The sequence below is a fragment of the Pinus tabuliformis genome, chromosome 7 (genome assembly GCF_031772625.1).
Source record: "Pinus tabuliformis cultivar Carrire ecotype Pingquan chromosome 7, CPIR1, whole genome shotgun sequence".
NCBI classification, from domain to species: Eukaryota; Viridiplantae; Streptophyta; class Pinopsida; order Pinales; family Pinaceae; genus Pinus; species Pinus tabuliformis.
This window is the reverse complement of record NC_142293.1, coordinates 1,484,690,700-1,484,979,057: the sequence shown is the minus strand read 5'-3', so window position 1 is coordinate 1,484,979,057 and position 288,358 is coordinate 1,484,690,700.

Sequence of the window (288,358 nt, the reverse complement as noted above, 5' to 3'; positions counted from 1 at the left end):
TTCACCCAATGTGGATTATGTCTTTGGCCCCTACTTCAATCTTGGTGTGGTTTCTTTATTTATCTCAACATCTATATAATGAGTACATACAATGTTTGTCAATACAAGAAAGGGACTCTCTCCTTGAGTGGTATTGTCTCTCCTACAAAGATACTTTCTCCTACAAAGATCTCTCAACCATAGAGTCCTTCGCTTTCAACAAGCAAAGAAAGTATAACAAAAGTACACTCTCACATGCAGTGGAAACAGGTCCTCATGAATTCGTTTCTCGAAATCAACTTATACTCAATCATCAAGGGTTGTAAACATGATTGATAAATACATCAATTTTCAAGCTTAAAATTTTAAATCTAACACCTCCATACTTCCCAGAAGGCTAAAAAATCCCTATCTAGGCTCTTACAGCTCTCAAAAAGGTTAAGGGATGAGAAAAATAGCCTCCTTTTACCAAACTCACTGCCAAACTACTCCGCAAAAAACCTGCAAATGATTCAACAAACCAACATATATTGTGTTGGTGAAATCAAGTGGCTATTTTGATGTTTCCTTGCTCTTCAAAAGGGTCAAAAACCCTATCTTGGCTCTTACGGTGCTAAAAAATGCCTCAGAATGGAAAAAATACCCTCATGTGCCAAAATGCAATGTAACCTGCTCTACAAAACCACTTGCATCTGCAACTCGTTTAACAAATGACTTATAGAACAACTGGTGGGAATGTTGGTTATCTCCCCACAGGTTGGGGGTTTAAATCAGCGGGGTCAACATTGTTGGCGCATTGATTATTTTAATAAATTAATGGGTCATTGGCTCCTTTGTTGTTTTAATAAATTAATGTTTTGTTGGCCCCATCCCATTCCCTCTATCATCGGTCACACACAGCATAAACCATGCGTTTGGTTAGTCAAGCGAACCAATCGGACCACCCACTACCCTCAACCACTAAACTTCTAAACTTTAAATATGGTTGACGGTCATAACTTAACAAGTCACACGATTGGTTTAACGGTCGAGCACCAAGTTGTTTGTCTATAGGTATAGCATTCAAATTAGATGGGCAATAAAACATTTTTTTGATTCGGAATCCAAGGCCACATGGCAGCCTTTCATAGGGCCATGTGGTGCCCATTGATTGGCCCACGTGGTCGCCTATGATTGGTCCATCTCACTAACCATACACCTAATCATCTTCTAAAATCAATTGCCCAACAACTATCATACTACCACGTGTCCTCTCATCATTTTCCCACCTGTCAAGCACATCATTGTACAAATTTCCACTTGTCTGCTTTCCATAAGGCCATGTGTTGGGTCCCTATAATACTAGTGATTACCCCATTACTATTGTAGTTATACCCCTTATTTATATTGATGTACCCATGTAGTGTCCATATTGTTACTATTGTGCCACATAGAAGCCCACTATTGTTATTGTTGTGCCCTACAATATTATTGTTATGTAGGCTTTGATTGTATTGGGACCATTTAGACTCCTATATATAGAAAGGAGGTATTTTCATTTGTATCATCCAAGAATTGTTAATTTATGTAATGTAAAGGAGGTTGCCCCCTCGAAGAGGCTGAATTATAAGGCGTGGATCTGTCTTTTCTATCTTTTTGTGAGCTGGTTTCATAACATTTGGTATCAGAGCTTTGGATTCTAGGGTTTCGCTGCTCCAAACAGGTCATCGTGGCATTTTCGCTATAAATTTTTTTCTGTGACGTTTCAGAAGTCACAAAAAAAACCCATTTGAGAAGAAATCGCGCTGAACCTTGGGTCCGAATTTCAGATCTTTTCGCGTGATATTTGCGGAGATATGATCTCAGGAAGTTGGTATTTTTGCAGACTCCTGAATTACACTCAAAACAGGTGACCTGGGGAAAATCGTCATAACTTTCTTTCTGAGCATCGGATTGAAATTTCGTAAGAAGTTACAGAAAGAGGACGAACTGTAGTTTTCTTTTATATATTTTTTAGAGTCAAAGGTTGAAACAGTGACACGTGGCACTTCATACAAGTTCGCTCTACTGAACCAGTCTATAATCAGGTCACTGAGGGAGATTGTGCATAACTCTTTCTTGGAGAATCCAATTTGGTTTAGACTAGTGGCATTGGAAAGAGGACACAGAAAGCTACTACAGATCACAATTTCAGAACTGGATGATTCGAAATTACAGAGGTACATCAGATTCAATATCAGGCTTCTACAAAGTAAAAAAAGGTGTGTAGTTTTTATTTTTTATTTTTGCATAAGCTTGGTTTGAAGGAATTCAAAGGGCCTAGTAAAGCATTATTATCGGTAACTGATGCCCCGAGGAAAGAAAATGCAAACGCCTAGTAAGGAACCTGAAAGTTCTAGCATGACTCATGAAGAAGAGGAAGAAATGCTACATGATATATCAAAATTACAAGAACAAGTGCAACAAATGTCACGCTCACAAAAGCTAACAGATGCTAAGATAAAGGGCATGGAAGCTAAGATGGACGATTTGAAGACTGATTTGAAGACAGATTTGAAGACAGACATGGCAGATTTGAAGACAGATTTGACAAATTTTCTACAAGAGATACTTACTAATGGTGAAAAGGTTGTAAAGGAAACTCATGATGTGAACAAAAGTAATGTTAATCATGATTCCATAGATTCTAATGTTGGATCGAAGACCCACCATATTCCAAAAATCAATATGAGGAAGTTTGATGGGAAGGAACCTGCCACATGGATATTACAGATGGAGCAGTTCTTCGATCTCAATAATGTGCAAAACACACAAAAGGTACGTATGGCAACTTTATATTTGGAACCAAATCAATTTGTATGGTATCAATGGCTTTGCTCTCGTAAACAATTTATCACTTGGGCAATTTTTACGGAAGAATTGATAGCACATTATGAGGATACAAAAAGCAACACCTTTTTTAGCCAATTGATAAGTCTCAAACAAAAGGGTTCAATAATGGAGCACATTGGGGAGTTCCAAAAATTGAACATAAGGGTAAAAGATATTCCAGAGCAGCATAGGATTGATGTGTTCATAGGGTCTTTAAAGGATAATATCCAACATGATGTTCGCCTTTGGGAACCTGATTCATTAGAGAAGGCATTCAGGTTAGCAAGAAAAATGGAAAGCAAAATTATGGCAACTAGGAAGCATACCATTCACAACTATAAAGATGGAAGTGTTGTTGCCCATAGTCTTCCACAACCTACAAGGTTGACACCACAACAATTGGAAGAAAAAAGAGAAAAAGGGCTTTGTTACAATTGTGATAGCAAATACACAAAGGGTCATAAGTGTGGTGAGAAGAAATTATTCTACATAGATTGTGAAGAGGATGAAGAAGAAAAGGAGCAAGAAAGGTCAAAAGAAGAAGATATACTCCAGGAACAAAGCCTAGATGAAGAACAAATAAATCCAACCATATCTTGTAATGCATTGGCGGGAATTACCACTCCTCAAACCATCAAGATAGAAGGACAAATCAAGAAGAAAAAGGTGATAGTGTTGATTGATTCAGGAAGCACCCACAATTTTATTCATTGTAGGGTAGCAAAAGAATTGAATTGCTTCCTATATCCAGCACCAGAGTGTCAAGTGATGATTGCAAATGGAGGAACAATAAATTGCTCTGGAAAGTGCCATAATATCAAGCTATCCATGGGAGAATATGTATTGACTAGCCTAATGCTTTCCATTCCAATGGGAGGTGTTGATGTTGTACTAGGAGTCCAATGGCTACAATCCTTGGGTACAATAGCTTTTAATTTTCAAGAAATTTTCATGAAATTTTCTGTGGAAGGAAAGGAAGTTGAATTAAGGGGTATTGCAGGGAAACCAGGAAAGGTAATTAGCTCTAATGGTATGACAAAGCTTCTAAAAAAGGAGCAAAGGGGTGTAATTGCACAATTATGTTCGCTAGATGTTTCCACATTAGAATCATCTATTTCTCCAGATCTCCAAAAAGTCCCAGACAATCATTCCAAGGTATTTGAGACTCCCAAAGGTCTCCCACCTATGCGTGATCATGATCATGCTATTCATCTGATTCCAGGAAGTGTTCCTCCAAACATCAGGCCGTACAGATATCCCTATGTCCAAAAAAGTGAAATTGAACGTATGGTTGCAGAAATGCTAGAGGCTGGTATAATTCAACCGAGTCAAAGTTCTTTCTCTGCTCCAGTAGTATTGGTGCACAAGAAGGATGGATCATGGCGCATGTGTCCGGATTATAGGGAGCTCAACAAGCTCACTATTAAAGATAAGTTCCCCATTCCTGTCATTGATGAATTACTAGATGAATTGCATGGATCAATTTACTTCACCAAGTTGGATCTTCGTTCAGGATATCATCAAATCAGAATGAAGATTGAAGACATTCCGAAAACGGCATTTAGAACTCATGAGGGTCATTATGAATTTTTGGTCATGCCTTTTGGCCTTACCAATGCACCTTCAACATTTCAAGGTTTGATGAATTCAATTTTCAAACCATTCCTTAGAAAAATTGTGTTAGTATTTTTTGATGATATACTTATCTACAGCAAGTCTTGGAAGGATCATGTTGAACATGTCGACAAGGTGCTACAACTATTGGAAGAGAAACAATTATATGCCAAAAGATCCAAATGTTTCTTTGGAGTCCAGGAGGTGGAATATTTGGGTCATATTGTATCTCATGAAGGAGTTAAGGTAGACCCTACCAAAATTAAAGCCATTAAGGAATGGAAAATCCCCACATCCATAAAGCATTTGCGCAGATTTCTTGGGTTGACAGGGTATTATCGCAAGTTTGTTAAGAATTATGGGAGAATAGCAGCACCTCTAACGACATTATTGAAGAAAGATGCATTTTCATGGAGTCCGGAAGCAACAAAGGCCTTTGAACATCTTAAAGAGGCAATGTGCCAAGCACCGGTCTTAGCTACACCGGACTTCACAAAAACCTTTATTGTGGAATGTGATGCTTCAGGAAATGGAATTGGTGCTGTTCTAATGCAAGATGAAAGACCCATTGCTTTTGAAAGTCGTCCAATCAAGGGAAAGTTTCTAAGCAAAGCTATTTATGAGAAGGAAATGTTGGCAATACTCCATGCACTTAAGAAATGGCGACCCTACCTAATGGGAAGACACTTCAAGGTAAAAACAGATCATGATAGCCTTAAATACTTTTTAGAACAAAGATTATCCTCTGAAGAGCAACAAAAGTGGGTCAAAAAGATGTTGGGTTATGACTTTGAAATCATCTACAAAAAAGGGAAGCAAAATGTGGTGGCAGATGCACTCTCAAGGAAGGATGAGGATGTGGAAGCATTGTTGTGCACTATTTCTATCATCCAACCAGATTGGATAAATGAAGCAAGGGAGGAATGGAAGAATGACGAAGAAGTGTGGGCACTTATTCGAAAGCTACAACAAGATTCCAGTACGTCTGATACATTTAGCTGGAAAAATGATTCGTTATGGTACAAAGATCGCTTATACCTCTGTAAGAATTCCCAGCTAAAACAAAAGATTCTTATGGAATTGCACACTTCTCCCTTAGGAGGGCACTCAGGATTTTTAAAAACTTACCACAGGGTTAAGAAGGAATTTTTTGGGGATGGCCTTAAATCAGATATTCAAAAGTTTGTGGCAGAATGTTTGGTTTGCCAACAAAATAAAGTTGAAACAATTAAGACACCGGGTCTATTACAACCTTTACCCATTCCAAGCCAACGTTGGGAGGAGGTATCAATGGATTTTATCACAGGTTTACCCAAGTCTGAGGGAAAGAGTGTCATCATGGTGGTAGTTGACAGACTTACCAAGTATGCACACTTTTGTGCATTATCACATCCATTTAAAGCCAGTACAGTTTCTACTGCATTTATGGAAACAATTCAAAAGCTACATGGAAACCCAAAGATTATTGTAAGTGACAGAGATCCCATTTTCACTGGAAATTTTTGGACAGAATTATTTTCTTGTCTTGGTACTCAGTTAGCTCATAGCTCATCTTATCATCCTCAATCTGATGGGCAAACTGAGATAGTAAACAAATGTTTGGAAGGATATCTTCGTTGCTTTGTATCTGATAAACAGACACAATGGGTCAAATGGTTGCCTCTGGCTGAATGGTGGTATAACACTTCCTTTCATACAACAACAAAAATGACCCCATTTATGGCACTTTATGGGTATCAACCACCATCCATCACATCATATTTAAGAGAAAATTCTAAGGTTCAGGCAGTGGAACATCACATCGAACATCAACAACAAGTCCTCCAACTCTTAAAGGATAACCTTGTGTTGGCACAGAATAGAATGAAACAACAGGCAGATCAGCATCGCAGTGAAAGAAGTTTTGATGTAGGTGATTGGGTATTCCTACGGCTACAACCATATAAGCAAATGTCCCTCAAGCAAGCTAAGAAGGATAATAAATTATCACCAAAGTATTATGGTCCGTACAAGGTGTTGCAAAAGATTGGTACTATGGCATACAAATTGGAGCTTCCTGCAGCTTCTCGATTGCACCCAGTTTTCCATGTTTCATGCTTAAAGAAGGTTATAGGCGACAAGCTCCCAGTTCAAACAATATTGCCAGAACTTGACGAAGAAGGAAAAATTATATTGGAACCGGAAGCAGTTATAGAAACAAGAACTCGACAGCCACGAAATCGATCAATTTCAGAGTACCTTATCAAGTGGAAGAACTTATCCATTGAAGATTCCACATGGGAGGATGAGAATTTTATGCAGAAGTATCCTGAACTACTTAAGCGTTGAGGACAACACTTTTTTGAAGGAGAGGGGCATGTTGGGTCCCTATAATACTAGTGATTACCCCATTACTATTGTAGTTATACCCCTTATTTATATTGATGTACCCATGTAGTGCCCATATTGTTACTATTGTGCCACATAGAAGCCCACTATTGTTATTGTTGTGCCCTACAATATTATTGTTATGTAGGCTTTGATTGTATTGGGACCATTTAGACTCCTATATATAGAAAGGAGGTATTTTCATTTGTATCATCCAATAATTGTTCATTTATGTAATGTAAAGGAGGTTGCCCCCTCGAAGAGGCTGAATTCTAAGGCGTGGATCTCTCTTTTCTATCTTTTTGTGAGCTGGTTTCATAACACCATGTCCCAATCTCTGACTGGGCCATGTCGCACCTAGTTGTTTGGCTTCACATACCTACATCACCATTGTTTGCCCAGTCACTATCTAGTCAGCACTCCACATTAGCACCACATTTCATGACCATACACCATGTCAACACTCGCATCGTCTGTATGGATGCCACATGGCATAATCTCATTGGCCCAATCGAATGTTGAAAAGTCCAAATCTAAGTGAGGCATGGAAGCTCCTCATGCTGCCACAAAAAAATGATGACATCATCTTTATATTGCCATGTCAGCATGATGAAAATATCAATCGTACTGCCACGTGGCAGTCAACTTTGACCTTTGACTTTTTTTTGCTTATCAACCCTGAACTTTGACCTACAATATATTTTTCATATGGAGTCTTTTTTCACCCGTTCAAGTTGCCTTAGATTCATAATTTTGAGCTCTACACAATGAATTTGTTTACAAGGAATTTTGAGACAGTCAAATTTTCAGCATTTTAAGATCCAAAAAGAACTTTTGGACACCAAAAGTTGTAAAAACATAAAATAGATTCATCTGCCATATTCCTATACCCATTGCTTAACAACAAGAAAAAAGAAACGTTATGTTGCATATAAGTGATTTATACATGACATCAATTTTACAAATTTCCCAACTATAGGGACATGCAACATTTTATTTACAAATAAAATGCAACTTTCAACTAGACAAATAGTAACCCACTTCTTACCCAACCAAACTAGTGAGTTTTCATTTTGCGAGCGACTTTCTTCATGAGCTACTTCAGGGATGGTTACAGTGTGATCCATTATTTCATCTGCCACTTCCTTCATAGGTGATTGTACAACCTTCTTGTCCTTCTTAGGATGAATTTTTTAGCACTTTTCAATCCAGTTCCCACTTATATTGCAATGGGTGAAAAAACATTTGCACTTGTTTCTTAACAAGAAAGCCCTCTAACCTAGAAGAAGGTCTTCCTTCCTTGTTTCGCTTCGAGATGACATGTTCATTTTCTTGATCAATTCTTTCCTTTCTTGGCACTTTGATACACAGTGATTAGGTGCATGAAAAAAAGTACAAGGAAACATTTTCCACAAAGTTTAATTCATATGATCATGTTGCTTATAATCAAAGAAAGCACTTGAATAATCATGGCATTTATACCTTTCATGGTTGTCTTTTGGATTGTGAATCTGGCGAGGAGAAATTGACTTACTTCTTCCTTCAAAATGCTCATCTCTCTTTGGAGATGTTTTTCCACCCTCATCACCACCATGATGTGATGCTCCATCAATTTGTAAGAGTTCTTTTTGCACAAATTCCACACTTGAATAATTCCTTGTCTCTACATTTTTGGATCATTCTCTAACTTCTTTTTTCACATATCCCAATCCTTCATGTCGAGGTCATATTCTTACCTTGATAGGGTTAACGATGCCTTGACCATTAATTCCAAGACCCTTGCCATTGTATCCCATCTTGGTAAATAATTTCATACCAACATCTTTGGTATGTTTCTCAAATGATGCAAAAGGAACATTATGATTATTACGAGAATGAATTGGCCTTGAACATGAATTATTACTTACCTCATTTTCTACTTGTGACTCTTGGTCCTCTTCCTCAAGTTTAGGCATCTCTTCCTTCTTTGTTGTATATGAAGCTTCTAGGAAACCACTCTTGTGGTGCGACACATAGGAAGGGTTCTCCAACTGACAAAAGGTGAAATTATCAGTATTTCCCTGATAAGGTCCATATGTTATATACTTTCCATGACCATAAACTTGTCTAGTCTTGGAGGGACCTTTTGTTTGCTCCTCAATAACGTTCTACAACAAGAGACACAACTTCCTCTTCTGGTCCTCTACAACTTCAAGGGGTTTTTTATATTCAATATTCTCCATTCAAAGAGATATATTAATTTCTTCCTATTCTTGGAGCCTTGAATTATTCAAACTCTCGCTCATGCTTACTATCTCGGTAAACATGCCCTTATACCACTTGATCCAAAAATTGATAGTCACTTACAATTTGCAAGATTTAAAAATGGGTCTTTAAAACTTTCTTAGTTCTTACATGTTCAGTATGAACAGTTGAATTAAACGAACTTGAAAATATAAAGCAAGCATTCCATACTCAACATAAACTTATGGAGAAGTGTGTGCAAGCAAAATAAACAAGATGACAACCATATGATAACGAAGTTCTTCCAATGTGGACTACGACTCTAGGCCTTGCTTCAATATTCAAGTGGTCGCTTTATTGATCTCAACATCTATATAATGAGTATATACAATATTTGTAAATACAAGAAAGGGACTCTCTCCTTGAGTAGCATTGTATCTCCTACAAAGATATGTTTTGCTACAAATAACTCTCACTCATAAAGTCCTTCGCTTTCAATAAGTAAAGAAAGTATAACAAAAGGACACTCTCACATGCAGTGGCAACAGGTCCTCATGAATCTGCTACTCAAAATAAAATTATACTTATCATCATTAAGGGTTCTAAACATGAACGATCAGTAGATCAATTTTCAAGCTTAAAATTGCAAAACTAAGACCTTTATGCTACTCAGAGGGCTCAAAAACCCCTATCTAAGCTCTTATGGCTCTCACAAAGGTTAAGGGATGAGCAGAATATCCTCCCTTTACTAAAAGCTATGTCAAACTACTCAACAAAAAACCTGCAAATGATTCAACAAACCAACATATAGTGCAATGGTCAAATCAAATGGAAATTATGATGTTGGCATGTTGCTCAGAAGGGTCAAAAACCCCTATCTCAGCTCTTACGATGCTCAAAAAGGCCTAAGAATGGCCAAAATACCCTCTTGTACCAAAATGCAGTATAACCTACTCTACAAAACCACCTACTTCTGCAACTTGTTCAACAAATGACTTACAAACCAACTGGTGGGTGCATTGATTATCTTCCTGTAGGTCGGGGATTCAAACTGGCGGGGTCGGCATTGTTGGCGCATTGGTTGTTTTAATAAACTATGAGTTGTTGGCCTGAACCATGGGCATGAGTGGTCTTCATTGTGCCATGAACATAGCCCATTCTCTTTACCATCAGTCACACATAGTGTAAACCATGGGTTAGGTCAGTCGAGTGAGCTCGTCGGCCTACCCATTACCCCCAACTATCGAACCTTTAAACTTTAAATATGGTCGCCAGCCATAACTTAACAAGTCACATGGTTAGTCTAATGGTAGAGTGTTGAGTTGTTTGCTAATAGGTCTAGGGTTCGAATCCGACAGGCATCAAAATAATTTTTTTATTTGGAATCCAATGCAACATGGTGGCCTTTCATAGGGCGATATGATGCCCTCTGACTCGCCCATGTGACTGCCTATGATTGGTCCATCTCACCAATCATACGCCTAATCATCTGATGATGTCAACTTCCCAATCAACCATTGTACTACCATGTGTCCTTTCATCATTCTCCCACCTGTCAGCCACATCATTGTATGAACTACCACTTGTCTACTTGCCATAAGGCCACATGGTGGTCTTTGATCGAGCCATGTGGCACCCAGTTGTTGGGTTGCGTATTCCTATGTCACCATTATTTTCCTAGTCACTATCCATTCAACCATGTCTAGTCAGTGCCATGTGTCGTGATTGGACACCACATCAGTGGTTGCATCATATGTATGGCTGCCATGTGGCATAATTTCATTGGCCAAACCAGATGCTAAAAATTCCACATTGGAGTGGCACATGGTAGCTCCTCCTGCTACCACATCAGCATACTAACATTGTCACTATAATGCCACATTAGCATGATGATGTCATTGGTCGTATTACCAGGTCGATTGTACAGATTGCCACATGGAAATAAACTTTGAACTTTGACCTTTTTTCCCTATCAGCCTCAAACTTTGACATATAATAAATTTTTCATACGGAGTCCTTATTCGCCTATTAAAGTTGTGTTAGATTCATAATTTCGAGTTCTACGTAATAGAGCTATTTACAAGGAATTTTGAGACAGTCAAATTTTGAGTGTTTTAATATCCACCTGGATCAGGTAGTTTGGATTTAATATACAAAAGAGATGAAATATTGTGGATATGGGACTCTAGAACTTATTTTTTAAAGGAAGAGAAAATGAATACTACTTTCTTCTAGAAGATAACATGATTCAGGAGCTAAGTCTATTGTAAAATATCTATTTTATTTGAAGATGGTGATATTATGATTTAATGAAATGAATAAGTATGTAGGGAAGTTAAATACTTAAAAAAAATATTATTCAACCTTATGATTAGATTCCCTACAATTGAAGAAGAGGTTTTGTGTTGTCTACAAAAGCTAATATAAAATGATATAAATTCAAAACTTATAGCCCCATAATAGAATTTAAAATCCATGAGTTTGTTTTTCTCCATAAAAATAAACAAAATCCCCACCTAATTTTTTTCTAACAAATATATGTCAAACAATTTGGCGCATTTTTTTAAAATTTATTCATATGGTTGTTGAATATTTGGGGGGATTCATAAAGTTCCTAAAAGTAATGAACTCCAATTTTCTCTCTCTAGTTGTGAAAATTCAGTGGCCTTAAAGTTTGAGGATTTTATACCAAGATCTTGATGTAAAACATCTTAAGGTAATTTCAAAAGCAAAAACATACAGATTCACTTCTTAATATGTTCTCTTTGCAAGAATGAGTAGGTTTTATAGTAGGAAGGAAACAATAAACTACCACATCATGGTATAAGAAGTAGTTCATGCTCTATATCATAAGAAGGAATTAATAATTCTCCTCCAAGTACACTTAGATAATGCTTATAAGAAAGTAAAATGGCGATTCTTGAAAGGGGTTTCATTAAAAACTTATTTCACTGTATTTCATTCATTTGGGTAAGTGAGTCTTTCTTACAGAATAGACAAGAAGGACTTAAAAATGTTCCTAGAACTACACCTAGATAAGGCTTATAACAAAGTATAATGGCATTATCTTGAATGAGATGCTTTCAAGGCAAGATGTGTCACACAAGTTCCCATGCTTCCAACAACTAACAGAGGAAAATGTAAGGGAGGAGATATGGGTATATGCTCTACCCTTCATTTATTACAACCATTCTCCTCAATGCAATTTTTCCTCCCTATTGCACCCTTTCCTTTCCATCTTGAAGAAGTTTAAGTTATATCTATGACCTCTTATCATCATCATGGTATTTTCTAGATAGGTTAAATCAGGTCTCACTTTCAATGATCAATGCATTAGAAAGAAAAAAATTGAAGCTTAGGGCATTCCATTATTGTTATGGCCACTTGCATTAAAAATATAAGGGACGAAGAGAAAGTGGTTATGATGGTGGAAGATATGAACAATAGTTATTAGTTTCCCCATCTCAGTAAAAGAATGAAGGCGTCACTCCTAAATTGTATAAGGATAATTTTGATAAGAGCTTTGTGAGAAGATCTCAAGGCCACCCTAGGAAGAGATCCTTTATTACTTGCAGTTCCCTTGTTATTTCTTACATTAGGTGATTTTCTCATCTCAAAGGTAGGAAGGTTGTCTAAGTTTCTCCTTGTGATATATTTAACTTAGCATGGACAATGGAAGGAACTTCATTGTTAGGCTCCCTAACTACATTATGAAGATTGTGGAAGAGTTTGAGATTAAGGTGATCACCAAGTTCCAAATCCTATTAAGAAAAAATATGAATTCCTTTCTAGCACCCCCTTATATGAACTTGGTCATACCCATAACAGGAAGACCATTTTCTCTAGAACCACCACACCATTTTAGGCTATGAAGGAATTCATAGCCCTTGCTATGATGGGGGGTAAAAATATGTGCACTAGGATCCAATATCAAATATTCAAATATTCAACCATTCAAATTCTAGTTTATTTGACTTAGAAGGGACGTGATAGAGACTATGTAAGCCATCTAGGCAATAAAATTAATTGTAGGTATACTCTTGGATGTAGGGGAATGTGGGTCTTAGGAGGAAACCATTGTCATCAATGAATTTGAGTAACCCTTTAACCTTATACACTTTTGATTTTTATAGTTACTTTACCTTTTCATTATTATTGTTCATTGGAAACATGGCTTAAGATAGTCAACTTTACCTCCTCATAGGATCTATTTGCCCTATTTTCTTAATAATTTTATTAGAATTATTGGACATGGCCTTTATTTTCTAAAATTCCCAATATATTCCTAAGGTGAGGTGATTACACACTCTCTCTCTCCTTGGATGCAAGGGAATGTGGGTCTTAGGAGGAAACCATTGTCATCAATGAATTTGAGTAACCCTTCAACCTTATACACTTTTGATTTTTATAGTTACTTTACCTTTTTATTATTATTGTTCATTGGAAACATGGCTTAAGATAGTCAATTTTACCTCCTCATAGGATCTATTTTCCTCTATTTTCTTAATAATTTTATTAGAATTATTGGACATGGCCTTTATTTTCTAAAATTCCCAATATATTCCTAAGGTGAGGTGATTACTGTCTCTCTCTATATATAAGTATCTCTCTCTCTCTCTCTCTCTCTGTGTATACCTAGGTTCAATTCCTAGATGTGACACATTGAAATGAGTATTTTTTGCAATGGATTGAAATGAGTATTTTTTGCAATGGATTTAAACCTTATTGTTTACATGTATCTCTATCTGTATACATGTTTATACATGTATCTCTCTCTCTCTCTCTCTCTCTCTCTCTCTCTCTCTCTCTCTCCTAGGTTCTCTCTCTCTCTACCTAGGTTCTCTCTCTCTCTCTCTCTCTCTCTCTCTCTCTCTCTCTCTCTCTCTCTCTCTCTCTCTCTACCTGGGTTCTCTCTTTCTCTCTGTATACCTAGGTTCTCCCTCTCTCTCTCTCTCTCTCTCTCTCTCTCTCTACCTGAGTTCTCTCTTTCTCTCTCTCTACATGGGTTCTCTCTCTCTCTCTACCTGGGTTCTCTCTCTCTCTCTCTCTCTCTCTCTCTCTCTCTAATGGATTGAAATGAGTATTTTTTGCAATGGATTTAAGCCTTGTTGTTTGAGTAGTCCTAATATGGACTAAATCTCTCTCTCTCTCTCTCTCTCTCTTCCTTAATGGCTTGAAATGAGTATTTTTTGCAATGGATTTAAGCCTTGTTGTTTAAGTAGTCCTAATATGGACTGAATCTCTCTCTCTCTCTCTCTCTCTCTCTCTCTCTCTCTAATCTCTCTGCATTCTATTTTCTTCCCCATTTATCATAATGGTGGAGGCATTAAGGAGAACCATGTCCAAATCAAGAAGCACTACAACAATCAAATGCATTGTGTGTGTGTGTGTCTCTCTCTCTCTCTGCATGTCTAATTCTTTTAATGACACCTTGCCAAATAACTAGGAAATGTTAAGGAAACTTAGGACATCCTAATGATTTGGAAGAAATCATCTAATAAATCCTCAAGAAGAAATCTAAAATATTGTTCATCATGGTCAATCCTAGATTACGATTATTGAGAATTATGAAAGTCTCAGGTTTTTAAAGAGTTGATTTCCTAGTCAAATACTTGATATTTCCATTATGTAACACATGGCACAAATTAAATGATTGGTTCCTAATCATTAATACTCTAGACAAAAATTGAACTCATAAAATAATTATATCCTAACAATTGGTAGGAGATATGTGCTCATCTGACTTGTGTTATCTACAATACCCTTATATGAATATTCTAGCCTCATTTCCCAACAACTATACTCCTATAATCGAGATCATATTATTTTTCTACGGATAGGGATAGAAATTCAATAAGTGGAATATATTATTTTAGAACATGGTAACATTTCATAAATGAATAGGTGGTATGGAAATAAGGAAAATGTGTTTGGTAAACAAATATTTAATCACCAAATTATATTGGAGGCCCTTGGAATATATTGTAGTATGGTGCTAATCCCTCACTAAATACTTGAAGAACAATGAAGCAAAATAACTTAGAAAAAATTTCTCTTTTTAAGGGTTCCTCTATTTGGAACACCATTGTTCAATTTTGGAGTTGTAACTAATATTAATAATCACATAATCTAGTACATGAATAGTGAAATTCCTTTTTTTAGAAATATGCTTGTAATAATCTCCCTCATCTCCATAATTTTCCATCTTGAAAAACCAATGTGATGCATGAAATATAACATACTAGCTAGCTAAATGTGAGGGACCTATTATCTCCTCATTGATACCTAGTATCATATATCTAACATCACAAATTAGAGGTGGTGTCAAGAACTTTCAGGAGGATATATATATATATATATATATATATATATATATATTTATTTATATGGAAGTGTTATTTGTGGACATGGATATTTTTAAAAAGGGTACATTACTACTACAATTTACTATTTTCTAGATGGTCCTATGTTTAGATGGGAATGTTTCTAATTTTAGAATTTATAATGATGAGAGCTCATATTTTTATAAAATAAGTTGCCAAAGACGGAGGTGTCTAATTTTAGAAGAACATGTGCTTTATTCATATTGATAGTTTTGAAAAAGCACACATGTTGACAATGTTGGACCCACCAACATTCAGGGGATCTCCCCAATATGAAGAACTAACTAGACCTCACATCGTTTGGAGTAGGAATCCCAACAGTGGGTGGTAATGTTATGTCTTGCAAGCGGAAACGAGCAGAGGGAAGTATGATAACTTTGGGTAAGATCAAGTGTGTGACCCTGTAGAGAGTCAAATATGATTCATGAAAGTTCTAACAAACGAAGGGAAAAGAAGTGTGCCCCTTGGAAGCCTGTAATAGTATGCAACTTGAAAGTAGCACACAATCTAAATGACATCACAAACTAAGATGTGAAATAGTCCACAATTTAAAGTGGTGAGTTAATCCAACAACACGCATTCAAAAAGATTCGTACAAATGCAAACAAAATAGTTCATAAGGATATGTGTAAGTTAAATAACATACATTGCCAATACAACAAGAAAAGTCCTACTATATTAACAACATATGCATGAAAGTGTGTTGGCTCTGATTTTATTATTATAAGTGAAAGTTCCATTCATACATACACCATTGACAACTACTAGCCCCAATAGTGGAACATTACACTAAATAATACATGCTCCTCCAAAGAAGTATACTCACTCTACGCTATGGAGAATCCAAGGCTCTTCACAATACTCCCAAGCTCTTTCTAAGCCTAATCCTAGCAAAAAGATTGGCTCCCAAAATCCCTTTACATGATTTATGAGTCTCTGTTTATAACAAGAGGGGGTGAATCTTCAACTCCCCTTTGTGACCTTTGGACTACCCTCACGACTCTTCAATTTATTTACAAAATGACACATTACATTACATGATAACTTTTCATATTCCAAAATTGACACTTTGAATTTCACTTACAACATAATTACAAATAATATTGCATTTTACACTTGTACCCATATGAGACAAAATAGGGTAGAGACAACTTGACATCCTAACAAGACAAAACACTATGATGTTGGAGTTTTAGATAAGTCTAGCTCATCAACCTCCACTTACTTCCTCTTGGTCACGTATTGGTGCCAAGATTGGTACTGTGTGATGGTATCCCCAAACTTCTCAATTGTGTCTTGCTGGAAGCGGACTCTAGCCTCCATGGAATCTAGGTACATTGTCTTGGAACCTGTGTCCAACTTGTTCTGAAGCATGAGCAACATTCTTTTTACTTTGACAGGACCATCGATGACATTTTTCATTTTGTGTGAATTCAGCTCCAAGTCTTCCCTGGTGACATCATCTCTTAGCTGCTCCAAGTACTCTTTGACCTCCTGTCGGAATTGGTTCTTTGGTTTAGCTTTGGTGAGGGAACCGATTGATGGGATCTGGTGTGCTCTCACCAAGACATCCAAACTACTGTACGGCCGCACGTATGAGGCATGTATGCTGCCAATGAATGAGGTGAGTTGTTTGTTGTTCTAAATCAACATTTCAACCTTCTCTTTCTCCAACTCTGCTTGTGGCTCCATTTTCTTCACTAATTCAAGTGAGGCCCCTTTGAACTGCATTGTCCATTCTTGCACATAGGCGATGGAAGCTTGTATTTCTTTGAGAGTTTTGACAAACTCTTTGCTCTACTATTGTAAGCTATGCAAATGGATAACTGCTTTATATACAGTGACATACCCATCATAGAGCTTCCACATGGTTTCTCCAAGCATTGATACTTCAACAAGTATCGTTTCTCTCATCTCTCCCAGTATGAAAACTACATTTTGCATTGTTTCTCGGAGTTGTTCTACCTATTTCCTGGCAACCTACAATTTCTATGCATGTTTCTCATTCTCGACTGTCAAATATTGAACATTTGATCTTGTTTCTCATGCATAGGCCAAGCTAGCTTCATCAATGGAATTTGGATGCTTCCTAGTGTCCAACACTATCACCCTTTCTTTAATTAATACAGGTGAGGCATGATCATCCAGAAAGTTCTTACTCCACGCTTGTACAATCCTCTTTTGGAACTCATCGAATGATAAATTGTACACATCCATGACCAGATCATCATCAAGGAAAATAGAAACTCCTTTCTCACTCAAGGTTGGCTTTTCTACTAGAGGTGGTAGAGACTGAGGTATGACCTATGGTTCTCTCGGCATTAGGTCAATATCTTCATGATGCGACTCCTGTTTCAACTCCATGTTTTTCATTTCGATCAGTTGCTCAATCTAACGAGAAATCTCTCGATACTGAATTTGTTCACCTTCCTCCTCGGCTATTGGTTTTTCATATTCCTGCTCTTCAACCTGTATCAACGTTTCTTCCTCTATCATCGCCCCTTACCTTTGTTTTTCTTCCTGTTTCTGCTTGTCCTCTCATTCTCTCCTCTTCAACTCTTGTTATTCCTTCAACTTCTTCCCTATCTCCTGCAGATTCATTTATACTTCCTGCAACCTCTGCTTTTATCTCTTCCTATGCTCTACTCTCTCTATGCATTTCTTTCTCTTATCTTCTGCTACCAAAGCTGCTTTCATGAGAAGAGGATTTTCTTTCATCTTGCACCTTTGTTCTCCCTCTGGATTGTCAACAATCTTCCTCTTTCTCTTATCCCGCATGGGATTGTTTCCTTCTATTATTGTTGCTTCTGGACCTGCCATTGTCTTTGGAGCAGAATGTGAAGTCCTTGCTAAATTGACTGACTCATTGAATTTGGAGGCATTGTAGAAGTACCTCCAAGCATCCTCCTCTGGCCAATGAAATGCCTCGACGAACCACGGAAAGTAGACTCTTGCACAGTGGTCCTTGAAAATACCGTGGGGATCATACAGATTAAAGTTCTTAGTGCCGAACTCAAATCTCACTATCTTCTTAGCCTCGATATCTGTGACTTTCAAGCTTTTTATCTCATATAATCTGATCTGCAAAGGAAGAGTGGGCCATGGTTCTTTCTTATTCTTATGCAGTGTTGTTGACAACCATGTAGCGAGATGGTATGATACTTATTGTATGATCAGTTTGTTAGTGGAGTACCTTGGTAAGACATGCAAAGGCTTCTCTCTGCCAAACACTCTAACGAAGGTGCCACCTAATGAGGCATACCAACCTGCAATGTCTAATATCACCTTCATTGCTTCTCATGACATGCAAGGCAGATCTTATTCAAATATAAGCTTGTACAACAGGATGATAAATTGGTTAGTTAGTCATTCCATTACTCCTCAATAACTCCATTCTGAAAGAAACTTGCAATAGATGTTCACGATGGTCTCTCATGGTGTCCATGTCCAGTTCATGCCAAGGAATTATTGTTTCTCACAGATGCAATCTAGTAAGTATGTAGACATATAGAACCTTGCTCTCTCACCCTTGGGCGAAGTCTGAGTCTGTGCTATAGGGACCTTCAATTGTTGATCCAACATATATGACCAGTTGAACGGCCTCCCATCATTCACCAGTTGGTCCAATAAAACTTCCCACCCTTCAAGAAAGGTTTCAATGCTCTCTTGACCATGGATTCTACAAGCAAAGATAATCAAGAGATAGTAAGCCTTCCTGAGGGACTTTGTCTTGTACACATGGGTGGGTGTTTGTCGAAACTTCGATGGCTCTTTCACCCAGTGTTTGACAATGTCTCTTATGTTCACATAGTTATGGGTGGCATAGAAGAGTGAGTCCATGCACTTTACTAGCTCGGGCAAGTGATACATCTGTTGAAAATATTCTGCTAAGAAGGTGGCAAGCTTCTGCCCGCTGGCACTCCTCAGTTTTATAGTCTTCTTATCCATGTGTGAGTCATTCCAGTTGATGATGTCTGCACACGGGAAGATGGGATACCTGCATGCAACCTTGTATAACCCTGACTATCAGATGCTGAGATAAACCTGTCGGTCCTCTAAGTCTTCCTCAAAGTCCTTTGCAAAAGTGTCTTTAATATGCTTCCATGTCAGTGATGATCCCTTCTCTATAAACAATTGATTATCTACATAAACTAGCAAATCAACTGATGTTTGCTCAACTGCTTCCCCAGTACTGCTCTCAATGGTTTCCTTTGATGTATCTCTCTTAGATGCCATGGTAATAGTGACTACTGGAGAGATGCTCAACAATTGTTGTACCTGTGGGATAGAAAGGACACTCATGGCAAGAAAATGTCAATTTTAAGAAAATAACTTACAAGGAAAGTTCAAGCAGCAAACCGAGCACTAGATGGGAAGGATTGTGCAATTTTTCCTAATAAGGGGGACTGGTTGCCTATGGAAGGTCCGCACTGTGTAGTTCCAACAGTCAAGGTGGAAACCTGATGGTTGAAACTGCACAATGCACAGTTCAGCCTAGGTAGAGGCCTGGGAGAGACTGTGCATTGCACAGTCTCAGTGGCCAAGCTAAGAGGCTGGCTCCTGGAACTGCACAATTTGTAGTTGGAACCAACTTGGACTATGCACTGCACAACTCTAGAGGTCAAGCATCTGGCTTGAGCCTCTGAATTGCGTAGTGCCAACTAGGCAAAGTGAAAACCGACCAAGGGAAACCTAGATATGCCCAAGGGAAGTGTGAAAAACAAGCATATATGAGAGATAGTGTGAAGTTGAGTGTAGATATGACTAAGTGTAGATAAATTCATGTGAAAAGAGTGTATCAATTGATCAAATGAAAGGAAAACGAAGTAAGTGAGGAGAGTTGCCGCAAAGGCGACTATCGGTGCAAAAATGGGAAAGCTAATGCGACACTTAGGAAAGGCAATATAAAACTTAAAACAACACTTCTGCAAGTTAAAACAAGTTAACATTCTTGAAACCATGAAGAGAAACAAGTGAAACAACACTCACACAAGCCAAAAAAAAAATCAACAGAAAAAGTGGTAAAAGACGACAAAAGAAAAAATCACACAGAAAAGCATTGACGATCTCACCGAAGGTTCCTTGATGTCCTCAAGAATGCTAGAGCTCCAAGGTCAAGTGTGAAAATAAGCTCTAGAAGATCCGATTAAATAGATTTGGACAAATTGGGGTTTATGACTCACATGCCTAAAATCAAGGGAAAAGCGACACTTGGTAGAAGTTTCTAAAAATAGTGCGAGTGCCTCCTTCGGGATACTAAAAATAGACCCCTATTTTTTAGGGATGGTTTTTGCTTTTTTTGGCTTTTATTTTTTCTTTTTCCAGGAAACTTCCATGCGCATTGTTGGGATAGATTACGCAGTTTTGGGGAACTTGGCAACTTTCCGGCTCAATGCATTGTGTAGTTTCTGAGCTCATTAAGGTTTGGGAAATTTCTAGGCTCAGTTTTGGGCTACCTCCCATGACTGAACAATTCCTGAGATCAAGGCTCACTGGCAGTCAAGATTTCACAATTCCCATCATCAAGGTTGCTTTCCCTCAAGGATTGTGCAGTTTCTGGAGGCAAGCCTAGAACTGCTATGAGACCAAGTTGGGAGATCAACTTGTGACTTAGAAGAATCAACTATGTAAGCAAACAAATGAAAAAAAATGAAAAAATAAGTCTCAGTCAAAGCATGAATACCTGGGTCAATGCAAGATGAGCTACTGTGGTTAAGAAGGAAGACTCCAAAATTGAAGCATATGCAAACTTTTAGAGGGTGGTTGTAGCCGCTACAACATTAGCAACACACTGGTAGAACTCCCACTCTTTGTATGGATCTTGCCTCATGCAAAGCAAATCTAACTCTTCCAAACGTATTGTTCAGTTCTTTGATTATCATAGCTTCTTCACTTAGATTGAGTTAAAGATGCAATCCCTACTATTCTCTTCATCGGTACCACACATACCAAGCCAAGTCAAAATAAGTTGTTTCAATTGGGGATGAGGGGTATATTTATGCATGAGTAGAATAGATTGTCAGAGTTTTAGTTTCATCTCTAGTGTTTCTTCGTTGTCAGTAGGCCTAGACAGTACCCTGGTGGAGTCACTTCAGGAACAAAAGCATTGCTCTGCTACCAACGAGCCTGGATAGTACCCCAATGGATTTACTTACATCACCTATCTGCACAGGAAGCCTTTCTCTTCTTTCACCCTTTGTTTCATACTTTTCAGTTTTTTCATTTCTATTTTTTCAAAGAACTGTGTGTAGGCAATTATTTATTTCATGAGGCAGAAGAGGGATCCTAACTTATTGAGAGAAAAATAGGTTGTCCCCTCAGAGAAATATATTTATATATAAATCTAACATACTTGTTAAGATTTTCCCCCTCTCCTTACTCTACTCAACTTAGTTGACAAGGATTAACCAAAAATAGAAGATCGATAAGAGTAGGCAGTACTAGTTAAAAGTGCAAGCATCATGACTTCACCATGACTCTCTCTGAAAGGAACATATTTTCCATCAGGGTATCCTCGACTAACAGAAATGGAAGATTCACATAAATAGTGGAACAGATATATAACCAAGTGTTAATAGCAGTACAAGTTCCTCTTGAACTTCACCCTGCTTGCCTAATAAGCCAAACATAGTCTCATGTGAAAACTAACCTACAGCTACAAAAGAAAACAAACAAACAAAAAGAAGCAGAGTAAAAGTCAAACAAGGTAAAGCAAATCAAGGAAACAAACAAGAAAAGAAAACAACTACTCCTACTCCTAACTTAAGCAGAAAATAGGCCAACTTACGTAAAGTGATACTTCCAATGTAGCCATCGACGCATTGGCTGGCCCATGTAGGCGAGAGCATGTATGTCAAAAAGGATATATAAGAAAACCAACAGACAATAAAGATAAGACAATACAGACTAGAACATCTAAAGTTTGAATGAACCTGTAGAAAAGTAAAAAACAAAAAGTTCATGAAAGTAATTTTGTGGATGTACCATGGTGTTCAAACACATTGTGAGTCAAAGACAAGCAGGCACAAACTTTTGAACTTGAAAAACGAGCAAACATGAGGAAAGAAGAAAATTTTTGTTTCACAATAGTGCTTGCTACATACAACTCCTCCAATGACTAAGAGATAGGATTGTGTGATATAGATGGAGGATGTGAAAAATGTAAGATAGATTGATTTTAAATGTGAACAACAAAGTGATGAGGAGCCTAAAAAGATTCAACATATTTCTGATCGGAAGAGGAAATGACATCAAGGCTACGAGAACCTAACATAACCATCATCTCGAGCTGAAGTGCCTTGACAGCTTGGTGAGGTTGAAATTCATCAGAAGATGAATCATCAAAGATCGGTGGCTTAAAAATAACAATAGTGAAAGAATCATAATTGTGATCGGATGAATGAACGCAAAGATCACGATAACCACGATCAGAAAGTTCAGTATCATGAACAAAGGCATCCTCATGATATGATGAATCATAAAGAGGGGATGATGGAAAATGATAAATTTTACCCTCTATGTTTCCAGAAAGGTAAGATGAGAGATTGGGAGGATCAAGGAAAATAGATTTTCCCTCTCCGCGTTCAAATGAAAAACTGGCATTCCAAGTGCTCTGTGAATAATCGAAAGTAGAAACATCCAAAAGTGAGCTTTTACAAGATTGAACAGAAATGATAGAATCATGGAAAATTTTAGGATAACGCAGTAGAGGTGTGGATAGAGGCAAGTCATCCTTCACTGCAGATTCTTGTTCAAAATCCCCACACATACTCATCAAAAATGATATCGCAAGTTGGTTGTTCAACACCAACTCCATCTAGAACTTGAACCTCATGAACATCAGAAGAGAAATTTGAAATTGGTGAACACAACACATCAAAATATTGAGGATCAGAGAGACCAAAGGATGGAGGACGAGGAGATAACACTTCATCACAATGATCAGAGTCACAATCCAACTTTGCACTGAAATTTTAAGTAAGTAGGGTAGGAGGAGATGGTGGTGGATCAACATGTGAATTCTTAACTTCTCCCACCTCGAACTATGGAGCTAGAGTTGTTTAATGGGAAGGGGATGGAGGGTCACTTGGAACAGCAACCTTTTCCATCTCAGATTTAGAATCTTTAACAATGAGGTATGTTGGCAGAGGTTCGAAAGATTCTAACTCGTGTGAATTTTCAGAAATGTGAACAAGATATTGAAATCTTTTAGTTAATAACTCCCATTCAAATTCATTTTTAGGAAATTCAAAGCAATAATGAATAAAACGATTGTGAAAATCCTAAACAGATTCATCAAGTGTTTTTTGCAATTTTAAAATTTCTTATTAACAACTTTACAATCATAGAGATTGAAAGCACAGCATGATTCTACAAAAACTATTTGAAAGAGTGTATGAAGGCTTTAGGAAATGTGTAACACCATTGCTTCGCGCGCCCTTTGAACACAAGATCAAACAACCTACATGCATCATCGTCAGAATGGATGTCATGCATGTTGCAAAAACCAAGAAAAGTAAGTGCGTGCTTGAGTAAGGATGTTTCACCCTCACCATTTGAACTTGAAATTAAATAAGTCATTTAAAATGCTCACCAACACTTTTAGATTTGCAGAGTTAGAAAAACATGTCGGGGTTATGATTTGGTGAGAAGTCATCAAATATGTGCAAAAATTAAAAACAGGCTTCAAGGGCTCAGCTTGTCATCTGGCCCTCCTTCTAACACCAAAATGTTGGCGATGTCGGACCTGTCAACATTCATGGGATCTCCCCTATATGAAGTCCCAACTAGGCCTCACATCATTTTTAGTATGATTCCCAGTAGTGGGTGGTAATGTTATGCCTTGATTGTGGAAAATCACAAAGGGAAGTATGATAACTTTGGGTAAGAGCAAGTGTGTGACCTTGCAGAGAGTCAAGTGCAGTGCATGAAGGTTCCAACACACAAATGGAAAAGGAAGTGTGCCCCTTGGAAGCCTACTATAGTACGTAGCTTGAAAGGATAACACGAGTGAAATGACATCACAAGCTAAGATGTGAAATAGTCCACAAGTTAAAGTGATGATTTAATCTAACAATGCGCATTCAACAAGATTCATACAAATGAAAACAAAATAGTTCATAATCATATCTATAAGTTAAATAACATACATTGCCAATACAACAAGAATAGTCTTAATATATTAACAACATATGCATGAAAGTGTGTTGGCTCTGATTTTATTATTATAAGTGAAAGTTCCATTCATACATACACCATTGACGACCACTAGCCCCAATAGTGGAACATTACAGTCAAGAACACCTGCTCCTCCAAAGAAGTATACTCGCTCTATGCTATGGAGAAGCCAAGGCTCTTCACAATACTCCCAAGCTCTTTCTAAGCCTAAGCCTAGCCAAAAGCTTGGCTCCCAAAATCCCTTTACATGAGTTATGAGGTTCTATTTATAACAAGAGGGGGTGACTCTTCAACTCCCCTTTGTGACCTTTGGACTACCCTCATGACTCTTCAACTTCTTTACAAAATGACACATTAAATTACATGATGACTTTTCATATTCCAATATTGACACTTGGAATTTCACTTAAAACATAATTACAAATAATATTGCATTTTACACTTGTACCCATATGAGACAAAATAGGGTAAAGACAACTTGAAATCCTAAAAAGACACAACACTATGATGTTGGAGTTTGGGATAAGTCTAACTTAGCAACCTCCACTCGCTGCTTCTTGGTCACGTATTGGTGCCAAGCTTGGTACTTTGTGATGGTGTCCCCAAACTAATCAACGATGTCTTGTTGGAAGCAGACTCTAACCTCCACGCAATCTGCGTACACTGTCTTGGAACTTGTGTTCAACTCATTCTGAAGCATGAGAAGCATTATTTTGACTTTGACAGGACCACTGATGAACTTCTGCATGTTGTTTGCATTCAGCTCCAAGTCTTCACTAGTGGCATCTTGTCTTAGTTGCTCCAAGTACTCTTCAACCTCCTGCCGAACTTGGTTCTTAGGTTTAGCTTTGGTGAGGGAACTGTTGATTAGATTTGGTGTGTTCTTACCAAGACATCCAAACTATTGTACAACATCACATATGAGGCGTGTATGCTTCCAATGAATGAGGCGAGATGCATGTTGTTTTGAATCAACATTCGAACCTTCTCTTTCTCTAGCTCTGCCTATGTCTTCATTTTCTTCACTAAGTCAAGTGGGGCCCCTTTGAATTGCATTGTCCATTCTTACACATAGGCGATGACATCTTGTATTTTTTTTAGAGTTTTGATAAACTCCAAATGTTATAATCCATGCAAACGGGCAACTAATTTATGTATGATGACAAACCCATCGTAGAGATTCTACATGGTTTCTCCAAGTGTTGATACCTCAGCAAGTATCATTTCTCTCATCTCTCCTAGTGTGGAAATGACATTATTTGTTGCTTCTCGGAGTTGTTCTGCCTCTTGCCTAGCAACGTGCAAGTTTTGTGTGATTTTCTCATTCTCGGTCGTCAAATATGAACATTTGATCTTCTTGCTCCTGCATAGGCCATGTTGGCTTCCATAATTGAATTTGGATGCTTCTTGGTGTCCAACACTATCACCCTTTCTTTAATGAATGTAGGTGATGTGTGACCATCCAGAAATTGCTTCCTTTGCACTTGTACAATCCTCTTTTGGAACTCATCGAATGATAGATTGTACACATCCATGACTAGATCATCATCAAGGAGAAAAACATCTCCTTGCTCACTCAAGGTTGACTCTACTGCTGAAGGTGGTGGGGACTGAGGGATGACCAGTAGTGCTTCGGCTACAGCTCCTGTTCCAACTCCATGTCTATAATTTTGATCAGTTGCTCAATCTATTGAGCAAGCTCTCAATCCTGCATCGGCTCACCTTCCTCCTCAACTGCTAGTTGTTCCAGTTCCTGCTCTTCAACTTGTATCGGCATTGTTTCCTCTATCATCGTGCATTGCCTTTGTTCTTCTTCCTGTTTTTTCTTCTCTACTCATTCTCTCCTCCCCAACTCATTTTCTTCCTTCAACTTCTTCTCTATCTCCTGCAGCTTTAGTTCTGCTTCCTGCAACATCTGCTTTTCTCTCTTCCTCTTCTTTTCTCTCTACAACCTTTGCTTCCTCTTCGCTTATGCTTCCAAAGCTTCTTTCATGAGAAGAGGAACTGCTTTCATCTTGCATATTTTTTCTCCCTTTGGACTGTTAGCAATATTCCTCTTTCCCTTTCTTGCATGGGATTGTTTCCTTCTGCTATTGTTGCTTCCGGATCTGCCGATGTCTATGGAGCGGCTTGTGAAGTCCTTGCTAAATTTACTAGATCATTGAGTTTAGAGGCATTGTAGAAGTACCTCTGACACAGGAGTCAATTAAACAGCAATTGAACAGCAACTGGTCCTACGTTGACTTCTCGCATTGACTTTCCCTTTTGAACAACACTTCACTCTACGTCGTTGATTTCCTCTCTCCAGATCTAACTGTCGGTAGTGACATCGCAAATCGTAATTTTTCTCGGCTAAGGTTTATTCACTCCTGAATGATGTGATGTGATATGATCCAACGATTAGCAATCAACAATCATCCAAAGCTTCACAACGATATCGCATAGGGAACTTGCGTGACACTTAACTGCCTCACGGAGCTGATAAGGTTTATAAACCTTGATCTATAAATATTCAAGTCCGAGTTTAGACTTAAACTCCGATCACTTTAAAAACTCGATATCCCTTGGATAATGGAAGGCATCCAATCCTACGGCCTATAGGTCTACAACCAACACATAGATTATCAAATAGGCCTAACCCCGTTGTTGACTATGACGTAAGCAGTTGAACTTTAGATCGATGGTTAGGATGGAGTACGGGCCTTCAATCATGATCGAGCCTTTCTGTGCTCTTCTACCCCCGTCCTTAATATTAATGACCGCAATTAACCATAAACACTGAGATTATAATGAAAATAATAAAAATAGAGAAAATACCCGGATGCATTTCAGAATGCAGATCCACAGAAGTAAACGAGAGTTTTCACCAGGATCAACACACAGATTCACACTAAATCAAATTCCTTCAATATAATAATAATTACATAGTCTTGTCCCTCTCAACTCAATTAAAGCAAATTAACAGACCTCTGTTTCAATCTCAAAACCCTCTCTATCACTCAACTCTTGCCTCTCACTCAATCCTCTATCATCTCAACTAATCCTTCTTTTTATGAATTAATTCCTATTCTAACTGTACGAACAACTAGACCTCTATTTTTAATCAATCTAACAATCAAATCTCTATTTTCAAGCTCTATTACACACCTATGCTAACAAATTTATCCCTTAGGCTAAAATAAGACAATTTCCTAACTATTACAATAATGAATTGCAAATCATTTTCGAGAGATCTAACCCTTTCGACTAAAACTGACTTTCACCACTCAAGTCAGTGAAATTCACTCATTTAGCCACAAAATGTGAACAATATTTCACATTGTTGGCTAAGTCCAGATGCATTAGACTCCCGGGGAAGAAAAGAATCATCCCTCAGACTTTCAAGGTTTACTCCATACTTCTGCAACTCTGCTGTTGTCAAACAACTAGCATCCTCCACTAGTTGTCCTTTCCATTTGACTAGATATTGAAAATAAACCTATCCTTTGGTTCTTTTGGATACTCTTTTCTCTAAAACAGCTTCCACCTCTCTCTTAATTGTTTTTGGCATTTGTTCTTCCCAGTTCAAAGTTTGAACTTCATCTTCTGTAGTTTCCTCCTCTAGCTCTATCTCTGTCTCTTTGTATGGATACAAATATGCAGCATTGAAGATAGGTGATATTCCAATCCCTTCTGGAAATTCAATTTCATAAGAATTAGTTGAAAACTTTCTTACAATTCTACATGGTCCTCTCTTTTCCACTTTTACTTTATTGTAAGTCTTAGATGGAAATATTTCTTTTCTCAAATACACCATCACTAAATCTCCCACTTGGAATTCTTTCTCTCTCCTTTTCATATCTACTCTCTGTTTGTATTTGCTATTGCTTGCGTACAATCTGCTTTTGACATCTTCTTGTAGTCTCTGCATCTGCTATGCAAACTCTTCAGCTTTTGCACTTCTTTTCTCCTGTTTACCCAAATTTTTAAGCTCATACACACCTCTTGGATTCATCCCAAAAACAATTTGAAATGGAATCATTCGAGTACTTTGGTTTGGAGTTCCATTATAAGCAAACTCAGCCTGAGCTAGTGCTAAATCCCACTGCTTAGGATTTTGATACAATAAACTGCTCAATATGTTCCCCAAGCTTCTGTTTACTACTTCGGTCTATCCATCTGTTTGAGGATGATATGCTGAACTGAAACTGAGGTTAGTTCCTAGTTTCTTCCAAAGAGTTCTCCAGAAATGCCCTACAAACTTTGTATCTCTATTAGACACAATACTTACAGGCAATCCATGTAATCTTACAATTTCTGAAAAAAATAGATTAGCAATATGTGTTGCATCACTAGTCTTTTTACATGCAATGGAATATGCCATCTTGGAAAATCTATCTACCACAACATAAACTTAATCATTCCCCCTTTGAGTTTTAGGTAACCCCAACCAAAACCATGCTAACTACATCCCATGGTCGGTCTGGTATTGACAATGTATGGTACAATCCTGTATTCTAGCTTCTCCCTTTAGCATGTTGACATATCATGCACTTCTCAACAGATATCCTAACAACAGTCTGCATATTTGGCCAATAATAAAAAAGTATTTACATGAGCAAAGGTTTTTCTTGTCCAAAGTGACCAGATAATCCTCCAATATGTTTCTCCTTTATTATGTTTTCCCTCATATAACATTTGGGAATACACAACTTGTTTCCTTTAAACAATAAACCTCCTTTCTTTGGATTGAGTACTATTGGCACAACACATGGACTAAGACTCTCTTTGATTAGTCCATTATCCATCAGTTCTTGCACTTTTCTTCCAACTTCTGCATTCTCTTGACGAGTTAATTGTACGCTGCTTGTTTGGAAAACTTGCTTTTGGTATTGGATCAATATGATGACTAATACTCCTAATTGGTGGAAATGCATTTGGCAACTCGTCCATAATAATATCAGAAAAATCATTTAACAGAGTTTTGATTTCTTTAGGTAAATCATCTAAGTTTGTGGAAGTTAAAATTACCTTAGGTCTCCCTACGACAACAAAAAAATTTCTTCACCTTTTTCTTCCTCTTGCAACAGCTCCTTTCCACTCATCAGCATAACATTGTTTTCAAGTGCTCCTTTGTCAGCATCATCCTTCAACGACAGCAGCGTATGTTTATTCCCATTCTTCTCCAGAGTATAAGTATTTTTCCTCCCATCATGAATAGTTTTCCAATCAAACTGCCACGGTCTTCCCAACAATACATGGCATACATCCATTTGCATTACGTCGCATAATATCAGATCCTTATACGTACCAATCTATATCTCGACCTTGCATTGTTCTGTCACAATAATCTAATGTCCTTTATGCAACCATGACACTCTGTAAGGAGTAGGGTGTACTGTCTTCACTAATCCTAGCTTGTCCACCATCTCTGTAGAAACAAGGTTATCAGTGCTTCCACTGTCAATTATCACTTTACAACATTTACCTTTGGATTTGCATGCAGTTCTGAATAAACTCTTCCTCTGAGTTAGTTCTTCAGTTGCTTTCTCTAACTTAAGCAATGCCCTTTTCAACAACAAGGATTCTCCTACTTTAGGGGATTCTCCCTTTTCTATAATTCGAGGTGTTTCTATCTTTGCCTCAGCCACATTCACATTCCTCTGACTTGCTGGTTTATTATAAGGATAGTCCCATGATACATGTCCCCATTCTCCACATGTGTAACACTAAATATCTCTTCCTCAGCCTCTTCCTCTGGGTGTAAATCTTCCTCTATTAGAATCTACCCTTTGTGTTGGTCTACTACTTGAACTTCCTACTTCACGTTGATGTTGTTGAAACCTTGGTCTGGTAGTTCCTCTACCTCTTACTGAACTTTTCCCTATATTCCTCTGATTTTGTTTTCTCAACATCTTCTCTTCTGCCTTCAGACCTGCTTGATAGGCATCTTCAATATTCTTCAGACTCATCAAGATGATCTCATCCTGTATGTCATATCTTAAGCCATTGATATATCTGGCTACCTTCTCCATATCATCCTCTGCATGTCCTGCTCTAATACTCAATCTATAAAACTCTTCTGTGTATTCTTTAACAGACATTTCTTTTTGCCTTAAATTCTGTAACTGTTTGAAAAGATTTAACTGATAATATTTTGACATAAATTTAGCTTTCATTTTACTCACCATTTTGTCCCATTTGTTTGATCTTAGACTTTCCTTTTCTTCTTCTAGATGTTTGTAGTTCATCCCACCAAATATCTACATGACCCTTCAATCTGGTAACTGCAAATTTCACCTTCTTTCCATCATCAAACTCCTCATAGTCAAAATATTTTTCCAGTGAACTTATCCAATCCATTAGCTCTTTTGCATTGAGACTCCCTTCATACGCAGGAATTCCCACCTTTGGTTTTCCGCCTACTTTAACCAACATCTTGATAACTTTGGTAGTTTCATTTTCCTCTTCTTCTTCCTCAGAAGATACTTCTGCAGCACTAGCTTCTCCTTCATCAAGTATTCTCCTTTGCGCAGTCTCCATCGTATCCATCCTTGTACGCAGACGTCGGATCTCCTCCAGTAGAATTGCATTTGCTTCAGGTCTTCCTTGACCTATGCCAGTTCCTCCCCTTGGCGACATGTTTACTACAATCAAACTTGATCTCTGGGCTCTGATACCAAAAATGACGCAGGAGACAATTGAACGAAAATTGAACAGCAACTAAATAGCAATTGAACAGCAACTGAACAGCAACCAGTCCTACGTTGACTTCCCGCATTGAATTTCCCTTTTGAATAGCACTTCACTCTACACCATTGATTTCCTCTCTCCAGATCTAACGGTCGGCAGTGACATCACAAATCGCAATTTCGCTCGACCAAGGTTCATTTACTCCTGAATGATGTGATGCGATATGATCCAATGGTCAACAATCAACAGTCATCCAACGATTGGTAGCGATATCGCATAGGGAACTTGCGCGACACTTAACCTCCTCATGGAGCCGATATGGTTTATAAACCTTGATCTACAAAAATTTGGGTCTAGGTTTAGACTTAAACTCTGATCACTTTAAAACCCCGATATCCCTTGGATAACAAACTGCATCCAATCCTACGGTCTGCGGGTCTACAACCAACACATAGATTATCAAACAGGCCTAACCCCTCTGTTGACTATGACGTAAGCAATTGAACTTTAGATCGATGGTTAGGATGGAATACGGGCCTTCAATCACGATCGAGCCTTTCTATGCTCTTCTACCCCCGTCCTTAATACCAATTACCATGATTAACCATAAACATTGAGATTATAATGAAAATACGAAAAATAGAGAAAATACCTGGATGCACTTCAGAACGCAAATCCATAGAAGTAAACAAGAGTTTTCACTAGGATCAACATACAGATGCACACTAAATCAAAGTCCTTCAATATAATAATAATTACAGAGTCTTGGCCCTCTTGGCTCAATTACAGCAAATTAACATACCTCTGTTTCAATCTCAAAACCCTCTCTATCACTCAACTCTCGCCTCTCACTCAATCCTCTATCATCTCAACAAATCCTTCTTTTTATAAATTAAATCCTATTCTAACTGTATGAACAAATCGATCTCTATTTTTAATCAATCCAACAATCAAATCTCTATTTTCAAGCTCTATTACACACCTATGCTAACAACTTTATCCCTTAGTCTAAAATAAGACAATTTCCTAACTATTACAATATTGAATTACAGATCATTTTTGAGAGATCTAACCCTCTCGACTAAAACTGACTTTTGACCACTCACGTCAGTGAAATTAACTCATTTAGCCACAACATGTGAACAATATTTCACATTGCTAGCTAAGTCCAGATGCTCCTGCATCAGACTCCCGGGGAAGAAAAGAATCATCCCTCAGACTTTCAGGGTTTACTCCATACTTCTGCAACTCTGTTGTTGTCAACCAACTAGCATCCTCCACTGGTTGTCCTTTCCATTTGACTAGATATTGAAAATAAACCTGTCCTCTGGTTCTTTTGGATACTCTTTTCTCTAAAACAACTTCCACCTCTCTCTTAACTGTCTTTGGCATTTGTTCTTCCCAGTTCAAAGTTTGAACTTCATCTTCTGTAGTTTCCTCCTGTAGCTTTGTCTCTGTCTCTTTGTATGGATACAAATCTGCAACATTGAAGATAGGTGATATTCCAATCCCTTCTGGAAATTCAATTTCATAAGCATTAGCTGAAAACTTTCTTACAATTTTACATGGTCCTATCTTTTTCATTTTTAGTTTATTGTAAGTCTTAGCTGGAAATATTTATTTTCTCAAATACACCATCACTAAATCTCCCACTTGGAATTCTTTCTCTCTCCTTTTCATATCTACTCTCTGTTTTTATTTTCTACTGCTTTCCTGCAATATGCTTTTGACATCTTCTTGTAGTATCTGCATTTGCTCTGCAAACTCTTCAGCTTTTGCACTTCTTGTCTCTTGTTTACCCAAAGTTTTGAGCTCATACACACCTCTTGTGTCCATCCCAAAAACAATTTGAAATGGACTCATTCAAGTACTTCGGTTTGGAGTGCCATTATAAGCAAACTCAGCTGAGCTAGTGCTAAATCCCACTGCTTAGGATTTTGATACAATAAACTTCTCAATATGTTCCCCAAGCTTTTGTTTACTACTTTGGTCTGTCCATCTGTTTGAGGATGGTATGTTGAACTAAAACTGAGGTTACTTCCTAGTTTCTTCCAAATAGTTCTCTAGAAATGCCCTACAAACTTTGTATATCTATCAGACACAATACTTACAAGCAATCCATGTAATCTTACAATTTCTTAAATAAATAGATTAGCAATATGTGTTGCATCACTAGTCTTTTTACATGCAACGAAATGTGCCATCTTGGAAAATCTATCTACCACAACATAAATGGAATCATTCCCCCTTTTAGTTTTAGGTAACCCCAAAACAAAATCCATGCTAACTGCATCCCATGGTTGGTCTGGTATTAGCAATGGCTGGTACAATCTTGTATTCTAGCTTCTCCCTGTTAGCTCTGCTACAGTTTGCAACAGTTGATGGATCAAAAGAGGTGTTGAGCAATGCTGGTTTGGGTTGCAAAGGATTTGCAGTAGTTTGTTTTATCTCTCCCTTTCATTTTTCCTTATGTTCTTTTAACTCCTTACTCCTCTGTTTCATCCTTCCCCTTTATCCCTGTTTTCCCCCTTTTAAACCTCACCTAAAACCTTGTTTACCTAGCTCCCGGGCTTCTTTGTGTTTAAAACTTGATAAATCCCGATACCCTTTACTAAAAGCCTGAAACCCTTTAAAACCCGCATTAACCTCTGTTTTTTATTTTAACTCTGGCCCTAATGTGTTAATCCATTATAATGCGCGGATTTAATAAAAACATAACCTGATGGACCTATTACCTATCACCGTACCTATCACATCACCCAAAACGTATGTATTAACCTGTCGACCGTCCGATCCTCCGCTTGATGATCCAACGGTTATCGCAACCCCCCGCTCCGACAACCCACTCATTCATTAGCCCACGGGAAAGTGGTTTCCCCCGCCGACTTACCTGCCACACGTCTTTATTTTACTGCATCGCACTCGCTTGTACGTAAACCACCCTTGGCCATAAATCGGTGCGGGCAAACCATTTACCGCCCTTTCGGTATGACTCCCCGCCCGTTAACCCGCGATCAACTCCGCCGCCCGTGAACTGTCGGATCTCCCTGAGCATGATCTGACGGTCCACAATCCTCCGCTCAAATTCCTTCCCGATGGCTTCCATAATTTAATCTCCGCCATCCTATTTCGCGATCTGACAGCTGTTATTGTTCCCTGCGTCTCTGTTTCTTGCATTGCCTCCCGCCATCAGATCAAGGCCGTCCATTTGAACCATCCAACGACCATCATTCATTATTGGCTCTTCGTCCATCTTCAAGGCGTTTTTCAGTGTTTTTGGCTTGGCTCATGCACGCAAAGAAGGGAGTGATAATACAGCAGTGGGCACATTAATTCCTCAGCTACCTGCATTCAAAGACACCACGGTCAAGGACAAGAAGGACGGCTTCGAGCATATCCAGATATGAATCAGTCATGGAGCCTTGTACACATTACATTCCATTTTCTCAGAAAAGATATCAAAGTTCAAAAAGAGCCATTTTATTCATTGAAAACCATCAAACTATTGTCAGAGACCCATATCTAACTGTAAATGTGGTTGGTGGTCCATTATGACTCCTCCACGCTTAGCAGCAGAGCAATTTTTGTAAACAGATTCTATATATACCCAGAAAAACGATGTAATGAGGTTGATGAGTGTTATTCTATTGTAAGCTTCAACTTTTGGAGACTGTAACTACTGTGTAACCTGCAGCTTCTGGTCTGCATTTCCAGCTAATACAAGCTTCTTTTGCTGTTGATTGCTCACTTTCCACTTCTCCTTCTTGTTCCAGGCTGTGCTTATTTTACATTTATTCATGTGTTGTTAATGTTTAGCATTAGAGGGGCTATCATCCCACCTCTGTGTTAGGATTTAGCATGTATCATTGAATCTGTTTGTAGGTTTCTGTTGTTTTAATGCCAGAGAGTTGTCATCCTGTCTGTGTATTAGAAAACATATCTACAGACCTCTTAACTGGTTGCAGCTGGCCATCACAGGGTTCTGTGCATCTGCTGGTGTGGTCAGTCTTCTACATTATCACCTTATCCTCAAACTGTGAGTAATTGGTGGTCTAAAGCCTTGTAGTCTGGGGGTGTTCACCCATGTCTGGGGTTAAGCATAGTAGGAGTGGTTATCTGCTTGAATATGCAGCATTTGTTTCATTCATCCACCAATTTTCCAACATTTTTGTTGAGTTTGTAATGTTCCCAAGCATCACTGATATACAACCTAGGTGAGTTTCTTGGGGTGATAACACTCCCTTTAGCATGTTGACATATCTTGCACTTCTCAACAAATCTCTTAACATCAGTCTGCATCTTTGGCCAATAATAAAAAGTATTTACCTGAGCAAAGGTTTATTCTTGTCCAAAGTGACCAGATAATCCTCCACTATGTTTCTCCTTTATTATGTTTTCCCACATAGAAAATTTGAGAATACACAACTTGTTGCCTTTAAACAATAAACCTCCTTTCTTTGCACTGAGTACTGTTGGCACAACACATGGACTAAGAATCTCTCTCATTAGTCCCTTATCCATCAGTTCTTGCACTTGTCTTCCAACTTCTGCATTCTCTTGACGAGTTAATCTATACGCTGCTTTTTTTGGAAAACTTGATCCTGGTATTAGATCAATATGATGACTAATACTCCTGATTGGTGGCAATGCATTTGGAAACTCATCCACAATAATATCAGCAAAATCATTTAACAGAGTTTTGATTTCTTCAGGTAAATAATCTAGGTTTGTGGAAGTTAAAATTACCTTAGGTCTCCCTACAACAACAAAATACATTTCTTCACCTTTTCCTACCTCTTGCAACAGCTCCTTTCCACTCATCAGCATAACACTGTTTCCAGGTGCTCCTTTGTCAGCATCATCCTTCAATGGTAGCAGTGTATGTTTATTTCCATTCTTCTCCAGAGTATAAGTATTTTTCCTCCCATCATGAATAGATTTCCGATAAAACTGCCATGGTCTTCCCAGCAATTCATGGCATACATCCATTTGCATTACGTCACACAATATCACATCCTTATATGTACCAATCTCTATCTTGACCTTGCATTGTTCTGTCACAATAATCTGATGTCTTTTCTGCAACCATGACACTCTGTAAGGAGTAGGGTGTATTGTCTTCACTAATCATAGCTTGTCCACCATCTCTATAGAAACAAGGTTATCAGTTCTTCCACTGTCAATTATCACTTTACAACATTTACCTTTGGATTTGCATGTAGTTCTGAATAAACTCTTCCTCTTAGCTAGTTCTTCAGTCTCTTTCTCTGCCTTAAGCAATGCCCTTTTCAATAATAGGGATTCTCCTAGTTCAAGGGATTCTTCCTTTTCTATAATTCGAGGTGTTTCTCGCTTTGCCTCAGCCACATTTGCATTCCTCTGACTTGTTGGTTTATTATGAGGATAGTCCCACGATACATGTCCCCATTCTCAACATGTGTAACACCGAATATTTCTTCCTCAGCCTTTTCCTCTAGGTTCAAATCTTCCTCTATTAAAATCCCCCCTCTGTGGTGGTATGCTACTTGAACTTCCTGCTTCGTGTTTATATTGTTGAGACCTTGGTCTAGTAGTTCCTCTACCTCTTACCAAACTTTTCCCTCTATTCCTCTGATTTTGTTTTCTCAACATCTTCTCTTTTGCCTTCAAACCTGCTTGATAGGCATCTTCAATAGTCTTTAGACTCAGCAAGATGATCTCATCCTGTATGTCATATCTTAAGCCATTGATATATCTAGCTACCTTCTCCATATCATCCTCTGCATGTCCTGCTCTAATACTCAATCTATAAAACTCTTCTGTGTATTCTTTAACAGATATTCCTTTTTGCCTTAAATTTTGTAACTGTTTGAAAAGATTTAACTGATAATCTTTTGGCATAAATTTAGTTTTCATTTTACTCACCATTTTGTCCCAATGCTTGATCTGTGACTTTCCTTTTCTTCTTCTGGATGTTTGTAGTTCATCCCACCAAATAGCTGCATGACCCTTCAATCTAGTAACTGCAAATTTCACCTTCTTGCTATCATCAACCTCTTCATAGTTAAAATATTTGTCCAGCCATTAGCTCTTCTGCATTGGGACTCCCTTCATACACAAGAATTTCCACCTCTGATTTTTCGCTTACTTTAGCCAACATCTTGATAACTTTGGTAGTTTCATTTTCCTCCTCTTCTTCTTCCTCAGAATATTCTTCTGCAGCACTGGCATCTCCTTCATCGGGTGTTCTCCTCTACGCTGTCTCCATCATATCCATCCTTGTACATAGATGTCAAATCTCCTCCAGCAGAACTACATTTGCTTCAAGTCTTCCTCGACCTATGCCAGCTCCTCTCCTTGGCGGCATGTTTACTGCAGTCAAACTCGACCTTTGGGCTCTGATACCAAAAATGATGCAGGAGTCAGTTGAATAGAAATTGAACAGAAACTAAATAGCAATTGAACAGGAATTGAATAGCAACTGAACAGCAACTGAATAGAAACTGGTCCTATGTTGACTTCCCGCGTTGACTTTCCCTTTTGAACAACACTTCACTCTACGTCGTTGATTTCCTCTCTCCAGATCTAATGTTCGGTAGTGACATCACAAATCGCAATTTCGCTCAACCAAGTTTCATTCACTCCTAAATGATGCGATGCGATATGATCCAACGGTCAGCAATCAATAGTCATCCAACGGTTGACAGCAATATCGCACAGGGAACTTGCGCGACACTTACCCGCCTCACGGAGCCGATATGGTTTATAAACCTTGATCTATAAAAATTCGGGTCCAGGTTTAGACTTAAACTCCGATCACTTTAAAATCCCGATATCCCTTGGATAACAGAAGGCATCCAATCCTATAGCCTGCGGGTCTACAACCAACACACAGATTATCAAACAAGCCTAACCCTGCTGTTGACTATGACGTAAGAAGTTGAACTTTAGATTGATGGTTAGGATGGAGTATAGGCCTTCAATCACGATCGAGCCTTTCTGTGCTCTTTTGCCCTCGTCCTTAATACTAATGACAGCGATTAACCATAAACATTGAGATTATAATGAAAATACGAAAAACAGAGAAAATACCCAGATGCGCTTCAAAATGCAGATTCACAGAAGTAAACAAGAGTTTTCACCAGGATCAACACGCAAATGCACACTAAATCAAATTCCTTCAATATAATAATAATTACAGAGTCTTGGCCCTCTCAGCTCAATTACAACAAATTAACAGACCTTTGTTTCAATCTCAAAACCCTCTCTATCACTCAACTCTCACCTCTCACTCAATCCTCTATCATCTCAGCTAATCCTTCTTTTTATGAATTAAATCCTATGCTAACTGTACGAAGAACTCGATCTCTATTTTTAATCAATCTAACAATCAAATCTCTATTTTCAAGCTCTATTACACACCTATGCTAACAAATTTATCCCTTAGTCTAAAATAAGACAATTTCCTAACTATTACAATAATGAATTACAGATCATTTTCAAGAGATCTAACCCTCTCGACTAAAATTGACTTTTGACCACTCAGGTCAGTGAAATTCACTCATTTAGCCACAACATGTGAACAATATTTCACATTGCTGGCTAATTCCAAATGCTCCTGCATCAACCTCCAAGGATCCTCCTTTGGGCAATTAAATTCCTCATTGATCCATCGAAAGTAGACTCTCATACAGTGGTCCTTTCAAATACAATGGGGATCATATGGATTAAATTCCTTAGTGCCGAACTCAAATCTCACTATCTCCTTAGCCTCTACATATTTTACTTTCAAGCTCTTTATCTCATATAATCTGATCTGCAATGGAAGAGTGGGCCATGGTGATTTTTTCTTCCTGTGTAGTGCCGTTGAAAACACTGTAGCGAGATGGTATGATACTTCTTGCATGATTAGTTTTTCAATGGCATACCTTGGAAAGACATGTAGAGGCTTCTCTCTACCAAACACTCTAATGAAGGTGCCACCTAGTGAGGCATACCAATATCCAATGTCTACTATCACCTACATTTCTTCTCATGACATGCAAGGTGGATCTTGTTCAAAGATAGGCTTGTATAATGGGATGTTAAAGTGGTCAGTTAGTCGTTCAATTACTCCTCAATAATTGCAATCTGATAGCAACTTGTAATATATGTTCACGGTGGTCTCTCATGGTGTCCATGTCCAGTTCATGCTAGGGAATTTTTGTTGCACATAGATTACATCCAGTAAGTATGCAGACATATAGAACCTTGCTCGCTTACCCTTGGGTGAATTCCGAGCCTACGCTACATGGGCCTTCAATTGTTGATCTAACAAATCTAACCAGTTGAATAGCCTCCCATCGTTCACCAACTGGTCCAATAAGATGGCCCACCCTTCAGGAAAGGTTTTAGTTCTCTCTTGACCATAGATTCTACAAGCAAAGATAATCAAGAGTTGGTAAGCCTTCTTGAGGGACTTTGTCTTGTACATATGGTTGGGTGCCTATCGAAACTTCAGTGGCTCTTTCACCGAGCATTTGACAATGTCTCTTGTCTTCACATAGTTGTGGGTGGCATAGAAGAGTGATTCCATGTGCTTTATTGGCTCAAGAAAATGCTACATCTACTAAAAAAATTCTGCCCGGAAGGTGGAAAGCTTATGCTCGTTGGCACTTCTCAATGTCATAGTCTTCTCATCCATGTGTGAGACAATCCAGCTGTTGATGTCCGCACATGGGAAGGCTAGATACCTACATGCAACCTTGTATAACTCTAACTGTCGGATGTTGAGATAAACGAGTTGGTACTCTAAGTCTGCCTCAAAGTCTTTTGCAAAAGTTTCTTTAATCTATTTCCATATCAGTGATGAGCCCTTCGTTATAAACAGTTGAGTATCTTCATACACTGTAAAATCATTTGAATTTTTCTCAACTGCTTCCCTATTACTGCTCTCAGTGGTTTCCTTTTATGTCTCTCTCTTATATTCCATCGCAATAGTGACTGTTGGAGAGATTCTCAACAATTTTTGTACCTATGGGATAGAAATGACACTCATGGCAAGAAAATGTCATTTTTAAGAAAAAAAAATTACAAGGCAAGTTCAAGCAACAAACTGGGCACTATATGGGAAGGATTGTGCAATTTTTCCTGACAGGGGGGGCTAGATGCTTGTGGGAACTATGCACTGCATAGTCCCAGCAGCTAAGGTGGAAGAACTACACAATGTGCAGTCCAACCTGGGAAGAGACCTAGGAGATAATACGCATTACACAGTCTCAGTGGCCAAGCTGAGAGGATGGATCTTGGAACTGCACAATGTGTAGTTGGAGCCAGCTTGGAATGTGCACTCCACAATTTCAAAGGCCAAGCTTGTGGCTTGAGCCTCTAGATTGAACAGCGCCAGTTGGGAAAAGTGAAAATTGAGCAAGGGAAACCCACATCTTCCCAATGGAAGTGTGAAAAACAAGAATATCTAAGAGATAGTGTGAAGATGAGTGTAGATCTGATTAACTGTAGATATATGCATGTGAATCAAGTGCAGCAATTGATCAAATGGAAGGAAAACGAAGTAAGTGAGGAGAGTCACTGCAACGATGACTATCGATGCAAAAACAGGAAAACTAATGCGACACTTGGGAAAGGAAATCTAAAACTTAAAGTAACACTTCTACAAGTTAAAACACGTCAAGGCACCAACAAACATGAAGAGAAACAAGTGAAACAACACTCACACAAGCTAAACAACAAAAAGCGACAAAAAAGCAGCAAAAGAAGACAAAAGCAAAACTCACGTAGAAAATCATCCATGATTGCACTGAAGGTTTCTCGATCTCCTCAGGAATGTTGGATATCCAAGATCGAGTTTGAAAATGAACTCTAGAAGCTTCGATTAAATATATTTGGACAAATTAGGGTTTATTATGTGCATGCCTAAAATCAAGGAAAAAGATACACTTGGCAAATGTTTCTAAAAATAGTGCAAGTGCCTCCTTCGGGATACTAAAAATAGATCCCTATTTTTTAGGGATTCTTTTAGCCTTTTTTTTCTTTTTTCGAGGAAACTTTCCATGCATACTTTTAGGACAGATTGTGCAATTCTAGGGAACTGTGTAACTTTCTATCTCAATGCATTGTGCAATTTTTGAGCTCAGTGAGGTTTGCACAAATTCTGGGCTCAGTGTTGGGCTGCCTCCCATGACTGCACAATTCTTGAGCTCAAGGCTCACTTGTAGTTGGGACTGTGCTCCTATCATCAAAGCTTCTTTCCCTCCAAGATTGCGCAGTTTCTAGAGGCAAGCCTAGAACTGATGTGAGACCAAGTTGGGAGATCAACTTGTGACTTAGAAGAATCAACTAAGTAAGAAAACACAAGCAAAAAAAATGAAAGGATAAGTCTCACCCGAAGCACAAATACCTGGGTCAGTGCGAGATGAGGTTTTTTGGTTAAGAAGGAAGGCTCCAAAATCGAAGCATAGACTAAATTTTGGAGGGTGGTTGTAGCCACTAAAAAAACACCTAAATTAAGATCTCTAGAACTAGAACAACTTTAGGCATACATATAGAGTAAGAGAACAGAAAATCTCCAATTCATCAAGTCCTTCTTCTTTTGCAAGACTTCTTCTTATTTTCTTCTTGTCTTGTAATTTGTATCTAAAATGTTATTGTAGGGTGGCTTCATAGTTCAACAAAGTATCAAGTAGTGACTTCTATGTTGTGTCCCCTTTGGTTCCTTGGAGAAAGTTAGGACTAAAATTATGTTGGGATTATGTGTTTTACACACATGATCAATAGAATCTAGTTTTTTTAGTTTGTGAAAACACTTTATTGTTGAGGAGCACTCTCTTTGCTTTTATGATTAAGATTTCTAGATTGTTTACATAGGTGAGATTTAATTTTGGATTAATTTTTTTTTTAGTCCTTTCTATCTTCTTTACTGCACACTAGAATTAGAACCAATTGTACTCATAATTCATAGCTTAGCTTTCCTAAGTTTCAATTGCTTATTTCGAAGTTAATTATTATATTTTGACAATATTTCCTTTGATATGAAATTGTTATATGTCTACACTTCATATCTATTTACTCAAGTTGCTATGTACTTAATTATGTTATACCACTTAGGTTAGATTCATGCACAATAATTGTTTTATGTCATCTTACTTGATTTCAATGGGCTCAAGGAGGCCTTCATACCCTCAACTCAAAACATTTTAGTTTTGTAAGGATTGATGCATTCCCACAACACATGTATAAGAACAATACTCTATAAAAGTTACATTATAGATTAGTAATTTGGGTTTTTATCACTAAGAGTCATTGGGAGTGGGGTTGATCATTATTAAAGACATATCTAGGAATAATGACTTCATTTTTATTGCTTGAGTCATAATTTTTATCACCATCTCCTTTGGATTTAACCCCACCCTTCATTGGCTCCTCCCCTTGTATTCTTTCCACCATTCCAAAGTCTTTCAGAAATTTGGAAGTCATTATTATAATCATGTTAAGATTACATTATATATAATCATACATTTATATTATATACATGGGCATGCCAGAGAAAGTCACAATGATAATTATTATGGAATTTCATTTAAAGTATAATATTACAATTATCACGGTTCCCAATTGGATTTAGAGAAGTCAAAACTTATTATGAATATGTCCTTGTTATGTGTATTTGACAATGGTTTCATGACTTTATTTTGGGGTATTGGTTTCCAACCAAGATTGTAGAAAGCTTAATGAAAGAAATATTATAGGTCTATGAGAAATGGATAAAGGCCATGAGTTTCTTGAATCCAATGCATAAGCTCTTGAGATAAGGAAAAGATCAAAATTGAGAAGATAGCGTGAGTGGTGTACCTCGAGACACCAAAACAAATGGTATAAGATTTAGACTCCATAGCCCTAATAAATTGTTAATCACATTATTAGTCATAGTTATTTAATTAATTAAATTGTTCAACTTTTATTAAGTTCTTCCAAAATATTTCAATGAAAAAATATTATGATTCTCATGGTACATATGGTCTTTATGCCCACGATATTTCTCTTCTCCCATAAATGCATCATGCATGGGAAGAAATGGAGAACGATAAGCATGGTAACCAACCACCTTCATCCTTGACTCAACCCCCTTCTTCTCCACCAACCATGATTATGAAATCATTTCTTTCTCAATGCTACATGGCCATTAATAGTGGCCAAACTACTTCTCCTGCTCCAATGTGACACCCATTTTATTTTCCCAATTTTGTGATGTAATTGATAACTTATAATGTTGGGGTACCAAAATTGATGCTATGAGTTTAAAATATATGATTTGACATCATGTTTATTTTATTAATAAAAAATAAATTCTAGAGATGAAGGAAGAGGGATACCCAACAAGTTATGATGCCTTGAGAGGGAAAATTTCCTTGATTTAATTTTCCCTTTTGATGAGATGGTTAATCTTGCCAAGAAGCTTCTAGTAAGAGGTTGGGAAGATGAAGGGTCAAGGTGTTATTATAAACAAAAGAGGGAGGATCAATCAAGATGTTCTTCTTATTACTTTATCTTTTCATCCTATTACTTTTTCTATCTCATACATTATTTTCCCTCTAACTCAAAAAATTGAATTTGCAAGAGAGTTGGTGGTAGAGCCTAGAGAGGTTAAAACATTGTGACTAGTTAAGAGCTATGAGTGAAAACTTGTGTGATAAGAAGTGAAGGTGTAGTAACACTTTTTCTTTGGAATAGATGGCTCTTAGGACTAGGAATGGTAATTTTTATGTGTGGCACGTGGAGCACTAATGAGGGGAGGGTTGAGGGATTGTAGAGATCGGAGAAGGATTCCCTTGTGTTGTGCAAACCTGCATGGTATTTTTGTGAATTTGTATGAGCCTGATAAAAGATGGAAAGGTTGAACACTAAGTTTTTTTCTATGTGTAAAGGAGAGTGGCCTTGACCTTTATGTTAAATATGGGCTGAAAATTATGTGCTAAATCCTGGAGTTTAAATTTTCTCTCAAGGCATCAAGAATTTGGTTCGGAGGTGGCTAGTAAGACTATAGTGCATTCTTGCTTATGGTTGGGTGGAGAGTGGCTTGCCCTCCTTTAGTCCCATTTTCACTTTTAATGAATTAGATAATTACTTTTATGCTTGGTAAATGAAATTTATTATTGCAGCAATATACCTATGAAATTGTAATAGCTGAAATTGTTTATTCTCAGCAAGTTTTTCATTTTTATTTTTATTTTTTTCTTTTTCTTTTTTTTTCCTTATAATGATATATGTTTATGAAAAACAAACATGTGTAGGATATGAATTCTATTGTCGGTAAACTTTTTAATTGTTTTCGTAACCTCTAAGTAAAGCAATTGAATTGATTTGGGCAAACATTTTTTCCCTATAGACATCATATTAATAAATTTTCAAATTCATAGGTCAGTTGCGCACATGCATGCCTTCACTGTTAATTGCATGGTTCTTTTTATTTAATTTTATCTACAAGCTATAAGTCTCAAATTTGTACTCTAACTTCAAGAGATATGAGGTGCGAAAAATATGTTGAGGAAGATTTTTGGTGTCATTCTTGGAGTTTAAAGGTGGAATCCAAAATGTGATTTATGGGGTAAACATGCCATCTTGGAATTTTCACTATAAATTATTTTTCTAGGATATTCCAAAGGTTGAAACTTGGACCATAATGAAGGGAAATATCGTTGAACAACTATTTTAATTTGCATATCTTGGTTCATTTTATTTTCATATATATGATTTGAGGAAGTTGGGTTTCCTAAATGCTTCCTCAAATAGCTCATATTGGAATTTTCACTATAACCTTTCTTCTGAGAGGTTTTAGAGGTTGAACTTGGACCACAATGAGAGGGAATATTGTTGAATATCCTTGTCAATTTTAGATCTTGTTTCACTATAATTTTAGAGGTATGCTTTGAGGAAGTCATGTATCCTGAATGCTCTATAAATTAGGCTTCAAACAAGTTAGCATGGTATTTTTGCTATAAATTTAATTATTTTAGGTTAAAAACCTTGAAACTTGGAGGAGACAAAGAAGATATCTTAAGGTACTTGTAGTAGAAGTTTAAGATATTGGTTTTCTGTAATTTTAGAGATATTCCTTGATGAAGTTGGGTCTCTTGAATGCTCTTCAAATCATAACTAATTGTCGTCTTAGCAAAGTACAAAAAAAATTAATACCATATATCCTTAATCGGGCTTTAAGGGACTGGGTGTGAGAAAAAATTGATTCTCCATAGCCCTAATGAAGGATTATGGGGTTGGGTGCATGAATTTTTTTTATCAGAGCTAATCTTCAACACTAAACCTGGATGGGCTCAAGTATAGGAAAGAATTTAAGTTTAAAATTAATATATATGCATGCAAGTGTACTTATGTGAAATTATTTTGCTATGTATATGAATAAATTGATCTTACTTGAAGATTGAATTTAGTTTGAGGCGGAAAGATAAACATACAAGTTGGTGTAGGCCTGGAAAAGAATGAAGTTAAGGTAATAGACATGTTTAATTGTTATGATTTTAATGATATTAATCGTTGTGTGTTATTTCATCACATATGAATAATTTCCAGCAATGAAAAGAAAGAGAATCATTTCCAACAAAAAGTCACAACTTAGAATTAAAATGATCTCCTCTAAAGAAAAGGGGAGAGAATAGGGAACATCTCATGACCTTATTGAGACAATGAATATTTTGAAGGAAGACCTTCAATGTTGCAAAGAAGATAATGAAAGGATGATCAAAGAACAAGAAAAACAAGCATAATTCAATGCAATGTTCTTGCAAAGTTTGTCTAAATTCAAAAACAGTTGCAACAGGGACCACATGTTGACAATGATGGAAAAGACTCATCTAACAAAATGGATAGTCCTTAAGAAAATATGAATCATGAATTGACCATCAGTAATACAAAGAAGAGTACATCTACAAAATGAAAATGAAGTATGTGTTGAGTGCAATATCAAATAGGTTAATATCTTAACACTTAATATGTCAATCCAAGATTCATAATATTTAATTCCTAGCACAATATATGAAAAAACAAGACCTATAGGTACCTACAAACCAAAATCTTTCTATCCAAACCAATTCACATAATAAACTTTAAAGCATTTCATCAAATTCAATCTCTACTAGGACTCAGTCTTCTAGATTCAACTTACTAATGCAATCCTATTGGCATTGTTCAATTTAACATAGAAAATAAAACCCTAACGAATGGCCACTAAGCTCTTTGATTTGGTCTCACTCTGGGCTAAGAAACTTAGTATCCAAGTCAGTTGTGCAGAGGACAAAATAAAGCAGGAACTTATATGGTTTGCAGAATTTCTGAAGTAAGGAGGGAGAAAGTTCCTTGATTCTAGCTCCTTTTGGGCTGAGAGACTCAATGCCTAACTTAGTTATCTAAAGGATAAAATAAATCAAGAACTTATGTAATCTACACACTTCGAAGGCAAGGAGAAACAAATTTCCTGGTCTTAGCTCCTTCCGGGCTAGAAAACCTAGTGTCTTGCTCAGGTATCTAAAGGACAAAATGACTTAGGATCACTTTATAAGCATCAAGTGAAAAGGGACTTAGGCTCAATCAAATTTTCACTCTAAGAAATGATTCACAGTCAAAAAAATGACAATAACTAATAGAAAAACCTTGACCTAAGTTCTTCCAAGATCCTTCACTGCAAATCACCTCTTTCGCTGGAATAAATGTGCTCTGAAAAGAAAAGTATAACTTGTGGTTGTTTAATACAAGTATTTATTTCAACAAACCATACATTTATGATTTCAGTGTCAATAATCATATCATCTATGGCAAGAAAACTAGAGTATACAAAATAAATTTGGAAATAAAAGACACAACTACCCAGATCCAAAGCTTAATATATCATCAACAAAGTTTATGTGTGTGTGTGTGTGTATATAACATAGCATGAAGGTCTGCTTTCTAATGTAAACAATTGATACACCATATTTGTCTAAGGGATTACATAAATGATCTAATAAATTTATTTACTATTAGAAACAACACATACAGTCACAAAGGTCATCTCCAACAGTTGAATGACTAAACTTGATTTGAAAGGTTAATGTCCCTATAGTTGCTTGAAAACACCCTACAAGTCAATTTAAGTTAAATACAATCTTTTGTTCTGAATCCAGGATATTGCGAGTAAGATATCGCTTTGTGTAATGAGGAAATTTCTTATAAAGATTATTAAATGGAACTTAACCCTTTATAATATCTTTAAAATGAAGCACAATGTAATATAAATCATAATTCGTTTTTGGTTCTTCACGCATCTACACATGCATCCAAAAGATGTTTCAAACAAAGCATGTCAATAAACCCATGCGCTATCAAAATAGTTGAACTTGAATCTAAAAGTTTAACAACATATCTCTTGATGCATAAACAACACTCTCATATCAAAGTATTAATATTCAAATCATTTATGTTGTGTCCTTCATGAAATATTTAACTGGGAAAAGTCATTGAAAGCGTGCCTATGGAAAATAGGGTTTTATTTGCAAAAAAGGAAACACTAACAAGAATATTGATAACACTTGGCTCTTATAATCAAATCACAACCCAAAAATGACACCATGAAGTATATCACGACCTTAGTCTTCATTCATTTCCATATCTACACACACCTATTCACATATCCAAAGATACCACTAACGAAGTAAAATAATGAATCCTTGCAGTATTTAAACCAACTAAGCTCGAATCTAGAAAATACAAAGTAAATCCACAAAACGCGCCTCTTAATCAAACCACAAATAGTCAAATATACACATCAGAGCATAAAATAAACACAGGAACAGAAGAAAATCGACTAGGATGGTGTGCCCAAGCCAACTAGCTCATTGCCTCTAAAAGTTAAATCACAGAGAATAAATTGACAGACAATGAATGAAAGAGCGTGGTCTTAAGAAATCTATAGTTTGTTATATGAAAAATTAAATAGTGTAAATTGATCCTAGTGGTCACCACATGGGATCATCCAACTATTAGAAAATCAAAAAGGAAGAAATATTTTCTTATGATGATAATTACTTGTGATTTCTTTGAGTTACTATTTTATGTTAGTTTCGTCAAGAAATTACCAATACCAAAACATGAAGATCAAGTACACCAGATGTAGGCACTCAGCCGGGGCTAAAACCCCTCTATAGGGGAAAACCCAACCAAAAAACTCTTCCTTCAATAATTAAAAATGAGATGTACCAAGATATTATACCTGTTATCACCTGGATTGAACATCAGGCTGAAGGAAGGCAATGCCAGGGTGACCACAAATCACGCTTAGCCAAGTAGCTAGCCCTACTAGGCTAGGAGAGGGCTCTCTCCGTAAGGATCTCAGCCGAGATGACCGGATCAAGAAAATGATATTAGGCTAGGTATAGTAGCACAAGATTTGATTTGATTTTTGAAGAGTTTTGCTAGATCAGGAGGAGCCAAAAAGTTAGGGCAAGGAAATTAGGTCAAAATTACAGGGTTTCGATGGGGCAAGGTAGGCACAAGGCTCAGCACTCTAGGATTTGATGGGTGAAGTGATTCAAAGATAGGTGAGGAGCCAGAAAGAGCATGTAAGCAACATGGATTCTTCCTAAACTGAAGGAAACATAGACTGTGAATATTTTCCCAAAACAGAGCATAAATATTATGGGTTCTGCCTATCAACTTGAAAACATCCACCTAAAGAATATGATGATGAGATGGAGTCAAAAATACATTTTAACACATGAAAACATAAGAAAAACTGAATTGAATGTCATACCACATGGATCCCAAAGAAATAGCTGCAACTTTTCATTAATCTCCTACTAAAACTGATACAAAATGATGTCTACTCAAAGCCTAAGCATCCAACTGAGTCCAACCCATACAATGACTGAGGAAAAGCATCATATAGACCCCAAACAACTCATCCTAAGCTCAAGGGGTCAAATACATGAGAAGAGGAGTTGTTTCTAACAAGATCTGAACTGCAAACAAGAAAATAGGGTGGTCAAAGTGACTCATCCCTAACCCAAACAAATTGATACATTACACCTTATGAACTTGTTTTACCTGATGAATCTACCCTAGTAAGCTCTAGAAGCATCATAATTACATTCAACTGATCAATTACAAGAATAATTTCATGATTTTCCAAGGTGCAAGTGAAAATTGGGACAAAACAGTGAAAAATGGACAATTAGTCAAACACACAACACCAAGCGCGCCCTTCAACTTCAGCTACACTTTTGGAGGCCTTCCTGATGTCCAAATTGCCCCAAAATAGCTTGTGGGAAATCTCTTCATGTCTAATTTCCGAAACATTTTGCATTTGTGCATTTTGAGTTCATTTTCCTTGTCAAAAGTTAATTCTCCCAACACTGCTCAGCGCGCAGCGCCCAGGCCAAAAAGAGGGCAGAAAGGTCATTTTTGGGTTTTTTAACCTTTTGACCAACTAGTTCTTCCCCAAATACTTAGAAAAAGTACAAGGTGTATGTACTCATCACTAGAAACCCAAAAATGACCTTTTCCTCATTGGATGCCCCAAAAAAGAGTGCAGCGCCTATTGGGGTCCAGGTATGAATAATCTGTTCACCCTTTTTCCTACATTAATTTATCAATTCGGGTGTGTATCCTTTCAAGGCAACACGCAAGGTATATGTAGGGGAAAATTTACCATACATTACCCACCAAGGGTTCATGATTAATATTCAAAACATTGTTGTAAAACTGAACTAGGTAAATACTGAGGAAAAGCAATTACAGGAATTAACACGCTGTAACAGCAACTATGAAATAATAAACAACACACACAGAAATATGTTGCACCTGATCAGAAGAGCAGGCCTAGCTCTCTGATCAGGGCTGCATTAATCACAATGAAGAATGGAGCAGCAAAAGAGATGATATTTTATTAATCTGGAAAGAGCTATTACAATCTCGATGGGGAATCCCCCAATTACAGGAATAACTTGTCTTTAATACACAGAAAGGGAGAACAATATCTTTCCCCAAAACCTGGTAACCGTATACCTAGAAATATACATTAATTCGTAACGGCACCAACATTAGATAAACAAGATCAGTGAATGGTCCAAGAATGGTTCAGGGATCTGCAACTCCAGCTACACAGCTTCCTCCTGGCTGGTCATTGCTGTGAATTGTGGATCTGCTGCGGGAAGCTGCAAGATTGGTACCTGTTCTCCTGAAGCTGCGGTCAAACATACATTTTAGTGCTGTGAATAGGAAAAACCCCGTAGATTTACTTCATTAATAAAATATTCCAATAGATAGAAAAGGGGTAATTACCTTGCGGATTTAGCATAGTAAACATAGGTGAATAAGTGAAAAAAGGACAAAGAGAGGGATGGAAATGCAATAGAAAGATAACCCAATTTGGTGCCCAACATCTCCCCCCAACTAGCCTTTTGCATGTCCTCATGCAGTTCGCTACCTCCGCAGGTCTAGGTTTTGCAGACTGTTGGCTTCCTGGAGCTGAGCGAGATCATACTCTTCGGCCATCTCTGTCTCTGGAACTTTAAAACCATCTGAGAGGAGGAATTCCTTCCACCAATCACCCAGAACATTATACGCTCGGGTGTAATTTTCCACTGGCAACCAGATAGTGGGGAACTGGAACCAGATCCCCATCCACTGGACCCCGCATGTTTGGACACATGCCACATACATGGGCACTCTGGTGAGTGCTCGTGCAAAATTTGGTACTCCAAACGGTTCCCTGTTCCGGACAGTTGTAGGTGACATCACCCATCTTTTATGATAGCAATCAAGGGCTTCATCTTGAAATGTGACTAATTGTCTGACACAAAGATCAAGGCACCATTTCTGTGTCCTTAGCATCTTTTCCTTATTTCCCTCAATTCCCAAAAAGGTGTTGTGTTTAGTGAACATGGTTATTGACCTTTCATGTTCTCCTCTTACTATAAATGGCTTTGTAACCTGATTGGACTCAAATGTATTAAAAGCCTTCTGCCAGCTGATCTGATTAAAAGTGTAAGAGGTGAGAGCCCTTAAATGAATGTCCCCCACATATGGGACCAGGTTAAATTCTCTGTCCATGCGTAGTAGATACCCATGCATGTAAAACTCACACATCAAATGCTGAGTTGGCACGTCATGGTTCCTCATTATGCGGAGGAATTGTACACCATCCTCTATTTCATAACTAATCTCATTCTTGATGCTCTCCATGTAGAATAAAAGAAAACATTCATGCAAGAATAAAGAATAACAAGAAGCAGGGGGACGACATGCCATCACCTCTTGCACCAAGTTAAACATCTGCTCCTTATCAGTTTTCAGCTCTGCCACTTGCTTTTCCAACTGCTCCATCTTGAGCTGCTGCTTCGCATGCCTCAATCTCATGACATCTATGCACTCCACATATTCAAAAATGGTTGTGGAGGCTCTTTCTTGAGTTCTTCTGACCTCGCTTTGATACCAAGCTGCAGTGGATTTCCAAGTCTGCACTTCGGCCGCTAGGGCATATTCCCGGTCTTCAAACAGTCACTCGACCGGCTCTGTTTGAGAGGCAGCAAAATTTGTGGCTATCTGGTCCACCTGAGTCTTTGCTTCTACCACTGTTGCTTTGGACTTTTTGGCCTACCACTTTTATTTCTTCATCTGCTTCTGCAATTTGTGTACATGTTTCCTTAGTTTCCTGACCTCCATATTAAGCTGCATTGTTTCTTTAAATTGCAGTTGGTATTTTTGTTTGACAGGGAGTCTTCGTTGTTCACAGAGCTCCACCCATTCTTGCTTAACCAAAACTTCCTCAGTCTCTGCAGCTGGAGATAAATCCCCCAGGGCAGCTTCTGCTATGCCGACTGTTGAGTTTTCCTCCACTGCCCATTCTTCCTTGATTATTTCTTGCTTCACGGTCTTCTCACTTAGCCTTACCATTGGCTCATTCATCGGGACCGCTTCACTTTGTCCCTCCTCTTCGCCAACAGCTGCTTCCCTTTGTTGTGTGCTCACCACGACTGGTGGTGCCCTTGCGAGATGCTCCCCTGTTAATGTGTCTGCTGGAACCCCTCCTAGTTCCCTTACCTCAGGGACCTCTGCCTCTTCTCTCCTTTCAGGCTCCGAAGTGTTTGTTACCTGGGCAGCATCTGTCCCACCTAGTTGTGGTCTTTGTGATAAATTCAAAGCAAGAGGAATGACAAGATCTTCTTTTGTGCACCGAGGGGAATGAGATACCCTTGCTCCTCTTGGGATAGAAGAGAAAAAGGAGAATTGGCAAGGATCTTCAGTGTTTAGTCCCAAGGTTGACACTGATTCTTGTGGGGCAATGCCAGCCTCGTGCCCTAGTTCCCCCAGAGCTTCCTCCATAGGTTCCATAGTTTTCTCAACTCCGAGCTCTTCTTGCCCTAGTTCCTCCTCTTCCATTGGTCCTATGGTCGGGGTGGTCACGACCTCTTCTTCATTTAGGTTGTCCTCCTCCATTGGCTCCACAGTGGCAAGAGATCCTTGTGCAATGTCAATTGTTGCGTCTTCCATTGGTTCCACAATTGTGGCTTGCTTTTGGGGAGCAACCTCTTCTTCAAGATCTTTGACTTCCATCTCCATCTCCTCTGACTCCTCTTGGTCGACATAGTCATCTCCTCTTGCATATTCTTCCTCCATTGCTTCTGGTTCATCTTCCCTGGCGGCCACAGCGGTTGCTATCTCTTCCTCCGTGGAATCCCGAAATAGTTCCCATGGGATCGGGATTCATCTAATTGCATTCATCACCAATAGCTAGACCAGCCCGTGGTGGGTAATGACCACCATCACCTGTCGCGACCTTTGAGCCGAATGTGCCATCAGCTGAAGACTTCTTAGTAAGAAATAAGGCACATTTAATGAAAAGGCCTCTGCTTGGGGGAATCAGAGGTGAGCTAGTATTTGGAGATGATATTTGAACACATTGGAGTATCTCCCATCACAAGCTATATATTTTATGACAAACTCTGCTACCCCTCCCCATGGATGCAGTAATGAGTTTCGATCGTATCCTCGACCCTTCTAGGCGATGCTTTCTCTTGCCTGCAAAAAGGCTTCGGGAAACTCCGGGAGGGAAGTCCTCCTTGAAAACCATCATTGTCCATTTTGAGGGAGCCCGCTAACTTCTGTAATGGCTTCCTCCGTAATAGGGACTTTTATCCCGCAGACCCAAGAGCTTTCTTCTCCCAGGTTGAGTGCGAATTCTGTCGTAATTTCCTCATTCGACCCCCTCAACCTATCAAAGTAGACATTCCAACCTGCATTCTCAAAGACCTGCCATACCTCCTGATTGTTTTGAACTCTTGTTGTATCTTCTGGTTCATGTTGAACAAATCGTCCACCCATCGTTGTAGAGGTGAGATCAGCACGACGAAAACAGTTAGCTGGTAGGGGAGAATGAGAGGGACCCAAACTGTTGGCAATAGTAATAACGTCATGGTCACCTCGAGGAAAAGATGGAACAGTACTGGTATGTTTGAGAAATCTCATAGAATGATGGCAAGTTATGGTGGTATGGTTGGATATTTCCAGTGGTTTAATGCAACGTGTTGGGGAGGTGACTAGTTATGACTCTTTGCATACGAATATGCATTCCAATGCGTCGAGGTCATGATTACGAAGTACCGTAATCATTAGATTTAGTTTGGTGTGGATCATGTGACATGAATGCATTTTCATGGTACGCCGTCGTTTATTATGACAGTTCCCCCCCAACTTAATTACGGTTGTCCGTGACACATATTGGTGTCTTTTTGGAATATTTTAATTAAATCCATAAAAGTCAGTGGAGACGTACCTGGGGACCTACCTTGTGGTGGAGTAACAGCAAAATGTCTGATGAAGTAACAACACCAGTGGAGTAACAACAACTGCTTAATAGCAGCATCGGTGGAGTAATAGCGCCAAGGGTTACATTTCTCCTGGCCATATTCCTTTGTTATTCCTGCAAAATACAAACAAGTAAGTAATAACAGTATATTTTTTTATTTTATTTTTAGGACAGAGTGAGAGTGTCCTTTATACCAACAACCATTAAACCAAATGAATCAGAAAGATGTTTGACAAAGGCATCTCTAGAGGCTGGACGGTGGTATAGCTTTAGACAGTGTCCATTTACTAAAAACGAAGTATGATTCCTGTCTATTGTAATTAGTCTAACTATTCCATTGTCGAACATTGCATCCACTTCATACGGTCCCATCAAACGAGTGCAAAGCTTGCCCTTGCAATCTTTAAATCGGGAGTCATAAAGTAATGCCCAATCCCCCATATGAAACACCTTGCTCTTGATAAATTTATCATGCCATGTCATTCTCTGTTGTTGAACAATAGTAGTTTTCTAGACAGCTACTGATCAAATCTCGTCCAACTCATTCAGCCTTTCCAGTCATTGTTTTTGTGCTTCTGATAGGTCTAGACCTACTTCTAAAGCTGTTATAAGTGTATTGATCTCAAATTCTACTAGAAACAAGGGGGATTTCACATAAACTAACTCTAATGGAGAAAACTCGGTTGTGTTCTACCATGTTGTTCTATACGCCCATAAAGCTTCTGGAAGTTTATGTGCCCAGTCCCGGGGATGACTTGCTACTGTTTTTGTCAAGATATTTTCCAATATCTTGTTTGTAATTTCTACCTATCCATTCGCCTATATCATCACCTGAGACTCAACTAAATCCATCAACATAGCCTATATCATCACCAAATAAAACCCCATATATCCCTTGAGCATCGAGTGATATGTTTCCTAATATTGTTAAGGCTCCGTTACAGCAAAATGCACCTAATGCCCATACATGCACCACCCATAACTATAACATTGTAGATGAATTGGCATAGTCCCTTGATACTGTGTTAGTTGTGGAGGTCCTCCAGACATTTCTACTTTCCAAATCCAAATGTTGATTAAGAATTTGGTTATTCAGTGATGCATTGTCAACAAAGGAATATCCAAATATATGATGTCCACCTAAGTCTAGTGAAATTTCAACTCATCTAAACTTGTACTATCTAGAATCACCTTCCAAATGTATAATAGTCACCTCTTGCAGTCGAAAGGCCTATACAAGAATTTCCCCATCAATATTACCAAAAAAAAGGTCCTACTGAATCCATAGGTTATTAATTCCTCGCTCGAATATAATTACCTCTTAGTTAATAGCTTCACGTATGCCATGAAGGTGATCTACTCATCCATATACCACACAATGAACTTCCCTCATAATGGGAAGATAGTCACTTTATACAAACGCACATCTTATGACCCTAAGACTTAGGTTAACCCTTGATAGAAATCAATTTATGGATATACAAATATTCCACATTGCTTGGGGCTTATTATGGCCTACTTCCCACCTTTAGTGCACTAGGATCCTCTCATGTGTTCATTGTTTCCATATCCCTGTTAGGTCCCTATAATACTAGTGATTACCTCATTACTATTGTAGTTGTATCCCTTATTAATATTGTTGTGCCCCTATTGTCCCCATATTGTTATTACTGTGTGTTATAGACGTATTTGGGAATTGCAACCCCAATCACATATGTCCATAAACCAAGGGCTTCTAAACCTCTAAAAGTGTTATTTCATACCCTAAAGGATCAAGGTCAACTGATTACATCATTTCCCAGAAGTTCTCCTAAAAAACTACTCAGAACTAGTCAAAACTGGACCATCTCACCTGCTCCATGGTCAGGGTGCAATGCATCTCACCTACTACACATGGGAGGTGCGATGCATACTGAAAATTCCTTCTATAGGGTGCGATGAGCGAGAATAAACAAATGGCAGAGACAGTTTACTAAGTGGATGATCAAGGAATCTTCTAAAGACTTCTCATATGACACTTTCCTCTCAGAATTCGCCTAGGAATGAGTAAGAGATCAATGAAATCTCCAAGTGGAACCAAGAACTATCAGTGGAATGACACTAATCAAAAACCGAGAGCTGACTCACACCTCTGCAAATATCTATATATGGATCCCTCATCTGAGAGATCTAAAGGCTAGAATTTTGTAATTTGCAAGGAAGTGTTGTTGGTTTCTCTTTGAAGACATTGTTGGGTGATCTTGCTTTGTATGAGGTGAAGAGGGATTTCATGCTGGGAGGATGGCGCTGGGTCAGACCAATGGGTTGTAATCCTCTCTTATACTACTTCTATCAATAAAGATATTTGAGTTTTCCTCCATATTCCTGTATATCTCTGAATCTTATATTGATATATGCATTTGTATGGTTAATATACATCTGATCCTATATTATTTATGGTTATAGATCTCTATGCTTGATGGTATTATGCTGCTTTGACTCTACAGGTGCTCTTTGAAGCGGGACAAGTAAGGAAGGAGTGGCGAAATTCTATCAAAGGGGAAAGAAAACAAGCAAGGAGCCAAGCGAAAGACTGAGGTTGGTACTCTCTGCTTCTTTCTCATCTGTCTCTCATAAATGGCGTGGAATCTAAGATAAATGGCGTGGAATCTAAGATAAAGGGCGTGGAAGATAAGATGAATGGCATGGAAGCTAAGATGGATGATTTGAAGATAGATTTGAAGACAGGCATGGAAGATTTGAAGACAGATTTGACAAGGTTTCTACAAGAAATGCTTACTAATGGTGAAAGGGTAGTAAAGGAAACTCATGATGAGAACAAAAGAAATGTTAATCATGATTTCATAGACTCTAATGTTGGACCGAAGACCCACCATATTCCAAAAATCAATATGAGGAAGTTTGATGGCAAGGATCTCGCAACATGGATATTACAAATGGAGCAATTTTTCGATCTCAATAATGTGCAAAACACAAAAAAGGTACGTATTGCAACTTTATACTTGGAACCAAATCAGTTTGTATGGTATCAATGGATTTGCTCTCGTAAACAAATTATCACTTGGGCAATTTTTACGGAAGAATTGATAGCACATTATAAGGATACAAAAAGCAACACTTTTTTTAGCCAATTGATAAGTCTCAAACAAAAGGGTTCAATAATGGAGCACATTGAGGAGTTCCAAAAATTGAACATCAGGGTAAAAAATATTCAAGAGGAGCATAGGATTGATGTGTTCATAGGGACTTTAAAGGATAATATCCAACATGATGTTCGCCTTTGGGAACCTGATTCATTAGAGAAGGCATTCAGGTTAGCAAGAAAAATGGAAAGCAGAATTATGGCAACCAGGAAGCATACCACTCACAACTATAAAGATGGAAGTGTTGTTGCCCCTAGTCTTCCACAACCTATAAGGTTGACACCACAACAATTGGAAGAAAAAAGAGCAAAAGGGCTTTGTTACAGTTGTGATAGAAAATACACTAAAGGTCATAAGTGTGCTGAGAAGAAATTATTCTACATCGATTGTGAAGAGGAAGAAGAAAAGGAGCAAGAAAGGTCAAAAGAAGAGGACATACTCCAAGAACAAAGCCTAGATAAAGAAGAAATGAATCCGACCATATATTGTAATGCATTGGCTGGAATTACCACTCCTCAAATCATCAAGATAGAAGGACAAATCAAGAAGAAAAAGGTAATAGTGTTGATTGCTTCAGGAAGTACCCACAATTTTATTCATTGTAAGATAGCAAAAGAATTGAATTACTTCCTATATCCAGCACCAGAGTTTCAAGTGATGGTTTCAAATGGAGGAATGATAAATTGCTCTGGAAAGTTCCATAATATCAAGCTATCCATGGGAGAATATGTATTGAATAGCCCAATGCTTTCCATTCCAATGGGAGGTGCTGATGTTGTACTAGGAGTCCAATGGCTACAATCCTTGGGTACAATAGCTTTTAATTTTCAAGAACTTTTCATGAAGTTTTCTGTGGAAGGAAAGGAAGTTGAATTAAGGGGTATTGGAGGGAAACCAGGAAAGATAATCAGCTCTAACGGTATGACAAAGCTTCTAAAAAAGGAACAAAGAGGTGTAATTGCACAATTATGTTCGCTAGATGTTTCCACATTGGAATCATCTATTTCTCCAGATCTCCAAAAATTCTTGGACAATCATTCCAAGGTATTTGAGACTCCCAAAGATCTCCCACCTATTCGTGATCATGATCATGCTATTCATCTGATTCCAAGAAGTGTTCCTCCAAACATCAGGCCGTACAGATATCCCTATGCCCAAAAGAGTGAAATTGAATGTATGGTTGCAGAAATGCTAGAGGCAGGTATAATTCAACCTAGTCAAAGTTCTTTCTCTGCTCCAGTAGTATTGGTGCACAAGAAGGATGGATCATGGCGCATGTGTCTGGATTATAGTGAGCTCAACAAGCTCACTATTAAAGATAAGTTTCCCATTCCTGTCATTGATGAATTACTGGATGAATTGCATGGATCAATTTACTTCACCAAGTTGGATCTTCGTTCAGGATATCATCAAATCATAATGAAGACTAAAGACATTCCGAAAATAGCATTTAGAACTCATGAGGGTCATTATGAATTTTTGGTCATGCCTTTTGGCCTTACCAATGCACCTTATACATTTCAAGGTTTGATGAATTCCATTTTTAAACCCTTCCTTAGAAAATTTGTGTTAGTATTTTTTGATGATATACTAATCTACAGCAAGTCTTGGAAGGATCATGTTGAACATGTTGACAGGGTGCTACAACTATTGGAGGAGAAACAATTATATGCAAAAAGATCCAAATGCTTCTTTGGAGTACAAGAGGTGGAATATCTAGGTCATATTGTATCTCATGAAGGAGTTAAGGTAGACCCTAGCAAAATTAAAGCCATTAAGGAATGGAAAATCCCCACATCCATAAACCATCTACGAGGATTTCTCGATTTGATAGGGTATTATCGGAAGTTTGTTAAGAATTATGGGAGAATAGCAGCACCTCTAACAACATTATTGAAGAAAGATGCATTTTCATAGACTCCAGAAACAACAAAGGCCTTCGAACATCTTAAAGAGGTAATGTGTCAAGCACTGGTCTTAGCTACACCGGACTTCACAAAAACCTTTATTGTGGAATGTGATGCTTTAGGAAATGGAATTGGTGTTGTTTTAATGCAAGATGAAATACCCATTGCTTTTGAAAGTCGTCCAATCAAGGGAAAGTTTTTACACAAAGCTATTTATGAGAAGGAAATGTTGGCAATACCCCATGCACTTAAGAATGGTGATCCTACCTAATGGGAAGACACTTCAAGGTAAAAACGGATCATGATAGCCTTAAACACTTTTTAGAACAAAGATTATCCTCTGAAGAGCAACAAAAGTGGGTCACAAAGATGTTGGGTTATGACTTTGAAATCATCTACAAAAAAGGGAAGCAAAATGTGGTGGCAGATGCACTCTCAAGAAAGGATGAGGATGTGGAATCATTGTTGTGTGCCATTTCTATTATCCAACCAGATTGGATAAATGAAGCAATTGAGGAATGGAAGAATGATGAAGAAGTGTGGGCACTTATTCGAAAGTTACAACAAGATTCCAGTACATCTGATACATTTAGCTGGCAAAATGATTCGTTATGGTACAAAGATCACTTATACCTCTGTAAGAATTCCCAACTAAAACAAAAGATTCTTATGGAATTGCACACTTCTCCCTTAGGAGGGCACTCAGGATTTTTAAAAACTTACCACAAGGTTAAGAAGGAATTTTTTTGGATGGCCTAAATCGGATATTCAAAAGTTTGTGGCAGAATGTTTGGTTTTCCAACAAAATAAAGTTGAAACAATTAAGACACCGGGTCTATTACAACCTTCATCCATTCCAAGCCAACGTTGGGAGGAGGTTTCAATGGATTTTATCACAGGTTTACCCAAGTCTGAGGGAAAGAGTGTCATCATGGTGGTAGTTGACAGACTTACCATGTATGCACACTTTTGTGCATTATCACATCCATTTAAAGCCAGTACAGTTTCTACTGCATTTATGGAAACAATTCAAAAGCTACATGGAAGCCCAAAGATTATTGTAAGTGACAGAGATCCCATTTTCACCAGAAATTTTTGGATAGAATTATTTTCTTGTCTTGGTACTCAGTTAGCTCATAGATCATCTTATCATCCTCAATCTGATGGGAAAACTGAGATAGTAAACAAATGTTTGGAAGGATATATTCATTGCTTTGTATCTGATAAACAGACACAATGGGTCAAATGGTTGCCTCTGGTTAAATGGTGGTATAACACTTCCTTCCATACAACAACAAAAATGACCCCATTTATGGCACTTTATGGATATCAGCCACCATCCATCACATCATATTTAAGAGAAAATTCTAAGGTTCAAGCAGTGGAACATCACATCGAACATCAACAACAAGTCCTCCAACTCTTAAAGGATAACCTCATGTTGGCACAGAATAGAATGAAACAACAGGCAGATCAACACCGCAATGAAAGAAGTTTTGATGTAGGTGATTGGGTATTCCTACAGCTACAACCATATAAGAAAATTTCCCTCAAGCAAGCTAAGAAGGATAATAAATTATCACCAAAGTATTATGGTCCGTACAAGGTGTTGCAAAAGATTGGTACTATGGCTTACAAATTGGAGCTTCCTGCAACTTCTCGATTGCACCCAGTTTTCCATGTTTCATGTTTAAAGAAGGTTATAGGAGACAAGCTCCCAGTTCAAACAATATTGACAGAACTTGACGAGGAAGGAAAAATTATATTGGAACTGGAAGTAGTCATAGAAACAAGAACTCAACAGCTACGAAATCGATCAATTTCGGAGTATCTTATCAAGTGGAAGAACTTATCCGCTGAAGATTCCACATGGGAGGATGAAAATTTTATACAGAAGCATCTCGAACTACTCAAGCGTTGAGGACAACACTTTTTTGAAGGAGAGGGGCATGTTAGGTCCCTATAATACTAGTGATTACCCCATTACTATTGTAGTTGTATCCCTTATTAATATTGTTGTGCCCCTATTGTCCCCATATTGTTATTATTGTGCCCATAGAATCCCTCTATTGTTATTTTTGGCTTTATATTATTATTGTTAGGTCGACTGGGTTATATTGTGACTCCTTAGACTTCTATATATAGAAAGGAGGTTTTGTCATTTGAATCATCCAAGAATTGTTCATTTATGTAATGTAAAGGAGGTTGCCTCCTTGAAGAGGCTGAATTCTAATGCATTGATCTATCTTTTCTATCTTTTTGTGAGCTAGTTTCATAACAATTCCAAACTTCTCAATGGCCAATGTCCTCCTTTTTGCAGCTAATTATTCAACAATCTACATCTACAAGTTCCACACTTGCAGCTTGGGACATCCTCCCTAGTCACTATAAATATGGCTAAATTCCTTTCCTAATCCCACCACCGAGAGTAGGTAGCACACTAGTCCTGGCCACATTGACTTTACTAAACATTACGTTGGGGATTCCAATATCGTAATTGGATCTTCCAAATCTTTTCTTACCCTCTCAGCTATAGTGTTACATAGAATTGATACTCATTCAAGATATTCCTACAGCCCCATCCACTACTTTAGTTCCAGTCTAACCCAAACCAGATTCTAATCTTATTATGCGAGGAGTTGGAAAGGGGGGAGTATAAGAAGAAGGGGGGACTAAGAATACATCTCAAGCTATGGCCACCTAAAATGTTGCATTAAAGCCTCCACCTCCTTTCTCTTTGTGTCATATTCATGTCCATGCTACAAATAATTTCTCTTATCTTCCTAAGCTCAAGGAGCTTACCAACTTGAATGATACAAAACCTAACCCAATGTTCCAGTAGTATAGGACACTCTTCCTGAATCATCCATGTGTAATAAATCATTATCCACAAACCACCCTTAGACTTAGTGCGACACATACAGCCACTACTCCCACTGGTACCCTAGACTTCCACATTGTTATACACTCATTTTCATGAAATAATTGCAAGCAAATTGTAGTGGAGTCTCTAGTCCTCCAATTGTGTCACTAGTTCATCTTTTATGCTAGGGTAGGGGACCAATCAACCAATCATTGAGATTGGTCCCCCCGATGTGTTTATGGCCAAGGATACTGTGTACATCCTCTACCTTTCATCATTTATGGGATCGACATATTCAAACTCCACTTTAGCGTTTGATCCGAAATACACAAAAATTCCTTCTATGTTCCATGTCGCTTTGGTATCAACACCAATGGAACTTCAATCCACTAGTCTTCTATCTACCACTATATATGTTGAGAATATGAACCACATCTCTTGTCCCCATGACAATGATTTAGGATTCACTTGCTCTTCCATTTCAAGTGATACCTTAGGGTCTTGTATCCCCATATTTCATTTAGATGAAGGCATCATGGAGTCCTTTAGCACATTACAATATCCATCGTGTTCCTACCTTTTGTCACAACAACCAACACCCTTAGACCACTATGCAATGGAATGGAAAGACTTCATTCATGGTCAAATAGATTGGTTTAAAAAATCCATCCCTGTTGTAGATGATTTCGAAGAGGGGAATATGACAAATATTTTACCAACCATTAACATGAATATATCTACCAAACTTGGGTTTGAGAAAAACATATCACTGGAGGAAAACTATTAACCTAAAGAGATTTCCTCCTACACAACCTTATTTAAGGAGTTCCAAGATATCTTCACTTAGTCCTACTATGAGATGCCTAGACTATATCTAGCCAATATTGAACACCAAATCCACAAATGGCTAGATGGCATTCTTCTCCATCAGGGAAAAGGCCTATTCACACCACTAGAAGAGATTCCATCAAGGCTAAAATTAATAATCTCTAGAAATTGGGATTCATATACCTCATCACTTATACATCTTGGGTCTCTAACAAGGTCCCATTTATGAAAAAGTAACGCACTATTTGTGTCTACATTGACTTTCATGATCTAAACAAAGAATTTTCTAAATATAACTATTCCACACCATTTATTGGTCAGATCATTGATGTGTGTGGGCCACAAGGTTTTTTCCTTCATGGATGGCTTATCGTGCTATAATCGTATCAATATTTCATCACAAGGCAAATATAAAATTTCCTTCGCTAGTCTTTGGGGAACTTTCACATATAGAGAGATTCCATTTGAATTGAAAAACATGAGAGCCACCTTTTAATGTGTCATGCCATATTATTTCAATGGCATGGTTCACATTATTCTTTCCTAACTTGATGATCTCATTTCTCACCTATATTGAAAACAATAGAAGAATATTTAGTGTATCATTTATTATCACAGATTAATTAAATTAATTATTATAGAAGAGATATAAAAAAGAGGTGTGGCATGGTCACAACTTTTAGCATAGAATGGATTTGAAGAAGAAGCTACTACAAGAAATCAAAATGGGGATTTTTAGAAAAACAAGGTTTTTCGCCAAAATATTCAAAAGAGGAAGTTTTCAAAATGATAAAGATTTTCAAATGAGCGAGGAATCAAGCTCACAAATAGAATTAATAAAAATGAATTCACCAAGAAAATAGAGGAGTTCAAGTTCGAAGGTAACTCCACCACCTTAGGGTAGAATTATGAGAGGAATGGTTAGGAAATCGAATCAAGCTTATGCAAAGGATAAATCCAATGATGAGGAACATAAGGATGAAATTTCAGTTTTTTAAATTCCACCACAGAAGCCTTGTATCCAAAATTCCACTACAAAACCTCCACCAAGTCCATATATAAATAATTATCAATAATATTTTTTGATATTATAGAGTCTCATGAACTTGAAGACAAGGTATTATCTCCACATTCTTCTAATAATTTTCTCCTTTCAAAGTTATAAAAGAAAGAAAATAAAATCAAGAAACTAAAGAAGGAAATTATAGAATTGGTAAATCTAGATATATGCATTAAAATTGAAAATGATCTATTCAAAAGTCAAAGTGTCAAGATAATAGAATAACATGAACAATTGAAGGATGATTTCAAGTTATTGAAGAAGCAAGATATAAAATGGTACAAATAGAATCAAAGAATGAAGACTTTGAATAGGATATTGAAGATCAAGGTAATGATGTAGATGCCAAAAAGACAAGGTAGTGCACCATCAACATCCAACTTAGATCTCTTCATAGAAGCAATAGAGAATGAATAGAAAAGGATGTTAAGAAATTTTAACAAACGTTGAGTCGTATTGGGCCACCTAAATATATTATTCCCTGAGTACATGCAATATCTTATGTATGGGGGCAATGTTGGGCGTCTATTTTGACGATGTTATTACTAAAATTTGACCCTAATCCTATTTTTTTGACTTCCATAAAACCCGTTTTTCCAACCATTTTTATGATTTCAATAGGATAAATCGTGTATAATAGAATCTAAAGTTAATAAGTTAACTTTATTAATAAATTTTTGATTTTGAGAAACTAAATGTCATTAAATAGTCATTTTAATTAGTTACAATAATTTCAATTTCCTATAATCCATTGCTTGCACAAAAATGCTCTTTTAAAACTGAATCTGCCACTTGGAGGAGATCATTCATCTTTGGAACATGGTTTGGTTCATATTCTAGATCCATAAAGTTAAATAGTATGATCAAGGGATTGTTGTCAACATCAGAATTAACGCTAGTAGTTGTGAAGTTAAAAATGCATACCAGATTTTGTGGGATCACGATTTCATACACAAGTGCCATGAAATCGTGGTAAAATGGTATTCCACGGATTACATAATGGAGATAATTAAGGATTAGTGTGGAATATTAGCAAAGGATGCAAAAACATTTGATCCCTTTTTTGCAATGCCCTACTTGATCTTATTATCTTACATTATCTTATTAGCCTGCGTGTTGAGTGATTGAATTTTTGTGCTTGATTCCAATAACTATTATTAGTATACTTAGGAGATATGTGTATGCTAGCTACATACTCACACCTCACATGGACACTAATATTCCAAAGGCTTAAAATTTAGATGATAACAAAAATAGTTAAGATTGATTAATGGATAATCTTGATAATTAGTGTTTAATTAACCTAAAAATATTGACTTATAATTATTAAGTAATATTGGTATATACCTATTATTAAATATTTTTGAACCTGTAATTTTATTTTATGGCTTAATATTAATATTTTATTATTTAAGTATTGTTCATTTCCCAAGGTTTGACAAGTTGTCTCCTCAAATTTATTTTTGAATTTATTACTAATATTTCATTTCTCAAAGTCTCACAAGTTGTCTCAAATTTATTTCTAAATGAAATATTAATATTTCATTTCTTAATGTTCACGAGTTGTGTCCTAAAATTAATTTATGAATAAGATATAGGAAGGAAAGTCAAGGTCATTAAATTAAAAGGATGGGGAGGTATTCATGGCCTTAATGATAGAGGGTTGAGGTGGGTGAGTTGGGCATAAATAAAGGGAAGGAGGATGAAAGAATAAGGGGGATCCTTGTTCTGTATGTTGGCATTGGAGGATTTCATTTTGGAGGGAGAATGTGGAGAAGGAGGGGGGGAGAATGTGGAGAAGGAGGGGGGGAGAATTGAGAGAAAAGTGGGAGAACTCGGACTTGGATCTATTGGAGAGTTGTATCTAACTTGGACACATTGTGGATGCTCTTGGACTTAGGCTTGGAGGGCTAGGGAACCTATGGAGGTTTCCTAGGATAGGAAGGTAGATAGACATTCCTAATTGGCAGGGTGGTAAATTCAATTGGGTAGCCCCAACAAGAGCACCTAACCAAGCCACTGGATCAGGTATTCCTCCTTTTATTATTTTATTTGTAAATTAATATTAATCAAATTCCTTGCATGTTAATTATGTTGTAAATCTAATTTTACTTGTATATTATTAACAAATAATTGTTGTGTTATACATGTTATTTTCCTTGCTGTAATTAATTTTAGCTTTGGTAGAAGACCTTTGTCGGGTCCTCACATGTGGTATGAAAGACATATTCAAAATTTAAACCCTAAACCCACAAAAATTTAAAGAACGTGAAATAACATGCTATAGAAACTCGTACTTGTAGTTATGAATAAATTGGATCTAGTTTTCTTGCTCTTTACATTTTTCTAGTAAATAATTATAACGTAACTTGGGAACCCTCATCCACTCTCCCAACAACATTGTAAAGCATTGTACCTCTTTAATCACCTAAACATGATCTAAAAGTAGTATAATTTCAACATTTCTTGTGATTGTGGTGCAAGGCCTCCCTAAAATCTTAGATAAACCTATTAGCCAAAAAAATTCAAATTCAACCTCATCGTTGTAAAGAAGTCGTTAAAAACTATAACAAGACAAAGTTTTCCATCCATTTTTCCCGAAGGGAAACAACCAAGGTGTTGTTGTGCATTCTAAAGGGAGACTCGAATTGGAGAGTAGTTGGGTCTATAAAATCTCTAGTCTACAAGCCCAATGTTAACAAGAAAGTCACCTTTTCTCTTGTTTTTCAAACCCTAAAACAAAGCCCAATGTTAACAAGAAGGTCACCTTTTCTCTTGTTTTTCGAACCCTAAAACAAAATTTTTGTTCTTGAGTTCAATCATTCATTTCCACCCTAAAAGTTTTGAGATTTATCTTCAAACCCGGCAAGATAATTATATAATAATAGTATACAACCCTCAAGGTGATTTATAAATTGATTGATAGCCCATGTAATTGATTGATTTATAATTTATAAATCAGTGATCGCTCTTTAATAAAATTGTAACTGTGATTGAGTGAAGCCTAACGCAATGGAGTCATTCTCGAATGGATTGACATTATGGATATATTTGAGTTGTTGAAACTCCAAACTTGTATGCAACTCCATACTTATGAGGCACTAACTCAATGGATTCTTTTTCAAATAGACTATGAGTTATTATCATGGTAGCAATATTCGGCTGTGTTAGCCTGTATGGAAATTCAACAATAGAAAATTAGGTGATTTTACCTGTACAATATGCATATGATATGGTAAAGTTTTCCTAATTTATTGGGTGTTCCTAAGGCTAAACTTCTTCTAAACTTTAGAACTAGATGCAGTGCATAATAGAGTCATAATGGATTCATATGTTTTCTATACCACATCACATACAAATTAGTGTTCGAGTTCAAATCTTAGCTAGATTATTAATCTGAATCCCAGCAGCAATACCAATCAGAGTGGGATATAGCCCTCATGGTCGGTTTCCACATGATCTAGCAAGTTGCAGCAACAAAATGAGGGCAGCAGAAGAGGATTTTATGATTGATCATGCAATTCATTGTCATACTCGGCATGTCGTGGCATGCAGAACATTGTTCCAGCAGTTATTTGGACTTTGTGGCAGAGCTTTACGACTTTGATTACCATTTCATTATTGTAGATCTTGAAAGCTTGCGGTTTCGGTAATAATCTTGGAAAATAAATAAATAATTGTAAATCTAACATAGATTAGAGCGCAGATATCGTGAAAATTAACTCCATTGGGTCTTCACACGTGAAGGTGACATAGGTGAATCGACTCTGTAGTGTGGCAGAGATAAAGTTCTATTTCAGTAATTTGTACCACATTGTTGCGTTGTTGTCCCGGGTGGTTGGGACAGTGCAATATTGCCTTCAACATGTATCACATGTTGAGTTGCTGTACGCAAAGATTATATAGATTTGTTGGATTACCATTGATTAATACAACATATGTACGAATTGTATGATATTGTAATATATTGTATTATGATATAATATAAAATTTCTTCATCAAGGATTTCCCCTCTGAAAAAAAGAGTTCTACTTCAGTAACTACCTAGAAAATCTTCAAAATGGGGGTTATGTAAAGCCAAATAAAAATTGCAATATTTTAGTCAAAATATTCAAGTCGCAATTTTATTACGTGATTAAACCTGGATGAAGTTCCACACGTGGTACTTAATTCCCGGACACAAGATCAATGCCGTGAATTTTCAGTTTATCATTTCTAAATACTTCCAATATGATTTTTAGAATGAACGATGGCTCGACCTGAAACTTAATATACAATTTCGCACCTGTTTACAACGTCTTATTGTTTCTCTCTTCGTATATTTGAATAGTGATAATATATTTTTGCAGTTACCTTTTCATTTTGTAACCTACTTTCCACGTGTTCTTGTTTCTCTCTTGGTATATTTGAATAGTGATAATATATTTTCGTATCTACCATTACATAGATGAGATTACACGTTTTCGTAGTTTTCTTGGTATATTTGAATAGTGATAATATATTTTCGTATCCACCATTACATAGATGAGATTACATTTTTTCGTAGTTTTTTTTTAAGTTTATAGTAGGATTTTTTATTTATTCATAAAAAGCAGATTGCAGTCATAATAGATATTTTGTGGCCTCAACCTGTCCATCAGGAAAACAAGTTTCTTGTCCATCAGAATGAGTTATACACCATCCAAAATCTGAAGTTCTTAAGTTTATCAAACTTAGCCTTATAGGCCTAAATGTCTAGAACTGAGTTCACTATTAACCTACTAATAGCAGTGCTACTTAAAGACATATACAACATCAAAATTTAACAACAGTCACAAAAACAAAACAAAAAACATCTAGAGCTAGTCCTTTGAGGACTCCATTGGAGTTGGGTCCTTTGCACTGGAACCCAGAATATCTGACTGAGGCGGGCACCTGATGTGTCGTTCAATACGACCCAACTGAACATTTTGTTGTTGAATTTGAAATTGGACAAGTTGGAATTCCTTTTGGATTTCTTGAAATCTTGGATCAGTTTTAATGAAACTTGTGTTCATAATTTCTCTGGCCACTATATTCCTCATCATCCAGTAGAGATGAATTGTTTGTTTATACTGTGTAATCCTATCGCGGGTATTGCCAGGATCCGAAACTAATAGCCTCTATTCTTCCTCTTGTATCTCCTGCTTGGCGGGTTGGTTGAGGTCCGCCTCCCAACCTGCAATCATCTGTCTCACCTGGGCAGGGTTGCCTGTGACATAAGCTTGAGTCGCAGCACTGATATGTCGAGCTTGTGATTTCTGGCCAGTTTGCCTTGGCAGTTGCGAGGAGGAAGCTCATCTTCCCTCCCTAGGTGTTGCATTTCAGTGATGTCTACGCTACAAGATCTCGTCATTCTTGTTTTTATTAGAAAACATGATTTTATCAGGTTATAATGTTTTTCTTTTATAATCTTGTTATAGTGGCCACTAAAATATTTTTTCCCATTATAATATGTTATAACAACCTTTAAAATACTTCTATTCCATTATAGTAATAGGAGTATTTTTCTCTCCAAATATATAAATATTTATATAAACTTCTCTAATCCACATAAGTTTATTACTTAAAAGTGTCATGTTTATTATTCCTCTGAATATCAAAGGAAAATTTGTAAAGCTTTAGGTTTTCAAAAAGATTTTAGTATTTTAGCCTTTATTGCAAATTAAAGAAAGTTTATTCGTGGAATTTTGGTAAATAAAATTAATTGAAGTGCCCCTTTCTCAAATTTGAGATAGAATTGTTCTAAGAGGAGGTTAAAATAAAAATACACAATCTATAACATATGTTATTATTGAAGCATAATGTTTTAACTTTATAAATTGAGTTAATTTGTTTTAATATTTTTATTAATTTGGAATGCTCAATTTTAATTTCCTTTATCAGAGATTTTGTTCTTTGACACTTGACAAATAGATATGATTTTATTTTGTCTTAATGTCACCTAGTGGTTGTTGGTTAAACTTTCAACAACAACGAGTTAAAAAGTTCATTCTCTTCCCTTCTTTAGAACTGCTTGAGCCATCTTTTTCATGTTCTAATCATCACAAAAGTTATAAAAAAGAGGCTATAAGTTCCAAAATTTTAACAATTAATCATTATTGAAGGAGGAAGTTATAACATTCCAAATATTTTTCATCACATTGAAGGAAAAAGTTTAGTAAACTTGAAATACGTAGTCAGGAAACATATACTAGAAAAATAAATTGTGTTTGTCATTAGTATATCAGTCACTGCTATGGGCACAAACTGCCATCAAGATATGACTCACTACCAAAAGATAAAAATAAAATAATAGTATTCGCCATTGTTGTAGGCACAAATTTCCATCAAGAAATAATTCACTCCAAAAAAATAAAAATAAAAAAATAATAGTCGACATTGTTGTGGGCACAAATTGCCATCAAGAAATAACCCACTCGAAAAAAATAAAAATAAAAGAAATAATAGTCGCCATTGAAACATTGATAACCATATCTCTAGGAAATGATTAAGGTATCCTCAAGCATGCTACCAATAACCATGGAGCGAAGCTCATACAATTTCCTAGACATTAAATGCGGTGGTGTGTGACTTCATAAAATAACCATCCATGAAGGATGCACAGGGATATTGCTATACATTTCGTTTAAAATACCCTTCAGTCTAAATCCAAGTTAAATTATGTACAATTGAATAAATTAATGCAATTTATAATATTTGTTTTACTTTAACATAAGTGATATAACTAGTATTTGCACCAAGAGGCGCAAAGACACGCCGAAAGTGTTTTGGGTTTTTTTCACCCTTTCGAATATATATATATATATATATATATATATATATATATATATATATATATATATATATATATATATATATAACATTCGAAATAGAAGGGTTTCTAATATTTCACTGCAGGGTGGGGGTCGAATGGTCGAATGGGCTAGGAGGTTGGCTAGTCGCAACATGAATTCCCAACAATTCCATACACCACAAAGTTCCAAGAACTTTCTAACAAGATACCTGCTAAATAACCCCAATACTGAAGCAAACATTTTAATTTCTTACCAACTTTGATATAATATAATTGTTATATTTTTCTTCTCAAATAGCATTCTGGTAAGACTTTGCATTTATTTGAGGGGACATGAATTTGACATATCTAAGGGCCCATGCTACTTTTCATTTCATATGAATTTACATTTAAGTTATGTTACAACAATCTAATTTAGTTTCTAGAGAACAAAAATGAAATTAACTTGAATAATTATCTTTTCTAAAAAACAACAGAGTAATTCTCTTAGGAGTTCTTGCGTCCGCTGATTTCTTTCTAGAATGGAAACTCTAAATTTTAGAATTATTTCCTTCCACATTAGCCAATTTCCCCTATCCACATTACTTTGCACATCTGATTGCAAATACACCGAAGGAATAAAAGATTTGGAAAGATTATATGCACAAATAGAGCCCCCTCATAAGGTCTACATAAATTTTCATTTATGGTCAAATATGTTTAAAAAAAAACAATAAAAAATATTTAGAATTTCAAATTTTAGAAGTCAATGTGACCAACATTTTAAAACTCTGATTCAATTCAAATACTCTAAAAATGCTTAACAAACAAGACTGAAAATTTGCTATTACTTTCTACAAAATGTGTTTTCAGTTGTCCAAAGAGTAAATGAGCAGAGAAGTTTGCAGTCATTTTCCAAGCAGCATAAGGACTCAAAGCCTACATCGGACCCTCTCCATTTGAAAGTGCTATGAACAAGCTTTCTAACGATATGTGGAAGTCCAAAAATAGACTCCTGGATCAAAAGATATAGTCTCGTGAAGTTTCAAGGATTGAATCCTTAGGAAGGAAAGAATATTGGAGATCACATATCAGAGGTCCAAAATATCGGAGATCGCATGTTGAGGGTCCAGATATATTGGTGATCGCATAATAGAGGTTGGGATGTCATAGGTCTAGTATATTGGCGATTGCACATTGGAGGTCCTACATATTGGCAGTTGCAATATCAGAGAATCAGGCATATCGGTGCATCGCATATTGTAGGTCCTACATATTGGAGCATCGGCACATCGGAAGGTCGACAAATTAGAGAATTGGAACTTCTTAAGGTGACAACCTTTAAAAAGTTGTGATATGCATAATGTTCCGATATTGTTAAAAACAACCGGGGAATGTTGATAAAGATTAACAAAGGATTTCATCGCAAAACCAAATGTGGATGGGCACATTTTGCTCTCCTATAGCGGGTTTACATGGCAGCATATGATTGGTTCCGACAAGATACAAGCTACAAGTGGCATCATATGATTGGTTCTGACAAGCTACAAGCTACAAGTGGCATCATATGATTGTTTTTTATAAAGACACATGGCAGCATATGATTGGTTCCAGCAAAGTTACAGTAGCATTGTGACGTAAGCATGACATGGCAGTACGACAAGACATGTGGCAGGCAGTTTCTAAATTTTGAGGGGTCTAAGAGGACAAGTTTAGGTGACACGTGTCACCACTCATGAGGCACCACATGGATTGATGACGTCATATCAGAGTTTAGCGGTGATCGCATATAAGAGGTCCTATACATTGGTGGTCGCAATATCGGAGCATCGGGCATATCGGTGCATCGCAACATCGAAACTTCTTAAGGTGACAACCTTTTAAAAGTTGTGATATGCATAATGTGTTTTGTTGTGGTAAAAACATAACACCCCCCCGCCCCCCCACCCCGTTATTCACTTAATTATCACTATGGGGGCCCTTTGATTGAATAGTTAGTCATATTACTATTTTATTTTGACAATTTAGATTGCTTCAATGTGTTCAATATGTTCCTATTTTCCTATCATAACTTTTTGATCTCATTTGGTTGTTTGGTTTGTAAATGGAACCTAATTGAAGATTGGATATTTTTCACTTCCTTTGCATATTAAAATGTATATTACCTTTTTGTTTATAAGTTATATTTCTTTGTAAATATTTATTTTAATTTTAATTTTTTTAAATATTTATTTAATTCATTACATCTAGGTGACACGTGTCACCACTCATGAGGCGCCACATGGAGTGATGACATCATATATGAGGTCGGCATATCGGAGGTTGAGGATGTCGACAATGATTGCATATCGGAGGTCCTGCATATCGGCGGTTGCAATATCGGAGCATCAGGCATATTGGTGCATTGCAACATCGAAACTTCTTAAGGTGACAACCTTTAAAAAGTTATGATATGCATAATGTGTCGTGTTGTGGTAAAAACACAACCCCCCCATTATTCACTTAATTATCACTATGGGGACCCTTTGATTGAATGGTTAGTCATATTACTATCTGATTTTGAGAATTTAGATTGCTTCAATGAGTTCAATCTGTTCCTATTTTCCTATCATAACTTTTTGATCTCATTTGGTTGTTTGGTTTGTAAATGGCGCCTAATTGAAGATTGGATATTTTTCACTGCCTTGGCCTATTAAAATGTATATTACATTTTTTTTATAATTTATAGTTCTTTGTAAATATTTATTTTTATTTTTATTTTTTAAATATTTATTTAATTCATTACATAGCCCCCGAGACCAAGACCAAGTCTTATATTACAAAGTGGCTTTTATATTATGAATTGTCTTATTGATAAAAGCAGAGAAAGACCTAATGAAAAGAATGCATATATCAAATCTAATATCGGAGCTTTGATATCGGAGGAATTCATTTGAAATCCCTAATATTCAAAGTCCAATCCATAAAGTGGCTCTTTTCAATAATCAAATGAATATATTAAGTGGCCATATAACTTCTGGAACTATATAATAAAGTAGTTGTCAGAGGACCCACATTCCACGTCATTGTTTCTACTCCCGCATATCGGAGGTAGTGCATATCGGATATTTCCTTTTGAGACACATTTAAAAAACTGCGACAACACTCCCTTTGATCTCCAATAGCGATATAACCTCCTAATCTGATCTACGATAATATCTCCATCATTAATATGTCAATGCGCCTCCCACTCCAACTTCTGATATCTGCCAGGCTCCAATATCCAGACCCAATATATGTATTAACGATGTTCTAATCAGAACATCACATCCACCCCTTACATCAAAATTCTTTATATGGTAACAGTCATAAAACCTCTGATATCTTAAACCTCTGATTTTAGTTATTCCCCCAGATTCGATGAGCATATAAACAATGTTTTAATGTTGATATTGTGTCCACTCCTCATCGAGACTTCTTTACATAGCAAGTTTTATATTATTTCCATTATTAAAAGTTGTGATATCCATTTCTCCAATACCTACTAAAATTTTCCATTTGTCACCTCCTATGGGCCGTTGTTGTATAAATTTAAAAGTTCATGATTTATATGATTTGGGGGCATAAATAGGTTGCTAAGACTCAAGGAACCAAAGGAGAAAAGTTGGGCCCGAGCACCAAGAGCTATGGGCCATATCGGAAGTGTGAAATATCACAACTCCAATGTTAATTCTCTGATTAGTAACTTCCGATGAGAGAAGTGTATGGTTGTTTCCTAGGCTTCAACTTTCACCCCATTTACAGCAATCATGATGATAATTAAAAAACATATGAGTTGGTTTTAGCAGATATGAAGTTTTGGCCTGCTCCAAATTCACATTGAGCGTTGAATTCCCTGAGTGAAGGCAAGTAGAAACATGGTCTTGAAAATAAAACACAAAGGCTTTTGGTGACGGAGAGAAGGGCACATTTAAAAATCAACATCATACATGTAGGCTAGCACAATGGCAGCTCCCTGAAAATCAACCAGCAAGAAGAAATTTGACGCCCCATACTTTCACAAAGGGGAAGGCGACTTATAGAATTTGAATTATAGATTTGATTGGGAGAAGTTGTCAAGGTTAATCTGATCTACATCAATGAATCCCACAATCGACCATTCCAAACCCTTATTTAATTCATTACATATCCCCCGAGACCAAGACCAAGTCTTATATTACAAAGTGGCTTTAATATTATGAATTGTCTTCTTGATAAAAGCAGAGAAATACCTAATTAAAAGAATGCATATATCAAATCTAATATCGGAGTTTTGATATCAAAGGAATTCATTTGAAATCCCTGATATTAGAAGTCCAATCCATAAAGTGGCTCTTTTCAATAATCAAATGAATATATTAAGTGGCCATATTACTTCCGGAACTATATAATATAACAGTTGTTAGAGGACCCACATTCCACATCATTGTTTCTACTCCCGCATATCAGAGGTAATCCATATTTGAGATTTCCTTTCAAGACACATTTAAAAAACACCGACAACACTCCCTTCGATGTCCAATAGGGATATTCCAATCCCACCGATATGTCGATACAACATATTCCTCCAATCTCTGATAGCGATATAACCTCCTGCTCCAATCTCTGATAATCTCTCCATTGTTGATATTCCAATGTGCCTCCCCCTCCAACTTCCAATATTTGTCAGGCTTTGATATCCAAACTTGATATACGTATTAACGATGGTCTAATCATAACATCGCATCTGCCCCTTACATCGGAACTTTTTATATGGTAACAGTCATAAAACCTCTGATATCTTAAACCTGTGATTTCCTACATTCCTCCGGATTCGATGAGCATATAAACAATGGTTTAATGTTGATATCGCATCCACTCCTCATCGAGAATTATTTACATCGCAAGTTTTATATTATTGCCATTGTTAAAAGTTGCGATATCCATTTCTCTGATACTTGTTAACATCTGCCACTTGTCACCTCCTATGGGTCGTTGTTGTATAAATTTAAAAAGTCATGATTTATATGGTTTTGGGGCATAAATAGGTCACTAATACTCAAAGAACCAAAGGTGCAAAGTTGGGGCCGAGCACCAAGAGCTATGGGCCATATCGGAAGTGTGAAATATCGCAACTCCCATGTTAATTCTTTGATTAGAAACTTCCGATGAGAGGGGCGTATGATTTTTTTCTAGGCTTCAACTTTCACCCCATTTACAACAGTCATGATGACAATTAAAAAAGGACCAAGTTGGTTTTGTCAAATATGAAGTTATGTCCTACTACAAATTCGCATTTGAATGAAGGCAAGTAAAAACATGGTTTTGAAAATAAAAAACGAAGGCTTCTAGTGACGAAGAGAGGGGCACATTTAAAAATCAGCATCATACATGCAAGTTGGCACAACGGCAACTCCCTGAAAATCAACCAGCAAGAAGAAATTCGACGCCCCATACTTTCACAAAGGGAAAGGCGGCCCCATACTTTCACAAAGGGAAAGGCGGCTTGTAGAATTTGAATTTAAGATTTGATTGGGCAAAGTTGGCAAGATTAATCCAATCTACATCAATGAATCCCACAGTATACCATTCCAAACCTTGATTGAGGATAAGAAAATGTAAAGACATAGATGCGCCCCAGAGGTGCCCATATGTTCGACACGGTCAACTCAAATTTTCCACATAAAGAAGAAATACAAACCAAAGTCGACATCAATTTGTGGTGGAAAATTACAAAATCGAGCATCCATTATCCCCAGTGTCTCCAGTGACATGACCACCGTCGATTTGATATATTCCTTTTAGAACGACGAATCTACTATAGTGTTACGAAAAAAACTCATAATAAAACGCCTTTCGACGTAATAAGTGCCTCCATATTACTTTATTTCATTTTGAGTTAAAAAATAGTGCCCTAGAGAGTGTAAGCTGGAAATATATCAATGCTTGTCGTATTAGTGAAATTAACCCGAGGAAAAAAGTATTATATATATATATAATATATATATAAAACTATTATTTATTTATATATATAAAGAATTAAAAAAAAAATAGCACGTATATATATTATTAATCTAAAGTTATATTATATTAAGTATTATTACTTGATTATGTTTGGTAGGTTGTCTATAATTTATATGTTTTGATGTCTGACAACTGAATGGTGATATAATTTTGTTGACTATAGCTAATTGAGTTTGATTTTCTATGCCAACTTTAAATCATTTTTTTTTTCAGAGTGAAAATCAAATATATTATATTGAGAAAATATAAGGAATACATAAAAACCAATATAGCAGGTGTGTTGTTGCGCCTCAATGACAGGCGATGTCCATTCAAAATCAGAAGATTCCAGAATACATGTACAGGCTGAGAAGAGAAAGGCCGAATAAGATCAAATGGAGATCCATGTGACAATTCTGCGATAGGGAAAGACAGATAAATACAAAAAAAAGCATGGGGCATACAATAAGATGCAGAGCCCTGCTATCCTGTAGCAGAGAGACTAAGTCCGTTCGGACATAGCACAACGAGGAGGAACCTGTGAAATAACAGCGGCCGAGAACAAAACAGATCCTAAAAAACCCACGGCGATTATAGAGGAAAAACCTGTGCAGAGACATGTTAACATGAAGAAGGAACAGAGACATCAACATGATGAATTTAGCATCGCCGTAATGTGAGTGAGAGAGGAGAGGATTGGTTGTTTGGAGTCCTGAAAAATGCTTGCATTTCTCCAGTTCCAGAGACACCAACAGGTAATGATAAATAAAGATTGCCACTCTTGACTTTGAGCAGACCACCACTTGAAACCCTCCTGCACAGATGCCAACCTTAAATCATATATATAGAGATGCTCATGCGTTTATATATGAATATAAAACCTTGGTTAAATATATGTATATAGGTTTATATTATTCATGAGACACACCAATAAATACATACGTAGAAAACTAACTCTGAATCATGTGATGTATTAGTATTAATAAAAATCAATCATGCTAATATCGATCCATGTTGTAATTGAATCTTAAAACAATGAAGTGTTTACTTCAACAAAATAACTCTCTTGAGATGGCTTTTGGAATTACATTCATACCCATTTTAGATTTTGGCATATATATATTAATTAATTAAATTTATAATTTTGGCATATATATATTAATTAATTAAATTTATAAATTGTTTGTGTATTGTATATTTTTTAAATGAAAATCTATTATATATAAACAAGTGTTATGTAGTAGCTAGTATTTTCTGTTTAGTTTAAATATAATTAATTAGAATATGAATTACTAACATGATGTGAGATGATTAATTAACTTCTTCATAAAAAAAATGGAAATGAAATTGAAAATGTTGTGCTAAAATGTTGTTTTTTGGTGAGCACCCTACTTCATTGGTTGTAATGAAGCTTTATAACTTTATTTCTTTCATAGTGTTTGGTTCAAATTGATATGGAGAAACTTAGTTTCAACTCAATGAGATGTCAATTCCAAGAAACTTGTTTTGCACAATCAATTGTCTCCTACAAAGTTCATGGGAATTGTACATGATTGATATAGAGTTTAATGCAATTGTGTTTGTGGCAATGAAGGCATGGGAATATGGAACAAAAATTTTAATGTTATCTCTCAAATGGCATCCCGTTTTAAACAGAATTTCTTTCTTTTGCAGAGCAAAATGGAGTTGGGATGATCTATAATTTGTGATTTAATATTAAATTATTTTTTAAATTAAATTGTAAAGACAAGTTAATTAATATTTATAAATAATTCCTAATAACAAGTGTTTTACTATTAATTTAACAACTAAATTATGACTAGCAAAGTTTAAATCACTAGTAACTATAGATGGATATTAAAACACTCAGTTTCTAATCAAAATACTTAATTCCTGAAACATTTCGTATCGTAAAAAAAAAAGCATTAATAAAAATTAATTATTAAAATAAATAAAATATATCATTAGCCATTTTCAAATATTTTCTAAATATTATACTTTTGTCTATGATTTGTGATTTAGTATTAAAATGGATGAATTTGACACAGTGGCTTTGAATCAAACTAGGAATAAAGTTGCAAATTAAACCGCCTTAATAAAATTCACACATTAACTTTTTGCATGGTAACTGAGACTAATATTCTATGTTTGGTTTGAGGAAATAAGATAAAACAACTTTAATAAACTTGTTGAAATAGATGACAAATTGAAGACCAATCTTCCAATAAATGTCGAGCAATCTCTATCGACTTGAAGCAGAACATGGACCTTCAAGGTGGGATCCTGGTAATACTTAGATGGAGTTTCAAATCCTTTGACATGCAAGAACAATAGATGTTAATTGCAGACACATGAAAAGATAATAAAAAAAAAAAAACTTCTTGAATTCTTGAATTCAATTTCTTTCTATAACATCAATTTCTTGAATTCTTGATATACTTGGGGGCAGAAATTATAAAAACTATGCATAAATAAATAAAAAAATTCAACAAAGTTATGAGAAAAATGCTCACACGAGATCCTAAAAATTAGTAACTATACATCAATAAAACTTTCTTAATAAAATTAGGAAATAAATGCTCAAAAAATTCTAAAAACTAATAATTAATTATCATAATAGCTATTAATTATAAAATCTATGTATAAACAAGAAAAAAATTATGATTAATGTAACTAGAATTGAAAATAGAGAAAACAGAAAATTGAAAAAACCAAAAAAATATAAATAAAATTAAAAAGTAATAAAATTATATATATATATATATATATATATATATATATATATGGAAAAAAAAAATCCTCTTTAAAAGTAGTCATATTAAAAAAAAAAACCATAGAAAAAGATTAGAAAAAAACCATAGAAAAAAAGATAATAAAAAAAAAATTAAAAAAAAAAATAATATAACTAAAAAAGAATTATTGGAAAAAGTTTTTTTAATTATATTTTCCTCTTTCAAATTTGTCATATTAAATTGAAAATATGGATTAAAAACTATATTTCATGAAAATGGTAAAAATAAAAAATAAAAATAAAAAAAGGGAAAAAAAATCAAAATGTTAAATAAAAATGAAATAAAACAAAAATTAGTAACTAATAGAAATGGAAATTACTAAAAAGTCCATAATAGGACCTCAACCAATCACCTTACAAATAAATCAATTTAAATAATAATAAAAAGTAACAAAAAATGAATTCCCAAGGTTAAACTATGGATAAGAGACATGATTTTTTGGTCAAAGACAAACTAATAGGAAGCAAAGGCAAAACTGAATGCGTAATACCATGCCTATGGCAGGTATAGTAAAGGGTGTTTTTAAAAGGGTATTATTCACATTAGTACTTAATCTAATTTTTTGAGTATATTAAACCATTTCATTAACGAAATTTATTATTAATTAAATAAATATCTTTTATAATAATAATTACGGTTACTAAAGATAGTAATTTGGTGTTAAGAAAGAGTCAAGGCGTGACTGACAGGTGCATTGCACTAGTAACCTCGCTAGTATTAGAGAAATTTTGTAGGTTATGTAGAGCTCACACATGAGAGGATTTAGTAGATCCTTAGGGATATGATCAGTATCAGTAATGCTCATTTACGAGCATAGTAAAAGAAAAACATATGCCTATCATTTTACATTTGGGTGTGTCGACTTAGATCAGACAAGTCCTAAGTTGCATTAATAAGTCTTTTGTGTCATGCAAATAATTAAACAGTTCAAAATGGTGAAGACATGGAGAAATCGAGATCAAGGAGGATCATCACAAGGACCTCCTACAAATAACCCATTTCCATCACTAGATTTGGCCCTCATCTTGCACTCCCTAGAAGCAATTAATTAGACTTTAAGAGGGTTCCAAACAACTGAGGTGGAAGTAGAGCACCCTCCATCAGGGTTGGGAAATCTCAAGGGATCGAGGGACTCATATAGAGGACCTCCAACTGAGCACATTACTAGGGAGCTCCAAAAGATTAAGTTCTTAGATTTTGCTAGAGGTTGTGCCAGCGAATGAGAAAAATCCTAGTTATAGGGAATGAGAAGGTGCTTCACACTAAGAGAATATACTTCCAATTCAAAAGCTAAGATAGCAATATTCCAACTTAGAGATAGTGCCCTAAACTGGTGGGGTAACTAAGAGTGACAACTACACCTCACTCCTGATACAATTTCTTGGAAGTTATTTGAGGAAAGATTCAAGAAAAAGTGCCTATCAGCATATTATGAAAAACAACAAGTAGGAGCATTCCATGCTTTGGTACAGGGAAGCTACACAATAGAGGAATATGAGATTAGATCATGGAATTGGTCAAGAGTGTCTCCTACATGGATATTGATCAGTGTCAAGCAAATCATTTCATTTATGGATTGAACCCTAATATTAGGGAAATGGTCTAGATGTGGAAACCATCCTCAATTGTAGAAGTTTTTGAACATGCTCACTATGTAGAAGAGCACTTAGACTTAAAAGGGGGAAACAACCATTTTTCCATAATAGCCAAGGTTTATGGGGAAGGTCCCTCGTACATTCTCTAGGGGAGGAAGTTCGAGGCATTAGAGAAATTTCGAGTTTTAAAATGGATCTCCTAAGGAATATTATAAAATAATACTGGAAATAATAAAATAATATTAGATTACATCATCAAATTTTAGAGGGAAAAAAAAAAGAAGAAAAAACTACTTTTTTAATTTGTATTTTCAACTTATCTCCCTACGGTTTTACTCAAATTTCGAGAGGGAGAACTCGTTGGATGCAGAATTGAATTCCTCATCCAAGGAGTACCCATGTTGCATACTTTAGAGAGACTCATGGAAAATTTACGGGCTAATGTTCACCTAGTGGGATAATTTTCCATGATTTTTCCACAAAAAAGATTTGCCAATTTCCAATTTTTATAAAAGAAGATTCGCCCAAATTTTAGAATATAAAATTATTTTACCTTAAAAATCGCCAACACTATACAGAGACTATATATAAAATCATTATAAATTTGAATAATTTTACAAATATATCAATAAACATTTTATAGTTTGCATATTAGGAATTAGTGAGATTCACCAATGTCTTTAAACTTCAACAAAAATTTCCATCCTTAAAAATTTTTTTGTTCATGGTCCCTGCTACACAAAAAATGAGAAATACATGAAAAACGTGATTGCAATAAAAACTTTCATGCATTTCTCATTTTTCATGTAGCAGGGTCCGTTGAAGTATGCAACATGGGTAGTCCTTGGATGAGGAATTAAATTTTGCATCCATCAAGCGTTGTCGCTTGAAATTTGAGTTTAAAAAAGTAGGGAGATAAGTTGAAAATAGGAGTTATAAAAGTAATTTATTTTTATTTTTATTTTTTAATCCTTTTACGTTTTTACTCCAAAAATGGTGAATCATCCCCCATGGTTGACATCATCATATTGAATCCTACTAGTTCTTATAAAGGTGATTTTGGTTGTACATTTTTGTTTTGAGGCCCATTTTAGACCTCAAAATTTCTCTAATACCACTGCCATATTGGAAATAGGATTATACCCAAAGCATCGATAACCGGGATTTCAATGGCTACTAGCACAGCTTCACCAGAAACTTCAGGGAATAATTTAAATAGAGGTTAGACGTGAGGAGCCACAAGTAGGGGCAGGGGTCCAAGGAAATGAGCTCTTTCCAAAGAACCCCACAACATTATGTCCAAATTATACCATGCATCACTTGTTGGGGATGTGAGGGACCTCATTACCAGCGTGACTATCCTGAGTTACAAACTGGTAACAATCATAGAGAAGGAAAAGCGCCAATGGGAGGAATAAGCAACTACCATTGGATCTATGTAGTAGATTACAAATAACAATTTGAACACCAATCTGTCATGGTAGAAACCTCGGGTATGATAAACCATGTAAAAGTTAAAATATTGTTTTATTTTGGTGCTATAGTTAGTTTCATTTCACCAATTGCATTAGAAAAATGTGGGTTGGCAGCCTATGAGCACGATGACTTTATATAATTTGAAATGGCTTCTAGGATAAAACAAGTAGTAGAACCTAGTGTTGAGCAATGTTAGGTAAACCTTAAGGTGTGTACAACTAAATTTAAGGCATACATCACAACACTGGGGATGTACGATGTAATCATCATAATGGATTAGCTATAATCTCATTGAGCTTTGGTAGACTATTTCAAAAAGAAGGTGATTTGTTTAGATGATGAAGGTAGGTCAATTGATATTTGTGGTATCAAGAGAGGAGTGTCCCTACAATTCATCTCTATGATGAAGGTAAAATTTTGCCTCCAGAAAGGTTGTAAACTATATGTGGTCGAGGTTGTAAGTGACCAGAAAGGACCCTCCCTAGATCAACACCTATGTTTATCAGAATTTGAGGATGTTTTCCCTAAGGAATCTCGTGGATTACTACCTATAAAGGAGATTGATTTCTAAATTGACCTAAAACCTGTTGCAGAACAAATATCCAAGACACCCCATAGGATGATAGCCCCATAACTGTGTGAGTTGCAAATGCAGTTAAAAGAGCTTTTAGACTTGGGATTCATTAGACCTAGTATTTCACCTTGGGGTGCACCAGTGATTTTCGTCAAGAAGAAGGATGGTTCCTTAAGGCCATGCATAGATTATAGGGAATTGAATGGAGCCACAATAAAGAATAGGTACCTAATACCCATAATAGATTACCTATTTGACCAAATGAAGAGAGAATCATTTTTCTCAAAGATCAATATGTGATCTAGATACCACCAATTGAGGATTAAGGAAGGTGACATTCCAAAAACTACCTTTCAAACTCAGTTTGGGCACTATGATTTCGTATTTGTACCATTTGGTTTGACCAATGCACCAACAGTTTTCATGAGTCTCATGAATGGCGTGTTCTGGAAGTATTTGGACCAATTTTTGTAAGTCTTTTTGGACAATATTCTCGTGTATTCCAAGAATGAAAAGGAGCATGAAGAGAACTTCAGGATTGTATTAACATGCTTAAGGAAAAATCCGTTGTATGGAAAATTGTCTAAATGTTCCTTCTTTCAGAAGAAAATTCATTATATTGGGCACATCATTTCAAGAGAATGGATTTCAATTGACCTAGAATAGGTAAAGGCCATAATGGATTGGTCAGTGATGAAAAATGCTCATGAGGAATGTAGCTTCATGGGGCTAGAAGGTTATTATCATAAATTTGTGGAAGGGTTTTCAAAGATTGCAACATCCATTACCACATTACAGCGAAAGGGGGTTAGGTATGAATGTGACACTACATTCACCAAACTAAATATAGTACTAAGTAGTGCATCGATACTTCAAGTACCTGACATGGAAAAGGACTTCATTGTCTACACAGATGCCTTGAAGCAAGGATTGGGAGCATTGTTGAAGCAAGAATGTGGAGTAATAACTTACGCATCCATAAAGTTGAAGAAACATGAAGAGTTGTCTACTACCCATGACTTAGAGATAGCAGCAATGATGCTAGCTTAGAAACTGTGGAGACACTACCTCATCGAGAGAAGCTTTGAGTTAAGAACTAATCATCATAGCCTAAAGCACCTTTTCACTCAGAGAGATTTGAATGCTAGGAAGAGGCGATCTAGTGAATTCATGATTGATTATGGTTTTAGGATTTCATACATTAAGGAAAAGGAGAATGTAGTTGATGATGCACTAAGCAGTAGGCCACAAACCTTCTCCCTAGTACCCTTGGGGGTCAATTTGAGGGAACATGCATTGGAGAAACTCTTTGAGGATAGTTGGTATCTAAAGATAATATCAGCACTCCAAAGTGGGAAGTCGATAGAACCAAAGATTGAGGGCTATGTCCTTGAACCAGATGGACTGTTAATATTTCAAGGAAGGGGGTATACGGAGAATCATCCTTGAAGAGTCACATAGATCACTCTATTGTGCATATCCTAGAGCAAAGAAGATGTATGCAGACATGAAGAAACTCTTGTTTTAGGCATGCATGAAGCAAACTTAGTTCACTTTGTCACCAAATTTTTTGAATGTCAACGAGTGAAGGTTGATCATTTCCAACCATCATGAATCCTACAACTATATGAAATCCCTATGTCTAAACAGGAGGTCATTTATATGTCTTTTTTTGTGTTTTTTCCACTTACTTCATAGAGGCATAATGTTATACTGGTTATAGTTAATAAATTGACTAAAAGTTCTCATTTCATGCCAGTGAGAGACACTTACAATGTTATCAATGTGGCATGATATTTTATAAGTGAAGTTATTCGGTTACGTGGGTTACATACAAAGATCATTTTTGATAGAGAGTCTCACTTTAAATCTAGGTTTTGGACAAGTTTGCAGGCAGTGTTAGGGACTCAGTTGAACCTGAGCACTATATATCATCTAGAAACAAACAGGAAAACTTAAAGAGTAAATCAAGTTATGGAATATTGTTAGGTCCCTATAATACTAGTGATTCCCCCATTACTATTGTCAGTGTATCCCTTATTATTATTATTTTGCCCCTATTGTCCCCATATTGTTATTAGTGTGCCCCATAGAAGCCCACTATTGTTATTGTTGTGCCCTTATATTATTATTGTTATGTCGCCTTTGATTATATTGTGACCACTTAGACTCCTATATATAGAAAAGAGGTTTAGTCATTTGTATCAACCAAGAATTGTTCATTTGTGTAAGTTAAAGGAGATTTCCCCCTCGAAGAGGCTGATTTATAAGGCGTTGATCTTTCTTTTCTATCTTTTTGTGAGCTGGTTTCATAACATTTGGTACCAAAGCTTTGGATTCTAGGGTTTCGCTGCTCCAAATAGGTCACCGTGGAATTTTCGCTATAACTTTTTTTATGTGATGTTTTAGAAGCTACAAAACCATCCCAGTTGAGCCGAGATCGTTCGGAACCTCAGGTCCAAAATTTAGATCTTTTATCGTTATATTTTTGGCGATATGATCTGAGGAAGTTATGGTTTTTGCAGAATCCCAAATTACATTCCAAACAGGTGACCTTGGGAAAATCATCATAATTTTCTCTATGAGCATAAGATTGAAATTTAGTTACATAAAGAGCATGGATGGTAGTTTTATGTGTATATTTTTTAGATCCGAAGGTGGAAACAGTGACACATGGCACATCGTACAAGTTCGCTCTGCTGAAAAATTATATATTTAGGTCATCTTGGGAGATTGGCATAACTCTTTCTTGGAGAATCCAAGTTTGATCTAACTAGTGGCACACGAAATATGACTCAGAGGGCTACTGTAGCAAGAAATTTCAGACCTTGGAGATCCACAATTACAGAGATACAACATATTTAATATCGAGCTTCTACAAAGTGAGAAAAGGTGTGTAGTCTTTTTAAAATTTTGCATAAGTTTGGGTTGAAAAATTAGTTTGAATTTCAAAGGGCATAGTGAAGCATAATTATCATTAATTGATGCCTCAAAGAAAGAAAATTGAAACACCTAGTACGAAACCCGAAATCTCTAGCATGAATCATGAAGAAGAGGAAGAAATGCAACATGATATATCAAAATTAAGAGACCAAGTGCAACAAATTTCACTCTCACAAAAGGTAACAAAAACTAAGATTGATGGTTTAAAGGAAGGCGTTGAAGCTAATATGAATGGCGTGCAAGTTAAGATGGATGGTATGAAAGACAACATTGAATATTAGAAGAAGGACATGGAAGGTTTGAAGGAAGGTTTGACAAAGTTGCTACAAGAAAGGCTTCCTAATGGCGAAAAGGTAATAAAGAAAACTCATGATGAGAACAAAATAAATGTTAATCATGATTTCATAGACTCTAACGGTGAATTAAAGACCCACCATGTTCCAAAGATAGATATGAGGAATTTTGATGGCAAGGATCCCATAACATGGATACTACAGATGGAGCAATATTTTGATCTCCATAATGAGCAAAACACACAAAAGGTATGTATTGCAACTTTATATTTGGAACCAAATTAGTTTGTATGGTATCAATGGCTTTTCTCTCGTAAACAAATTGTCACTTGGGAAATTTTTTACGGAATAATTGATAGAGCATTATGAGGATACAAAAAGAAACACTTTTTTTAGCCAATTGATAAATCTCAAACAAAAGGGTTCAATGATGGAGCACATTGAGGACTTTCAAAAATTGAATATAAGGGTAAAAGATATTCCAGAGGAGCATAGGATTGATGTGTTCATAGGGACTTTAAAGGATAACATCCAACATGAGGTTCGCCTTTGGGAACTTGATTCATTAGAGAATGCATTCAGGTTAGCAAGAAAAATGGAAAGAAAAATTATGGCAACAAGGAAGCCTACCACTCACAACTATAAAGATGGAAGTGTTGTTGCCCCTAGCCTTGCACAACCTACAAGGTTGACACCACAACAATTGGAAGAAAAAGAGCAAAAGGGCTTTGTTACAGTTGTGATAGAAAATACACTAAAGGTCATAAGTGTGCTGAGAAGAAATTATTTTACATAGATTGTGAAGAGGAGGAAGAAAAGCAACAAGAAACATCAAAAGAAGAGGATATACACCAGGAAAAAACCATAGAGAAAGAAGAAATGAATCCGACCATATCTTGTAATGCATTGGCTGGAATTACCACTCCTCAAACTATCAAGATAGAAGGACATATTAAGAAGAAAAAGGTAATAGTGTTGATTGATTCGGGAAGTACCCATAATTTTATTCATTTTAAGATAGCCAAGGAATTGAATTGCTTCCTATATCCAGCACCAAAGTGTCAAGTGATGGTGGTAAGTGGAGGAACCATAAATTTCTCTAGAAAGTGCCATAATATCAAGCTATCCATGGGAGAATATGTATTGAATAGCCCAATGCTTTCCATTCCAATGGGTGGTGATGATGTTGTACTAGGAGTCCAATGGCTACAATCCTTGGGTACAATAGCTTTTAACTTTCAAGAACTTTTCATGAAATTTTCTTTGGAAGGAAATGAAGTTGAATTAAGGGATATCATAGGGAAACCGAGAAAGATAATCAACTCTAATGGAATGACAAAGCTTCTAAAGAAATAACAACGAGGCGTAATAGCACAATTATGTTCGCTAGAGGTTCCCACATCAAAATCATCTATTTCTCCATATCTCCAAAAAGTCTTGGACAATCATTCCAAGGTATTTGAGACTCCCAAAGGCCTTCCACATATTCATGATCATGATCATGCTATTCATTTGATTCCAGGAAGTGTTCCTCCAAACATCAAGCCTTACAGATATCCCTATGCCCAAAAGAGTGAAATTGAACGTATGGTTGCAGAAGTGCTAGAGGCTGGTATAATTCAACCTAGCCAAAGTTATTTCTCTGCTCCAGTAGTAGTGGTGCACAAGAAGGATGGGTCATGGCGCATGTGTCAGGATTACAGGGAGCTCAACAAGCTCGCTATTAAAGATAAATTTCCCATTCCTGTCATTGATGAATTATTGGATGAATTGCATGGATCAATTTACTTCACCAAGTTGGATCTTCATTCAGGATATCATCAAATCAGAATGAAGGTTGAAGACATTCTGAAAACAACATTTAGAACTCATGACAGTCATTATGAGTTTTTGTTCATGCCTTTTGGCCTTACCAATGCACCTTCTACATTTCAAGGTTTGATGAAATCCATTTTCAAACCCTTCCTTAGAAAATTTGTGTTAGTATTTTTTGATGATATACTAATCCATAGCAAGTCTTGGAAGGATCATGTTCAACATGTTGACAGGGTGTTCAAACTATTGGAGTAGAAACAATTATATGCAAAAAGCTCCAAATTTTTCTTTGGAGTACAAGAGGTGGAATATTTGAGTCATATTGTATCTCATGAAGGTGTTAAGGTAGACCCTAGCAAAATTAAATCCATTAAGGAATGGAAAATCCCCACATCCATAAAGCATCTGTGAGGATTTCTCGGGTTGACATGATATTATCGCAAGTTTTTTAAGAATTATGGGAGAATAGCAGCAGCTCTAACAACATTATTGAAGAAAGATGCATTTTCATGGACTCCAGAGCAACGAAGGCCTTTGAACATCTTAAAGAGGCAATGTGACAAGCACTGGTCTTAGCTACGCCAGACTTCACAAAAACCTTTGTTGTGGAATGTGATGCCTCAGGAAATGGAATTGGTGTTGTTTTAATGCAAGAAGAAAGACACATTTCTTTCGAAAGTCGTCCAATCAAAGAAAAGTATTTGCACAAAGCTATTTATGAAAAGGAAATGTTGGCAATACTACATGCACTTAAGAAATGGTGACCCTACCTAATGGGAAGACACTTCAAGGTAAAAACGGATCATGATAGTCTTAAATACTTTTTAGAACAAAGTTTATCTTCAGAAGAACAGCAAAAATGGGTCACAAAGATGTTGGTTTATGACTTTGAAATCATCTACAAAAAAGGGAAGCAAAATTTTGTGCTAGATGCACTCTCAAGAAAGAATGAGGATGTGGAAGCATTGCTTTGCGCTATTTCTATTATCCAACCAGATTAGATAAACAAAGCCAGGGATGAATGGAAGAATGACAAAGAAGTGTGGTCACTCATTCAAAAGTTACAACAATATCCCAATACATCTAATACATTTAGCTAGAAAAATGATTCGTTATGGTACAAAGATCGCTTATACTTGGGTAAGAATTCCCAACTCAAACAAAATATTTTTATGGAATTGCACACTTCTCCCTTAGGAGGGCACTCAGGATTTTTAAAAACTTACCACAAGGTTAGGAAAGAATTTTTTTGGGATGGCATTAAATCAGATATTCAAAATTTTGTGGCAAATGTTTGGTTTGCTAACAAAATAAAGTTGAAACAATTAAGACCCCAGGTCTATTACAACCTTTATCCATTCCAAGCCAACGTTGGGAGGAGGTTTCAATGGATTTTATCATAGGTTTACCCAAGTCCGAGGAAATAGTGTCATCATGGTGGTAGTTGACAGACTTACCAAGTATGCACACTTTTGTGCATTATCTCATCCATTTAAATCCAGTATAGTTTCTAATGCATTTATGGAAACAATTCAAAAGCTACATGGAAACCCAAAGATTATTGTAAGCGACAGAGATCCCATTTTCACTGGAAATTTTTGGATAGAATTATTTTCTTGTCTTGGTACTTAGTTAGCTCATAGCTCATCTTATCATCCTCAATCTGATGGGCAAACTGAGATAGTAAACAAATGTTTGGAAGGATATCTATGTTTCTTTGTCTCTAATAAACAAACACAATGGGTGAAATGGTTGCCTCTAGCTGAATGGTGGTATAACACTTCCCTCCATAGTGCAACAAAAAGGACCCCATTTATGGAACTTTATGGATATCATCCACCATCCATCACATCATATTCAAGAGAAAATTCTAAGGCTCAATAAGTGGAAGATCACATCGAGAATCAACAACAAGTTCTCCAACTCTTAAAGGATAACCTCACTTTAGCGCAGAATAGAATGAAACAACGGTAGATCAACATTGCAACAAAAGAAGTTTTGATGTATGTGACTGGGTATTCCTACGGCTACAACCATATAAAAAATGTCCCTCAAGCAAGCTAAGAAGGATAATAAATTATCACCAAAGTATTATGGTCCATACAAGGTGTTGCAAAAGATTGGTACGATGGCATACAAATTGGAACTTCCTGTAGCTTCCTGAGTGCACCCTGTTTTCCATGTTTCATGTTTAAATAAGGTTATAGGTGACAAGCTCCTAGTTCAAACAATATTTCCAGAACTTGACGAGGAAGGAAAAATAATATTGGAACCTGAAGAAGTCACAAAAACAAGAACTTGACAGCTACGAAATCGATCAATTTCGGAATATCTCATCAAGTGGAAGAACTTACCTGCTAAAGATTCCACATGGGAGGATGAAAATTTTATATAGAAGCATCCATAACTACTCAAGCGTTGGGGACAACAATTTTTTGAAGGATAGGGTCATGTTAGGTCCCTATAATACTAGTGATTCCCCCATTACTATTTTCAGTGTATCCCTTATTGTTATTATTGTGCCCCTATTGTCCCCATATTGTTATTAGTGTGCCCCATAGAAGCCCACTATTGTTATTGTTGTGCCCTTATATTATTATTGTTATGTCGACTTTGATTATATTGTGACCCCTTAGACTCCTATATATAGAAAGGAGGTTTAGTCATTTGTATCATCCAAGAATTGTTCATTTGTGTAATGTAAAGGAGGTTGCCCCCTTGAAGAGGCTGATTTCTAAGGCATTGATCTTTCTTTTCTATCGTTTTGTGAGTTAGTTTCATAACAAATATATGCTTAGAATGTACATCATGGATAATCATACTTAGTGGGAAAGGTACTTACCATTGGTATATTTTTCCTATAATAATAGTTACCATAGTTAAATCGGGATGCCTCCTTATCAAGCTCTATATGGGAGGCCATTGAGGATGCCATTGAGTTGGGAAAATTTGGAGGACCGAGCAATAGTTGGGTCAAAATTGGTTCTAGAAATGGAGGAACGGGTAATATAGATTTGAAAAAGGCTAAAGGAAGCAAAAGATAGACAGAAGATTTATGTCGATGCATATAGGACTGATCGAATTTATGGAGTAGGAGACCAATTTTTTATTCATATGTGACCCAACAAAAGCACCATTCATTTTGGGAAGGGACGAAGTTGTTACCTCGGTTTATAGGAACTTTTATAATCAATGAAAATATTGGACCATTTTCCTATCGTCTTGTATTTCCACCCATTTTCATAAAACTTGTGATGTTTTTCATGTATCAATTCTACGACATTATGTTTCTGATGAATCTTAGAAATTGGATTGGAGGGAATTACAAGTCTCGGACATGGGAACCATAATGGTTGAACCATTATGCATATTGGATCGTAAGGTTTGACAACTCAGATGTCGCATGGTGGACCAGGTTAATGTCCAATGGGACAAGTATATCCCAAGATGTGCTACCTAAGAGGATGTGAAGAATATACGTCATGACTACCACTCACTTTTTGACTAGTTGTGATGCCCATTTTGACCTATAAAGCTACCTATGTTAAAGCTCTATTTATAATTCATGTTGTTTTATTTATGAACGTTTTGTAATATTGATGAATTTCATTTGAACAAATTAACTTATCTAAAATACTTGATTGATTATGTTTTGTTGATTAAAATATTTGATGTATGAATTATCTAACATATGATTTACCTAATCTATGGGCTATTTGGATACGATTTATCTAGTGTAAAACTTATTAGATTTCTTTTTTTTATGTATGGCTTAATGGGATATGATTTATCTAGTGAATGGATTATCGAAGTTATGATTTCTCTGATGTAAGATTTACTTCCATTTCTTATGAGTCACAAAATGGGTTGTGGATATTAAACTTAATAACATGATGATTATGATCACTTATATATATATATATGGATGAGAACTAACCTGCAAATTAGAAAGAACTATATGGCAGCCAAGATCTATGCTTGTCATTGGGGAATGTTGAGACATCTAATGAGGAATTGTATGATGTACATTGTTCTATTACATTTTGTGTTTACTTGATATACACTATTATGACCTGGGTAAAGTGTAAATGGCATGTGACATGACTTCTTGATTGGATAGTTCGATGAAAATTATCCAACCAATGCCATAGTGTGGTCCATATTAGGTTGTTGACCCTAGTTTTGAGGATGGGTGGAGGCATTTCCCACCATGTAACCTCCAATCCTGGAATTGAGGGAGGGAATTTATGGACATGCTCCCCTAGATGTGTGATTATTATTTCCAATTGCATGTTGGGGAATTTAGGTCGATATAGTTGACTCTTCCACCATCTTGGTTCTATCAGTGGTTAGATTGATATAGTCAATGCCATAGTATATTGCAGTAGATGATGGATAGGATGGGAGTGGAAGTAGGTTAGGGAGGATATGAGGCTATAGGTTAGCTAGAGACTCTTAATGGGAAGTGGTATCCTTACTTGACTTACCTAATTTGACTACTATATCTCTCTCTCTATTTTGATATGCATTATTTCCATATTTCTTCTGAACTACTTGTATCATTTTCACTTTAACTTCGGGACAAAGTTTTCTAAAGGAGGGGTGTATGTAATGCCCTACTTGATCCTATTATCTTACATTATCTTATTATAATACCTGCTGAGTCATTGACTTTCTGTACTTGATTGCAAGAAGTATTATTAATATACATATGAGATATGTGTATGCTAGCTACATACCCACATCTCGCATGGATACACTAGTATTCTAAAATCTTAAATTTTAGATGTAAAATAAATGGTTAAGATTGATTCGTGGATAATATTGATTAGTGTTTAATTAACTTGAAAACATTGGCTTATATTTATTAAGTAATATTGGTATATGGGCGAGCAGCGGAATGATGATGGAGATGGAGCACGATGGTGAATACGAATGAGCCTCTGTGTATGTAGTACAGTGCCGCAGATGGCAGAACGAAGCAGGAACACGTAGACTGCCTGGTCTGGGGCTATTGCTTTACCATAACCTTGGCATTAGCATATCGAAAGGGTTTTCACTTTTTATTGTGTCTTTTTTTACTGATACGCTCAGTGCCCATCGCCTAGCCTCCGGTCACCTATGCTCACTCCTCCTGCAGCTATCTTGGCGGTTACTCACAAGCAACTGGTGTTTCATGCCCCCAATAGCTATGGACCTCGATCTTGTTGATTACTCGGAGGACCCGTTGGTGGAGGGCTCTATCTAGACAACCCCGCATTCATCCAAGGAAGACTTGGTTTCATTTAGCTGCAAGCTGAATGAGGCCATTGCTGACTTACCTCCATTCTCAGGGCCTTCGAACCACCCGTTGATTCTGTCGGACGATCCCCCGACCTGGTCGTCCCTTTCCACTCCCCCGCTGTCACCTTCCTCGTTAGGGTTTGCCTCCAGTTGTCTTAACCCTAACCCTATGGACACTTGTGTTGGTCTTACCCCCATCCCTTCATCCTTCGGCTACACCTTTATCCTGCCCAACTTGTCAACCCTTGCAACCTCTGCGCCTCTGTCCTCGCTGCATCTCCCTGTCCCTCCCTCTGGAAGTTTCTCGAATATCCCTCCCTTATCAAACGCCCTTCCATCTGTACTTTCCCCTCCACTTGAGGACCCTCCCATCTCTGGGAATAGCTCTGATCCAAAGGAGGACTCATCTGCGCAAGCAAGGCCTCACAAGAAATCCAGGTGTTTTAGATCTAAAGCGGAAGACATCATTCTAAAGCTCAAGGAAGACATTCAGCTTAAGGAAACCATGGACATTGCTGATAGGGTTTTGGTAGGAAGGATTCGAGGATGAAACCATTCTGCGGCCCGTTTAAAGACATGGGTCTCTGAGGTCTAAGGGCATCACTTGGTAGACCTCCCCATTGTACAGACTTTCATGAGGGGCTGGTTTGCTTTTAGGTTTGCCAGACCTGACCATACTAATTGGGTCTTATCATCTTACTGGAACTTTGAACACACGCTCGTCCTCTTGAAGCAATGGACACCTCTCTTTAATCCAGAAATAGAGCAGATTAGGGTTAGCCCAATATGGATCAAATTGTTGGGGCTCCCACCCCATTTCTAGTCTGAAGATATCTTTCGGCGCATTGGCAACTCTCTCGGCACTTACATGGAGTTTGATAAATCCTACCTTTCAACTGCAAAGATGGCCTACGCCAAAGTACTAGTGCATATGGACACAAGAGGGGGTCTTCAGGATCATATCACCATATAATGGCGAACATACTCTAGGAAATAGTTGCTGGATTATGAAGGAGTGCCTTATAGGTGTCGTCGATGCCATAAGGTTGGCCACGTGTTCAAGGAGTGCCCATTGAACAACAAAGGGGGACAAAGGTCATTTGAAAATGTTACAGGCAACGCCATCCCACAGGAACTGACCTAGCATGCTATGGGGGCTGAAGAACAACCATTGTAGGTTCCTGTCGAGGAAGGAAGGGTGCATGAGCAAGGTCCAAAGAAGAAGCAGGGGAAAGCTCCACTTTTGCCACCCTCTCCACCATTGACGAGAGCTCGGGAGGCTATAGGGGATGCTTTTTCCGCTGGTATGGAAAATCCTCCTCTCTCCTTTGCTTTCTCTGCATCTGATTTACATTATTCTTCTATTTCTCTTTCACACGATAGAGTTTCCTTCCCCCCGAAGGTTCCCCTTTGTTCTCCCCTTCCCTCACTGGCTCCCCACCCTTCCCCTAGACCCTCTCGATAGATCCCCATCAATCAGCTTTGCTCCATTGCGCCTCCTGCCCCTGTTTACACCATCTCTCAACCATCCATACCTGAGGCCCCTCCTCTCTCACAATCCTCTCATCCTACCTGCCCCGAACTCCAATATCCTCTTTTCTCAAGGCTACAATCATAGGGCCTCGACGTCATAGGTTTCGATGTTGACTCTACCCCCTCCTTACCTAAACCATCTCAGGGTTGCCCCTCCTCACTCTTCAGATCTAAACACCAGGCAAGGGAGGAGATTGCCTCGGGCAAACAAAAAACAATTGTCTGGGTTCTTAGAGCAGAGCAAACCCTAAATCCCCCCCCTCCATGAAGATGCTCTCCTACAACTGCCGTGGGATGGCTAGTCCTGGGAAAAAACTAGCCTTGAGGCGCTTAATCTCTATGGAAGCTATAGACATCATCTTTCTTCAAGAAACCCTAGGCCCTGCCTGCTCCATCACTCCCCTTCTCAAATCTTGGCTCTCGGGTTGGTCCTTTCACTCGCTTGATGCCACGGGCCGATCTGGAGGGGTAGCCCTGGGCATATGTAACCGCTCCATCAAATTGCTTAGTGTTTGGGGGGGTATTGGATACTTGGGAGCTGACATTTTCTCACCCTCTCTAGAAGCCAGCTTCAGAATAATTAATGTATATGGCCCCTACCAATACAAGGCCGAATACTGGAGGAAACTGCTAAGCTCATCTATTCTTCAACAAGTTAACATAATTTTGGGAGGAGATCTAAATTTCTCTATAGGGTTTGTGGAGTCATGGGGACAACAAGCTCAACTAGATGCTATGCCAGTTTTTTTTGAGAATCTATTGGAGGATCATAACCTTATAGACATCCCTTCTGCTAAAATACAACCCACCTAGAGGAACAACAGAATAGGTGAGGCTAGCCTGGCTAGGAGGCTTGACAGATTCCTCATTAAAGAAACACTGACCAGCAGTGGCACCCACATCAGACAATGGGTTGGCTTGGGTGGCTTATCAGATCACAGGCCCATCTACCTGGAGATATAGGATGCCATTCAAAAGCCCAAGGCTCCCTTTAAATTTAATTCTACTTGGTTAAGGGACACCGATTATATGAGGATGGTGGTTGATTTCTGGAAGACCCACCCAGTTGGCACTGAGGGGAATATAGCAGAGGGGTTTGCTCACAACATGAAGGAATTGAAATCCCTCTCAAAAGAATGGGCTCATAGGAAAAGAGAATAGGATGAGCATCTTCTCAGAACAGCAGAGGAGGAGATCCTTATCTTTGAGGAGGGAACTGGAGGAATCATTGACTCCCAGGAACAAAAAGACAAAATTGCCTCTCTTATGCATAGAAGGACACAAATTCTAAAGGACAGAGAAGAGAGATAAAGGTTATGAAGTCGGGCTGTCTGGCTTAGGGAAGGGGATGACAATACCAAATTTTACCATAAATATGCAAACGGGAGGAAGGCGATCAACATAATATGGGAGCTCAAAACGGACAAGGACAATCCATGCAATCCTTCCATGATCTGGCAGCTCTGGAAAATACACATTTTAAATACATCTTCAAGGAACCTCCCACAACCACTCTGGATGAAGTAATGCGTATAGCCCAGTCTTTCCCCAGATTTGTCGATCAAGAGACCGAACAAGAACTTACAAAAGAAGTAACGCTTGATGAGCTCAAAGCGACCCTCAAATGGCTTAAGAAGGATAAGAGCTCGGGATTGGATGGATGGACAGTAGAATTTTACACTGCCTTTTTTGACATTCTAGGGCTGGATCTATTAAGACTCATAGAAGAATGTCGTAGAAGGGGGAGGATGTCAGAAGGCCTCAACTCCATAGACATAGATCTCATTCCTAAAGTCAACAAGCCCTCCACCTATGACGACTTTAGGCCTATATCCTTATGTAACTGCATCTACAATATCATTGCAAAAATCATTGCCAATCGCCTTAGGCTTTTCCTGTCTTTACACATCTCCCCTGAACAGTTTGCTTTCTTACAAAACAAACAGATACATGAGGTTGTTGGCACTGCTCAGGAACTCTTACACTCTGTACGGACCAAAAAACTAAAAGGAATGATCTTGAAAATAGACCTATCCAAATCCTTTGATAGAGTCAACTGGCTATACATCCAAATCTTGTTAACCCATCTGGGCTTTCCCTATACCTTCATCAAGTGGATCATGTGTTACATCACCAATGTTTCTTATAGTGTGCTTGTAAATGGTTTGGCATCTCCTTTTTTCCATGCGGAACGAGGGTTAAGGCAAGGATTCCCTCTATCCCCTCTACTCTTTCTACTCATAATGGAGGGCCTCAGTAGAATCATTGGAGAGGAACATAGGCAAGGGTGAATTGGGCATATCAAAATTACTGATACCTACATATTGACCCATTTTCTCTTTGTTGATGATGTCCTCGTTTTCCTAAACTGAGGTATAGGTGATCTCACATCTCTCCACTATGCTCTTGGTACATTCCTAAAGGCTACAAGTATGGTGCTGAATGAGGAAAAATCCACTATCACAGTTACAGGATGCTCCCAATATGAAATACAATACGCACTCAGGAGATTTGCCTTTGTTTTTCTACCTCTTGAAGAAGGACTGAGGTATCTCAGCTACCGGTTAAAACCTCATGGGTATAAAATTGTAGATTTGAAATGGCTAATAACCAAGGTAGAAAAGTGACTGAATATCGGGTATTATAAATACCTGTCCAGAGCAGGGAGGTTGGTTCTAATCAAGGTTGTTTTGGAAGCAACGCTGGTATACTAGATGTCACTGGCATGGATCCCTAGAGGCATTTTAGCCCATTTGCAAAACATCTGATGTTGTTTTCTATGGAAGGGGAAGCAGCCCGGGAGAGTCTTTGCATGGGAAAAATTGGAATCTCTTGCACTACCTAAACGATGGGGACGTTGGGGGATAAAGAGGCTAGACATATTCTCGAAAGACTTGGCAGTGAAACTAGGATGGAAATTACTCAATAATCATAGTTTATGGACAAAGGTGGTTGTCTCCAAGTACATAACCCCTTCCAATACTTTTGACTGGATTAGACAGAATCATAGGAACTTTGCTAGCATATCCATCATATGGAAGGCTGTAATAAACACCAAGGAACTCATACGAACCAGACTAACATGGAGAATCCAGTTTGGAGCACAGGTGCGCATAGGTGTAGACCCCTGGTTCGGGTGTGGAAATGCTCATAGGTTACCTGCAGAGCTGAGAACACATCTTACTGAACAAGACATCACGCATATCTGCCACATTGTTGATGATGCTCAATCCACTTTGTTGCAACAGGCTTGGAAAACAAGACCGCTTCTTAACATACCTCTGTGTTGGCATCAGGAGTGGTGAGACTTCATAAAAGCATTAACTGAGGCCCACATCAGAATTACAGAGGGGGGTGACAAACTTATTTGGGCATTTGCCAAACATGGCACATATACTCCCAAGATTGGATATCAGGTGCTGATGGAACCCTTTAAGCCATCAGCTACTGAGCCATGGTGGATTTTTATGTGGAAGTTAAAGGTGGCCCCTAGAACGAGGCTTCTCATGTGGTCTATTCAGCACAACAAGATCCCGACAGGTGCAAACTTGATGAACCGATCTTACTCAGGCCCTTTTTGGTGCTACCTCTGCAAGAACTGTAGTGAAGACATGGATCATCTCTTCCTAGATTGCCCCATTACATAAGACATTTGGAATAGCCTCCTTACTTCGCTTCCCATTACATGTCGATGGCTTGGAAATAATATAGCATATGCCTGGACACACTGGTGGACGAAAGCTTCTGGAAAGGAGAGGAACATTCCTCTTCTCATATGTTGGGCTATATGGATAGCCAAAAATTGAATCATATTTCAGCAGAAGGACCCATACTAGCCCTCTATATTGACTAGAATCTTATCCGACTACCATTCTATCCCTGATGAGGGCACGCAACCGTCTCATAGGATCATAAATCTGGAAACCATCAATATCTCTCATCCATGGGCTTACTTCGATGGATCGGCACAGGAGATAGGATGTGGAGGGGGTGCCATACTACACTTATCTGAAACCCACTCCTTCAAAATTAAAATGGGACTGGGCAGAGGGACTAATAACTATGTTGAGCTTCTAGCAGCCAAAAACCTCATCCATTTTTCTTTGAACAAACAATGTTTGAACCTACAACTATTTGGTGATTCAAAAATAGTTTGCAATTGGTTAAACAAAAAAACTCAATGCAATTCTTACACATTAAGGCATATTTTGGACGAAGCTCTTAGACTCATCACAAATTTTAACTCCTTTATTTGTCAACACATTTACAACGAGCGCAACTCAGCTGCCGACCACCTATCCAAGGAAGCAGTGCTCAGGGATGATGATACTTGGTTGATACAAGAGGAAAGGGACGGTAATACATACCAGCACTATCATAGGTCGTTCATAGATCTGGAGCTTAATGCAGGTGCAACATGAACAGTTTTTATCATAATGATCATATGTAAATATTTATATATACTTTCACTTGTTTTATCTCAGAACTAGTCTCTCTGCGAAGAGATCAACAACATATTAATGCTTTTTTGAACAGTTTCTCCCCTGTGTGGAGTACTCCAGAACCACTTTTGTTTTTTGACAGGCCTGGCCTCACCATATGTATATGCTCAGCATCTACAAAATGTAATTTTCTTATTAATAAAGGAAATTACAACTTCTTCCACGGGAAGAAAGAAAAAAAGTAATATATACCTATTATTAGATATTTGTGAATTTGCAATTTTATTTTAATAGTATGGCTTAGTATTAATATTTTATTATTTGTTATTATTTAATTATTATTGATTTCCCTAACAAGTTGTCTCCTCAAATTCTAAATTAAATATTAATATTTCATTTTCCAAAATTTGACAAGTTGTCTCCTCAAATTTATTTCTGGATTAAATATTAATATTTCATTTTCCAAAGTTCACAAGTTGCCTCCTCAAATTTATTTATGGATAAGATATAGGAAAGAAATTCAAGGTCGTCAAATTAAAAGGATGGGGGGTATTCATGTCCTTAATGGTAGGTGATTGAGGTGGATGAGTGGGGGAGACATAAAGGGAAGGAGGATGAAAGGAGAAGGGGGGTCCTTCTTTTTATTTTAGCATTGGAGGATTTTATTTTGGAGGGGGAATGTGGAGAAGGAGGGGGCAAAGAATTGAGAGAAAAGTGGGATAACTCGGACTTGGATCTATTGGAGAGTGTTAGATCTAACTTGGACACACTATGGTTTCTCTTGGACTTGGGCTCAGAGGGCTAAGTAAATTGTTTAGGTTTCGTGAAAAGGAAGTCAAATAGACATTCCTAGTTGGAAAGGTGGTAAATTCAGTGGGATAGCCCCAGAAAGAGCACCCTAACCAAGCCATCGGATCAAGTATTCCTCCTTCTATTGTTTTATTTATGCAAATTTCTATTAATCAAGTTCCTTGCATGTTAATTATGTTGTAAATCAAATTTTACTTGTATGTTATTATCAAATAATTGTTGTGTTATGCATGTTAATTTCCTTGTTGTTGTTGGCTTGTTGGGGCCTGACCCAAGTTCAAAGTTAATTAACCAAGCAAATCCCTGTACTACTGGCCCTTTCGGCAATAGTCCGCGGAGCACGGACTGAGGTCTCACCCGAGGTAGTATGGGAGGGTGCTAGAACTAGGTTTCCACACCCTAGAGATGTCTAATGAGTTCGATTAGTCCATTGTTTGTTCCTTCGCGTAGGTGGCTTCATGTGCCTTTCGTTCCTCGTAGCCTGATCCCCTGCCTTCGCGCAACCCTAACCAGGGATTGTGCCGCGCTTTACGTTATTACCCGAGATCTTATTTACCTTCCAGTATTATTTAAGCATCTTTGCCTACTTAAGTGTCTTAAGTTATACTTAACAATACAAAACCTTCATATAGATTCGCACAATAATTAAACAGTATATTTACAAACTATATCCAATCATGCATTAAACCAGGAAAAGATACACAGAAATTATAGAAAAACTTCTCTTTATTGACTCTCCAACGGTTACGAGTCGACCCGCCCTACGCACTCAACTACAGGGGTCCGCACACTTAGCTGCGAACTACTAGGCCTCTGTGCACTCAGCTGTAGAGCCTTCTCCTACTTTACGGCCCACAAACACACTTTACACTTTGACTCAATCCCTTAGACCTCTCTTCTTTATTCCTTCTTTCTTTTACACTTAGAGCCTTGCTCTATTTATACAATCCCATAGTCTATGGACCATGGGTAGGTCTATCCAGCTGACATTACATTACAAAAATAGGGTGGACAATCTTGTGACTCTATCATACTTTCGTGCCACGCGCCCGCAGTTCGTGGAGCTTTTACAACAATATTTGGTCAAAACTTGGGCTTTAAGCCCCAAAACATGCCTTGGGGGGATTCCATGCCCAACAGGCCCCCAACACAAACATCGTGACTCGTCCTCGAGTCACTCTATCGGCGCAGAGATCTTGGCGCGGAGTCCCTTGAACTGTTCTCGAACTACGGCAAGTTCAACAATGCACTAAGTTGCTACTTGCTGGATCTATTACATACGTTGTTCTGAGACCTCTGTGTCGGGAGTGCTTCTCTGCATCAGTACGTGCATCCCCTGCATGTGTGCGAGCTTGCCTTCAATTTTTGATGTCATGGTGAAGGCCTCGTTGATCCAAGTCTGAACGCGTGCCTTCAGGACTGCTTCCTTGTGTCGTGCCATGTCCGCCTGCTCTTTTAGCGCTTTAGCCTGTTGCATCCACGCGAGCCTCTGAGTGAGGACCACCGTCTGCGTAGTTCCTCGGACGTTGTCATACTGCTGTTGGAGTTCTCGTGCCTTTGTTTCTAAGTGTTGGATGTTGGGGTCCTCCTACAAATTTGTGAGGAGCTCAAGTGATTCTTCTAACATGCCGGTGCAGTCTCACACTACACTACCAATTTCGTCTAGTCCCTCTGTGATAGCACTAGAGCGTTGTTCTCTGACATCCAGGGAGGTGGACGATTGTGCCTTCAACCGCAGCTCGATGATCTGAAGGTTCAACTCCAGCTGAACCTTTGTCATTTCTTCCCTTGTCTCATGGACCCCTATTCCTAACCTATGGATCCACACCTCTGCTGGGATGGACAGCTCTGGGACACTTTGGAAAGCATCGTCACTGAGGACTTGCAATGCACGGCTCTCCTAGTGTGCAGCTCTACAGTTATCCCATCCTGAAAAACATATAAGGTCTCTCACGGGAGTAAAACCATATTGAGATCAAGACCTTTCAGCATGCTCACTGTAGGCCTATCAGCCTCATTTGTTGTCACGAGTGCCCCTTCTGACAGCACTATGGTATTTGTCATCCGCTTACGCAACATCTGTTCTACTGGAATTGTTCCAATTGTGAGGCTGGTCGAAAGGGTACCAACCTGAGGGGGGTGCACTTGTAATTCCTGCAACTGCATTCTGAGGGTCCCCAACACAATTTGGTTCTCTTGCATGAATTCTTGGAGAGCCTCATTGGTGACATCATGCACCGTCTCGCCGATGTCGCACAGATCACCCTTAGTTAGAGTGATTGGTTCAATAGACAACTTCAATGCCTTGACCTTCTTACGCGACCCTGCCTGCTCTGTTGGATGTTGGCGCTTCAACTGCATTGACGCGGTTTGTGGATCCGTGCCTCCCTATTTTGTCTCTACTTCCGCTGCTTCCTGCCCCTGCGAAGGCATCGCTTGGCCCTCACCCACCTTCCCAGCTACCTCCTGTGTTGCTGCTACCACTACGGCATTTTCCTGCTCAATTGCTTTCTGTGCAGCGTCTCTTGTCGCTCGCACTTCTACTATCGCTGCTTCCTTCCTTCGTTTTTCGGCCAATTGTGCGATGCGCGGCTTGGCCTCATCTTTCTTTCTTTGTGCCGCCGACTTCTCGATCTCTGCGACGTCTGGGCACGCCACTCTGGTGACCATGCCTCCATTACATTAAAAATAATGTCTATTATAGCTATGAAGGGTAGCTTTATCCACCGTTTGGTCGAATCCTTGGGCGCTCTAATATAAATGTTGTGGATGTTCGCTTTGAATTTCACAAAACTCAGTAGGCTATTGTAAACAGTGGGCGATAACCGTGGCTTGTGGTTGATCTCCATTCTGAGGTTCATATCCATGAACACGCAGAATATTTTGTTGTCATGGATCCTCTTGGCATCCTTTGTAGCCCAGAGCGAAGCGTACTTTGCGGCCTCTAGTAAATCCCTGTCAATTATGGGGAATTGACTATCCTCCGGCAATTCTCCTGCCGCGAGCACTATGGATAGCAGAAGCCATGAATATTGTAACATTTTGCCCTGTTCCTTAGCTTCGTAGAAATTCTCTAAAAACTCCTTGCAGAGGAACTCAGACCAGTTAAATTGGACCCCCTCCACTCACTGCTCAGCTAGTGCGACCACCCGCGTGGGTACTTCGTCCACGTGGCACTTGCGAATAACCTTTCCTGCTAGGATTTGAGTCACCACACGTACTGCTTTGTCCTTGATGCTAGAGATAGCGTACCCCCTCTTCTTCTTTTCCAGCTTGTACTTTTTCTTCATGGCCTCTGTGATGGCCAAGTCACTTCTCTTCCCCTCCGAGATGTCCATGGAGTCCTCTCCTTTGCATGGAAGCTAGGAGATGTGATGAATCAAGTCTGTCGTGATGGGGATGGGCTCCTCCACCCACAAGCACCCATCATGCACCAAGAAGAGCAGCTGCCTGATGACTAAAATGGGTATTGGTGCGTGGTGGAAGTGTGGCACCCAAAGCAGATTTAGTAGCCCAGCCTTTTCCACTCCACGCAACCACTTCCATGGCTCTAATTCTGTCACCCACTGTCGTGGTGTTTTTCTTGCGCTTCATGAGGTGCCTGGTTTCAAGGTGAAGGAACTTATCATGGTCAGCGAGGTCCCAATATTCGAATCTTAGGCTCGGCACCCATCCCAGGTGCGTGCCCTAAAGAATAATGTTGTCTGGGAGGAGCGGGTCTGAAGCGAGTTCTTGGTCTCGTCCAAGTTCTTGGGCACTTTAGCCTTCCCTTTTTGGGGGGGGACATAGGCGGGAAACTTTGTCGGGGGTGTGCAGGCTGAGTTTCCTCCTCCATGCCTTCATCCTCATCTTTTGCGATGATTAGGTCCTCCAGGTCTTCCTCTTCTTCATTGGCTTCTATGGTGACGACTTTCCCCTTCTCCTCCATTGACAGCTTAGTGCGCAGTGGCTTCCACGGGGACACACATACGAGAATCATTACTTGTTTGTCCTTCTTGGGTCTTGGAGTGCGTGGTGATTTCAGGATTTCTGCCACAATCCCGATGCCTTTTGGAGCATCCCCCACATTCAAGGTTTGTGCGGCCTCCTCGGCGGTCATTTGGGTTATCTCCATAACATCCTCAGTTGATGCCATCATATCTGTCTAGAAATATCGCACTTGTGAACTCAGGCGCTCAATCAATACTCAGCACACAACAATCAGGGCTCTGCTCAATAGCTCAATTTGCGAATGACCAAGTGTTGTTTGTTGGGCACCCTTTTTATTTTATAGCGCTTTTTGAATTTGAATTCGACCATTCCCCCCAAATCCGATTCATTAATGCTCCCTTGGTGGCAGATTTTCCCAAATCTTGCCTATAAATCGCTTCGTAAATCCCTGTCACCCACTCCATTTAGTCTCAAGTCGAGCATCCCATCATGAATAGTGACTTCAACAGTCACTTTCTAGTCAACCCGCATGGCAGCGTAGCCACCTGTCCATGGTCACGGACCTTGTGACTTTTTTGTTTCTGCGTGCAACTCCAACATCACAGCTCTCGGGCAAAGTAGTTTATAGTCCCACGCTTCCTTTCAACTGCTTGGAGCACTAAGACTGTACTTCTCTTGACTAGTCAGGTGGTCGTTCCACCCAGGTATGGTTTCCTCCAGTCATCCATCATTCTCCCTGGGAAATACCCAACTTTCTCCGTTACTGGCGGTGTCGCGTACCTTATCATCTGCAATGTGCCACCCTAGTTACTTTGGTTAGTAATATGCGGTCAACGCCAAGGCATTAGACTAATTAATCTGATGCAATAGTCCTCAAACTTGTCAGCATGATCATGTGCACCCTGCCTTATCATCCTAGTCTTTTTATCGAGGAAATCTTCCCTTATTTCATCCTCCAGCTTCTTGACTTCCATGTCCACCAAAGCGCTTTTATTTCTTAAGCGTGCCCTTTCTTCTTCAAGTTCTTGGAGTCTAAAATTTCCCTATTGGATTTCTGCTTCCAAGGTTCCATGAACCATTGTATCTACCAAGGCTATTATGTGCAATCTAAGCTCTCACAGTACTATAGGGCTTACATCGGTTTCTTCATACTCCATCCTTGGTGGTCCTTGCATGGTCAAGTTCTTGCACGTCATCCTATAAGCCCATAAAACCGCTAGTACGTGCAGGTCCCAGTCAATCTGCTTCACATTGTAGACCTTGTTCAGCGCTTCGCGTACTTTGTTAAAAGCTTCTACGTGGATATTCTTCTGTGCACTTGGTCTTTCCATACTTCGTAGTCCCAACCGAAGAGGTCGTTCGTGCCATTTCCTTTCCCGCGCCTTCTTACCAATTTTGTTTCCTACAACGAGTACTATGTGCATTCTTGCAAGTTTCACACCATATGGTTGTATCCACCTAGAAAGGTGGGCGCGTGAGCCATTTTGTCTGTCATACTTGTCTTTTAACCACATCTGAGGCTCCCCAAGTTGTAGGTGCATCATCCTTCTGCATTCGTGCTAGTCCTCAAAACTCCTTTGGTACGTACCCCACCACCTTGGGGGCATAGCACATAGTACCCATTTCAAAGTGTCGAAATGTTGGTGTTCCAACACTTCTCTTTCAAATTTGTTCAGGAACTCCTCCACTTCTTCTAACCCATCATACATAGGCAAATCTCTTATCTCTGTTGTTACACAGCACAGTGACCTTGTCATCATGTTACAGTTGAGCGTGGTTACCTCGTCTAATCGATTTTTCCATCCCTCTATCTCCTCATCAGAATCTTATGTGCAGGAGCTTTCACGCTCCCATGAGATTCAGCCATCCGTGGTTGGATTTACCCAATCCTACTCCCGCGCGATTATTTTGTAAATACAATCCAAGTCATCATCGTTGTCATAGTTGCGCACTGGATCTGTGTAGTGCGATCCTTCTGCAGGGTCTAAAGGTACCACTACGCGCAGTGACTTTTTCTCAAAAACCATCTTGCGCTTCTTTAGATTTATCACTCCATTCATGTCAGTGGCCCAATCTATTCCCAGTAGCGCGGGGTATGGATTGTTGTCATCAACAATCTCTATCACTTCGAAATCTGCTAGCGTGCTCGCTCCTTCAATATCTATTGTGATTCCCTACAGTCTCCCCATAGGTAGGATCTTTTGTTGGTTTGCCATTCATAGTTGGATAGGAGACCATTGCAATGCATGCCTACCCATGCGCTCCCATGTCTGCTTTGGCAAGACGTTCACGTCCAATCCTAGATCCAAAATCACTTGATCCATCTCATATTCCCCAATCTGTGCGGTCAATCTCATTTCCCTTCTTGTTCGCATCGTGTGCTTCCCGAGCTTTCGAACTATGCACGGTTCTCTTGGCATGGTCCCAGTGCATCTAGTTATGCGTTCTTATAGCCCCTTTACAGCCTTGCTGTCATGCAGCAGCTTCATGCATGTCTCCAAGAATGTAGTGAGCATCGATGGGTCTAGTTCTGTCTCCAATATGTCTTTACTTCCTGAAGTGGAGGCATCAGCGAAGCTCCTCTTAGCTTCCATGAAGGTATCCTTAACGCGCTCCAAATCAAATTTTGGTTCCTTCGTTGGAGCCTTGTGAACCCAGGTACTTTCTTCAAGCTACTTGCCTTTGTCATCCTATGTCGTAATACCACTCCGGAGCACGATATTTACATTAGGGTCTTCCTCGCACGGCTCAGACCTCATCATTTGTAGGTTCTGAGTCAAGGGAGGCTGGAGTGTTCCTTTATCGCGCAACCTCACTATCAGTGTGGGACAGTCCTCTGTCTCATGATCAAACAACGTACAGTACAAGCATGATGGTTGCATTGGATTCATACAATCGCGGTCATAATTTCCTGGCCCTCTGCAATTGTAACATATCAGCTATCCACAACCTCTTCCTGGTCCCATTTCACCTCAGCCTCGTCCACTCCCCTGAAATCTAGTTCGCGCCATCCCTGCGTTTTGGTCAAGGGGTCGTGTTTTGGCCTGAACTCTATAGCTAGGAGTCTGATCCATCATCAGCTCATAACTTCTACAGGTGTGCTCATCATGGCCTACTCATCTATAGAAATTACAGAACAACTGTTGTGAATTCTATGTATACTTCTGTAATATATGGCAGTTATATCTAGCATGCTTTCCTCCTATCTCACAAATCGTGCACCATAATGCAGGCGTCGTGCTTGGTCCTACTTGTGCCTCCGGTCTTAATGGCATTGGTCCTCCTCCTATGAGGTAATTTGCGAACACCGGGCAGTGGTCCTTGTCGTGCCCTTGGCCCTTGCACTTTATGCACCATACCCCATCACACACTTCTGGACGGCCATCCTATCTTGTTTCAAACTCTGCATCTCAATGCACAAGTTTTTCAAATGCGCGTGAATCTACTAAACTCCTAAGTTAGGATCTTGTATCAGAGTCTCATTCAATCTCATTGCAACCTCCAAAGCTTCAGCCTGAGTGGTTAGTTGTTGTGCCAGCACGTTCCGTAGATTCGGAATTAACGATGCTACAAACCATTCGCAGTGTTGCCCATCTATTAATGTCATGTTTGCGTCGCGAATTTTGCACTTCAGTCTTTGATCCAACTCCCACGGGGTTTTGCCTGGTAGCATTGTGATTTCCTTGAATCCAATAATCGATTGTGCCTTCGATTTTGGCTTGCTAAATTCTTTGTTTAGCGCAACTTGGATATCCACTATCCCCGCATTCGGATTATCATTGGAATGCTTAATGTACCAGGTCAGCGCACGATCCTATAGAGCACTAACCAATGTTGCCTTTTTTATATTGTCGTCCATGACACCTTGTGCTTCCCATGTAGCTTTTATCACGAACCAAAAATGGTCTGGACCTTCATTCCCTACTCCCTTGAATACTGGTAGCTTTATTGCGCTGGCCATACTGCTTTGCAGTGGTGGTGGAGGTGGGATGGGTGAAGTCAGGGGTGAAGACGGTGAAACTGGTGGTGGTGTGGGTGGGGGTGGTATGCGTAGAATTCTCTTCCTTATTAGATTGATCGCACTTCTTGGCGAGACCTTTGCGAGCTCTTCTTCGCCTCCTTGCGGAGGTGAAATCAAGGGGCTAGTCTCTAGTTCTATGCTACCTTTGTTTTTGTAGATTCTCCCACTTCACATAGCCCCAAACATCAATTTATTTGCATAACCTGCTTTTCACACAGTAGCATTTTAATCCAAGTGTTCAAAAATTTAACATACTTACTTCGTGGTCCCTTGAGGAAGCGTTGTTCTGCCTCACTATAGTTGACTGAAGTATCTGCCATGAATTCGGTGATGAATCCTCATATGATTCGATCGAGCCAGTGATTGACTGCGCACGCAATCTTAGCTTCTGATGCTTCCAGTCTGCACACCAATTCTGGAGTCCACACAATAGGTTTGTCAAGTTTACACCTTCCTTGGCTACTTCTAGCTTCGTGATCCACTCGTACAACTCAGTAGGGAAGGATGCAAAGAAAATTTCGTGGATCTTCGTATATAAGTAGCAATCTAACCACTCTTCCTTAGACAGCCGCAAATTCCTATTTTCTTTCACAACAAACTCGTGAATCTTTATGTCCAACCACTCTTCAATTCCTTTCTTTGTCGGATTCTAGTGATACGACATCAGACATCTCTTATGCAAATCTTGGTCCCGGCAACGGAACCATTTGTTGGCTTGTTGGGGCCTGACCCAGATTCAAATTTAATTAACCAAACAAATCCCTGTACTATTGGCCCTTTCGGCAACAGTTCGCGGAGCGCGAACTGAGGTCTCACCCGAAGTAGTATGGGAGGGTGCTAGAACCAGGTTTCCGCACCCTGGAGATGTCTGATGAGTTCAACTGGTCTATTGTTTGTTCCTTCACGTAGGTGGCTTTGCTCACCTTCCGTTCCTCGCAGCCTGATCCCCTGTCTTCACGCAGCCCTAACCAGGGACTGTGTCACGCTCTGCACTATAACCCGAGATCTTATTTACCTTCCAGTATTATTTAAGCACCTTTGCCTACTTAAGTGTCTTAAGTTATACTTAATAATACAAAACCTTCATATAGGTTCGCATAGTAAATAAACAGTATATTTGCAAATTATATCCAATCATGCATTAAACCCATAAAAGATACACAAAATTATAGCAAAACTTCTCTTTATTGATTCTCCAACAGTTACAGACTCAATCCGCCCTACGCACTTAGCTGCAGGGGTCCGCGCACTCGGCAGCGAACTACTAGGCCTCTGCGCACTCAGTTGCAGAGCCTTCTCCTACTCTACGACCCACAAACACACTCTACACTTTGACTTAATCCCTTAGACCTCTCTTTGTTATTCCTTCTTCCTTTTACACTTAGAGCCTCACACTATTTATATAATCCCATGGTCTGCGGACCATGGGTAGGTCTATCTAGTTGACATTACATTACAAAACTAGGGCGGACAACACTGTGATTCTATCATAATTTCACACCTCGCGCCCGCAATTCGCAGAGCTTTTACAACAAGGTTTTGTCAAAATTTGGGCTTTAAGCCCCAAAACATGCCTTGGGGGGATTCCATGCTCAATAGTTGTGATTAAATTAAAATTAAAATTTAGCTTTGTTAGAAGACCTCTATCACATTCTCACATTTTTAGTGTAAACAAAGAATGTAATAAATCATAGGAATTGATGGGATAACACAATATCTATTGATGCTCTATTCTTAATGTGTAATCCTTTATAGAGAATGTCATGGATTTATAGGAGCTAACTTGAAGAGAACCAAAAGGGTTTTATGAATATTATAACTTGTTGATATTGATTTTAGACTTTAATATCAAAAACTCTTGATGCTTTACATTGCCTGGTTAACATTTCTTTAAGAGAGAGTCCCTACAACACATTCTAAGTTAGGAGGACCTCCTATCTCAAGCACATGTTGTATAATTTTAATAATTTTTTTGAGTGCATACATGTTAGAGTTATTTCATAGATTATAATACTCAATTTTTTAGTGGCATGAATATGTTGAAAGATTTCACCAATTGGCAACATGGTTATGATTGAAACCTATAGGAAAGATCCCTTGACTACTGTTATTGAACTAATTGTTCAAAATATTGTTATAAGAGATGTAAATCATGAAATTGGATGAACACAGTAACTTGTCTTTCCACCATCACAACTTTAGTAAGTCATAATTTAAAGATTGGATATAATATTGTATTGATTTAGTTGTATAGTCAGTATGACTAGAGTAATATTGCATTCATTTCCTTTTTCCTCTACTTTGGATCAATATTTTGAACATTTGTTGATTGTCTCTCTATTACAGTGTGTTTATTTACATATCAAAGTTTCTCTATTGGATTATAAACCCAAATTATTTAAACTTAGTATGTATTACAAGCAATATTTGTAAGTGTATGTTTGTGGCTTGAGTTGCTACGATCATAAATTAGAATAGTCGAAGATCTAGAGTAATCATATTTTTTTAAATTAACTATGCATATTATTTATTTTTATTATTTAGGTTTACACTAAAGTTGCATATAAATAGAATAGATTATATAGGGTTTTAAGTGATAAATGAGTTGATTCTACACAAGTAGTGCCTACACTTCACGAGGTTACATATTTTGGTTGATAACTAAATATTACAAAATATATGCAAATAAATTACCTAACGATAACTAAATGTCTCTAAGTAAATGTGGAAGTTCCACGCTCTTCACCCCCTATATAATGAATTAAAATTGTGGAATCAAGAGGTGTTAAAGGTATCTTAGTGAAGGTAGAAGCACGACACTGTTCACCCTTGTATTTCCAAATTAACATTATGAAATCAAGGTTTGTTTAAGATTGCTTAGGGAAAGTGGAAGCATTGCACTTTCCACTTCTACACTCCCAAATAAACAACATGGAATCAAGATTTGATTAAGGTCTCTTAGTGAATGTGGAAGTACCACACTCACCACTTATACATTCCAAAATAAACACCATGGAATTGGGAGTTATTGAAGGTATCTTAAAGAAACAGAGTTATTGATCAAACAAGAACTATTACCTCAAAACGAGAACTCTAACTAAAAAACCCCAAAAAAACAGGAAAAAACAATTTGAAAATGAAAAGTGTTGATGCTCGAATAACACTTTTTTTGGGGGTAAATTTTTAACATATTTTAAAAATGGAAGTAAAATTCAATTCATCGCACATAGTCTAATTTTGTATTCATTCATCTAACGTTGCCTCATTTTGCATTTGTTGGTTTGTGAAAATCTCAGTTTACTTACAATATTACATTGTACTTCTCTTGTACTTGTCATTTAAATTATTTGTTCATTATCATTTCATATTGTTTTTGTGCAAAAAACACCCTGAAAACGAAAAGTGTTGATGTTGGAATAACGTCCTTTTTTTCAGGTAAATTGTCAACATCTTTTAATACTAATGTTAAAGATAAAATATCATGACTCTGAAAAACTTTAAAATTCCAACGATAGGAATGACATTAAAGATAAAATATCATGTCTCTGAAAAGTCTTAAAATTCCAACAATTTTCAGGCATGGTATTAAAGATAAAATATCATGTCTCTGAAAAGCCTTAAAATTCCAATGATGACATTAAAGATAAAATATCACTTCTATGAAAAGCCTTAAAATTTCAACAATTTTCAGCCATGGTATTAATATTCTTTTAAAAAATTATTGCCATTTAATTTATATTAATTTATTTTTATTTTAAGTTTATCATATTAATAACAATTTATTAAATATAATGTCATTTTTATATATTGTATTGAAGTTACTCGATAGGAAACACTTCAATTATGATAAAGGAACAACTATATATATATATATATATATATATAGAGAGAGAGAGAGAGAGAGAGAGAGAGAGAGAGAGAGATGATTTTGGAGTTTTTGATACTCTCATTAAAACATTTGTTTTTTTTGGAAATTTGTGTAAATATTTTATTTTTAAATAATTTTAAGATTTTGAAATTTGCAAATTATTTTTTAAAAACTATATTTCATTATTAAGAAACATGTAAATTTTATTCTTATTTATATATATAATAATAATAATAGTAATTTAATATTAAAATTATATCAAAATGTCGTTTCCATAATCCTATCGACTGCAAGGGAAGTACACCATCAACAACAAATTGTTCTCCTAGACATATTACTTCTACATACTTTTTATTTTGACATATATACCCAATCAAATATATTGAGAATATGAAAACATAAGAAAACACAAAACCAAAAATGAAAACAAAACATACAAATAAATTTAAAAAGTAATCACAAATGAACAAAAATATATATTAAAAAAAAAATCTGAAAGAAAAAAATAAAAATAAAAATAAAAATAAAAATAAAAAATAATAATATATAAAATATAAAAATAATATATATATATATATATATATATATATATATATATATATATATATATATATCTTTCAGATTCCCATCACTTCCAAATCTAAATGGGGCTTGGAGGGGGCACAAACAATTTTGCAGAGCTCATCGCTGCCAAACAACTCATTCAGTTTGCTTTAGAAAAGCATTGTAGGAATCTACAACTTTTTGGGGACTCAAAAATTGTATACAATTGGATTAATAAAACATCAAATTGTTACGCTTACACTCTAGGGCCTATCCTGGATGAGGCCCATAGACTCATCTCTTTATTTGACAACTTTGCTTTTCATCATATATATAAGGAACGCAACTCACTTGCCAATATGCTATCCAAGGAGGCAGCGGTCAGGCCACGTGACACATGGTTGATACAAGAGCAGAGGAATGGAGCACACTACCAATATTACCATCGCCCTTTCATGGACCATACAGTATAGGCTCAGCAAGAGCCTGTTCATTTTTGCTATATGTTAATATTTTCATGTTTATATATTACCAGTTGTATTTACAGACATACATACTCTCTGAGTAGAGTATTTTTTTGATAACCTTATATGAACACTACTAAAGGCAAAGCCTCCCTGGGTTGAGCTTATTTTTTGTATTCCTCTACTTGACAGGCACATAGCCTCATATACTGCATATGCAAACAGCATCTACAACATGTAATTTTCCTTAAATAATCAAAATTATGATTTTTCCAAGAGGAATATATATATATATATGAAAGAGAAAGAACAAAATATTTCAAAAAAAATATAATCTATGAAAATAATTTAATATTTTGACAAAAAAAGAAATATAAAAAATAAATAAATAATATTGATAAGATAAATTAATAAAAATAAAAAACAAACAAAAAAACCTTTTAAATAAAATAAAACACAATAAAAAAAATTAAAAGAAATATTTAAAAAAATTAAACTTATAAAAAAAAAAATTTCAAAAAAAAAATAAATAAAAATAAAGAAACAAAAAAAACATTTTAAAGAAAATTAAGAAAAAAAATCAAAACCCTAGGGCAAGCCAGAGCTAAAAGCGACATCTTAAATAAAAAGATTTTTATGAAAAAATGAACTAAAAAGTTGGAAAAATAACAAATTTTATGAAATTTTGATGAATTTTATATTCAAAGATGATGACATTTTAAGTTTTTTTTCCAAAAAAAATGAGGAAGATTTAAAATAAAAATAACAAAAAAAAATAGAACATACAATTTTAAAAACGAATAAATTAAAAATAAAATAAAATAAAATAAAAAATTCATAAAAATAAAAATGAAAAACATTAAAAAATAATAATAATAATAAATTTGCGAGAGATTTTTCGGCGAAAATCACATGAGAAACCATTTGTCGACGCGTTTCGAACCAACCAGTGTGGTTCATCGTCAGGACAAGTTGAAGAAACAGATCCAGCTTAGCAAGTTAAATAGACAGAGCAGAGCCTCCAACAGCTAAAAAGACCAACAGCTACTTTTGACTAGGTACCGGGAACAAAACCCATTTTAATAATTTAAGGGAAAAAGTTACCCTAGGGGGACCAATCCCTTAAAATAAAATAATTTTATGATAATAGTTAGTTAAAAATATTAATAAATAATTAAAATATTATGTAAAAATTAATTCATGATAATAGTTAGTTAAAAATAAATAATTAAAAATTATATTTAAGGGAAAAAATTACCCTAGGGGGACCAATCCCTTAAAATAAATTAAATAAAAATAATTTTATGATAATAGTTAGTAAAAAATTATTAATAAATAATTTTATGATAATAGTTAGTTAAAAATATTAATAAATAATTGAAATGTTATGTTAAATTAATAATTAAAATAATTCATGATAATAGTTAGTTAAAAATAAATAATTAAAAATTATATTTAAGGGACAAAAAAAAAAAAAAAAAAATTACCCTAGGGGACCAATCCCTTAAAATAAAATAAAATAAATAAAAATAATTTTAAAAATTATTAATAAATAATTAAATTTTTAATTAAAATAAATAATTAAAAATAGTAAGTTAAATTAGACTAGAGGAATTAAAAACAGGACTATTTTTATATAAATGAATATAAAAGAAAGAGAAGGTATGAATGAAAAATTAATATAAGTCAACTTAAAATATATATATATATATATATATATATATATATATATATATATAAATAAAATTAAATAAAATAAATAAATAAATCAAAATAAATAAACTAAAAAAAATAATAATAATAAAGTAATTAATTAATTAAAATAAAAATAAAAATAAAATCAAATAAACTAAACTAAAATAATAATAATAATAAAAGACGACTACGACGAGAGTGTTGGGACCCAACACCGACTGATTTTCTAGCCATCATCTCTATTGAGATTACTCGGCCTTTTTTCAATCTCAAGCGCCTCCCTAAATTTCTGATGATGGAAGTGCGAAACCTTAGCAATAACACTAGCTTCCTCAATATAAACATGATGATTGGTTTTCTCAGTATGCTCAGCTAAAGCAGAAGACTTAGTTCGCCTATGCTTAAGGTCTACTGCATGCTCACTAATCCTCTGATTAATGGAGCGACCAGTTTCCCCAATGTAGGGGGTCCCACAGGAACAGGGGATCAAGTACACACCTTTCATATCTTTAGGGTCGATAGGATCCTTCGCTGATCAGAGGGACATGCGAATGGTGTTCAGGGGCCTAAAGGTCACAGGGACACTATGCGTCCTGAGAATCCTACCAATCTTATAAGTAGTCCCCTGAACATACGGAAGATGGACACCTGGAACTCGCTCCTTTGGTTCTCGTTGAGACAGCGAATTCTTGGAAGCTTTAAGGAAAGCCCTCTGACCCATGAATCTACTATAACCATTCTCAACGAAGACATCAAGGAGATGGGATTTTTCTTTCTCAAAACTCTTCTTATTCGAGATCCTTAGAGCCCGAGTAGCAAGGGTATTGAGAACACCCATCTTTTGAGCCGGGAAATGATGGGAACTGGCATGAAGATACTGCTCAGTATGCGTTTTCTTCCGAAAAACTTGGTGGCCGAGGGAACCATCACTATTCTTAGAAATAACAATAGTGATGGTTCATGGGTTAGAGGGCTTTCCTTAAAGCTTCCAAGAATTCGTTGTCTCAACGAGAACCAAAGGAGCGAGTTCCAGGTGTCCATCTTCCGTATGTTCAGGGGACTACTGATAAGATTGGTAGGATTCTCAGGACGCATAGTGTCCCTGTGACCTTTAGGCCCCTGAACACCATTCGCATGTCCCTCCGATCAGCGAAGGATCCTATCGACCCTAAAGATATGAAAGGTGTGTACTTGATCCCCTGTTCCTGTGGGACCCCCTACATTGGGGAAACTGGTCGCTCCATTAATCAGAGGATTAGTGAGCATGCAACAGACCTTAAGCATAGGCGAACTAAGTCTTCCGCTTTAGCTGAGCATGCTGAGAAAACCAATCATCATGTTTGTATTGAGGAAGCTAGTGTTATTGCTAAGGTTTCGCACTTCCATCATCGGAAATTTAGGGAGGCGCTTGAGATTGAAAAGAGGTCGAGTAATCTCAATAGAGATGATCGCTGGAAAATCAGTCGGTGTTGGGTCTCAGCACTCTCGTCCTAGTCGTCTTTTATTATTATTATTATTATTATTATTTTAGTTTAGTTTATTTGATTTTGATTTTGATTTTGATTTATTTATTTATTATTTTATTTTTTATTTTATTTTTTATTTTGATTTTTATTTATTTATTTATTTTTATTTTTTTTATTATTATTATTATTTTTATATTTAATTTTTTATATATTTTTTTTTATTTTTTTTAAGTTGACTTATATTAATTTTTCATTCATACCTTCTCTTTCTTTTATATTCATTTATATAAAAATAGTCCTGTTTTTAATTCCTCTAATCTAATTTAACTTACTATTTTTAATTATTTATTTTAATTAAAAATTTAATTATTTATTAATAATTTTTTAAATTATTTTTATTTATTTTATTTTATTTTAAGGGATTGGTCCCCTAGGGTAATTTTTTTTTTCCCTTAAATATAATTTTTAATTATTTATTTTTAACTAACTATTATCATGAATTATTTTAATTACTAATTTAACATAACATTTCAATTATTTATTAGTATTTTTAACTAACTATTATCATAAAAATATTTATTAATAATTTTTTACTAACTATTATCATAAAATTATTTTTATTTAATTTATTTTAAGGGATTGGTCCCCCTAGGGTAATTTTTTCCCGTAAATATAATTTTTAATTAACTATTATCATGAATTAATTTTTACATAATATTTTAATTATTTATTAATATTTTTAACTAACTATTATCATGAAATTATTTTATTTTAAGGGATTGGTCCCCCTAGGGTAACTTTTTCCCTTAAATTATTAAAAAGGGTTTTGTTCCCGGTACCTAGTCAAAAGTAGCTGTTGGTCTTTTTAGCCGTTGGAGGCTCTGCTCTGTCTATTTAACTTGCTAACGATGAACCAAACTGGTTGGTTCGAAACGCGTCGACAAATGGTTTCTCATGTGATTTTCGCCGAAAAATCTCACGCAAACTTGTTATGGATCACAGAAGCCTCAGCTCTACAATAATAAAAAATAAAAATAAAATACAATTAAATTAAAATATATATATGTTGAAAATAAAAATAACAAAATCTAAAAAAAAAACATTAAAACATTATTTTCCTAAATTAACCAAAAAAACAAAACAAAACAAATTAAAAACTATTAAAAATAATAAGTAAAAGAAAACATTAAAATAATAAATTAAACAAAGTCTTTCGGTAGAAATCACATGAGAGAATTTTTTGCCGACGCGTTTCGAACCAACAAGTGTGGTTCATCACCAAGACCAGATTAAGAGGCAGACCATGGCAAAGGCTTAAATAGAGAGTAATGTAGAGACATAATTTCAAGTAACAACTATATTTGAACAATAATGTTTAAATTATAATATTAATTTATTAATATATTAAAAACAAATATTATTAAGTAATGGCTATATTAAATGACTAGTTTTTGCAAAAAAAAATTGATATTATTTAATTAATTTATTAAAAATATTAATAGGTAACGGCAATATTAAACGACTACTTTCTGAAAAATAATATTTAAATTAATTTATTAAAATCAAATATTACTAGTTCTTGAAAAATAATATTTAAATAGTGATATTAGTTTATTAATTTATTAAAATATTAATATGTAACGACTATATTAAACAACTAGTTTCTTTTTTTTTTGTAAGTAAAGACTAATCTATTAATAATAAAAGGAAAAATATTTACAAAGAGGTTTTAGCCTCTGAGGGGGTCATAGCCAGCCCTCTTTCAAAAAGATTGTTGCAGCTAACACCTGACCTACTAGTTACAGATAAGCATCGATTCTTTGTTGTGAGCCGCTCTATAACAAAATGCAGTACTCTGTGGCTAATACAAAAAACTAGAAAGCCAAAATCGTGACTTAGAAGATGATAAAAGACCTTACAGATGATATTATAAGCAGACCCAGCTGAGAGGAACAACCAAAAAACTAACATCCTGAGAAGACTTGTTGAGGTGTATTAATCCTGAGACGGCAAGTCTGTATCTTCTTCGTTTCCCTTGCCGGGAGAACTGACCCAATGAACCATCACATTTTCTTTTGCTTCCAACGTGTTGCACCCAGGAGGAGTCACAAGGTGGAGAACACTGCCAGAGAATTGCGCCGGCGCACAGGCAATGATTTCTTCGTTGGAGGATGCTTGCTGATGGCGGGAATCTTCTTGCTGCACTTCTTCCTGTACCACTGAGGGATTGTTGAGGACAACCCCTTCTTTGCTGCCTTGAGAGTCACTGGAGTTTGTGGAGAGAGACCTTTCCTTAGAAGTTTCAACAGAATCTGAGAGCTCATCTTCTTCCTCTGAGAAGATGACAGTAATGAGAGCAGAGATAGTTGGCCTATTGAGCCTGCTTTTAAATTTGAAGCGGGCATAGTGAAGGGAGCTATTAAGGGACGGACCATATTGATCTGAAGGCGGAGAGGCTGGCGGGACCGTATTTAATGGAGAGATACGCCGTGGACCAGAGCCACCACGTCCACGAGAGCATCCACGGGCTGCTGAAAGACTGCCCCGGCGTGAAATGCCACGAGGTCGAACCATAGCGGAGACAAAAGACCAAATAAAGGTGCTGAGGGAATGAGGGAGAAAACGAGATGACCCTCTGCTATCGGACGGAGACTTGATTAAACAGACGCCAGAAATGGAGACCCCAATGGAAAACCCAACACAGAGAATGTGACAAACCACGAGATAAAGCCCCGCCTTGAAAGACTGACTCGAACACCCTTCCCAGACTCCCTCGACAGAGACCGAAATGAGACCACTTACAACGATGAACCAGAGGAAAATCAATTGACTATACCAAATATTCGCTGAAGAACGCAGAGCTAAATACCTGAAGCTGGCTGGGAGCACGCAGTTGTGAAACCATGGAGGCTTCCAATTGCGTTGCCCTACTCCTAAATCCTGCATACATGAACAGCAGAGAATGTCCCTGCCAAAAAATCCCCAAGCTGAACTGCAAATGTCTGAAATGGCCAAAGCATATGAGCTGCAAATAAATCTCACCATCCTATAATTCCTTCCCTGCTTGTCTTGGACCGGATGCCTCATAAATGCGAGGTGATGTTCTGCTACGAACCGCCTTACTTACCCGCTTTGAAGGCAGTAAATATCTTTCCACAATCACCCTTCGACCCTGCGGACTTTCCAGGTGTCGGCGCTATATGCTTGAGCATTAACTGCTCATTAAGGCACCCGCATCCGGGTAAACGACTAATTTCTTTATAAATAATGATATTATTTCATTAATTTATTAAAAATATTAATAGGTAACGGCTATATTAAACGGCTAGTTTTTGAAAAATAATATTTAAATTAATTTATTAAAACCAAATATTACTAGTTCTTGAAAATTAATATTTAAATAATGATATTAGTTTATTAATTTATTAAAATATTAATATGTAACGGCTATATTAAACGGCTAGTTTTTGAAAAATAATATTTAAATTAATTTATTAAAACCAAATATTACTAGTTTTGGAAAAATAATATTTAAACTGTGATATTAGTTTATTAATTTTATTAAAAACAAATATGAATAAGTAACCGCTATATTAAACAGCTAGTTTTTAAAATAAATAGATAAATAATCAAAGTCAAACTTTAAAGGAGGGGGGTCAAAAATTATAAAAACGAGTGAAGGACCTAATCAAGACAAGATCATAAAATAAAATAACTAATGGAAATAAAATAAAAATAATTAATGGAAAAATAAATAAAACAAAACAAAAATATAGACAAGTCAAAATAAATATATATATAAATAAATAAATAAAAATAGAAACACACACACACACACACACACACACACACACACATATATATATATATCCAAAGAAAAAATAATCAATAAATAAAACGGGGTCAACAATAAAATATGGGGCTCAGGCCCATTAAATGAACAACAAAAATACTAAAAGGAGTTAAGAATGAATTGGATGATAAAATACATAAAAACACGAAGGATCAAGAAAACAAACTTTAATGAAGAATAAATCAACAACAAATACTATAAAAATGATGCCAATACCTACATAGATACAAAAACAAAAAAACAAAAAAAATAGGAGGACAAGACAGGGACCCAACTTCTACTAATATTTCAACCATCATCTCTATTCAAATTATTGGGTCTTTTTTCAATTTCTAGGGCCTCCCTCAATTTACGATGATGGAAATGACTAACCTTAGCAACGACTTGGGCCTCCTCAATGCAGATGTGATGCTTAGATTTATCTACATGCTCTGCCAAAGCAGAGGAGCGGGTCCTGCCATGCTTGATGTCAGCAGCATGCTCACGAATCCTTTGATTAATCGAGCGACTAGTCTCACCAATGTAGGGAGTCCCACAAGAGCATGGGATAACGTAAACACCCTTCATATTCTTGGGGTCCACTGGGTCTTTTACAGATCTAAGGGAGCTCCGGATGGTATTTAAAGGCCAAAAGGTTGAAGCCACCTTATGCTTCCTTGGGATCTTGCAATCTTGTCAGTGGTCCCTTGGATAAAAGGAAGATGAACACCAGAAAATCAATCCTTGGTATCTTTTTTAGCACTAGGACCTTTTTCAGCTCTGAGGAAAGCCTTAGTACATTGGTGTCTATTATACCCAGTATTAAAGAAAACACTTAGGAGATATGCTTTCTCTTCCTTGAGATGGTTCTCATCAGAAACTCTTAAAGCTCTCATGTGATTTCTGTTGAAAAACTTTGTTTAATTCATTATGGATCACAGAAGCTTGAATACAGAGATTAAAATAATAATTAAAAAATAGAAATTAAAAATAAACATTTAAAAAAATTAAAAATAAATAAATCGAAATCAGGGCGTCCTTGGGCCTGGGCGACTAGGGAGATGCGGGCAGCTCCCCACCTACCAAGGCCCCAGGCCCATGAATCGACTTGTCGCCCAGGGCACCATGAGATCTGGGGCTTGGGAGGTCGGAGGAGCTGCATCCAACTCACCTGCCCACCTAAGCCCCAGGACACACTACTCACCCACCTACCCAGGTCCCAGCCCCGCAGCCCCATGGGCAGTAATTCAATTCTAATAATTAACTTGCCGCCCAGGAGGCCACTAGCTCACAGGCCAAGGCCAACTCCAGTTTCAATTTTTTTTTTAACTTAATTTTTTAAATGTTTTCTTTTAATGTTTTAATCTTTTATTTTTTAAAATGTTTTTTTTATTATTTTGTTTTTTTTTATTTTTTAATTATTATTTTTATTTTTATTTTTTAATAGTTTTTTTATTATTCTTTAATATGTTTTTAATTTCTTTAAATTTTATTTTATTTTTAATTATTATTTTTAAATTTTGTTTTTTTTATGTTTTTTATTCCTTTAATTTTTTATGTTTTTTAATAATTATTTATAATTTTTAATGTTTTTTAATAGTTTTTAATTTTTTTTTTCAATTTATTTATTTTTAATGTTTTTTTAAGTTCATTTTTTTCCTTTTAGTTTTATTATTGGTTTTTTTAAATTGTATGTTGTATTTTTGTTAACATTTTTTTTTTCACTTTAAATCTTATTTAAATTTTTTTTTTGAAAAAATATTTAAAATATCATCACCTTTGAATATAAAATTCATAAAATTTGTTATTTTTTATATTTTTTATTCAATTTTTTCATAAAAATATTATATTTAAAATGTTGTTTTTAGCGAAAAGGCTCTGAAATACATATTTTTTTATTATATGTATATGCAAAATATGTGTTTTTTGTTAAGTGTTTAAATTTGTTATTTTTTAGTGACAATTATTTTATGTGTATTGAACTATTAATTAACGATATGTAAATATATTAAAAAAAATCCTAACATCAAAATATTAATGTTATTATTTTTTTAACTTTGCAAAACATATTAAAATTTTATTTATAAAAAACATTGCAAAGAAAAACAAAAAACACATGTTTGGAAAACCCTTGAAAAATAAACATCTTAGGACAAAAAAAAAGAAGATGAATAAGACAACTTGAAAAATGGTAAAATAATCCACATTTTAAAAAAAATCACACTTAATTCATTAGAAAATGTAAAGTGTCAAAAATAAGTCATGCAGCAAAAAGCGGTTGATGTTGCATCAACACTTTTCAAAATCAGCATGAAAATCACTAATATTTTTAAAAAAAAAGTTCATACTTAATATATACGAAAATTTAAAGTGCTAAAAATATGCTCCAAAAAAAAGGTGTATTCTGAATAACCACTTTTCAAAATCGGGTGATTTTTTTGCTACCTTAAAAAATGGGTAAGCGGTAATTTTCTTGTTTGATTGGTAACTATGTTAAGAACTAAGAAGCACCACTTTCCACTACTACATTCCTAACTTAACACCATGGAATCAAAGGAAATTAAATATCTTTAATCAAACATGGAATCACTACCCTCTCCACAACCTCATTCCCAAATTAATGCCATGGAATTGAGAGCCATTAAAGGTCTCTAGTGAAGGTGGAAGTACCACACTCATCACTCTTGCATTTCCAAATGACACCATGGAATTTAGAGTCGTGAAAGACCTCTTGGAGAAGTTTGAAGCACCACACTCTTCTCCCATACATTCCACCTTGAACATCATGGCATTGAAAATGATGAAAGGTATTGTTTATGAGGTGGAAACACCACACTCTCCACCCCTATGTTCCCAAATTAACACCATGGAATCAAGGGTTGTCAAAGGTCTCTTAGTGAAGTAGAATCACCACATCTAAACTCCCATGGTCTCAAATTACATCAAGGATTTAATAGTCATCAAAGGCCTCTTAGTGAGGGGGAAGCACCAGACTCTCAACCCTTGTGGCTTTGAACTAATACAATTGAATTTAGAATATCAAATATCTCTTATCAAGGTGGAAGCATCACACTCTACCCCATGCATTCCTAAATTTAAAGAAAAACGAAAGGTTTGAATTTAGAGTATCAACTATATCTTATCAAGGTGGAAGCATCACACTCGACCCTATGTAGTTCCCAAATAAACATTAGAGACTTGAGAGTTGTCAAAGGTTTATTAGAGAGGTGGAAGTACCATACTCTCCATAGTTGCGTTCCTTCCATAATTAATGGCATGGAATGGAAAGCTCTTAAATATTTCTTATCTATAAAGTGGAAGTACTACATTGTCCAACCTTACATTTACAACTTAACACAATGCAATCAATACCCATGAAAGGTATTTCAGTGAGGTGTAAAAATCACACTCTCGACCCCTACATTCTTGAATTAACACCATGGAATCGAGAATTATTGAGTGTCTTATGGTGAGGTGAAAGCAATATACTCTCCACCTTTATGTCCCCAAAGTAACATTGTATAATTGAGACGTTTTAAAGTTCCCTTAGTGAAGGTGGAAGCACCACGCTCTCCACCACAACATTCACAAATTAACACCATGGAATTGATATTCATTAAATCCCTCTTACCAAATATTACGGCACCACACTCTTCACCCTTGAATTACTCACTCAACACCATGGAATTGAGATCCATTAAAGGATTTTTAGTGAATTTGGAAGCACCATACTTTCCACTCCTACATTCCTAAATTGATGTCACAGATTTTAGAGCCATTCAAGGTCTTTTGGAGAAGGTGATAGTGCCACCCTTCATCCCTACATTCATGAATTGACACCATATAATTGAGAGTGGTTAAAATTAACTTAGTAAAGGTGGAAGGATCACACTCTCTATTCATGCATTAATGAATTAATGCCATGTAATTGAGGGCCATAAAAGTTTCCTTAAAGAATTTAGAAGCATTACACCCTTTATGCTTATATTATTGAATCAACACTATGGAATTGAGAGTCATTAAAGGTCTCTTAGCAAAGGTGGAAACACCACATTCTCCACCCTTATGTTCTCAAATTGACATTATTATCTCCCTCAAAGACCCATATCCAAAATTTTGTTTAGTTACCTTTAAAAAACTTAGAATCAATGAAGTTCAACATCTATAAGAAAATCCTTTGTTTTTAAACTTCCTCAAGATGTCCTAGCTTCCCCTCTAAGTCACCCAAGGTAGGCCCATAAAGGAATTCTTACCCTCCTTGTGGTTCCTCTCTACATAAACTTGGATATCCTATATATAACGCCATTTAAATTCCTAAGTAACATATATGATCAAGGTTTTCCTTATTGAAATCAAATAAATTTTCAATATGGTGTCTTTTGGGTAATCCTATCGGGAACGAAAGAGGGTCTTATATGTCATGAACGGTTATGACTCTATGGCACCCCCCCCCAATTATCAACATATCATCGATTAAGATGGGTTGTTACTATACTAACCTAAGATCCAAGGCGTCACTATGGAAATGGAGTCTAAACATTTTGATCTCTTCAACTCAATTAAAGCTTGATTTTGACATCACCTTTCCATCTCTCTCATAAGATGATTATGGTGATGTAAAATTTTACCTTAATTAGACCTTCGGATCAATAGGTATGACCATTGGAATTCCAGCAAATTAGATAGTTCCACATCATCGCCTCAGCCACATGGCTATACCCCCTAGATAGTCCCTCAGTGCCACATGGCAAGTGGTAAATGGTTGTTGACCTATTCATGGGTTTGAGTTCCACGACCCCATGCTTTGGATTAAAATGCAACCTTTACTTATATGCACAATACATACATATACATTATTGACCCCTCAATGGCCATTATTTTCCACCAAACTTCTCATCTCTCAAGCTCTATTACCTGATCATTGCAATTGTGCGCTTGATACTTTGCTCTCAGGTTGAACCTCTAGGTTGACCCATATGTGGGTTTGTGCATATACACCAATGATTAAGATGTTGAGTGTGCATGTCGCTGCAACTTGGCTCACGTCACCCCACTCATTTAAGCATGTGATTCTCACTATAATTCTAGGGAATAGCCTTCGAGCTTACATACCCTGGAAAACCCTCCCCCCAGTACTATCAATGCTTCTGATTAGTCCTCACCAGTGTCAAGTTGATGGCCTTTCCAACTCATCTCGATCCTTGTCAACCCAACTCTTCCGTTTGAGCAACTTTCTGCGAGATTCTAGGATGTGACCCCTTCGGGCTTACATCATTCCCAACCCTTTCCCAGTCGTTAACAGCCTCCACCACTTAATCTTGGTCTCTCATCACACTGCCCTTGCATTGAGTTATGTTTTGGTCGTATGGCTATCAATCTAGCCTTGGAGTCAGCTCTTACTTAGCTTGGTAAATTCCTTCGTGACCACAGATAAGGTTAAAGGGCTAAGGATAAGGCCTTTCCTCTTAGGTCATTTGCGAAGGGATTCGACCATGGCTCAGCCAAGGTGGTTCTGCAAATGTGTATAACCACACCATAACTCAAACATCACGTATTAATGCTACGTAAAGCACACACTAGTGTTATCCCTTCTAAGCATACGATCAGATCATCCTTGAAGGTTTTTAAAAGAAAAAACACAAAACGTGAAACAGGGACTTGCCCATTCATCCCTTCAAGACATGTGATCTCCTTGATTCCTTAATAGCTTATGGGACCGAGTCAATCTCACTCCAAAGATCCCAAGGCCCCTCTTGAATCTCCAACCAACACGAAAATCTTACTGGATGACTGAAAAGTATATTATTCCCAAAAAGATGCAAAGGAATCAATAATACTCAAAGAAACAAGGAATTCTCTTGTTTAGTTCAACTACACGCTTGGACCATAGGCATTGTCACTTAATTGGTACTAACACAAGCATGCAATCATCTCTTTTAGTCGAACAAGAATTCCAGGAAACTTGACCACAAAATTTCCCAATATATGAATACGCACTATAGAGTACTAATCAAATTAACCACCATGGCTAAAACTAGTCATTTAAGCAGGGATTTTCCCATGCCATCTCCACACACAGACAACACACTCAGACTTGAGACTTCAACCTTAACAAGTGCATAGCAAGGATGCATATTTTTATGGAGTACATAAATTTAAATCCAATCCGTCAAACTCATAAGTTTGTGCCTCACACAACACCGGATGTAAATTTATTAGACATATCCCTTAATAAAATGGATGTCCAGAGCCAACGCTAGGGTATGCATCATTGAAGGCTTGAATAAGGCTCTTATATAAACAATAAGCCAATGAGGATAAAAGAGTAAATACTCCATACTACCACCTTGCAACATAACAAGGCAACACAAGATTGAAATAAAAATAATTAGCATATTGTAATAAAGAATAAGAATGTTCATGTCAATAATGTTGTGACATAACCAGTATTCTTACACACTATACCAGCGCACTTAAAAAAATAACACCGCTTACCAGTCCATTCCATAAATATGAATCACACAGTGGTATCTCATGTAGAAATTATAGTGTAGAATTGTAACTTCTCATGAAATTTTAATCAAAATCACAAGACACAATCCTACTCTACTACTCTGTGGAATTCAATTCACAATTCTAAACATCAATCATAAACATGCAATGAGAAATAACACACATGTACGCAATATTTTTCCAGGGGAAAGGAATCTACTAAAAACCCCTTTGTCTGCTTGCATTAATTTGATGAATAGAGATGTATTACAATTGCTAGCTCAATCTGAGCTCAACATGCAAATGAATAACCTATCTCTCTGCTCACTAAGAAGATCTGACCTAGACTTAGTCAATTTCTACCTCTGCTTGAGCCCATATGTCCTTGTGAAATTCCTGAGGAAAATGGGCCCCTATTATTTAGGAATTTCCTCCAAAATTCTTGCACAATTCCCAAGGTTGACCATCTGACTGTAATCAACACCTGTACACTCCATACTAGTCTACAACTAATGTTACACTTCCTAGGAATCTCCACCATAGCTGGGGAACTCGAATTCGCTACATGCACTAGATATTTTTGGTTGATTGATCAGTTAACTAGATTATCACTAAGTTAGACTGAAGTCCCACTACATAACTGACCTTCCACTAGTTCCTCCAATGTTTGGAACTAGTTTAACTAAAAACAACTTAAAATGAGTGACCTTGATTGCTACAAATTAGCAATCACACATGCTTAACTGAACTCCAGCTCCTCTAACTAGAATTTACTAAGTTAACTGACTAACAAGAGCCATGTCACATAAGTTAACTACATCCAAGTTGTCTACTGATGTAGAAATTCAAATTTTCTCAATTTGACCAAGGCAAAATCAAATTGAGACTTTCTTGTTGCATTTTTCAACACTCCCTCTCAGCAAGAAAGGGATTATCAACCACCCCTATCCTGCACCTGTGGAACTCAAACTTCCCTCTTGACAAAGCCTTTTTCAAAATGTCAACATCTTGTTCCTCTGTCGGAATGTATTGTAGCAACATTATTTGCCTCTGCACACAGTCCCGTAAATGGTGATACTAGATATCTATATGCTTGGATCAATCATGAAATATATGATTCTTAGAGAGCTTGATGCAACTCTAATTATCACAATAGATCACAGTTGGATCCATCATCTAACCAAATAGTCCCACAAGTATCTTTCTCATCCAGATCGCCTCACATACTACTTGACTTGCAGCCATGTATTATGCTTCTACCAAGTTGAGCACCACAGATCTTTGCTTCCTGCTATATGTTGGGTGTGTGTTATATTCTTTCCACGACTACCCTATATTAGGTGGGCGGACCTACCTATGGTTTTGTGCATGGATTTCGCACATGGTTTTGGGCATGATGGTTTTCTATCCATGTTATTTTGTAGATCCGATCAAGGGAACTATGGTTATGTTCTAATCCATGGCTAATGGATTGGGGTTTATGGATGCTTCGGCATGTATATATATATATATATATATATATATATATATATATATATATATATATATATGTAACATTGAAAGGAAAATAATAAAAAATCAATCTGGTAGTCTCAGTTTTGGGATCCAAGGGAAAATCTTTGTGTATATCTATTTTATGTTTTATTCTCTCGCCATTGCTTATTTTCTATCTTTATAATTCGTATGCAAGTAATTTATATACGGGGTTAAAACCTAGATTTGGTATCAGAGTTTTTTCGGCTTCAAGGGGACGCCTTTATTGTTGAGGGGTTTTGCTCGGACCTGTGCTAGACCCTATTCATTGGGAGATCTGTGGGATCGATTCTTGTGTTGAAAGAAGATGGTGATCAGTGGAAACATAGAGATCAAGAAATTTAATGGTCAAAGTTTTGAGTTGTGGAAACTCAAGATGGGGGATCTACTAGTGGATAAAGATCAGCGGATTGTGGTAGCTCTGGGTACTAAACCAACAACAATGTTAGATGAGGATTGGGAGAAGTTGGATCAGAAGGAAAAGAGCACAATACAATTGTGTGTCTGAGATTCAGTATTATTGAATGTATCAGGGGAATATTAGACGAAGGTTTTGTGGGACAAGTTAGGGGCCTTGTACCAATCTAAGTCTCTGGTGAATAAATTGTTCCTATGGAAAAATCTGTATAACCTAAGGATGAAAGATGGAGACTCGATGACAGAGAATCTGAACACCTTTAATAATGTGGTAAGCCAGTTATTATTTGTTGATATTAAAATTTCATATGAAGATAAGTGCATCAGTTTGTTGTGTTCTCTACCATATTCATGGGATAATCTAGTTGTTGCAATAGGCAGCAATGTAACTGCCTTGCAGTTTGATGAAATATTCTCATCCTTTCTATTGGAGAAGATGAGACATAAAAATATGGAGGGCCAGAATATTGATGCCTTGTCTGTACGAGGACGGTCCCAGAACAGAAACAAAAATAAGTCCTCAAGTGGGAGATCTTAATCTCTAGGAAAACCTATAAATGTGTGTTGTAAATGCGGAAAGGAAGGGCACTTCAAAAGGGAATATAAATCTAAATCTCCTAAGAAAGGAAAGGGATCTAATGATGCTCCTTCTGTAGAGGCAAAAACCACCTCAGATGAAGGTGGGGATGTGTACTTGGATTCTTCTTCATGAGGCATGGTTTATTAACTCAGGTGCATCCTTTCACTTCACTCCCCATAGAGAGTGGTTCTGTGAGTATGAGAAATATGATGGTGATGATGTCTTCTTAGGGGATGACAGGAAGTCTATAATTGTTGGTTGCAAAAAAGTCAAGTTGAATTTGCAAGGTGGAAGGATTAGAACACTTCCAGGTGTTCTGCATATTCCTACAATGGCCAGAAATATGATTTATGTAAGCAGGTTGGATGATGTAGGTGTGAAAATAGTGTTCGAGAAAGATACATGTAACATGGTTCAGGTAGAACTGGTATTGATATAGGGAGTTCAGATTGGACTTTGTATGAGCTTCAGGGTAGCATTATTATTAATGGGTGCAACAGTTTTGTGGTTCTTGAAAGTGGAGCAGAAAATCTAGTGGTCTCTGGAGAAAAGATCATGATATGGCATCAAAGGCTTGGACATATTAGGGAGAAGGGCCTTCGAATACTTCATGGTAATGGAATGGTAGAAGGTATGTCTAATTTATCTCTGGATTTTGTTTTCTGTGAAAATTGTGTATATGGGAAGCAAAATCAGGTGAGTTTCACCTCTAGTGCTAAGGGGGTGAAATGGATATTAGAGAGTGTGCACAATGATGTGTTTAGACCTGTGTCCTTTCCATCACTGGGTAAGTCTGTGTATTATGTATCATTTATAGATGACTTCTCAAGGAATACATGGATATATTTCCTCAGGAAGAAATCTAAAGTCTTTGACAGCTTTAAAGAATTTAAGGCTCTGATGGAAAACCAGACATAGAAGAAGATAAAGGTGTTGAGGACAGATAACGATGGAGAAACACTGTACATTACGTTGGGCGTAGCAAGGAGAGTTCACAAGGGGGGCGGCTGCCCCCCCCTGTTGGGGGGTATGTCAGGGGGTGGTAGCCCCCCTACACAAGGTTTGAGACAGCACCACAGGAAAAAAAAAATGGACCCTATATTAGGTGGGCAGACCTACCTATGGTTTTGTGCATGGATTTCACACATCGTTTTGAGCATGATGGTTTTCTATCCATGGTATTTTGTAGATACGGTCAAGGGAACTTTGGTTACATTGTAATCCAGGGTTAATGGATTGGGTTTTATGGATGCTTCGATATGTATATATATATATATATATATATATGTATTGTAACATTGAAAGAAAAATAATAAAAAATCAATCTGGTAGTCCCAGTTTTTGGATCTAGGGGAAATATTCGTGTATATCTATTTTATATTTTATGCTCTCACCATTTTTTATTTTTGGTTTTTACAATTCGTATGTAGGTAATTTATGTATGGAGTTAAAACCTACACTATACCAAGAAATAGTTATGGACCCAACACTAAAAATTCCACCTAATGTACTCTTTCGGTCGGATGGACTCCTTGCCCAATCTACATATGTGAAGACACACAACTTCACTCCCTATGTTTGTCTGTACCATATTCCAAACTTGGTAGTGCCTCTGAGGTACCATAAAACATGCTTCGTTGCCTTCAAAAATAATTTGGTTGGACTAACCATAGCTAGCTCATTTGGTTGACTGCATATCACATATATGGTCGTGTGTTCACAATATACATCAGTGAACCCACTAATTGTTGATAAATGGTAGAATCCACTTCTTCACCTAAAGTGGCATCCTCTATGCATCCTCCTTCCTCTAGTTGGTCGTTAGAGGTGTACCCATGGGTTTACAACTCTCTGTGTGTAATATTTGTAGTATCTTGTTTGCAAACTTGCCTTGAGACACAAATAGTTCCCCATCACCTTGACATGCTTCCAACCTAAGGAAATAGTGCATGAGACCGATGTCCTTCATTTCAAATTCTCTTGCAAGGTCATCCTTTCAAGATATGACTAGTTGCTCATCACCAGTTAAAATTAAATTATCAACATATAATACAATAGTAATAAATTTACCTTCTACCAAGATGTGATAGAGGTTTGCATATGTTTCACTTTTGGGAGCCCAAACTAGTGAGATAGTTGTCGATCCTGGTGTACCAAGCACGCGGTGCTTGTTTGAGATCGTACAATTCTCACTTTATTTTTCACTCATGAGACTCTCAATCAAATGTCTCAAAGCCTTCTAGTTACTCGATGTACACCTCCTCCTCAATAACCCCATTGAGAAATTTTATTTTTACATTCATTTGGTGGAGCTTCCACCCCATTTATGCAGCCAAAGCAAGAATTTCTCTAATGGATGAATACCTTGCTATAGGAGAAAAGGTCTCCTCATATTCAATTCCCTCAACTTACGAGAATCCTTTGCCGACAAATTTGGCCTTATACTTCTCTATGCTTTTGTCTGTTGCATGATTTACCTTGAAGATCCATCTTGAACCCACAATTTATTTATTTGTTGGTGTTGGGGCCACTTCCCAAACACTTTTTTTTATAATGGATTTGTATTCCTCCTCCATTGCATCAACCCATACAATTTTCTCAATTTCTTCCTCGAAAGAGGATGGCTTAGTCTCTAGAATCTCATTCATTAGAGCCATGTAGCTAGTGTATCTCTCAGGTAACCTCCTTTGCCTGCGCAAATTTCAAGGATATCCTACATTCTCCCTCGCATCCTGCACAAGTCTATCAGGTTCCTTAGATATTTTCCTGCCTTCTCTAGATGGTTTTGCTTGAGTGGGTGTCTCCACTCTTTTCTCTTCAATTTGTGGCTACTCCAAAACTTCCTGAGGTTCCTCCTTTGGAGCTAAAATCTCCTCTTCTGGTGGGATCTGAAGCTCCCTCTCAAGAGAGCACCACATCACTTTCTCTTCATCAAAATTTACATCCCTTCACACAATTGTCATTCTGATGGAAGCAAGTACACACAGTAGTTGTGAGGAGTTTCTGTGTAACCCACAAATACCCCCAACTCTATTGTTGATTCAAACTTCTTCCTTGATTCTTTGGAGACATGTCAGTAAACAAAGCCTTCAAAATTCCTGAAGTGCGACACATCCATTTTTCTCCCTGAGAAGGACTCCTCTAGTGTAATCATACCAAGAATCTGATGAGGACTCTGGTTCTGAAAATATATTGTTGTGTTGCATGCCTCAACCCACAAATGAAGAGGTAGTACTTACTCATGTAACATAGCTCTCGTTGCTCCCACAATGCTCTGGATCTTCCTCTCAGCTACCCCATTCGGGTATGGGTTGTGGGGTGCTGTCAGCTCTCTTTGAATGCCTTCTTTTGCGCAAAAAAAATTGCATTCATTCGAAACATACTCACCTCCATTATCGCTCCTGAGAGACTTCACCTTCTTGTTAGTTTCCTTATCAACTATTGTATTGAATTCTACAAACTTGGAGAATGTCTCATCTTTATTCCGCATGAAGAAGATCTAGCACTTCCTTGAGAAGTCATCAATAAAAATGACAAAATATTTTTATTTGGAAGTGGAGGATTTCAAGATAGGTCCACAGACATCAGAGTGAATCCTTTCCAAGATTGCATGTGCTTTGTTGTATTGGTCATGGAATGTGGATTTTGCATACATCCTGCTACTCAAGTGTTCCTTTAGGGAGGCGAGTGGTTATTTGATGCATAATATTCAAGGCTCCATGATGCAAATGGCCAAGTCTTTTGTGCCAAAGTTCACCAACATCACAGCTCTGCACTTTCTCTACCTTACTCTTAATGCAGCACAATCTTCCACATCTAGTTTATACAGGTTCTTCACATGAACACTGATCTACTTCACCTATCTCGTGGCTATGTGTCTCAGGACCGCTTTCCCTTTGTTAAAGATCACATCATAACCATAGTCTTCTAAAACTAAAACAAAGATTATATTTTTCTTTAGGCCTGGAACAAACATGACATCCTTGAGTCTGAGAGGGGATCCGGACTCCCTCTAAAAGGTGACTATACCAATATTTGTCGCATTTTACCTTCCACCGTCCCCTAGCTTGATGTGCATCTGAAGATATTTCTCCTCTAGGTCACTGAAAAACTCTACATCCTGTCATGTGAAACGATGCACCTAAGTCCAAGTACCAGACGCTCCCCATCATTGTGTTGGTCATGCATGCGATAAGGATGAAGTCAAGATCGAACTGTGAAGCCAAAGCTTCACCTGCTGCTCCTTGTGAGGTCTTCTTCCTCAAATTTTTGTCTAGACACTTCGTGGAATAATGCCCAAATTCATGACAATTGAAGCATTTAATTTTGGAAAAATCTTTCTTCTTTCCCTCTTGGCCGAATTCTAATTTGGTTTGATATTTCTTCCATTTTCCCTTCTTTCCCTTTCCAACCAATGCAGTTTTTTCTTCATCCTCACCCTTGGATGATGTCCCATCTCTCATATTTTGGCTTATCTATTCTTGTACCAAATCAGACCATAAGCGTTCCCAATTTGGTAATTTCTCCCTCCTATTCACCAAGTATTAGTAGCTATTCTATCTTTGGGAAGGCCTAGAAGAGATAGGGTTACCAAGTCATATTATACAACATTAACACCAACCCCACCAATTTCATCACAAACTTGTGTAAATATGCTCAGATACTGTCGGGTATTGTCATTCTTTTGCATCTTGATATTTCGAAGTTTATCCTTAAGAACCAGTTTTATATGGTCGCTGTTATTCTCGAACAATTTTGTTATTGTTTTCCACATTACGAAAGGAGTTTCTTTCCCATTGATATTTGAGACAATGTGGTCTCATACTCCCTCCATTATTATTTTCTTCGTCTTGGCTACATCTTTCTTCCATTGGGTTGGGTTTTGTGCATTAGATGATTGCGGTTTTGTAATATCTATCTTGACATATTCTAACAATCCATTGTCATCGAACACTGCCTCTATGTGATCCTTCCATGCAATGAAATTCAAGTTTCCTTCCAAGGCATACTCTAGTCTCAGCCTATTTAAGGTAATCTTTCCAATTCTGAGGAGATCCTGCTACACTGAACCGCAAATTAGATCCTCCTGAGAAACAACTTCGAAATTCTTATTCTAATGTGAACCTCACTCTGATACCATGTAGAAATTATGGTGTAGAATTGTAACTTCTCATGAAATTTTAGTCGAAATCACAAGCTGCAATCCTACTTTACTACTCTATGAAATTCAATTCACAATTTAAAACATTAATCACAAACATGAAATGATAAATAACACACATGAACACAGTATTTTTCTAGGGGAAAGCAATCTTCTAAAAACCCCTTTTCCTGCTTCCTTTAATCTAATGAATATAGATGTATTACAATTGCTAGCTCAATCTGAGCTCAACATGCAAGTGAATAACCTATCTCTCTGCTCACTGAGAAGCTCTGACCCATATTTAGTCAATTTTTGCCTCTACTTGAGCCCCTATTTCCTTTTGCAATTCATGAGGAAATTAGGCCCGTATTATTTACGAATTTCCTCCAAAATGCTTGCACAATTCCCAAGATTGATCATCTGACTACATGCAATACTTGTACACTCAATGCTAGTCTACATATGATGTTACACTACCTTGGAATCTCCACCACGGCTGGGGAACTCAGATTCTCTACATGCACTAGCTATTTTTGGTTGAATGATCAGTTAACTGGATGATCACTGAGTTAGACTGAAGTCCCACTGCACAAATGACAATCCACTAGTTCCTCCAATAGTTGGAACTAGTTTAACTAAAAACAACTTGAAATAATTGACCTTGATTGCTACAAATTAGCAATCACACATGCTTAACTAAACTCCAACTTCTCTAACTCAAATTTACTGAGATAACTAAGTGAAAAGAGCCATGTCACACAAGTTAACTGCATCCAAGTTGTTTATTGATGTGGAAATTCGAATTTTCTCAATTTGACCAAGAAAAAATCAAATTAAGACTTTCTTGTTTCATTTTTCAACATTGTAACACCCTCCTCCCACATGTACCCAAGTAACCACCCAACCAGGGTAAACATGTGACGAGAAGCTACATGTTATGAGTCAACCTCCTAGGTGACCTTAAGGAAGTGGAATCAATGGAAACACATCAAACATACCTTCCACATCAGCAACAACACTCCCAGGAGCCATCCCAACCACTCAAGTATCATGCCCCTGGGTCCCACTGATTTTTTAAGTTATTAAACCTCTAGACGCTCCCATGCTATGGGCATGCTAGCATCTAGAGAGCTCTGGACACTCCCACAAGCCTACATGCCTATGTCCAGGGACTATTTCCAGAATACCTGTGCCAGAGTCCGCGGGATTTAAGGCACTTTTCAAGCCCATAATTTCGGCCACTGCCTAGAAATTTTTGTAACTTTTGGAATCCATTAAACACATGATGACAATACTAATAAACCAAAAACTAACTCTAGTTATAGTCTTGACCATCCTCAACTGGGATAGGAATTCTATCAAACACTTAGCATCAATGCAATCTACAGGTCTAGGATACAAGACAAAGCATGAATGATTGAAAACTCTTATGAGACATGACAATAAAGATCACCACCTTCTCCCTTGAGCTATTAGGACATCAATTAGGTCTTGTATCCATCATTTTATCAATTACAAGTAAATACATGAAATAACCATGACATGAACCAGTCAATTAACCATGCTTATAACCAGCATAAAACCATGAAAATAACAGTGAGATAAAATCCATTAAATCCACATACAAATAAGTACAAGAGCAAGAGAAATTAGCTTTATTAGACATAGGAAAAATTGACTAGTTTCAGGACTTCAACATACCACACAACCGTAGATGGCTGAACCAAATCTTTCTTCATCCAATCACCCCCATGCCATATTCCAAGCATGAATGTAGGATCTCATAAAACACATCAATCCAAAACCATCTAGGGCTTCCAGAGGCCAACCACCTCAACCCATCAAACAGTGATTCCACCTCATGGTTAGACATCACAAAACCATCCAGAGCTCCAAAGCATTTGTTCCAACCAAGGCTTCCAGGACTAGTAACTCAACCCATAGCTTATCTAGGCTTCTAGAGCATTTTTCCAACCAGGGCTTTCATGACTAGTAATTCAACCCACCAAGGTCTTCTAGAGTGTTTTTCCAACCAAGGCTTCCAGGGCTAGTAACTCAACCCAAGCTGTTACAAGGCTTCCAGGACTAGTAACTCAACCGAAGTTGTTACAACGCTTCCAGAGCATTTGTCCAAACAAGGCTTCCAGGAACTAGTAACTCAACCCAAGCTAAAGGAAACATGAGAACCAACCAGAAAAATAAAGAATTGAACCCACAACAGCATGGCTATCCAAGAAATGGCAAGGCTAGGATAATCCACTTTCAATCCAAGTATCCTCCATTTCAGTGATAGATCATGACCAAGAAACCACATACATGTGTCATGCATGCCAAAACTAGTGAGGAAAGCATACATGCAACTCGGTACCTACAAGCAAAACTCGTTGTAGTTGTTGATATTGATGTCTTCTTGTGCTTTCTTGCTCTTCCTTTTCCTTCTTGCTCCAAAACTCCAAGTACGCCACACCCTCCAAGAGTGCTCCAAGAAAACTCCAAGTGTCCAAGAGTGAGAGAGAGAGAGAATATTGAGAGAGCTCCAAAACTGAACTGACCAAGCTTAACCACTGATCCTCAGAAGCATTTTTATTAATGAGGCCTCTATTTTTTTCATTTTCCATTATTTATTTTCATTTTCCTCCTCACATGAAACCTATCACTATTTGGGCAATTATATATGTGTGTGTGTGTGTGTGTGTGTGTGTGTGTGTGTGTGGAAAGCTTCCTTAGTACAATGGACTTCCTCAGGTGACTGCACCCTAACATAGGGTAAGCCCTATGTGGTACATCTGGTACCAGCATGCAGTGACCAGGCCCATTTCCCTGCAGCTCCTTGACCACAAGCCTTTTAGCAATCTCCATTCCATCACGAACCCATCTTAACTCCCACAACGGTCACTGAACCCTATCGCCTTATGGTTTTGTGCTATATTTTATGGTCCCCGCCTATGTCGATTACTTCGGAAAATGGTGGCAGTGGGCATAACCCCTAGGGCATCAATGGAGACCGACCTTATTTACTACTCTGAGGACCCCCTCAAAGGCATATCATTTTTTGGCAAGCATTCCATCACCAAGGTTTACTTCTAGTTCAGCAGAGAACTCACCGAGGTTATTGCTCCGCTTCCACCACTCACAGGAGAGACCAGTGCAGCCATCGACCTCCCGGAAGTACCTCTCTCCTCGCCGGCCTCAGCCATTCCCCCCTTAACGCCAATCCCCATCGTTTCACTTCTAGGTTCTCTGGCCCAGAACAGGCAGCAGGGTCATCCGCATATCCTCCCTCCAACCCTCTACAGCCTCTCATTTCCCATCCCAGTCTTTGCACGGAGGGGCTCTACCCTATCTTTCTCCCTCTTCCTTGCCCTTGGAGCTTGCACACCCCTCTGGCTGCTACTCAAATGTCCCTCCCCTCCCAAACACATTCCCTACTAGTCTAGATCTGTCATCCCCAAACCCTAACCCTAACCTTGAATAAACCCCAGAATGTGTTGAGGACATAGAGCCAAGTCTTGGGAAGAAGCAAAGGTGTGTCAAAGCTAGGGCACAAGAAGTATTTATTGATTAGGAAGAATATTTCCAGTGGCAAGATACCATGGATATGGCGGCAACAGTCCTGGTAGGAAGAGTCAAGGGAAGGAACTACACTGTGGGAAGACTTAAGCAATGGGTTGCGGAAATATGGGGCCATCACCTGGCTGATCTGCCTTTTGTTCAGACTTTTGTTCAGGGCTAGTTAGCTCTACGATTTGCATGAGAAGAACACACCAATTGGGTTTTATCTTATTTCTGGCACATATAATAGGCCCCAGTTATGTTAAGGAGATGGAGTCCGCTTTTTGACCCGGATAGAGAACAACTTGGGGCAGGGCCAATTTAGCTTCGCCTCCCTGGACTGCCACTCCATTTCTGGACCGAAGACATCTTTAGGAGAATTGAGAATTCTCTGGGTACATATCTAGACTATGATAGATCCTATCTCTCTACTGGGGTTATGGACTATGCGTGGATATTGGTTCACCTGGACATCAGAGGAGGGCTGTAGGAAAAAGTCACTCTATGATGGAGGAACTATAATCGTACCTAGATACTAGATGCAGACACTACCACAGGGTGGGACACCTCTACAAGGATTTCCCTCTTCTCACAAAATTAAAGGTGGGCAACAAAGGTAAGTCCTCTCCTTCTAGGGGAGATAAGCCACAGGCGGATCACTCAGATGAGGCAAAACAAATCGATATTGATGCAGATGGATCCAGGTTGGCCTCGACATCTTCGAAGAAGTGCGGGAAAGCACCTCTTCGGCCACCTTCACCTCCGATGACTAGGTCTAAGGTGGTCGCTAGAGTCACGTTATCTTCAGGTATGTCTAATCCTAACCCTTGCTCTGCATCTATTAATTGTACATCTGCTCATAAGGATAATTCTAAGGGAGCTCGACAGGTCCTGGATAAGCCACATCCCAGCCTAAGTCACCCTGTTTTCCCCCTCAATTCTCATGTACCTGTTACATCCTATACTCCCCCTACCACCTCTATGGAGATGCCAGGGGATTTGAACCCTGGATCTGATCCCACCCCTCACCGATACCACCTCCGATCACATTCTCTGTCATTGATTCCATATGCTATTAGCATTGGACTTGTCCCTCCCTCCACCACTCCGAAGCTCCCTCAAGGCAGACCTTCCTCCCTGTCAAAAGCTAAACAGAAGGTAGAAATGGAGGTGGCCACAGGCAAATAGCTTACTCTCGATAGGCTCCTTAGAGCATAGAGCCCCCTGGAGCCATCTCCCCCATGAAGGTACTCTCCTTCAACTGTAGAAGGATTGCTAGTCCCGAGAAAAAACTAGCACTGCGGAGGCTTCTCTAAAAGGAGCCGATAGATCTGGTCTTCCTACAAGAAACTCTAGGTATTGTTGATACCATTTCCCCTCTAATGGAATCCATGCTCCTAGGATGGAATTTCCAAGCTACCGATATAAATGGCCACTCTGGGGACATCGCTATAGGTTACAACTCTCGCTTAATTAACCTAAAGGGCACTTGGGGGGGCACCGGTTTCATTAGGGCGGATATATACTCTGCTGAACTGGGATCAGAGATCAGAATGTTGAATATATATGGGCCCTGTCACAATCAGCAGAATTTCTGGGAGCAGCTTTTGTCAGCCAACATTTTACAACCTGATAACATCATTCTAGGAGGACACCTAAATTTCTCACTATGCTTCTCGGAGTCTTGGGGGCACCATGCACAAGCTAACCCCTTAGCAGTCTTCTTTGAGCATCTCCTAGAGTCACACAATCTCATTGATATCCCATCTGCAAAACTTGTTTCGACCTAGAGAAATAGAAGAAGCGGGGAGGAAAGCCTTGCCCGGAGACTTGATCGTTTCCTCATCAAGGAACGATTCCTGGAGCAGGGTTTCACTTATCACCAGTGGGTTGGATCGGGTGGGCTATCAGACCATCTGCCAATTTACCTTAACATCTGAGGCGATGTAAGCGAGCCACAAGCACCTTTCAAATTCAATTCTACATGGTTGAATGATAATTCCTATATACGCCTCGTCACAGAATTTTGGAAGGCCCACCCATCTGCGGTCAAAGGGAACATAATGGAAGGGTTCATTGCCAACATGAAGGAATTGAAGAAGCTATCTAAGATATGGGCACATAATAAGAGGTGTGTAGAAGAGCACCTATTAAATAATATTGAATTAGAGATTGCCAATTTGGAGGAAAATAGCGGGGATACCTTCCCTTCAAATGAACTCAGGGATAAGCTCACAGATTTAACATCCAAATGAGGAAACATTCTTAAGGAAAGGGAGGAAAATTAGAGATTGCAGAGCAAACCTATATGGCTGAAGGAAGGAGATGATAACTCCAAATTTTTCCATAAATTTGCTAATGGAAGAAAAGTTATTAACACTATATGGAAACTGACAAATGAGCAAGGAGTTGAGGTGGACACCTTCCCTCACCTGGCCTCCCTAGCTACCTCACATTTCAAACAGGTCTACCAGGCCCCCCCAATGCCACCCTAGCATAGGTCATTAGAGTAGCATAGCTTTTCCCTCGGTTTATCAAACAAGAGGATTTTATGGACCTATACAGAGAAGTCACACTGGGGGAGCTAGAGGCCACCCTGAAATGGTTTAATAAAGATAAGAGCCCTGGTCCAGATGGTTGGTCGGTAGAGTTCTATCTAGCCTTTTTCGATATACTATGGCAAGATTTACTCAAGGTTATCGAGGAATGTAGGACGACTAGACGAATGAATGGGGCCATCAACTCCACCTTCATCGCCCTCATCCCCAAATCAGACAATCTGTCATCTTTCAATGGTTTTCGGCCCATCTCCCTGTGTAATTGCATATACAAAATCATATCCAAAATCATTGCAAACTACCTCCACCCCATTCTTTCCACCCACATATCTTCAGAACAATTTTCCTTCCTATAGGATCATCAAATTCATGAGGCCATAGGAATGGCCCAGGAAGTTTTGCACTCCATACAGACGAAGAAGATCAAAGGCATGATCCTCAAGGCTAATTTATCAAAATCTTTCGACCGAGTAAGCTGGCTATACATCAGAATGCTCCTTACTCATTTGGGATTTTCTGTGGGAGTTACTAAATGGAACATGTGCTGCATTACTAATATATCCTTTAATGTCCTAATAAATGGGGTTGCATCTCCCTTCTTTGGCTCCGAGAGAGGACTCGGACAAGGATTCCCATTATCTCCCCTACTTTTCCTCCTAGTCATGGAAGGGCTTAGCAGACTGATCAAGGACATGCACCAAAGAGGCAGGCTCTCGGGAATCAGGATATCGGACAGATGCACGATAAAACACCTCCTTTTTGTGGATGATGTGTTAATGTTTCTTAGTGGGGGGATAGGAGATCTAACCACCATCCAGCACACCATCAATCTATTCAAAACCGCTACGGGCATGATCATAAATAACTCAAAATCCACCATTACAGTTTCGGAATGTTCACCTCATGAGATACAGTTTACATTACAAATATTCCCATTCACCATGTTGCAACTAGATGAAGGCCTCTAGCACCTGGGATACAGACTGAAACCACTCGGATATAAAATAGTGGACTGGATATGGTTGATTTCTAAGCTCGAAAGACGACTTAATATATGATATCATAAGCATCTTTCTAGAGTCGGAAGATTAGTGCTCATCAAAGCAGTTCTGGAGGCCACCCCTGTTTACTTGATGTCTCTCGCATGGATTCGAAGGGGCTTCCTCAACAGAATACAAAACCTTTGTTGCAGATTCCTGTGGAAAGGAAAAAAAAAGGGAGGATTTTTGCATGGGCAAAATGGGATCTTTTGTCTATCCCTAAGAAATGGGGTGGTTGGGGTATAAATAAATTGGAAGATTTCTCCTCCACACTTGCAGCCAAGCTAGGGTGGAAATTAATCACCACTAATAGCCTCTGGACCAAAATTGCATCTGCTAAGTATATCGAGCCATTAAGGTTGATGGACTAGCTGAGACAAACAAGCTAGAACAAATCTGGGGTCTCAAACATATGGAAAGCGGTTCTGAATTCATTGTCACTTATACGAGACGGCCTTACGTGGAGAATATTTGATGGGACATCTGTTCGCATAGGCCTTAACCCTTGGATAGGGTGTGGGAATGCACACCTACTACCTGAAGACTTACTCTAGAATCTCAATGAGAAAGGTATCACACACTTAAGTCATATTGCGGACCAGGAGAGATCAACCTTCCTACACCAAGCATGGAAGTCTGCCCATAGTCTACACCTACCTCTTCATTGGCACCAATCTTGGAGCACATACACAATAGCCTTCACTGAGTCTCACATTCGTATAAGGGAAGGGGAGGATGAGATTACATGGGCCATCGCAAAAAAGGGACGGTACTCTCCAAAAGATGGGTATCTACATCTTGCCAATAGACACAAGCCACACCACATAGATATATGGTGGAAAGGAATGTGAAAGCTCAAAACACCCCCTCGAACAATATTACTCATGTGGTCCATACTGAAGAATAAGGTACCAATGGGAGACAACCTGAACAAAAGGGGGCATAATGGACCCTATTGGTGCTGCCTATGTAAGGACAACACTAAAACCTTGGATCACCTATTTCTCTCATGCCCCATCACTATCGATCTTTGAAAATCCACTCTCTCCCACATACCCTCAACCCCCATTGGGAGGGGATAGACCACAAAGGAGGTATGGGCAAACTGGTGGACATCTGCACCTACACCGAAAGCTAGGAACCTCCCCCTCCTCATTATCTGGGAAATTTGGATAGCCAAGAACCGTACCATCTTCCAGGACTCAGTCCCCCATTGGCCAACCATCATAGCCATAATCCTTGTCGACTACAGTGCTATACCCGAGGATGATGCTAACTCTCCTCCCAGAAATATCACCCTTGAGTCCATTGATCACACACAACCTTGGGCATATTTTAACGGATCGGCACAAGAGATAGGATGTGGTGGAGGGGCAACTCTATACTTAACAAATTCCCACTACTACCATATTCAAATGGGACTTGGAGATGGCACTAACAACTATGCAGAGCTCATCACAGCAAAAAATCTCATTCAATTTGCAATTGAAAAAAACTATCAAAATCTTCAAGTTTTTGGTGACTCGAAAATTATTTGCAATTGGATTAACAAATCTTCAACATGTCATGCTTACACATTGCAACACATATTGGATGAGGTGCATAGATACATTACAGTTTTTGACAATTTTGCATGTCACCATATCTACAGGGAACGGAACACACTCGTTGACAAACTTTCCAAGGAGGCAGCGATCAGGTCATGCAACCTCTGGATGATTCAGGAGTAGTGAGAAGGAGAACACTACCAGTACTACCACCACCCATACATGGACCATGCAACACAGGCCAATAGGGGCCTGATATCATTTGATATGCGACCTGTTATTTTTGTTTATATTTATTTTGCTTATAAATAAACCGTACATGTTTACAGGGATACTCTCTGTGCAGAGTAACAAAATTTTGAAGTTTATTAATCAACACTTTTTCAAGGACTTTCTCCCTGCGTGGAGAACATATTTTGTTTTTAATTTTTGACAGGCACACATCCTACTAAATCATGCATATGCTCATAGCATCTACAACATGTAATTTTCCTTTCTTAATGAAAATTACAATTTTTCCAAGGGGTATATATATATATATATAAAGTGTTTGCCTCAATACTTAATTATCGACGAGGGAATTGTAATCAGTAGAGTTGATTCCCTATATGTGCCGACAATAGATAATTTTCATTGTCTATTTCATATAGTCCAAATAGTGAGTACTTCAAATTAACACTTCATTCTACAAAATTTAATTCATTTCATCACTCAATTAATGAAAAGTCACACAACACTCAAACATTGTAAACTGGATATTTTAAATCAGGTAACAAGTTCCTCCATTTATAGGCTCATGAAATAACAAGATGGCCTTAACTATGTTTCCTGCAATTATTAATCTTAACCAAATCAATTCAATTATTAAACAAGGAAATCAAAACTAGTACAGGAAGTATTTGATAAGAGTCTTCACTATTGGCACATGTAGGTGAATGGTGAGATCTCAAGTCTTATCCTTCCTATGCTTCAAACAATCAATAATTAAATATGTAACTCAAATACAATTTAAACTAAGAAATTATCACTCGTAAAGCAAAACTAGATACACCAAACTATTTGATAATTTTAAATATAAAAAACCTTGCCTTGATGGCTTCGGTGGGCCCTTGTCGAGCTACCAAGGTAAGCTTGAAAATTTACAAAGCTAAGAAGTAAGTTAACGCACTGATCTTAACAACTATTCCTCATATTATTAATCAAAAAGAAGGATTACAACTTAACAGTTCATCAGCATTACAAATCTCAGAGTGCTAGTGCTATGTTTCTAACTTTTTGATTCTCCAACCTAATCTCTCTCTGAAGACTAAAAGATTAAAAGACTAAGAGATTAAAAGATTAACTTAATCATTCAACAGACTTTTCTTTTATAAAGAAGAGGGTCATTACAATCAAAGTTACATGAGATAATCATCAAATCTGTATAGTTAAACTGAATTTACATTTGTAACTTCGTCCTCATGACACGAAGTGCATGAGGAGGAAGTGAATCTCGATTGACTAAGTAAGGGATATGTATTCAAAAACTTTCTTGGTTCCATGATAGATTTTGTGTTGAAGTGCTAAGTTTGGTATTAGAATCAGATAGTAGATCGTTGGTACCAGAACAGAACAGCAGAATACAGGTACCAGAATCAAATAGTAGAATATGGTTATAGAAATAGAACAAAGGAACATTGGCACCAGAATTGAATAGAGGAACATATGGTACCGGAATCAAAAAATGGAATGTCTAGTGCTGGAATAGAACCATATAATGAGTGCAATAGCCAAGAGCTCGGGCCACTAGTCAAGTTTCGGATGGGTGCACTCAAGTGGTGCGCGCGGTCACTGAGAACACGTCTATTAGTCGAGTATTGGATGGGTGCACAGGTGTTTAACAAAGACCCAAGTGCCAGATTGCTAAAGAGGCTAGACAAATAAGAACATAGGTACCAAATCGTTGAACTGCCTGAGTGCCAGAATCTTGAACAAGTACTAGATGAATAGGAGTGGAAATCCAAAGATCTATGTGAACCAATTAGAGAAATTAGAGAGTAAAAGATCAAATAATGTTATTTTTACTACAAGAAAACATAGAAATTGTGTTTTGAAATATAGATTACCTCATATAGACATCAGAAGGCTAAAAGGGCATATACTTGAAGAAAATAGGTGAATAGTAGATAGATTCGAGGCAAAATAGGTCAAAAATAGAGGTCAATTAGGGCATTATAAGTATCAAAAGGGAGACCCAACATTCCCCCATGCTCAAGTTGTTGCATGCCCTCATGCAAAAAGGATTGAATCAATCTTCAAAATTTCCAAAAATGAAGCCTTCCTTGCCTGGGTATCAGTTACTTGGCTTCAAGACCTTCACACCTGAGGCCTCTTCCTTGAGTTCCCTCCTAATGACCCTAGTAAAATTCACAAGACGAAGAACCTTATTCAACTTAGTGGAGGCCTAGTCACACTCCTCTTGTAGCTTTTGGATATTCTTCTTAAGCTTCTTGTTTTCCTTCACAAGATATTCATCTAGCATCATGTATTCTTTCACTTATGCCTTTAATTTCTCGTTTTTCTTTTGAAGTTTTTCAATCTTGGCCATCCTCTATTGCCTAGCTAAAGAAATATTAGGTTTAGGTGTTTTCTGTTTGGCCAATATCCTCTTAGCTTCTAATTCTCTCCTCAATTATTGCAAATTTTTTGTGACAAGATCTTCTGTTTCATTGAGTGTCTCCTCCTGTACATGTTCTCCTTTAGAAGAGGAAAAGATATCAATCAAATGTTTTGGAATACGAGGAGTGGGAGTAGTTATTACCACTTTTTCCATACTTATAGTGGTTCAGCGCAAGGGTGATGATGGTTCACTATCCTCAAATAACCTTCTCTTCTTTCCTTTGTCGATGTCAGGGTCCCTGTGGCTTCCTTTTCCTGTACATGTATCTTCTTCTTTTCATAAATTTGAGCCTTGTCACTGCCTTCAGCAATTTTAGGCTTCTTTTATTTTGTAGCACTTGGTGCAGGAGTTTCTTCTTAGGGTAATTCGACAGCTACCTACGAAGTGGTACCTGTGAATTCTTCTTTATCATGGCTAGATGACTTTTTCTTCTTCTTCTCACTGGTCGAAATTTTACTTGGAGTGGGCGAATCGATAGGAGGCCTCTTACTCTTTGAATACTTTATTGTTGATGTAGGAGATTATTTCTTTCCTTCGAATTCACGCTTATCTAAATTGTTGACAAACCTCGATGGAGTAGGGCTATCAATAGCCTCCTTGGACTTTGATTTCTTTTGATATTTCTTACTACTTTCTTGTTTGTTGTCAAGGTCCTTAGTGCTCTCTTCTGGTAGGATTTCCTCCATGTGTTGGGAACCTTCTGCTTGAGCAAAGTGTTGTGCTAGAAATTTCTTCTAGATACTGCCTTGCTTCTTAGTTTCATGGAAAAATAACAGTTTGATTAACCCATGGTGGTAGATATTGGTTTGAACATTTTTAGAGGATGACTTAATTCCTCTTTCCATCATATTTAGGCTCACCCATAAAAAGTATGGAAAATTCATTTCAGGACCTGCCTTGAAATGCAACAAAATTCTCAAATGATAAAGGAAGGTAACATCATACCTTCCCTCACAAGTCACAAAACTTTGCATACCATTGGGCATTAATCCATACTCTTCTTTAACCCAACTTCTCAGAATGCCTTTAGTCCAGTCTGGGTTCTGGTGTTTTTGAGTGAAGAATATGCAACAAAGCTCCTTGTTGATGGTTGCACCTTTAAAATACTTTTCTCCTGTGGTTGGTAAACCCATGGCCTTTGCTAAGGTGGCCTTTGTAACTTTAAATTATAGTCCTCCAAATTGAACGTTCTCACCATCAAAATTCTGACTGAAAGCGAGAGAGGTACCTTCATGATACCCTTTAAATTTTCTAAGGAATGAAGTCCACCCGGCCCGCTTGAACTTCTCCCTACATGATTGATACTCCTTGGTCTCTCTGTAAAACCAAAATTTAGGTTCATGCCTATCCACCCCCATGCTAGTTGTGAAAATGAGTCTTGAAATTGAGGGGGGTTTGGTACATGAAATGGTGAACAAGTGCCGAAAATTCTTAACATATGGTACCAGAAGTAGTTTTACAGAGTACTGGACGTAATTGACATAAACATTACCGAAAACGGTTGACACACAGTTCTGAAAATCGGGATACAAGGGTACCGGAAGTGGTCACACAGTACTGAAGGCAAAGAAAGAAAGGAAATAATTCTCATCTGGATGGCAAAGCCATCCAGAGGGGCATTTATAATTCAAAGGGGAAATGATAACGGCTACAATATATGCATAATTGGTAAGTGAGTGGTGTTTATGACAATGATGTGTTGTACGCGGAGCTCGTTCAGAAACTATTCCCATGTCTGACATCGTATTTACAGGAATGAGTGTTAGACATGATACATAGGATGTGGTCGGGTACAGAGGTATGGCACGGTTCATATCAGAGTTCCATTAGACCTTATTGCCATCATTCATATTTACGGCTATCAAATAGTGGGATCATAATTACCTAAATGACCCATGGAGGTGGAATAAGAGATAATCATATAGTATACTTTCTTAGATTAGGATCAGTATTCTGTTAATCATACCCATAGCCATCCCACTCATTCACACAAAATAATTTTCCTTTGTAACAAAGGTAAGTGGTTTAGGATTAGGATAGGGCTAGCAAGTAAAGGAAATAAAAATGAGTATAATCATATATCATCGCACAATTAATATGAATCCTTAATAGAAAAAAAAGTAAAAATATTGATCTCATACCTCCATTTCCATATTACACTTAAAACATTTCCTTCAGTGCCAGATGAACGTAGAGAACTTCTTCAATACCGAACGAACACAGAGAGCTTCTTCAGTGCCGGATCAACACAAATGTCTTCTTCAGTACCAGATGAGTACAGATGTCTTCTTCAGTACCGGATGAACACAAATGTCTTAGTAAAATCTCCAAATTGAGATTTTGCAGACTTCTTCTTGAAATTTAACATATTTTGGAGGTCCAGCTAGAGTAGATAATGATAATTGATGATTTTGTATATTAATTCATTTATTAGAACAAACGATAAAATGAACAATACACACTGGTGCGGGAATTCAAAAATTGCATTGGAAGTGGTGGAAACTGAAGCAAAAGAAGTCATTGATCAGGTTCCAAGGTTCTGTAATCAAAAGGAACTTTTTATTTGGATATCTTCCTCTTCTTAGGATCAACATAACCTTTGTTTCCTGTTTCCATTTCCATTTTATTGGAAAATCACCTAACTACTATTTTTCTATCGATTTTTCTCGAGCCTAGATCAGTTAATGCTCACTGGTATTTTCAATTTTAAGGAATTTGAAAAATTTAAAGAAAACTCCATTCACTCTCCCATGGATTTTTCTCGAGCCCGGGCTAGTTCATGCTCGTCGATGTTTTCAATTTTTAGGACTCTGGAAAACTTAAAGAAAACTCCATAAGCCCCATTTTCCAAAGATAATCTACTAGACCTGGATAAAGGAATAAACCTACACCTAGAAGATGTTCTCCTTATTGCTTATCTACATGAGAACACATTCAACTTTTTTTTTTGTTAGTAACACAAAAATAATCATATACATTAGCACATCTATATACATATATGTACAAAATTAAATTAATTATGTAGCAAAACTTACAAAGATGGATCAGCAAGAGGAGAGTTCCTCTTTCTGACCAATTGTATTTCATAATTATGAAGAACATGATTGGAAAAATCCTCTTTTGATAGTGGCTTATGATAAAATTTCAATCCATGTCCATTGATGAAAAAATAGGTCTACTCTCCATCAATAGTCTTGATATTAACTGAGGCATTGTTGTATACTATCTCTATCTCATAAGGTCTAAGCCATCTAGTTGATAGCTTCCCCTTGAAGTTTTTAAACCTGCTGTCGTATAACAAAGCCCAGTTGCCAGGTTGAAAAAGTTTATTTTTAAGGAACTTTTCATGCCATTTGGTTCTCTGATCTTGGACAAGCATTGTTCTTTGAAGTGCATCTTGTCTGATTTCATCTAATGCATTCAACTCCATCAATCTTTGTTTTTGTGCCTCACCCAGATCCATTCCTAGTTGCATGGTTGTTTTGAAGGTTTTAATCTGGAACTCTATAGGAAGGAGTACCTATTTTCCATAAACCAACTCATAAGGCGAGTGTCCCATTGTGTTCCTCCAGGTTGTCCTATAGGCCCACAAAGCTTTAAGTAACCTATCGGCCCAGTCTTTGTGATGTAGTTGTATTGTCTTGGTGAGAATGGCTTCAATAAATGTATTAGTGGATTCCACCTGCCCATTTTCCTGTGAATGATAAGGGGTGGATTTCCAATGACTGATTTGGTATCGCTTAGTAATGGTTTTAACCAATTTAGAGGTAAATTGGGTGCCTTGATCATTTACTATTTCTCTTGGTACACCAAATCGAGTTAATATTTCCTCAAATAAGAAATCAATAATTGATTGCTCATTAGTAGAGTACAATGATTTCACTTCTGTTGGGCCACTATATTGTCATCATTATTACCATTTCTTAACATATATTTCATCCATTCCTACCATTCTTTTATCACTTTATTTATCATACTTTATCATATAATTCCATTTCATAATTACTTATGCTCTTGTGGATAATTAATACTTGTTCTCCTTTATTTTTAATAAATTGATGATTATTATGCATGATTTTTCCAATGATTGTTTATTAATGAATTTTTTATAACATCACTCATAATTTTAACCTCCAATATCTCTTCCAAATTGCAAATTTGATCTTCAGCACATAGTCGAATATTCCAACTCATAAATTCACTGGGATGAAACGTGGCATTTTTGTGTCAAACTTTTTTGGCAAATATGAATCTTGAAAATACGAGACACAGATTTTGTGCAGAACGGACCAAATTAATTTTCCAAAATTTCGTCTGGATTCAGAGAAACGCAAGGTTCTTTGAAGGTCATTTTCTCAGATTTGTTGTTGTGGTCGTTTTCCAAATTCTCCCAATTGCAATACCAAATTTGAATTGTTCCAGTTGAATCATGATGGAGAGATATTTCATATTTGATCTTGTTGATCAATTTGTTGTGGACCATCTACGATTGTAATGGAAATCATTATGTAATCAATATAGTTGTAAATTCCCTTTACCCTTTGTGTATTTAAATGAAAACAAAGATCAAAGAGGGGAGGAGGGACAATTATTGAATTAGAAGCAGAGCTCAGAGTTGTATTCTATCTATTTGTAATTTTTAATGAAAGGAGCTATCAGTGGAATTTCATAAGTATCTACTTGTAATCTGATTTGAATTATTTTTCAAGGCAGAACTGACTATTGGGCAGTTGGGCCCACTACCTTGGGTGAGGTGTTGCCTTGAACATCTAAAATAGTTTAGTTGTGTGCTTGCTTATTTCAATTTCTATTTCTATTCCTTAAAGTAAATTTCCTTTTTTTAAGTAATTTGTTGGTTGTTGCATTTTCTAGATTTGTTGTTTCCTGTAATTTCTAGATTTCATTTAATTTGTTGCTCTAGATTAGCATTTGAATTTTGTTGGGTGCAATAGGTTAAATTTCCAATTCAGAAAGGTTTGGATTAATTTAGTATTGATTCAAGTTGTGTGATTAAATTAATTATTTTCCTCACATTTGCTTTTTTCTTTTTAAATTAGTATTTTTATTCAAGTCTTACGTTTTATTTCTTGCATATATTTTTTTGATTGCCTTGAAATAAAAAGATGCTCCTTGGGTTGATAATTAATGTTCAGGTTATTAATTGTTTTTTTATTAAGCAATTAATTTACTCAACATTTTGGCATCGTTGTCGAGGAGGCAGTCAAATAGTACTACCACACTAATATCTAGTTGTAGATGCATTCTTGACTCCAAGCGGGTTGGATATTAAAGATAGAAGGTAAGAACCTACGCACACACCCTAGCGAACTTGTAGTGAGGTCTACCCTTTGTAGGAAATTTTATGTCATATAGCATGCATGGATAAAAGTAGGAATCTTAGAGGTAGAAATTTGAAGAAATATTATCATTTAAATCAAGTGGTGATGTGAGCACTGCCCATTTCACTAACCAATTAGCAGTAAAATTGGAAGGAGGAGCCTTGGAGAAACACATGAGGAACAACTTCTATTTTGGTAAGAAATGGCACACAATGCTACTTTTGAATTCCCTATCAGAGATCTAGGAGGAGTGACACAAATGTACATCATTCCCCCATTTACTCTACCAAATTTTCATGGTTTGGTAAATGAAGATCTAGATACAATCTTATTTGAGTTTGAAATACTTTGTAGAGGATATGATTATTGTAGAAATGATCAAAGGTTGAAAGTGTTTCATCTTACTCTAAAAGGAGCATCTCTTCGATGGTTTATGAGTCTTGGTGGGAACTTCATCCAAACATGGAAGGACATGAAGAATATATTCTTGAAGAAGTACCAAGACTACTGCAAGGCCAATGAATATATTTTAAGAATGACACAAGGGGACGATGAAAGCTTGGAGGACTATGTGGAGCAATTGCAATATAACCTTCAAAAATCAAAGCATAAGCATTTGTAAAAATAGATCTTGAAAACACTCCTTCTTAAAGGAATCAAAGATGAATTTTTAGGACTCTTAAATCTGTTGGGAAAAGGTGATGTTTTTCAACTATCATATGATGATTTTTGTGATTTATGCATAAGGTATTCAAGAGGAATCTCCAAGGCTGGTAAGAATTCTAGAGAACTTTCTTCTTTCCTTTCCAAATATTCTACAAGAACAAGGGATATAAAAGTTTAAATCAGTGATTTATTTGAACATTTTAAAATTGATTTTATTAGCTCTCTAAATTCACAATTGGATGTTTTTCAGGTTAAGAAAAAACAATAAAATTTTGAAGAAGTGTTTTTCCCTCTATGTCGAAAGAAACACCACATGGGTAACTTATCTTTCTTACTTATCAATTATTATTTCATTCAAAACATGTTTATATTGGAGATATATATATGAAAATGATTTAATCTCCAATTTGAATTAGTTCAATCCATCATCAAATGAAAAAGTTTTTCTTAAAATATCAACTATTGGTCTAAGCTGGGAAATCGAAAATGACTATGTTATGCAGGTTGTTCTAAGTAAATTTTACACATCATCTCATGGAATTTTTAAAACCTATTTCTTTTGGAGATATCCCTATTAATTCACTTTCATTTGGCTTTGGAATCACTCAAATTAGACTAAAAACAAATAAGTTATGATTAAAACACTACTGGTTAGTATGGTTGGCTACCGCTCTCCCGTAGGTAATAAATTAATTTTACTTTGTTATTTTTTCCTTGGATTTGTTTGATAGAGTAACTACTTGTTATTTTTTTCATAGTTATTTTTGTGCATATTCCTTGGATTAAGAGAGCCCATGCACCTCTCTTCTTCCATGATTTTATGTTTTATTACAAGTAGATGCTCGTTTTTTGCAGGTCTAGGGAGAATAAAGAAGGTCCATTTATGAAAAAGTGATTCTTGAATACAATGTTAATGAAATAAGGGCATTTCGTCCAAGCATATGTTAATAAATTTAATATCATATGATGTTGAGTATTTTTTTAGGTGTCATGATCTGAAATGTCTTATAAGATCTTGCTACAAATTTCTCGCTAATGTCTGCCAACAAGAAGAAAAAAACAACATGAAGACTTTTTCGTTACTAGAAAAATTCATAACAGGAGAAATGAAGAATTGATTTCAATTTGAATACCCAAGTCATTGCCACCAAAGCATTTTTCCAAAAGATATTTTGTTTTCGTTCATTCACCATTGACAGATTGTTGTTCCTAGAAACAAATTGATGTTCCCTTAGGAAACAACATTAATGGACCCGAAATCACACTTGTTGTAACTTAAGTTATTTATTTATTTATTTATTTTCAATAAAGTGTTTTTTTCTTTTTTGATTTCTTGTATTATTTTATGTTTCAGGTGTTGTTTACTTCAAAGTCACGACTTTTGTTCCTTCACCAAAATAAAAGAAGAAAGTTCTGAAGTTTCATGTTGTTGCTCCAAATCTATCCATTTGTTCCTCAGTGTTATCAAGTATATGGTTGCCTCATATCTAATATTAAACATTATTATGGTAAGTCTTGTTAGGAATGATTTACTCTTAATTCCTCATTATTTTGTAAAGTGACTATGATTGTTGGATGACTAATCCTTTTCCATATCACCTTGCTAGGATCTACCATTGAGATAGTTTTTAGGAGGGATTGCCACAGGCATTCTTGATATTTCATGTCCACAAGCTTAAAATGGTATGGGTAGTTTCGAGGTTGTAACATGCAACAATAGTATTGTTGGATAAATAAATCTTGAATCATAGTTGTTGCTAGCTTAGCCATAACTGTCGTTTCCTTGGTCACGGTTGTTGTTCCCTTAGTCACAGTTGTTCCCTTAGTCACAGTTGTTGTTACCTTAGTCACAGTTGTTGTTCCCTTGGTCGTGGTTGATGTTCCCTTAGTCACAGTCGTTGTTCCATTGGTCGTGGTTATTGTTCCCTTAGTCATAGTTGTTGTTCCCTTGGTTGCGGTTGTTGTTCCCTTAGTCACAATTGTTGTTCCCTTAGTCGCAGTTATTGTTCCCTTGGTCGCGGTTGTTGTTCCCTTAGTTACAACTATTGTTTCCTAGGTCGCAGTGATTGTTCCCTCTATTACAGTTGTTGTTACCTAAGTCACAGTTACCCATTTTCACTCTTTTGATTCAACACTTGGTGAATGGAAAATACTTTTAATGTTCTAGGTCCTCTTTGACATAATGATTCGGTAATCAATTTATATTTGTTAATCTATAAACATAATATTATTTTTAAGGAATAATTATGCAAATATGATTTCACCATGTCAATTTTCAACTTTCTTAATTTGTCAAGTCCCTGATCTTGTAAAATTTATGATGATTACCACAAAATTGTACTTAAATATTTTCGTCACTATCTAACAAACTATTCCTCAACCCCAATCTTAACAAAGCAAAATATATTTATCAACAGTCATTTTAAGGTTATTATTTTTTGAGAAGCAAGACTAACCAAGTTGAAAATAGTTACTACAAAACTTTTTATGTCATCTCTAGCTCTTAAGGAGCTGACTTGCCACCCCATCTATTAAGTAATCTTTTGTTGATTAAAAATAACCATAGTTGAATTTTAAACAAAAATAGTCAATTGAAGGATAGGAGGTCTCATCACAAGTTGACCTACCATGATCATAGGTCCTAATAAAGTGACATTACCACTACTGGTCACCAAGCCAGGGTAATGGCCTTCAGTTGTAAAACTGAAGGACAAGAGGTCTCATCATGAGCTAACTTGTTCACTTTTGTTAGCTCCCGTGAATGGAATTGTTATTAACTGGTTACCAAGCCAGAACAGTGATCTTCAATAGATAACTAAGTAAATTGAAATGCTCTTGTAACTATGTATCTATTTCTAATAGATGGGACACTGGCATCTCAATGGGTTAAAAAGGCATCCCTATCGAGGCTATAGACGCTTGTTGGTAGCAGTGGCCATGTCTATGGTATAGAAGTTAATTCAATATTATGATATACTTGGTTACATTGTTTTCTCAAAGCTAATTGTCGATAAAGCCTACTATTGCATATATAAGGTTTGCTAGAACTCATGGTTCATGGGGTAATATCTAATCAGTTCTTAGATGATGATGGTTATGGTTTATATCTATTAATGAGTTCTATATATTCACTTTACACGTCAGGGATGAAACTTTAGGATATTTTGTATTTGACATTTAATAAACATGTTTCATATTTTTAACTAAAGATAGTTCCTTTGCCCAATTAGTCATCATTCATTCCTATCTTGACAAAACTACTCTTATTTTGGGGTATAATAAAGAGGCCTAATTCTAATTGTGAACGCGAAGTAATTGGTAAGATCTTGAGAGGCAAAGACTGAGATAACTAATTATCACCATTTTGTGTCCATAGAAACCAAAGTTGATGGGTATAGGGAACGCATATTTGTTCTCATCATTTTTACCCTCTTTTATATTCCCTTTATGTCACTTTTATAGATAATGAGGTAATTGAGGTGGAATTATTGATTGAGGCTACTCATGATATGTGTTATAGAAACCTTGATGACAGGGAAACTAATCAGTTTGGGGAAGGAAACATAGCTACACTTTGTGATTACCTTCTTTCAGCTTGCATGGTTTCCACCTTATGTACCATTTTCAGCATCAGCTCAACCTACATCATCTTCAACAAATATCAGTCCATCCATGTCATTCCACGCTTTAATGGAGGTAAAACTTGAGGTAAAATAGCATAAGTTTTTTATTTATTAAAAGTTTAGGAGAATGTCATGAAAACCCACCAAGCATTATTTACTCATAGTTTCAAATCATTAGTTCCACTTCTTCACCACTTCCCATTTTTTTTAAAAATACACGAAAGCTTTCAATTTGGGGGAGTGTATTTCTCATTACCATGTCATCAATACTCTTTATCATCCATCGATATCCTTATTCATTCTCAAAACCTCACTTAGGACATGTTGTTTTACACCAAGCTGAGATTTCAATAATAATTGTAGCAAATCCATGCATTAGATAGCTCTGATTTTTGGGTTGAAGAAACATTAATATAGTAGAAATCTTATTGCAAAATTTCAGCGAGACCTAGTTTGTAGTTTTTGAGAAAACGGTTAATGAAGTTCATTGTTACTTGTATCATATTTCGCTGCAACTTCATATATATATTATTGAAAATTAATGTGCAAATTGTTACAACTCCACCAACAATGCTAGAATTGAATAACTATTGTTTTAAAGAAATCTTTGGGGAAGAAACATTTTGTTCCATCAACATCCTGAGTTGGGATGAGTGTCTTGGTTATTGTATTACAACTTGGTTAATAGAGAGGCATTGGGTTGCATGAGGACATGCAACATGTCAGTTTGGGGGAGATATTGGACCACTATATTGTCATCATTATTACCATTTCTTAACATATATTCCATCCATTCCTACCATTCTTTTATCACATTATTTATCATAATTTATCATATAATTCCTTTTCATAATTACTTATGCTGTTGTCGATAAGTAATACTTGTTCTCCTTTATGTTTAATAAATTGATTATTATTATGCATGATTTTTCCAATGATGGTTTATTAATGAATTTGTTATAACATCACTCATGATTTTAGCCTCCAAGGTCTCTTCCAGATTGCAAATTTGATCTTCGGCATATAGTCAAATATTCCAACTCAAAAATTCGTTGGGATAAAACGCGATAGTTTTGCGTTGGACGTTTTTGGCAAATGAAGATGATTCTTGAAAAATCCGAGACACAGATTTTGTGCAGAATGGACCAAATTAGTTTTCCAATGAGCATTTTTCCAAAATTTGGTCTAGATTGAGAGAAACGCAAGGTTCTTTGAAGGTGATCTTCTCAGATTTGTTGTTGTGGTCATTTTCCAAACTCTCCCAATCGTAATACCATATTCAACTTGGTCCAGTTGAATCATGATGGATAGATATTTCAAATTTGATCTTACAGATCAATTTGTTGTGGACAATCTACAATTGTAATGGAAATCATTACGTAATCAATGTAGTTGTAACTTCCCTTTACTCTTTGTGTATTTAAATGAAAACAAAGATCAAAGAGGAGAGGAGGGACAATTATTGAATTAGAGGCAGAGATCAGAGTTTTTTTTTTTTCACTTACTGGTTCACGGAAACCCGGGTCAGTGGGTAGCCGCTACGTCCAGGGTTTTAAACACTGAGTGGATGCCACCCGAAGGGCATCAACACCCCTCGGCCTATTTACTGACCTAACCCCAAGAGCTTTCGGGATTCGACCCTGTGACCTCCCATTGGCGAGGCACTTGATTTGACCAATTGAGCTAAGTCTTGGGGCTGGCAGAGATCAGAGTTGTATTATATATATTTGTAATTTTTAATGAAAGGAGCTATCAGTGGAATTTCACAATTGTCTACTTGTAATCTGATTTGAATTATTTTTCAAGGCAGAATTGACTCTTGGGTAGTTGGGCCCACTACCTTGGACGAGGTGTTGCCTTGAACATCTAAAGTAGTTTAGTTGTGTGCTTATTTATTTGAGTTTCAATTTCTATTCCTTAAAGTAAATTTCCTTTTTTTTTAACTAATTTGTTAACTATTGCATTTTCCAGATTTGTTGTTTCCTGTAATTTCTAGATTTCATTTAATTATTGCTCTAGATTAGCATTTGAATTTTGTTGGGTGCAATAGGTTAAAGTTCAAATTCAGCAAGGTTTAGATTAATTTAGTATTGATTCAAGTTGTGTGATTAGAATCATTCTTTTCCTTTCATTTACTTTATGTTTTTTAAATTAGTATCGTTATTCAAGTCTTACATTTTATTTCTTGTTGAATGAGCTTGGTAGTTTAGAACACAATCATGTAGAACCAGTGTTAGCTATTGGTAGTTTCTTGCATATATTTTGTTGATTGCCTTGAAATAAAAAGGCGTTCCTTGGGTTGATAATTAATGTTCAGGTTATTAGTTGTTTTTTTTATTAAGCAATTAATTTACTCAACAGCTTCTACCCACTTTGTTACATAATCCATACATACCAAAATATAATTTTTCTTTTCAGACGTAGGAGAAATTGGACCAACAAAATCTAATGCCCAATTGTTAAAGGGTTCAATAACTACCTGTGCTTGAAGAGGCATTTCATTTGTTGGGGTTGTTTTTCCCATCCTTTGATAATCGTCACAGCTAGCCACATACTTCTTTGCATGTTTAAAAATAGTGGGCTAATAATATCCAGACTGTAACACTTTGTATTCGGTCCTTTTGTTGACAAAATTTCCACCACATGGCTCCTCCATTTCATCCTCTCGTAAAGATATTCTAATTACAAGGTCTAGTCTAGTACGGTACAAAAAATCATCATGCCACATATAATTAGTGTTGAGTTGAATGATTCTTTGTCTTTCTCTTGAGGACAAATTATGTGGCAGTTTTCCTGTAACCAGGTAGTTGGCTACATCTGCATACCAAGGAGTATAAGTGGAAATAGCAAATAAATTTTCATCGGGAAAATAATAAGCAATTGGTGCACTATCACCTATATGAACAAGTCTAGACAAGAAATCAACAACAAGATTATCTCTTCCTGGCCTATCAACAATAGTAATATTAAATTCCTGCAGTAGTAGCAACCGTCTAGTAACTCGGGCATTAGTGATTGTTTTATTCATTAAAAACCTAATAGTTTAATTATTTGTGTGTACAAACACTTCATACCTAGTTATATAATGTCTAAACTTGTTGATGGCATGAACTACTGATAAGAATTCATTTTCTGCGACTGTATAGTTAAGTTTGGTGGGGGAGAGATTTTTGCTGACAAAGTAAATGGCGTAGAGGGTTTGATTTTCCCTTTGGCCCAAAACAATCCCAAAATTTTTGTTTGAGGCATCCGTACAAATGTGAAAAGGGAGGCTCCAATTTGGTCCTCTTAGAACTAGAGCAGTTGATAGTTTTTGTTTAAGAGTTGTTAGCACCTAAATCTGCATTAGGCTGAAGAAGGCAAAAATTAGGGTAACCACAAACCACGCTCAGTCTGGTAGCTAGCCCTACCAGAGCAGGAGAGGGCTCTCTCCAAGTCACGCTCAGGGAATAGATAGGAAAAATGGTCTGAGATGACTTACAATGCGATATTTACCTTAGGCTAGTAAGTGAAAGGATCTTGGAAAAGATTTTCGAAGTGACTGAACTTCTGAGATGTATATGGGACTGGCGCTTAGCAAGGAACAAATAATTGAGAATGAAGGCACAGATTATTCCGTGAGGCAAGGTATGCGGGAAGCACAACAATTTTAACTTAAGGTGACACGGAATGGAAAGATTGCCGAAGATAGTGAAAAGGGCATGGTCGCATGAATCCTTTTCAACAGAAGAATAACACTGCACATGAAATTTTCCCACAGGCAAAGCAATATATACCTAATCTCACTTAGAAAATTTCACTGAAATGAAACATGAAATGAATTATGAAACATAACAAGATACATATGGAACATAAGAACACATTTTCTACACTCACAACCACAAGAATCTCATGAAATAGAGCCGCTGCCTTTCATTAACTCTCTGTCAAAAATACACAGTGCAGAAACAGAGTTTCTTTCCCACAGTCTCTCAGAAGTTACAAGCCAGCCAACCCTTTGCAAATAACTTGCATACAATATATAGAATGTGTGGAGAAGAGATGGAACACCCAGGGGTTGGGAAGTTACTCAAATAATTTCGAAAAGGAGATGGATAGCTAACCATCAGCTACAGGTGCAGCGCTCTCAAGCATGACATTTGGCTGTGGTGACACTTTGCATTCTTTTGCCACTTGGATAGATGCCCATCTAGAGATAAAACTCTTTAAATGCCGCCTTTTGTGCCAAAAAAACGAAGTGTAGATGACCAAGCCCACTTGGAGAAGTCGCGACCCGAAATTTCGCGAAACGGGAGCAATTTGGCCGTTTTTTCCACTGTGCGCCGCGCCAAATTTCCTGTGCATCGCGCCACTTTGGAGCCTGTTTTGTGGCACTTTCAGGTGTATAAAATGTGCCCAAGTGGGCTTGTTGGAAAGCCTGTCCTGTCTACTTTCCAACCCAACTAGAATTTCTGAATTTGAAGCTCATTTTCCCCTCCAAAACTTCATTCTCCCAAGACTGCTTTCTATGTGTCCAAAAAGTGGCAGAGAGGCCATTTTTGGGTGTTTTTTGACCTTTAGGAGACCTAGATCTTGTCAAAATTTCTTGCCCGGACACCAGTAGTCGTAATTTTTGATGCTGAATCCAAATATGCAAGCGGTTTCTATAATGGAGCCCTATAATTTTAGCGGCATGCCAGTGGCGCGGCGCACAAGGAGAAATTCCCTATTTTTTGTCCAAAAAATCAAAATTTGACCAAAACTTCCCCAAATTTGCTGAAATTTGGGCTAGAGGTTCCTTATGGGGTGCCATGCTGAACCAAGGAAGCCTCAGCCAAGATTCTAAGTCTATCTTGCTCCTTTACCCGTTTTTCCCTTTTTGATGCCTTCCTTAGGTTTGCCTTCAAACTCCTTATTCATGCCTTGCAAACCTTGTTCCGTGCCCAATAGTGGTTTTTCATGTTCCTGAGCATGTCCCTATCCTTGTGTGCTTTCGTCGACAGCTTCTCTAAGTGGATGTGGATCCTCTCGAGCCAAATCTCTCAATCAGCCTCTATCTCCTGCTGAACAGGTGTCTTCTCATTTAGGCTTCTTTGGGCAACCTGCTGGTCTTCACGGATGTTTTGCAGCTCCATGATCTCATGCTAGTCCTCAGGCTTCTTGTTTCTCTGCTCTAAATACTTGATGATCCATTTGGCTCTCTCCACATCTTCATCATCATCCTGAATGAGGATGAAATCGGCCTCCTGTTCACCTGATGGCCCCTCATCATGCATAGGTTTCTTGTCCTTGTCTTGTATTGCTTTGAGGGGAGCATCAGAAAGCAAATCCAAATTAACCTTCTCTTTTTTCCTGATTAGGGTTTCATGGAGTATTTTCTTCAACTACTTGATTTTGACTTTGGAGACCTGATTCCTTGTGTAGCAATGAGTAGCCATGTGTCTTTGAAATTTGTTATCTCTTTTGGCCTTCTTAAGAAGATTGTTTAAATGGAAATTTACTTTGTCAAGACAAAACTCCCTATTTTCATTGATTTCTCTTGTGGGCCTATTCTCCTGAAGCTGTGTCATTGTGGGTCTCCTCCTCATATTCTAATGAAACCTCGGATTCCATAACTATTGTTTTAAAAGTTGAATTTGGGTTGCCCTTTGATTTAAATGAAGCTAGAAGTTGCTTTGACAATCTGCCACCAAGGGGACAATTTAATAGGGAGAATTAGGATGGGGATAATATAATGGGAATAGGGGTTTATAGGAGAATTTTGTTTAGGGATATACAGGGGTTTTTTGGGTATTTTTATAGGGTAGGGTTTGGGTTTTTAGCAAGGTAAGGTTTTAGGGTTTGTAAGGTAGGGTTTGTGTTTGTTGAGCAATAGGAGGAGGGGAAACGGAGTATGATCTTGGTAATGTTAGGGTAATGATTATGGGGACAATGGCATAGGGTAATAAGGAGCAGGGGTAGGGTAGGAAGAATAACCTTGGCAGCAACAACACTATAGCAAAAACCCTAGCAGAACAGTCTTTCTTTGATGTCTTCTTGTGTTTGCTTTATGAAACTTTTTGCATTCAATCACAGGCAATAAACCATCATATCTCTATCAAATTTGATGCACAAGTGAGTTTATGGAGCCTACCTTGCAATTTGATGGGCTTCACAAGAAATTTGAGGCCATTTGGCACCATTTCAGGCCCCTTTTTCCCTGTGCTCCGCGCTCTCTGTGTGCGTCGCGCCAGTGTAGATTTTACACTGGAAAACCTCTCCCTGTGCGCCGCACTCCCTCTGTGCGTCGCGCTCTTTTCTAGGTGACTTTTGGAGGCCTTCCTGGTGTCCAAATTGGGAAAAATATAGCTTGTTGGAAAGATCTTTGAGTCTAATTTCCAACCCAACCAGAAATTTTCAATTTGGAGTTCATTTTCCCTGTCAAAAATCAAATCGCCCAAGACTGGTCAAAATGTGCCCAATGAGGCTGCCTCAAGGCAGAGTGCTGTTACAGTCAACTTTTGAATGCCTTCCTCAACTCAAAATTGAGCTCATGATAGCTCATTGGAAATATATTTGTGTCTAGTTATCATTTGACTCATCAAGAAAGTCATTTGGCCAACTTAGCTAGGAGAAAACTTGATTTTCCCAAGGTCACTTCAGAGGTGCATCAATTCTCCTAAGGCAATTGTATTTTTGACATTTCTCTAAAACCATGACACTTGTGTAAAAAGTGAAGGAGGTTTTTCTTCCTTGGCCCGTTTTGGACAAAAACCTCTCTCAGTTTTCATAAATGCATCTTTTATTTCTCAGAAACATCATTTGAGTGAAACCTACCCCGATGTGTGGAACAAGGGATTTGTTGAAATGAAGCGAAATGAAGGGGATAGGGAGCTTCTAAATTCTTCAGGAAATTTTGGGAAGTAGGGAGGGATGTTAGGAAGTAGGGGAAAGTGGAATATCTGAAATTGAGTGAGGGGAAGGGGTCCAAAAAGGCAAAACACATGTCCAACCTAGAAAATTGCCAGGTTGTAGCAAGAAACTAGGGTTTGTGCGAAAATGAGGAATTTGGGGGATCTCAGTGATGGGAAGTGTTTGATAAGGTACTTTAAGGATAGGGGAAGGTGTATGAACATCCGGATACAAGTTTTGACGGTGATTTGGCTGTCCAAGAGAAATTGCCTTCAAAACCCTAGGAGAGGGAAACGACCTTACCTAGGCGCAACTAAAGCATGAACAAGGTGTAAAATGACCCAGTGGGACTTGACATGATAATGAAAACTCTCTGAATGATGGTACACTCAGCTAAACTGTGACATGGACCGACATTTGGACAACTTTTACAAGGGTAAAATCAAACCCTAGACCCAATGCCTAGTGACCAAATTTTGCTTGAAGACTCACTGAAATGACAAAATTTGACCTTGACACATTAAAATCACTTTGTAAGAGCATGTTTGATCACTGGAGGAAGGCTGTAAAGACTGACACTAACATTGGCTCCAATAGGGATGGCAGCTCCTTGGAGGTGCCAAGAACTGCAGATCTTTGGGTGAGCAGACAGTGCCTTCGTCCATTGGGCTATGGAGTCCATTATTCCGACAAACCAACATGACTCAATTTATTGACTGAAACTTGACTCAAACTGACTCAATGTGAACTGAAATGACTGAAAAACTTGACTCTATGCAAAAGGAAATGACTCATGACTGACTTAACTAAAACAAGTATTTACAAAGCTTGTTCAATGGCAGCAGTCCATCAAGATTCGAGGGTTTCAAATCAAGATGATAGCCACCTACGTACTAATGCAATATGTACAATCATGTGTAATGTGTCTTCCAATGTAACCAATCAAGTAGATGCCTCCTTGATTGATTCTCCTGATCAGATCTTCTAGTCAACAATAGATACTTGTAACTGGGCATCCAAAAAACTAATTGACCCTGATCTCCTTCATCACCGAATACTGCAATAATCACCTTCACGGCTGACTATAGTAAATCTGCCATTGGATCCTGAAGAACATGAAGATTTTCTTCCTGCTGAAGCAACAAGGTGTCCTTTGCTTCAAATTGTGATCTTCCTTCATCATGTGCTTCAGTAAAACTATCTTCCTGGGCTTCAAAAAACTCTGAACAGGTAGATGAGCAAATATCTTCTTGGAAAAACATTTCAACACATGATACATATGAAGAGGAATCTGAATGGAAATCCTGAATGTTTTGATCTTCTGTGGTGTGAATGTATTGAATGAAGGTCTGATCTTGTTTTTCATACACTGACTGGATTACCTCCTCATGAAGGTTGTATTCTAATGAACTGAGAACATTTGGATCCAAAACTTTGTCTTCTTCATCCCAGATGATTTCAGCAGCAGAGTTCTCTTTCATAGGATTCCGTACTAGGCATTCTTGGTCATCACAGTCTGAATCTGGAACTAAAATAGTTGTCCTGACATTATCACATTCTAAAATTAGAACTGAACTTACTTGCATGCCATCTACTTCTATTGACAGATCTGAACTGACACTTTTTCTTTCATCAACTTCAGCCATATGGAACTCTTCAACCTGCTGATCTATTTCATATAATTCATGTTGACTGTCAAGATGCAGAATTCTTTCATCTTCCACTGTACTACAATCTTGATCATGCTGCAAATTTTCATGATCGTCTTTACGCTGCTGAAAGGGATTTTCATACAGGGCTTCCATGATCTCATCATCCATGAAATTATCATCTTCATAATATTTTTCAAGGCTTTCAATAAAAGTAGAAGCATGTTTGCAACAGTCATGAACTAGATTTAATGATGGATAAGATTCTTTATACTTCTCAAAGAATATTGAATGAAAATCCTTTAGAAAAATAAATGGAAGCAGGTGGCAAACTTTCATACCAAGATCAGGCTTCGTCTTCCAGAGTAGCCATAAACATTTTCATCAAACAGTCTTCAGGAAAATCGATCTTTAATTTATGCATGTGAATGTGAAATTTCACCGGATGAAGAGCAGCGTCATTACCTTCCACATTTCTGAACACATGCATATTCTTTGACCAATCTACCTTGGGAATTTTATTTGGAAAACCTGGGATGTGATCTCGGCTCATGGGAGCGTATCTTCTTGCAATCCGATCCATCTTAAGAAATCTCAAAGCTACTGATCCCTCTGTAGTGTAGTCACCATAAAGGATTGATTGCATGGATTCTTCAGTGAATGGAGTCGCCAGGTGAATGATTTCAGTAGCCTTCTTATGTCTGATCGTTGTTCACCATCAACAATCAGCTCTGAACTTGAGATATGTACTGGGGCAAAACAATCTACGAGTAAACCATTTCATCCTCAGTATGGTCGCCACTATGTTAGCATCTAAATCTGCCTTAGGCTGAAGAAGGCAAAAATTAGGGTAACCACAAACCACGCTCAGTCTGGTAGCTAGCCCTACCAGAGCAGGAGAGGGCTCTCTCCAAGTCACGCTCAGGGAATAGATAGGAAAAATGGTCTGAGATGACTTACATTGCGATATTTACCTTAGGCTAGTAAGTGAAAAAGGATCTTGGAAAAGATTTTCAAAGTGGCTGAACTTCTGAGATGTATATGGGACTGGCGCTTAGCAAGGAACAGAGAATTGAGAATGAAGGCACAGATTATTCCGTGAGGCAAGGTAGGTGAGAAGCACAGTAATTTTAACTTAAGGTGACGCAAATGGAAAGATCGCCGAAGATAGTGAAAAGGGCATAGTCACATGAATCCTTTTCAACAGAAGAATAACACTGCACATGAAATTTTCCCACAGGAAAAGCAATATAATTGAATTATACCTAATCTCACTTAGAAAATTTCACTGAAATGAAACATGAAATGAATTATGAAACATAACAAGATACATATGGAACATAAGAACACATTTGCTACACTCACAACCACAAGAATCTCATGAAACAGAGCCGCTGCCTTTCATTAACTCTCTGTCAAAAATACACAGTGCAGAAACAGAGTTTCTTTCCCACAATCTCTCAGAAGTTACAAGCCAGCCAACCCTTTGCAAATAACTTGCATACAATATATAGAATTTGTGGAGAAGAGATGGAACGCCCAGGGGTTGGGAAGTTACTCAAATCATTTCGAAAAGGAGATGGAGAGCCAACCATCAGCTACAAGTGCAGCGCTCTCAAGCATGACATTTGGCTGTGGTGACCCTTTACATTCTTTTGCCACTTGGATAGATGCCCATCTAGAGAGAAAACTCTTTAAATGCCACCTTTGGTGCCAAAAAACTGAAGTGTAGATGACCAGGCCCACTTGGAGAAGTTGCGACCCGAAATTTCGCGAAACAGGAGCAATTTGGCCGTTTTTTCCCCTGTGCGCCGCGCCAAATTCCCTAAGCGTCGCGCCAATTTGGAGCCTGTTTTGGGGCACTTTCAGGTGTCCAAAATGTTCCTAAGTGGGCTTGTTGGAAAGCCTGTCCTGTCTACTTTCCAACCCAACTAGAATTTCTGAATTTTAAGCTCATTTTCCCTCCAAAACTTCATTCTCCCAAGACTGCTTTCTGTGTGTCCAAAAAGTGGCAGAGAGGCCATTTTTGGGTGTTTTTTGACCTTTAGGAGACCCGGATCTTGTCAAAATTTCTTGCCCGGACACCAGTAGTCGTAATTTTTGATGCTAAATCCAAATATGCAAGTGGTTTCTCCATTGGAGCCCTAGAATTTTAGCGTCGCGCCAGTGGCGCGGCGCACAGGGAGAAATTTCCTGTTTTTTGTCCAAAAAATCAAAATTTGACCAAAACTTCCCCAAATTTGCTGAAATTTGGGCTAGAGGTTCCTTATGGGGTGCCATGCTGAGCCAAGGAAGCCTAAGCCAAGATTCTAAGTCTATCTTGCTCCTTTGCCCGTTTTTCCCTTTTTGATGCCTTCCTTAGGTTTGCCTTCAAATTCCTTATTCGTGCCTTGCAAACCTTGTTCCGTGCCCAATAGTGGTTTTTCATGTTCCTGAGCATGTCCCTATCCTTGTGTGCTTTCGTCGACAGCTTCTCTAAGTGGATGTGGATCCTCTCGAGCCAAATCTCTCAATCAGCCTCTATCTCCTGCTGAATAGGTGTCTTCTCATTTAGGCTTCTTTGGGCAGCCTGCTGGTCTTCACGGATGTTTTGCAGCTCCATGATCTCATGCTAGTCCTCAAGCTGCTTGTTTCTCTGCTCTAAATACTTGATGATCCATTTGGCTCTCTCCACATCTACATCATCATCCTGAATGAGGATGAAATCGGCCTCCTGTTCACCTGATGGCCCCTCATCATGCATAGGTTTCTTGTCCTTGTCCTGTATTGCTCCGAGGGGAGCATCGGCAAGCAAATCCAATTTAACCTTCTCTTTTTTCCTGATTATGGTTTCATGGAGTATTTTCTTCAACTGCTTGATTTTGACTCTGGAGACCTGATTCGTTGTGTAGCAATGAGTAGCCATGCGTCTTTGAAATTTGTTATCTCTTTTGGCCTTCTTAAGAAGATTGTTTAAATGGAAATTTACTTTGTCAAGCCAAAACTCCCTATTTTCATTGATTTCTCCTATGGGCCTATTCTCCTGAAGTTGTGTCACTGTGGGTCTCCTCCTCATATTCTGATGAAACCTCGGATGCCATGACTGTTGTTTTAAAAGTTGAATTTGGGCTGCCCTTTGATTTAAATGAAGCTAGAAGTTGCTTTGACAATCTGCCACCAAGGGGACAATTTAATAGGGAGCATTAGGATGGGGATAATATAATGGGAATAGGGGTTTATAGGAGAATTTTGTTTAGGGATATACAAGGGTTTTTTTGGTATTTTGATAGGGTAGGGTTTGGGTTTTTAGCAAGGTAGGTTTTTAGGGTTTGTAAGGTAGGGTTTGTGTTTGTTGAGCAATAGGAGGAGGGGAAAGGGAGTATGATCTTGGTAATGTTAGGGTAATGACTATGGGGACAATGGCATAGGGGAATAAGAAGAAGGGGTAGGGTAGGAAGAATAAACTTGGCAGCAACAACACTATAGCAAAAACCCTAGCAGAACAGTCTTTCTTTGATGTCTTCTTGTGTTTGCTTTATGAAGCTTTTTGCATTCAATCACAGGCAATAAACCATCATATCTCTATCAAATTTGATGCACAAGTGAGTTTATGGAGCCTACCTTGCAATTTGATGGGCTTAAAAAGAAATTTGAGGCCATTTGGTACCATTTCAGGCCCCTTTTTCACTGTGCGCCGCGCTCTCTGTGTGCGTCGCGCCAGTGTAAATTTTACACTGGAAAATCTCTCCCAGTGCGCCGCGCTCCCTCTGTGCATCGCGCTCTTTTCCAGGTGACTTTTGGAGGCCTTCCCAGTGTCCAAATTGGGCACATGATAGCTCGTTGGAAAGGTATTTGAGTCTACTTTCCAACCCAACCGGAAATTTTCAATGTGGAGTTCATTTGCCGTGTCAAAAATCAAATCTCCCAAGACTGGTCAAAATGTGCCCAATGAGGCTGCCTCAAGGCAGAGTGCTGTTACAGTCAACATTTGAATGCCTTCCTCAACTCCAAATTGAGCTCATGATAGCTCATTGGAAATATCCTTCTGTCTAGTTATCATTTGACTCATCAAGAAAGTCATTTGGCCAACTTAGCTAGGAGAAAACTTGATTTTCCCAAGGTCACTTCATAGGTGCATCAATTCTCCTAAGGCAATTGTATTTTTGACATTTCTCTAAAACCATGACACCTGTGTAAAAAGTGAAGGAGGTTTTTTCTTCCTAGGCCTGTTTTGGACAAAAACCTCTCTCATTTTTTATAAATTCATCTTTTATTGCTCAGAAACATCATTTGAGTGAAACCTACCCCAATGTGTGGAACAAGGAATTTGTCGAAATGAAGCGAAATGAAGGGGATAGGGAGCTTCTAAATTCTTCAGGAAATTTTGGGAAGTAGGGAGGGATGTTAGGAAGTAGGGGAAAGTGGAATATCTAAAATTGAGTGAGGGGAAGGGGTCCAAAAAGGCAAAACACGGGTCCAACCTAGAAAATTGTTAGGTTGTAGCAAGAAACTAGGGTTTGTGCGAAAATGAGGACTTTGGGGGATCTCAGTGATGGGAAGTGTTTGATAAGGTAATTTAAGGATAGGGGAAGGTGTATGAACATCCAGATATAAGTTTTGCCGATGATTTAGCTATCCAAGAGAAATTGCCTTCGAAACCCTAGGAGAGGGAAATGACCTTACCTAGGCGCAACTAAAGCATGAACAAGGTGTAAAATGACCCAGTGGGACTTGACATGATAATGACAACTCTCTGAATGATGGTACACTCAGCTGAACTATGACATGGACCGACATTTGGACAACTTTGACAATGGTAAAATCAAACCCTAGACCCAATGCCTAGTGACCAAATTTTGCTTGAAGACTCACTGAAATGACAAAATTTGACCTTGACACATTAAAATCACTTTGTAAGAGCATGTTTGATCACTGGAGGAAGGCTGTAAAGACTGACACTAACAAGAGTTTCAAAGGAAATTTGACACTGAGAATTCCACTGAAAATCCACATATTTAGTTAGAATTTTAAACATAGGAGCAGCTATTGTGGTAAAATTTTGAATAAATATTCTATAGTATCTGGCATGCCCTAGAAAGCTTCTAACTTCTCTTTGAGAGCTAAGAGTTTTGATTTGAACAATTATTTCAATTTTAGCAGGATCCACTCTTATCCCAGTTTCAAAAATATGATGACCTAGCACAATACCCTCAGTAAGCATCATTCTAGATTTTTCATTGCTAAGGGAAAGGTTAGTCTCTTGACATCTGATTAAAACTTTCTCCAAGTTGTCTAAATCTTGTTGAAAATCTTTCCCATATACTGTGAAGTCATCCATATAGACTTCGACATAGTCTTGGGTTAGATCTGAGAAAATAGCAAGGACAACCCTTTGAAAGGTGGCAAGGGAATTACATAACCCGAAAGGAAGAACCCTATAGGCATAAGTACCCCATGGACAAGTAAAGGTGGTCTTTTCTTGGTCTTCAGGTGCAATTTGGATTTGGTTATAGCCACTAAATCCATCCAGGAAGGAAAAATATTTCTTCCCAGTCAAGGTATCCAATACCTATTCAATGAAAGGTAATGGGAAATATTCTCTAAAGTCGACCTTATTTTATTCCCTAAAATCCACAAAATCCTCCATTTATCATTTTTCTTAGGTACAATGACTAGTGGTGACACCCACTTGCTATCAAAAATAGGGTAAATGAAGTTAGCATTTAAGATTTTTTGAAGCTCTTCTTTTACTATATCTTTTAGGGTTGGGTTCATTCTCCTTTTAGGTTGCCTTACTGGTCTAACTTCATTGTTTGTATAGATATGGTGCATGTAGGTATCTGGGTGAACTCCTTTCATGTCAGAGTAGTCCCATGCAAAAGAACCACATTGCCTCCTAATCATTTGGATCAGTTGTTCTTGTTGTTCTAACCCTAGACCAGAATTAATGTATACAGACTTCCCAGGATAAATTTCAACATCATGGACAGATGACTCCTTTCTTTCATTTTTTGTTGTTGTTGCAAACAATGTAGAGGTAAAAGGATGACATGATTCCTGAAATTCAAAACTAAAAATATGTTCATATTCTTCGAAGGATTTTGGGAAATCAATACATATCATTGTGGCTAAGAACAAGTTCAAAACTTGATCTTCGGTCTATTCTTGAAGACCTTTAGATTGTTCAATTGTTAACAATGGTTGAGCACATTCCTCCTCTCCATATGGGATTTCTAACCACAGAGGAACTTCTGTAGCAGGTTGGGTAGGAGGAAATAAAACAATCTTTTGACTTTGACACCCATTAGAAATTGTCATCTCTCCATACCTACATCCAATTAAGGCATCAGCAGCAACGATCCAAGGTCGACCCAGTACTACTGGATGTTCAAGTTTGGAGGATTTTGGATGGATCACAAAGAAATCTACAAGATATTCCCAGGAAGCTAGTACAATTGTTATGTCGTCCAAGCTTCTTGTACGTTTAAGAATAGATTTGTATGTTAATTACACTAAAGTTTGAGTGGGCCTTAAGCCTTCTAGTTGAAAATTTTTCATAGTAACCATAGTCATGACATTTATTGTTGCACATATATCAACAAGGGTGTTTGGTAAAGAGTTACAATTGATCTGTATGGCCACTGGATCAGTGTATTTAGAAGGCATCCCTAACATGGTTTCCGATAATTGGCCAACTAGCTTGATAACAGGGGAATCCTTCCTCTTTCTTCCTTGATTTTTAATGCAAAGGTTCCTTACAATATTGGCATAAATGGGAATATCTTTGATGGCTTGCAACAAGGGTATCCTCACACAGAAATTTCATAGTTCGGCCCCTAAGTCATATTCTGGTGGGACCTCGGGATTTTTTACAAGAAACTTTTATGGGTAAGGTGGTTGAGTAATTTCTTGAGATGGTTCATGTTGTGTAGTAGAATTGATTACTACTTCAAGAGGGTTTTCCTCCTTGCCAGGAGAAAAATCTTCCTCTTCATTTTCAAGAGGTGAATTTGTTGGCTCTTCTTCTTGAATAATGATTGCAGGTCCTGTTTTGTTTAATATTCTCCCGGATCTTAACTGAATCTCATTGATTGGAACTGAAGTGATGGTATAAGTAGGAAAGGTCTGCAGCTTCACATTCTGCACAGGTTGAGTCGGTTTATTATTAGGGTTTGGAATAGGCTGTGCAGGAAATTGAGTAGGTCGAGGATTTGGATTTGGTGGTACTTGTTGTTGACTCAGATTCATGGGCAGAGCAAGTTGTTATGGGTTTGGGTTCATAGGCAACTATTGTTGAGGAAGTGGATTCATGGGAAGAGCAGGCTACTGTGAATTTGGATTCATGGGAAGTTGTTGTTGTTGTTGTTGGAACGAAGGTAAGAGGGGTGGATTAAACCCTAGCAATAACTGAGAAATATTTGAAGGATATTTTGTGTAGTTTGGATAAGAGGGTGCTTGGTAAGGTTGTGGAGGTATGTGTCCATATATAGTTCCCCTCCAACCTTGTTGCTAAGAATTTCCTTGTAATGATTTGGGTCCCCATTAAGAATAAGGCATCTGAGGGGCTCATTGTTGTTAAGTGAACTGCATGTAAGGATATTGGGACATGGAGGGGTTTTTTTGCATCCATGGTGTAAGAGTCGTGAACAGATGTACAGAAAATAGTAAGGGATTTAAAGCATGAACCTGTAACATTTTCAACAGAAACCTGACAAATCAATCAACGAGACTGTTGAGGTACCTACCTATACTCCTGCAGTTGAAGATGCCTCCAGCTACGTTGCTACAGTTACCGAGAGACCAAATCCACCCAGCCAGACTTAGTAGATCCTGGCTACTCAATCCAGTAAGCTTCTTAACAAAAGCTGATTGTTCCCCCATGCCCAGTACCTCAGAACTCTCAAGCTCTTCCAATGGTTGATTCCCTTCCCTTCCGAATTCTTCCTGCTTGTTTTTGCCCCCTTCCAAATTCCATGTCCCATGGTTTTTATGCTCTGGCTTGGCGGTGGCCACCTTTCCATCTGCAGCCACCACTCACCCTGCATAGTACATGCCTGTGCTTACACATCCCTTCCTGGTCTTCTTTCCAGTCGTGAATGAATACGCCTTAATGTTTTAAACCATAAGGTATGTATTAATTATTCTTTTTAATATGACCATTACATGGTGTATACATGTATCATTAAGATATTATAACGTTTAAACATTATACATGTGTCATTATAACATTATCACGTATCATTATAACTATATAACGTATCATTATAACTTTAGAACATTTAAAACATATCACACACACACATATATATATATATATATATATATATATATATATATATATATATATTTGTTTTAATATAACCGTTATAAACTTTATACTTGGATCCCCTTTTAAATTGATTATTTATATTAATATTTAATATTTATTTAATTAATTTATTAATATAATATTATTAATAATCTGGAGCATATAATATATATATATATATATATATATATATATATAGTCCTCTTTTAAGATCTAACCATACATTACGCAATATTGGTGAATGAGTAGAACTTCTATTCCAAGAAGTGTCATGGTTTTTAGCACTTATAATCAATTTAGTATAAAATACTAGTGCGTTGTACGCGACACATGCATATGTATCTATCATATGCATGTATGTATGCCTGCTATTATGCTTGCGTTCTTTGTATTTATAGATGGGTCGTTACATACACTCCCCCTTCAGAAAACTTCGTCCCGAAGTTAGAGTTTTTATCTTATCTGATTACATATGATAGTAATTAGTACACCCTTCTTAGGTTTTAAAATTTTTATTTTAATATAAAGAGACTATAAAATTAGAGTTTTAGGTTTATGATTTTAATGGTCATGCCTTGCCCTATCCAGGTTCCCAAGCTATTCTAAAATCATCCTATCCTTCTTAATCTCTTCCACTCCCATCCTATCAGTCCTCTACTGGAGTATGCCATGGCGTCAGTTTTACTGACCTAACCATTCATAAACTCTAAGGTGACAGCGTCGGTTATACCGACCTGATTCCCAATAGGCATCCGGCAGTCATCATCGTACGTCTAGGGGAGCGTGATTCGCACAGTCCTCCCATGACTCCAAGGTTCGGAGGATAAATGGTGGGCAAAGCCTCCACCCCTCCCAGTAGAATTAAGGCTAATACCCTATCATAGAATCACTTTGAGCTTTAATTGTTCTGAGGTTCTGCCATCACGTGGTCATCTGAGTAACTGTTTATTATCTGCAATCATACACTTATCCATGCATTCATGAAATGTGCATCAGCATATTGAAAATAATTCATGTATTATTCACATATGTCACTTCAGTATAACATATTTTTCCATATTCTATGCATGTCGTTTGACTTTCATTTAAAATGTAATTATTCCCTGATTTCTATTGCATTGATCATATTGACATGTATAAATAAAACAGATTTATAATATCTTATTTTCTATCAGAATTAAAATCATTTAACTGTCTTAAACTTTACTTTGACAACTATAATTTAGTAAGATCAACAACATATATCGTTTTGGTATCCATGTACCAGTAGAAGTTACACATGGTCTCCTAGAGGGATAAGATGAATCTTGTGGTTCTATCCCCCCTTTGTATATATCTTGTAATCCTGGTAACGAAAGGACATTCTTCGGTTGAGTGCTTATCTGTGAAAATTCTACAAACCTCTAGGGTATTAAGGGGACATTCCTTTTCAGGATGTTTCTTCCTACAACGAGGAAAAAATATAGCTAAAGAAGCGTTTTCCTATTCTTGCTTCCTTTTGCTATTGAGGGTATCTAAATGGCTACTAATGGTACTAAGGATATCAGTTTTAAAATTTTCCAACAGATTCCCCAATTATGTTCTAGTTACCCCACTTGTGGTTGGTTTGACAGCTCTACTTGTAAGTTCTCTAGGAATTTTTCCAGCTTTGGCTTAACTGTGGGAGTAATTTTTACAATATTTAGCAATCTCAGCAAATGATGTTTGATAAAAATCACCAAAAATCATAAGGTTAAATACTTTTATGCAGTCATCCTGTACTCCTTTTAGAAAAATGGTCTTAACTGTGACTAGGTCAAGAGCAACTTGTTTGGATTTTTGGTAGTTGTAAAGGAACCTTTCTAAATAGTCTTCTAGGCTTTCATCTTTAGCTTGTTGCATTCTAAAGATGCCATTCCAAGCATCCCTAGGTCTACATTAGTCTTGGTATTTTTGCAGAAAGGATGATTTCATATCATCCCAATATGTAATAGTATGCTCCCCTAGACTCATGAACCATATTAATGCAGAGTTTTTTAAGGTGGCTGGGAAAAGTTTCAGTTTTTTGGCATTATCTGTATAATTATAACTTGTACACAATATATCAAATTCAAATAAAAATGAATCAAGATCTTCGGATGTCATACCATTGAAATGAGGTAATGATGACAAGGGAATGTTCTTCATATTGACATTCCTAGTAATGTCAAGGATTGGAAGTATGAATGTTTCTGGTTCATTGTTTTCTGGGTTGTCGACTCTTCCTCATTCTCCTTCCATTGTTCCTTCCCACACTTTATGATTTGTGGCAGTTGGAGATGTCTCAATTGCAGAATATGATGGTTCAGTCATTGGATTATCTGCAATGTTCTAAGGTACTGTCCCCACTACATTTTGAACTTTCTCTACCACTGTCCTGATTTTTGTTGATGTCTCCTCTACTACTATCACCAGACTTTCCTCCTTTAATTTTTTCCTTGCATAATGATTAGCAGAATTACTCTAGGTTATAATTTTAGGACCGTATATATTTTATGCGGTTTTAGATTAAATAAATCTACCATTCCTATCTCTAATTCTCTTCATAAAATCAAAATCATCAAACTTTAACTACTTACCAAAAGAGAGGATAGCTTAACTTTGGAGCAACCCCACCAAATTGGATGTGCACGTTCTTACCTCTCGTCTTACCGTCTTTTCTCTGCCCTTACGTCATCCTCAATACTACTCACAATCCATCAAACAAATCTATCATCGTTTACAGCTCCCTAGAAAATACACCAAAAATGTTGGGGCAATTATATGAGTGTACATATATAGGTATAAGTGTTTTCCTCATTACTTAATTATCGACCAAGGAATTGTAATCAGTAGACTAGATGCACTATATGTGTCGACAATAGATAAGTTTTGTTGTCTGCCGCGTATAGTCTAGATAGTGAGTACTTCAAATTAGCACTTCATTCTACAAACTTTAATTTATTTCATCACACAATTAATGAAAAGCCACACAATGCTCAAACACTATAAACTGAATATTTTAAATCAAGTAACGAGTTCCTCCATTTATAGGCTCATGAAATAACAAGATGGACTTAACTACATTTCCTGCAACTATTAATCTAAACCAAATCAATTGAATGCATTCAATTATTAAACAAGGCAATCAAAACCAATACAGGAAATATCTTATAAGAGTCTTCACTATTGCCGCATGTAGGTGAATGGTGAGATCTCAAGTATTATCCTTCCTGTGCTTAAAGTAATCAATCATTAAATCTGTAACTCAAATACAATTTAAACTAAGAAATTATCACTCAAAGATCAAAACTGGAAACACTAAACTATTTTTAATTTAAAAAAAAAAAAAAGGAAAACTTGCCTTGATGGCTTCGGTGGGCCCTTGTCAAGCTACCAAGGTAAGCTTGAAAAATTACAGAGATAAGAAGTGAGTTAATGCACTGATCTGAACAATTGTTTCTCATATTATTAATCAAAATAAGGATTACAACTTAAGAGTTCATCAGCATTACAAATCTCAGAGTGCTAGTGCTCTGTTTCTAACTCTTTGAGTCTCCAACCTAATCTCTCTCTGAAGACTAAAAGATTAAAAGACTAAGATATTAAAAGATTAACTTAATCATTTGACAAACCTTTCTTTTATAAAGAAGATGGTCATTATAATCAAATTTATAGGAGACAATCATCAAATTTGTATAGTTAAACTAAATTTACATTTGTAACTTCATCCTCATGACACAAAGTGCATGAGGAGGAAGAGAATCTCGACTGACTAAGAGAGATGTCTTCAACAACTTTCTTGGTTCCATCATAGACTGTTTGTTGAAGTACTAAGTTTGGAGATGAATTCTGGTATCAAAATCAGATAGTAGAATGTTGGTACCAAAACAGAATAGAAGAATATGGGTACCGGAATCGAACATTAGAATATGGGTACCGAAATAGAACAAAGGAATAGTTGGTACCAGAATTGAACATAGGAATAGTTGGTACCAGAATCGAAGAGTGGAATGGTTGGTGCCAAAATAGAACAATATGATGAGCGCAATAGCCAAGAGCTCGGGCCACTGGTCAAGTGTCAGATGGGTGCATGCAGTTGCAGAGAACATGGCTATTGGTCGAGTACCAAATGGATGCACAGGTGTTTGACAAAGACCCGAGTGCCAAATTTTTGAAGAGGCTGGACAAATAATAACATAAGTACCGGATCGTTGAACTGCCTGAGCGCCAAAATGTTGAATGTGTACTGGATGAATAGGAGTGGAAATCCAAAGATCTATGTGAACCAATCAGAGAAATTAGAGAGTAAAAGATCAAATAATGTTATTTTTACTACAATAAAACATAGAATTTGCGTTTTGAAATATAGATTACCTCATATAGACATCATAAGGCTAAAAGGGCATATACTTGAAGAAAATAAGTGAATATTAGATAGATTCAAGGCAAAATAGGTCAAAAATATAGGTCAATTAGGGCATTATAAGTATTAAAAGGGAGACCCAACAATGATCTTTCACATCCCTTTTTCTCCTAATTTCCATTATTTTCATAAATAAATGCCAATAAATGACTCATGCCTTTCCAAATCCTTTGTGATTTCCTTTTCCGATTTCCTTTAGCCATAATAAACTGAATGAACACCCACTAGGATGTCTTTCCCACCTTTCAGCTTGGAATACGCGTCCTGTGACCATGGTCTTATATATTTTTACATGTATTTTTAACCAGGTTTGTTACAGAACCCTCCCCCTTGGGGAACACTGTCCTCGGTGTTCAATGATGCCTATAACCAGCAAGACCGCTGAAAACAAAACGTACTTCCCATGGAACTTTATAACATAGCTTGTTGCAGTATTTACAAGGACCATCTGCTAAAACATGATAAACATATCGTTTACTGGAGATTTATAACACAACTCATTACGGTATTTACAATAATAACCGCATATACACACATACACCTTTGCTTCACCCAGCAAATAATCATATTGTCTATGGAGCTTTATAAATACGGCTTGATACAATATTTACAATAATACACACATATACATATTTACACATTTACTCATCCAACAAATAAAAGGATATGATGTTTGCATCTACAACAAGGGAATCCAGAAGCTCACACCTACACCCTCAAAGTAATACGAAGATTCACCTCCTTCCTTGGAAGTCCAGAATCCACTGCAAGGTCAAATCTACATCCCATGTACAATGCTATAATCTTGTGCCACTTGTCCTCTCAGCGAATAGTTACAAGCTCATTGTTTCAGGGCACACTCCCAATGTGCATTTGATTCCATATGGAAATGCTAATGACAAAAACAACTATATCCCCCACCTTCCCTTCTCTGCTGCACAGTCCCTTGGGTAATCCGGTCACCCCCTTTCGTGCAATCACACACCTTCCATGTTCTGCTAGCTTACCCATCCCGGGCATTCCATCCCTTGGAAATGCTTCCTCGCATCAGAAGATACAAAAACCAAGGCATATCCCTACCTCAAAATCATCATACCAGTCATAGCATGCTCATGGTAATTAATGGACATTATTGGGTACCAATGTCCCACAATGGCCCTGCTCCTGAATGATTTAACAACATACTATTGTAGGTTATAATTTCTTTTGTTGTTGCTACTAATTCTTGCAGTCGATTTCAACCACCCAACCGGGCATTTCATGCTTTCCTGTACCAAGCACATAATTTCCATTATATTCAAAATAAATTGAAATAACTTCAAATCATACCTCATCGGTGGCCCGTTAATGATGTACACTTGCAATTATGTTCGCTTCCTATCACAACAAGTCAAACTAATAGTTAAATCAAATCATCATTTATAAACATATCACATCTGGTTAGCTCAAAGAACAACCATCGTAAATCAAAACCATGAATCGCATGCAATCATCCTAAATCAGAATCATAGATCACATATAACCATCATAAATTAGAATCATAAATCACATGCATAATAAAATAGAATAAAATATTGATACTTATCCTTTAATCAATCCTTACTTTTGCCTTTGTTCTTTCTGTACACACACCGGATCGGTTGCCACGCCCGACAAACACCCAAGGCCTTCTCCTCAACCATGTGCACTTACACATAGTGTGCACCACATGCATACAACCACACATGGAATACAATACTATGCAATACATGCACCTACACCTGACATACAACTCATACACCTACAACCATTGTTCAATACAAAACATACATACACCTACACCCATTGAATGACACAACACAATACATACATACACCTACACCCAGTGTATGACACAACAAAATACATACATACACCTACACCCGGTGTACACCACAACACAATACATATACGTACATAGAGTACAACACAACAAATACACATGTCATGATACCACGACTGCACACTGCACATACATAGTACCACATGCCCGCAACATAGCATTTATGACATACACACAATACCACTTGCACACTAGTACCATATGTACAACATCTACACAGTACCACTTGTACAAAACACCACCTGCACGACGTGTGCACAACCTCACATGTACACAACACCACTTGCACAATGTGTACACAATGCCACATGTACACTGCACCACCTGTACAATGTGTACACAATACCACATGTACACAGTACCACCTGCACGACATGTACACGACACCACATGTACATAGCACCACATGCACGACATGTACACAACACCACATGCACGCAACGCCACTTGTACAACATGTACACAACACCACATGCACATAGCACCACTTGTACAATAATGTGCACAACACCATATATACATAGTTTGACATGTACAACATGCATGCAACACCACATGTACATAGCACGACATGTACAACATGCACGCAACACCACATGTACATATCATTTCATATCCAACATGTACATATCATCATCTGTACATAGGTTTGCATATACAACATGTGCACAACACCATATGCACACAAAACTACATATACATCATGCACTCAGTACAAAATGTACACCACACCGCATATCCAACATGTACATAGCACCATCTATACCCAGCACTGCATATGCAATATTCACACAACAATATTTGTACCACCATGTACATAACATTACATAAACAACATGTACAGGCATTATATATACACAACATCGCATGTGCACAACATCACAAATGCAACATGTATGACATATACAACATACGCATAACAGTAGTACCACATATCCAAAACCACATTATCTCTGCCAAGCAACATTCCTTCTAATGTCTCTTCCACCATCCATGTTTATCCTAGCATGCCTTAGATCTCACTGTTTTCATTCAACTGATGTATCCCTCAGAGTTACTTATCATAACATAAACATAGGCATAATACAAGCATACAATATCTATTCATATCCACATGATATTGACCTCGTATATTTTTCATGACTACTCTCCCTAGTTGATTCCCCATAAGGGCAGGAACCTTGTCATGCCATTTTCCTGCATAAGCAATCATTCCTCCACAAGAATTATACTTGACAACCCTGTCAGACAATGACATAGACACATATATACATGCATATATAAAAACATTAGCATAAACAATCATGATCCTGTTCGACACAATGTGCATACATACACATATATACATATAAACATCAACATAAAACAATAATGATCTAGTCAGCCAATGACATACATATGTACATATAAACATTACCATAAAACAATCATGATCCATGGTGACTCTATCAGAGATTACATACATACATACATACATGTATACATATATATACATTAGCATAATCATGATCATAAAATAATTACTAGATATCATAAGGTCAAGGTTAAGGGAACTCCCTTTATGTGTGCAACATATGCGCAACATCGAGAAAAATAGTTCCCAACATAACCAAGGAATATGATGCCTCAAACCCATTCACCTTACCTTTCTTGATTACCTTTCTCATGACAGTCCTACCATCGTCCATTTACACCAATGGACCCAACCAATCCAATTGTTTGTCATACTCTTGCCTTCAACTACCTTTATACATGCACCGACTTCATCTAAGTCTTACATTTCTTGCTGGATTTCATTCAGATCCCCCCAAGCTCCACTAACTTTCCTCTTTCCCAGCTAATTCCCAAGAATCAAAACATAAAAGGAAAGCACAAGAGACAAATAAGAAGAAGACCATGAAAACCAATAACAACACGACACCACAACAAAGTGGCAAGGCCTTGCACCAGACATATGAAAAATCGTAAATCGAGCGCAAACAAATCACAAAGAATTGAGATCACAAGACTCTCAACATACACCATGACTCGATCCCCATGGTTCCTAATGCTTCCAAAGGAAATCTCCACCTGAGCCTTTTTCAAAATTTCATGGAAACCTCTCTTCCCATGCTATCCCCTACATCACACTTCCATAAACACATAATGTTTAGTGCATAATTAAACATAACAACATACCAATTGTCTTACCTTGTTGCGCCAAACACATTGCCTCATAACTGGACACATCCACGCCATCTCTCAAGGGACTCCAATTCTATTGACAAATATAGCTATAACTAGACACCAGCTATTATACCTTTCAAATACATGTCCATGAATATAGCACATACCAACATGATTTCATACAAAATCAAGGTTAAGAAGACTTTCAATATGCAAAGCACTCATTCATTTGGAATTAGGGTTTTCAAACATAGCCAAAGGAATTCTTGCCCAATTCCTTTCTTTTACCTTTTTACCATGTTGCAATCGAGGCTTACTATGTACTATCACATCACCCAACTATTAGTTATATAAACACATCAATTTTTGCCTTTTCACGCTAACACCAAGCATGTTTCCTACAAATATTTACACATGTTCCAAATATCAATACAATCATATCTATCAATTTGAAATTAATCTTTACCTAGACTAACAATCATGTCATAATCCATAGTCAACTCATAGTCTTTAGACATAATACTGCAATTGTCACCTACTACACTCAAGTAAACATCAATTGTCTCAACACATATGTGTTAGTACAATCATCTTAATGTATCTCATGGGAGGCTATCTTGTCTTCACACTCAATCTGGTTAGCACAGTATAACTTCACAACACATCATCTCAAACACAAATAAGATCATGATATCCATAACAGTAAGTAAGTAAGTAACATGTTCATATCATAAGCTCATAAATATTTGTCATTCATGCATAACCAACACATATGTACAATCGATCTAGATTAGTATGACATAATATCACAACATATTAACTCATACCTGAATGTCATAACCTTAACCATTTGCATAGACTAATCCAAATTAGTATGATACATATAACATCAAAATCTTAATGTAATAACCATAATCATCAAGTTACTAGCATATAACAACAACAAGTTAACCTATAACATACTCATCAACAACAATGCATATAACAACAATTTACTATCCTACATGACTATCTAATGCATGTGCATATGACCACACTTAACTAGCATCTACCATGCATGTAACCATGACAACAATAGAATCAAAGGCATACACATAACTATAATGCATATAACAACCCTTAACCTACATATCTGCATGCCCAACATACAACTTGTATGACGACATGCTCTTGCCTCGAGGTCCATTGTTGCAACTTCACTTTGATGATCTACATCTCCTAATTTACCGCATTCAACACATTAGCATCATAACATACCAATAGAATCATGATGACCTAATTTCGTGCAATGACTTTATGTACAACAACCTTCACCATGAAAATGCATGCATAACAACATATATACACTGAAATGCATAACAAATGCATATGCAACCATACACTCATGATGACACATCCCACAACAACACCATCAATCTTCACATGGCGGCATCACTACAACCATGATCAACAACATGAAAATGCAACAAGCACATGGACTACAGGCGTAACGAACTCATATTCAACTGACATGAATGCATGACCAACACACCACCCATCCAGTCTGAGGGGTGAACCATGCTCTAATACCACTTTGTAACACCTTCCTCCCACATCTACACAAGTATCCGTCCAATCGAGGTAAACATGTGATGAGAGGCTACTATGATATGATTCAAGCTCCTAGGTGACCTTAAGGAAGTGGAATCAACAGAAACACGTCAAACATACCTTCCACATTAGCAACAACACTCCTAGGATCCATCCCAACCAATTTGGTATCATGCCCCTGGGTCCCACTGAGTTTTTAAGTTATTAAACCTCTGCACGCACCCATGCTATGGGCATGCTAGCGTCCAAAGAGCTCTCGATGCTCCCACAAGCCTACATGTCTATGTCTAAGGATTATTTCCAGCAGACCTGTACCAGAGTCCACAGGATTTAAGGCACTTTTCAAGCCCAGAATTCCAACCACTGACTAGAACTTGTTGTAACTTCCATAATCCATTAAAAACGTGATGAGAAGACTAATAAACAAAAAACTAACTCTAGGACTAGGCCTGACCATCCCCAACCGGGACTGAAATTTTGTCAAACACTTGGCATCAATGCAATCTATAGGTCTAGGATACAAGACAAAGCATGAATGACTGAAAACTCTTATGAGACATGACAAGAAGGATCACCACCTTCTCCCTTGAACTGTTATGACATCAATTAGGTCTTGCATCCATCATTTTAACAATTACAAGTAAATACATGAAATAACCATGACATGAACTAGTCAATTAACCATTCTTATAACCAACATAAAACCATGAAAATAATAGTGAGATAACAGCCATTAAATCCACATATAAATAATTACAAAAGAAAGAGAACTTAGCTTTTATTAGACATAGGCAAAACCGACCAGGTTGAGGACTTCCACATACCACCCAACCATAGACATGGTTGAACCAAATATTTCTTCAACCAATCATCATCGTGCCATATTCCAAGCATGAATAAAACACATCAATCCAAAACCATCTTTGGCTTCCAAAGGAAAACCACCTCAACCCATCAAACAGTGATTCCACCTCAAGGTCAGACATCACAAAACCATCATCAAGTTGATCTCTACCAAAGCTTGCTAGGGCTCCAGAGCGTTTGTCCCAACCAATCCTTCCAGGACTAGTAAATCAACCCATAGCTTATCCAGGCTTCCAGGTTGTTTGCCCAACCAAGGCTTCCAGGACTAGTAACTCAACCCACCAAGGGCTTCGAGAGCATTTTTCCAACCAAGGCTTCCAGGACTAGTAACTCAACCCAAGTTGTTACAGGGCTTCCAAAGCGTTTGTCTAACCAAGGCTTCCAGGAACTAGTAACTCAACCCAAGCTAAAGGAAACATGAGAACCAACCACAAAAACAAATAAATGAACTCACAACACCATGGTTATCCAAGAAATGGAAAGGTTAGGAAAATACATTGTTAGTCCAGGAAATCCTCCATGCCAATGACATATCATGACCAAGAAACCACATGCATGTTCCATGCATGCCAAAAATAGTGAGGAAAACATACATGTAACTCGGTACCTGCAAGAAAAATCGTTGTAGTTATTGATCCTGATGTCTTCTTTCGCTTTCCGCTCTTCCTTTTCCTTCCTTCTCCAAAACTCCAAGTATGCCATATCCTCCAAGAGTGCTCCAAGAAAACTCTAAGTGTCAAAGAGTAAGAGAGAGAGAATAATGAGAGAGCTCCAAAATTGAACTGACCAAGCTTACCCATTGATCCTCATAAGCCTTTTTTATTAATGAGGCCTCTATTTTCTTCATTTTCCATTATTTTCCTTCATTTTCCTCCTCACATGCAACCTATGATCTTTCACCTCCCTTTTCTCCTAATTTCCATTATTTTCATAAATAAATGCCAATAAATGCCTCATGCCTGTCCAAATCCTTTTCCATTGCCTTTGAAAATTTCCCTTAGCCATAATAAGTTGAATGAACACCCACTAGGATGTTTTTCCCACCATTCATCTTGGAATACATGTCCCATGATCGTGGTCTTATATAATTTTACATGGATTTTTAACCAAGGCTATTACAAACATCTCATGTATTATTGAAATCATTCCAAACTAGAAATACAAGGCTCATTCATTAACGTAGGATAATACATAAGAAACACTTATCTTATGAATTTGTTTTTGGGAAACTGATTTTGGGAGTATGACTCTCCACCCAACCATAGATGACTGGAGTGAATTCTCAATTGCAGCTATCACACGATCCAAAATCCAAATACTGAGGAGTCTTTTACTTAAGGGATTTAAATACAATCCTCAGTGGCTTCAGGAACTCCATAGGCCTCTCCACCTCCACCCCCCAACTAGGTTGCAAGAAACAATGCACATGGATTTGTGAGACTCATTGTCTCCACCCTTCTAAAACCAACACCTCGGTTCCACCCTTCTTGGGGACTCTAGAACCACAGAAAATCACACCTACAACAAGGAAGCCATCTAGAAATCCTCCAGAAATTTTTCTAGGAAAAATTCATCCGCCCTAACCCTTCAGTATTTGTCGAGAATAAACATCTCCACCTTATGGATACTAGGGACTCGAGAGGAAATTTATTCCCCACCTGGAAGTGGTTTCCTCCCTGACTCCTTGTCATCTTGAAAGTTGTCCCCCCCCTCCCTGCTATTGTTGCGCTATTTCTCTGCTCACGATGGTGTTGAACTCTGTGATCCTTGCTTCTATGCCACCTACTCTTCTTTTTTCTCTCATTTGAAGCATCCACCATTGTTCCTTTCCTTTTTCATGTTTTTCCTCAGCATAGTGGCTGATTTCCTCATTCCTCTCCCTCCACTTCCTTTGCAACCCATACTCAATAAATGCTCATCCTGATTTCTTGCCCAATCTCCCAAGGAAAATATGGTTTTCATACTTCTAATTTATTCCCATAAATTAGAGGAACACTAGGTCATTAAAGTGCAACAACCAACCTTCAATGGTTGTCACATAATTCATATTTTCCTGTAGGAAGTAAACCTGAGCATCCCAAGAAATTACCCTCCTCAGCCTCTGGAATCTATGTCCCATAACTTAGCCCATATTTCTTTTATACAAGTATTTACATTGCACAGATGAGGTTAAGAAACTTAGCCCATATTTCTTTTATACAAGTATTTACATTGCATAGATGAGGTTAAGAAATTGGGTTGTTACAAACCCCTCCCCCTTCAGGGAACACTGTCCTCATTGTTCTATGTCCATATGCAATAAAAAAGACATTCTTGAAACAAATTCATACTATTTATGGAGCTTTATATACAAATCTCTATATAGTATTTACAATTATGTATATAAATTTTCTTTAACCAATAAGAAAAAGGTTATGTTGCCCTCATTGAATCAGCCATTTCCCAAGTGACTTCCTCAGGCCCTATTGACACTGCAATCAACACCCTCCATAATTTTGTCTACACTTTAATTTTGGAGCCTACTAAGGATCTAACAATCTTTCATCTATGATCACTTCATTTCCAATTGATGTTGTGCTAATTTTTTAAGTCTTCTTCTTGGATTCGAACGGTCAAAGTCACTTGCTCACACATGCTCAATCCTTGTTGACTCTATAAATGTGCTTCTTTTATGTAATCTTTAACAAGCATAGTACAATCCATTGAGATAATGTCGATGCAATTTTCAACCCATGTTGGCAGCCATTGCATACTTTCATTGGAATTTTCCCTCACTTTGGTCACATTCGTACTTCTATTCAGGTCAGATTTCTCAACTATAGCTTTTGGTGCACTTTCGCTTTCACAAGTGTTGCTTTCATGTCCATTTCAAGGTGTGATTATTTTTCATGGTTCCTATGTATCCTCTTGTCTTGTATTGATGGCATTCATGTGTGTGATCCATGTTTAATTCATGTTCGGATGCATTTCCCTCTCTTACTTTATTGGTCCTAGACTTAGCCATTTTGGAGCTCTTCATGGTTCTCCTGCCCAGTGAAAGTTGAAAAGGAATTAGCCCTATTATCAAGTGATGAGAGTATCCCATTCATGAGCCTCATTGATTCAAATTTTCCCACCAATACTTGTGCACTAAGTACCTCTCAAAGCTATCTCCAATGATTGCACACTGAGAGTCTCCCAAGCATGGTCACCTAATCCTTGTTGCTTGCAAAGGCTCAATACACTAATTTGTTATCACCTTTTCCTTGCATGGTGCATGAATTACTTATAACTAATGGCAATTACTTCTTCCATACCCTTGTAAAATTAATTTTCACAAGGCAGAGGCCCTCCTCCCACTATAATGCAGTGAAACACCTCATAGGCTAAGTGACCTAGCCTTATGCTGCCTCGCTTAGTGAAAAGCACATTCCAAATGAACAAGCAACCACTAGTGGGCCAAATTTCACTAGCATAAGAGGCAAAGCACATTCCAGATGAACAATCATCCCTTGTTGAGAAAAATTATGTTGCCCTTCAAACCTATTGTTCCTCCAAGCGTATGGCATAGTAACAAGGCTTATTCTTACTTCCATTCATCATTGATGTCTCTCTATGTGCTCAAGCCTTGTATTTTCAAGCCTCCCTCAAAGCATGGCATAGAATTAGTAGACAGTGATCCCTTGTTGATAAAAACTATGCTCTCCTTAAGGCCTCCTCTTCCTTCCAACGCATAGTGTAGTCACAAGCATCAAGCCTTCATCCTTGTTTCTTGTTATTTCCATCTACAATGAACCCTTGCTCAAACTTCTCTATCTTAGTGCATCGTGTAGTAACAAGGCTCAAGGAGGCCTCCTTCCATTCCTTTTCAAGTAAAACTACGCTAACATACTCCTCCTCTCTCTCCTTCTTGACGCATGGTGCAATCTCAACCAATAAGATCACCACCTTGTTCCTTGTGTTTCCCCATTATGATGGACCATGGATATCCCCTCTTTACAGCACATAGCATAGTAAAAATGAATAGTGGTCCCTTACTAGGCCATTGTTGAGTTAAATTGCACTTTCCTTCTGAAGCCTTCTCCTTTCAATCCTTTCGCGGGCCTATCATAAGCAATTCATTCCATGAGATAGGTAGAGATAGAATATATGAGTTCAAGACCAATTTTACCTTTCCATGAATTATCTTCATTGGCAGGAGTTTTTTCTTAGCATGAGAAGTTGATTCTCAGGGAAGATAATGAAGAGAAGACACAAACACTTGTTGACAAGAAGCACAAAAAAGAACCATCACAAAGACATGAAGCAGATCCTAGACCAAGACAGAATGGAAACAGTTCATGATGACTCAAAAGATTCCAATATTGATTAAAGACCCTTTAGAGGGTGAGGATAAGAAAAAAAGTGGATCTTTCATGAAGGTGGAGTATAGACCATATCTCTCATGAATATTGAAGACAGAGTAGCAAGGAGAACAGCTTGTCATTTCCACCTCATCATGAAGTCCATGTCATCATTGTCAAGTTTTGACTTGTACAAGTGTCAACACTATCTCATATGTCTTCATGTGTCTTTCCACATAATCATGTGAATGTAATGATGTATTCTCAAGGAAAAGGACAAAATGTAATGTGTGGAAGTCTAAGAGTCATATGTGGAATATGAAAAGTCACATAGAGAAGAACAAGAGTTGTTTGGAAGTCCAAAAGTCACTTAGAAGTCCAAGAGTCATGAGGGTAACTCAAGAGTCGTGGGGATATGAAAGGTCATTCCTCTTGTTATAAAAGCATCCTTATAACTCAAACAAAAGGCTTTTGGAGTCCTAGGCTTTAGAGAGCTATCTTTGGCTTCTCTAACTTGGCATAGGAGAGAAAACTATTCTTTATAGAAGCAAGAAGTGACTTAATGTTCCACTAATGGAAATAGTGCCTCACCATTGTAACTGTGTACTTGGATATTTCACATAAACACTATCTCATATGTCTTCATATGTCTTTCCACATAATCATGTGAATGTAATGATGTATTCTCAAGGAAAAGGACAAAATGTAATGTGTGGAAGTCTAAGAGTCATATGTGGAATATGAAAAGTCACATAAAGAAGAACAAGAGTTGTTTGGAAGTCCAAAAGTCACTTAGAAGTCCAAGAGTCATGAGGGTAACTCAAGAGTCGTGGGGATATGAAAGGTCATTCCTCTTGTTATAAAAGCATCCTCATAACTCAAACAAAAGGGTTTTGGAGTCCTAGGCTTTAGAGAGCTATCTTTGGCTTCTCTAACTTGGCATAGGAGAGAAAACTATTCTTTATAGAAGCAAGAAGTGACTTAATGTTCCACTAATGGAAATAGTGCCTCACCATTGTAACTATGTACTTGGATATTTCACGTAATATTGAAGCTCATTGAGCCAACACACTTTCCTGCTTATATTGTGAAGGTTTTAAGACAATTCTTTGGATTTTTGTGGTATATGTTGGTGTTATTATGTACTGAAGAAATTGAACTATTTAATTGGCTTTGGTGCTCATCTTATTGAATGTGTGTTGTTATGGTTTTACTAATCATTGTGTCTATGTGAACTATTTTTATAGATTACTAACAAATATTTTCTTGCTCTCATGTGTCTCTCTTAAGTTAGCACAATTACTTCCTTCGAGTGACTCACTCTTGTCTCCCCTCTCATTAAGGTATCCTTTTACACATTGCAATTGGTGTTTCATAATGTCAGCTTACTTGCTTGTTTGAAGGTTACGTGTATAATCTCTTATGTTATCCATTGAAACCCAAGATGAACCTTTGTATTATGGTGGTCGGGTTGATACTTCGGATGGGGCTCCTACTCCAAACAATGTGAGGTTTAATTGGGACTTCACATCGGGCAGACCAAATATATGTTGGTGGGATTCAACACCGTCAACAGGCCCAAAGCGCCTCCATTGCACTTTGAATTGCTATATGGCTTGATTTTATAACATGATGCTCCTCCGATCTAGGGTTTATAGGGGATCTTGCTGAAACTCTCTCTTTGGTTCCACCTGTAGCATAGACCAATTGATCACATGATTAGAATATTTTACATATATTTCAAGCAAAGCAACATGGAATCCAAGATGTAATTTTACTGATGGAGGTAAGGCCAACCTATAGGCCACCTGTTCAATCCTTTCAAGGATGTCAAATGTTCCACAAAACTAAGGTGCTAGCTTGGCACATGATCCAATATTTAAGGAACTTTTCTTGGGTTTAATTCATATATAGACATGTTCCCCAATGTGGAAATATTTTTGTACCCTATGTTGATCTGCATATCTTTCATGCCTATTTTGTGCCACCTTCAAATTTTTTCTTCTAATCTGCATTTGTTGCTCTATCTCTTTCGTCATATCAGGCCCAATAAGGACCCTATTCACTGGATCATTCTAGATGATAGGAGTATTGTAACTCATTCCATAAAGTGCCTCAAATGGGCTCATTTTATAGATTCTTTGTGCCAATTGTTGTATGCAAAATCTAAAAGAGGAAGATATTGTTCCAACTTCTTAGGCCGGTGCATCACATCCATCCTCAACATGTCCTCAAGGATTCTATTTGTCATCTCTATTTTTCCATCTGTTTGTGGACGATAATCTATATTGAATACCAATTCAGTCCCCAAACATGCAAATAAATCCTTCCAAAAATTTGAAGAGAACTTGGCATCTCTATCTGAGATAATCTTCTAAGGAATACCATGCAGCCTCACAATTTCATTTATGAAAATCTAAGCTACCTCATTTGTTGATTTGGTGGATTTTACTACCACAAAATGAGTAACCTTACTTAACTAGTCAATCACCACCATAATGGTGTCATGCTTCCTGGGGGTTCTCGATAATCCTGTGATGAAATCTATAGATATTACATCCCAGTTCCATTATGGAATAGGAATGGTTTCTAATAAACTTGTTGGTTATTTGCATTCATCTTTCACTTGTTGGAATTCTATCCATTTAGCAACAAAATCAGCCACTTCCCTCTTCAAACTAGGCCAATAATAAATCTTTATGGTGGCCGAGAGAGTCTTTTGATATCCCGAATGGTCAGAATATGGTTTCTCATGAAACTCTCTCATTATAAGCTCTTTAAATCATCATTATTTGGTACGTAGATTCTGCTCTTGAATCTAACTAGGTCATCACTTGTGAGATTATATTCCTCATCCTCACCTTCTTTCTGCAACTTTCCCTTCACTTGTTGATATTTTTCATCATGTTATCCTACATTCTTGTCCCTTTCCACCAGGTCCACTTCATAAGAGCTTATAGTTTCCAGGTGATTCAATTGAATCCTTCTACTGAGTGCATCAACAACCTTGTTTTCCTTGCCTTTGATATACCTGATTTCAAAGTCAAACTTGCTAAGTGTAGCCAACCACCTAGCTTGTCTTGCATTCAACTTAGGTTGATCAAATAAATATTTGAGTCCACCATGATTTGTCATGAGTGTGAATCTTCTACCAATGAGATAATGCCTCCACATCTTCAATGCATGAATAATGGAAACTATCTCTAGATCATGAGTCACATAATTTACCTCATGCTCACTTAATTTTCATTCCATGACTCATAGAAAACCACTTGACCTTCCCGCATCAAGACTCCACTAATTCCTTCCTTGCAAGGGTATGTGTATACCACAAAATACTTACCCGAATCTACAATCCTCAACACAGGTGCATTAATGAGCAACTACTTGAACAACTCAAAGCTTGTTGCATATTAGGTTTTCCACTCAAACTTCCTTCCTTTCCTTTGCAAGGATGTAATGGGGTGGCCTATCTTGGAGAAATTCCTAATGAACCTCCTATAGTAGCCTTCCAATCCCATGAATGATCAGACCTCATTCACATTCTTCGATGTTGGCCACTCCATGATGGCCTTGATATTTTCTGGATCCACTAATATCCCCTCCTTGGAGACGATGTTACCCAAGTAATGTATATGTGATTGGAAGAATTCACATTTTCTAAGCTCTGCATAAATCTTGTGTTCTCCTGGCGATTGTAATTCTACATCTAAGTGATTTTCATGCTCTTTTTTAGTTCTTGAATACATTAATATGTCATCAACAAAAACAATGAAAATTTTGTCCAAATAAGGATGCAACATGCTATTCATTAGGCACATGAAAGTGGAAAGGGCATTAGTAATCCCAAATATTACCACTACAAACTCATAGTGCATGTATCTTATCTGGAAAGTAGTTTTATCAATATCTTCTTATTTGTTATGCACTTAATGATATCCATACCTCCAATCAATCTTGGAGAAGATTTTTTCTCCTCTCAGTTGATCGAATAAATCATCAATATGTGGCAATGGATACCATTTCTTAATTGTTACTTTATTTAATTGCTTGTAATCAATACAAATTTGGAGCAACCCATCCTTCTTCACAAGTAACACTGGATCTCCCCACAGTGACACACTTGGTCGTATGTAAACTTTATCAATCATCTCTTTTAGCTACAATTTTAACTCAACTAACTCCATCGTACTCATCCAATATAGTGCTTTGGACGTTGGTAGTGCTCCAGGCACCAGTTCAATCGAAAAATTGACTTCCCTGTGAGGAGGTGACCTAGGTATGTCTGCAGGGAAGACATCTTCATATTGTTGCAACACTGAATATTTTTTCAGTATTTTGATTTCTTGCCCAGTGATTTCACTAGCTTCCTTATCGTTGGATATTTACACAACAAATAAAATACATCCCTTCTGGAAACTGAATTTAGCCTGCATTGTTGTGATTAGTCTAACTTAAATTAGTTTTCACTTGTAGTTTAATAATTTCCTTTTCCCAGCATCAGCCAAGAATTTGATTGCTTTTTCAATACAATCCACTTTGTTCATGTGCATGTATAGCTATTCCATGCCCAATAATATGCTATAATTGCCCAATGGCAGAAAATTTAAATGTATTGTTATGAGCATGCCATTGATTTCAAATGAAAGTGATTTCACCCAATGACTAATTTTCCTCTTTGTTCTCATTGTCAATTGAACTGGCCATGGTTTCGTGTGCAATTCCTTAGTCAATATTCATCTTTCCACAAGCTCTAGGTTGACATAGTTGTAATTAGAACTGAGGTAAATTAACATGGAAATAAATTGATTACACAACTTACCTTCCATCTCAATGATGGATTATTTGTCATTTGCCTTGTGATTGTCCACAGTGACATAGATTTTGGGCAAGCCCTGAGCTACATCCCCCACTGTATGAGCTTCCTGGGCACTATAAATTTTAGGCCTTGCGTTCCTTTTATGTGGGAAATCTCTTTTACGTTGGTTTTCACCACATGTCCAACATTTCAATTGTTCTTTTATCTTAGTTGTGCACTGCTCTTTTTCCAGCTAGTGCACACTACCTTTGGAAACCGGACCGATTTTCAGCTAAGATAGATTTGCTTTGACTAGGAGTATGCCTTCCTTTCGCTCCATAGTTTTATTTGGTCATTTCTTTATATTTCCAGTGTTACTATTTGCTCTTCAGTCACTTTTTCTCTTCGGCCTATGATTTTCCTACTCGTAGCAATGTTTAAATTTCTTAATGGAATCATTCAAGGTCTAAGGTTCCAGTAATTCAATTTGGTCTCTAAATATCATAAGAAACACACTTATAAACCTTTGAATCTTGGCCTTCTCATATATAAGATATGGAACATATCTTAACAATTCCAGAAAACTGGTGGCATACTCACCATCCATCATTTGTTCTGTCTTGAGCTCATAGAATTCTTTTTCTTTGTTTTCATAGTATCGCTCTAATAAATACTAATTTTTGAAGAGATTTTCAAACTCACACCAGGTCAGCTTCTCTTCAGCGATACCTCTGACATTATTTAGATCTTCCCACCATATGTCTGCTTTTCCTTTCAAGTTGTAGGTGAAAATCTTGGCTTTCATATTTTCATAATAATCATGGATTCTAAAAAAAATCTTCATACTCAATAGACAAGCTTCCTGATCTTCAACATTACTCATATCTCCATCAAATGTGGGCAGATTGAATTTCTTAAATTCTTCAGGCATTTAATCCTTTTCTCTCCTTATTTGATAATGATGATGATGATGATGATGATTATGATGATGCCTCCAAGTAGTAGAGCTAGAATATCTACAAGAGTGGTGCACATAAGTGCTAGTAATTCCTCTTGGGGTACTAAGTGGAACACTTACCTTCATTGTGTCTTCACTTTCCCCCCTATGCCTCTTCTTGGACCTACTACCATATACTCCATTTGTTTTCTCTTATGATTTCCAAAGGTTTCTCTTGCCTCTATGAGTAGTACCCAGCCCATGTTGCTTCTATATTTGTAAGTCTGAGAGGATTTGCAAGACAACTTCATTTATTTCATCTTTCTTCTCCTAACCTCTTATCAATATTTCATTGTCTTCCTATTGTCACTACAATCAACACCCTCCAAAAATTTTCTCACACTTGAATTTTGGAGCCTACTGAGGATGTTATGATATGTTGATCTATGGTTACTCCATGGTCATTTAATGTCTTGAAAAGTGTTTAAGTCTTCTTCCTAGTTTTAAATTGTCAAGTCACTTGCACTCACATGCACAGTCTTCAATGAGTTCATGAGAAAACTTCCTTTATGAACGCTTGAATGGGAATAGCACCACCCATCAAGACAGTTCTTGTGTGATGTTCAAGTCATGACAACAGTCAGTGCAAACTTTCATCGGCAGTCTCCCTCACCTTGGTTGTGTTTGTACTTTTGTTACGGAGAGTTTTCTCAATTGTCGATTTTGAGCACTTTTGCTTTCACAAGTGTCGCTTTCGCATTTGTGGTTATCTCTTTTTCTTTTTTCCACTTTAATAAGTGTCATTTTCGTGTTATATTCACTCTTTCATGTGTCACTTTCAAGGTCATTCGCATTCTGCATTTGTTGTCTTATGTTTCCTCATGTCACAGATGTCGCTCTTGTGATTTTCACTCCTGCATGTGTCACACCTATGCACATCACCTAGGTTAGTTCTGGTGAAACTTCTAAATTACACAGTCTTATATATCATAAGAATATGCTCCAAACATATTCCTAAAGCTTAATGCACCTTTTTGCCTCAGCCAATACTGTTGTCATAACTTGTGTTCTAAGTGTTGTAATGTGTTGTTTCAACTGTTGCACTTAGAAATAGGTGTTGCTTTGTTGTTGTTTTAAGGTGTGACTGTTGTTCATGAGTCATGTGCATTTCATTGGCTTATATTGATTAAATTTATGTGTGTGTTCCATGTTTGAGTCATGTTAGGATGCATTTCTTTATCTGGCGATCCCACACTTAGTCATTTAGAGAGTTCCTCTTCGTCCTTCATCCCCGTGCAAGTTCTAAAGGCATTAATCCTCTTACTAAGTGATGATCTCAACTTATTCATGAGCCTCATTGACGTATATTTCCTCCTATACTTGTGCACTAAGTCTTTTCTAAGGTCTCCTCCCTCTCACAATCCATTATTACTTCCTAAGAATAATTCACCTAGTCTTATGTTGCCTCCCTAATTGAAAAGTGCATTCCATATGAACAAGTAGTTGTTGTTGGAGACAATTTTGCCCTCCCAAGCCTGAGCACACTTCAAAACAATGAATATCACTTCAAAAAAATGAAGCTCACTTCAAATGCTAATTGAAAAATTACACTTCATAACAACAAGGACCCTTTGAGCATACTTCAGAACGACGAAGTGCACTTCGAAACAATGAAGTTCACTTTAAAACAATGAAGGATCCTTTGTCTCTTAAAAATTGCATGGGACACTCACAAAAAATGAAGCCTTCAATCACATGACACACCCACAAAGCACAAATCCTTCCATTAGAGTGCATGGAGAACTCATGACGCACGAAGCCTTAAGGCGCATGGCGAATTCTTGAAGCATGAACCCTTCATCCTTCCCTTTTAGCACATGGTGCACTCTTGAAGCCTGAATCCTTTGAGCACAAGGTGCAATCTTGAAGCACAAATCATTCATCCTTCTCTTAAATAGTGCATGGTGCAATCACAAAGCCTAAAACCTTCATTTGGGTGCTCTCCTTTGACTCAAAGAAGTGTTCCCTCCTAGTTCCTCTTGAGCGCACAAGCACACTACGAACACGTGAAGCCTAACCCCTTTGTCCCTTCAGTGTGCACCCTTGTGCCTTCCTTGTTCATCTTGAGTGCATGAACACACTTTTAAGGCTTGAAGCATGAATCCCTTCATCCCTTTGGTGTGTGCCTGTGCGCCCTCGTTAGCCTCCTTGTGTGCATGAGGGCATCTTGAACCAATGAATGATTCTCCTTCATGCTTCAAACTTGTGCCTTGTGCCCTTGAGTTTTCTCTCTACTCCTTGAGTGCACAAGTTCACTTTGAAGGCCTCTTGTGAGCCTTAATGAGTTTGACTATGCCCTCCTAATCAAGCCTTCTTCTTTTACACCTCTCATAGGTCTATCATGAACAGATCATTCCATGAGCTAGGTAGTGATAGAATAGATGTTTTTAGACTGATTTTTCCTTGTCATGAATTATTTTCATTGGAAAGAGTACCTCCCTATCATAAAAAGGTGATTCTAAAGAGATTATAGCAAGGAGAAATCATAAAGTAACATCTGCGAAGAAGAAGAACAAAAGGAAGTTATCATGGAGACATGAAGCAAACCATGGACCGAGAAGAAAAGAAGACATTTCATGATGACTCACGAGATTTCGATATTGACCAAAAGCATTTTGGAGGGTGAAAATGAAGAATAAAGCATGTCCTTCATGGTGATGAAGCATATATCATATCTATTATTAACAATTCAAGACAAAGCATCAAGGAAGACAACTTGGCATTACCACCTCATCATGAAGTCCATGTCATCATTGTCAGGTTGTAATTTGTACAAGTGTCATCATAGTGGTCAATGTGTGTCCATTTGTCATGCCACATCATCATGTGGAGTGTAATGATGTATTCTAAAGAAAAGGACAAAATGTAATGTGTGGAAGTCAAAGAGTTATATGCGGAACGTGAAGAGTCACTTAGTCATTATGGACAAAATGTCTTTAGGATAAGTCCAAAAGTCATTTGGAAGTTCAAGAGTTGCATAGAATTCCAAAGGTCGTCAAATTCCAAGATTCATGAGGGTAACTCAAGAGTCACGGGGATATGAAGGTCATCCCCCTTGTTATAAAAGGAACCTCATAACTCAAGGAAAGGGATTTGGGAGGCTTAAATATTTGGAGAGCTAGTATTGGCTTCTCTACTTGGCATAGGGGTGAATAACTATTCTTTGGAGAAGCAAGAAGTGACTTAATGTTGCACTAATCGAACTAGTGCCTCGTCATTGTAACTGTGTACCTGGATCTTTCACCTAATTGAAATTCAATGAGCCAACATATTTTCATGCATGTATAGCAAATTTTTTAGTACTATTCTTGGGATGTTTACAGTATATGTTTTGTTCATATGTACTAAAGAAATTGAACTATTTCGGTGGCTTTGGTAATTACCTTGTTGAATGTGTGTTGTATTATATTTACAATAATTATGTGAACTATTTTGAAAAAGAATATTTTTATGCTCTCGTGTGTCTCTCTTAGGTTAAAACTACTAATTCCTTACAGAGACTCACTTTTGTCTCTCGCTCGTGAAGGTATCCTTTTACACATTACAATCAATGTTTCACAATGTCAACTTACTTGCTTCTTCAAGGTTTATGTATATAATCTCTTATGTTATCCGTTGAAACCAAAATGAACCTTACAGTTATCGTGGTCAGGCTGATACTCTAGATGGGGCTCCTACTCCAAATGGTGTGAGGTATAATTGGGACTTCACATAGGGGAGACCCCCTATATGTTGGCGGTATCCAACACCGTCAACATTATGGCACTATAAGGAGGTCCATATAATAAGTTGCTCCCATTGAGTTTATTTGAACCTCTTATCTTCAATGGATCTTACCTAGATCATAATCCTAGGATGTTTTTATAAAGAGATTGATCTTACCATCCCTACAAAAATTATTCATGGCTTCTCTCAATTTAAGTTTGATGATGAGAGTGAAATAATTGTCCTCAAACACTTCTTTCAATTTATGCATTTTTGTCTCTCTAATGGAATTCATTGTAAAGATGTCATGAGAATATTTCTCACCCTCACATTTGAAGGTCGAGTTAAGAATTAGTTTCATACTTTACCCATTTCTTTTATCCATTCACTCAAAAAACTTGTTAAGGAGATGTATGAATCCTTTGATAGGTATGATTGTCAAGATGTATGTGATAGAATTGATTTTCTTAGAATGGAATCTAGTGAATCTGCAGAGGAATTTCTTAATCAGTTTCTTCAACTTTGTTGTGAGTTTCCCGGGGGAGTTATTGATTTAGATTTCATTCTGGAAAAAATTCAGAATTTGATTCTACTCTCTTTGATATCTTTTGAATCTGAACCCCCGGATAATTCTCTCTCCCTAACTTTTGCAAACAATGGGATATGTCAATCTTCTAAGGAGGAACCTATTATTCATGTTGTCACTTGTCCTCGTCCTTTTCCAGCACCAAGTTGGGTGCCCCCTGGTGATGATGGTAAACTTGGGAAATATCAAAATCAAACTATTGATTTGTCCATTCAACCTCCATCCAATTCTTATGCTTCAAGTCCTATGGGGGATAACATGGAATGGTTAAGTAATTGCATGGAGCTCAAAGTGAAAGTTGATCCCTCGATTTTTCAAGATCATATTAATGCACATAAGTCCAATCTTGAATTTGATCCAACTGAAAACTTGATTGTCTCTGAGGATACTCTAAAACCTATACCACCTATGTTTTATGATTCATTGTTTCATAATCTGCTTGATCACCCTACTTCAACTTTCAATGATGTTGAACCTGTTGTTTCAAGCAGTAATCAAGAACGAGGTGGTAGTATTTCACATGCAGAGGAGAAAATTTTTGAAGGTGTATCTTATATTTCCTCCCTCTTTCAAGTTGATAATGTTTCCCTTCCATTTTATCTTCGATCTTCTAACCTTGATAACTTATCAAATGACTCTGAACCTCGCATCTGAGTTGAGACTTTGGATAACCATCACCATGACATACTTATTTCCATCAACACATATGGTGGTGAACATTAAAGCATATCGGATGATATATTCTCTTCTTCTCAGGGATTAGATTTGCAAGGTATTGATTAAGAATATGTTTCTCATCATTTACAATCTCCATTTGTGAATTGGGATGCTCTTTTTATCTAGAATGATCCTGAATCCCCTCTAATTCATACATCTTTAGGTGCCAATTTTGAAAAGGTAAGTTGCCAGGTTCTTGAATCTTTGAAATATCTTGGCCAATCTAAATGTCATATTGGTATGCCTATCTTTGACCATTATACTGATGACATTGATGTTGATTCATTATTCTTTCAAGTTCAATCTGATTTAAGTACAACTGTTGCTCCTCCTCCCGAGTCTTTCAATCCTTCTTAACCTCTAGCACACTCTTCATTGTACCTAGATATGTTTGATAATTTTGTCATAGTATCAGCCCCCTTAAATCCTTTCGATATTTATCCACTTGACTATGGTTGCAATCAGGTATAGGATGGTGTGATACTACCATCAGAGGATGAAAATTTTGAGTCTATTATTCATGCTTTATTCAAATGTAAATATTTCATAAGTCAGGAGGAAGATGTCCCAAACTAGAATGATCAAGGGATTGATGTATTTCAAATTTCTATCCATTAATAATTTGATATGTTTAGTCCTAAATCTTATCAAAGCAGTGACATTCACAGTGTTTTCATTGATACGTCAGATAATAGTAGTGCATGTTTACCTGTTGATTTTTCTAAGCCACCGAAATTTGATGATCCACCATCAGAAAATTATGAGACCTATCAAGAAGACGAGGCACTTCAGCTCCTATTGATGGTTATGTCAGGTTCTTACAATCCTGTTGAGATATTTTAACTAAATTGAATCCAAAATTTCATGCATAATTCTTTCTTTGGAATTCATCCACTAAAGGTGAGTTCATTCTTAAAGTACTCAAGTTATTTTCAAGCTAATCTTCAATATATAATTTCTAATTAGATGAAATATTCTTGTTTTGTTAGTTCCTTTTAATGTCAACCCCTTGAGCTAGATCGAGGGTTAGGGAGCACATCTTTCATGGATCCTTTCGGTTTCAAAGCCTGTCATTTTTATTATCAAGATAAAGGTCATTTTGGGTTGAAGGGTTTTTCTCTATTAAACTCCTCTGAATTTGATCATCTTAGTATCTCTTTTGTGCATATCATGAAGATAATCATCTCCATGGCACATTTCCTTTTCTGGAGTAATTGCAATTGCTTCAATCATTTTTCCGACTAAACCCCTTGTGTTAATACTGGGTTTGATTTGACATATGTTTCTAAACTTTTTTCAACTCAATATCGTAATTGGTTTCCTAGTTCTATTATGTCAGCAATTGTTATTACCCTAAGCTTTCATAGTGATGGTCTCGTGTGTAATTGGATATAAAGGGAACTAATAGAGAATCGATAACCTTGTATGTTATCGACCAATATGATCATGGTACCAAAGACTCCCATTGTGATTCATATGCATTAATTCAAAATTAATTTTCCCATAAGTCCCTGGATCTTCAAATTGGTTGTTTTGAATATCATGATCCAATTTTTGAATGGTTAGAGCAATCTTGCCTGGAAAGCTCTGTTGCAAATAACAAGTTTTATCTTTTCTAATATTTTCAAGAACTAAAAAATCATGTGAATGTGTTTTCGTAAGCAATTTATAAGGTTTGTATGATCAACATTTCAAGAAACAAGGTAAATCTCAAAACTACTTAAAACTAGTCGGTATGGAAAATTCTTTTGTCAATAAACAAGACCTTCGGTCAATTGTGCAAGTTTTCAAAGTTCTTTTCTTTTCTATTGCACATGTTTTTATATTAATTTTAGTTGCTCGTATCTTTGTGGTTGTAGGTCGGGAATGACAATGGTTACATTGGAAATATCATTACACTTAGCCCTGACCTTCTAGCTGATTAGGTTAGGAGTAGGCTTAGTTGCATTTAGTTTCCCTTGCATTGCATCCACCCTCTATCCTACTCTCCATCGAGTCTCTACATTTGTTTGTTTTCTTATTCTATATTTTGCATGTTTTTTATATGTCCCACCTCCATTTTCTTAGTTCTTTTGGTTTTGTTTCATTGTTTTGTCGTTAATTTTATTTTTTTGTTTTTCTTAATAAGACTTTGCATGAAATATGCTCCTTTTTGGCTCAAAACACAATGTGGAAAAACTTGAAAAGGGAAATTGTGATGATGAACAATGCTTGGTTAATATGTTACCTCTTCTCTATCTTGGGTTTACATATATTTAAATTCAATGATGTTTGAATGGAAAATATGATCCACTCGAACAAAAAGCCTTTGATCGAACTATAAATCCCGTATCTATTCTAGGATCCTCATTCCTCAACTCGGTATTTTAAGTAAATAGTGTTTTTCTTACTGATCCAGTCAAGTAGAGAAAGGATAAGAGAAAATCTAAAGTAAGTGAACCAATATCAGATGTTAAATAATTACTTCTCTGAAGGGACAACCTTCTCTACTCTTAATAAGTCGGGATCCCTCTTCCACCCAATGAAAATAATAAGTGTCAAAGTACAATCCTATTTAATAAATAAATAAAGGGTGAAAGAAGATAAATGCATCTTGTGCAGGGAGGTGAAGCAGGTGACTTCGTTGTGGTACTATCCAGGCTTGTTGGAAACAAAGCAACGCTTATTCTCTTGTAGTGAAACTCATACTCTGAATATCTTAAACTCGTTGTGCATATTACCCTTTCCTACATCGAAACAATTGTGATTTGACAACCCTTGATATGTGTTTAACCAAATAATGGAATAGACAAGACTATATCTCTAACAATTTTAAGTAGGGAAGCCAAGGTAATTTTCAAGAAGAATCAATACTTCCTGAAATACTGAGACCTTGCACTTAGAGAATTAAACCTAAACAAAGAAGTTAAAGTTCTACCAGTGTGTCGCCAAGTGATGTCTCTACGATCAACACCCTCCAAAATTTTTCTCACACTTAATTTTGGATCCTACTAAGGATCTTACGATCTATAGCTCTATGGTTATTCCATGGTCATTTGATGTTTTGGAAAGTGTTTAATTTTTCTTCCTAGTTTTAAATTTTCAAGTCACTTGCACTCACATGAATAGTCTTTGATGAGTTCATGAGAACAACTTCCTTTATGCAAGCTTGAATAGGCATAACACCACCCATCAAGACAGTGTCTCTACGATGTTCAACTCGTGAAAATAGTCAGTGCACACTTTCATCGGAAGTCTCCCTCACCTTTGTTGTGTTTGTACTTTTATTACGAAGAGTTTTCTTAACTGTCACTTTTGTCACTTTCAAATTTATGGCTATCACATTTTCTTGTTTTCACTTTAATAAGTGTCATTTTCATGTTATCTTCACTTTGGCATGCGTCACTTTCAAGGTCGTCCACATTCTGCAAGTGTCGTCTTATGTTTTCTCATGTATTAGGTGTTGCTCTTATGACTTTCACTCCTGCGTGTGTCACACCTATGCACATCACAAAAGTTAGTTTTAGTGCACCCTTCTACATTACACATTCCTATATATCATAAGAATGTGTTAGACACATTCCTATAGCTTAGCACACCTTTTGGTCTCATTCAATATGTTTTCCAAAAGTTGTGTTCTAAGTGTTGCAATGTCTCGTTTCAATTGTTGCACTTAGAAATAGGTGTTGATTTGTTGTTGTTTTAAGGTGTGAATGTTGTTCATGAGCCTTGTGGATTTCATTAGCTTTTATTGACATAATTTATGTGTGTGGTCCATGTTTAAGTCATGTTAGGATGCATTTCTTTATTTGTCGATCCCAAACTTAACCATTTTGAGAGCTCTTCTTCATCCTTCATCCCAATGCAAGTTCTAAAGGCATTAATCCTCTTACTAGGTGACGAGCGCAACATATTCATGGGCCTCATTGATGTATCTTTCCTCCCATACTTTTGCAATAAGTATTTTCTAAGGTATCCTCCCTCTCACAGCACATTAGTACTTCCTAAGAATAAGTCAACTAGCCTTATGTTTCCTTCCTCAGTGAAAATCACATTCCAGATGAAAAAGTAGCCATTGTTGGAGAGAATTGCACCCTCCCAAGCCTGAGTGCACTTCAAAGCAATGAAGCACACTTGAAAACAACAAATAGAACTTCAAAACAATGAAGTGCACTTCAAAACAATGAACTGTACGTCAAAACAACGAAGCACACTTCAAACGCTTAGTGAAAAGTGCACTTCAGAACAACAATTACCCATTAAGCACACTCCAAAACAACGAAGCGCACTTTGAAATAATGAAGGATCCTTTGTCTCTTAAAAATTAAATGGTGCACTCAAAAATCATGAATCCTTAGAGTGCATGGCACACTCACTAAGCACAAAGCCTTCCCTTAGAGTGCATGGTGCACTCACGAAGCACGAAGCCTTAAGGCGCATGGCACATTCTTGAAGTACGAAACCTTCATCCTTCCCTTTGAGCACATGCCGCACTCTTGAAGCCTAAAGCCTTTGAGTGCAAGGCACACTCTTGAAGCATAAAAATTTCATTCTTCTCTTAAAGAGTGCATGGTGCAATCATGAATCATGAAGCCTTCATTTGAGTGCAATCCTTCGGCTCGAAGAATTGTGCCCTCCTAGTTCCTCTTGAGCGCATAAGCACACTGTGAAAACTCGAAGCCTAACCCCTTCATCCCTTCAGTGTGCACCCTTGTTCCCTCCTTATTCCTCTTAATCACATGAGAAAACTTGGAAGGCTTGAAGCCTGACCCCTTCATCCTTTTGGTATGCGCCCTTGCGCCCTCCTTAGCTTCCTTGAGCACATGAGCGCATCTTAAACCAACGAATGATTCTCCATCATGCCTCGAACCTGCATCCTATGCCCTTGAGTTCTCTCTCTCCTCCTTAAGCACACAAGCGCACCTTAAATGCCTCTTATGATCCTTGATGAGTTTGACTACACCATCCTAATCAATCCTTCTTCTTTTAACCCTCTCATAGGCCTATCATGAGTAGATCATTTCATGAGCTAAGCAATGATAGAATAGATGTTTTTAGACGGATTTTTCCTCATCATGAATTATTTTCATTGGCAGGAGTACCTCCCTAGCATGAAAAGGTGATGCTCAAGAGAAGGTAGCAAGGACAAAGCATAAAGAAACACCTACGAAGAAGAAGAACAAAAGGAAGTTATCATGGAGATGTGAAGAAGATCGTGGACTGAGATAAAAAGAAGACATTGCATGATGACTCAGGAGATTCTGATATTGATCAAAGACCTTTTAGAGGGTGAAAATGAAGAACAAAGAATATCCTTCATGAACACGAAGCATAGATCAGATCTTTTATCAAGAATTCAAGATGAAGCAACAAGGAAGACATCTTGGCATTTCCACCTCATCATGAAGCTCACGTCATTATTGTCAAGTTGTAATTTGTGCAATTATCATCATAGTGGTCAATGTGCGTCCATGTGTTGTTCCACGGCATCATGTGGAGTGTAATGATGTATTCTCAAGAAAAGGACAAAATGTAATGTGTGGAATTCCAAGAGTCATATGTGGAACATGAAGAGTCACTTAGTCATATATGGACAAAATGTCTTCAAGTGAAGTCCAAAAGTAATTTGAAAGTTCAAGAGTTGCATAGAATTCCAAAGGTCATAGAAGTCCAAGATTCATGAGGGTAAATCAAGAGTCATGGGGATATGAAAGGTCATCCCCCTTGTTATAAAAGGAACCTCATAACTCAAGGAAAGGGATTTTGGAGGCTTAAAGCTTTAGAGAGCTAGTCTTGGCTTCTCTACATGGCATAGTCGAGAATAACTATTGTTTGGAGAATCAGGAAGTGACTTAATGTTCCACTATTGGAACTAGTGCCTCATCATTGTAATTATGTACTTGGATCTTTCACCTAATTGAAATTCAATGAGCCAACACATTTTCATGCATGTATCACAAATGTTTTAGGACTATTCTTGGGATGTTTACGGTATATGTTGTGTTCATATATAATGAAAAAATTGAACTATTTCGATGGATTTGATACTTACCTTGTTGAATGTGTGTTGTATTCACTTTACAATCATTATGTGAACTATTTCGCTAACGAATATTTTTATGCTCTCGTGTGTCTCTCTTAGGCTAGTACTATTACTTCCTTATAGAGACTCACTTTTGTCTCTCGCTCGTGAAGGTCTCCTTTTACACATTGTAATCTATGTTTCACAATGTCAACTTACTTGCTTATTCAAGTTTTATGTATATAATATCTTATGTTATCCACGAACCTTACATTTATGGTGTCTGGGCTAATACTCTAGATGGGGATCCTACTCCAAATGGTGTGAGGTCTAATGAGGACTTCACATCAGGGATACCCCCCATATGTTGGTTGTATCTAGCACCATCAACACTTCCTTAAAACTTCTAAACTCAGCCCTTAGGCTCCTCTAGGTATCCATCCAATCAGGAGAGTTTGTCCCCCCCCCCATGTCCAACTGATATTTCTTCTTCCTTTGTCCTTACTTCTTCATTCCTATGAGATGTGCGGTGAGAACTGTATTCTACCATCTTTTTTATCATCTCTTTGTCATCATGATTTATGTTGTAACACCCTCTGCTATTCAAGGTTATCCTCATCTAATGTTATCTTGCCTTATTTTTTGTCGTCCACACATAATTGTTAGACACATAACAATGTAAGTAAACAACAAGAAATCATGTACATGATCTTGCTTTTGCAGAACTATTATGGAAAACTTAGTTGAAACAAACAATCCATATTAGTATACCTATGTAAATCAATCAAAAAATTATTGATACACGGGCTTGGATAGTCCATAAAATATACATTTGTCCACATAACCATTAGCTCATCAATCACAATGAAATGGGTCAAATGTTAGTCCATGCTACATAGGCAGATCACAGAGTAACTATGTCAGTAAAATAGTCATAGACCGGCTTTTAACACCTAAACATTTGTTTAGTTAATTTCTAAAAATCATTATAAGGCCTTCTTGCAGGAATTTTGTTGTTACCTGCACGTGATAGAGCCCATCCAGTCCAAGTGTTGAAACTGGATGCTCTAATGCCACTCTATAGCAGCCCCCCTAATCATCAACATAATATCGATAAAGAGGGGTTGGTTACTATTGGTGGGCCCCGGTATTGCAGCAATAATGCTGCAACTCCTGGGACTCCCTTCTTTACTTTTATCAACCCGGTAATTCGTAACAAACTTGGAAGCGACGGTGCTGTATGCACAAGTACTAGCTCTTGCCGCAGCTGTCACTTGGTCAGCTGGCACAAGTCCGCTAGGAGCTTAAGCCAACTTCTATGAGCTCTTAGAAGAAGCTTTTTAACTGATGAATGAAAGCTAACTCAAAGGAAGTTGATCTACTTGCAGAAAGAAACTGAAAGCCAAAAAGTAACACAAACCCTAGCAAACCCTAATTCTACCAGCTAGTCCTACTGATGCAAAGGAGAGAATGCAAACTATTAAAAGAGATGCCATTACTTCTATGAAGGTAAAATGCATGTGCCTAGGTTACCTCTATCTAAAGAAAACATCTTTTGGTATTTTTGAATAAGTTATCAGAATTATCATGCATGTGTTTTTTAACTGGCTTTTAACTGTGCAGGGGTGGATCAAGGAAGAGAAATGCTTGGAAAAGGTTGAAAATGTTCAGAGAGGGTCTAAGGAGTCCCTAACACTCTTTCGGAGAGTTTCAGAAAGTTTGGCTACCCAGCAACCTCATTTGTGAGCTTCTACAGGAAGTCTGCAGGAGTTCTACAGGATGTTTCAGGGGTTTCTACAGGACGTTCAGAAATTTCTACAGGATGTTTTAAAATTGGGTTTTGGAGGATGGGTGAGTGAGAGAAGATGCATGAATGGATAGGGAGGTAGGGTAGGGGCCTAAAATGACCCAGGGACTGATGGATGGAGTGATGAGAGGGTGTGGAAAGCTGACTTGGCTTAAAGAAGGCTAAGACAATGGAGGAGAAAGAAGGTAGGGTTACGTGGGCAGAAGAACGGTTGTGAGATGAGGAACCTAACTAGGAGATGGATCAGCTGGCCTGGACGAAGCTTGGTTGGATGAGAGAGTGGTGGAGATGCCCTACACGGTGTACACTTAACCGAATCAACCAAGTCCTGCACACAATCGAAATCTTAGCTAATCTATTCTAACTGTCAATGAAACAAATGAACAACAGCTATATTTATAAAGAGAACCATGTATATCACTTAAGCAAAGAAACATTTCAAAGGTCTGAACGCATGACTAACTTCTACAAATGAAAACATTACACCAAAGATTGCATGGTCAAGCAAACTAGTGTTTTTGTTGGGCAACACTGTTTCTGCAATTCCAGCCCCTGATCCAATAAGGGAGAGGTGAAATTGAGAGTGTTGTCAACCCTTTTTCTTGGAGCTTTATCTGTTATTGTCCTACCAATCTATTCTACACATCTGAAGCAATTATATTTATCAACAGTGACCTATTTAACCAACACAACTAAATCTTGCTCAACAGAAACACATTTCAAATGCATAAAAGGAAAATCACGATGCATAAAGAAAAGATAACAATACAAAGAAGGAGGCCCTAGGCTCTCAGGTTGGGCCCAACCCCGAGAGCTATGGCTCCTATAGAAAACTCAGAGCTGATATCAAATCGGACTGGTTCTCATTATCAAAAAAAATCATAAGTCAAGAGTTATGCCAAGAATGGCTACAAGAGAACAAAATGAAGCTAGCAGCACTGTAGTGCAAAGTATGCAAGAGTTTCCAAAAGTCCCTTACGAAGGTTGAGGCCTTAACATTTATACACCACGAGGCCCTAGCTGGCCTCCTAAATCTATGGGACTTGGCTGCCCAAACTGTGAGTGAACAGCTCCTTCAAAAATCTGTTTGGCTGCCTTCTAGATCCGGTTTTGGTGGCCTTTGGAGCTCGGAGTTGGGGGTGAAGATCCCGAGGGAGGCTATTTAATGCCATAGACAACCCCCCTACGAATCGTCAACCCAAGCTTGGCTGTCTCCTAGCCCATGACTACTCGGTTTTGCTCCAACATATGTCAAAAAACCTGAAATGAGCATGTGTTAGCCACCTAGGAAGAGTGACTATCCTTATTCGTACAAATGACATAAACATACTAAAAAATAATGCATAAGTTATGAAAAATGAAGGATTGAACAAGGATAATTAGGCCAAATGAGCCCAAAATGTTACCAAATTTGGGGCTCATCATCACCCCCCTGCTAAAATGATTGCTCATCCCTGAGAAACTAGTCCAGCTCCTCGTCTTTCATTGCTTTAATCGCCACTCTCACATCCCAAGCTTCTGAAGTAGTATCCTCCTCACTGTCATGGAACCCGGCCTTCCTTTCCACCTCTTCCCACTGCTTATGCTCTTCTTTTTCTGTGCTTCCTTCTACCAATCCCAAAAGCAAAGGTGGGCTCAGCTTGAGGCCGATCCAGCTGGCCTGGAGGTTCTGCATGGACTTCTTGTAGAAAGGCACCCGTGCCAGGGCCTCTCTCATTCTAGTTGGAGTGTGATATTCCCTGATTTTGAGGCTGTGGGACAATGTGTTCCACCTACGGGCACAGGCATGAACACAATTGTGCCCTAATAATCGCTCCATATCCTCGAAGTGTGCTATAGCCTAAGCCTGCTTATCCATGTATTTTAATAAAACCTGAGAGTTGGTTGCTAGGTGCTAGTGAGCTGATATCAATGCGGTGGGGTCCCCTGGCTCTGCTCTAATCAGCAGTGGTTCATGTAACTCTCGGTTCATAACATCTTTGACCTCTACCGCTCTCTTTTCTTCGTGGTTTAACCATGAGGTTAGTGCCATCAGCTGCATATCTCCCATGACTGTGTTGGGGTCCCATGAAGTTACATTTGGAAGGGCCAAATTATGGAGGTAGAACTCTGATAGCTTGGCCTTGTCCTCTGTTGAGCTGCTGTTACATAAATCTGTGAACTGCTGGGGGTTTTGGATTTGGGAGATACCCCTCTGTGCCAATGCATTAATTTGGAATTGCAGCCACTGGTCCCGTAGGTATAGGCCATAAGATTTGGCCGGCTGCCTACATTGCAGAGCGTCCATAGCCCAACTGGCCATGCAGGCCAGTTGTGCCTCCTTTTCTTGCACCTGTTGTTTTAGAGCTTGTATCTCTATGTTTGCCTGCAATTCTCTTTCCTGTAGTTGCTGGTTTAGTTCCTCAAGATCAGCTTGCATTCCTTCTTTTCCTTGAGGTTCTGTTGTGGTGTCCTCTGATGTTGTGCCCCTTTCTTTCCTCTGTCCTTGTAGCTGTAGTTTGAGCTTCTCATTCTCTTCCTGTAGAAATACTCGCTGGCAGTTTCCCACATGTTTTTCCATAGCCAATTCTCTTCTTGCCTCCTTGAGTTGTTCCTCCAAAGGGCCTATATCTGCTACTCCTTTAGACTTGGCTATTCTCATCCATGTGTGGGTCCTCACTCTTTCTTCCTCTAGTGCAAGGAAAAGCGGCACTGTGAATTTCTGTGGAATGATTTTCCCGGCCTCCAAAAAGTTATAATAAGAGCCCAAGCTGGGCTGGGGGCTAGGTTCCATAATGTGCTCTACCTCTTCTTCCTTTTCTGGTGATTTGGCTGCCTCCCCCTCCATTCTTTCGGTCTCCTTAAGCCTGGCCAATGTTTCCTGTAAAACGGCTTCAGCATCCTGTAGAGGGATTTTCGAAGCTAACCTTTCCATTCTCTCCTTCCAGGTAGATGTCTTCGGGCTCCCCCGCTCATAAGTTACTGACACTTTGGAGGGGGACTTCTCCTTTGGCGAGGTAGGGGTGTCTTCAATGGTAATTGGGTCTTTGGATGGAGGTTGGGGCCTGCCAGTTTTAATCCTTACACTTCTTCTTGCTTTGAAATACAGAGGAGTCTCCCTCTTTCGTTTTTCCTTTGGCTTGGGAGAGGTACTTAGGGTGGCCAGCACAGCTGCTGCCTCCCTAGCAAGAATTTCGGCCGTTTTCTCCTTTTGTTTTCCTTTTTCAGGACTTCCTGTAGAAAGCCCTGTAGTGGCTGATTTTTGGCTTCCTTTAGAAGCCATTTTTAACCTTCTTGTAGAAACAGACGGCATTGTTTTAGCCTACTTGGATGAGGGTGCTTTTTCTTTTAACTTCGCTGAGGCTGCTGTAGAGGTGCCCTCACTGACGTGGAATTTTTCAGTCCTTTCCACCCTGCTCTGTAGTCTTTTCTCCCTGGGTGTTGGTGTGGTTTTGTCACCCCCTGTTTTGGTAGCTTGGTTTTTCTCTTAATTTCCCTTCTGTTCTTTCTTTGGTGTTTTGCCCGGGGTTTCTTGGCCTTTACCTTTCTTCTCTGCTTGAGTGTGTCCCTTCTCCTCGCTGCTGGAGGAGGTGAGCTCCTCGGCCAAAATTCAGATGTCATCATCCTTAGTCATATTCGAAAAGTTTCCCAGGAGAGAGGGACGGTGTACGTGTGGAGTGCATCTTCCACAAGGAGCTTGATGAACCCATGATGGGCTATCTGGTCTGGCGTTCCCTCTCTCAGTTTGGTGGCACACTCAGTCATGGATTGCAGGAGGAAGTAAGGAATGCTCAACTTTTGCTCTGAGGGTAGGGCCATTTGGTGCCTGAGTTCTGTGAGCAACCGGAAATGATTGCCATACACGATGCTAAATTGCCCTTCACACGTAATATACTTCATAATCTGGAGGATGACCTCACTCCAGAACAGCTGTAGGCTGGTTCTTTGAACTCCATTCTTGTCCTCTGAGAATTGTTCCTCTGGCAAGAAGAACTCCTTCTTAGCTTTCTGACCCAGTTTTCTCTCCTCCTTATCCCAGGGTACCCCCATCGGTAGATCAGTTACTCTGCTAATGAACTGTGGGGTGAGTCTGAGGGTCAATCCTCTGAAGTTGACAATGGCCAATGTCTTTGACTTTGGCTTCAAGGACCGTAGGAATTCTTCTGCAACCTCGTCATCGTGACCTTGAAGCTTGTCACAGAATGACATCCATTGTGCATGGGAAAACAAGTCCACCACCTCAGGGGTTTCCCGTAACTTCTTTGAGTTTGTAGGCTCTTTTCTAATGAACCCTCCCGGCATGGTAAAAACTTTCTTTGTTTTCCTGAGCTTGCCTGCTCGTATACAGAAGTGGATCTTCGGGATTTTCTTAGATAGAGCGCAGAGCTATGTCTCTGTTATGCACACAGTTTTATAAAATTCACAACTTTCTACGAGTGAGCCTTGACAGTGGCTCAATTATAAATCAAACCCCAGAGAAAATCCCGCATACATACTACGACGACAATTCTCATGCAGCGATAAGAAAACGGCTTGTAAATTCATGAACAGACTTTAATTCACGGTTTCCTACCCCTTCAACACATCGACTTCACCACCTTTTGAATCAATTGCATGGGAGAACTATGTTCAGGCTTACCTTATTCTAGAATTGCCACCTTCGACGTGAACAGTCCAAATTCCTTTGTAATGTTGGGCTTCCTGTAGCGCAGCTTCCTGTAGGAGTCGTGCACGGATTCTGGGGAACGCTTCAGTGGTTCTGGACCTTCTGTGCAGCAACAGGACGTTGGAACAGGCCGAGAACTCGGGTTAACAGCCTTCAGAGAATTTAGGATGCATACTCGGCTGCAAAACGGTTGTGAATAAATGACTGCAGTGCGCCATAAGTGATTCAGCCGACTGATTTGAATTGCTGCGGAATTCGTGGCGCGGGGGTGAGCTATCCCCATCAGCCCGTTGGCCGACGTCACCGCTATCATTCCACTGCATGTATTCCTGACCGCTGAATCCTTCCCTATGTATCTACCGTCGCCATTCCTGTTAGATCGCCGCTTCTCTCCGACTGGACGCTTCCCATGTGTCCATTTCCTGTCTTTTTGACATAACCAAAGCCTTTCGGATCCGGCGAGGCCGTCGAACTGGTTGTGGTGGCCAGTTGAATGGCTACTCGACTTGTTCAATCCGTTCATTTCCATAGTTACGCACATTTTAGAGTATAGCTTATGTAATTTGACGAAAGAGGGTGAGGCACTTACCTGTGCGGCTGCGGACGTGATTTTTCTCAGGCTTCAGGACAAGGGATGATGGATCCGCTTGTTGTTGCTTCGTGCACAGGCACGGGAGCTCCTCTTCATTGACTGTTGCTGGTTACGAGACCGGTTTGCTGGCTATGAATGTTGCATGCGCCGGCTTCATGAGCTACGAGTGCCTCCATGATATGTGCTCTAGCCGGATCAACTGCTACAGGATTCCTGTAGTCGTTTCTCCTCCTGGGGTGCATGCCGAAATAATTGAGTCACGTTCACAGGTGCAGGGTCCTTAGATTTCCTTGACAGGTAAAGCGTTGAGCCTCTACATGCTTTATTTCCCACTTAAAAATATTTTTTCTGAGAAACCAACGTTCTGGTATGACTGTGCAGGTATGTCGATCATATGGCAGCAATGGTGGTGAAAGGAGGCGACAGAAGTGGAGGATGGAGAAAAAAAGTGGTTGCATGCCTCCTCATCAGACTTCGAGCTTCAAATTCTTCTTCATAGTCGGTCCTGGCCCGTCCAAAGGCTCTACAGGATGTTTCCTGTAGAAATACAGAGCTTCCTATAGAAGGCTAAACTATGACCAGATTGCGCCCAAACCTTGGAAGAGATGAGTGTTTATGGAGGGAGTGCTTGTGAGGTCACCTGGTAGCATGGTAGGGACCCTTGTCCTTGAGTTGAGAGGCCTCCTTTTTGCATGGAATACCTGCAACCTGCATCAATTTCCAAAGATTAAGCCTGTTTTTCTGTTTCTGCCTCCTCTTTTTTTCTTTTCCTTTTTTTTTCTTCTTCTTTTTCTCTTTTTTTTTTTTAAGAGACAGCAGGGGCGCCTCAATGAGGTTTTCACCCCTACTATCTACCTTGGGCGCCTCAGGGAGGTTTTCACCCAAGGGTCTTTTTATTCCAATTCTTTTTTAGAGAGACAACAAGGGCGGCTCAATGAGGTTTTCACCCCTACCATCTGCCTTGGGTGCCTCAGAAAGGTTTTCACCCAAGTATCTTTTTTTTTTCTTTTTTTTTTTCCTTTTTTTTTTATGATGCTCAGGGTATGCCCAAAACAGAGGCAGAACCCTTCTCTATGACCAGCACTGATTTTTCCACAGTTTTGATGAACCCTTGCCTCGAAAGAGGTTTCCTGTAGATCTTTAGTCGATGCCCATTGACGAGCATGGGGATGGCTTCCTCATCAATGGTCCGAATAAGGACAGTACCATTGTCATTACACTTCTCCACTGCATATGGTCCTAGCCATCTTGTCCTCATCCTCCCCTTCAAATCCTTATGTCTGGAATCGTACAGCAGCGCCCAATCTCCTGGCTGGAATTGTTTGTCATTGAGGTGCCGGTCATGCCATTTCTTCCTCTGAAGTTGAACCACTTCTAAGTGGAGAATGGCCTGCATTCGGTGTTCATCTAGCCCATTCAGCTGCAATAACCTTTCTTGTTGGGCATGGCTGAGATCTAGGTCCAGCTGAGCTGCCATCCTCAATGTGTTGTACTCAAACTCAATTGACAGCAAAGCTCTCTTCCCATAGACCAGCTCATAAGGTGTGAAGCCGGTTGTGGTCTTCCAAGTGGTGTTGTAAGCCCAAGTGGCCTCAACCAGGCGATCTGCCCAATCCTTTCTGCTGCTGCTCACCACCTTAGTCAAAATCCCTTCTAATGCTCTATTGGTGACTTCCACCTGCCCATTTGCTTGAGGATGATAGGGGGTGGAAGTCCTATGCTTGATCTTGTGATGAGCGAGCAAGTCTTCAATTAAGTTGGAGGTGAACTGGCTTCCTTGATCGGTGACTAGCTCTCTTGGGTAGCCAAATTTGTAGAAGATGTTTTCTCTTAAAAACTCAGCCACCTTTTCTTATGTCGCTGCTTTGATTGCCTTGGTTTCCACCCACTTTGTCAGATAGTCTATGCACACAATGATGTAAGACCTTTGCCTTGAAGGAGGATTGATAGGACCCACAAAATCCATACCCCACTTCTCAAATGGTTCAAGAGTCACTTGAGGTTGGAGAGGCATTTCGTCCCTTGGAGTCAGCTTCCCCATCCTTTGGCATCGGTCACATTGGTTGATATATCTTTTGACATCTTGATGAAGCGTGGGCCAATAGTAGCCTGCCTGTAGAATTTTGAAGGCAGTCCTCTTGGCTGCAAAATGTCCTCCACAAGGCCCATCATGACAGGTTAGGAGGATGTCAAAGACTTCCTCCTCCCTTACACAACGCCTTAAGATCTGATCGAGGCCAAGTTTGAACAGTTTTCCCCCGATCCAAGTGAATGAGGCACTTTTCCTCACAATTCTACTCTTCTATTTTGAGGATAGATGCGGAGGGAACTGTGCTGAGACTAGGTAGTTTGCTATATCTGCAAACCATGGAGAGAGTACTGAGATAGAAAACAAATGTTCATCTGGCATCTGGTCATCCACTGTTCCATCTTCACCTGCAGGTAAATCCAATCTAGACAAGAAGTCAGCAACAACATTTTCTTTACCTGGTTTGTCAACGATAGTCAAATCAAACTGCTGCAACAAAAGTAACCATCTAATAATACGAGCATTCACATCCGGTTTATTCATTAAATATCTAATTGCAGCATGATCAGTATGTACAAATGTTTGATAGCCAGTGATGTAGTGTCGGAACTTGTTCAGGGCATGGACCGCGGCCAAGACCTCTTTCTCAGTTATAGTATAATTCATTTCTGCCTTGGATAAATTTTTGCTGACAAAGTATATGGCATATGGGAGTTTTTTTTCAACCTGTCCTAAGGCTGCCCCTATGGCTTTGTTCGAGGCATCAATGTGGATGTGGAAAGGTAGGGCCCAGTTTGGACCTCTCAAGATCGGGGTGGACACCAACTTATCCTTTAATTCATTGTGAGCCCTTTGACAGTCGTCCGTCCATTTGAGCTCAACATCTTTTGCTAAGAGGCCAAACAGTGGCGAGGCTAGCTTACTGAAGTCTTTAATGAATCTTCTATAATATCCTGCTAAGCCTAAGAAACTCCGAACATCTCTTACCTTCTGAGGAGGTGGAACCTTTTTGATGAGGGCAATTTTATTAGGATCCACCTGCAATCCTTGGCGAGAAATGGTATGTCCTAGCACGGTCCCTTCAGTCATCAGGAATTCACATTTTTCAGGACTAAGGGACAGGTTCATCTCAATGCACTTGGTTAGAACTTTTCCTAGATTGGACAATGCTTCCTGGAAGTTGGACCCATAAGGAGTGAAGTCATCCATATAGATTTCCACCGAATCATGGACCAGCTCAGAAAAGATGCTCAATACTGCTCTTTGGAAAGTGGCAGGAGCGTTGCATAGCCCAAAGGGAAGGACTCGGTAAGCAAAGGTACCCCAAGGACAAGTGAAGGTGGTCTTATCTTGGTCCTCCGGGCTGATTTGGATCTGGTTATACCCACTAAACCCATCTGGGAAAGAGAAAAACTTCTTTCCCGCCTGTCCATCCAACACTTGATCTATGAAAGGCAGAGGGAAGTGGTCTTTCTTGGTGGCTTTGTTCAGTTCTCGGTAGTCCACACAGATTCTCCACTTTCCATTTTTCTTAGGTACCAACACCAGAGGGGACACCCACTCGCTATCCGAGATGGGGTAGATGAATCCTGCATCCAACAATTTTTGCAATTCTTCTTTGACAATGTCCTTAAGGCTTGGATTCATTCTCCTCTGAGGTTTCCTGACCGGTTTACAATCTTCTTTAATGTAGATGTGATGGGTACAGACCGAAGGATGGACTCCCTTCATCTCCTTATAGCTCCAAGCAAAAGCATCTAGATGACTGGCCAGCAGACTATATAGCTCCTTTTCCTGGGAAGGAGATAGGGAGGAGCTGATATTTAACGTTCTCTCGGGGCCAAACTCCACATTTTTAACTCTGGGAGAGGTTGGATCAGTCACACAAAGGTCCACTAAGGTGCTGGCTTGAGTATCCTCCACCAATTTCTCTAAGGACAATGCACTAGGAGGCGGATTCTGAATCAAGGTCTCAATCAAATCATCCTCGATTTGAGGACCTCCCCTGGTGGTTTCTAAGGTGCACAAGGGTGCAGAGTATACCTCATCCTCTTCTCCTTCTTCCAACCAAAGTGGTAAGTCATGCTCTAATAGAGGTTGGGCAGGAGGGTATAGGAGTAGCTGCTTGGACATCGGACCATTTTTGATGGTCATGTTTCCTACTCGGCAGCTTATGTAAGCATCCGCAGTGGCTAACCAAGGTCTTCCCAAAATAAGGGGGTATCCAGTAAGCTTTGCCTTTGGTTGAAGAACTAAGAAGTCCTCAGGATACTCCCAAGAGTCAACAGAGACCAAGACATCCTCCACAATCCCTTCGGGGGTCACGGTGGAGCGATCTGCCAACTGTAAGACCGTCGAGGTCTTCCTTAAGGAACCCTGAAGGTTGAGTTTGAGCATGGTATCCTTGGTCATCACATTAATGGCAGCCCCTAAATCAATCAAGGTGTGGGGTATGATGGTGCCATTGATGTGGACATCAACTACAGGACTCCCAGGATCCAAATACTTTGGACAGATTACTTGCCCCAACATAAGATTAGACAGTTGTCCTATGACATTGATAGTTGAGGCATCTCTTTTTCGCCTGCCTGGGTGCCTGAAACACTTTTCCTTAACCAATTTGTTGTATATCAGTACATCTTTGATGGCTTGGAGAAGTGGTATTTTCACACACAACTGTTTGAGTTCTCCCAGAAGCTCATTCTCTTCTGGGTCGGGTTGTGTGGTTATTGTTAGTCTCTCAGGAAAGGGTGGAATGGCCTTGGGTTCACTTTCCTGTTTATCTTCCTCGTCCTCTGGGGGAGGAGGTTGGCGATCCGGAAGATTCTTCCCGGATCGCAGGTTGATCTCCTGGATTTCCACAGCATAGGTAGGGCATGTTGTCTCCCCAATATATACCTGCTAGGCCTGTCGGTTGTTGGGGTTCGGGTTCGGTTGAGCAGGTATTTGGGGTTGTCTGGGAGGAGCAGGAGGTAATGGTTGTGGTTGATATGGTGGTGGAGGAAAAATGGCGGGAGGAGTGTTGTACTGGGGCCTCCACCGCGGTTGAGGTGCAGTCCACTAAGGCTGTGGCTGGACATGTGAGTGAAACGAATGAGTAGTGGGTTGAGTATGGTATTGAGGTAGGTAAGACCATGGAGGAGGTGCAGACCAGGAAGGATGAACAGGGGGACCCCAAGAAGGCAAAGGAGTGGATTGGTTGGAGCTATAATAAGCTTGGGATGTCCCTTTCATCCCCTGCTGGTAAGGTCTAGGTCCATGCGGCCTCCTTTGGTTGAGGAAGTAGAGAGGTTCAGTGGGTGCCTCAGTTCCTTGGTATATGGCCTTAAATCCAGGTAAGGTTGGGCATTGGTTTGTGGGGTGGTCCTCCTCACAAACGAAACATACCTCTACCGAGTGTAATGGACACTCGTTCTTAGGGTGCTTCCTTGTACACCTAGGATAGAAGATGGCCAAAGCCCTCTCAGCTTCCTCTTTCTTTTGCTAGATTCAGAATGTATCAAGTTGCATGGCAATGGTCTGTCTCACCTCACTTTTGAGGTCCTCTCGCTGATTAACAAACTCATGCTTGGAGAAAGTAGTACTAGCTGAAAGTGGGTTTCCCCTGCCTCTTTTCCGGGCTGCCCTAGAGTGGTCTCTAAACACAGTCTTTATATCCTCATAAGGTAGTTGGTAAATATCTCCTCCAGCTAGCATGTGAAGGGTATCTAGAAGGTCTTCAGGGACTCCTCAGAGTAGGACCAACTTGAGAGATTCAGGGTCAAGTGTGCACCTGGCCCGTTTATAGCTAAGTTGGAACCTTTCCTCATAATCTTCTAAAGACTCATCATTTCCCATGGTCATCCGAAAGATTTCTCCCTTGGCTTCCTTGCACCTACAGTAGTCCCAATATTTGGTATTGAAATCTTGTTGCATCTGAGCCCAAGTGGCGATACTGTTTCCAGGTAAGCCCATGAACCTGCGTAATGCTACATGCTTGAGGGTAGAGGGAAAGAGTTTCAATTTTTGCTCATCTTCTATATAGTCATAGGTTCGACAAAGGACAACAAACTCAAACAGGAAGGTATCAGGGTCTTCATTAGTCAATCCATGGAAGTGAGGTAAAGCGGAGGGGCTTATGTTTTTAATTTTCATGTCTCCATTGGTCTCTTGGATGGGAAAGGCACCTTCTATTCTTTCATCTTCTCTTCTACCATTTCGGTTTTCAGCCATGGCTTCAGATGGAGTGTTTTCTAACTCTTCTTCTGTTATAGGATCTTCGTATATCTCAGGAGGCTCACCTATAGGTTCTTCTGGATCACTGTCACCAAAGAAGAGAGAAGGGTGACTCAGTGAAGTGGTGGGGGTGTTGGGTAAGAATTTGCCGGTTTTATCTCTGTTCCTACGAGGCATGAAATGGAAAAACTTTTGATTGACTTTTGCTTTTTTCTTTGCTTGCACCTGCAAAAACTAAAATAGATTGAACTGCAACTAACTATCTTGCTGAAATGAGAATGCGGAATTGAAATGAAAGCAAGAAAGGACTAATCTATGTTGCTCAAATGAAATTGTAGGAATGAAATGCTAGTCTACGCATGCAGAATTGAAATGTTAATCTATGCTTGCAGAATTGGAATTGCGAAATTGAAATGCTAATCTACGCTTGCAGAATTGAAATTTTGGAATTGAAATGCGAATCTACGCTTGCAGAATTGAAATGCTAATCTATGAAAGCAAGAAATATCTACTTTACTTTTGCGGAAATGAAATTGCAGAATGGAAATGAAATAAACTATTTAGCAGAAGGCGAGTGTAGGAAAATAGAAGAAAAGCAACAATCACCAATAATCTGACGCTTCCCCAGCAACGGCGCCAAAAAGATGGTGGGTCCCAGTATTGCATCAATAATGTTGCAACTCCTGGGACTCCCTTTTTTACTTTTATCAACCCGGTAGTTCGTAACAAACTTGGAAGCGACGGTGTTGTATGCACAAGTACTAGCTCTTGCCGCAGCTGTCACTTGGTCAGCTGGCACAAGTCCGCTAGGAGCTTAAGCCAACTTCTATAAGCTCTTAGAAGAATTTTTTTAACTGATGAATGAAAGCTAACTCAAAGGAAGCTGATCTACTTGCATAAAGAAACTGAAAGCCAAAAAGTAACACAAACCCTAGCAAACCCTAATTCTACCAGCTAGTCCTACTGATGCAAAGGAGAGAATGCAAACTATTAAAAGAGATGCCATTACTTCTATGAAGGTAAAATGCATGTGCCTAGGCTACCTCTATCTGAAGAAAACATCTTTTTGTATTTTTGAATAAGTTATCAGAATTATCATGCATGTGTTTTTTAACTGGCTTTTTACTGTGCAGGGGTGGATCAAGGAAGAGAAATGCTTGGAAAAGGTTGGAAATGTTTAGAGAGGGTCTAAGGAGTCCCTAACACTCTTCTAGAGAGTTTCACAAAGTTTGGCTATCCAGCAACCTCATTTGTGAGCTTCTACAGGAAGTCTGCAGGGGTTCTACAGGATGTTTCAGGGATTTCTACAGGATGTTCAGAAATTTCTACAGGATGTTTTAAATTGGATTTTGGAGGATGGGTGAGTGAGAGAAGATGCATGAATGGATAGGGAGGTAGGGTAGGGACCTAAAATGACCCAGGGACTGATGGATGGAGTGATGAGAGGGTGTGGAAAGCTGACTTGGCTTAAAGAAGGCTAAGATAATGGAGGAGAAAGAAGGTAGGGTTACGTGGGCAGAAGAACGGTTGTGAGACGAGGAACCTAACTAGGAGATGGAGCAGCTAGCCTGGACGAAGCTTGGGTGGATGAGAGAGTGGTGGAGATGCCCTGCACGGTGTACACTTAACCGAATCAACCAAGTCCTGCACACAATCGAAATCTTATAGAGTTCAGGCTTCTGTGATCCATATCAAGATTGTGAGAGATTTTTCAGCGAAAATCACATGGAGTATCATTTGTCGACGCGTTTCGAACCAACTTGTCCTGACGATGAACCACACTAGTTGGTTCGAAACGCGTCGACAAATGATACTCCATGTGATTTTCGCTGAAAAATCTCTCACAATCGAAATCTTAGCTAATCTATTCTAACTGTCAATGAAACAAATGAACAGCAGCTTTATTTATAAAGAGAACTATGTACAGCACTTAAGCAAAGAAACATTTCAAAGGTATGAATGCATGACTAACTTCTACAAATGAAAACATTACACCAAAGATTGCATGGTCAAGAAAACTAGTGTTTTTGTTGGGCAACACTGTTTCTGCAATTCCAGCCCCTGATCCAATAAGGGAGAGGTGAAACTGAGAGTGTTGTCAACCCTTTTTCTTGGAGCTTTATATGTTATTGTCCTACCAATCTATTCTACACATCTGAAGCAATTATATTTATCAACAGTGACCTATTTAACCAACACAACTAAATCTTGCTCAACAGAAACACATTTCAAATGCATAAAAGGAAAATCACGATGCATAAAGAAAAGATAACAATACAAAGAAGGAGGCCCTAGGCTCTCAGGTGTGGCCCAACCCCGAGAGCTATGGCTCTTATAGAAAACTCAGAGCTGATATCAAATAGGACTGCTTCTCATTATCAAAAAATAATCATAAGTCAAGAGTTATGCCAAGAATGGCTACAAGAGAACAAAATGAAGCTAGCAGCACTGTAGTGAAAAGTATGCAAGAGTTTCCAAAAGTCCCTTACGAAGGCTGAGGCCTTAACATTTATACACCACGAGGCCCTAGCTGGCCTCCTAAACTTATGGGACTTGGCTTCCCAAACTGTGAGTGAACAGCTCCTTCAAAAATCTGTTTCGCTGCCTTCTAGATCCAGTTTTGGTGGCCTTTGGAGCTCAGAGTTTGGGGTGAAGATCCCAAGGGAGGATATTTAATGCCATAGACAACCCCCCTACGAATCTTCAACCCAAGCTTGGCTATCTCCTAGCCCATGACTGCTCGGTTTTGCTCCAACATATGTCAAAAAACTTGAAATGAGCACGTGTTAGCCACCTAGGAAGAGTGACTACCGTTATTCGTACAAATGACATAAACATACTAAAAAATAATGCATAAGTTATGAAAAATGAAGGATTGAAAAAGGATAATTAGGCCAAATGAGCCCAAAATGTTACCAAATTTGGGGCTCATCAACTCTATTAACCCAACATCCAGGGTGTCATTATGGAAGTGGGGTCTAAAAAAATTGATCTCTTCAGTTTACTTAAAGTCTGATTTTGACATCACCATTGTGTCTGTCTCTTTAAGAAAATTATAGTGATATAAATATTTACCTCAAGAAGACCTTTAGGTAAAGAGTTATGACCATTGCAATTCTAGTGAATTAGATATCGCCTCATCCACATGGTTATACCCCCAGGCTAGCCCCCCAGCGCCACATGGCAAGTGGTTAACGGTTGTCAACCCATTCATGGGTTTGGGTTGCATGACCCTGTGCTCTACATTAAAATACAACCTTTACCTATATGCACATACATACATATACATATATGTTACCAACCCCTTGACGGCTATTATTTTCCACCAAACTTCTCATCTCCTAGGCTCTGTTACTTGGCCATTACAATTGTGTGCTTAATGTTTTGCTCCAGGATTGACCCTCCAAGTTGACCTATCTGTGGGTTTGCGCATCTACACCAATAATTAGTTTCCAGGCACACGTGTATACCGCCGCATCCTGGGCTCACGTCACCCCTATTATTTAAGTGTGCACTCCTCTTTATACTTCTTGGGAATAGCCTTTGAGCTTATGTGCCTTCGTAGGCCATCCCCCCGATACTATCAATGCTTTTGATAGGTCCTCATTGGCATCAAGATAATGGCCTTGCCAACTCAACCCGATAATTGTTGTCCTGAATATTCCCTTTGAGAAACTTTCTATGGGATTCTGGGATGCGACCCCTTCAGGCTTACATCATCCCCGACCATTGCCCATTTGTTGATCACCTCCACCGCTTAATCTTGGACGTTCATCATGTTGGCCTTGCATTGAGTTATGTTGTGTTCTTATGGCTATTGATCTGGCCTTGGAGCCAACCCTTACTCGTCTTCGTAAATTTTGTCGCAGCCATAGATAAGGTTAAAGGACTAACGATAAGGATTTTTCTGCCTAGGTCATTTGTGAAGGAGTTCGACCGTGGATCAACCACAATGGTTCTGCAAATGCTTATACCCACATGAGAACTCAAATATTTCTTATTAAGGCTACGTAAATCACACATGCGTGTTATCCCTTTTAAGCTTATGATCAAATCATCCTTGAATATTTTTAATGGCAAAAAACAGAACATAAAACAGGGACTTTCCCATTTAGTCCTTCAAGACATACATTCTCCTTGATTTCTTAATAGCTTATGGGAATGTGTCAATGCCAGTCCAGTTATCCCCAGGCCCCTCTTAAAGGACCAACCAGTACGACAAAAATACTGCGACAATTGAAAATCATATGATGCCCAAAAGGCTGCAAAGGAATCAACAATACACAAAGAAAAAAGGAATTAACCCATTTAGTTCAATTACAAGCTTGGACCATAAGCATTGTCACTTAACCAAAGATAACACAAGCATGCAATCATCTCATTCGGTTGAACAGGAAATCCAGGAAACTTGACCAAAAAACTGCCCAATATATGAATACCCACTATGGAGTATCAATCGAATTGATCACCATGGCTAAAACCATTCATTTAAGCACGGATTTTCCCATTCCATCTCCACACAGAGACAACACACTCAGCCTTGAGACTTCAACCTTAACAAGTTCATAGAAAGGATGCATATTTGTATGGAGTACAGAATTTTAAAGTCAATCTATTCAAGCTCTAAGGTCGTGCCTCACACAACACAGGATGTAAATTTATTAAATTGGGCCCTTAATAAAATGGATGTATAGAACCAACCCCGGGGTATGCATCATTGAAGGCTTGAAGAAGGCTCTTATATAAACAATAGGTCAATGAGTATGAAAGAGGAAATCCTCCATACTATCACCTTACCACACAACAAGGAAACACAAGTTTGAAATCAACATAATCAGCATATTGCAATAAAGAAGAAGAATGATCATGCTAATAGTGTTGTCACATAACCAGTGTTCTTACACAATACACCAGCACCCTTAAAATAATAAGACCGCATACCAGTCAATTCTTTTAATATGAATCACACAGTCATGTCTCATGTATTACTGAAATCATTCCAAACCAAAAATACAATGCTCATTCATTAACATGTACAATACATGAGAAACACTTATCTTATGATTTTTTTTTGGGGCAACTATCTATGTCTATGACTCTCCACCCAACCATAGATAACTACAGCAAGTTCTAACTTGCAACTATCACCCCCGAGTCAGATTCCAGAGATTAAGGGATCTTTTTATTGAGGGATTGGAATAAAATATTCAACGGATTTAGGAACTCTAGAGGCCTCTCCACCTCGACCCTCTAACTGAGTTGCAAGCAACAATGCACAAGGAATCGAGAGACTCACTGTCTCCACCCTTCTAAACCCAACACCTTGGTTCCACCCAGCTTGGTGACTCCAAAACCACAAAAAATCAAACCTACAGCAAGGAAGCCATCCAAAAATCCTCCAAGAATTTTTCCAGTAATAATTCTTCCACCCCAACCTTTCAGTATTTTCCTAGAATCACCACCTCCACCCTTTGGCTACTGGAAACTCAAGAGGAAAATTCTTCCCCACCTAGAAGTGATTTCCTCCCTGACTCATTTCCAACTAAAATTTCTATCTCCCCCTTGTTGTTGTTGCACTCTTTCTCTGCTCACTATGGTGTTGGACTCTGTGATCCTTGCTTCTGTTGAAAATTCAACAAGAAAATCATAATTTAATTTTGTCCTTGAATTAAATCAGGAATGAAATTGTAATTCCACATCTCATGACAACTTGTATTAGTTAACTAAGTTAATTTGACTTAGTTAGCTCTGTTAATTCGAGTTGAGGGTATAATTTGAGTCATGTAGAGGGTCTCCTAGTTTATAGGAGCCCTGGTTGAGTTTATTTTGACTTGTAATTAATTAATTTAGTTTAATTGAGTTAAAGTTAGTTAAACTAGTTCAAACTGTTGGAGGAACTAGTGAGAGGTCTAGTAGTGTGGTGTTTCCTGCAGTGTAGTGTGGTCATGCTTGCAGTCATCAACCAGTAAATTGATGATTCACTCAATAATAATTTATGCATGTCATATCTGAGAGTTAGTTAGTTGAGATTGGAGTTCAGATACACTGTACTATCAGTTGTATAATCATCTGAATTGTACAGGTGGTGCATGCAATCAGAGGAAGGCCTATGAGGATTGCACAATTCTAATTAAGGAACTTACCTAATTAATAGGGGGGTTAATTCCCAAGGAAATAGGGACTTGGGCAAGAAGAAACTTGGTTAAGTATTGGCCTGGAATTGTCTAGGAAGTTATGAGACAGATAGAGATAGTGCAAAGGTTGCCCGGGCTTGAGAAAAGCATTGTAAGCTTCTCATATTTTCTGACTAATGCAATATATGGATAGCAAGGGTTTTTAGTTATGGATTTCCCCAGGAAATCATTGTGTAATGTGATGATTGAATCCCTTCCCTTGTATGTTTTTTTTATTTCGCAATCGTTTAATTCTTTCCGCTGATGAGTAGAGTAGATTCAAGTCTATTGTTTTAGTAAATTACAATTAGCAATTTGAATCTACAATAAATTTCTACATGGTATCATAGAAGAAATCACTCTAGAAGAGGAGAATATGAGTTTGTATTTTGGAGGTGAAATTGAATTTGCAGTATCATACTTCAGAGCTAGCAGGATTTCGTTCTACAGATTGATACTTGAATATGCGCTTGAAGGTAGTTCTAAATATATTTCTTGGAATGACAGGATGGAGGCGATGTTGGAAGACAACAAGATTAAGGAATTCATAGACAAAGGTATTCCTAAGCCTCCAGCAGCTGATGCTCAATATCTGGCAGAGTGGAGAAAATGTGTTTCAAAGGCAAGAAGGATTATCCTTGAAAAAGTTTGAGATGTTATTGTCTTAAACCTCCATGGTAAGGAGACTCCATATGCAATGTGGAAGGCCTTGACAGACCTATTTCAAAACAGCAGTGACCACAGGAAGCTGGCACTGAAGTACAAGCTCGAGAAAATCAAGATGGAGAAGGGCGACACAATACCAAAGTACTTGACCAAGTTCACCCTATGTCGGGATGAGCTTGGAAGTGTCATTGTTATAGTTATTGAAGATGATCTGGTCAGCCTAACACTTCTAGGCCTTCCCAAGAACTGGAACAGCTACCAGGACTCTATAAATGGGAGGGAGAAGTTATGAGAGTGAGAGCGTTTGTAGTCCGACTTGGTGAAAGAAGAGATTCGGCTGAACACCAGAGCTGGATCCTCATCCAAGCATGATGATGAGGATAATTGTACCTTAGCTAGAAAGGTGAAGAAATGGAAAGGGAAGTCATCCCATTCCAAATCAGATTCCAGTCAGGGTGGAAAGAAGAAGGACATGTTTAAGATTAAATATTTTCATTGTCATGAGCTGGGACACTATACCACGAAGTGTCTACATAAGAAGGTCAGCAAGAAACTCTTAGGAGGAATGGTAGGTGAAGCTCTTTCTTCACAATTCAAGCTAGATTTCACCCTCATCGCTTGCATGGTGACATCAGTGATGGGTAGTGTGTGGTATCTGGATAGTGGAGCCTCATTTTATATGACCAGAAACAAAGAATTCTTCAGTGACTTGGAGGAGAAGGAACTCCATATGCACATTGAAATGGGAGATGATGGGAGGTATATCACGACCGGCATCGGTACTGTTACATTTTATAGGGATTCTAGTTCTCCTCTCACATTAAAATATGCCATGTATGTTATGGGTTTGAAGAAGAATTTGGTTTCATTTTCCATGTTGGAGGACCATGGCTACGATGTGATATTTAGCAAAGGAAAGGCTTTCCTTCGTCACAAGCCTCTGGACAAGTGAAGCGGATCGCGGTTCAGGTGAATAACCTCTACAAATTGGATGTAGAAGATTGTGATTCTTTGAGCACAAAAGAAGAGAAGGTGCGGAGTCAAGATATCGGTGATTTGTGGCATAGAATATTGGGTCACTTGCACCACAGAGCTTTGAAGATCATGCATCAAATTTCTACAGGAATTCCCAAGGGTACACTAAACCAGAGAGACATATTCAAAGGGTGTGCATTGCGGAAGTATACCAAATATACCTTTCATGATAAGGGTAGTTGAGTGTAAGAGATCCTTGAAAGATTTCACTCAGATGTGTGTCGATCATTCTCGACAGCCTCCACAGCCAAGCACAGGTATTACGTAATATTTGTAGATGATTTTTCTTGTAGGTGCTAGATTTTCTTCATATAGAAGAAAGATCATACATTCGCTAAATTTTGTGAATTTAAATCACTTATTGAGAAAGACACTGGTAGGAAAGTTAAATCTCTTAGGAGCGATAACGGTGGAGAATATGTGTCGAATGATGTCAAGAAATTTTGTGCATTAGAAGTCATTCGACGGGAGTTAATAGCACCCCATAATGCACAATAGAATGGGGTGGTTGAAAGGAAGGGCATAAATATTGTGGGAAATTCATAGGCAATGTTATATGATCAGGGCCTAACGTTGCACTTGTGGGATGAAACATGCAACACAATCGTATATGTGCAGAACAGGAGTCCTCATCGAATTCTTGGGATGAGTACACTATAAGAAGCTTTTTCAAGTAAGAAGCGAGATGTGGCACACTTCAGGATCTTTGGTTCATCATTTTATTGTCATGCTACCAAGGATGTAAGGAAAAATATAGAACCAATAGCTCAGTTGGGCATATTTTTGGGGTACACTGATACACCTCACAACTATCGGGTGTACCTGCCATCTCACAGGATGATAGTGGTTTGTAGATATGCAAAGTTAGATTAAGCGAAGCCCATGAGATGCTCCCTTGAGAGGGAGCTTCAGTTGCATGGAAATGAGGAGATTGTAGCTCCAAAGGAAGAACCTCATGATGATGTGGAGCAGACACATGCATAGGAGCATAGAGTGGAAGCACTCACTCATGCAGAGACTTCCAAAGATGGAAAGAAGTGCACCAAAGAGGTTGACATATTGATGCATAATGCTAGAGATAATGTGGTAGCACCCACATCACATCGCGGGCAGAGGAGGTCAACAAATCAGTACACCGTCTACTTGGCTCTTATGAGAAAGAGTGTAAAGATTCATTCATCCTCATTGAAGGAAGCGGTGCAAAAATCAGTACGGGTTGATGCCATGGTTAAGGAGTATGACTCCATTATTAGAAACAGTGTCTGGGAAGTGGTCCCAAGACCAATAGACAAGTCAGTGGTGAGTTCCAGATGGCTTTACAAGGTAAAGCAAGCAACAAATGGGTGTGTGGAGAAACACAAGGCCATATTTGTGGCCAGAGGGTTCTCTCAGGTGGAGAGAATTGACTGTGAGGAGATCTTTGCTCTAGTAGCAAGGTACTCTTCAATCAAATCTATTTTATCACTTTCATCACAGATGGGATGGAAGATAAATCATATGGATGTGAAGACAACATTCCTCAATGGTATGATTGAGGAAGAGGTGTACATTGAGCAGTCATAAGGATTTGAGACCTTCAATAGAGAGTCACATATGTGCGGACTCGAGCGAGTGATGTATGGATTGAAATAAGCACCCTGTGCTTGGTACACCAGGATTGACATTTATTTCACCAAAAGTGAAGCAGATGTGAACCTTTACCATATTATGGTTGAAGGTAAATTATTGATTATAGTAGTTATATGTCAATGATTTAATTCTAACAGGTGATGGCAAGCTGGTAAAACCTTGAAAAGAATATCTTGCAAGAGAATTCGAGATGAAGGACCTGGGGCTCATGCATTATTTCCTTGGTATGGAAGTATGGCAAGGAGATGAGGAACTATTTGTCTCTCAAGGAAAGTATTCCAATGATATACAGAAGAAGTTCCACATGGAGAGTAGCAAACCCATGGAGACTCCTCTAGTATGGAATTGGAGGAAGGAAGATGCTACTTCAGGTGAAGTATTAGAGGATACTATTTACAGCTAGCCTGTGGATTCACTTATGTATTTGGTGAACACGCGACCAGACATATGTTTTGCAATTAACCAACTTAGTCAAGCAATGTTTAAGCCAACCAAACTCTATTGGAAGGCAGCTAAACATGTGTTGAGATACCTCAAGGGCACCACTCAAATAGGTCTTTGGTACAAACAGATAGAGGGAGTGAAGCTTCAAGGCTTCACAAATGTAGATTAGGTAGGGAGTCCATTCGATAGGAAGAGAACATCAGGGGGAATCTTCATTATTGGGTCAGCATCAGTTTCTTAGTACAGCAAGAAGCAGAGATCAGTTGCACTCAATTCGGTAGAAGCAAAGTACATGGCTGCTAGTCAAGTAGCTTGTGAGGCTATCTAGATGAGGAAGATCCTTGTTGGGTTATTTGGTCAACAGATGTATCCTACATAATATTATTGTGACAAATAGAGTTATATCAAACTCTCTAAGAATCCAATTTTTCATGATCGATCCAAGCCTAACGACATCTGGTATCACCATCTACGAGATTATGTGCAGAGGAGAACCATGTTGCTGGAGTACATTCCTACAGAAGAACATGATGAAGATACTTTTACATAGGCATTGTCAAGATGCCAATTCAAGTTTCATAAAGGCAAGATCGGGGTAGTAGATAATCCTTTTCTTATTGAGAGGGGGTATTGAAAATGCAATAAGAAAATCCTAATTTAATGATGTCCTTGAATTAAGTTGGGAATAAAATTGTAATTCCACATCTCATGACAACTTGTATTAGTTAACTAAGTTACTTTGACTTAGCTAGCTTAGTTAATTTGAGTTGAGGCTCTAACTTGAGTCATCTAAAGTGTCTCCTACTTTATAAGAGCCCTGGTTGAGTTTATTTTGAGTTGTAATTAATTAATTCATTTTAACTAAGTTAAAGTCAGTTAAACTAGTTCCAACTGTTGGAGGAACTAGTGGGAGGTCTAGTAGTGTGGTGCTATCTGCAGTGTAGTGTGGTGTTGCCTGCAGTGATCAACCAGTAAAATTATGATTCACTCATAAATAACTCATGCATGTTAGATATAAGAGTTAACCAATTGAGATTGGAGTTCAGGGATAGTGTACTATTAGTTGTATAATCATCTGAATTGTACAAGTGGTGCATGCAGTCTATGAGGATTACGCAATTCCAATTGAGGAATTTCCCTAATTAATAGGGGGATAATTCCAAAGGAAACAACACAAGGAAATAGGGACATAGGAAAGCAGAAAATTGGTTAAGTATTTGTTACACATCAATTTTTCACCATGACATTTGATCCGTTTATCGGTTTGTTTACCATCCGTGAACATGTTTGATTGAATTCCCTTAGAAGTCAAACAACGAAAAATATCTTGAAGAATATGGGAAATTTCGGAAAATTAGTTGTCACACCTTGTCAAGTATCACCTGCGCTGATTTTCCTAGATATTCCCGCGCATTCGCTGGAATTAACTCTGAGAACGATGCAAAACTGCACTCTATCTGAAACTATAGACCGCACAGGTGAATCAAGGAAAGTAAAAATAAAAAATTACATTCTAGAAACATACTTGGTTGAATATTTCCCAACTGAAAGCTTCCAGGTGATGACTATTTGATCTATAACCATCAGTTGACGCATCTTAATCCCTTTCCTCAAGGAAACCTAATCCCTCAATTAGGGGATCTCACCCTCCTCTTTTGGATCTGAAACTTCTTCCTCTTGGCCTATAAAATGACTAGATGGTAGAGGGATTGAGGAGGCCAGAACTGAATGAAGATAAACTTATGTTGTTAGTTTGAGATTGGAAAGCTTATCATTTAAAGAGGAGATTGAAGGCATTTGGGAGGAACCTCATGGCATCAAGTTGAATATTGTAAGGTTCTTCTTTATCTTTAATTAATACAAATGAACATTTTTTCCCATTGAATTTCCTTATTGGAATGATGAATGGTTTATAATTGTTTAAAGTGTTTATTAAGGAAAATTCAATTCCTAATCTCCTTGATCATTAGGTTAAGTTTGTGTAGGTTATTATATCGCATATATTTTTTATCCTTTTCTTGTTTCTGATTGCAGATATGATCAAGCATTGAGGAACTGCATCAAGTCACAACAAGGGATCCTCATCGAGCATTTCATGAAATAGGTGAGAGGCTCATCCATTGGCTTTAATACTTATAATTCAAACAATTCCAACTTAGGGAAAGAGTTAGTTTAATTTGGAGATTCCTATGGTGTAATTTTTGGGATTGCGAGCTCGGATATTCCATAGTCTTCATTTTTCTATGTCACGGTCTAGAGAATTAGTTTAATTGTCTGCTTGTTTCTAGTTTCCGTCAAGGATCTAAGGAGATCGCTCTTATCCGCTAGAGGGATTTGTCTATTGTAACAGTATTGACCTGGGAATGTCTAGGAAGTTGTGGGACATATAGAGATAGTATAAAGGTTGCTCAGGCTTGAGCAAAGCATTGTAATCTTCTCATATTTTCTGACTAATACAATATGCAGATGGCAACGTTTTTTAGCTATGGTTTTCCCCAAGAAATAATTGTGTAATGTGTTGATTGAATTCTTTCTCTTGTATGCTTCATGATTTCGCTATCATTTAATTGTTTCCATTGATGAGTAGAGTATATTTAAGTCTATTGTTTTAGTAAATTATAATTAGCAGATTGAATCTACAAGAAATGTCTACAACTTTTGTGTTGCTTCTTATTCTTTTTTCTCTTGTTCGAATCATGCCCCCTTCTTCCTTTCCCTGGTCATGTTTTTCTTCAGCGCAATGGTTGACTCCCCCATTCCCCCCCCCCCCCCCCCAACTTCCTATACAGCCCATACTCAATAAATGCTCGTCTTGTTTTCTTGCCCAATCTCCCATGGCAAGTATGGTTCTAGAACTTCTGATTCAGTCCCATAAATTAGAGCAACACGAGGACATTAAAGCACAACAACTAGCCTTCAATGGTTGTCACATAGTTCAGATTTTCCTGCAACAAGTAAACATGAGCATACCAAGAAATTACTCTCCTCAACCTTTGGAATATGTGTCCCATGACTCGGCCCATATTTCTTTCATATAAGTATTTACATTACACACATGAGGTTAAGTAATTGGGTTGTTACAGACTCACTCTAACCAAACAAATTAGAGGCACAGGTTTCATTGCAAGGATGAGGCATCTTGAAAGTGAAAAGTTTCCAACTACCACAAATGGTCCATATTAACTCTGCCAAAATAGATCAAAAGGTATACATTATATCATAGGGGAAGAGATCCATTGGGAAAAACAAAAAAACAAAAACAAACGTTCATTGCCACAAGTAGTTAATATTGGCTCATCCAAGATCAAAGAAATCCCCAAAATGACATAGTGGGGAGGGGTTGATCGGGGGCGTGAAAAATGAAATATGATGTGAATGACCATGTTCTACCCCACATAAATTTATTAAGGGATACTATTTCATTGAGGAATTTAAATATCTACAACACATGAACAACCATGATATATCCCACTTAAATATTATTTCCAACCCACATTTCACCATGAGAGATGGATCTTTTGGAGCTCAAAGAAATAAAGGGTGTTATAAATTGATGATCATAGCCCCACTAAAATAAATTGAGAAATGGTGTTGTGCAATAGGACATAAACATAAAATAAGTAAAATCAACAATGAAGTGATACTTACCATCGGCACTATGGTGATGGATGTAATAAACTTGGGTTTGGTTCCTTTATTTTTGTTGGATTGGCTATCGCTCAAACCAATGTAAATAAAGCCTTTGATATAGAAAATAAAATAGAATATGAAAGAAAAATCACCATGTTGGAAAACCAATTCAATTATTATAAGTCTAGTGTTGGGCAGCGGATCCCCGTGTAATGATTTTGGGGCTTAAAGCCCACATTTTTGGGTACTGGTATTGTAAAAGCTCCACGAAGTGCGCAGAGCGTGAATTGTAATGGGTCAAGTCTAAGGGTAGTCCACCCTAAAATATTGTAAAGTAATCTAGAATGTGTCGACCTACCCATGGTCCACGGACCATGGGAATGTATAAATAAGAGCGAGGCTCTAAGTGTAAAAAGGCAGTTTTTTGTAATGTAAGAAGTAATATGGGTGTCTGAAGGTGATATTAGATCTGAGTTTGTAAGTCCAAAGTTTGGGTTGTAATAAGAGATAGAGGCTCCGCAGCTAAGTGCGCGGAGGCCTGGTTAGAGTCTGCAGCTGAGTGCGTGGACCCCTGCAGTTGTGTGCGCAGGGCAGGAAGTGGATTGTAACCAGATAAAGGCATTAATAAAGATAAGTTGGTTTTGAAATATCGTGTACCTATTCTAGATTCTTGTTTATGCATTTGTTCATGATTTATGATTACGCGCATGTTTGTTTATGTTAGCTGGTAACTGGAAGTACAATGCCTTCGTAAGTTAACACAAGATCTATAATAATATTAAGCACAGAAAAGGGTAAATTGCATTTGCGCTTGTCTAACGTAGTTACTCTGAAAAGACAGCTGCGCGGAAGTAACGCAGCACGTAGGATCTGTTAGTGTTAGACTTTCCAGCCTTCCTCCAGTGATCAAATGTGCTCTTACAAAGTGATTTTGAAGTGTCAAGGTCAAATTTTGTCATTCAGTGAGTCTTCAAGCAAAATTTGGTCACTAGGCATTAGGTCTAGGGTTTGCTTTTACTCCTTCTAAAGTTGTCCAAATAGCGGTCCATGTCATCATTCAACTGAGTCTATCATCATTCATAGGGTTTTCATTATCATGTCAGTGTCTAATGAGTCATTTTACATCTTGTTCATGCTTCAGTTGTACCTAGGCAATGTCATTTCCCTCTCCTAGGGTTTTGAAGCCAATTTCTCTTGGACAGTCAAATCATCAACAAAACTTGTTTCCTGATGTTCATACACCTTCCCCTATCCTTAAAGTACCTTATAAAACACTTCCCATCCCTTAGATCCGCTAAATTCCTCATTTTTGCACAAACCCTAGTTTCTAGCTACAACCTGGCAATTTTCCAGGTTGGGCCTGTGTTTTGCCCTTTTGGACCCCTTCCCCTCACTCAATCTTTGAGATTCCACTTTCCCCTGCTTCCTAACATCCCTCCCTACTCCCAAAAATTTCCCCAAGAATTTAGAAGCCCCCTATCCCCTTCATTTCGCTCCATTTCGACAAAATTCCTTGTTCCACACATCGGGATAAGTTTCACTCAAACAATGTTTCAAAGCAATCAGAGATGAATTTTGCAAAACTAAGAGATTTTTTTTCTCAAAAAATGCCAAGGAAGAAAAACCTCCTTCACTTTTTACACAGGTGTCATGGTTTGAGAGAAATGTCAAGAATATCGTTGCCTCAGGAGAATCAAAGACACCTCTGAAGTGACCTTAGGAAAATCAAGTTTTCTCCTAGCTTGGTTGGCCAAATTATTTTCTTGATGGGTAAAATGATAACTAGACACAAAGAGATTTCCAATGAGCTATCATGAGCTCAATTTGGGGTTGAGGAAGGCATTCAAAAGTTGACTGCAACAGCACTCTTCCTTCAGGCAGCCTCATTTGGCACTTTTTGACCAGTTTTAGGAGATTTGATATTTTATAGGTCAAATCAACTCCAAATTGAAAAATTCCAGTTGCGTTGGAAAGTAGACTCAAAGACCTTTCCAACGAGCTATCCTAAACCTGATTCTGACACTGGGAAGGCCTCCAAAAGCCTCCTGAAAGGTGCGCGACCCGTCAGGCACCCTCTGCCAGTGCAAAAATTACACTGGCGCGACCCGTTGGGGATTTCTCCACAGAACTTTGCCAGTGAGCTGCCAAGGAACCACAAGTTGTTAAATTTGTTCAAGGTAGGCTCTCTACACATCATTTTGGTGGTTGGTTATGAATTTAAGCCCTCATGCTTGTGTTTTAACCTCAAATCATGCAAGTGAAAAGACACTATATGACTGCAATGTTAATGGGTAAAATGTGCTAGGGTTTATGTTGTTTCAAGGTGTTTTTCCTTTGTAATTGTTTCCCTCCTTCCCCTTTCCACTCATATTTTCATTCATATCTATTTTCCCCATGCTATGTTGTAAATAATTGCAAACCCTTTCCCCCTCCCAAAGCATCAAAAACTCAAACCCTACTCTTGCTTCACCATATGCATGCTATAAACATAAAAATTTATTGGCGAATATGTGAAAGGTTTTGTAAATAAGTTTCCAAATGTCCCCTTGTTACATACATGTATTCCCTTATGTTCACTGTTTATACATGTATTCCTATATGCAGTGATTTTGTAAATGATTCCCTATATCCTTGTTATGTACATGTATGCCTGTATATATGCAAATATTTGTTTGCAATGTATTCCCTAAATTCCCTGTTATTCATATATTCCCAATTCCTTGTGCAAGAGGTCCCTCCCCTAACATTTCCCTCATGTCATTGTCCCCTTGAAACAGCATAGAGTTCAGCACTTTTACAAGCAGAAACCGAAACATATGAGCAGAGTGATGACCAAGCATCAGTGTCAGAGGTTGAGGTACAGAGGAGACTAGAGGGTGCACAATGGACCATCACTTACCTGGAGCAGCGCAACAAACAGTTGGAGGAGGAGAAAGCACTTGATGAGCTATGGAGGATTCGTAGTGACCGAACCTTAAACCGTAGAAGACCCGGTGACCCATTGCCTGCTGACCGAGAGTCCATGCTCATCCAGGAGAACGCACACTTGGAGAGGCTGTTGGCTAAGGCCAACCAAGATAAAAAGTTGCTGAGGAACATGAAAAACCATTACTGGGCAAGAATGCATGTGTGCAAGGCCAAAATGAAGATGTTTCAAAGGCGGTTGTCCGAGGCCCTAAAAGGGAAGAAGAAGACCAATCCACTCCGTATCTTGGCTAAGGCTTCACTCAAAGATCATGGCACTCAATAGCCTAGCCACAGCTCAAATCCCAAAAAATTTTGAGAATTTTGGGTAATTTTGGCATTTTTTGGTAATTTACAGGTTTTGGCTCTTTAACGGGTCTCACCCCCTGTGAGACCCTTTGTCATGGCAACTCCTTTTCACAAAAACTCAGCATTTCTGATTTTTTATGCAAAGTTACATATGCCCATGGATGGACTTGAGTTTTTATGGAGTTTTGGGCCTCCAGAAGGTCAAAATACATGAAAAATTTGACTTTCTGCCACTTTTTTGAACTGCAGAAAGCTGTCTTGGGAGAATTGGTTTTTGACAGGGCAAATGAAATCCAAATTCAAAAATTCAAGTTGGGTTGGAAAGTAGACTCACATACCTTTCCAACAAGCCCACTTTTGCTAAATTTGGCCACCTTCAAGTGCCTCAAACAGAGCTCCAAAGGGGCGCGACCCGTCAGGCAGGGGGGCGCGACCTGTCAGGCAGTTTTTTGCCAGATTGCACTGTACAGCCCAGAAAACGCAGATTTGACTCAGTTTGACTTTTTGGGGTTGAAGATGATTATCTTTGATGTAATTTTTGTAACTCTAAGACACTTTTACTCTTGTTTAACACTTCTAGAAGATTCATTTATGAAAAGGGTAAAAAATTAAATGAATGAATTGGTTTCCTAGCTTATAGAGGCAAGTTGTTTTGACTGTCTAGATTTTAGTGCTCAGTTTAGAATTAGTTGAAACAGCTCCTAGAAGGATGAGCTCGACCCCTAGAGGCAAGGGAAGAGGTTGGCTTGCCTATGTTATGTATTTTCTTAATCATTTTCAAGGGTTGGAAGGTTGGACTCTTGAGGGATAAGCTTTCATTGTATTATTCACTGTATCTCTGCAATTTTTGGCTAAGGAAGACCAGGGTTTTGCAGTCCTCTTTGGGATTCTTGTGGACTCATGTGTTGATGGTGTGTTTCTCAATGTTCTTGTAAGTGTGTTTATGTGAATCATTTCCTTTCCTTTACTGCTGCACATTAAACAAATGAAGTGTTAAAGTAAGAATTCATGCTTGCCATGCTCTGCTTTTAAATTTGTTTAATTTATATGTTTTCTACTGTTTAAGGAGAATTCAAAGTATTATTTGCTCTCCTTAGCTCCTCACCGGTATTTTCCATCCACTCACTTCAATCAAAGGCATCAATACGGTCTCTTACCTCGCCCCAAAGAACCCCCTGCAGAAACTGTGTCAAATCCCCGCACCCAAAATTGCAATTCCTCAATTTGCCACCAAAAACCCAAAAAACCCCAAATCAAACTCTTTGATCAGTTTACTAGCCTAATATCAGTGTTACCTTATTGGTCATCTCATCTATTGAATATTTTATCGAGATAGACCGGAGAGAGCCTTCTCCTGCCCCGTAGGGCTAGCTACGAGGCTAAATGGTTTGATGTTGCCTTGAGGTTTACCTTTCTCAGCCTGAGGTGAAATTTCAAGCGCTAACATGATCGATCCGCGCACCCCCAGACCACATCAAGACATCCCCAGGGTACGGAAACCTAATTTCAGCACCCTCCCATACTACCTCGGGTGAGACTTCAGTCCGTGCTCCGTGGACTATTGCTGAAAGGGCCGGTAGTGTCAGGATTTGTTTGGCTAAAAATTGTTGAACCTGGGTCAAGCCCCAATAAGCCAACAAATGGTTCTGTTGTCGGGACTGGGATCTACCTAATGGATGTCTAATGTTGGAACACTGGAACCCTACGAAGAAATAAATTGAAGATTGGTTGGATCAGAAGCTGCACAAGTTCATAATACAGGAAAAAAAACTCCACAGATATCCGAGAAGAGGTGGTTGGTTCGCTTCATATATACAGAAATCCATGAGGTCTTCTTCACGACTTTCTCTCCAGAGCTATACGATTGGATCATGAGGCTAGTAGATAGCCAAGGAAGGTGCAAGCTTGATCAACCAATAGTGTGGACTCTGGAGTTGGTGCGCAGGCTAGAGGCATCTGAAGATAAGATCGCGCGGGCCATAGATCATTGGCTGGATTGGATAATAGGAGGGTTTATCACTGAATTTGCGATAGACACGACTGTCAGCTACAGCGAAGCAGAAAGACATTTTCTCAAAGGACCGCGAGGTAAGTACATCAAGTCTTTGAATACCTGGATTAAGATGTTGTTATGTGAAAAACGGGTGATGCACATACATTAATGAGCAGAACGACACGGAGCAGGAGGGCCTACAAAGGGATCGAAGGGTTAGGAAACAATCCTTTAATTTCACTGTCGCGAGCAAGTGAGGAAAAGCGCACTTGGGTTTCTCTGAGGAGTGCGGTCAGTTTGATTGGGCAGTGCATTTCGCAGTTATCATCTCCGCTAACGCCACCACTTCCATCACCTCCTTCACCTCCAACTTCACCCACTCCACCAAACCAAACCAACAGTTTAGCATGTCAAGCCCGATCAAGTTGCCTATATTCAGAGGAGTAGGAAACGAAGATCCAGATCAGTTTTGGTTCGTAGTAAGAGCAGTGTGGGAAGCGCACGGGGTTACGGATGATAACATTAAGAATGCCACATTGGTAAGTGTGATGTAGGATCACACGTTGACTTGGTATATCAAGCACTCGAATGATCACCCAAATGCCAGAATAGCAGAAATTTAGATTACATTGAACAGAGAATTTAGCCGACCGAAATCGGAGATGCAGTTGATCATCGAGTTCAAGGAGATCGTGATGCTTCCAAGTGAAACCCCCTGGGATCTAGATCAAAGGCTGAAAAGTACGATCCGCAAGGCTAATATAACACTGACAGATGCGCAGCACCACACGTGGTTTGTGGCGTCTTTGACACCACACCTAAGGACGGCATTGTCACAACAAAAGCTCTCAACCCAGGCAGAGGCATTGGAAATGGCAATGAGGTTGCACGAAACACCGATACAGGACCCGGTGTTGGGAGTCCAATAAATCCACACGCAACTACAAAACCTATGCTTGGAGATGCAAAGTTTGAAACATGATAGGGTGCCCCGGCCAGAGGCATGCGAAGCAGTGTGGTGTATAAAATGTAAAGGCCAAGGTCACGATAAGGATCATTGTCTTGTATTCATGAACTATTTGACGGGAGGAGGACCCATGTCGTTGAGACTGGAGGCACAAGCAGCGCCGAGTGCGCCCCCTACACTCTGGTGTGTGATTTGTCAGGTGGGAGGAAAGCACACGACAGACAACTGTCACTTGTTGTAGAATTATACCCAGACTCCGCAGCAACTGTACTGTAATTTCTATATATCAGTGGGTCACGACGAGCGGACATGTCGGAGCTATGAACTAATGATGGATAGGACCCCAGCTTATCGAATGCAGATAGAAATGCGAGGCCTCGATCCAGCTGCAACAAGAGAGAGGGGTGGCTTCCAAGGGCAAGGTCGAGGAGGAATGGGGCCCAGAAGGGGTCGCGGATAGCTAATTTGTTACAATTACGAAGGGCCCGGGCACTACGCTCATGATTGTACCAACCCAAAGATACTATCTTGCTAGTACTGTGAATAGTTTGATCATGAAATGATAGATTGTCCGACATTGATCACACAAATGCACGAAAAAGGGGTGCTACAGCCCACTCCAACGTAAAATATCCAAATGATGAGGTCTGAACCACACGAAGAGGACCCCAATGTAAACATGATGCTCAGAAGTGGCATGACCACGGGGGAAGATAAGGGGAAGTAGCCTGAAGAGGATACCTGGGTACATAAGGCTCCTATAAAGGAACCTGAGTTTGACTTGGACCGCGCAAAAGAAATGTTTATGGAAGCTAAGAAGAGCTTCGCGAAGGTCTCTACTTCAGGTAGTAGGGATCAACCAGAGATGGGCCTAGATCCTTCTATGCTAACTACCTTTTTAGAGACATGTATGAAACTGTTGCGTGACAATAAGGTAGTTAAAGGACTACAAGAGTTGATCGCTAAGTGCATAGGGTCAGCGTAACCGCGCGTAGTTCAAAAAATGGGGAAGCATGCTTTGTGCACCGAAAGGGAAATGCCGTTGATAGCGCAAATTGGCAAATATGAGATGGATCAGGTAATCTTAGACCTGGGTTCAGACGCGAACGTATTACCAAAGAAGACTTGGGAACGCATGGGCAGGCCCACATTACTGTGGTCTCATATTCAATTACGGATGGCGAACCAACAAAAGATATTTCCCATGGGAAGATTAACAGGAGTGATAGTGGATATCGAAGGTGCGAGCACGCAGACAGATTTCGAGGTAATAGAGATTGTAGATGATAGTAACCCTTACCCCGCATTGCTAGGAATAGACTGGGCCACAGATATGAATGGAGTCATCAACCTGAAAAAGCGGAAAATGATTTTCGAGAAAAAGTCCCTACGCGTAGTAGTTCCGCTGGATGCAGCCGAAGGAGCATGATACACGGAACCTGTGGGTGAGAATGACAATGACTATGAGCTAGATTGCATTTACTAGATAACGGCAGAATACCAGGATCAGGTGAACCCGACTGAAGATGTGAGAATCTCATGGGAACGTGACAGTTCCTGTACGTTGGATTCTGATGAAGAAATAGAACGCTGGCGGAACTAGTTGCATGAAGTAACCAAACTGAATCGCATTCACTCACTACGACACGTGATGACCGAAGCAAGGGAAATGCTAACAGATGAGGGGGTAACAAAATTGGATGAAGCCTTAGACAAAATTGAAAGTACCTTACTAAAACGGACTATTCAAGCTCGTGGCAGTATTACAAGCACAGGATCTAACAGGATGCAACGGCAGATCGCAGTACCAAGTGCGAAGGGGGGAGCGTTCGCCAAGGTACGCGAAGTCACGAATAAGGGTCAACAGATATAACATAAAAAGGGGGATCTGCATGTCCCACGGGTCAGATGGGCACGTCCGGCTCTCTGCAAAAACATGGCTGCGAAGTCGAGGCTACAGAATGGTACAAGAACTGAGGTCTCTGAAGCACCTCCGTAGAAGGCCGTGGATGTAGCAATATCAGAGAAAAGAACAAGCACGTGAAGTCTGGGCTGAAGGGCTCATACAACCACGAGAAGAGTATGAAGGGATTCATGAAGCCATTCGGCAAGGAAATGCACAACTTCGCAAATTGGAAAAAAATAGGGTACTACTCAGAAGGCAGAATATGATGCTGGACGTAGAGATTAAACAGTTGGAAAAAGAACTAAAGGAGGATTTTCTGAACGACAAACCTGGAAAGTTGCAGCTGGATTTGCGCAAACCTAAGGATGGATTGAAGGAATGTGATTGCCAGGTAATTGGTCGAATATTGTGGTTAAGGCCACGCCTCGCTCTCAAGAGAAATCAAAAGAGCGCTCTGCATCCAACAACGCGCATAGCGGTGACGACAGAAACCGTGTCGAGGGATGTCCGCCAAGACGCACTAACAGTGCACCAAAAGGATGCAACCACCTGACTAGCCAAAGAGGAGACAGTCTCAACACTCTAGACAGTTGAAAGAGAGTGTGGGACTATAAAACAATCTGTTAAGAAGCTATGCGACAACGAGGGTGCGCGCAGGGTCAATATGTCCCAATGATCGCAGTCACGCAGAATGGGCTACGCTACTACGCGGATAAACAAGGAAGTGACTGTTGGTGCCACTGATCATGACAAGACGTCCGAATTAAGACAAAAAGAACTGGGTGGTGGGCATTTAAGACATGAAGTCAGAAATCGATTCGAAATGATCTGCCCCCAGTATAGCATTAATGAACCATAAAATGGGGGAATGGTTGAGTTGGAATCACAACGGGCCTATAAATCACGGATGGACCCCTATCAAGAAACCCTTGGCATACAGTTATTACGTTATCAAGCGGGCATGCACGTGATGAATGAGGAAGTTGTAAGAGTGAGTCCATGGTTTGAAGCCTTGTCGAAGGATACATAGAAGTCCCTGATCAAACTCATGTCAACAACTAAGGGATCCCCGTAGAGTTCTACGCCATCGGTAGGGGATGCACCAGAAATCCCTAAATCACCATGGACACTGAGGCCCAAGAAGGATCCGTAGGTAGCAGGACCAGTCCGTATGTCTCTGCGAAACCCGCGATTCGCTAAATTGTCAATGGAAGAAAAGGGCAAAACAGTTAATATTGAGAGCAACGATGAGGAGGAGGATCGTCCGACCCTTGTCGAAGAGATGGAACCAGAAGAAGAGATGGAAGAAGACATCCAGCTAGTACGTGCCACAGCAAAACTGCCCAAGTATGTCCCTCCCTAGAAAGGAAGGGTAAAGGTACCTAAAGATTTGGACGACGTTAACAACACATATAACACTCCATCCCTCCCCAAAGGGGTTCTGTTTGAAGGAACGGTTGTGGGTCGCATTCCCTCTATGAAATTTGAAGACTGGGACCTCGTGAACAGTGATAAGTTTCCCCATTTATAAACTATCGAGCTAATGGAACAAAGTACGGAAGGGGCTATTACAACACTGCAGCCGCAAACATGGCTGCGCGGGGTGGAGGAGGCCAGGCTACTCCACCTCCTATCGATTCCACACTTTCATCGGGCACCGATCACCATATTTTTCATCAGGCAACTGCTTTGACTGGTGCATGATGGGTACTTATGGCTGTCAGAGCCCATTCCCATCACAACGGAGCTCATTCATAGGATTTCTTAGCTTCCCTATGCCGGAAAGGACCCCGTGGAAATAGCTCGCACAAGTGGAGACTTCACGCTTGCGAAGGCCATGAAAAAGAAATATAAGTTGGAGAAAAAGCAGAGGGGGTATGTTCTTACTAGTATTCAGAACAAAGGGGTCTGCATCGCCACCCAGTTGTTGGCAGGAAAGGTGATGAGAAAATGCAGGGGCAACGAGGTACCAGCAATGGTCATTGCGCTAGCCGAGAAATGTGCAGACGGGGTACAATTCAACTGGGTGCAGTTCCTTCACAATGAGTTCCTGACAAACTGTAGGCAGGCCCAAGAACAGGGTAAGACCTTCCACTATGCATGGTTTCTCTTATCCATCCTATTGGTTACAGGCGAATTGCCGGAGGATAGTCAGTTTCCTCCCCTTGACCAGAACTGGCCAAAGGCAGCAAAATACGCATCGCTATGGGCGATGAAGGATGCCACGTGAATCCGCAAAACCAAGATCTTCTGGGTACTAATGGAGGCAAGCATACGACTGTGGATCACTAAACGGCCACACTTGTCTGCTGCAGTCTATGACAGTGTGAAGAGTTTTGCAAACTTTAAAGCAGATATGCACCATTTGTATATCAGGGCATGGAAGGATCCAGAGCAAAAGTGGACCACACTCCCCTTCATCGTAATAGATGACACTGTGTTTGCGGTGCTTGATACGTGGCCACCGAAATGGCACGCACTAGATTTGGTGGCGCGCGATGAGACGGAGATTCAAAGACAGAAGGTTGCTGTCAAGAGTCTAGCACAACAGAAGTGGAATGAACAGCTAGTCGAAGAAGTACGAGCGTCCCGGGAGGCAGCAAAGGCCGTAGTGGAAAAGACAGCAGCAGTAGGGGGCGCTTTGACACAGGACGAAAGAGGCGTGAACTTAACTGCAGGGTAGAGGGCAGATAATACAATAGAAGGCGCGGACCCGAGCACCACCTATACACCCTTAAAACAGTCGTGCGTGACAGAACGAATAGGGCCTCGGAAGAAGACCAAGATATCCAAGTTGGATGGGGAGCCTATCACATTGACCGGGGGTGATCTATGCGACATTGGTGATACATTTCGCGAAGTCACCTGGGAGGTGCTCCAGGAGGCAATGACGGAGCAACAGACTATGTTGGGGGCACTCAGAACGCAACTGCAGGAACTTCAGGTACGACCTCCACAACAGGGAAGGGTAGCCGCTTATGGGGCTACAGGTACATCAGCAACCGAGCAGTTGTTGCGGGCCAAAATGGCTAACACTGTCGGCTACCGGAAGGAGCACTAACGGCAAACAATGTAGAGGACAGAGCCGTAATAGGCCGGCTCAAGGGACTTGGATTAAACTTGGCTACCCTCCCACGAGAAATACTATATCAGTTACAGGATGGAGCGACGACAGAGCTCCGCGCTAGGGAAGGATGTGCAGTGCATATGCTCAGTGAACAACGAATCAACATCAAGCAACTAAGCCTCCATCGTGATGAAGCGGTAGCACAAATTCAGCAATTGAATAAACCGTCAAGGAAGCATGTCATCGCGCTACTGAGCTCGAGATTGCACCGGACCTACCAGTAGGCATACAGATCCACAAATTGGCCAGTGGATTCCGTGAGGCAAAGGAGGAAGCCACGAGGATCTAGTTGGACCTTTACTTACAGATCACAGAACTGAGGTTGAAGGCACAACCCTCTACACCGCCGGAGGTCGCAAGCAGCGGCACAAGGCCATTCAAGCAGGGTTGGAAACAATAGAGTGTGCCATACAAGAATTCACTGGCTTGCTAGACCAGACACTTGTCACTCAATTCACTACAGGAAGACCCGACACTCCAACGAATAGAGACAGAAGCACGGGAGTTGCAGCAAGCTTACGACAACATCAGGGGGACAGCACAAACGGTCACCGTTACTCAGCAATTGGCTAAGATGAAGGAGGCCCATGATCTAAAAGCCCAGGTGGACGCCGTGCACCAGAAAGAAGCAGTGCTTAAAGAACACATCCAGCCTTGGCTCAAGGAAGCTTTCACGGTCAACACCAAGATCGAGGGAAAGCTAGCATACATGCAGGCTATATATGCACTCAGGCAAGGACTCGCACCTGCTAACAAAACATCGGAGATATGCGTACAAAAGATACAGCAAACAGCGGAGGAATGTGCGGCAGATGTAAGCGAAGCGCAGAGATTACTAGATGAACTTCGCGTAAAGATTACTGCACCAGCCAGGTGACTCGGGACAAGTCACGATGATTGTGTTGGGGGCCTGTTGGGCAGCGAATCCCCCACGTAACGGTTTTGGGGCTTAAAGCCCACATTTTTTGGTACTGGTATTGTAAAAGCTCCACAAAGTGCAGAGCGCGAATTGTAATGGGTCAAGTCTAAGGGTAGTCCGTCCTAAAATATTGTAAAGTAATCTAGAATGTGTCGACCTACCCATGGTCCGCGGACCATGGGAATGTATAAATAAGAGCAAGGCTCTAAGTGTAAAAAGGCAGTTTTTTGTAATGTAAGAAGTAATATGGGTGTCTGAAGGTGATATTAGATCTGAGTCTATAAGTCCAAAGTTTGGGTTGTAATAGGAGATAGAGGCTCCGCAGCTGAGTGTGTGGAGGTCTGGTTAGAGTCCGCAGCTAAGTGCACGGAACCATGCAGCTGTGTGCGCAGGGCAGGAACTGGATTGTAACCAGATAAAGGCATTAATAAAGATAAGTTGGTTTTGAAATATCGTGTACCTGTTCTAGATTCTTGTTTATGCATCTGTTCATGATTTATGATTACGTGCATGTTTGTTTATGTTAACTTGTAACTGAAAGTACTATGCCTTCGTAAGTTAACACAAGATCTATAATAATACTAAGCACAGAAAAGGGTAAATTTCATTCGCGCTTGTCTAAGGTAGTTACTCTGAAAAGACAGTTGTGCGGAAGTAACACAATGCGTAGGATCGATACGCACACCCCCAGACCACATCAAGACATCCCCAGGGTGTGGAAACCTGGTTCCAGCACCCTCCCATACTACCTCGAGTGAGACTTCAGTCCGCGCTCTGCGAAATGTTGCCGAAAGGGCCGGTAGTGTCGGGATCTGTTTAGCTAAACATTGTTGAACCTGGGTCAGGCCCCAATAAGCCAACATCTAGCAAGTATCGACTAGCAAATTTTTTTATTATGCTTTTAGAGTTCATTATGAATTGAATAATGTTCAAATAGAATTTTATGGGAAAGGCTAATGTGTGCAAATTTATAGTCATGATATTTTTGGTGTCAAGACTTGCGTCTAGGCTTGGGAGCTTACATATCAACAAGCTCAAATTAAATTTGGCAAGGTTAAACACTGGCAAACCTCTTCAAGAGAAGTCCTTATAGAAATTAATGCTTTCACATTTGAAACATTTGAAGAAATGGACTCTGGATTAAAACACTAGAAAAATGCAACCAATAACATGCTCATGGGAGTTACCCATGAAGTAATAGATGTTATGCTATCACAGTAAGTCATAAAGAATATAGCCAATACTTACCACTTACCATCGTTTGGACCAATGGATAATTTGTTCCCTCAAGAGCAAATGTCAAATGAATTAGAAAAAACATAAATTCAAATAGCTAAGAATTCCAATTCATGTCCAAACTTAATGAAGTAACCATTCAAAAGTTTGCAGATGCCAATAGGAATAAAATTACATTGGTTATAATTTTTCTACCTAAGGTGAAAAATTTTGAACAAAGAAAGAGGTAGAACATAACTTCCTACGAAGCTCCCTTCACATAGCATCATTTTCCTCAAGGACATGCACTAAATCAAACTTTTTAGACATAGATTGTGCATATAAAGAAGTTACGGGTAGAAAAGAGTGAAGCCTTTTTGAGACATCTAGGAAAACCTTCCAAAGAAGAGGATTCGAACAATTGAGGAGAAACAACTCCCTAAGTTTGAGAGAGTGATAACTAATTGAAGGAACCAAATGGGGGAAATGAATAGCCATTGAGATGCATTAAAATGATTGATTCCCCTTTCTTCATTATTTTATAAATGGGATGAACTCAAATTGTGAAAGAATTTTTACTTGTGTCTTGTATACTTTCCTATGAAGTATTAATAGATGGGAAACCATAGCCAGAAAAGAATTAATGGATAGGAAACCATAGCCAGAAAAGCTTTTTGGTGATAAAGTTATCAAATTTGTGTAACTTTTTTTTGTTGATTTATATAATTTTAGAATAATATGAGCATATACTTTTATATTATTATGGAATAATAATATAGAATAATATGACATTTTTTCCAAGTTAGCCCCCAAAGTTCTTGTAGGTTTGTTCTCATAAATCTACCCCACCTTTCATAAATCTACCCCACCTTTCACATATCATTGACATGAAGCCTTAGTGACCTCATTCAAATAATTAAAATATTGTTGTTACAACGTCAAAAACAAGATATATAGAGTCCCCAAAAGCAAGGACAATGCGAATATTTTGTACACATACTATTCAAATAATTCATTAAACTATTCTTCTCAGTTGTACACCACCATGTGCTTATGCATTTTCATGATAGTAGTTCCCTCCAATACCATAGCCTTTATTGCTTCATAATTGAATACGTTGGTGTTTTAATCATTTATCATCATGCATCATAATAGAATATGGCAGTGTTTTAATCACTTACCATCATGCATGTAATGCTTAAGTCGCAATACATGAATTTTTATTTATTTATTTAATAATATAAAAGTGGATTTATCATAAGTTTTACATCATAATAGAATATGGCAGTGTTTTAATCACTTACCATCATGCATGTAATGCTTAAGTCGCAATACATGAATTTTTATTTATTTATTTAATAATATAAAAGTGGATTTATCATAAGTTTTAATTTTAAAAGTGGATTTATTATGTTATTATTTTTATATTACAGATTATGTTGTGGTTAATTTTGTAATTTAATAGTATGTTGAAATATTAACATATTTTTGAAGCGAAGAAAAAGAATATGGAAAAAAAACTAAGTAATGTATATTTTATGATCATCATATTTAATTAATTAGATAATATAAGATGAAACCAAGATAAAATACAGAAATCAATGGTGTAATATTTTTTTCTAAATATGTAGTAAAAATAAAAGAAAAGATGTTATATGTATTATTTTTTAATTCCAGATATTATTAGTCCCTGCTTGGGACTCTTAGCAATCGATCGTGCGTTGACTGCCTATTAATCTCTTGTTTGACCAAAAAATATTGCTATACATCACAATTTTAACCAAAGTTTTCATATTAAAAAATAATATAAAATTTATTATGTAATTGCTGATTGGCCAACAAAGTTGAGGGTCTTATTGCGGGCTTCGCAGATTTCAAGACGGGTAAAAGTAAGATATCCTAAGTTTTTGGTACCTCTTGTGCGTGTCCTTGCAGCAAACTTTTCTGATATCCAAAGTTTTCAGGTGCAAAAGATATTCAACTTTTCTGCTATCCAAGGTTTTCTCGTGCAAAAGATTTTTATATTATAAATAAAAGTTTTATTTTCTAGCAGCTACTTTGAATTGATATATTTCATTTTTTTACGTCATATGTTAGTAAGTTTTTAACAATTATCTCTAATAATTTCTTTAGTCAAAATATTCCTATTTTTCCATATTTCGATTAGAGCCCTGAAAGGGTAGCATCATTGTGTAATCTCTTGTATTATGTTTTTTTGGGCATAACTTTGAAGTAACCACATCAAAAATATGAAATGTTATAAACCATAGAAAATTTAATATTTTTTCCTTTTTCCTAATATCTTTTTTACCCACAATTTAGAATATATCACACATACATATAAATGATAGGCATTCAAAGTTAATTTTGTAGATAAGAAATATTATTTTTCTTATTTTCCTTTCTGGTAATATAATGAAATAATGCAAAAACTAAATATTTTTTCATTTTTCCTAATATCTTTTTAACAACCATTTAGAATATATCACACTTACATATATATGATTGACATTCAAAGTTAATTGTGTAGATAAGAAATATTATTTTTCTTATTTTCCTTTCTGGTAACATAATGAAATAATGCAAAAACTAAAATATAGATTTTTTGTACCATTAAACCAAAAATAATCCATTTTCATTCATCTTGACAAACATATTATTTTTGAATTCATATTCATAATTTAAAATAATATTTTTTCTTTTTTAATATGTAAACAAAAGTTTCGATGATAATCCCTTCATTTAAATATTCAAAAAAATATCGCTCTTGTTTATATTTTGTAAAATATATAAAATATATGTTTTTCCATTCTATGTTTTTTCCATTTATACTTTACTCTTTTTTTCTTTTTAATCTTTTTCTTTATTTACTTTTATTTTTAATAACTATGTTTTAATTTATAATTATCAAGATTTAACTTTGAAATTTTTATAAACTTATTGGAACCTATTACCCTTTCATTTACTATCCATTTTTATTTATTTTTCAGATATTCCCTATTTTCATACTATAAAAAAGCTTAATAAGTATGTGATTATCAATTTGATTATTTCTCATGTTTTGATGCCTACTTAAAGGGGATTTTGTAAATTCCTAGTCCAAACTAAATATAATTCACTAAAGATTTTTATATCCAAACTACATATAATTCACTGACACAAACTTGCCTTCATTTTATCCAAAGTGCAGTTGGGGCAAAGTTTTGTATCTGCCACATGTCTATCTGCATGCATGCAACTCTAGTGCTATCTACAAGTCAGCAAGCCAGTTTATTATCCATCCCAACCTTGGGTTGATTCTTTCTTTCGACCAGCGGTTGGATTCTATCGTCCAGAACAGGCAGTCGATTATCGTGTAATCTCAGTCACCGGGGGAAATTAGCTATGGAAGGGCGCAAGTTATGGTAAGGTTTGTGACCTAGACTACAAGATTACTGTTACTGTTTTTTTTTAATATTCTGTTGATATATCAGTGATCAATTTTTTTGGTTATATGTACGAAGTTTACAATCCAGCTAAGGCAAAGCCTGCCATAGATATAAGATCTAATAAAACATATTTCTATTTTTTTTCTTCCGAAAAAAAAAAAAAGAAGTTTTCTTATTTATTTATCCCAATTTATTATTTTTTGACTTATAATTTAGAGATCCATTAGCAATAATGCCCGCATTTTTGTGTTTTATGTATGTGGGTTTATTCATGTGACTGAAAACGTTATTTTTTGCATAGGCATAATAAAATTCTCATTCAGGGACTCAGCCAACCTGCCCCGGACTCAAAGGATTTGTGTTTCGAACGGAAATTTGGTCAATCCTTTGCCGTTCAAACCATGGCTTGTTTCTGGAAGCAGCACTGGTCGTATTGGTGAAATCCTCAGTACAACACCGTTCCACTCATTTTCACCTTTTGCTGCGCCCTAATATTTGGCTCTATTTTTTGCAGAATTGACCGGAACATGTAAACATTACTTTCTCCAATTCTAATGTGTTGTTCGATGTGGACAAAACGATCCAATTCTTATGTGTGGTTGGATGTTGTTTGCAGGCAGAAGCAACAAGATATATTCAATGCTTTGGGATCCATTTTCGCAGCTATTATCTTTCTAGGCTTCTCTAATGCCGTCTTTGTCCAACCAATAGTTGATGCGGAAAGGACAGTTTTCTATAGAGAAAAGGCAGCAGGGATGTCTCCCGCTCTTCCCTATGCTACTGCTCAGGTAACTATTTTTAATTTTTTTGGTTAGGGCCGTTCGTATTTTTTTGGGTGCGTGTATTGTAATTTTTGGCGTGTGTATCATTTTTGTTGATGCCCTAAGATTTTCATTCTATTCTTTATTGGTCTGAATTTTTAGCATTTTTCTGTCATGAATTTATGTGCCACACTTTTCCTTTTTTTTTTTTTTTTTTTGGCATTTCCATGATTCGAAATCAAATAAATCCAAAAAAATTATGTGCTAAAGTTCTTCATTTCTTTCATCTTGTCATTTGCATGAAGCGTGATAAAGTCATATGCCTGCAGTAAATTTACCCAAAAATAATTATGAATTGAAGTTCTTAATTACTCAACAATTATTTCCTTCCCACATTGTACAGAGTTTAGATTGGTATTTATCCAAAAATCAATTATTTGTTTTACATAGGTTAAAATAATGTAATCACCGGGTTTACATTGTTATTCACTTTATAATTTCTGAGTTCCATCTTTAATTATTTTTACCTATAACATTGTTGTCTTTATTTTAGATAGCAACCATTTTTCTATGTATAGTAAATAAGTTAATTGTATAGTAAATAAGTTAATTTTACTCTTGTATAGGTGGAAGAAGCCATCAAAATTTTGTAACTTATTTTCAAGTTATTTTTATAACCCTCTTCACATTTGTTCCTTTAATGCTAAATTTTCTTTGTGTTATTTATCCAGTTCTTGTTTACTAATTATTAATTTCGTATATGCTTATTTCAGGTACTGATTTCTCTTTTGAACATAGCGTTTTCCTTTAACTTTTCCAAATTTGGCATGGCTTGATTTCAACTTATTCAACTCTTCCGCCACGTCTAAGGTACCCAAATTTTGGTTTCTCATTCTACATGGGTGTGATTTCTCTTGTTTAACCTCCGAAATGTTTGTTAATTGTTTTCTTTCACGTCTTTTGGGACATGTAGTTCCTCTAAAACATAATTATTTATAAAATGATATGAGCCTCTCATGTATTGAGTATTGTTTTCGATTATGAAGAAAACATTTAAGTTATTTAATTATTTTTCTAATTACATGTTTCTTGAGGTTGGTTAGAGCTCTTCCAAATCTTGTCTCCATGTAATGATATTTTTAGATCATAAATGAAACTTTGTATAATTTTGGAAAACAATACCATTGTGTTTTCTTGTGAAAACAATGGTAAATATTGATACTTTTGTATTTTCGATCATTGTGTATCTATGCTAGTTTATTATATTCGCAAAGTGAAGATTAAGAGTTATTACGTTAATCAAAATTTATTATATACATATTTTATTATTGTTTTGTATACATATTTACTCTTCAAAGTCGAACAAGGTTTTCCAATCCTGTATTACTAGGTGCGGTGTGTGTTGAAATAACACATATAGATAGACTTGTATACATAACCAATACCTATCTAGTTTCAACAAATACCTTCATGTTTAATTTCTCAATTAACACATTAAATGTCTACTATGTATGCGATTGTTTTCTTTAACATAATTTCTAGTTTTCTTCCTTTAATAGTCCTCCACACAATATTTATGAATAAAAATATAACCATAAGTTTTCTACTATATAAAACTTATAAAATAAAACAAAACAATTAGCCCTTTTCTCTTTACAGTTCAAAATTCTCTAATAAAATTATAACTAACTCTTTTCCTTTTCTTTTACTATGGAAAATGAGTAAGTAAAATGTAACTAAATTATTTTCTTTCTTCTACATAGAATTTTCTAATGAAAAACATAATTATTTACTTTTTCCAAAGAAAAAAGAACAATAGGTAAGGACACTGACTTCAAAATCAGTAGTTTGGGAAAACTAGTAGTTGAGTACTTGGCTCCTCTCAACATTGATATTGCATCCAACCATTATCCCCTCAAGGATATTGCTTCTCTTTAGCATTTTCTCTCACAATGAGCCAAAAGAAATCAAACACAAGATTTTTATCAATTTCCAATCTACCACTCTTTTGTGGTTAGTAACTACCTCCACCTCACCAAAAAGTGGCAGGTAGTTGCTAGATCATTAATGAGATTTTGTTTCCCACTCCCAAATACAACCTCCTATTTTTTAGGGAAACAATTAATTGGTCAATTTCATAACTTCTGGATAGACAGTTTGCTAAATTTTAATTTAAACATTTTATAAGCATATTCATTATATAAAATAATGTTTTAATTTAAATATCTTAATAAATTAATGTAATAGTTTACGGAAGTTCGATTTTTTGTTTTTAAATTAGAAGTTTTATTCTTAACAAATATTTAGACAGTAAATTATATTACAGTAGAAATATAATATTCGTATCACAAAGCACAAAACTGAGTTTTATGTTGGATGGAATGTGATTGCCGCACCCACCAAACTCTTCATTAATCACATTTGGTCATCCAAAGGCAAAGTTAAATATGGTTTCTGCAAGGTTGCCACCTCCTCTAAGTTCCCTCCAGACCCCGGCAGGGACTACCGCCACGGCAGTGGCTCCTTGTTAAAAGTTATTTCTATAACTTTTCTATTTTAGTATTAATCATAATTGGTTATGAAAATGAAATAAAATAATAGAATTTTTTTTATCATTACTAATTATTAATAAACACAAAATCATATCATGTTATTGATGTTAGTTATAATTAATTTATATTAATTTTTCATAAGAGAGATTATATATTTCTTCTTAAAATAAGAGATACTTAGATATTCCTTGTGTTACCTTTAATTACATTAGCAAACACTAAATTAGTGCATAAATGTATGGGAATATGATACAAACACTAGTGATATTTGCAGTTGTATCAGTTGATTAAGTATTACATATATAACCCCATGGTTGATGATTGAGTGTCAGACATGTTCCAGATTTTGGATAAACTGGAGAAGTTGGATAACACAGCTTCATTATTGGGTAAGAATATGTAGAAATCACCTTCACTCCATTCTAAGAAGACGCGGGCTCAAAACCACCAATCAATTTGAACTCTCTTTTTGGATAACATGAGCAAGTGAGCCTGCAATTATGTTAGAGTTTTTTATAGTGGTAATGGTGTAGTTGTAACCATTAATATCTCGCAATATGTTTTTCTTAGTTATGCTTTTACTTTAAATGATAGACATATGGCATTGGAAATATAAAATGTTAAAATTTTGAGACTTTGCTATTGGTTTGGTTCCCATGTGGCAAACAAATAGCTTCTTGAAATCTATTATGTTTCTTTTCTTCTGCAAAATAATACAAAGTGATTGCCTAACCTTACAAAAAATAATATTGCATGTATAGAATTATGTTCAAAACATAAAAGAAGCTACAACTTTGTGAACTCCCCTATGGCATAAGAGAATCATATGGGTAGAGTAGTGATTGAGGATGCAAATTTTAACAATGTAAGTGATAAAAAATGTATATGCAAATTTTTTCCTTTTTGGATGAGACATGTGTAGTATCTTTCATTTTGCATACATCCATAGCTATGTTGCAGGAAACTTGGTCCCCCATATGTATTAGCCGTGTTTCCATATCAAAACTATGAAACACGTCTCAGTTCATATCAAATTCATTTCACGTCAAAAATGTGTTTCATACAATTGATACACATTTCAATGTTTATACAATGTGTTTCAAAATGAAACTTGTCTAATTTTTCCTTGACTTAGTCATTGGGATCTACATTTTTGGATTTAATGCCTAATATGAGGTTAGTTATGAATTAATAAGACTTCTAAAAACTCTAAGATTGGATTTTTTTCTTTAAAAAGGGTTTCACTATCAGATTGCACAAAAATGTTTTTAATTAATGGTAATGTTAAATACTTAAATTTTCATCATTACCATTAATTGTTTCAAGATGTTTGAGAGTGTTTCCAACCTCAACAAACTTCATATGGAGAAAGTATAATTTCATATCCTATTCAAAATTTAGCAGACTTAATGGTTTTTAGAATTTCAAGATTATTTTTAGTATATTCTATCATATATGAGAGTATGGAATTGATAGTTAATCAAGAGCACCAAGCCCTTTATGTACATTAATGTTGGTGATATTTCTTGTTGGACTCCTCTTAATCATGGCCTTAACAAAAATGTACACTTCACTCAAACCAAAATCATTGATCAGGCATGTCAGGATTTTTGTAGCATATTTTAAAGCTAGGATTAAGTAGTTTCATCAAAATTTGGAAGTGTTCATTGATGGCCCAGAAGATTGAGGCATAGGCAAAGGCTGATAATAATGATGAGGATATCAATATAAGCGATGGTGGAACAAAATTTCGTCAATGGAGGCCCTACAACTGTGCAGTGTTTCTCCTCACTGTTTAGGTTAACACTCACAGGCGCCCTGCCTCAACCTTGCCTGTCTACAACTTGCCGGCATCTTGGCATTACCATTTTGCGGTCAACCCATCTTTTGTGCGTGACCATAACCATCTCTGACCTCCATCCAAACGGCAGGCATGGAAGAAGACGTCGTCAATTGCACCACGAACCCAAATCCCTACGAAGAGATTTGGACTCGGCCTCGCGCTGCGTCGGGTTTCGGCTCTTTTGGATCGCATTTCTGCCCTCTATCTGCTCCGAACCATGCTTTGCACCGTCTTGGGCCATTTGTGCCCCACTTGCTGCCCTCTGTTGATCTCAATGCCACATCCAGCCTGGACAGCCCCCCGCTCTCTCTGGCAACCCTAAACCTCATCGAAACATGCCTACACACATCCCCCTCATTCGATTTGTTGCTGCCTGACCCTCCTCACCCCACTACTCCATCCGGAACCCCCATCTTCTCAGGCATCTCACATCCCGGGTCATCTACCCCCCTTTTCTCCTCTCTGGTCGGATGCTCCATACCAAACCCTAACTACCCCCCTCTCAGTACCCCCATCCCTTCAGGTTGTTTCAGCACGCCTGTACCTAACCCTAAATCTACTTCCCCTACTCTACAGACAGTTAACCAGGGCATCCGGGGTCCATTCCATGACTATCCAACAACTCATAGATTTGATAAGGTCAAGAAAGGGCGGTGTTTGAAGGCTATTGACAAGGACATCAACCTCTCTCTGGGGGAAGACCTCATGATGGGCGAAGTGGTGGACACGGCCAACAAAGTCCTGGTGGGTTGTGTACAAGGGCAGAATTACTCGGCGGAGCAGCTACGTCTTTGGACCATGGAGATTTGGGGGTCACTGCTCAAAGAACTGCCCTCCATCCGAGTCCTCATGCAGGGGTGGTTCACTCTCAGGTTCCACAGGGAGGAGTACATGGACTGGATTCTCTTAAGGTTTTAGAAAATTGAATATGCATCGGTCATACTGAAAAGATGGGATACCTTATTTGACCCTGAAAGGGAATAGTTTGGTGTTGGGTCAATATGGGTTCGCTACCTGGGCTACCTATGCAATTTTGGTCTCCAGATGTCTTCAAGCGCATCAATAATGCACTAGGAACCTATTTGGAGCATGACCAGACCTATGAATCAACTGGCAATATGACGATGGCTCACATTCTAGTTCACTTGGATACACGGGAAGGTCTGGAGGAGAAGATCACCCTTCATTGGAGGCACTACTCGCGTAGGAAAAACCTGGATTATGAAGGCGTTCCCTTCAGGTGCAGAAGATGCCACAAGGTTGGGCATCTATACAAAGATTGCTCGCTTATCTCGCCATCTTCTCCTCTTGCATCCAAGGGAAAGAAGCATATGTAGTCTAAAGACCCAATCGTGGATGAGCAACCCTCAGGTCCTGATAGTCCAATGGATGCAGTTGGGGACACTATTCGGCCATCATGCTCTGCCCAGGTTCTGCCTATCTCCTCGCCCATGACTAGATCTCAGTCTGTTGCGGCGCTACTCCATCTTCGGGTACTGATTCTTCCCCTTTTTCCTCTGCTCTGAATATTAGTAATTTTATTTTTTCTCTGGAATCTACTGCATCTACTCCTTACATGGTCACCACTCCCATCGCTTGTGCAATTGACCCCCCTCTAACCATTTTCTCCACTACACCATCGGTTGTACACACTCCTGGGTTTCGCGACCCCCCTATTTCCCCATCTGTATCCCCATTATCTTCTAGATCCCATTCATACAATCTTCGCCCCTACCTTCAGGCTCTTCCTGAATTGTTGGGATTGGGAATCTCATCCTCTAAATTCAACCCCAAACCCTCTTGGGGGAGGCCCTCCAAGATATCCAAAGCCATCAAGCTTGTTGGGGCTGATGTGGCCAGGGCAGACAGAACACTATCCAAAGGGAACTTAGAGCACAGGACACCCTTGGACGTGTTCCCCCATGAAGTGGGTATCCTTTAACTGTCAGGGTTTAGCTAGCCCTTCCAAAAAATTATCTCTTAAGAGGCTTATGGGTTGTGAGCCTTGTGATATCATTTTTCTTTAGGAGACCCTTGGTATGGTTGAGCAGATTGTTAGGACCCTACAAAACATACTTCCTAGATGGAGTTTTCAGGCATTGGATGTCATTGGGCGATCGGGGGGTATTGCTCTTGGGGTAAATCCCTGAACCATCAAGATTATCTCTGCTTGGGGTGGTCATGGGTTCCTGGGTATGGATATCTTTTCTGCTGAACTGGGCAGGAATCTCCATATTATGAATATATATGCACCTAATCATAACAGACTGGACTTCTGGCATAAGATACTCGGAAACCCCCTGATTGACCACACTACTATAATGGGTGGAGATCTAAATTTCACCATTGGTCATGAAGAATCCTGGGGCCATCATTCACAGTTGGATCCACTCTCGAATCAGCTGGGATTTCTATTGGAGTAGCACCACCTCATTGATATCCCCATGAACAAAAAGATGCCTACTTGGCACAACAGAAGGACAGGAGATGCAGCACTAGGTAGGAGATTGGATCGGTTTCTCATTCATGAAGACCTGATAACAACCCTCACAAATTACAGACAGTGGGTGGGATCGGGAGGGATTTCTGACCATTCCCCTATCTATCTGGAATTGGTTGGTTCCTCAAAAAAACCCAGGGCACCCTTTAAGTTTAACTCAACCTGGTTAAAGGATCTTGAATATCTCAGGTTAGTATCAGAATATTGGAGCGATCATCCCCTAACAACTGATCAAGGTATAGCCAAAGGCTCCTGTTGTAATCTGGTAAACCTTAAAAGACTATCTATTGACTGGGAAAAAGGGAAAAAGGCCAGGGACGAGCAAACCCTCAGTGATATTGAAAGACAGATGGCTCAGATGGGAAACACATACCTTGAGCACTTATTCAAAGCACCACCTGGTGCAACACTTGCAGACATTATTCCTATTGCAGGGCATTTGCCTAGATTTGTGGAGCCAAACACTAAGGAGGACCTTATCAAACCAGTTACCATGGGGGAACTGGAGGGTGTTGGGTTGTGTTATATTCTTTCCACGTAGTTAACAGGGGGTTTGAAGGGCACCCGTAACCCCACTTTATGGGGTTCAGGGCAACGCCCTAGAAAATTTTGTTTTTGGACCCTATGTTAGGTTGGGCGGACCCACTTATGGTTTTGTGCATGATTTTCACACATGTTTTTTTTGGACGCGATGGTTTTCGGTCCAAGGTATTGGACGTGATGGTTTTTAGTCCATGGTATTGGATGCTTCAGCATGTATAAATATGTATTGTAACATTGAAAGGAACATAATGAAAAATCAAGCTGGTAGTCCCAGTTTTGGGATCCAGGGGAAAATCTCTGTGTATATGTCTTTTATGTGTTATGCTCTCGCATTGTTTATTTTATGTGTTTTTAGAATTCGTATGCAGGTAATTATTGTACGGGGTTAAAACCTACATCTGGTATCAGAGAATATTTGGCTTCAAGGGGACACCTTTGTTGCTGAGGGGTTTCGCTCGGGCCTGTGGTAAACCCTGTTTAGTGGGAGATCTACAAGATCGATTCTGGTGGTGAAAGAAGATGGCGAGCAGTGGAAAGATAGAGATCGAGAAATTTAATGGTCAAAGTTTTGAGTTCTGGAAACTCAAGATGGAGGATCTGTTGGTGGATAAAGATCAGTGGATCGCGGTAGATCCGGGTACTAAACCAACGGGAGTTTCCGATGAAGAATGGAAGAAGTTGGATCGGAAGGCAAAGAGCACAATACGATTGTGTGTCTCAGATTTAGTATTGCTAAATGTATCAGGGGAAGCTACAGCAAAGGCTTTGTGGGACAAGTTAGGGACTTTGTACCAATCTAAGTCTCTGGTGAATAAACTGTTCCTGCAGAAAAATCTGTATAACCTAAGGATGAAAGATGGAGACTTGGTGACAGAGCATCTGAATGCATTTAATATTGTGGTAAGTCAGTTAGTATCTGTTGATATTAAAATTTTAGATGAAGATAAGTGCATCAGTTTGTTGTGTTCTCTACCAGATTCGTGGGATAGTCTGGTTATTGCAATAGGCAGCAATGCAACTGCCTTGCAGTTTGATGAAATAGTCTCAGCCTTGTCTGTACGAGGACGGTCCCAGAACAGAAACAAAAATAAGTCATTGAGTGGGAGATCTAAATCTCCATGAAAACCTGTAAAGGTGGTGTGCTGGAAATGTGGAAAGGAAGACCACTTTAAAAGGGACTGTAAATCTAAAGCTCCTGACAAAGGAAAGGGATTCGATGAGGCTCCTTCTGCAGAGGTGAAAACCACCTCAGATGAAGGTGGGGAAGTGTACTTGGCTTCTTCAAGTACACATGTAGATCATGAGGCATGGTCGATTGACTCAGGTGCATCCTTTCACTTCACTCCCCATAGAGAGTGGTTCTGCAAGTATGAGAAATATGATGGTGGTGATGTCTTCTTGGGGGATGACCGGAAGGCTAGAATCATTGGTCGCGGAAAAGTAAAGTTGAAGTTGCAAGGTGGAAGGGTTAGAACGCTTCCAGGTGTTCTACATATTCCTGCATTAGCCAGAAATTTAATTTATGTAAGAAAGATGGATGATGCAGGTGTAAAAACAGTGTTCGAGAAGGATACTTGCAAGATGGTTCAAGGAGCACTGGTATTGATGTGGGGAGTTCGATTTGGAACTCTGTACAAGCTGCAAGGTAGCACTATTGTTGATGGGTGCAACAGTTCTGTGGTTCCTGAAAGTGGAACAGAAAATATAGTGGTCTCTAGAGAAAAGACCATGTTGTGGCATCAAAGGCTTGGACATATTGGAGAGAAGGGCCTTCGAATACTTCATGGTAATGGTATGGTAGAAGGTATGAGTAATAGCTCTCTGGATTTTGATTTCTGTGAAAATTGTGTATACGGGAAGCAGAATCGGGTGAGTTTCCCCTCTAGTGGTAAGAGGGTGAAACATATATTAGAGCTTGTGCACAGTGATGTGTTTGGACCTGTGAAGGTTCCATCACTGGATAAGTCTGTGTACTATGTATCATTTATAGATGACTTCTCAAGGAATACATGGATATATTTCCTTAAGAAGAAATCTGAAGTCTTTGATAGGTTTAAAGAATTTAAGGCTCTAGTGGAAAACCAGACAGAGAAGAAGATAAAGGTGTTGAGGACAGATAATGGTGGAGACTTTTGCAGCAAGAAATTTGAAGAATTCTGTAAGAAGTGTGGTATAGCACGGTAGAATACTACTCCATATACACCTCAACAAAATGGAGTTACAGAAAGAATGAACAAGACGTTGATGGAAAGGGCAAGAAGCATGCTCAGTGGTGTCGAGTTAGGATAGGAATTCTGGACAGAGGCGATGGATACTGCATGTTACTTGGTCAACAGGTCACCTTCATCAGCGTTGGAGGATAAGACTCCACAAGAGGTATGGACTGGTAAGAAACCCTCTCTTTCACATCTAAGGGTATTTGGATGTGATGCATGTGTACTTTTTCCAAAGGAGAAACAAACCAAGTTGGATAGTAAATCTGAAAAGTGCATCTTTATTGGGTATAAGGATGGTTTAAAGGGTTATAAGCTTTGGAACCCAGTAACAAGGAAGGTTGTGTACAACCGAGATGTGGTGTTCAGAGAGGTGAAAGATGTTATTAAACATGAAGTCCAACCAAAGGAACATGAGAAGATAGAGTTTGAGCTAAAGGAGGAAGAATCAGACTCTATAGCAGAGGAGGAATCATAAGAGGAAGAGCCATAAACTCTGGTTGTGATAAGATCAGTTCGAGAAAGAAGGCAGCCAGAAAGCTATAGTCCATCTGCTTTCTGTTCAAATTTTGCTTTGTCTGTTACTGATGATGATCCCAGAACTGTGAAGGAAGCAGTGGATTCAAAGGATGGAAAACTCTGGAAAGAGGCCACGGTTGATGAAATGGCATCTTTGCACAAAAATGAGGCTTGGGATCTGTGGAGTTGTCGGCTGGAAGGAAACCCATTGGCAGCAAATGGGTGTTCAAAAAGAAGACAAATGTAGAAGGAAAAGTGGAGAAATACAAAGCTCGGTTGGTAGCAAAAGATTATTCCCAGGTGCCGAGAATTGATTTTGGTGATATTATTTCTCCTGTTGCCAAGGTAACTTCTATTAGATTACTTTTATCTGTTGCTGCTGCTTTTGATTTTAAGGTAGAACAGATGGATGTGAAGACAACATTTCTTCACGAGGATCTGGAAGAGGAGATCTACATGAAGCAACCTGAAGGCTTTGCGGTGAAGGGTAAGAAAGAACTGGTATGTAAGTTAAAGAAGTCTCTGTATGGGTTAAAACAGTCACCAAGGATGTGGTATCAAAAATTGATACATTTATACGGGGACTTGGCTTCACCAGAAGCAAAGTATATCACTGTGTGTATTTTAAATTAACTGGTGACCGTGTTATTTAGCTGGTCTTGTATGTGGATGATATGTTGTTGGTTGGAAATGACAAAGAAGTTATCCAAGATTTGAAGACCCAATTTTCCTCCAAATTCGACATGAAAGATCTTGGTGCTGCAAACTATATTTTGGGCATGGAAATTAAAAGAGATCAGGCAAAGAGGAAGCTCTAGTTAAACCAGAGGAAGTATGTCGAGACAATACTACAAAGGTTTAATATGCAGGATAGTAAACCGGTGAAGGTTCCTATTCCTGTAGGTGTGAGGTTATCTGCTAAACAGTGTCCCAAGACACAAGAAGAGGAATAGGACATGTCCTGTGTTCCATATGCAAGTGCAGTTGGTAGCCTGATGTATGCAATGGTCTGTACTAGACCAGACATTGCACATGCAGTGGGAGTATTGAGCAGGTTTATGTCAAAACCAGGAAAGGAGCATTGGACAGCACTGAAGCGGGTTTTCAGGTATTTGCGTGGCACTAGTGATTATGGTTTGTGCTACCAAGGAAGACCAGGATTGGACAGATTGATGGATATTCGTGGCTTTGTTGATGCAGACTGGGCTGGAGATCTGGATCAGATAAGATCTACAAGTGGGTATGTGTTTAACCTATTTGAAGGTGCAGTCAGTTGGATGAGTAAGAAACAATCTGTAGTGGCACTATCACTATAGAGGCAGAATACATGGCAGCCACTCATGCAAGCAAGGAAGCAGTTTGGTTGTAGAGATTGTGTTCAAGTATGGGGTTAGTACAGGGAGCTATAAGGATAGACTGTGACAGCCAAAGTGCAATTTTCTTGGCAAAGAACCTCGCATATCATTCAAAGGCAAAGCACATTGATGTTCAATATCACTTTGTGAGGGATATCATAGAAGACAAAAAGGTGTTGCTAGTAGAGGTGAACACTTTGAAGAATATTGCAGATGCATTGACCAAATCTATGAGCTTTGAGAAGTTCTCTTGGTGTAGAGAGACAATGGGCATTTCAGGGCTGGAAAAATGACTAAGCTCTCTTGTGGCCCCCTGTGGAAAGAAAACAACAAGTGGGAGAATGTTGGGTTGTGTTATATTCTTTTCACGCAGTTAACAGTTGGTTTGAAGGGCACCTGTAGCCCCACTTTATGGGGTCCGGGGTAGCACCCCGGAAAATTTTGGTTTTGGACCCTATGTTAGGTTGGGCGGACCCACTTATGGTTTTGTGCATGATTTTCACACATGTTTTTTTTGGACACGATGGTTTTCAGTCCATGGTATTGGACGTGATGGTTTTCAGTCCATGGCATTAGATGCTTCGGCATGTATAAATATGTATTGTAACATTGAAAGGAACATAATGAAAAATCAAGCTGGTAGTCCCGGTTTTGGGATCCAGAGGAAAATCTCTGTGTATATGTGTTTTATGTGTTATGCTCTCGCATTGTTTGTTTTATGTGTTTATAGAATTCGTATGCAGGTAATTACTGTACGAGGTTAAAACCTATAGAGGGTACCCTGAAGTGGTTCAAGAAGGATAAAAGTTCGGGGCTAGATGGATGGTCCGTGGAATTCTATCTAACTTTTTTTGATATTATTGGCCCAGACCTACTCAAGGTGATTGAGGAATGTCGATATACGGGTAGAATGTATGATGCCATAAACTCCACCTATATTGCATTGATCCCCAAGATGGACTCTCTTCTATCTTTCAGCAACTTTTGGCCCATCTCACTCTGCAATTGCCTTTATAAGATTATTGCCAAGATTATTTCCAATTGTATCAAGTCGATCCTATCAGACAATATATCCTCTGAAAAATTTTCCTTTCTCCATAATCGTCAGATACATGAGGCCATAGGCACAGCCCAGGAGGTCCTCCATTCCATCAAACAGAAGAATCTAAAAGGTTCCATCCTCAAAATAGATATCTCAAAGGCATTTGATTGAGTCAACTGGATTTTAATAAGGATGATTCTTACTCATATGGGCTTCCCTATTCCTTTCATTAGATGGATTATGTGATGCATTACAATTGTCTCTGTTGGTACCCTAATCAATGGATCGGCCTCCAATTTTTTCCATGCAGAACGGGGTATCAGATAGGGTTTCCCACTATCCCTGTTGCTCTTCCTAATTATTATGGAAGGTTTAAGCAAGCTGATCTTATCAAAAAAAATATCTAGGAGGTTTAAGGGAATCAAGATCACGAATCAATGCACTCTTTCGCACTTGCTATTTGTGGATGATATTTTGATTTTCCTCAATGGAGGCATACAAGACAATAACACTCTCTCTGAGGTGCTACATTTATTCTGCTTTACGACAGGGATGGAAATTAATGGGCCCAAATCCACCATCACCCTATCTGCTTGCACCCTACAGGAATCCTGTCATGCACACCTTAAATTTCTCTTCCAGAGAACACATCTAGAGGATGGATTGAAATACCTGGGCTTCAGGATTAAATCTCATGGATACAAAATAGTTGATTGGACTTGGTTAGTCGCCAAGGTGGAAAGAAGATTGAACAATTGGAGCCATCGATTACTATCTAGAGCAGGTCGTCTGGTGCTCATAAAATCTGTCCTTGAAGCCACCCGATCTATTGGATGTCACTAGCCTGGATTCCTCAAGGTATCTTATCCCGGATACAAAGATTATGCTGCCATTTCTTATGGAGGGGGCACAAGGAAGGGAAACCCTTTGCTTGGGTTAAATGGAGCAGAATTGCAATCCCCAAAAAATGGGGGGGTTGGGGCCTCAAGAATCTCTTTGCATTTGCTCAAGCACTTGTGACCAAATTAGGCTAGCTCCTCCTGAAACACAATAGCCTATGGTCGGAGGTGGTTACCTACAAATATATCTGGCCTCGCACTATTATGGAATGGATTCAGCTACCTACTTGGAACAAGCAAGGAATATCAGTGATCTGGAAAGTTGTCATACACACCCTTCCCATTATAAGAAGCGGTCTTACTTGGCATATTGGCAATGGTATGGTTGTCCGCATTGGGGCTGACCCATGGACTGGTTGTGACAACCTATACAACCTTCCATCGGATCTGATAGAATTCCTAAACCACAGAGGAGTGGTTTCCACTGCACAGATAGGGGACCGTTTGAATACATTCATCTTTTAACAAGCTTGGCTCTCTGCTGAAGATCTTAGCATACTAGAACAGTGGAGCATGATGTGGAGGTAATTCATCGATGCCTTAAAGGAATCTCATGTGAGGCTCAAGGACGATGAGGATGAACTGATATGGGCTCCTACGATGAAGGGGACTTATTCACCAAAAGATGGTTATCCTATCATACATGCTGCCCATAAGCCCATCTCATTAGAAAGATGGTGGTGTTGGTTATGGAAGCTGAAAGGCCCGCCACGCACTCGTCTCCTGATGTGGAACATAATCATGGACAAGACTCCATCAGGAACAAATCTTAGAAAATGCTCCTTCCAGGGTCCATCCTGGTGTGTACTATGTCACAGGGAGGAGGAATCGAACAACCACCTGTTCCTATCTTGCACCATCACGCAATAGCTCTGGGAACAGGTGTTGCCTATGCTAAATATAAATCAGCGATGGGAAGGAGATAGTATACCAAATGCTTAGAACAAGTGGTGGATCGAAGCACCCACCATGAAAGCCCGAAATCTCCCTTTAATCATGTGCTAGAATATATGGATATGCAGAAACAAAATAATTTTTCACAACAGACAAATTTGATGGCCTCCCATTATCCCAAAATATGAAACAGTTACAATGAAATTCCAGATGATGATCAAGTTGTCTCGATTCGTACTATCACTCCGGAGGTCATTAATCAAACTCACCCATGGGCCTACTTTGACGCTTTGCACAAGACTGGGGGTGTGGAGGGGGCATCTTACTACATTTATCTGAGACACATATTTTCTGTATTAGTATGGGTTTGGGTGCTGGCACAAAAAAATTTGCTGAGCTCCTATCGCTTTGACATCTTTTATACTTTGCACTACAAAAAAATTGTTGACAATTATAAGTCTTTGGGGACTCTAAGATTATCATTAATTGGTTCAATTTCATTACTACATGCCATATTCACACACTCAGGAATATATTGGATGATGCATTGTTGTTAAAATCTCAATTTGATCAGATTTTATGTTCTCATATGTATAGGGTGCACAACCAACTTGCGAATAAGCTTTCTAAAGAGGCAATGCACCATCCCAGAGGGGAATGGATGATCTGTGAGGAAAGACAGGAGCAGACCTACCAGTTCTACCACAGGCCTTATATTGATCAAGACTTGTAGAGGGTTGATAGGCCCTAACTTATTATAGTTTTATTTTGAGACAACTGAACAGAGACTCACAGATGGTGAATTTTGACTAATTTTGCAATTTTGTAACATATATGTATATGCATATAGACACATGATGGTACACCCACTTCTGGGTTTATTGTACAAACTATTATAGACTTTTTTTGCTTATAGATGACTTCGGTCACTCGTTCTGCATATGCCAATGGCATCTACAACATGTAATTTTCCACTATAATGAAAATTACGATTTTTTCCTTGGGAAAAAAAAGTGATGTGGAACATTTATTTCATTTAAATGTTTGTGTTCATTTACTCACAATGATTTTTTCCCAAGTTTATATATATATATATATATATATATATCATGTTTCCAATGTGTTTCCATTTCAGAAACGCATACATGTTTCCTCATGCCATGCAACTTCGATTCAAAAGAAAATGTTGGTGCAATGCACATTCCTTCTATAGTTGTGGTCCATGACATTACAATGAAGGTGTAATCTTCACTACCATCTGCAAAAAATCTATTATAACTAGTTAACTTGTTCCCTTTCCAACATTCCCTCAAGAAATTTACAACAAAGTGATGACTATTAAACCTTTTTTTTTCTGCATAAAGAGGGAGAGGTATTGGAGACTTCAAGAGAAGTAGATGAAATATAATCCCACTATGGAAATGACCCATGAGTTAACCAGGGAATGACCCACTATGGAACAAATGAAATTGATTATTTATAAAATATGTACTAATACACTAAATTAACAAGTTAATCACCATTCTCATGATTAAGGAACCATAATAAACTTTATTTCCTTAGTAGTATGATGTTAGTTAATTTCCCACTTGAAATTCATGGTCCATGGATAAATCATTGTAATTGAAAACCATAGTTTAGAGATGTTCCATTCAAGTTGAAATGTTTTCTTCATATTCCTATGATTATTGAATTTGAAATTTTTTATTAACATTTATGGGAGGTAAAATTCCATGATTGATTGGAATAATAAAATCACATATGAAAAATAAATGCTTTCTCATATGAAATTATATTTTAATTTCAAATTGTTAAAATATTTAATATAATTATTAATGATCTAGTTTTGAGAGTTAGCTTAAGAGGTCATGATTTATATGTGGATTTTCTTTCTCAATTTGGAGAGATCATGGGTTCGATTTAGTTGAAGGCATCAAGCTCTGTAATTGAGACTAATGGTTTACCGTATTTATGCAAAGGATTTTCTATTATCAATAATATAGCAAGAATTTTTTTGTAAATAAAAATAAGTGGGAAGCCCTAAAGGTCTCCACACATCACAAAGCCACTTCATCATCATCCTAGTTGGATTCCATCTATAAAGGCTATGGTGCAAGTGTGGTATGAAATCCAATATTACAAAACAATCTCAAAAAACACAATGAAGATGAGCCTTGTTTCTTGGACAATTGTGAATGCATGCAATAGACGATGTATACAAGTGGAGATGCCTATATTATTCTTCAAATAAACATCACATGGTTGTAATAAATTGATGCTTCTCATTGCACAAAGTTAATTGATTGATAATGGTGACAAATTTTCAATGAAGTACTTACAGAGGGACAATAAAACTTTTGGAGTGTAATCACAGTGCAAGTCAAATTTAATAATAAATTAGCATCAATACTGCACCATACTAAGCATAAATACATTCTCCTCACTTTTTTTACTTCATATAACATAGGCATAAGTAGAGGGAGACCCCAATACTTAGTGATAATTTTAAATATTTGTTTAGTTTCCAACATATTTTTTGGTCAGCTAAACCCATGAGTTCTTTAACCTGTAACCTTACCCATGAGGTTTTAAACCCACAACCTTCACATAAGGAATGCCTTAAAAGTATGCTATGTCATCTATTGTTCTATGCCTGATGGACAAGTTTGCAACATTACTAGATAGTTTTATACACTTTTGTAAAAATAAGTATCCCTTATTTTCCATTTTAATAGCATTTTTTAATCATATCTTAAGGGTGTATTTGACACTACCCATACATTTGTAACGTAAATCCTTTAGATTCCATGATAATATGATTTTTGTTTTTTTTAAGATCTATAGTAAAATCCAAGTTTTACACTATATATTTAAAATTATATGATATAGAAATTATATGTGTGAACAATTTTCTTCCAACATGTGTATAGAGAGGGAAATATGGAAAATGATGGTTTACAAAACGCTGAAATTATGATGTAGCATCTCAATACCTACATGGTAACAAAAAAAAGGAATGAAGACTTTTTTAATATTATCACCCTTCTTTAATGGTGGAAGCAAGAGATACTCTTATCTAAAGACTTTCTTATATCTAATCAAAGTTTATTGGTCATACTATTTATTATGTTTCTAAATATTAAAGTTATCTCTAATAGGGAGAGGATATCCATTCTCAGAGTAGATAAATGGAGTATTTTATTGCTGCACTAGATGCGACAAAGTTGAGAAAGGACACTTTTATATATGAATTTTTCTTTATAAAATTTTGGAATGTTGTAAATAAAAATAATAAATAAACGTGTGAAAAATATAATTCATAACTTTTTCAAATAAATAATAAATTTTATTTTTTCAAAAAATCACAATCATCAAATTCAGAAATGTTGTGAATAAAAATAATAAAAAAACATATGAAAAAGATAATTTATAACTTTTTCAAATAAATGATAAATTTTATTTTTTCAACAAATCACAATTATCAAATTCAAAAATGTAAATGTAAATATTTTAATATTAATGGTTATAAAAAAATATAAAGCAAGTAAAGCAAGAATACTTCCATTACACATTTATTTCTCTTTAAAAACAAATTTTAACATATCTAACTCCACCTCATATGGAGGTGAAATGAACTTCATTGTTTGACTCATTTGAAAGGCCTCATAAGGGATTTGCATAATAATATTTTTCAATTATTATCTAGATAGGTGTTAGATGCAAATTTGCTTTAGCTCAAAGCCACTATCTCATATCTAAAGCTAACCAGTAACCTATGTCGCATATGGAATTGTCCCCATGAAATTTCATGGTGTTTCCTTCGTCCCAAAAATCCGAGTAATTTGGAACTCATCAGAAAGTTCCCCAATTGGTCAGGGACTCCATCAGGGACTTGGGGACTTCCAAGCCATCCCTCAAGAAATCGAGGACTTTAGGATGTCCCTCAATATCATGCACATTAAACTTTAAAAAATTAAAATTAAAAAATAAATTTGAAAACCTAAGTTCTAAACTTTAAAGTCAAAAAATTAAAAAATAAATTTTGAAACATAAACCCTATCGCAACCTAAACCTGTCGACTAAACTAAACCTATCGCATATACGCTAAACTAAACACTACACTACACACTACACTACACGACAGCGACAAAGGTAAACACAAGTTGTGAAGGTAGCAAGTAAACACTGAGTTCGAGCGAAGGTTGCAAGGGTTGCACGTAAGAGTCCAACGAAGTCTGAGACGGGAGGCGAAGGTAAAGGTTGAACAAAGAACTACATTCACAGCGGAAAAGGTAAACAAAGATGAGAGAACTAGAGAAAAGGTTACAGGTGAGGTAAGAGTCCAGCGACAGGGCGAAGTTTGAGACTCTTAATTTGGGATCTATAATTAGATTTTAATGTCTTATTCATGTTTACATATTACAGTCACTATACTCCAGGAATTAAGTTGCCTTCAATTTGAACATGTCTCTTTCTCCATGTCTATGAAAAACCTTTTCTTGGCATAAATATTTGAAATTTCCCTGTGACACAATCACCATGACTTTAATACCATGTTAAATGTATGCAAGAGACAAGTAGGAGAGACTAGATGAGAGAGAAGATGATATATCAATGTGCTACTAAATTACTAGTGGTGCTGTCTATATACGTAGCAAGTTCCGTTATTTATTTTAGGAACCAATCGACTATTTTCTTGAATACATTAACATAAATATCATTAATTATATAGAATTTATTTCACTTTTTGACATTGTTACTTTTGTACATAACATTTGTTACTCCTTAAATAAACATTACAATGGCTAACTCATCTTTAACGCTTAATGTTATAAGGTAAATAGATGGGATGGTAATACTCTTTGTGCTTTGTAAATAATAGTGATTCTGAATGATTATGATATACATTACACTGATGACAGGTCCCGCAAGGTTCTTAATTTCTAGACTCTTAATTTGGGATTTATAATTAAATTTTAATGACTTGTTCATGTTTACAGTTTTATTAAATTTTACTTTTAGTCTTTAAAGTTTAGTTGTTATTTAAATTTTGAAATGATTCATCATGCATCATAGAATGATTATGTAGACAGTAGTAGCTTGTAGACTATAACAGACTAATAGTACTTCTTAAGTTCTTGACAATGGGAAATGATGACAAGATTTGTTTTTGTTATGTGTAATGATGATTAGATAGTGTTAGACTTTAGTATTTTATTTTGTAATTTGAGTTTCAAAATTAGTAATAGTTCTAATTTGTATATTTTAATTTATCATTCATGTTTATGTTGAATTACTAAGTTTTATTTTTTAATAATAAAAATTAGATGGCGCACTTTTCATACCCAACCTATTGTTCCTTGAAAATTTGGTGGTGTGCTCTTGTCATCCCAAAAACTCGTCCCCTCGTACCTTGTCCCCCGTACCCATAGTCAGTGCAACATAGCCAGTCATAGTGATGATCCCCCACTTGAAACAATGTATGTTCTGATTACTGATGCTTCTATTATTAATTGTATGTGTAAGAAAGTTGGACTTGAACAGAATTGATAATGGCTTCTTGTTTCCCTCACACCAACGACATGGTACTTGTCATGCCCCCAGGTCAGTCTCACCTCCAAGGGCAACGTGCGGCATCAACAAGAGTCATTATACTTATTATTTTATTTTCTCAAACTACGCCTTACCACTATTATACTTATTTATTTTTATTAGTTATGTGCATAAATTCATAACCATTAACAAGTACAAGTTTATCAACAAGAGACCAATCGTGCAACAATAGTTCAACAATTAAAATTACATTATGTCTGAAATATTTTTACAATATTTTACAAGTTATAGGTTGTCCCTGCACAGGCATAGCACTCTGCCTAACATCTACTATAGTATGCACGAAATATAACAGTCTACGTGAACTTGGCCTGCTCACCTGGGTGGGTGCATTTCCTGCCACATTGCAACCCAACATTCTGCACGAGTCTATTTACCCGAATTGTTTGTGCCTTCCTTACCCCACCCGTGTCCCTCCTTCACTACCCGAACTCAGCCTGCGGTTGTGTTATACATGTCTTGTGGTTGGATGGTCTTTGGAGCGAGTTTCACATTGCTCATATATACACATTCCCTCCTTCCAATTTAGTGAACCGTCGCATCGCTTGATGGGTGGGCTGACTTGTCAGCTGATCTACACACCCACATTCACGTGCCCTTCATTTAGCATATATGTGAGTTGACCTTTGGTTGTCACATCTCCTCGCTCAATGCTTGCCCATGGTCCGACCTTGCCCCACTCGAGTGTATGGGTGCCTTGCCCGGGTGTGCACCCGCATTCAAGCGCTCTACCCATCGTCACATGCCTCTCTACTGAGCTGCCTTTAACCAAACACCTTTAACTGAGTCACCTTTAACCAATCATGAGTCGAGCGAGCACCCTCCACTACGTCTACACGCCCGTCGCATCGCACAACATGGACACTCAAGTGTCATGGGTGCCCGGTGGGGCTCCCGACTCACCCAAGGGCGATGATGCTGACTTGGGGTCCTGACATCCTCCCCCACCATGAGTCATTGGCGTCCTTGGCAATCCTACCGATCATGCCAACTCATCGTCAAACTGTGAAATATCATTCTTCCATCTCCACAGTGAATCCTCTGTGTCCCAACCACTCTCCTCTATGCGTCCTTCCACTGAACGAAGAACTCCCTCCTCATGGCACTCCCGACCATTATAGTTCTGAGATCCAAGATCTTATCCAAAACTAAGTTTGGTCTGTCCATAATTATAGCTTTTCCTCTTTGTAGTGTTTCTCTCTCAGGATGATTCGCATCAAGCCTACATCTCTTGAGCTGACTAATATGGAACACAAGATGTTTGGAACGTATGTGGTTTGGTAGCTCCAAATTATAAGCTACTTCACAAAATCACGTCTTCACCCGGAATGGCCCTTTATACTTCCTCGTCAAAGATTGTGCAGTCCCCTTAGGTGGCTGTAACTGATCTCCAGTGGTCCTCAAAATAACCATGTCTCCAACATCGACGTGTGCATCCCTCCTATCCTTGTCTGCCCATTTCTTCATTTTTTTTGTTATATCTGTCAAATGTACCCATGTTGAAACATTGTCAGTCTTGAAAACAAATGGGTTCCCAATCAAATATTGTCGCCATACCTGCAAAAAATGGATGATCGTGGTCATCTCCTTTTCATGGACTAGATACCATCGCTCTATATCTTGTAACTTCCAACTCTCATATGCCACCGGATGTCGATCCTGCATGAGAACTCCCCCAATCACAAAATTAGAATCATCTGTGTGCACCTTAAATGGTCTCTCAAATTTAGGTAGCTTCAGTATCAGTGTTCTAACCATCCTCTTCTTCAAATCTTCAAATGCCTCATGACATCTCTCAGTCCAACTCCATCACCTATCCTTCTTCAACAAGTATGTCAGCAATGTAGTCACCTTGGAATAACCCTCTACAAACTTATGTTGATAGTTCTTCATCCCAAAGAATACCCTCATACCATGGAAACTCCTCGGTTCAACCCATTCCTCTATCGCATGAACCCTTGTAGCTCCATTTGTATGTATCATTGTCCCACTAAGTGACCAAGGAGCTGAATCTCGGTTTGAGCGAACATACACTTTGACTTCTTCAAGAAAAATTGGTTCTGCCTTAGTGTCTCAAATACCAAAGCCAAGTGCTTTTTGTGATCCTCCATGTTGTCATTGAAAAATATAATATTGTCCAAGTATACCACTATGAATGAATCCAAGTATGGATGCAAGACAGCGTTTATCAAATTGAAAAATGTGGCATGAGCATTGCACAATTCAAATGGCATAACAAAAAACTCAAAACTCCCATACCTAGTCACTATCATTGTTTTCTTCTCATCACCCTCTGTTATCTACACTTGATAATACCCATGCCTCAAATCAAGATTCAAAAACACTCGAGCCTTCGCAAGATTATCGAAGCAATCTGTTGCAAGTGGGATACTTTTTGTTTATCATTTTCTTGTTCAATGCACGATAATCACAGCACATCCGCAATTCACTTGTGTCTTTCTTCCTCTAGAACAGTACTAAAGCAGCATATGGGGACCTTGAAGGTTGTATGAAGTATGCATTAATGAGTTCTTTCAACTGTCACTTCAATTCCTCTAACTCTAGCCCTAACAAATGATAAGGATCTTTTGTTGGTGGTTGCTTCCCCATATCTAGATCAATGTGATGGTCCACTGCACGTTTTGGTGGTAGTACTTTCAGCAACTCATCAGGCATCATATCTTCGTATTTTTCCAATACATTAGAAATATTGGCTGGAATAGGCAACCCCACTCCATCATCATCCTCAATATCTCAAATGACAGTCGCATATGTCTCCACATCTGAACTATGCATTGCCTTACTCGTACTTAGCGTAGAAACATGTTGCACCTTCACCTTACTTTGTTGTTGGTGAATAGGAAAAGTCTAAGTTTGTGTGTCTCCAATTAGCATAATATCATCGCAAAATGGCACAACAATGACTTTATTTCCCTTCAAAAATTCCTTCCCCAATATCATGTCAAAGTCATTCATCTCCATCACTGTGAATTCCAAACAACCCTACTAATATGCAATTTGAACTGGCACATCACTTGCCAATCGCAACACTTTAGCTATTGAGTTCATTGCCTTGACCTCCACCTACTTGGGGGTAAGTTGCAACCTAACTTCCTTCTCTAGCCATGTCGTCATAAAATTATGTGTGGCCCCTATGTCCATTAAGGCTTGGACGGTTCTGCCATGAATCTCCAAGTCTACAAACCCTAAACTATGCAACCAGCACTTCTTTTCAACAAGAACCCCAGACTGTGTACAAACTTGGTCTCTGTTGCATTCCATTGCACTAGCTATGATACCACCTATCACACCCCCAAGTCGGTGGCACCTCCAAGTTTGGTTATATAAATAAGATAATATAGAGATGTAATTTTTTTGACTTGTTTAAGTAGGGTACGATTTAGCTTGGACCTCTCTTCAGATTACACTTTTTTTAAGGTGTTTAATTTTTTTATTAAAAAAATATATTTAAATAAATTTAGTTTAAATATGTTTTAAGAGATGAGATGTTGTAATCTCCTCTTATATATATATAATATCAATTTAATTAAAAAATAACAAAAAAAATAAAGCAATTCAATTTAATTTGTTGTATTGTAATTTTATTTTTATTAATAAAATTAAAACAATCATAATATATATATCACATTAAAATAAATTTAAATAATATTGGTTCTTATTACTAATCATGGTATTTTAAAACATATAATTAATAACGTTGTTGTCTAAACATGTCAAGTTTTGGAGTTTTTGGGTCTAATTTTTTTTGGTCCGAACCTTATTTTTTGTTGTTTAAAATCGGTTTTTCACTATATATATAGATTCAATACCAAACCCCTAGGGCACTTGATTGTGGAGAGCTTACAACTAAAACTTGTGATTCCAAGAAATCCTTACACGATTAGGCTAGAAAATATTCAAAAAAACCCTCCAAAAGCTAAAACAATAAGCTACAACATTAATAAACATATAAGAACTTAATATTTATAATAAACTCTTTTTCTAAGCTCTATATATATATATATATAATATTAAAAAATTATAGAAAGTGTTAAGAGAGAAAGTGAAACTCATATTTTAAAATTAAAAATAAGAATATTAAATATATACAAATTTAAATAATATTATTAAAAATTGGCATAGATTTAATTTTAAATCTATCCAAAGCAAAATTTAAAGTGCAAATAATACAAATAATATAAATATAAAAATATTTAATATTTTGATTATAAATATTTAACTTAAAATTATATTAAAAAAAAATTTCTACACAAAGATGTGATGGTTTTAATGACAATCCTACATATATTCTATGTTGTTTATCTCGTAGATCAATTTAAAAAACCTCATGCACTAAAACATGGAAGATGTAGCAAAATTTTATTTTCCAAAATTAAAAATGAATTTACCAATTCAACATAGAATAATGATAACTAAATGGGAGGTATTTTTTACATGTTTGTGTGCACAAACTTAAAAGAAATATTTAACACAATACTTACAGCTTTTAAAGTTTAGCTCTTGATATATATTTGTGTGTTTCTATTAAATTCAATATAAATATTAGGAACATGTCTGTGTCTAGTTGTGTGCATACACACACATGATATTTATAAGTACAAATGCATGTGTTCATATATTTTTCAATTTAAGATGTGAAAGAAATATAGAAAAAAGTATGGCGCAACTAATGTCATCGTATCCTTGTGCACTTTGATACTAATAGAGGTTAGGGATCCAAACATAACTATGATTCCTCTTATAACAAATATTTTTTTATGACAAGGAGAAAATAAAACAAAACAAAACAAAAGTTAACTTAAGTAGATAATATCACAATAACAAAAAGTAATAGGGAGAACAAAGTGCAACATGGTGAAGTAGAGTGCAATGGGAAGAAATGAAATACAATATGGTGAAGTAGAGAAAAATAGGGTAAATAATTAGGGGTTAGAATGGTAGAAAACCCTAAATCGATTAGGGAAGCATTGACTAGATCAAATGCTCTTCCATTTCTAGGTGGACTTTTGGCCTTTTTGGTAAATAAAGCTAGGCAAAAGGTTTTTATCTTATTCATGAACAATTGTTTAAAGAAAAGTGAAATAAAGCCACCTATAGAAATTTACCTAGTGCATGTTTTCCATGACCTAACGAAACCTTGATTTAGTGTTTTAATATATCAATTTATTGTTATAAGGCCATCAAAGAGGGATACTAATGATTGGATTTATAAAAACTATTCCCTTAAGGGAAACTTTAATCTGGCTCTTATTAGGTAAGCACATTTTGATATGTGCCTTGACTGTAGATAAATATTAGATTTTTGGAGTGATCCCTAGTTCATGGATCCACCCGTCCTTTACATGTGATATTGTTTGATAGAGTTTGAAACATGCTTGGATGTTCACTTAAAGACTCCATTGTGGGTTGGGACACCCATTCCTACTATATGAGTTTTAAAGTTCTATATGCTTAAGATTGGTTTGGAATTATCTAGATGAATTCATTTAATCATTCTTGTTAACCACTAAGAAAAAAGGCACAGTATGCTCTAATATGTGCTACCCTTCATTTGAGTAAATTAATTCCTAAAAAATTAGCTATCAAGATTGGAGCAAAGATGTAACTGCACGTTTTGTTTTATGAAAACATTCCCTCAAAATGTAGGGTATACCATGGTCCATAAGGATAGGATGCACACTTTGAAAGAAAATTCCACTCCAAATGTAAAGATAAGATCAATCAAGCCAAGCATGTTGGGCTTAAAGAAATTGATTTACACTTTAGATACCATAACTCCAAATACAAAATCAACAAGAAATATAAACTAGACTAGAAGCTTAATTAACATAAACCTTTAAATGCACATGAGAGAACTTAAAGAACAAAAAATAAACAATAACACACCATAAATACTCACACAACACATAAATATTTTACCTTGGAAACCCTTAACTAGGAAAACCAACCAACCTTTAAGCTTCGCTGCTCTTATATTATTAACCAAATATTACAGACAGATTACAATGAAGATCAACCTTGGTTAACACCTACGATATGCACTCATACATCCCAATATCTATTAGTCGAGAAAATCCATCTCTCGTCTTCTCTCATTAGCCTTACATCATGCTCTATTTATAGGCACAAAAAACCTTAATTCAAAACTCTTTGAATCAATACAAGTGGTTGAAGATCATTGACCAGGATCCCATGAATATTGTGATTCCCAACCATTTTCTAACTAGTTCTAACTATATTCGATTTCCCCCGACCATTAATTTCAATTGACTATCCATGTATGCCCAACTGTGATCCCTTTAACTGCTACATTTGATTATCATCTTTTGTCAGTTGCTTGACTTCCAGTAAACTTCAACTTAGGAAAATACTTTCAACTTGACTATCATCAAGTCGACTTGACTATTAATTTGTCTTCTCATTGACTTGAATTCAATCATCTCAATAACTTTCTATTCCTAGTTGATTGCATCGATTAGACTTGTTGAGGTTCATTCTTGGTCATCTTACCCAACCTATCAATCGACCAACTAAAATTTAGTCAACTAATATTACCTACAAAGAGTACAAAACCTCAACATTCTCCCACCTGTTGTTTTATTTTCATGAATTATTTTATTTTAGTGAACTAGGGCCCCAAAACCCAACTTCTCTCTACACCAAGAGAATTTACTAGCACTCACCTAATTTGTTAGAAAGTTTGCAACGTTCTTCATTGTGCCTACTTTTACTTGCAACACCTTCTTACTTTTCACCATGTCTCTATTGAAATTGTACTATACATCAATATGTTTTATCGTTAAATGTTAATATGGGTTATTTTCGAGGAAGATTGCATGCTAATTGTGACAAGATATCCTTATTGCACACTGCAAAAACCCAATGTTTGAACATAGCTACTACAACCACACTACTTCATTGCTTACATGAGTGGCTACCTTATATTTAGTCTATGTCATTAATAGTTCCACAACCAACTACCACATACTCATCCAACTAATAGGTCCACCAAATAACTTGAACATATATCCGCTAGTCAACCTTATTTTATCCACATCACCAACCTATTCAACATCAACAAATCCTTTTACCATTTCTCCAATATCATCCTTGAGTTCTTCATTGTAGCATATCACATGATCACTTATGCCATGAAAATACCTTAATACTCTTTTGACAATAGAGCAGTGCTCTTTACCAGGTGTTAACATGTATTTACTATATACTCCACTACATATGCAATACTTGATCAAATATAGATTATTTAATGCATCAGACTACCTAAAACACTTGCATATGGAACATAGGACATGTCCTCTTTTTCTTCCTATGTCTTTGGACATTGATGAATAATTAGTCTTGCCCCAATAGACAATGGTGCCTTCACTAGTTTACAATCCTACATGTTGAAATGCTTACGAATTGTCTCAATATACTTCCTCTTATTTATCCAAAGTCTCCTAACTATGTAGTATCTCCTGATTTCCATTCCAAGAATGAAATGTGCAACACGGAGATATTTCATGTTGAATTTAGAGGATAGACGTATCTTCACCTCCTTGATTGCACCCATGTTGTTTCCAATTAGTGACTTGTCATTGATATACAACACTACATATATGAAACACTTGCCTCCCAACTTGAGATATACATAGTGATAAGATCGGCTTCTTACAATCCCTAATCCTTGGATATACATTTTAGCTTGTAAACCAGCTTCTCCTTTTCCTTTACTACAAAACCTTCATATGTTGGGTTTAATGCACCTAATTTATGCTTCAAATACTAAAAGTCCAAATTCAGAGTTGATTAGACATATAAACTAGACTAGAAGCTCGATTTTTGTACTGCTAACCATCCTTCTTTAAATGGAGATTTTTTTAAGACTCCCACTTGAAAAAGATTATCTCAGATTTAATCAAGAATGAAATTATTGAATAGATCCAAATTCAAGATCCTCAACCTTTAACGGTAAAGGAATCCCTCTACATCCAAAATGAGCTCTAATGTTATATATTGGGCTTACGGAACTTTATTTAGACTTCAAATACTAAAATTCCAAATAAGTAGTCAATTATACATATAAACTATAATAGAATCTCAATTAGCATAAACCTTAAATGCACATGAGAAAAATTAAAGAATAGAAAATTAAAAATGACACCCCATAAAGATTCACACAACACATAGATATTTTACCCCCAACCAACCTTTGAGCTTAACCACTCTTATATTTTCGACCAAATATTACAACTAGATTAGAATGAATATTAACCTTGGTCCACACCTAAGATCAATGTGCTCATAAATCACATGATATCTATTGATCTTGATAATTCATCCCTCATATTCTCTCATCGTCTTTACATAATTCTCTATTTGTAGACACACGAAAAAACCAATTTGAAACTTCTCAAATTGGATAAGTGGCTAAAGATAAGTGGCCAAGATACTGGGAATCTTAGGATTCCTAACCATTTTTTGACTAATTCTAACTGACTACCACCAATCTCAAATGAATATACACATATGCTCTACTATGATATGTTTAATTACTTTAGTAAATTATCAACTTTTTTGGTTGCTCGATTGACCGCCAATTTTTATTAAGGTGACTACTCTTGACTTGATCACCATCCTATTGAGTCAACCTTTGACTTGTTTTCTTATCAACTTGACTTCGATCATCTTTTTTACTTGCTATTACTTTTCAATTGTCCTCCACTAGACTTGTTTAGGTTCATTCCTCATCATCTTACCTCACCAATCAATCAACCAACTAAAATCCAATCAATTGAGATACTGTGCAAAGAATACAACACCTCAATAAGTCAGGATTTCCAAACCCAATTCCAAGGTATAAAAAATGTTTTAGAAGGATCTACATGACATCTAACTTCAAAATTGGTTTCAAACATTTTATTTAGATGACTTAGAAAAAAACTAAGTAACATCCTCGTTCATAATCATTGTTTATATATTCTAAACACCCATGCTTCCCTTCTCCTCCCCTTCTTATGAGAATACTTCCTAGACATCATCCATTTTTCCTCTTCCCTTCCCCCCAATAATATTGTCCCACAATCCCTTCTTCTTTGATCTAAATTGGATCATTATATTTTTTTTCATCCATCTTTATGGTTTCATGGTGGAAAAATCATAGAAACTAGCTTACAAGAGAAATTTTAGCAGCGGGACCGAGTTTGGAGAATTGGGGTCAAAAACCTTATGGGACCAGTGTTAGGCCTTCAATGACTTTTTTAGGGGGTATGTTGATGGCCAAAATTGACCATGATCAATATTAAGGAAATAACCCAATGGATGAAGGCCTGAGAGCTTGGACTAACTAGTCAATAAGTGATGTGACATGGTAAGGGTTTTTCAATCATTCATGCATTATTAACCAATTGTATTCATTACCTCATTAATTTTTATGTGCTCTTTTTTAAGCCCTTCCTTCAACTCATAGACTTGCACATAAATTCCTTTCCTTTGTTGTGGCTTTTTTTCTTTTGTTTATAACCTATTTTTTTATTACGTCAAGAGGCGTTATCCAACCCAATATAGAAGAGATGTTGTAATGTCTTGTCCTATAAACATTTTGACTTAGTCAACTTATATAAAAATAAAATAAAGAAAAGAAAATTTTGTTTGAATTTTTTCAGATCCATCACACTAAATTTTTTAGAATCGACATTTCGAGCTAGCAATTATGTCTCATCATAAGGATTAAAAGATGAGAAATTTGATCAAGACCAACAATATAAATAGGAGAGACAGATATATCATAAGTAAAAGATGATGTTAAAGTTGAAAGGCTACATTACCAAATGACTTATTTGAATCTCTCCTTTAATTTTACTTAGAAGTGCTTAGGCATGTTCATAATAAAAAGGTAATTAGTCTCAATGTAGGTTTGCTTTAGCTTAATGGATACAACATTATGCTTCCCTACCACATTCTCCATGTTTTTCCAAATATCAAGCTCACTTATTTCAAATACATGTCCAAAGTCTATGAACTTAATCCTATTAGATGGATCGCAATTTTTTAAAGTCATCTATGTATTGACATCTAAATTTTGGGGATGACAAATCCTGTAAACCATGTGGCAAGGCTCCATGCATAAACCTATACATGGAAGACCACACATTATATTTGTTGGATTAACAATGATACTAAGAGGGAGGGTGAATTAATATAATAATGTTATATTATTTAAGGCATTCAATCACAAAATAATACGCCAGTCACATAAGAGCATTGAACACAAGATATATGTGGAAACCCATCCAGGAGAAAACCACCAAACTTCTTTAATTATTTGATTGAAGCAAGCACCAACCTACATGAGACACCAATCCCCTCATATTTTCAAACACCAACCTACTGTTAAAATTTTTGTAGGCACAAACCTACATAAGACACCAATCCCCTCATATTTTCAAGCGCCAACCTCCTGTTACAATTTTTGTAGGCACAAACCTACAAAAGATACCAATCCCCTCATATTTGCAAGCACCAACTTGCAGGAGACACCAATCCCCTTTGGATCTGTTGATCCAAGTTCTTTTACCTCCTAGATTTTTGTTTCATCACATTTTCAGACTGGATGCAAAAGCACTTTCTTCAATTCTTATGCTTCAAACTTCTTTAATTAGATCTATTTCCTTTATTTTATTTCTTTGCAACGGGCTTCTCTTTCTAGTTCATTAGAAATTTTCTATCACACCGCACAACACAACTCTTTGTTCTTCACTTTACTTTATTGGACTAGATATCTACAATTCTCCTCCACTCTCACATAGTTTACACATCCACTTCATGCATGTGCTCTCCACACACTCATGTTCTCTTTACACATGTTCTCACCTCACTCATTCCTTTTGATGGCATGTATGCTCTATAGTATTCTTTGATTACCAATCAGCCCTTTAACTGCATATTTCTATTTATATTTTGGCATACACTCTTGATTCTTTATTTGGATCTTTTTTTATTGCTTTTCCTATGTCTATGCTTTAATCTTTCACTAGTGCCCTTGCTCGTGATTGTGGGGCTATGACCATTACCCACACACCTTGGACATTGAGAAATTACACTTCGATTCTTTCCCAACACACTTATGAGTTGAAGCCCACGGGGCTTTGGATTGACGGTGAATGGGTGCGATGTTAAGGCACTCCTTGCGATAGGTCACCGGTTCAAATCCCCGTGGGTGCGTAGGTTAGTCTTAACAAGAAAAAAAAAAACACACTTATGAGTTGATAGCTCTCAAGGTTGGACTCAATGCTTCCCATGGACATACACTATAACTAACAGATTTAACACTCAAACATTAATAGATTGGGTCTACTCCTTGTTACCCAAACATGATAACCTATATCCTAAGGCCAAAGTCCCGAGACTCGAAGCTCTTAGGCACTATCGCTTAGAACCTCATGATCAGGGGTTGTGACCTAGAGCTACAGTTGTGGTCTTATACTATCGATGATCTTATCCATCTCCAATTGATAGCTAATTTCCCATTACTTTACGACTTCGCACATCATATCAATCTATTCCCAATCCATTTTGACATTAGTGCTTTGATGACCCGGTGCCGTAATATGGAACCCACTTGGTCTGTCATTTTGTTTATCGGATCAATCTATTGTTGTCTCCATTTCAACACTACAATGTTCTAATATCTTGTGGCCTGATATGGAACCCATAGTGTCCACATCACCTACCACCATGCCTGCCACATCATCTGCTACATTCAATCAGGACTTCCCATTTGTCCAAGTGCTAACATGTTCCTACCATGTGTCACTCACCAATTGTCCATTTGGCTAATTAAAAATGCCAAATCCCCCTACCACATGTCATCACTTATTTCTACCACGTCACTACCATGTGTCTTTCCATGTCATCTATCAAACATTCATTTAACTTGTCAAAAAATCCAAATCACCCTTCCATGTTTCTTTTTCATCACTGGGAAGCATATGTGGTTGCCTAGACCAAAAACCACATATACACGTGAATTTACTTCATTATAAATGTGTACATAATGTAAAATGTTGATTTTCGTAGCCACAACTCCCCTTAAACATGCCATGTTTGTTCATGTTCATATTCTCTTGATCAGATGCAACATAAGTAATATAAACATCACCAAAAGAATAACAAATGAACATATGGAATCGTCATCAAGATACACATGCATAGATCCCCTTGAGATCATACACCATTGATCATGTAGACCTAATAGCCATTATTTGTTCTCCATGAGGCTATGTGCCTCACATTTACTTTTGTAGTTTTGTTAGAATTATGCTTTTAAGAACAATAGATTGTAGTAGGGACAATCTTCCTTTACTTTTAATTTGAAGAATAGGAGCTAGACCTCTTACTTTTGCCCGGATTCTTCTTAAGCACATATAAATTTTCTCAGTTTTTGAATCCTTTTGGTATAGTTTTCCAAGTGTCTTCTTCTAAAATTTTGCATCCAGTTGATGTAAATAAAATTGCATGCCCTTTATTAGCTACTTGGATTACACTTAGAATTTTATCTTTTAGCCCATCGATCAGTAGTACACTAGTTGCTTTTGTATTTTTAATATCAAAATCAGCGCTTCCCTTACCTAGTACTTTTGCAGATGTACCATTTCCAAGAATAATCTTACCCCTCTTGTTTTTGAGAAAGATGAATTTATCCTTATTTCCAAACATGTGATGAGAGCATCCATTGTCTATGTACCATTGATATACTTCTTCAAACAAGCATAGGGTAAGGCTACACCTTACTTATTCTTTTTATTTTTGCTTAGTATGAGGAGTGTCGGTGGATCCAATAATGTTTTTGTTTTTCTGCAGGTTTTGTTGTATAAATGAATTCATTGATTTATTCCCACATTATTTTGCTACATACCCAAACTTGTTACAACTATAACATCTCACATGACAAGAGAAGGGAGAAAAAGAATCATAATACTTATATTTCATATTCATCCTATTGCGGTTAATAGCTTTGTGACCAAACATGTTGCAAGCAAAACAATATCCCTTAAAGAAACTTGAGTACCTGGGAGTTAATGATCTTCCTGTGAATCTGCTTCTGCAATTGGCTGCAATGTGTCCAAAGTTATAATGGATAAAACATTCAACATCATTGTTCAAAGGAAAGAATCGTTTGTTCTTATTATTGGGAGCAAATGATTTCCTTTGAAAATATTCTTTCTTTGGTTGTTGGTTTGGTTGACTTCTTTTACCAATATTTTTAGAGTTTTCTTTGTTAACCTCATGATTTCTTACACTAGATTCTCCTTTTTCAGTCTCATGAAAACCAAGTCCAGATTTAATAGAGGGAGAATTTTGATTGTTAAGAAGGTTATCCAATATATTTGAGCTATCTTGAAATCTCAATTGCTTATCCTTTTCTGCTAACTTACCTTCTAGAATACTTAGCTCAACCTCATTTTATCATTTTTCTTTTCTAGTTGATTTCTCAACTCGATGATCTCTCCCTTAAGCACATTTTCATGTTGTTCAAATAATTGAAGTATCTTCTCATATTGCTTGTTTGATTTTTCAAGATCATATTTGAGAGAGATAATCTATGCTTCTAGTCCTTCGCAATAATTGGTTCTTTCTCTAAGCTCTTTGATTGTTGCATCTTCTTCATTTCTTGTTGCCTCCTGCAAATTTCTGGGTTTATTTCTTAATGAATATACTTCATCCTCCAAACTTTGACACTAATCTTTCCTTTCCTTATATTTCTTTCTCATTCCTTCTTCAATTCTCTTTCCTTGTTTCAACTAGGTTTTTAATGTGAAAATATCTTCTTTGTAGGTACACTCCTTTACATCAAATCATTGCAATAACTTTTGTTGATCTCTATTTTCATCTGTGAGCCTTTTAATCTCTACTTCTAGGGCCATTGTTTTTTAGCTTGTTTCCTCTAGAACGATTACTTTCACTTTTACCCATGAGAGCAATTTCAGTTGATTCATTATCATCTTCAATATCATCATTACTACATGAACAGGGAAATGGATCACAAGTAGAACAAAAACCAATACCTTATAACTCTGTCACTACATTCTTCATTATTGATCAATAGAAAGCGGGGTGCTTCTAAATCTGAATATTTGATGACATCTATCGATACGGATTGTCCTTGATCTGTAATTGTTGAAACTGCCACTACATCTAGTATATCACTTTCGTTGCCATAGTTTTCCTGAACTGACTTCTTCCTTCGAGCTGCTTTTTTCTTTTGCTTCTTTCCCATTGTCCCTGATCCACTCTCAAGTAGTTAAGCTTCTATTGGAGCGACCTACTCTGATTCCAATTGTTAGGAAAAATGCTTTTGGGGGGGAGGTGTTGGTGAATCAATATTTTTATTTCACTTTTTTTGCAACTTCAGATTCATAATTCAATACGCTATTGTTATTTAGACAACTCGCATGTATACGCGCTTTTAATTAATGAGACCTGCATATATTCTGATTACTAATTTTTCATAATATCCATCAGTTGTTTCACTTTAATTATCACATCATCTTTTCATTATCCATTTATAACTATGAGCATCAAAATGTAGATAAACCATAACACATGAGAAACATATCAACCCATGAGGACACAAGGATTTTAAGGTGGAAACCCAATGTGGTAGAAACCACCATTGTTGTCATCTTTGTCTTCTTTCTTATTATATAAATAAATCTTCGTTACATTTTGTATTGGCACAGACTCTTAGTGGCACACAAGCACCGACCTACTGGAGGCTACAACCTATACTTGTTTCCAACACCCACTGGAAGGGAGCTACAACCCCCTGCTTTAATTTTTGGGTCCTACCGAAAGGGATCTCCTACGCCCTCACTGAAGGCTACAGTCCTTAGCACCATGTGGACCATGTTTCATAATATTTCATACTAGATCCACCTGTCAATCAACCATCACAAATCATGCATGCCAGCTTTCATCATATTTTTACACTGGACCCACACCAACAATAAGCCCATCCCAATATACCAAATTGAATACTGAATCACAAAATTGAATCATTGAAGTACTATAAACTAACTGAATCACTAAAACATCAAGCCACTGAATACTGAAGCAAACCAATCACTGAGTTGAATCTCAACCACTGCAACCAGATCAAATCAATGCAATACCTAATAACATTGTCACATGTAAACCATCTTGATCATGACATCATTGACAGAGAAAAACAAATAAAACAAAGGTCATCAATTTTCAACATCAAGCATCAATTCAAACCCTCATCAAATTCAACTCAGATTACATACGTGACTATTATTAAGTAGACATGCTATATACACACTTATCATGCATTAAAACCATGTATAGATTTCAACATATAGAATATATTATCACAGAATTTATATGCGACAATATTGAAGCATATCCACGTATGTAGGTGACTATCCAGAAGAAAACATGCGTACATATCTTAAATCACTAAATCAAACCTTCACTGCAAACACAACACATGTCAAACCCAGATTTTTGTGCACATATTGTCAAAAGTTACAGATCTCAGCAAATATATATTTAAATCATAGTTCCACCATAATCATAGATCCTGCATTTTTATCCCCTTAAATAAGCAAATCAATCAAACATATATTCAATACATCTTCAGATCTTTCAAATCTTTCAAATCTGAGCCTTCTCCTTGCTCCTTGGTGCACACATGTTCTAGATTATATCACACATGAATAACATTTCAAATGCACACATACCTCCTTGATCTCATTGTCCTTATATATCTTTTCCCTTTGTCAATACCACAAGAAAATCCCTTAATAATGTTGTCGGTATTCATTTGACAGGATCAAATAAACGTTGTCGGCACAATACTATGAGAAATTACCATGGTAATGGCCCCTAGTATCTAGTTTTCCATGGCGGACTATGTAAGCAACTTTTTTTCACATAACCTGCATATGTACGCTAATATTCTTCATAGGGGTTGCGTATACTTTCTCAAATTTCACATTTTCATCTTCCCTCTAGTGAAACCCGTAACAAGGCTACCAACACGCTTCCTCATTTCTGCAATACATGTTACACCAAAATTCTTGTCTTTTGAATTAGTCATATTATAACCAATTTTATATCAAGGACTTATATGTCAAGTAGGTTTCCATCAAGGACAATACATTAGCCATAATTCCAACATCCATGTCATCCATGCCACCCATACTACCACGTCACACCAGGATATATGGTATCAGGATATTCGCTAAGCTTAGTGCCTTTGAACAATGCCAATACTTCCAAAGTCCAATAGGCTCTTAGCCCTTGGGATATATCTTGATGGCCCTATGTGACTAGGAGCGATGACCAGGGGATAACCATATCGGCCTCCTCATCTTCCTCAGCCTTATTGGCTTGATCTGCTTGTTGCCTTCTCCTACTTGAACTGATTCAACTAGCTCGGCCCTTTGACCTTCACATTAATGACAACATTGTCAATGATCTCCCCATTTTTCATTTATGGAAACCCCTAGCATTGGAGCACCAGAAACCCTTGTCATCCATGTGCACTTTAAGTGTTGTCTGCCAATATACTAGTGAGTTAAGCTCTGCATAAACTTCTTTCATATCCAATTTCTAGGCTTTGCATCAATTTAAGATTTACACAAATTTGTTCCCAACCAATTTCCAAGCTTCTGAACCAATGGATGAATATTGCACCAGTGGTCGATCTCTCCTTCTACTATGAACCAATCTCCAAATTTATGGCTAAACTTTGCATCACTACTCTGAACCAATTACTAAGTTTTGAACTAAGTACTCTGCACCAAATTCATAACTATGTCGCACAAATGGTTCCAATATCTGAACCAAATGCTTTGTACCAAATTTTGATCCATATTAGTGTCCAAACTCTGCTCCAATTGTTAGTTTCTCACCCTGTACCTCGCTCGGAGCTCCAATGGCCAAGCAAGTTAGTTGTCCCCCTTTGACAACAATTCACATCTTAGAATACTAGCTATGAATATATTATACATATTGATCATGCATCGTTGTTCATCTGAACTCCCCCTAAACTAATGGTCTCCATACTTTCAAATCTCCTCTTGATCATGAGCACAAAAAAACAATTGTGCTTGATTCGCTAACACTAATGAATGTTCCAATATTATTTTTTTCAATCCTTAATACCAATTATGTGTGTGCCAAGTGGACCAAATTAAAATTACACCAATTATGGAAATTCTAAAAAAATATATTTCATCATTCTTCTCTTGTAGCTCACTCTCTAAAATCTTGACATGTGTTGAAGACTTTCCATACCCCATACTTTAAAGGCTAATGATATGAGAGATATTACTCCCAACCTCTAACTTAGATACTCAAATGGCTCTTTAGGAAGAGGTTTGAAGGATATATTTGCAACTTCAATAGCAATATACTCAAGCCTAACAATTTGATCAACCACATGGTCTCTCAAGAAAAGATATTTAATAGGAATATGCTTTGTCTTTGAATGCATTACAAGATTCTTGGAAATGTTAATGGCGTTTGTAATGTCACACATTATTAGAATAAGGTGAGCATACTCTACCTTGATAACTTTCAGAGTTTTTTTCATCCATAGCATTTGAGTGCAACATGCAGTTGTTATTGTGTACTTGGCTTCAACTATAAATAATGAGATATAGGTATTCTTATTACCCAACCATAACACTAAGAAGTTACCCAAAAAGAAAGTTGCACCACTTGTGCTCTGCTTGTCAACAACATTTCTTGCACAATCTGCATCTATGTTTATTGTTAGAGTGACGTCCTTTCTTCTTGAATACCATAGTCCATAATCAATAATCCCCTTCAAATATATGAAGATTATTTTCCCTACATTCACGTGGCTCTCCTCAGGGGTAGACTGAAATCTAGTAATGGATCCAACATCTTTCTTTATATCAGATCTTGAGGTTATTAAATAAAGGAGGCTTCCAATCATTGACCTATACATAGTCTAGTTTGCATCAAGGGATTTATCATTCTTACTCAACTTTCACCCTGTGACCATAGGTGTGCAAACAAGTGCATAATATTCCATGCCAAATGTCTTCAATGTTTCCTTTAGGTACTTAGTTTGAGAGATAAAAATACCTTTGTTTGATTGAGAAACTTGCAATCCAAGGGAAAATGACAATTGTCCCAGCATGGACATATCAAACTCCTTTTGCATGTATGTTGCAAATTGTTAACCCATTTGGTCCACTTCACTTCCTAATATGATATCATCTACATACACAATAATGATCAATAAATTCTCATTATCATTTTTTGATATAAATATTATTGTCGGTTGTGCCCCTTTTGAATCCTTGTTGTTGTATATATGTATCAATTCCTGAAAATAGCAAGTTTTTTGATCCGAATTGGATCCTTAAACACTCTTAAAAGTTTCCTGAAAGTTGTAAAACTCATGCCAAAGATTCAAAGTGCTATGGATGTCGAGCTTATCAGAAATAACCTCTGAACAATGGCAATTTGTGGTCAGCACCGAGCAACGAGGACCCTCGGTCAAAGCGCGCAGACTGTTAGCCCATGGTAACTGCGTGCTGGCACAAACTAGCAAAATGGGAAGTCAGATCCAAAAAAAGGCGTCCCCCTCAGTTTAGGAAAGCCCCGAGCGCTTGGTCACAGGGAAAAGCATAAAACCATACAGAAATCGTCGATTTCATCAGAGGGTGGGCCCGCGCTAAAATCGGCAGGATATCGAAAAGCCCTCAAGCGATAAGCCAGTTCGACCGAGTCCCGCCCGATTCCATTCAACGGGTGACACGCGTCCAGCGGATGAGAGAGAAAACCACTCTCATCGCGCAGGTAAAGGTCATGCTACTTACCCGCGCGATATGGACGGAGACCGTAGGATCTGGAGGCCCCAGATCAATGACGGAGAAGCAATCCGATGGATGACCAGATTCGACAAGGAAATAGGCTGAGGCAGATAAGATTTGAGATCTAGCATGACCGATGAGTTGGCAGAGGAATCAGTTTCGCAGGAAATCTGGGAGAAACGAAAATAACGACCATTCAAAGAGAATTGACACTCAGTTCGTGAGGAAATAGGTGGCCACCTCTCTGTGAAGCGTTACAGTGATGATGACGCAGAGCAAGGGAATTCTAGCAGATAGAGGTAGGAGATCCAGAGAGCCAGGAAGTAGAAATGAACAGTCAGGGAGCACATTGGCTTTAAGCCATGAACAGACAGAGAAAGCGGAGGAGAAGGAGAAGCAGGAAAAGAGAGCAAAGAGAGAGAGAAACAAAAATTATAGAGAACAGAGAAGCCAAGCTAACCTACATAGCAAAGGTAACATTGAATAGACAGAGACAGAGAGAGTCCGAGATTCTGTGAACTCCAGAGAAGGCTTGAGAGGTTCAAGCAACTCCTCTGTGTATACCTGTCAGGTATTGAGTACCAAATTGGACTCATACCACTGAGACCAGTTGAGGTCGAGATTCAGTAAGGGGAGTCTATGTACTCTAGAGACTTGGGGAGTCCAAGTACAGTCCTACTGATCATTATCTGTTAAGTGAGACTCAATTTGAGCTCATTGTTATAAAACTCTACTTTTTAAGGCATAATAGAAAGGCCACCACTGAAGGTTGGACCAGGAGACGTGGCCCAGGAGGATTGGGTGAACTCCTTATTAAATTTGTTGTGTTTATGTGTTTGCTTACTGTGTTCTCTTACTGTTTCAGTGTCTGTGTATTTCACAATCTTATCGATCCGTTGCATAAGATAACATAGGCACACCCCAGCACTTGAGTATATAATACCTTCATTAATTAACTGAGATCATTCACGAGTGATTTCAGATCAAG